The following is a 288,358-nucleotide window of genomic DNA, read 5'->3' on the forward strand; positions in this document are numbered from 1 at the left end:
TGGATTGCAGGATAAAACTTACCAGGAAAGGTTAAAGGACCTTAATATGTATAGCTTGGAAGAAAGAAGAGACAGAGGGGATATGATAGAAACTTTTAAATACATAAAGGGAATCAACTCGGTAAAGGAAGAGAGCATATTTAAAAGAAGAAAAACTGCCACAAGAGGACCCAGTTTTAAATTAGAGGGGCAAAGGTTTAAAAGTAATATAAGGAAGTATTACTTTACTGAGAGAGTAGTGGATGCATGGAATAGCCTTCCTGCAGAAGTGGTAGCTGCAAATACAGTGAAGGGGTTTAAGCATGCATGGGATAGGCATAAGGCCATCCTTCATATAAGATAGGGCCGGGGGCTATCCATAGTATTCAGTATATTGGGCAGACTAGATGGACCAAATGGTTCTTATCTGCCGACACATTCTATGTTTCTATGTTTCTATGTTTCTAGTCTGCCCAATATACTGAATACAATGAATAGCCCCTGGCCCTATCTTATATGAAGGATGGCCTTATGCCTATCCCATGCATGCTTAAACTCCTTCACTGTATTTGCAGCTACCACTTCTGCATGAAGGCTATTCCATGCATCCACTACTCTCTCAGTAAAGTAATACTTCCTGATATTACTTTTAAACCTTTGCCCCTCTAATTTAAAACTATGTCCTCTTGTAGCAGTTTTTCTTCTTTTAAATATTCTCTCCTCTTTTACCTTGTTGATTCCCTTTATGTATTTAAAAGTTTCTATCATATCCCCTCTGTCTCGTCTTTCTTCCAAGCTATATATGTTAAGGTCCTTTAATCTTTCCTGGTAAGTTTTATCCTGCAATCCATGTACCAGTTTAGTAGCTCTTCTCTGAACAATGTACTTCGCCTTTCTCCAACATAGCTGTAGTGCCACCCCTACCAATGCCCAGTTGTTTTATAGCTCCAACCACCCAGCTAATTACACAAACACTACCCTATGAACATAACAGGAATTAAGAAACAACCACATGAACATGGTCATGTGACCACAGACCAGAAAGGAAGATAGGTGTGATAAAGGTAAAATAAATACATTACAAAATTACAGCTACTTTCAAAAATGATTAGGTTGATGTAAACTGGAAAACCCCTTTAATATTGGATGTAAAACTGTATGACTCTTTGGGGAAAAAAAGACTGTTTTGTGAAAAGTAATACCATGAAAAAATCCTAAACTATATCTACAGATTTGAATTTAAACAAATTGAAAATCTCTTTAGCACTCCTCATAAATTGTATGTAAAAGGTTGATCATTTCTGGCTATTTCAATGATGGCAATATTATATTAGTTACCATCTTAGAAATTCTGAGTGAAAGAATAGATTTTGCAAAGCCTTGTATTAACTAGTAAAGCATTGAGTCGCCAAATCTGCATTAGGGCTCATGCATTTGGCGTGAGCACTCTTTGTGTCTCCATATGGCGCACTGTCACTTCTAGGAGACAATATTTCCATAATGTGGTATTGAATGGAGAATTCCACAATTTCTTTCTTGCAATTTAATGGAGTTTTTTTAAAATAAAAACTTGTGTAATATCAGAAACATGAGGAGATTGGGCATATACAATTAAATGTATGCTGTATAATGGATCCAAGCTGCATATAACATCTATAAGGCCCCTTTCACACGGGCGAGATTTCCGCGCGAGTGCAATGCGTGAGGTGAACGCATTGAACCCGCACTGAATCCGGACCCATTAATTTCTATGGGGCTGTGCACATGAACGGTGATTTTCACGCATCACTTGTGCGTTGCGTGAAAATCGCAGCATGCTCTATTTTGTGCGTTTTTCACGCAACGCAGGCCCCATAGAAGTTAATGGGGATGCGTGAAAATCGCAAGCATCCGCAAGCAAGTGCGACTGTGGTGCGATTTTCACGCACAGTTGCTAGGAGATGATTGGGATGGGGACCCGATCATTATTATTTTGCCTTATAACATGGTTATAAGGGAAAATAATAGCATTCTGAATACAGAATGCTTAGTACAATAGGACTGGAACGGTTAAAAAAAATATATAATAATTTAACTCACCTTAATCCACTTGTTCGCGCAGCCCGGCTTCTCTTCTGTCTTCATCTTTGCTGTGCAGTAGGAATAGGACCTTTGATGACGTCAATGTGCTCATCACATGGTCCATCACATGATCCATCACCATGGTGATGGATCATGTGACGGACCATGTGATAAGCGCAATGACGCCACCACAGGTCCTTTTCCTGTGCACAGCAAAGATGAAGACAGAAGAGAAGCCAGCTGCACGAACAAGTGGATTAAGGTGAGTTAATTTTTTTAAAAAAAAAATTTAACCCCTCCAGCCCTATTGTACTATGCATTCTGTATTAAGAATACTATTATTCTCCCTTATAACCATGTTATAAGGGAAAATAATAAAATCTACACAACAGTGCTAAACATGCCGATTTTTCTCACGCGCGTGCAAAACGCATTACAATGATTTGCACTAACGCGGAAAAATTGTGCATTTTCCCGCAACGTACCCGCATCTTATCCGGCCCAAAACCATGACGCCCGTGTGAAAGAGGCCTAATTCAGCCGTGTGCATGAGATGTTAGACCTTTCATTCTACTACAGTCTATAATTGGACAAAGTTAGAAAAATCTATCATCAGTCCATATGCCTCTATATGATGTCACCTGCAGCCTCAGGAAAGTTAGGAATTTGAATATTAGATTTGAAACGGCTATTTTCATAATGTAATGTCATTATTTGAATCATTCTAGTAACAAAGCTCAAGGAGTTAATAATCTCTGCCACTTCCTTGGCGGCACATCAACATTCCATTATAATAGCTTACGTGTGTCCTTCTCCAGTGTACCCAATGCTGTAAACTTCCCATATACTCTATAGAAGGGAACAGGGAGAGAGTTAGAATTCTTAGGACCTCTTAAACTTATTATCCCACTTGTTAATGCAGTTTTAGGAAAATGCTGCTTCCATATTTCTCCTATTTTTACATATACAGTACTGTAATATTATAATGAAACCAACTTATGCACAGCAGGAATCCACCTGTCTTCTTCGCCATACCAAGGGGCACTAAAGAAATCCATCTCAAATCTCCAAAAACTGAATAACACAGGCAGTAAAGGTTTCTCTGGAATAACACGATGGAAGATAAAACTTCTATGTCTACAATTCTGCATGTTCCCTTTGGCTCTGCTCATTTTGGCTTTCTGCTCTGTTCTTGGTTGTATACTCTTTGGAGACAAGTCCTACAGTCAGTATTTCCTGTGAGACTGGCTCAATAATTCTGTCCTGAGTGGTGTCCTCCTCCTGAAGATACTGGCATTGCTGCTCTGCTGGGATATCTCGTACCTAAAAAAAAAACTGAAGAAGTAATAGCTTCACACATATTCCCTTAGCATTACATTATTCTGACAGGAGAGACAGATTACTATTTTGCCAATAAAAAGGATGAGGCTCAGCGGGTGCTGGCGGAGGCAAATTGCTGTGCACTTCATCATTGCTGTACTCATTGCAGAGGATATTTCCCAGCACAGCAACAGTAAAGACATCTGGTCCCCACACCTGGCTTAATATATAAACTTCTTGTCTATCGTAATCATTCTTAATTTCTCTCACGCCTTCACCTGAGATATATTGCTCTCCTAGTGTTCACTATAACCCTGTGTGTGGGAGAGCTTCCCAGCTTGGTTTTCCAGTGATGCTCATGATCTTTCTCAGTTTCTGCTATATGCATCGAAGATGGAGGTTAATATTCCATAATGCAATGTTATTATTCCAATTGCGTCCTGCAGCTACAAACTATTCAAATAACAGAGTCAGAGCAATTTAAAGAAAGAAACATTACTAGTCACCCTATACACAGACTACAGGTTGTGTCATTTATACATTAAAGGCCACAATTAAAGGGGTTTTTACAGAGGGTCCAGAATGATTTAACACCTTTACATATATCTCCCTAACACGTGTTGGGACCGTACATACATTTTATTTACAATTGGTCACTAGGACCATAGATGTCCCTAATTAGCACGTGTTACTAAATCTAAAATTTAACATTTATTATTAATCTTTAAAAATGTTTAGAACTCTACTATTAAAATAATCAGTTATGCCTGCTTAATATGTATCAATTGTACCAGTGAGTCTGATTGCTGAGCGATTCCTCTAGAGGGCACTTGTTATTTATTGCTGTTAAAGAGGACCTTTCACCGATTCTTACCCTATGAACTAACTATACAGACATGTGGAGCGGCGCCCGGGGATCTCACTGCACTTACTATTATCCCCGGTCGCCGCTCCGTTCTGCCGCTATGCCCTCCGGTATCTCCGCTCACTAAGTTATAGTAGGCGGAGATACCAGTCCCTAAGTTATGGTAGGCGGAGTCTGCCCTAGCGCTGGCCAATCGCAGCGCAGAGCTCACAGCCTGGGAGGTTATTTTCTCCCAGGCTGTGAGCTATGCAATGCGATTGGCCAGCGCTACAGAAGAACAAGGGCAGACTCCGCCTACCATAACTTAGGGAACGGAGATACCGGAGGGCATAGCGGCCGAACGGAGCGGCGCCCGGGGATAACAGTAAGTGCAGTGAGATCCCCGGGCGCCGCTCTCCATGTCTGTATAGTTAGTTCATAGGGTAAGAATCGGTGAAAGGTCCTCTTTAAGTCTCTCTTGCCTTTTATTACGGCATCACAGTATTCAATTAGTGCGCTCTGTTATTAGCACAGTGCGCTACTTTTCAACAGCATTTGCCCTCATAGGATGCACTATTCCTACTTGTCTTCCTATCAGACCACTCTCTAAGCTTAGCATAAACTGGCTAAAACACGCTATCTGCCCCCCGACATGTTTCGCCAAGCACTTGGCGTCTTCAGGGGTTTGGGCAGTGAACAAACCCCTGAAGACGCCAAGTGCTTGGCGAAACATGTCGGGGGGCAGATAGCGTGTTTTAGCCAGTTTATGCTAAGCTTAGAGAGTGGTCTGATAGGAAGACAAGTAGGAATAGTGCATCCTATGAGGGCAAATGCTGTTGAAAAGTAGCGCACTGTGCTAATAACAGAGCGCACTAATTGAATACTGTGATGCCATAATAAAAGGCAAGAGAGACTTAACAGCAATAAATGACAAGCGCCCTCTAAAGGATTCGCTCAGCAATCAGACTCACTGGTACAATTGATACATATTAAGCAGGCATAGCTGATTATTTTAATAGTAGAGTTCTAAACATTTTTAAAGATTAATAATAAATGTTAAATTTTAGATTTAGTAACACGTGTTAATCAGGGACATCTATGGTCCTAGTGACCAATTGTAAATAAAATAAACAGAATGATTTAAAACATAAAAGAACCAAAAATCACCTCACTGATCCTCTGCCGCTGACACTCCAAAGCTGCCTAGATCATCACTACTCTCCGTTATGTGCAGGAAAAGCCTTTTTGGCCAATCATTGACTGCAGCAGTGATTGGCTGAGCGGCATTTCCTCTATGTTGAGACCGGAGCAGGAAATAGGAAGCAAGGACCCGGGCAGCACTGGAATAGCAAGGGAATCAGTGATTGAGTATCGTTCTATTTTTAAGCCACTTTGAGCCCACTGTCACCATTCTTTTGCTCTGGAGACTTCCTTTAACTGCAGATTTATTGACTTTGAGAACTTAAGTAACGGATATTTAGGCAATTATTATTAGCAAGACATTGTTATAATATATAAATAACATGGCAAACTTGAAGGAAAACTAGCACTGTGACCATCTGCTGAGTGAACAAGTGCTAATGCTGTGGATTAAAACTCAAACAGAGCACATTAGAGCAAAATTAGAAAAAGTGGTTATCAAAATTAACATTTTTCTCAGGCCTAACTGCAGGCCGACTGATAAAATTATAAAAGAACTTAAACTCACCTTCCCGAACCCCTTCTATGCCAGGTTGCAGCCATGATGTCATGTTTTGGCTGTAGCAGTGACATTCTATATATCACTGTAGCCAATCACTAGCCTCAGTAGTGTATGGCATTAGACCACTTAGGCCAGTGATTGGCTGCAGCAATATATTGGTTTTCACCAATGCAGCCAAAACAATTAGTCACAGATTCAGCCCGGCAGAGAGGACTGAGCAGCAGTGATTGATCAAAGAGGACTTGAAAAGGTGAGTTTAATTTTTTTCTATTAATTTACCAGCCTCCCTGAGAAATATTTTAACTTGGACAACCTCTTTAATAATGTTTAGTGACAACATAAGAGTAAGGCCAAACAGTTGGATGCTGCATGGGGATGAAGTCCATAGTGAGCGTGGCTTGGCCACAGGCAGCCAGCTGCACCACCTGGCATCACCATGCATGCAATTCCATGCAACTTTATTAGCAAGCAATAGTTAGAAAATAAATCAATTTACACAAGGCACCACTATTGTTAAGCAGTAATAATGCCTCTAATTTCCTCTAATGTATGCTTATTTCTTTAAAAGGGTTCTTTTTACTCACAAAATTGTATGCCTAAAGCACAGCCGGCATTTTCAGTGTATAGTGACCTGATGGTATGCTTGTGGGTGTATGTTGAGGATGGGAAAGGTCCAGTTTAATGAGACCTGGTATATTCAGGATTATGGAATATTTCACATTATTGAAACTTTTTAAATAGAAAGCCTACATCAGCCCTGTATTATGCTAATACAGATGTGTCCACCTTTACATCACCATGCTACTAAAATAGGCATAATGCCTGGTAAGATTGACCGTGGTGACTACAACGAGAACTTTCTTTCTGCAACCAATATTTCTGCTGCAGAAAAAGTCATAAATTAAGTTACATGCAAATCAGGAGCACTGAGGAGCTGGTCTAGCTCCTTGGAGTACCGCTTCACGTCCGCCTTTTCCTTTTACCACTCTCTCTCCCAGTGAGATTGACAGGTAATACAGATTGCAAGAAAAATGGGCTTGTTTTAGTCAACATGATCATCCCTACCAGGCATCGTGCCTGCGATAATTAGGTTGATCATGGTGACAGTACTCTGTAAGAACTCCAGTTTTTGATGATACAAATTCAAAACATTATTGCTACATGCAAGCAAAACACTTTACAAGCTGAAACACACATCATAACCACTGGGTTGTGACCCATAGACACATATAGCATAAACAACTCCTGATAGAGTATCACAGAATCATATTATACCACACCACACATCTTGGGATATGTCAAGCTAAAAGGAAAGAGCAAAAATAAAACCTTTATAATGCAAAAATGGATTTCTGCCTATGCTTTTGACTCAGAACTACCTTTTACATGTAATTAGTTATGTGTGCTCAATCTTCTTCTATGATCTGCTCAGTTCTGTGTCAGAAAATGCTCTCCAAATAATTCGATTTTCTAGACAAATGTTGGATAAAATAAAAGTTACTGTATTTTAACGTAACAAACATCCTGCCTGTTTACTTGCATGTCTCCATATTTTACAAGGATTCTTATTAATAGTTCTAAACTATAGGGGTTTAAAGATTAACCGTCAGTACTGAAATATCACCAAAAGAACACCTTAACCTTTCCTTTTAATGTGAAGTGCGCTCAACGTGAAGAATGCAGCTAAAGAAATTTTAATGTACAGTATGAACTCACTCAGGGGTTTTCTTTCTTAAAAGCCAATACATAGTAGAATACAGCTATTTTTGACACATAAATGAAGCTGCTGTTCATTCTTCAGTGATTCAAACATAGAACTGTTACATTTCTGCCACTGTCCTTACTGGAAGCTGAGACTGCTGGGCAGTGATTAATGATCCCCATACTAAACCAGAAGACCGTTATTCATGTGGGCACTCTTGTGGAATTGGTTCTGTTTTCTTCAATAATAATCCATTAAGAACATCACCACAGAACAATCATTAGAACGTGTGCATAATAATAAGATTTTTTTGTAGCCTCAATTATGATGTTTACAAAGTTTCAGATTTTCCATTTATTTGGAAGAGGTGCTGTACACCATATGCAGTACATGTGGTGCCTACACACCTTAAATAGGTTTTCTGGTACTTAGATATAAATGGTCTTTCCTCAGGATAGTCTATCAATATCAGATAGCTGGAGGTCCAGCATCCCTCACTCCCATACATTAGCTGGTACCTGCAGAAAGTATACAGTGGACAAAACCAGAAGCACAAGGTTTCCTTCACTGTGTATTGACCTTATCAGTGAATCGGAGCTGAGCTGCAGTACACTGGAGCTGGTTACTACATAGTAGATGGAATCTTCCATCCACTGTATAGTTTCCGCCTATGACAGCAGCCTGAAGCAGTTGATTAGTGGAGGAATGAAGTGTCAGACCACCACCAATCTGGTAAAAATTACCTATTCAGAGGATAGGTCATCAATATTTAAGTAATTGGAAAACTCCCTATGTTTCACTCAAATTAATACTAAACATGCCTAGCCACTGCATTCTGTTCTGTAAAGCTGAGATCTGAAGACTATTTTGATGGTGTCCTATCATGAAAGAGGTGACAAACAAAATGATAAATGGCTAACAATTTTGTCATGAAATTTCTTTGACTAGCAAATTATTAGACTTAAATATCTATGTAATCATGAAAAGCCAGCAAATAGAATCTATATCAATTCTGCAGACACAGAGAAAGTGTATTCAACAGAAAAGTCCACCTAAGCTTCCTGGATTCCTGTTGGTATGACTTCAGAAAGTCACAGGAAGTTGAAGGGTTTGAGGTTTCTTGCTGCACTGAGGCGACGATTAAAGAAAAAAGTTTGCAATTTAAGGTTTTGATTATAGGTTTCTTCCTGATTTATCACTCCAGATTGAAAGGAGAAACCCTTTATATTTCCTATTCATATTTTTGTTATCATGGGTATTTTATGGTCATAACTTTGCATTTACTATAGTCTTGCTGAATATCAGCTACACAGCTACAGTATTTCTTGCAAATTTCTATGGCACAATACAAAGCTTTTATGCAAAATCATTTCTAGTAGTGGGCAGAGTGCACCTTCTATACCTATGCCTCTTAAGAGAACAATGTCATTTCAGATAGCATAATCCTGGAAAAATCTGAGACAGCCTCTTCACTTTGGTTCCTTTTGACACATATTCTTCCTATATATATATATATATATATGTATTATGTCTCATTCTGTACTTACGTAGCATTTTGACTGGCAGTAATACAGATCTATGGTTTTGGACATCTCCTACAGTTCAACAGCTATCCATCTATGTATATAAGTATTTATCATTGAGTTCCAACTTCAAATATATTACAAATGTCACCCTTAAATTAAGTGGTCCATTATTTAATGCCATCAACTGTGTAAAATGGAAATTGTGAGAGTAGAGCTTCCATGCCTCTGTTACCATGCAAAAAGTACTAATATTAAACCATTCAAATATGTTGAACTTCATTTGTATAAATTAGTTTTGTACATGTAGGTGCTAGAAAGCATCCCCTCCTTTAAGAACAAGATATTGCTGTGCCCTTTCAGACACTATTATATCACCTGCAATGAAATACTGAACCAGCCCACAGCAATTGACTGAACAAGATTTATATATTTAATAATTGAACAATTGATCTAAGCTCTACAAAACACTGCATTTTATTAAGGATAACTACCCCAACAACCCCAGCATCTAGTTATACAGGGTGCCTTGATTTGAGGGGCATCCTGTACATTCTTTCAGGGAGAATAGAGCTGGTGAGGCATGACCCCAGTTGCTGGATGTCAAGGGGGTCATCAACAAGCACTCTGTTTGGGACAGAATATTTAGGTACAAGGTTAGGACATGACTATGGCTGCATTTTCTCACAGCAGTTTATCTTATGGAACAAAGTACAGACCCTAGAGAGTCTAGAAAAATGTTTTGTAGACCCAGTAAAATTAATATTTTGTCACAAAGGAACTGGGGGATAAGAACTGTCTTACAATACACAACTCGCAGAATTTCACTTAAAAGGGTTGTCCACTCATTTACTATTGACATCTGATCGCAGCAGACTGATACCTAATACCACCATGATCAGATGTTTCAGAGAGGTTCTGTCACCAGAAGTCAGCACCAGAATGTCACAGCTCCATCCATTGTGTAGTGAACGGAGCTGGTTACTCCAATGCTGTTTCCTCTAAAGTGAATGGGAGTAGTGCTGTAGTTACAAGCACCATCCACTGCAAAAAGGACGGAATTGAGTATTTTAAGAACGGACTTCTGGCACTGGAACCACTCAGAGAAAGCTGATCATCAGGGATGCATGGTGTCAAACCTCTCCAATCAGACATTCATGGCTTTTCTTGAACATAAACAAAAATGAAACAACATGATCATCACCTTATGCGAAAAACAGTCCATGATAGAGAGGAAGCCGATGGACAACGGTAATTAGACATCCAAAATACAAATTGCTCTAGCACTTCTTAAATACAAATATATTTTAATTGTTGTCCATAACAACACAGTAATACTACCCAGTTGTCAGGCATATTATTGGAAACAAACTTTCCTATGAATGCTTGTTCATGATAATCTGCCCGTATAAGACTACTTTCACACTGGCATTTTGGCTTTCCGTTTCAGGGCTCTCACAAGCGGTCCAAAACAGATCAGTTTTGCCCTAATACATTCTGAATGGAAAAGGATCCGCTCAGAATACATCAGTTTGCCTCCATTCCGTCTCCATTCCGCTTTGGAGGCAAACACCAAAATGCTGCTTGCAGCGTTTTGGTGTCCGTCTGACGAAACTGAGCCAAATTAAGCAATTCTGACACACAATGTAAGTCAATGGGGACAGATCCGTTTTCTATGACACAATCTGGCACAATATAAAACGGATCCGTCTTGGCTTTGTTAAAGATAATACAAACTGATCCGTTCTGAACGGATGCAGACGGTTGTATTATCTGAACGGATCCGTCTGTGCAGATCCATGACGGATCTGCACCAAACGCAAGCGTGAAAGTAGCCTAAAGCAAAACGCTCATTTATCAGGTGAAATGATCAGTGGGGCAGACAAGTCAGTCATCATTTCAGGGCAGCAGATCATGCTGTATAAACATCATTCTCCTGCCCAGAAACAATGGGGAGATTTATCAAACTGGTGTAAAGTAGAACTGGCTTAGTTGGCCATAGCAACCAATCAGATTCCACCTTTCATTTTCCAAAGGAACTGTAAAAAATGCAAGGTGCTATGGGCAACCAAGCCAGTTCTACATTACACCAGTTTGATAAATCTCCCCCAATTAATTTGTATGAGGACGAGCAATAGCAGCAGCAATCGCTCCATACAGTGGAGGTGATTGTTGCATGTGAATGCAGTACTTCACTGATGAGCAGGCAATTGTCAGAGAGGAACGCTTTCTTCCCGACAATTGTCTGCTCATCGGCACAGTGTAAATGCTCCTCAAGATGTAGTCCACAAGTATAAGCAGGGTCTTGATCTGGTTGTTGTTACTGTATTTTAAAAAAAATAAAAAATAAATAATATTTGATTTTAAGAAGCACTAGAGCACTTTGTAATTTGGATACACTGAAGACAGGCTGTCACCAGTAAATAAGTGGACAACCCCTTTAAAGTGAACCCTGGGTTGCATGGTGGAGCAGTAAAAATTGTATTTATCCTTCAAAGTCATCATCTGACAATGCTACTCATCTAGAGTAAAGTTTCATTTCCCCCTGCTGTGCTGCAAATATGTGTTTCACAGCACCTAGAGTATTGAAAACAATAGGCAACAACTCAGTTCAGTGGCTGTCCTCCAGAGTAGCACACTTGGCTCTCAGTTCTAGATTTCTAAAGTGCTCCAGAATCACATGCTTTATTAGGGAATATTAAAATACTGTAGGTTGTTTTATCTAGCAATGAAAGTGAATGCCAAAATTGATCAACCTGTACATTTACATTTTCTCTCCACATTTATGTTAGTTCTCATACGCTGGAGATACTTTTTGCAAACAGATTTCTCAACTATTATCATTTTCACGTGCAAACAAATGATCATTAAAGAGGACTTGCCATCTCTCATGACATGTCTATTTCAGTAAACCCGTGATACTATCACGGAACCTAGAACTAAGCATTTTGTCATTCCTCTGGAAGTCCTTCTGAAAATGTATGGATAATCTGACAATTGGGTGTTCACCATTTCAGAAGAGTATGCTCCTATACAATCTGATACTATCAGCAGCACTGATTGGACAGTGTCATGCCATGTCACAAGAGATGCAGATCATCTTTAACTCATTTATGGAATTTGTCTTAGGTGAGAATATTTAATAGTTTCCATCCTTATTTTGCAGGTACCCTTTGAGAGAAGCTACAGCTTAGCAGGAACATTTTTGGAAGAGAGCAAAAGGTTAATCAGCATCCTATAATGTACATTATCTTTCTTAACAAGTGTATTTTATCAAAACTTTATGATGCAGGGATTAGAACATATATCATTTGGTTCCAAACTTTCTTTCACTGATAGAGAGATTTTTAACACCTCTTTACCAGAAATTGGCAGCTACATGGCATAAAATGGCTCCTACCTCCGTCCTAAAACTTACATCCTATCACACAGATTACACACTCACTCTCACAAGCTCACTTAGAAGACCTTAGCCTTGGGACCACCTACACAGGGGTGGTTTTCCTGTTTAGAGTGTTGGTATTTGAACCGTCCTTGCCCAGGGTGCCTGTGTTTGAGGCTGGTCCTGTGACGGTGACGGTGACCCCAGGTTCCTTGGGAAAGCAGTTGTGCAGCTGTAAAAAACTGTGATCTCCACGCTCTGTGTTATACAGACTGCTGACATTAGCCTTGGAGGTATCTCTTGACAAGGTGTACATGGAAATATCAGTAGATGGTATCCCTTTCACTCCAACTGGAGAAGTGTCCCGTGATTGAGAAGGTTCAGTGGATCGTGAACTTGATCTAGAGCGTCGACGATATCGAAAACGATAGCTTGGTAAACGAAGAATGGCCGATGGGTTTTTGATCAGCTCAGTACGTGATTTACAGTGTGCTTCTCTGTTCTTTTCAATGTAAATATTAACTGCAAGCACCCCAATCATTTCAGCAATGATAAAAGAAAGTCCCCCAAAATAAAAGGACCAACCATATGAATAATGACTCTTCTTCTCATCATCTCTCTTAGTACCAGGATCTCCAGCATTTGCAGAAATGTAAACAATGACACCAATAATGTTGCTTAAACCTGCCAATAGAGTTGAAGGCAAGAAAGTTACCACATTATATATCTTAATGTTAAATTAACTAAGCATTTTTTATGATAATTTTGCAATTATTCAGCAGTGAACACCAACTGATTAGTATAAAATATATTGCATTTGTACCTTTGTTAAAATCTCTGGTCTTAAGATGTTCATGTTAAATTAGTCATCATTCTGATTGATATGAAAATAAAGGAAAACACAAAGTGGAGCTCCACAGTATAGTATGTCTGCACTAAATCAACCAATTTATTTAAAGTAGGTTTTGTCCTAACCTTATCTCGTTGTGGTACGGAAATATAAATAAGTCCTTATGAAAAAGGGCAAAATCTGGCTCTCTGGTGCCACCTATTGGATAACTACCCTGTAAGTCAATATCTGGCTCTTTAAACGGGAAATCTCAGGTCATGTGCCGAATCCTGACATGTCACTGTATTGTGTCAGTGACGTGTATAGTAATGTGTCAGGATTTGGCATGAGACCACAGTCCTCTCCTGTACACAGCTGAAAACTGATTGGCTACAGTGGTCATGTACCATATCCAGTCATTTCACTACTGCAGTTTGTAAAAAAAAATGCAAGTGGGATCAGACCAGCACCACAGAGAACAGTGCTAGAGAAAAAGGTATCACTTAGTTTTTTATTTTAAGGGCTCTTTCACACCTGCGTTATTGTCTTCCGGCATAGAGTTCCGTCGTCGGGGCTCTATGCCGGAAGAATCCTGATCAGGATTATCCTAATGCATTCTGAATGGAGAGTAATCCGTTCAGGATGCATCAGGATGTCTTCAGTTCCGGTACGGAACGTTTGTTGGCCGGAGAAAATACCGCAGCATGCTGCGCTTTTTGCTCCGGCCAAAAATCCGGAACACTTGCCGCAAGGCCGGATCCGGAATTAATGCCCATTGGAAGGCATTGATCCGGATCCGGCCTTAAGCTAAACGTCGTTTCGGCGCATTGCCGGAGCCGACATTTAGCTTTTTCTGAATGGTTACCATGGCTGCCGGGACGCTAAAGTCCTTGCAGCCATGGTAAAGTGTAGCGGGGAGCGGGGGAGCAGTGTACTTACCGTCCGTGCGGCTCCCCAGGCGCTCCAGAGTGACGTCAGGGCGCCCCAAGCGCATGGATCACGTGATCGCATGGATCACGTCATCCATGCGCATGGGGCGCTCTGACGTCATTCTGGAGCGCCCCGGGAGCCGCACGGACTGTAAGTATACCGCTCCCCCGCTCCCCGCTCCTACTATGGCAACCAGGACTTTAATAGCGTCCTGGGTGCCATAGTAACACTGAAAGCATTTGGAAGACGGTTCCGTCTTCAAATGCTTTCAGTACACTTGCGTTTTTCCGGATCCGGAGTGTAATTCCGGCAAGTGGAGTACACGCCGGATCCGGACAACGCAAGTGTGAAAGAGGCCTTAGCTATTCTTTGCTTTAGGCCTCATGCACACGACCGTATTTTTTTGCGGTCCGCAAAACGGGGTTCCGTTTTCCCGTGATCCGTGACCGTTTTTTCGTCCGTGGGTCTTCCTTGATTTTTGGAGGATCCACGGACATGAAAAAAAAGTCGTTTTGGTGTCCGCCTGGCCGTGCGGAGCCAAACGGATCCGTCCTGAATTACAATGCAAGTCAATGGGGACGGATCCGTTTGACATTGACACAATATGGTGCCATTTCAAACGGATCCGTCCCTATTGACTTTCAATGTAAAGTCTGGAGTCCCTTTTATACCATCGGATCGGAGTTTTCTCCAATCCGATGGTATATTTTAACTTGAAGCGTCCCCATCACCATGGGAACGCCTCTATGTTAGAATATACTGTCGGATATGAGTTAGATCGTGAAACCTCATTTCCGACAGTATATTCTAACACAGAGGCGTTCCCATGGTGATGGGGACGCTTCAAGTTAGAATATACTACAAACTGTGTACATGACTGCCCCCTGCTGCCTAGCAGCATTCGATCTCTTACAGGGGGCCGTGATCAGCACAATTAACCCCTCAGGTGCCGCACCTGAAGGGGTTAATTGTACTATCATATCCCCCTGTAAGAGATCAGGGCTGCCAGGCAGCAGGGGGCAGACCCCCCCCTCCCCAGTTTGAATATCATTGGTGGCCAGTGCGGCCCTCCCCCCCCCTTCCTCCCTCTATTGTAATAATTCGTTGGTGGCACAGTGTGCGCCCACCCCCCTTCCTCCCTCTATTGTAATAATTTGTTGGTGGCACAGTGTGCGCCCCCCCCTTCCTCCCTCTATTGTAATAATTCGTTGGTGGCACAGTGTGCGCCCCCCCCCCTTCCTCCCTCTATTGTAATAAATCGTTGGTGGCACAGTGTGCGCCCCCCATCGGCCCCCCCTCCCTCTATAGCATTAACAACATTGGTGGCCAGTGTGCGGCCTCCCATCTCCCCCCCCCCCCCGATCATTGGTGGCAGCGGGTTACTAGCAATAGTACAATAGTAAAAGATTCATACTTACCTGGGAGCTGCGATGTCTGTGTCCGGCCGGGAGCTCCTCCTACTGGTAAGTGACAGTTCATTTAGCAATGCGCCGCACAGACCTGTCACTTACCAGTAGGTGGAGCTCCCGGCCGGACACGAACATCGCAGCAGCCACCAGCAGGTAAGTATGAATCTTCTACTATTGTACTATTGCTAAGTAACCATGGCAACCAGGACTGTAGTAGCGTCCTGGTTGCCATGGTTACCGATCAGAGCCCCAGCGATTAAACTGGGACTCCGATCGGAACTCCGCTGCCACCAATGATGGGGGGGGGGAGATGGGAGGCCGCACACTGGCCACCAATGTTGTTAATGCTATAGAGGGAGGGGGGGCCGATGGGGGGCGCACACTGTGCCACCAACCTATTATTACAATAGAGGGGGGGGGCGCACTGGCCACCAATGATATTCAAACTGGGGAGGGGGGGAGGGTCTGCCCCCTGCTGCCTGGCAGCCCTGATCTCTTACAGGGGGATATGATAGTACAATTAACCCCTTCAGGTGCCGCACCTGAAGGGGTTAATTGTGCTGATCACGGCCCCCTGTAAGAGATCGGGTGCTGCCAGGCAGCAGGGGGCAATCTTGTACACAGTTTGTAGTGTATTCTAACTAGAAGCGTCCCCATCACCATGGGGACGCCTCTGTGTTAGAATATACTGTCGGTTCTGAGTTTTCACGAAGTGAAAACTCAGCTATGAAAAAGCTTTTATGCAGACGGATCTTCGGATCCGTCTGTATAAAAAGTAACCTACGGCCACGGATCACGGACACGGATGCCAATCTTGTGTGCATCCGTGTTCTTTCACGGACCCATTGACTTGAATGGGTCCGTGAACCGTTGGCCGTGAAAAAAATAGGACAGGTCATATTTTTTTCACGGCCACGAAACACGGCTCACGGATGCGGCTGCCAAACGATGCATTTTCCGATTTTTCCACGGACTTATTGAAAGTCAATGGGTCCGCGGAAAAAAACGGAAAATGGCACAACGGCCACGGATGCACACAACGGTCGTGTGCATGAGGCCTTAAACAGATTTTGGAACAATGACTTTAGAAAAAAAAAGCCCAAACCAGAATCTTTCCCATAAGGAAAAGACATCCACCTGCAGACAGTAGTTTCAGGGGTTTTGCTCCTTGCAGATCAGAGAACTGGTTTGGCTGGGTGAGAGGTCTTTGATGTGTTAATAATGCTGTCTTATTTGAGAATTCATTATTTCAAGATCTTTTGAAAGGGCCAAGGTAGACATTAAATAGGTGGCACTAGGTGGCCCTCCTGGATCGGAGGTTGTTTGCATTTCCTGGCATATATGACTCCCTACACTCACTTGGTAGTCTCAGATGCGGTAGAATACTGACTTCTGCTCCTGGTCCTGAAACAGGGTTGCCAGCAAAGATAACTGGTGTGCAGAAAAATCAATAGTTAAACTAGATTAAGCAATGCCATGTAAGGTCTTAGAGGCAGTGATGCAAATAGGTATATAGATACATTTGGGAATGTAAGCAAGCCTTATAATGTATGTATGTGTCTTATGCCTGCAAACAAATTCAGCAACAGCTCATCTGTAACAGTGCCAACCACAGTACCTAAGTAATAGTGACAGCCAGAAAAGCCCCATAATAGTGACCTGTGATTTTCCCTCTGTAGTGTCACCCACCATGCTTCTATGTGGCACTGTCACCTTCTTTTAGGAAGCTTCTCAAGGCAGCCAATCAGTGGTTGCTCTTAGTAAGGGCTCATGCACACAACCGTATGTATTTTGCGGTCCGCAAAAAACGGATCCACAAAAAATACTGATGACGTCCGTGTGCATTCCATATTTTGTGGAAAGGAACAGCTGGCCCCTAATAGAACAGTACTATCCTTGTCCATAATGTGGACAATAATAGGAAATGTTCTATTTTTTGGCGGAACGGAAATCCGGACATACGGAAACGTAATGCCCACGGAATAACTTCTGTTCTTTTTGCGGACCCATTGAAATGAATGGTTCTGCATACGGTCCGCAAAATAAAAACAGAACAGACATGGAAAGAAAATACATTTGTGTGCCTGAGCCCTAAGGCCCCTTTCACACGGGCGAGTTTTCCGCGCGGGTGCAATGCGTGAGGTGAACACATTGCACCCGCACTGAATCCGGACCCATTCAATTCAATGGGGCTGTGCACACGAGCAGTGATTTTCAAGCATCACTTGTGCGTTGCGTGAAAATCGCAGCATGCTCCTCTTTGTGCGTTTTTCACGCAACTCAGTCCCCATAGAAGTGAAAGGGGCTGGTGAAAATCGCAACCAAGGGCGGATGCAGTGCGATTTTCACTCACGGTTGCTAGTAGACGATCGGGATGGAGAGCCGATCATTATTATTTTCCCTTATAACATGGTTCTAAGGGAACATAATAGCATTCTTAATACAGAATGCTTAATAAAATAGGGATGGAGGGGTTAATGATGATGGATCATGTGATGGACCATGCAATGAGCTCAGTGACGTCACCACAGGTTATTTTCCTCAATCAAGAAGAAAAATTAGAAGCCGGGCTGCGCGAACAAGTGGATTAAGGTGAGTTTAATTTTTATTTAATTTTTTTAATCACTCTATCACTATTGTACTATGCATTCTGTATGAAGAATGCTATTATTTTCCCTTATAACCATGTTATAAGGGAAAATAATAAAATCTACAGAACACCTAACCCAAACCCGAACTTCTGTGAAGAAGTCCGGGTTCGGGTCTGGGTACCAAACATGCCAATTTTTCTCACGTGCCTGCAAAACACATTTAAATGCTTTGCACTCGCGTGGAAAAATCGTGCTTCTTCCCGCAACGCACCCGTATCTTTTCCCACAACGCCTGTGTGAACCCAGCCTAAGGCCTAGTTCACACGAACGTTTTTTTTGCGAGTGTACGGGCCGTTTTTTTGTGTTCAGTATACGGTCCGTATACGGATCCATTCATTTCAATGGTTCCGCAAAAAAAACGGAATGTGTTCCGTATGCATTCTGTTTCCGTATTTCCGTTTTTCCGTTCCGTGGAAAGATAGAGCTTGTCCTATATTTGGCCATAAATCACGGGTCGTGGCTCCATTCAAGTCAATGGGTCCGCAAAAAAAAACGGAAATGCATCCGTATGTCTTCCGTTTCCGTTCCGTTTTTTCTGAACCATCTATTGAAAATGTTATTGCCAGCCCAATTTTTTCTATGTAATTACTGTATACTGTACATGGCATACGGAAAAACGGAACGGAAAAACGGAAAGGAAACGGAAACACAACGGAACTCAAAAATGGAACAACGGATCCGTGAAAAATGGACCGCAAAAAACAATAAAAGCCATACGGTCGTGTGAACTAGGCCTAAGTGTGACTTTCTGTTTTCTCTGATTAAGCAGACCGTCAGTGTACAAATGCCAAAGAGCCACGAGTTGTTTAATGGTCAACCATATAGGTGAAACTCAAAAAATAAGAATATTATGCTTAAGTTCATTTATTTCAGTAAAAGCGAGATATTTCAAGCCTTTATTTGTTATAATTTGGATGATTATGGCTTACAGCTTATGAAAACTCCAAATTCACAATCTCAGAAAATTTGAATATTGTGAAAAGGTTCAATATTCTAGGCTCAAAGTGTCACACTCTAGTCAGCTAATTAATCCATAACACCTGCAAAGGGTTTCTGGGCCTTTAAATTGTCTCTCAGTCTGATTCAGTAGGAATCACAATCATGGGAAAGACTGCTGACCTGACAGTTGTGCAGAAAACCATCATTAACACCCTCCATAAGGAGGGAAAGCCTCAAAAGGTAATTGCAAAAGAAGTTGGATGTTCCCAAAGTGCTGTATCAAAGCACATTAATAGAAAGTTATGTGGAAGGGACAAGTATGGAAGAAAAAGGTGCACAAGCAGCAGGGATGACCGCAGCCTGGAAAAGATTGCCAGGAAAAGGCCATTCAAAAGTGTTGGGGACTTTCACAAGGAGTGGACTGAGGCGGAAGTTAGAGCATCAAGTGCCACCACACACACAGACGGATTCTGGACATGGGCTTCAAATGTCATATTCCTCTTGTCAAGGCTCTCCTGAACAACAAACAACCACAGAAGCGTCTTACTTGGGCTAAAGAAAAAAAGAAATGATCTGTTGTTCAGTGGTCCAAAGTCCTCTTTTCTGATGAGAACAACTTTTGCATCTCATTTGGAAACAAAGGGACCCGGAGTCTGGAGGAAGAATGGAGAGGCACACAATGCAAGATGCTTGAAGTCCAGTGTGAAGTTTCCACAGTCTGTGTTAATTTGGGGAGCCTCATCTACTGGTGTTGGTCTACTGTGCTTCATTAAGTCCAGAGTCAACGCAGCCGTCTACCAGGAGATTTTGGAGTACTTCATGCTTCCTTCCGCAGACAAGCTTTATGGAGATGGTGACTTCATTTTCCAGCAGGACTTGGCACCTGCCCACACTGCCAAAAGTATCAAAACCTGGTTCAATGACCATGAGATTACTGTGCTTGATTGGCCAGCAAACTCGCCTGACCTGAACCCCATAGAGAATCTATGGGGCATTGTCAAGAGAAAGATAAGAGACATGAAACCAAACAATGCAGAAGAGCTGAAGCCTGCTATTGAAGCATCCAGCTCTTCCAAAACACCTCAGCGGTGCGGGCCATAGGCTGATAGCATCCATGCCACGCCGCATTGAGGCAATAATTGATGCAAAAGGGGCCCAAACCAAGTAATGAGACCATATGCATGATTATACTTTTCAGAGGTCCTACATTTTTCTATTTAACATCCTTTTTTTTATTGATTTCATGTAATATTCAAATTTTCTGAGATTGTGAATTTGGGGTTTTCATAAGCTGTAAGCCATAATCATCCAAGTTATAACAAATAAAGGCTTGAAATATCTCACATTGCATGTAATGAGTCTATCATATATATTAGTTTCACCTTTTAAGTTGCATTACTGAAATAAATGAACTTTTGCACGATATTCTAATTTTTCGAGTTTCTCCTGAACATATGCATTTAGAAAGCACATAGGGGGAGATTTATTAACACCCACTGGCTCTGCTTTAGGGTCAACCATACATATGCATCTAGAAAACACACAAGGGAAGATTTATTAATGCCCAGTGGCATACCCATGTGTGCTGCCGGATGCGGCACATAATTTATATTGAAGTGTGCATTTTGTCATAAATTAGACGCAGCATCCGGCAATCTGTGTGTCTGAACTGGCTGGTGTAAAATGCAGTGTTCGTCTACGTCATAAAACTGATGTATGAAATGATAAGTGGCGGGGTGACAGATCCCACCTTCGCAATGCCCCCTTTTTGGGAAAGTGGCAAGGCCAGCAGATTTTGTGCAAGTGGCTTTTGAAAAGGTCGCAAACAAGCAGTTTGTGACTTTTTATTGCCACAAATGTTGTGTATCCTAATGATAAATCTGGCCCATAATACATAACATAATATTTTATATGCAGTTCAGAATAAATCTGACCTTTATTTGAGTCACAATAATTTACATCTGTGTAACGGTAAATGGAAAGCAAGATGCAGTGGAGGAAGACAGACCTCAAAAAATTTAAGGGTACTGTGTTGCCTTCTGACAAAGTATCCATCATTTTGACTGGAAAAATAATGCAGCATACTGTGCTATTTTTTTCCATCAAAATTGACAGAATATGTGATGTCGGCCTATGTGGAATAAACAAAAAGAATTACCGCTTACAAGGCTGCACCTCTTGGTACAAAAATATAATTTATTAGAAAACACAAAACCCACGGAATAAAATCATTGTATACAATTACACAACTGTGTGTGGATTAAACATGAGTCCAACACACAAACCTACAGCCACCAGTTTCTAAATGGAAACATATGAACACCGCCAGAATGATAATACCTAAATCAATGTAGCGGGGTGCAGACGTAGCGAAGTGTGGCTTGACTCAGGGGGAAGTTAGAAGGCAGGAATGGGTTAAAAGGCTTAGGGCAAGGTTAGAGGTCTGATTGGTTGTAAGGGGGGTGGGTGAGTTGAAGGTTTGGCGGGCTATATATAAAGCTAGTGTGGGGGCGTGTCTGGTCAGTGCAGTTAGTACCTGAGAATTGTGGTACAGCATGGTGTCCTAGGAGCACTTAATGGCGGCGGTTAGGGTGGCAGCTGAACAGCACGGGATGGAATGGTTGCAGCGGACCTTCCAGGTAGCAGTGGGCGACCCTTCAGTGTCCCATGTAGTCCCTCATGGCAGGATATGCGCTAGGAGGTCCATCCCTCATGAGCGCTTGAGCCCTGAATCACCCCCAAGGTTCGGCGGCATTTAGGAAGCCCCAGCAGGGACCCTCCACTGCGGATGGCCGAGTCTGGTGTGTCCTCAGAGCACCACCGCAGTGGGAGGAATCTCGTAGCACGCGCCGAAGTTACGGGAGGGGGACGGGTATATTCCTGTCCCGCTTCCCCTTGTCGTAGGGGGAGGGGGGAGAGGAGTACGGCTTCCTCTCTGCAGGATGCCTGCTGCAGGGGGCAAGCCAGGAGCATCTTTGAGCCGGCGGAGGAAGAAGCAGGCCGGGAGCCAGGAGAGAGACGCGCCTCTCTAGTGGCCAGAGGGGGCACTGCAAGCGGGGATAGTGCCGGGAATTTAGAATCAGCGCTGCGGCCTCTAATTGGAGGTCGGCAGCCTTGCAGTGAGAGTGCAACAGGGGGGCTAGGTTCAGTACCGCCTCCCGTGCGGTCACCTGCAGCAGAGGAGGGTGACTATGCAGCTCCTGGCCGCGCGGTCAGGAAGTTTGTGGGACATGGGAGTTGGCTGGCTGGAAATTGAAGTGGATCCAGCGACCAGCGGCCATCGGTCCATGGCCAGGCGTATATATACAACCTCCAGTGCTTCACCCCACCCCTTTGGAGCCTAGGGGTGGGTCGCCGGCGGTCTGATCTGCGGAAGAAGGCTAGCTGAGCCCGGAGTCTTGGTGTGCAGCAGACAGGGCTAAAGTTGTGGAGGCAACCGGAGTCAGTCCTTCAGCCACAGAACAACCAGCTGTGATGTCGCCTGGAGGATTTTTGCGGCGGTCGGTGGCTACTTGGAGTACTTCCCACGGACAACCAGGTGAGAGGACGTCGAGTCAGGCGGTTGTTTCTAGGGGGCGGGTTTCATGCGGGCAGACGGGCGGCCTAGCACAGGAATTGCTATCGGGGATGCTAACACTGCTGTCGCGATTCGGATCCAGCTCACCAGCGGCGATGTGACCCCTAATATGTCCGTAGGGGCTGTGGACCAGGTTAATTTACCTAGTTTGGGAAGCGCATCGACTGCGCCGGTTGTTGAAGTGGCAGGAGCCTTGGTCGCGGGGGGTTATGGCTAGTGGCGGCGGTAAAGGGTCAACTGGAGGTTAGGATTGCTGATGCGGCAAGGGGAGAGGTGTATGTTTGCTTTGACGGCCCTTTAGGGACTCACTTGAAGCCTGAGGTTAGGGAGAAGATTTGGAGGGACGATTATGTCGATAAATTTTCGTTGCTTCCGTTAGATAAGTTCAATTTGGATAGGGTTAAGTCGGATAAGAGCAAAAAGGAGGAAGAGGAGAAGAGGCGGTATCGGCTGATTCCGCACACGTTCATGAATTGGTTACAGGCATTTGCTATTTTAGCTAGTGTGGTAGGGGAGAAAGGGCCAGAGCATTGTTCGGATTTTTTTTATTATATGGACGCCATTGGGGAGGCTTATCGGGTGTATGGGGGTGTTGGTTAACTTAGATAGATGAGCAGTTTTGGCAGAAGAAGGCAGTTAGGCCTAGTATTAGGTGGGACCATAAAGATATTGGCCTATGGATGCGTTTAATGGCAGCACCAAGAGGGTGGGTACAGCCCTTTCGTGGGACAGTCCCCCAGCAACGGAATCGGGCAGCGGGAGCAGGAAAGGCTATTGTTGGCAATTCAATGAAGTATACTGTAAGTTCCTTTCGCATGATACAAACATGAGTGTTCCGGCTGCGGTGGCGCCCACAGTTAGTCACTGTGTTTTAAGCAGGGAAAATGGAAGGGACACGAGGCTTCGCAGAAGAGGGGTGACTCCGGTGAGGGTGGATGAGATGGAGCCATTTTTAAAGAGGTACCCAAATAGGGAGGCGGCAGAGTTGCTGTTAGCTGGTTTCAGGGATGGTTTTAGGATTCCTTGTACTTCGGAGGGTGCTGGGTTTGTCGGCCGTAATTAGATTTAAGCGCTACAATGGCTGGAGGTTGTTTCAGAGAAGATTGTAAAAGAAGTACAGGTGGGATGTGTTGTGGACCCATTTAGGGAGTGTCCTTTGTTAGATTTGAGGGTTTTGCCATTGGGTCTGGTGCCAAAGAAGGAGCCGAACAAATTTCGGCTCATTCACCACTTTTTTTTTTTTCGGTGGGAAGTTTAGTGAATGATGGTATAGAGAGGGATTTATATTCCGTCTCATATACGTCGTTTGACACGGCAATTAGGTGGGTGCACCATTTTAGATGCAGGGCCCTTTTGGCAAAAACGGATATTAAGGCGGCGTTTAGTTTGTTGGCGATTCACCCAGACAGTTCCCACTTGTTGGGTTTTAAATGGGAAGGTCAGTTTTACCTAGAATGTTGTTTGGAGATGGGCTGTGTGATTTTGTGTTCTTTGTTCGAGACTTTTAGCTTTTTTATTGAATGGGTAGTGAAACAGGAGGCTGGTTGGACTTCGGTGCTGCATTACCTTGATGACTTCCTGTTTCTGGGACCGGTTGGGTCTCGTCTATACTCAGTTATGCTGCATACAATGGAACAGGTGGCGGCGAAATTCAGAGTTCCTTTGGCCCCAGAAAAGACTGAGGGGCCTGCAACGTCCGTTACGTTTTTGGGGATAGTGATAGATAGTGTGGCCATGGAATGTAGACTGCCGGAGGATAAGGTGGCAGATTTGAGTTTGGAGGTGGCTTTTTTTGCGAAAGACTAAGAAGGTGCAGCTCCAAGGGGTGCAGTCCGTTTTATGCAAGTAAAATTTAGCTTGTCGCATTTTGCCGATGGGGCATGTTTTTTGTCGTTGCCTGGCCATGGCTACAGCGAGGGGGATTGCCCCATTACATTTTTTGCAATTGTCGGCAGAAGTACGGGCAGGATTGGAAATTTGGGATTGGTTTTTACATGAATTTAATGGTCGATCGGTGTGGATGGATGCGCCCATTTCTAATGTCGATTTGGAGCTGTATACGGATGCTTCGGGTTCCTGTGGTTACGGCGTTTTTTTGTCAGGGACAGTGGAGAACAGGCCCTTTTCTTAGTAATTTGACTTTGTTGGAATTGTTTGCGATAGTTTTGGCAACGGAATTGTGGGGGGATTGGTTGCGGAATAAATGCGTGCATTTTTTATAGCGATAATTTGAGTGTAGTTCACGCGATCAATGGGCAGTTGTCGAGTTGTGGGCTTGCTCTGTCATTTGGTTCTCCAGGGTTTGAGGTTGAATGCATGTTTTGTGGCGGTGCACGTGCCAGGTGTGGATAACTCAGTTGATGATTCTCTCTCTCGTTTTCAGTGGGACCGTTTTTCGCGAATTGGTGCTGGGAGCGGACGTACATGGGCTTTCTTGTCTTCAGTAGCTCTGGAGTGTGGCCTTGGGGTCTCTGCATCTTTGATTAGGCGGTACGTGAGTAACATTATGTGGTATGTGTATTCTTCTGTATGGTCTCAGTGGGAATGGTTGGTGGATCAGGTGGGGGGGTGCGATTCTGTTTAGGATTTTTAGTTGTTTAATGGTTTATTTTGTTGGGTTGGCTTTCAGTTCGAGCGTGTCGTTTTCGGTCACATCTAAAAGGGTGGCAGCTGTGTTTTTTTCATTGAAACTACGTGGTTTGGCGGATGTGTCCAAGAGTTTTTTGGTACGCCAGGCTTTGAAGGGGTAATGCCGTAGTGGGAGTAGCAAGGATACCAGTCACCCGGTTTCGTTTTCGGTGTTGCAAACTTTGTGTGGATAGGAGGGGCTCGTGTGCACATCAAATTATGAAATTTGTTTGTTTAGAGCAGCGTTTTCATTGGCATTTTTTGAAGCCCTTAGGGTTTCGGACCTGGTTGCCAGTAGTCGAGTGCGAGGCGGGGGTTTGTTGCGGGAGGATGTCCGTGTTTGTGAGGACGGTTTGCGGTGTGTGTTAAGGAGGTCGAAAACTGATCCAGAGGGTAGAGGCGTATGTATAGAACTACGTCCTTTAGTTGGGTCGGTGCTGTGTCTGGTGCATTGTTTTGAGGAATATATGGGTATTCGTTTGGATGTGGCGGGTTCTTTGTTGATACATCATGATGGTACGGCCTTGCAGCGATACCAGTTTGTGGCGGTTTTAGGAGGTGTTTGGGGGGCAGCGGGATTACCGGCTAAAGGGTTTGCATCTCACTCCTTTTGGATTGGTACAGCGATGGAGGCTGCCAGGTGGGGTTTGGGGGATGACGCAAAGAAGCATATTGGCGGCTGGGAGTCAGCGTGCTTTTGGTCCTTTATTCTTCCTTACCTGTTGTGAGGTGTTCGGGGGTTAAGCGGGTTTAGGCTTAAACACATATACATTTTGTTTTCTTTGCTTTCAGGGTCTACTTTGTGTTTGGCATGGATTTTTGGACATTCCTATATTTACTGGGGGGCCTTGCGAGCTCATGTGCGATGAAACGAACGTCAATTAGGTTTCCATCACGAAGTGTTGCAAGTCAGGTGGATTGGTTTGCGTGGTCTTTTATGGGGTAGGGTGTTACCGGAGTTTTACGTGTATGCTTCTCTTGATCGGCCACTTGATATTTTGGTGTTGCATGTAGGTGGTAACGATTTGGGGATCTGCCAATCTAGAGATGTCATTCGTGACATAAAATTTGATTTGTTGCGGTTGCTGAGGGAATTCCCTGATTTTTTGATAGTCTGGTCTGACGTGGTAGCTCGTCAGTCTTGGAGATTTGCGCGGTCAGTTGAACGGATTAATAAGGCTCGGGCAAAATTGAATAAGAAAGTGGGCCGTTTTGTGCGCAAGCAAGAATTGGAGGTGGCGTTTCATAACTTTTTGCGTGCTGATGGGGTGCACTTGAATAATTATGGACTGGATCTGTGGGCCTTGGGGCTTCAGGAAGGTTTGGAGACAGCCCTTAAGGTGTGGCAGGACGTACATGGGTGAGTTGTCACCAATGTTCGTCGTGACAGGAATCTGGGGATCCTGGGAGGCAAAACAAGGGTTAATAGGTGCACGTTGGAGCATGCATCTCATGAGGCTTGGTAAGATGAAGGATCGGGGTTCCTGTTTGGGCTAAAAGGCCCACAGGGGTATATGTTTATATATAGGAGGATTTGTGCCCTTGGGTCAGTGAGTGCGGCCAAGGGTAAGGTTGTAATAAAAGTGGATGTGGTGATTGATGGATGGCAGTTTACTTGGGTTCCCTTCCAGGATCCTTCAAAATTAGGAGGTTATACTGATGGGTAGGTTGGATTATGTTGCGGTATTATGTTATTGCACATTATTATGTGTGTTAAGCCTTATCATTAAAGAGGTTTTATACTGTTGTATTTTATTTAATAAATCGGCTGCTACGGCCTTATACCAAAAGAAAGTCTCTGAGTATTTTTGGGTTGGGTATTGAATGGGTTGGTAGCCGAAAGAATCTTGCATCCTAATAAGTCAAAAAATATAACATCACAAATGAGGCATCAAAATTTGCGGATACTTATCAAAATAGATAGGTCAGCGGATATGATGTGTAGGTAAGATACGCCCCACGCGTATTGCCAGGTAAACTGGCTTCCTCAGGTGCACACAGGCGTATGCACAGGTAATTAATGTTATTCTGTAAAGCAGATTTCGGTGTATTACGGTTGCAAGAAAAAGTATGTGAACCCTTTGGAATGATATGGATTTCTGCACAAATTGGTCATAAAATGTAATCTGATCTTCATCTAAGTCACAACAATAAACAATTACAGTCTGCTTAAACTAATAACACACAAATAATTAAATGTTACCATGTTTTTATTGAACACACCATGTAAACATTCACAGTGCAGGTGGAAAAAGTTGGTTAACCCCTAGACTAATGACATCTCCAAGAGCTAATTGGAGTGAGGTGTCAGCCAACTGGAGTCTAATCAATGAGATGAGATTGGAGGTGTTGGTTACAGCTGCACTGCCCTATAAAAAACACACACCAGTTCTGGGTTTGCTTTTCATAAGAAGCATTGCCTGATGTGAATGATGCCTCGCACAAAAGAGCTCTCAGAAGACCTACGATTAATAATTGTTGACTTGCATAAAGCTGGAAAGGGTTATAAAAGTATCTCCAAAAGCCTTGCTGTTCATTAGTCCACAGTAAGACAAATTGTCTATAAATTGATAAAGTTCAGCACTGCTGCTATTCTCCCTAGGAGTGGCCGTCCTGTAAATATGACTGCAAGAGCACAGCGCAGACTGCTCAATGAGGTGAAGAAGAATCCTAGAGTGTCAGCTAAAGACTTACAAAAGTCTCTGGCATATGCTAACATCCCTTTTAGTGAATCTACGATATGTAAAACACTAAACAAGAATGGATTTCATGGTAGGATACCACAGAGGAAGCCACTTCTGTCCAAAAAAAACTTTGCTGCATGTTAACAGTTTGCACAAGAGCACCTGGATGCTCCACAGCAGTACTGGCAAAATATTCTGTGGACAGGTTCAATCAAAGTTGAGTTGTTTAGAAGAAACACACAACACTATGTGTGGAGAAAAAAAAGGCACAGCACACCAACATCAAAACCTCATCCCAACGGTGAAGAATGGTGGTGGGGGCATCATGGTTTGGGGCTGCTTTGCTGCGTCAGGGCCTGGACGGATTGCTATCACTAAAGGAAAAATTAATTCCCAAGTTTATCAAGACATTTTGCAGTAGAACTTAAGGCCATCTGTCCACCAGCTGAAGCTCAACAGAAGATGGGTGTTGCAACAGGACAACGACCTAAAGCATAGAAGTAAATCAACAACAGAATGGCTTAAACAGAAGAAAATACGCCTTTTGGAGTGGCCCAGTCAGAGACCTGACCTCAACCCGATTGAGATGCTGTGCGATTAACACCAGACATCCCAAGAATATTGCTGAACTGAAGCAGTTCTGTAAAGAGGCATGGTCAAAAATTACTCCTGACCGTTGTGCACGTCTGATCTGCAACTACAGGAAATGTTTGGTTGAAGTTTTTGCTGCCAAAGGAGGTTCAACCAGTTATTAAATCCAAGGGTTCACATATTTTTTCCACCTGCACTGTGAATGTTTACATGGTGTGTTCAATAAAAACATGGTAACATTTAATTATTTGTGTGTTATTAGTTTAAGCAGACTGTGATTGTCTATTGTTGTGACTTAGATAAAGATCAGGTCAAATTTTATGACCAATTTGTGCAGAAATACATATCATTCTAAAGGGTTCACATACTTTTTCTTGCAACTGTACATTGAGTGTGGTGCAAGATTTTGCTTGTTTAAATGTACTTACCTGCAGCAACAAACAGAATCCCAGCCCCCAAAATGATGTTGCGCTTAGATTTGTAAACACGACTGGCAGCAACACAAAGGCCCCCTAGTAATAGGAGCATGGCACTGAGGATAGGGAAGATACTCGAGGCACGAACCACACCTGACAAACAAAAAAAAATAATAGACACATTTTCATTATAAAATTAAAAAAAGACTTTCCTCCTTTCACTATTAAAATTTTCTTTTAGTTGTGCACATACAACTAATGCAATATAAATGAAATGTGTTAGAAGGACATCTCTTGACCATAGATTGCTTGATAAAGGTCATCTCAATGGCCTAGTGATTATTGAGACTTTCTGGATATGAATTGTACTGTATCAACATGAAATTTTCTTGATTAAAAGCATTTATAAAACATTTGGGTTGCCATAGAACTTTCTATACATTACTACTGGAGGTGCATGGGGACATTATTGGCAACACTAAAGGGAGCATTACTGGGGGCACTCCGGGGTATTTTTATTTATTTTTTATATGTCAAATAAAGTCCTTTATTTGAGAGAAGGACATATCACAGGAAAAGAGAAATTACAGTAAGAAAGCAATCTCGATTAGAAAACAATTACATAATTAATCAAAACATAAATTATACTTTTCTCCCCATACCCACCCCAATCACCCAAACCCAAACCACCCACCCCCACGATGAATCTCATTCTCTTTCTAAAATAATAAACTCAACATCACAAAGGAAAAAAAACAACAAATAGGCAAAGAGTGAGAGGGAAAAGAAGGGCAGAGGAACAGAAACAAAAACCCACCACTTCCATTCTCCCCATGTCCTAGACCATTTTTCTTTAGAATTCCTCTGGGTATGCAAAATGTTCTCATATCTCATAACCTTAAGATGTATCTAGTCATTAAGTTTTGGAGTGTTTTGAGAAAACCAGACTCGGATAATTAAAAGTCTGGCTAAGAAAATTATTTTGATCAAAAAGATCTTTTGGTGCTTATGGCAGATTATATTGGAGAAATCATTCAATATCCAACACTCGGGGGTAAACGGGATTACTATCTTTAGTTTTTGAGTAATAAAATTACAGATTACAGGGGCATTATTGGGGGAATTTGGGGTATTTTAACACTGGAGAACTATAGCTGGATTTTTTGTATAGGAACATTAATACTGGGGGCACTATAGAGGACAATATTTATTCTGGGGGCACTATAATGAAATTATTACTGGGGGTAAAATAGGGGATATTATTCTGAAGGCAAAGTAGGAGCTCTTCTACTATAGAGGCATATTAGAAAACATTATTTCTGCGGACACTATACAGGCATATAAAGTAAAAAAGTTAAAAAAAAAAGTTTTTATAATAAAAAAATTAAGTTTCAAGTAAAAAAATAAAAATAAATTCCCAAAATAAAACACATAAAATTGGAAAAAAAAATATAGAAAAGAAAAAGAAAACCAAACATATTGGGTATTTCCGCATCCGTAACGACAGGCTCTATAAAAATATCACATGACCCACTCCCTCACCTGAACGCTATAGAAAAAATAAAATAAAAACTGTGCTAAAACAATCATTTTTTGTCACCTTACATCACAAAAAGTGCAACACAATCAAAAAGGCGTATGCCCCCAAAATATTACCAATCAAACCGTCACTTCATCCCACAAAAAATGAGCCACTACATAAAACAATCTCTCTCAGAATATAAAGACAGTAATGCATGATTTTTTTTGTTTCAAAAATGCATTTAGGCCCCTTTCACACGAGCGAGTTTTCTGTGCGGGTGCGATGCATGATATGAACATAGTCCTTACCCATTCATTTCAATAGGTCTGTGTACATGAGCGCTTTTTTTCACGCATCCGTTCTGCATTGCGTGAAAACGTAGCATGTTCTATATTCTGCGTTTTTCACGCAGCCCTGGCCCCATAGGAATGAATGGGGCTTCCGTAAAAAAAGCATTGCATCCGCAAGCAAGTGGGGGAGAAATGCGTTTTTCACTGATGGTTGCTAAGAGAGGTTGTTTATAAACCTTCCGTTTTTTATCACACGCGTGAAAAACGGATCAAAACGCATTGCACCCACCCCAACTGAACAACTGAACGCAATTCTAGACAAAACTGACTGAACTTGTTTGCAAAATGGTGCGAGTTTCCCTGAACTCAGCCTGAACGCATCTGGAGCCAATCTGCCACACTTGTGTGAAAGAGGCTTTATTGTATTAAAAGTGAATAAAATAAAAAAAGTAGACATATTAGGTATCGCAGTGTCCGTAACAACCAGGTCTATTAAAATATCACATGACCTAACCCCTCAGGTGAACACCGTAAAAAAAAAAAAAAACGGTGTCAAAAAAGCCATTTTTTGTCACCTTACATCACAAAAAGTGCTACCAATACCATGCGATCAAAAAGTCATATTCCCCTTAAAGTAGTACCAATCAAACTGTCATCTTATCCCGCAAAAAATGAAACCCTACTTAATACAATCATCCCAAAAAAAAAAAAAAAAAACTATGGCTCTCAGAATATGGAAACACTAAAACATGATTTTTTTTTTTTTTCAAAAATGCTTTATTGTGTAAAACCTTTTTAAAATAAAAAAAGTATACATATTAGGTATCACCGAATATGTAACGACCTACTGTATAAAAATATCACATGACTTAACCCCTCAGGTGAACACGGTAAAAAAGTAAAAAATAAAAACGGTGTAAAAAAAAAACATTTTTTGTCACCTTACATCACAAAAAGTGTAATACCAAGCGATCAAAAAATTATATGCACCCTAAAATAGTACCAATCAAACAGTCATCTCATCCCGAAAAAAATTAGCCCCTACATAAGACAGTCGCCCAAAAATAAAAATAAAAGTATTGCTTTCAGAATATTTTTTTTAAAGATGCTTTATTGTGTAAAACTGAAACAAATCACCCAAAAAGTAGTCATTTTTGGTTTTGTCATATTTGGTTTTGTTACCTTGCCTCACAAAAAGTTTAATATAGAGCAACCAAAACCATATGTACCCTAAAATAGTACCAATAAAACTGCTACCTTATCCTGTAGTTTCCAAAATGGGGTCACTTTTTTGGAGTTTCTACTCTAGGGGTGCATCAGGGGGTCTTCAAATGTGACATGGCAACTTAAAATTATCCCAGTGAAATCTGCCCTACAAAAACCATATGGCTTTCCTTTCCTTCTGCTCCCTGCAGTGTGCCCGTACAGCAGTTTACGATCACAAATTGGGTGTTTTTGTAAACTACAGAATCAGGGTAATAAATAATGGGGGATATTTATCAAACTGGTGTAAAGCAGTCTTGGCTTAGTTACCCATAGCAACCAATCAGATTCCACCTTTCATTTTCCAAAGGAGCAGTGAAAAATGAAAGGTGGAAACTGATTGGTTGCTATGGGCAACTGAGACAGTTCTACTTTACACCAGTTTGATAAATCTCCTCCAGTGAGTTTTGTTTGGCTGTTAACTCTTGCTTTGTTACTGGAAAAAATTGATTAAAATGGAAACTCTGCCAAAAAAGTGAAATTCAGAAATGTCATCTACATTTTCCTTTAATTCTTGTGGAACACCTAAGGCCTCTTTCACACGGGCGTTGCGGGGGACGTGCGGGAAAAGATGTGGGTGCGTTGCGGGAAAATGCACGATTTTTCCCTGCGAGTGCAAAGCGTTTTAATGCGTTTTGCACACGCGTGAGAAAAATCGGCATGTTTGGTACCCAGAACCGAACCCGGACTTCTTCACAGAAGAAGAAGAAAGGTTATAAAGGAAATAATAGCGTTCTTAATACAGAATGCTAAGTGAATTAGGGATGGAGGGGGTCAAAAAATATAAAAAAATAAATAAACTCTCCTCATCCACTTGTTCGCACAGCCCGGCTTGTCTTCTATCTTCTTCTTTGATGACCTGGGAGGAAAAGGACCTCTGGTGACGTCACTGTGCTCATCACATGGCCCATAACATGGTCCATCACTATGGTGATGGACCATGTGATGAGCGCAGTGACATCACCAAAGGTCCTTTTCCTCCCAGGTCATCAAAGAAGAAGAAAGAAGACGAGCCAGGCAGCGCGAACAAGTGGATGAGGTGACTTAAATATATATATTTTTTTTAACCCATCCATCCCTAATTTACTTAGCATTCTGTATTAAGAATGCTATTATTTCCCCTTATAACCATGTTATGAGAGAAAATAATGAACATTGGGTCCCCATCCCGATCGTCTCCTAGCAACCATGCGTGAAAATCGCACCGCATCCGCACTTGTTTGCGATTTTTACGCAGCCCTAGTCACTTCTATGGGGCCTGCGTTGCAGGAAAAACGCACAATATAGAGCTTGCTGTGATTTTCATGCAACACACAAGTGATGCGTGAAAATCACCGATCATGTGGACAGCGCCAAGCAAGTGCGGATGCGGTGCGATTTTCAGGCATGGTTGCTAGGAGATGATTGGGATGGGGACCCGATCATTATTATTTTCCCTTATAACATGGTTATAAGGGAAAATAATAGCATTCTTAATACAAAATGCTTAGTAAAATAGGGATGGAGGGGTTAAAAAAAAAACATAGATATATATAACCATGTTATAAGGGAAAATAATAAAATATGTACAACACCTAACCCAAACCCGTTCAGGTTCGGGTTTGGGTACCAAACATGCCGATTTTTTTCACGCGCGTGCAAAACGCATTAAAATGCTTTGCACTCGTGCAGAAAAATTCTGCATTTTCCCGCGACGCACCCGCATCTTATCCGGCCCTCACACGCGACGCCCGTGTGAAAGAGGCCTAAGTCTTCAAACGCGCTGTAAAACGCTCAACACATGAAAACCAATGCTTCCCTATGGCCCTGGTTCTCACTTGAGCGTTTTACAGCGCGTTTGAACGCGCTGAAAAACGCCCTACGCTCAAACAAGTTCTTGAGCTTCTTTAGGGCGTTTTGACGCGCGTTTGTGGCCATAGGACACTGCAGTCAATCACACAAACGCGCGTCAAACGCGCGTTTACTATTGCAAAAAACGCGCATAAAAACGCGCGACAAAAACGCGCATATAAAATGCGCTCAGGTCTGAACCCAGCCTAAGGCCTCTTTCACACGGGCGTTGCGGAAAAATGTGCGGGTGCGTTGTGGGAACACCCGCGATTTTTCCGCGCGAGTGCAAAACATTGTAATGCGTTTTGCACTCGCGTGAGAAAAATCGCGCGTGTTTGGTACCCAAACCCGAACTTCTTCACAGAAGTTCGGGCTTGGGATCGGTGTTCTGTAAATAGTATTATTTTCCCTTATAACATGGTTATAAGGGAAAATAATAGCATTCTGAATACAGAATGCTAAGTAAAACAGGGCTGGAGGGGGTTAAAAAAAATAAAAAAATCATTTAACTCACCTTAATCCACTTGCTCGCGATTCCGGGCATCTCCGTCTGACTCTTTTACTGTATAGGACCTGTGGAGAGCATTAACTATAGTTTAAGGACCTGGGATGACGTCACTCTGGTCATCACATGGTACGTCACATGATCTTTTACCATGGTGAATCACCATGGTAAAAGATCATGTGACGTACCATGTGATGACCGGAGTGACGTCATGTGATGACCGGAGTGACGTCATGTGATGAGCGCAGTGACATCACCAAAGGTCCTTTTCCTCCCAGGTCATCAAAGAAGAAGAAAGAAGACGAGCCAGGCAGCGCGAACAAGTGGATGAGGTGACTTAAATATATATATTTTTTTTAACCCATCCATCCCTAATTTACTTAGCATTCTGTATTAAGAATGCTATTATTTCCCCTTATAACCATGTTATGAGAGAAAATAATGAACATTGGGTCCCCATCCCGATCGTCTCCTAGCAACCATGCGTGAAAATCGCACCGCATCCGCACTTGTTTGCGATTTTTACGCAGCCCTAGTCACTTCTATGGGGCCTGCGTTGCAGGAAAAACGCACAATATAGAGCTTGCTGTGATTTTCATGCAACACACAAGTGATGCGTGAAAATCACCGATCATGTGGACAGCGCCAAGCAAGTGCGGATGCGGTGCGATTTTCAGGCATGGTTGCTAGGAGATGATTGGGATGGGGACCCGATCATTATTATTTTCCCTTATAACATGGTTATAAGGGAAAATAATAGCATTCTTAATACAAAATGCTTAGTAAAATAGGGATGGAGGGGTTAAAAAAAAAACATAGATATATATAACCATGTTATAAGGGAAAATAATAAAATCTGTACAACACCTAACCCAAACCCGTTCAGGTTCGGGTTTGGGTACCAAACATGCCGATTTTTTTCACGCGCGTGCAAAACGCATTAAAATGCTTTGCACTCGTGCAGAAAAATCCCGCATTTTCCCGCGACGCACCCGCATCTTATCCGGCCCTCACACGCGACGCCCGTGTGAAAGAGGCCTAAGTCTTCAAACGCGCTGTAAAACGCTCAACACATGAAAACCAATGCTTCCCTATGGCCCTGGTTCTCACTTGAGCGTTTTACAGCGCGTTTGAACGCGCTGAAAAACGCCCTACGCTCAAACAAGTTCTTGAGCTTCTTTGGGGCGTTTTGACGCGCGTTTGTGGCCATAGGACACTGCAGTCAATCACACAAACGCGCGTCAAACGCGCGTTTACTATTGCAAAAAACGCGCATAAAAACGTAAAAATGTGCGGGTGCGTTGTGGGAACACCCGCGATTTTTCCGCGCGAGTGCAAAACATTGTAATGCATTTTGCACTCGCGTGAGAAAAATCGCGCGTGTTTGGTACCCAAACCCGAACTTCTTCACAGAAGTTCGGGCTTGGGATCGGTGTTCTGTAAATAGTATTATTTTCCCTTATAACATGGTTATAAGGGAAAATAATAGCATTCTGAATACAGAATGCTAAGTAAAACAGGGCTGGAGGGGGTTAAAAAAAATAAAAAATCATTTAACTCACCTTAATCCACTTGCTCGCGATTCCGGGCATCTCCGTCTGACTCTTTTACTGTATAGGACCTGTGGAGAGCATTAACTATAGTTTAAGGACCTGGGATGACGTCACTCTGGTCATCACATGGTACGTCACATGATCTTTTACCATGGTGAATCACCATGGTAAAAGATCATGTGACGTACCATGTGATGAACGGAGTGACGTCATCCCAGGTCCTTAAACTATAGTTAATGCTCTCCACAGGTCCTATACAGTAAAAGAGTCAGACGGAGATGCCCGGCATCGCGAGCAAGTGGATTAAGGTGAGTTAAATGATTTTTTATTTTTTTTAACCCCCTCCAGCCCTGTTTTACTTAGCATTCTGTATTCAGAATGCTATTATTTTCCCTTATAACCATGTTATAAGGGAAAATAATAAGGTTCGGGTCTCCATCCCGATCGTCTCCTAGCAACCGTGCGTGAAAATCGCACCGCATCCGCACTTGCTTGCGGATGCTTGCGATTTTCACGCAACCCCATTCATTTCTATGGGGCCTGCGTTACGTGAAAAACGCACAAAGAGGAGCATGCTGCGATTTTCACGCAACGCAAAAGTGATGCGTGAAAATCACCGCTCGTGTGCACAGCCCCATAGAAATGAATGGGTCAGTATTCAGTGCGGGTGCAATGCGTTCACCTCTCGCATCGCATCCGCGCGGAATACTCGCTCGTGTGAAAGGGGCCTAAGGCCTCTTTCACATGACCGTTTTTTTTTTCTGTTTACGGGCCTTTTTTTGCAATTGCGGACAACAATAGGCATTTCTATGGGGGTGTCGGTCAAGTGTATTTCAGATCTACAATTTGCGGACCCGCAATGCACTACGGATGTGTGAATGGACCCTTAGACCTCTTGCACACGACCGTATTGCTTTTTTGGTATTTCGCGGTCCTCAAAAAACGGATCTACAATAAATACGGATGACATCCGTGTGCATTCCATTTTTGCGGAACAGAAAAGCTGTCCCCTGATAGAACAGTACTATCCTTGTCCGTTATGCGGACAATAATAGGACATGTTCTATCTTTGAACGAAACGGAAAAACGGAAGTATGGAAACGGAAGGCATACGGAGTACCTTCAGTTTTTTGCGGATCCATTGAAATGAATGGTTCTGTTTACGGTCCATATACGGAAGGCAAAAAAACGGAACGGAAGCAGGAAAAAAAAACGTTCGTGTGCAAGAGGCCTAAACTAGAGTAAGGGCTGTTTCACACGAGCGGATGCCGTGCGTGACATCCGCTCCGTGAATGACAGCCAAGACCCGATGCAGACTGCAGAGGCACGGAGCATTAACATGATTGATAATGCTCCGTGCCTCTCTGTGATCTCTTTACTACGAAATCACAGTGACAACTTTATCTCCCTGTGATTTCGTAGTAAAGAGATCACAGAGAGGCACGGAGCATTATCAGTCATGTTAATGCTCCGTGCCTCTGCAGTCTGCATCGGGTCTTGACACTCTTTCACGGAGCGGATGCCACGCACGGCATCCGCTCGTGTGAAACAGCCCTAAATGGTGTATGGTGTCAACGCTGAGTCCGGGTATGTCATTTTTATCTTCATGCTCATTTGCATTCTGACATTGTGCTCCGACAAACCAGCAGTAAAATGCATTGAGGACTCTCAAGAAAGGGTCCTCTCAATGCATTATACTGCTGGTTAGATAAAAAATTATATAAAATCTGAATTTGCATCATTTACATCAATTCTAATTTTCCTATAAGAAGCTAGACTATGACAGTCTGTTCAAGAACAGAATTTTGTAATTACATTTTTAGTGGATGAAGATTTTTTTCTCCTAGTTTTACTTACAGAGAAAATTACAGAACATAGCAGCACTCTCATGGCTCTCAATGCAAAATCTATATATAAACTAATACATTTGATATGATAAATATGAGGTTCTTAGCAAATATATTTTAGAAAGGAAGAGCCAACTCAGCTATATGTATCACACTAATTAAAAGCACTTGTGGAATGGATGGGATAATGGGAGCGCATTGAGACTTGGAGGCGACTACACCTCCGCGTAGAACATATTTGGTGGTGTGGCCGCTTCCAAGTCTGAATGCACTTCTATCATCCCATCTATTCAAGTGTTTTTAATTAGTGTGATATTTATGGATGCCTGTGGCACACAGAGGTAACAACTGTAGCCACTCAGAATACATGTGGGGTCCCACTGGCATAGAGATAGATGTTAAACATTAAACTGAGTAGATTTCCATATGCCGTGGTGGCTGGGCACTGGTATTTTTTTTTATCAAGAAATATTTGCTAAGAACCTGATATTTATCACATCACATGTGGTATTAGTTTATATATCAATTTTGCATGTAGGGCCTTGAGAGTACTGCTATGTTCTGTGCTTTTCTCTTTAATTATGGCCATATACATCCTCGTATCTATTTATCATATTATTCAGGAACAGTTTATCATTTCTGAGTGTTTTTTTTTTTTTTTTGTTTTGTTTTAATCACAGACACGATTACCTGCAATGCCACTACCATATTTCCATATTTTGTAAATTACCTGCCCTTGAAAATGTGCTGCCCAACCTCCAGTGGCAGCACAAAAATAAAGTAATACAAATTACTTACAGTCTACCATTTTGTATATTTATTAACTGTGAATATTTATAGTTCAGAAATTAAATTTATAATTGATAACCATTTCATGGTTGAATACTTATGGCTGCATGGCTCTTTGCAATGCATTAAAGGCTAGTGATTGTATAATGAGTGTACATATTCATGAGCCATAGGGATTTATATTATAGAGTAGTGCAATGCAGGAGCGGACTTTAACAGCATGGAGCCCCTGTGTAAGAAGTATGTCTGGACCCCCTTGCTTCAAAAGCAACCAAGCTACACCATTTATACTATTTATAGGTCAGTTACATATCAGACACTTACTATACCTACTGGATATATGTTGCACACACCCTGGACACATGCCACACCTATATGTTCACTTATTGCATCCTATTTAAATTCTACACCTGCTGTATGTATACCTCTCACACATTAGATTCATGCCACACATACCGTATGCCTCTCACACATAAAATACTTGTCACACATGCACCTCTTATGTGCCTCTCACATTACATATTGTACATGCTATATACTTGTCACTTTAATCAGATACATACCACACACATCATTCATGCTGGAAGAGAAACTATGGTCACCGTCTGGAACCACAGCCAGCAAACTCAGAAACTGCTACCAGTCTTCCCTAACCACTCCTAGTTCCTCTCAAAGCCCACCACAAGGCTAGATGGACTTGTCTGGTAGGGATCAGGTTACATTTATGGAGTAAAGTAGCAGAAAATTAGCTCGCTAGAAGAAGACCTACCAGAATGACCGGGATGCAAAGAGTGGTAGACAAGCAGAGTGAGAACTAGAAGAGCGAATAGTGCCAAAAGACAAGGGTTAAATCCAGAAACAAGCCACAGTCAGAAAACCAGGAGAATCAGTAGAAGGCAAGTCAGCAGATGAGAGGTTAATTCAGAAAACAAGGCTCTGTCAGATTGCTGAGAGTTTAGATGCAGTAGGAAAAAAAGAAAATAATCAGACTTGAATCTCCTGTCAAGCTTTGGAATTGGATGCTGTTTCCAGCCTCACTGATAAATCAACCTGTTGGAGCTTGACTGGTTGGCATGGCAGTTTCCCAGCTTGGGTGGCCAGACATCCGGTTTTAGGCCGGACAGTCCAGTTTTATGGCTTCCTGTCCTCCATCCGATGCAGGGAATGGATGGGCACGGGAATGTGACCTTTGCACTGTCTGAGCATGAACTGCAGCAACAAACTGACTGACTGAGGCTTCTCTCACCCCTAGTTACTAGAGCCAGCGGACATCTCACTAGGGTGGCCAGAGGTCCAGTTTTAGGCAGGACAGTCCGGCTTTCTGACTCCCTGTCCTCCATCCGACGCAGGGCCAGGGATGACTTTTTTTAACAGCTTATGCTCAGAGAGCAACACTGTGCTGTCTGAGCGTGAGCTGCAGAGATATAGTAACCCTCCCACCCCCCGCATTTCTTAATTTAAATCTCTGTCGGTTGCAGGTGAGTGAGGGAGCATGACCTAACGGGGCCAGAGGCATGACTTAGCGGAGTCGGGCTGTGAAGTCTGTCTTTTGAGGGTGGTCTGAGTGGCCACCCTACATCTCACTCTGTGACTGACTGACTGTAAGAGAAGCACTCCCCCGACCGCAGCTCACCTGACAGTCTCCCACTTCTTTTTTCCCCTCTTTTGCTGGCAGTGGGGGGATGGCTTAGTCCTGCTTATGAGGGGAAAGCCAGTGGCCTAGCACAGCCATGAACAGTATATTGGCTGGATAAACTCCTGACACATGTCACTCACACATTACATACCATACACTTGTCACATGTTATATACTTGTCACGCACACACATGATACTCATACTGCAGATTCACTCATACACTGGATATAAATGCAAACACAATCACTCAAACAATTCACTTACAATATACTTGTATCTGCCTGATTTCTTTTGTAGTTTAGAACTTTCATGGCTGCTTACAGTAGATAAAATAAGAACTGACATTTCAACATGCAATGGTCTTCCCTGAGTCACTGTCACATAAAAATACATTCAACGTACACTCAACTAAAGAATTATTAGGAACACCTGTTCTATTTCTCATTAATGCAATTATCTAGTCAACCAATCACATGGCAGTGCTTCAATGCATTTAGGGGTGGGGTCCTGGTCAAGGCAATCTCCTGAACTCCAAACTGAATGTCAGAATGGGAAAGAAAGGTGATTTAAGCAATTTTGAGCGTGGCATGGTTGTTGGTGCCAGACGGGCCGGTCTGAGTATTTCACAATCTGCTCAGTTACTGGGATTTTCACGCACAACTACAGGGAGTACAGAATTATTAGGCAAGTTGTATTTTTGAGGATTAATTTTATTATTGAACAACAACCATGTTCTCAATGAACCCAAAAAACTCATTAATATCAAAGCTGAATATTTTTGGAAGTAGTTTTTAGTTTGTTTTTAGTTTTAGCTATTTTAGGGGGATATCTGTGTGTGCAGGTGACTATTACTGTGCATAATTATTAGGCAACTTAACAAAAAACAAATATATACCCATTTCAATTATTTATTTTTACCAGTGAAACCAATATAACATCTCAATATTCACAAATATACATTTCTGACATTCAAAAACAAAACAAAAACAAATCAGTAACCAATATAGCCACCTTTCTTTGCAAGGACACTCAAAAGCCTGCCATCCATGGATTCTGTCAGTGTTTTGATCTGTTTACCATCAACATTGCGTGCAGCAGCAACCACAGCCTCCCAGACACTGTTCAGAGAGGTGTACTGTTTTCCCTCCTTGTAAATCTCACATTTGATGATGGACCACAGGTTCTCAATGGGGTTCAGATCAGGTGAACAAGGAGGCCTTGTCATTAGATTTTCTTCTTTTATACCCTTTCTTGCCAGCCACGCTGTGGAGTACTTGGACGCGTGTGATGGAGCATTGTCCTGCATGAAAATCATGTTTTTCTTGAAGGATGCAGACTTCTTCCTGTACCACTGCTTGAAGAAGGTGTCTTCCAGAAACTGGCAGTAGGACTGGGAGTTGAGCTTGACTCCATCCTCAACCCGAAAAGGCCCCACAAGCTCATCTTTGATGATACCAGCCCAAACCAGTACTCCACCTCCACCTTGCTGGCGTCTGAGTCGGACTGGAGCTCTCTGCCCTTTACCAATCCAGCCACGGGCCCATCCATCTGGCCCATCAAGACTCACTCTCATTTCATCAGTCCATAAAACCTTAGAAAAATCAGTCTTGAGATATTTCTTGGCCCAGTCTTGACGTTTCAGCTTGTGTGTCTTGTTCAGTGGTGGTCGTCTTTCAGCCTTTCTTACCTTGGCCATGTCTCTGAGTATTGCACACCTTGTGCTTTTGGGCACTCCAGTGATGTTGCAGCTCTGAAATATGGCCAAACTGGTGGCAAGTGGCATCTTGGCAGCTGCACGCTTGACTTTTCTCAGTTCATGGACAGTTATTTTGCGCCTTGGTTTTTCCACACGCTTCTTGCGACCCTGTTGACTATTTTGAATGAAACGCTTGATTGTTCGATGATCACGCTTCAGAAGCTTTGCAATTTTAAGAGTGCTGCATCCCTCTGCAAGATATCTCACTATTTTTGACTTTTCTGAGCCTGTCAAGTCCTTCTTTTGACCCATTTTGCCAAAGGAAAGGAAGTTGCCTAATAATTATGCACACCTGATATAGGGTGTTGATGTCATTAGACCACACCCCTTCTCATTACAGAGATGCACATCACCTAATATGCTTAATTGGTAGTAGGCTTTCGAGCCTATACAGCTTGGAGTAAGACAACATGCATAAAGAGGATGATGTGGTCAAAATACTCATTTGCCTAATAATTCTGCACGCAGTGTATTTCTAGGGTTTACAAAGAATGGTGTGAAAAGGGAAAAACATCCAGTATGCGGCAGTCCTGTGGGCAAAAATGCCTTGTGGATGCTAGAGGTCAGAGGAGAATGGGCCGACTGATTCAAACTGATAGAAGAGCAACATTGACTGAAATAACCACTCATTACAACCGAGGTATGCAGCAAAGCATTTGTGAAGCCACAACACGCACAACCTTGAGGCGGATGAGCTACAACAGCAGAAGACCCCACCGGGTACCACTCATCTCCACTACAAATAGGAAAAAGAGGCTACAATTTGCACGAGCTCACCAAAATTGGACTGTTGAAGACTGGAAAAATGTTGTCTGGTCTGATGAGTCTCGATTTCTGTTGAGACATTCAAATGGTAGAGTCCGAATTTGGCGTAAACAGAATGAGAACATGTATCCATCCTCTGATGGCTACTTCCAGCAGGATAATGCACCATGTCACAAAGCTCGAATCATTTCAAATTGGTTTCTTGAACATGACAATGAGTTCACTGTACTAAAATGGCCCCCACAGTCACCAGATCTCAACCCAATAGAGCATCTTTGGGATGTGGTGGAACGGGAGCTTCGTGCCCTGGATGTGCATCCCTCAATTCTCCATCAACTGCAAGATGCTATCCTATCAATATGGGCCAACATTTCTAAAGAATGCTATCAGCACCTTGTTGAATCAATGCCACATAGAATTAAGGCAGTTCTGAAGGCAAAAGGGGGTCCAACACCGTATTAGTATGGTGTTCCTAATAATTCTTTAGGTGAGTGTACAGTACAATGCTATAGACATTGCCAACTGTGAAAAAAAATGAAAATACATTTGGAAGACAAATTTCATGAAAAAAAACAACAACAACTGAGTGCACAACATCCATAATTGAATGCTAGGTATTGTTGATTGAGCATGCTTGGCCAAACACCAGTTCGGCTCGAGCATCGCTATGCTCGGCCGAACACCGCGTGTGCTCGAGTCAGTATATTTAAATGTAATTTAGCATCTATTTCTGAAAAGTTTCTGCTGGGATTTGAACTCCCAACCACTTGTACAGTAGAGGCAAGGACCTTATCCCCTCAGCTATAAAGCTGAATGCTAAACTGTGTCAGAAAAACCTCATAGTAGTTTCTGATGTAGTGAATATTAATCACTACATCAGAAACTTCTATGAGGTTTTTCTAACACGATTTAGCATTCAGCTTCATAGCTGAGTGGATAAAGTCCTTGCCTCTAATATATAAGATTGGTAGTTTGAATTCTGGCAGAAACTTTTCAAAAATATATATATAGAACTTTTTAGCCATAATATATTTACATACCGGTATATTATTATATATTTAAAATATATAATATATTGTAATATATGTAAATATATTATGGCTAAAAACATAAGTAGTAGTTAACCACATATTATGCATTAATATATATCAGAAGTAATATTATATATATATATATATATATATATATATATATATATATAAAAAAAGGGAAAGTAGCGGCGGCACTGGAAACAAGCAATATGGGTGCTATGTCCAGGGATATTGCTGCTTACCCCAGATGTACAGGAACGAAGAAAGGACAGCACTCCAAGTAAAAATATACTGGTCTTTAATCACCCATGCAGATGGGTGATTAAAGACCAGTATATTTTTACTTGGAGTGCTGTCCTTTCTTCGTTCCTATATATATATATATATATATATATATATATATATTTTTTTTTTCTATTATTTTTTTTAATTACACACTTATTTTGTTCCATAATTTTTTTACAATTGCTAAAAAAAAAATATAAATTTAATCTCTATTTCTGAAATGTTTCTGCCAGGATTCGAACTCCTAACCTTGTATAACCTTTATAGCTGAGTGGATAAGGTCCTTGCCTCTAATATGCAAGGTTGAAAGTTCAAATCCTAACAGAAAAATTTCAGAAATGGAGATTATATTTATATATTTTATATTTTTTTAGTAATTGTAAAATATTTATGGCACAAAATACATGTGTAATTATTACTATATATATATATATATATATATATATATATATATATATACATACATAGAGAGAGAGAATCATACTTCTGATATATATAAATGCATAATATGTTGGAAACTACTACTGATGTTTTTAGCCTATTTATATTTACATATATTATAACATATTATATATAATAATATATGTAAATATATTATGGCTAAAAACTTATATATATATAAATGTTTCTGCCAGGATTCAAACTTCCAACCTTGTACATTAGAGGCAAGGATGTTAACCAGTACACTATAACGCTACATGCTATCCTGCACAGAAAAATAAAATAAGTCTTCTGCTGAATAGGAATGTTCACTACATCAGAAACTTCTATGAGGTTTTTCTGACACAGTTTAGCATTCAGTTTTATATATGTACAATGTTTGGAGTTTAAATCCCAGCAGAAACTTTTCAGAAATAAGATTTAAATACACTGGAGTGTCCCCAAGCACTGACTCCATATATGAATATAGCTATATATGGAGCCAGAGCAGGGACTCCTAAGCCAAACTAGAGTCCTGACACCCTCCCCTCTTCAGAGTAGGGGGTGCCTGGGGTTCTCCCATCGACTTCCATTGTGCTCGGGTGCTCAGTAGAACACCCGAGCATCACAAAGTGTTCTACCCGAGCACTTTGGTGCTCGATCAACACTAATGCTAGGCCAACAAATAATTTAGCACCAGAAATCTGGAATGTATTTTTCATCAAAATTATGCATATTATTTATTAATGGAGGCAGTGTCCTCTCTAAATGTAGGCTGTTTGTGAATACTCATCACTCAGTCTGGCACCGCACCAGTGATCAGTCATGTGTAATACGTTTTAACCATAATATCTTCATACATAAATTATATTTCCTTAATTATTAAAAAACTGCATGTAATGTGATGGACAAGGTCATGAGGTATTCCAAGGATCCAGTTTGAGTATAGCAAGGCTGCATTATTTATCTCAGGTGCTGAGCCATCAATTTCCTTCGTATTCAGAAATATATAAAGTAAGGCTAGTTTCAGTCCAGCCAATTCTCTGCATATTTGCCGGGTTGCATCCGGATCTCCGCCGATTCCAATTATAGCTAATGGGACCAGCCCCAGGGTTCACCACCAATGAGGCCAGGTGAGGCGAATGCCTCATGCAGCACCAGGTAGGGGCAACTGAAGGGCCATGGGCTGAAGGAAAGGGGTTAGGTTAAAAAATTAGCATTTCAGTTTTCGCCTCAGGCAGCAGAAAGGCTAGGTGCACCCCAAGCCGGACAACATCCATTTAGCTTATGGCAATGCCAGATACACAGAGATCTGGCAGGATGTTCCCTGCCAAAACAGCTTGCCAGATCTTGCGAACCCTAGTGTAAAGCTAGCCTAAAGGTGCCGCCATACATTGTTTTTTGTATTTTTAATACAGTTTTTGGAGCCCAGACCTGGAGTGAATTCAAAAAGGAGAAGCAGTCTATGTCCTTAATACTTTGCTTTTATGATGCACTGACAGCCAGGAAATTCTTCTAACCTATATGCCAATATGCCTATAGACTTAATTGAGAAAAATGTGCTGAAAATTTTTCTTTTTGGCCTGAATATGTTAGGATCCTGCAGCCTCAACTATATTGCAAATTGCAATATTCAGTAAAGTTATAGCTGTAGTTTTTAAATGTATAATTTTTTTACTGCAGTATATGGCAGGTGAATGCAACTGTATATTCATACAGTTGTACAGCCCCTGGATTCTCCAATTTCTATTGGAGTATGCTAGCTATGAAAAAACATTGTTTTCAATGCACTTAGTTTAGAGAATTCTTCAATAATTTTGCTGTCGTTAGTGTCATGTTCGCTTGGCGCATCAATGTGGTTTCCACACTGTATTACTCATACAGCCAATGTATTCCAATACAGAAGTATTGGAATGCATTGTAAAGGGGATCAGACCCCCAAAAGTTGAAGTCGCAAAGTGGGACAAAAAATAAAGTGAAAAAAAAGTTGAAAAATAAAATTTTTGCCCGCAAAATTTTTAAGTTTCAAGTATAAAAAACAAGTCATTTTTCCCTAATAAAGTTTAAAACATATTAGGTATCGCCGTGTCCGTATTGACCGGCTCTATAAACATATCACATGACCTAACCCCTCAGATGAACACCGAAAAAATTTAAATATTAAAACTGTGCTAAATAAACAATTAATTTTTTTTGACCTTACATCACTAAAAGTACCTCACCAAGCGATCAAAAAGGCGTATTCCCGCCAAAGTATACATATTTGGGATTGCCGCGTCCATAAGAACCAGCTCTATAAAAATATCACATGACCTAACCCCTCAGGTAAAAACACCGTAATTTAAAAAAAATAAAAACTTAAAAAAAAGCAATTTTTTGTCACCTTTCATCCCAAAAAGTGTAATAGCAAGCGATCAAAAAGTCATATGCACACCAAAATAGTGCCAATCAAACCATCATCTTTTCCCGCAAAAATGGTACCCTACCTAATATAATCGTCCAAAAACTGAAAAAACTATGGCTTTCAGAATATGGAGACACTAAAACATGATTTTTTTTTGTTTCAAAAATGATATTATTGTGTAAAACTTGTTTGTCACCTTAAATCACAAAAAGTGTAATAGCAAGTGATCAAAAAGTCATATGCACCCTATAATAGTACCAATCAAACCGTCATCTCATCCCGAAAAAAATGAGCCCCTACACAAGACAGTCGCCCAAAAATTTTATAAAACTACGGCTTTCAGAATGTGGTGACACAAATAATTTTTTTCCAAAAATGCTTTGTTATGTAAAACTGAAGCAAACAGGTATCGCTGCGTCCGTAATAACCTGCTCTATAAAAATATCACATGACCTAACCCCTCAAGTGAATACCGTAAAAAAATAAAAATAAAAACTGTATAAAAAGCTATTTTTTGTCACCTTACATCACAAAAAGTGTAATAGCAAGCGATTAAAAAGTCATATGCACACCAAAATAGTGCCAATCAAACCGTAATTTCATCCCTCAAAAATGGTACCCTACCTAAGATAATCGCCCAAAAAATGAAAAAACTATGGCTCTCAGAATATGGAGACTCTAAAACATGATTTTATTTGTTTAAAAAATGAAATAATTGTGTAAAACTTACAAAAATTAAAAAAGTAGACATATTTGGTATTGTCGCGTCCGTGACAACCTGCTCTATAAAAATACCACATGATCTAACCTGTCAGATGAATGTTGTAAATAACAAAAAATAAAAACGTTGCAAATATGGATGAGCGAACCCGAACTGTATAGTTCGGGTTCGTACGGAATTTTGGGGTGTTCGTGACACGGACCCGAACCCGAACATTTACGTAAAAGTTTGGGTTCGGGTTCGGTGTTCGGCGCTTTCTTGGCGCTTTTTGAAAGGCTGCAAAGCAGCCAATCAACAAGTGTCATACTACTTGCCCCAAGAGGCCATCACAGCCATGCCTACTATTGGCATGGCTGTGATTGGCCAGTGCAGCATGTGACCCAGCCTCTATTTAAGCTGGAGTCACGTAGCGCCGCACGTCACTCTGCTCTGATCAGTGTAGGGAGAGGATGCAGCTGCTGTTAGGGTGAGATTAGGCAGGGATTTACTCAGCAAAAACACTTAATGAAGTGATTGATCTACAGCTGTGAATCATTCAACTTCTGCTAGTTAATTGCTCACTGTTTTTAGGCTGCCCAGAGCGTTTTTCTGTCACTTTTTTCTGGGGTGATCGGTGGCCATTTTGTGTCTTGTGGTGCGCCAGCACAAGCTGCCACCAAGTCCATTTAACCATCAATAGTGTGTTGTTGTTTTTTTGCTATATCCTACATCAGGGGCTTGGCTGTGCTTGCTATTTTATTGAGGGGTGAAATACAATTGCCAAATTAGCAGTACCCTAAATCTGGTGTTTCAGCTGTGGCTAGCCAATTGTAATACTGTCTGCTGTCTGGCAAAGGATATATTTTTTTCTGGGTTGAAATACAATTCCCAAATTAGCAATTCCCTAAATCAGTGGTTTCTGCTGTAGCAGGCCAAGTTTAAATCTATCCATAAAAGGGTATATTACATTGAAGGTGCGGATAGGGTCATTCTCAATAACTTCACACGCTACCGTGCATCTCCAAGTGTAATTCTGTCCGTAAAGGGATACCTGTCATCCATGCAGGGCCTAAATACTAGGCCTACAATTTATATTCAGCTAAATCTATGGTTTCTGCTGTGCCTGGTAAAGTTATTTAGTGTCCGTCAAAGCACAGTTTTTGTTCTGGGTTGAATTTCAATTCCCAAATTAGCAATTCCATAAATCAGTGGTTTCTGCTGTAGCAGGCCAAGTTTAAATCTATCCATAAAAGGGAACATTACATTGAAGGTGCTGATAGGGTCATTCTCAATAACTCCACACGCTACCGTGCATCTCCAAGTGTAATTCTGTCTGTAAAGGGATACCTGTCATCCATCCAGGGCCTAAATACTAGGCCTACAATTTATATTGAGCTAAATCTGTGGTTACTGCTGTGGCTGGTAAAGTTATTTAGTGTCCATCAAAGCACAGTTTTTGTTCTGGGTTGAATTTCAATTCCCAAATTAGCAATTCCATAAATCAGTGGTTTCTGCTGTAGCAGGCCAAGTTTAAATCTATCCATAAAAGGGTATATTACATTGAAGGTGCTGATAGGGTCATTCTCAATAACTTCACACGCTACCGTGCATCTCCAAGTGTAATTCTGTCCATAAAGGGATACCTGTCATCCAACCAGGGCTTAAATACTAGGCCTACAATTTATATTCAGCTAAATCTGTGGTTACTGCTGTGGCTGGTAAAGTTATTTAGTGTCCGTCAAAGCACAGTTTTTGTTCTGGGTTGAATTTCAATTCCCAAATTAGCAATTCCATAAATATGTGGTTTCTGCTGTAGCAGGCCAAGTTTAAATCTATCCATAAAAGGGTATATTACATTGAAGTTGCTGATAGGGTCATTCTCAATAACTTCACACGCTACCGTGCATCTCCAAGTGTAATTCTCTCCGTAAAAGGGATACCTGTCATCCAGGGCATAAATACAAGGCCTACAATTTATATTCAGCTAAATCTGTGGTTACTGCTGTGCCTGTATTAGTGTAATACGGTACCTAAATAAATAGCCAGATAGTGTTAGGTGCCTGTAAAAAAAAGGCCTGAATTAGAATTCAATACATTGGGGCAAATAATTTTTTTCTTATTGTGGTGAACGGTAACAATGAGGAAAACATCTAGTAAGGGACGCGGACGCGGACATGGTCGTGGTGGTGTTAGTGGACCCTCTGGTGCTGGGAGAGGACGTGGCCGTTCTGCCACAGCCACACGTCCTAGTGAACCAACTACCTCAGATCCCAGTAGCCGCCAGAATTTACAGCGATATTTGGTGGGGCCCAATGCCGTTCTAAGTATGGTAAAGCCTGAGCCAATGCAGGCATTAGTCAATTGGGTGGCCGACAGTGGATCCAGCACGTTCACATTATCTCCCACCCAGTCTTCTGCAGAAAGCGCACAGATGGCGCCTGAAAACCAAGCCCATCAGTCTGTCACATCACCAACATGCATATCAGGGAAACTGTCTGAGCCTCAAGTTATGCAGCAGTCTCTTATGCTGTTTGAAGACTCTGCTGGCAGGGTTTCCCAAGGGCATCCACCTAGCCCTTCCCCAGCGGTGGAAGACATAGAATGCACTGACGCACAACCACTTATGTTTTCTAATGATGAGGACATGGGAATACCACCTCAGCACGTCTCTGATGATGATGAAACACAGGTGCCAACTGCTGCGTCTTTCTGCAGTGTGCAGACCGAACAGGAGGTCAGGGAGGAACACTGGGTGGAAGACGATGCAGGGAACGATGAGGTCCTAGACCCCACATGGAATGAAGATCGTGCCACTGACTTTCAGAGTTCGGAGGAAGAGGCAGTGGTGAGACCGAGCCAACAGCGTAGCAAAAGAGGGAGCAGTGGGCAAAAGCAGAACACCCGCCGCCAAGAGAGTCCGCCTGCTACTGGCCACCGCCACCTGGGACCGAGCACCCCAAAGGCAGCTTCAAGGAGTTCCATCAGAGCCTGAAGCGAGGCATTAACGTTCTGAACCTTAGCACAACCTGCATGACCAGGCATCTGCATGCAAAGCATGAACTGCAGTGGAGTAAACACCTTAAAAACAAGGAACTCACTCAGGCTCCCCCTCTACCTCTTCTGCTGCTGCCGCCTCGGCCTCTTCCTCCGCCTCTGGAGGATTGTTGGCACCTGCCGCCCAGCAAACAGAGGATGTACCACCAACACCACCACCTCCATCACCAAGCATCTCCACCATGTCACATGGCAGCGTTCAGCTCTCCATCTCACAAACATTTGAGAGAAAGCGTAAATTCCCACCTAGCCACCCTCGATCCCTGGCCCTGAATGGCAGCATTTCTAAACTACTGGCCTATGAAATGCTGTCATTCAGGCTGTTGGACACAGACAGCTTCAAACAACTCATGTCGCTTGCTGTCCCACAGTATGTTGTTCCCAGCCGCCACTACTTCTCCAAGAGAGCCGTGCCTTCCCTTCACAACCAAGTATCCGATAAAATCAAGTGTGCACTGCGCAACGCCATCTGTGGCAAGGTCCACCTAACCACAGATACGTGGACCAGTAAGCATGGCCAGGGATGCTATATCTCCCTAACTGCACACTGGGTAAATGTAGTGGCGGCTGGGCCCCAGGCGGAGAGCTCTTTGGCGCACGTCCTTCCGCCGCCAAGGATCGCAGGGCAACATTCTTTGCCTCCTTTAGCCTCCTCCGCACAGCCTGGGGTAAACGTCAGCAGGCCATTCTGAAACTCATATGTTTGGGGGACAAGCCCCACACCGCGCAGGAGTTGTGGCAGGGTATTGAACAACAGACCGACGAGTGGTTGCTGCCAGTGAGCCTCAAGCCCGGCCTGGTGGTGTGCGATAATGGGCGAAATCTCGTGGCAGCTCTGGGACTAGCCGGTTTGACGCACATCCCTTGCCTGGAGAATGTCCTGAATTTGGTGGTGCAGAAGTTCATTCACAACTACCCCGACATGTCAGAACTCCTGCATAAAGTGCGGGCCGTCTGTGCACGCTTCCGGCGTTCACATCCTGCCGCTGCTCGCCTGTCTGCGCTACAGCGTAACTTTGGCCTTCCCGCTCACCGCCTCATATGCGACGTGCCCACCAGGTGGAACTCCACCTTGCACATGCTGGACAGACTGTGTGAGCAGCAGCAGGCCATAGTGGAGTTTAAGCTGCAGCACGCACGGGTCAGTCGCACTGCGGAACAGCACCACTTCACCACCAATGACTGGGCCTCCATGCGAGACCTGTGTGCCCTGTTGCGCTGTTTCGAGTACTCCACCAACATGGCCAGTGGCGATGACGCCGTTATCAGCGTTACAATACCACTTCTATGTCTCCTTGAAAAACACTTAGGGCGATGATGGAAGAGGAGGTGGCCCAGGAGGAGGAGGAGGAGGAAGAGGGGTCATTTTTAGCACTTTCAGGCCAGTCTCTTAGAAGTGACTCAGAGGGAGGTTTTTTTGCAACAGCAGAGGCCAGGTACAAATGTGGCCAGACAGGGCCCACTACTGGAGGACGAGGATGAGGAGGAGGTGGAGGAGGATGAGGATGAAGCATGTACACAGCGGGGTAGCACCCAATGCAGCTTGGGCCCATCACTGGTGCGTGGCTGGGAGGAAACGGAGGACGATGACGATACGCCTCCCACAGAGGACAGCTTGTCCTTACCTCTGGGCAGCCTGGCACACATGAGCGACTACATGCTGCAGTGCCTGCGCAATGACAGCAGAGTTGCCCACATTTCAACGTGTGCTGACTACTGGGTGGCCACCCTGCTTGATCCCTGGTACAAAGACAATGTGCCCACCTTACTTCCTGCACTGGAGCATGATAGGAAGAAGTGCGAGTACGAGCTCACGTTGGTAGACGTGCTACTGAGAGCATTTCCAAATGTCACAGGGGAAAAGTGGAAGCCCAAGGCGAAGGCAGAGGAGGAGCAAGAGGTCGCCAACGCAGCTGTGTCACGGCCAGCTCCTCTGAGGGCAGGGTTAGCATGGCAGAGATGTGGAAAAGTTTTGTCACCACGCCACAACTAACTGCACCACCACCTGATACGTAACGTGTTAGCAGGAGGCAACATTTCACTAACATGGTGGAACAGTACATGTGCACACCCCTCCACATACTGACTGATGGTTCGGCCCCATTCAACTTCTGGGTCTCCAAATTGTCCACGTGGCCAGAGCTAGCCTTTTATGCCTTGGAGGTGCTGGCCTGCCCGGCGGCCAGCGTTTTGTCTGAATGTGTATTCAGCACGGCAGGGGGCGTCATTACAGACAAACGCAGACGCCTGTCTACAGCCAATGTGGACAAGCTGACGTTCATAAAAATGAACCAGGCATGGATCCCACAGGACCTGTCCATCCCTTGTGCAGATTAGACATTTATAACTACCTCCCCTTAACCATATATTCTTGTACTCCAGGGCACATCTTCATTCAATCCTCTTTTTTTAAATTTACCATTATATTGCGGGGCAACCCAAAGTTGAATGAACCTCTCCTCTGTCTGGCTGCCGGGGCCTAAAAATATCTGACAGTGGCCTGTTCCAGTGGTGGGTGACATGAAGCCTGATTCTCTGCTATGACATGAAGCCTGATTCTCTGCTATGGGACCTCTCTCCTCTGTCTGGGTGCCAGGGCCTAAATATCTGACAGTGGTCTGTTCCAGTGGTGGGTGACATGAAGCCTGATTCTCTGCTATGACATGAAGCCTGATTCTCTGCTATGGGACCTCTCTCCTCTGTCTGGGTGCTGGGGCCTAAATATCTGACAGTGGCCTGTTCCAGTGGTGGGTGACATGAAGCCTGATTCTCTGCTATGGGACCTCTCTCCTCTGTCTGGGTGACGGGGCCTAAATATCTGACAGTGGCCTGTTCCAGTGATGGGTGACATGAAGCCTGATTCTCTGCTATGACATGAAGCCTGATTCTCTGCTATGGGACCTCTCTCCTCTGTCTGGGTGCCGGGGCCTAAATATCTGACAGTGGCCTGTTCCAGTGGTGGGTGACATGAAGCCTGATTCTCTGCTATGGGACCTCTCTCCTTTGTCTGGGTGCCTGGGCCTAAATATCTGACAGTGGCCTGTTCCAGTGGTGGGTAACATGAAGCCTGATTCTCTGCTATGGGACCTCTCTCCTCTGTCTGGGTGCCGGGGCCTCAAAATATCTGACAGTGGCCTGTTCCAGTGGTGGGTGACATGAAGCCTGATTCTCTGCTATGGGACCTCTCTCCTCTGTCTGGGTGCTGGGGCCTAAAAATATCTGACAGTGGCCTGTTCCAGTGGTGGGTGACATGAAGCCTGATTCTCTGCTATGGGACCTCTCTCCAATTGATATTGGTTAATTTTTATTTATTTTTTTATTCATTTCCTTATCCACATTTGTTTGCAGGGGATTTACCTACATTTTTCTGCCTTTTGCAGCCCTCTAGCCCATTCCTGGGCTATTTTACAGCCTTTTTAGTGCCGAAAAGTTCGGGTCCCTATTGACTTCAATGGGGTTCAGGTTCGGGGCGAAGTTCGGGTCGAGTTCGGATCCCGAACCCGAACATTTTCAGGAAGTTCGGCCGAACTTCTCGAACCCGAACATCCAGGTGTTTGCTCAACTCTAGTTGCAAAAACAGCTATTTCTTATTACATTGCCTCACATAAAGTGTAATGTAGAGCAACCAAAAATCATATGTACTCTAAAATAGTACCAAAAAAAATGCCAACTTATCCTGTAGTTTCCAAAATGGTGTCACTTTTTTCGAGTTTCTACTCTAGGGGTGCATCAGGGGTGCTTCAAATGGGACATGGTGTCAAAAAACCAGTCCAGCAAAATCTGCCTTCCAAAAACCGTATGGCATTCCTTTCCTTCTATGCCATGCCGTGTGCCCGTACAGCAGTTTACGACCACATATGGGGTGTTTCTGTAAACTATAGAATCAGGGCCATAAATATTGAGTTTTGTTTGGCTGTTAACCCTTGCTTTGTAACTGGAAAAAATGGATTCAAATGGAAAATCTGCCAAATAAGTGAAATTTTTAAATGTTATCTCTATTTTCCATTAATGCTTGTGGAACACCTAAAGGGTTAACAAAGTTTGTAAAATCAGTTTTGAATACCTTGAGGGGTGTAGTTTGTAAAATGGGGTAATTTTTGGGTGGTTTCTATTATGTAAGCCTGAAAAAATGTTTTTTTTTTTAAATTTACTGAAAAATGTTAAGATTTGCTTCTAAACTTCTAAGCCTTCTAGCGTCCCCAGAAAATAAAATGGCACTCAAAAAATTATCCAAACATGAAGTAGACATACGGGGAATGTAAAGTAATAACTATTTTTGTAGGTATTACTATCTATTATAAAAGTAGAGAAATAGACATTTGGAAATTTGCAAATTGGAATTTTTTTATAAATAATTATATATATTTTTTACTCCATTTTACCATGAAGTACAATATGTGACGAGAAAACAGTCTCCGAATGGCCTGGATAAGTAAAAGCTTTTTAAAGTTATCACCACATAAATTGACATGTCAGATTTGTAAAAAATGGCCTGGTCCTTAACTCCTTAAAGGGAACCTGTCATGTGGATTTTTGATTATAATCTAACTAATTATATACAATCATTAACTACTAAAAAGTACCTTAGATGTATTCACTTACTGGTGTGACAGATGGTTACCTCATAATATACACACAAAGATGCCGCAATGCCGCATGCTAACCTTCTGCCCACCTTCTGCTGATTCATATGGAAAAAAACTGTCATTCAGCAGCAGGTGGGCGGGAAGAGTCAGGAGCTCATGAATATTCAGGACTCATCATTATGAGCTGGAGCTTTTCAATACAAGATGTTGGCAGATTGACTGGGTCAATTAAAGAAAGTGACCCTGCATTTTGCTAAGAGAATCAGTCACTTATTTATGTTGCCCTTAGTTAGGACACCATAAAACTGGTGACAGGTTCCCTTTAAGGTGAAAAATGGCAGGGTCCTGAAGGGGTTAAGGGTGTGGCAAGTACTAGAAACAACACAGACGCCTATTGATCCACAAGGTAAACATGTCAAACCAAACCACGTGTTGCTAGTCTCACAGATCTACTGTCGCGGGGACGTTCATATGTCTCGGTACGTCCGTGAAAGTACCATCACTATGTTTATTATCCTGTGTTTATTAACCATTCACTGTGACATCACTGTGTTTATTATCCCTGTACTGTGACATCACAGTGTTTATTATCTTTGTACTGTGACATCAATGTATTTATTATCCCTGTACTGTGACATCACTGTGTTTATTATTCCTTTATTGTGACATCCCTGTGTTTATTATACCTGTACTGTGACATCACTGTGTTTATTATTATGTACTGTGACATCACTGTGTTTATTATTCCTGTACTGTGACATCACTGTGTTTATTATTCCTGTACTGTGACATCACTGTGTTTATTATCCCTGCACTGTGACATCACTGTGTTTATTATTCCTGTACAGTGACATCACTGTGTTTATTATTCCTGTACTGTGACATCACTGTGTTTATTATCCCTGCACTGTGACATCACTGTGTTTATTATCCTTGTATTGTGACATCAATGTGTTTATTATTGCGTACCAGGTCATCACTGTGTTTATTAGCCCTGTACTGTGACATCACTGTGTTTATTATTCTGTACTGTGACATCACTGTGCTTATTATTGTGTATTGTGACATCACTGTGTTTATTATCCCTGTACTGTGTTTATCTTTGCACATCGATGTGGAATATTGAACATTTTAACCCCTTGAGTACCGGAGGTTTTTGTGTTTTCATTTTTCTTCCCTGTCCTCATGGAGCCATAAACTTTTTATTTTTGCATTCACATAGCTGTATAAGGGCTTGTTTTTGTGGGACAAGTTTTTTTTTCTAATGCCAACATTTAATATGGCATGCAATGTAGTGGAAAGCAGGAAAAAAATTCCAGGTGGGGTGGAATAAAAAAAAAAAAAAGCAATTCTGCCACAGTTTTATGGGTTTTGTCCCTACAGTGTTACCTATGCGGTAAAACAGACCTGTGCCCTTCATTCTCTATGTCAGTATGATTACAAAAATGCTAACAAATAAGATACTGGAAGTATGTGTCAAAAATTAGATTTGGCAGTCACAGACTATAATGAAGATAAAATAAAAGATGCATAATTTCAAAACTACTTTATTTGTATGTGTTTTCTTATGTTTTAATACGGAAAAAATATATATTATATATATATTTTGACCTCCATAACTTTTTTATAGTTACATCTACTGAGCTGTGTGGGGTCTCTTTTTTTTCAGGACGATCTGTAGTTTTTATTGATACCGTTTTGGCATGTGTGTGACTCATAGTGCTTCTTTTGGCTTCCAATGCGTGCCTCCGTTCCGCACCATACCGTATGTCCCAGATTGCGGACACATTCAAGTGAATGGGTCCGCATCCGTTATGCGGGGTGCACATGGCCGGCGACCGTGTATTGCGGACCAGCTGTATGCGGGCCGCAATACGGCCATGGCCGGGCAATGGCCGTGTGCATGAGGCCTAAGCCAGGGTTTCTCAATTCCGGTCTTCAGGACCCACCTACCAGTCATGTTTTTAGGATTTCCTTAGTATTGAGCAGGTGATATAATTAGTGTCCATGCATCAGGACTTACCACAGGTATTCATTTTGTGGGATATCATAAATCCTGACCGGTAGGTGGTTCCCGAGGACTGGAGTCAAGAAACCCTGGTCTAAGCTCTATTTGTAGTTATCCCATGGAGGCCTGTGTCATGCCCTGCTCAGGCTATGTGCGGAGGTCTGCCAGATTAGCAGCACATGTGTAGCCTTTTGTTTTTGTTTGGAGTTGAGCTATATCCGCCTCCCTTCAGGTGCCCTGGGTAGGGTCATTGGTTTGAGTTTAAATTACGCCCACTCCCAGTGTCCTGTGCGGGTTATAGCTTCTGTCTGGCTCTGTGAAAGGAAGGAAGGATTTGCTGTTCCTGCTCCTGCTCAGAAAAGATAAGTTGGTTTTCGTTTTCTTGTGATTGGCTGTCTAGGCTGTTAGAGAGACGCCTGCCCCCTCCAGGTTCTGAGGGAGCAGGCTGCCTCTATCCCCCTTTCACCATCTTAGGGATTTTAGGGAATTTTTAGCCCAGGCACGAGTACACGTTATTCCCACCTTCAGGGTCTGAACGTGGGCATAGAAGTATAGGGAGAGTTGGTAGGGATTTGTCAGGAGGTGATCTTGATCCCCAGCTTCTCACCTAGACACTTGTACGTTTATTTTCTGTGTATCTGGTATCCTGTCCGCCGTGACAGCCTGCCACACATACGGGGTAACTGGTCCTAACCCAGAAGCACACTCTTCCAGGTTTTTCTCCATCTAGATGCCATGGTCACACTTGACCACGGCATTTAAAGGGTTAAATGCCTGAGATTGGCATGATTACTGGTTGCGAATATTTGCCCCGAGCCCCTGCTGTTTGAAACAGCAGAGACCCACCAGCTACAGTATGGCGCCCACTGTGCTTGCCAGCAGGCTCCATATTTAAAGACCCTCCAGACGCCGTACATGTATTGCACTGGTATCCTAAGGGTTAAATAATGTTTAAAGGCAATGACTCATTCCAGAAACTTTGATTCATGAGTTTCTAGCATCTCTGGTAATAGTTTTTGTAAAAGATATATGTCCCATGAAGGACACAATATTACCCTGTATTAAAAAAAATAGATTAATATGTTGATAAAATAGGCTATAAACGACTGTAATAACAACTGATTGAAAGTTCACGCCTTCCTTTTAAATCAGTCGTCAAAAAATGAGACCCTTGAAACACAATAATATGTGGATAGCTGAATAGATTTAATTCTTATCTCTGAACTTCCTCTACAGTAAGTTTGCAATTTTTTTTATCGTAATGCCTATTCATCCGGACTCCAAAGGTCTGACAAACAGTACAGCGAACTCAAAGATATTTAATTTGCATGCAGAACGTGGGCTTACTGAATGAAAGTCATTTAAGAAACAAAAAATACATTGTTGCAAACTCTTTGAGACTGAATATACAGACAAACATCTCAGTCGACAATAGAGAGTAACTGTCAACTCTTTGTAGATTTACAAACTCTTCCCGACTTTAATAAAGTGTGCAGTAAAACATCAGAGGATTTCATTATCTCATGCCTGCATACATTATAGCAGTAATAATTAATTTTCTCTTCAATCAGCAGATTTGGAGATAAGCTGCTACGTAGGCAGCCCAGTGAACAGTGTGCATTCATTGTATAGTTAGCTAAAATATAGTTAGATCTGATGACTATGAGAAAAGATAAAGCTATGTGCAGTAATAATTACGAGACTTCAATCATTCAGGGTGACTTAGCAAGTGGCAGATTTTCGAGCAGAAAGTTTCTGCGACCGAAAATCAGTTCCATCTACCTGAATGGGGTTGCTTTAGCATCAAGAACATGAATTTCTGCAACCCCCATTCAGATTAAGGCTATATGCACACGACTGTATGTGTTTTGCGGTCCGCCCCAAAAAAACGGATGACATCTGCATATCATCCGTTTTTTTTGCAGATCCAATGTAACAATGCCTAAAACGGACAAGAATAGGACATGTTCTATTTTTTTTGCGGGGCTACAGAACGGACATGCTGATGCGGACAGCACACAGTGTGCTGCCCGCATTTTTTGCGGACCCATTAAAATATATGAGTCCGCATTCTATCTGCAAAAAAAATGGAACGTACATGGAAACAAACAACGTTCTGTCGTGGAAACTTTTATTAGCATAGGATGACTGTAGTGGACTTTCTCTTTAGATTAGGAATGTAGGTTTATTTTGTATATGCCTCCCTGTGTAAAGTCTGACCAGATTACGGTTATAAGAGAGCGTGATCAGGTCAGAACGGTACCAGAGAAATTCTATAGATCAGCACTCAAGTTCCTACTCCTCCATGTGAAAGCCGCCACCTTTGGTTTGAGGGGGATCTAATGGATGCTGGCGCTGAGAGCAATGTTCTTAGTGAAAGCTACCAGCGGGTCCTCATCAGCAACGGTGGGGTATAGTACACTGATGCTGGTCTCACTGAACCATGGGGGTCCCAACATGCTGCTAAACATAGGTTGGTGGGACTGGTGTCCATGTAAACACTATATCACCTTTTTGGTCGACCCTGCTTTAAAACACCTTCCTCAGGGACTGATTTGCCTGATGGAACCATGTCTGATAGAGGTTCACTTTGGGTCGGTAGGAGACTTGCACTGGACTAAATGAATGTTGTCCCATTAGAGGGCAGTATCCGTTTAAGGACAATCTGCTTCATTTGGAAGCATTTGCACGTGTCCTGGGGGTGATGGTGGTTTGTAATCAGCAGGCCACATGAGCATGTTTGAGCTCCACTCACCGGCACTGTCAAAAGGTGTCCAAATATGCCCCTTCCAGTTCTGAAATGTGTTCCTATTGGTTAAGACATGAGGTGTATTGTACCTGCCTAACTGTAATATTATTGGGTGGCCATGTGCCATGGAGGGCGGGGTTAGCCCAATAAAAGGTCTAAGGCATGTTAACAGGAGAGCAGAATTTCTTGGAAACTAAGCAGACTGTACGCGAGTCTTCTTTCATCGGTGCTGGTTGCATACACTTGCAAGTCTCCTTATACAGATGTAGCAGGGTTAACACTCAAACTCTTATCTCAAATTTCTTAACTCATCGTGTTATCTTGAAACAAAAGTCATTGAAAAGCAATTGAAGGTGTTTGCTTAACGCATTTAGTTTAGATAACACATCTCATAAAGCATGAGTATTAACTACATCTGTATCTAAAAGAGCTAATAGTACTTCACAGGGATCAAGATTCAGCGGTACTAATGGACCCGGCCCACTATTGCAGTTCGTGTGCATGTAGCCTAATGGACCTGATTTTAAGTAGCAAAAAGCTTCTGCAACAAAATTTGCTGTGTCTGAAGGAACTTTAACATTGGCTTGGAAACTATAAGGCCTCATTATCATGTCCATGTCCATGATGACATCGGTGACTAGTGATGAGCGAAGTTAAAAAAATTTGATTCGGCTGCTTTGCCGAATTTCACTTTGTAACTAATTACTTTGTCACAAAGTAGTGGGCGCAATGACGGGGAACAGCGACTGTGCCGCCTTCCGTCACTGACTTTCTCAGAGTCTGCGTTCATTGCTGATTGCGGCGTTAGAGAAGAAAAATGAGGGCTTTCAGGGGTTAATCAATTTAAAAAATATAATACTTACCTTATCCATTTGAGAGCGAAGAGGCCGCCGCGGCCATCTTGGTCGAAGATCCCAAGCGAAATCTCGCGCAGTGCATGATAATGTCATCACACTGCCCAGTGTGGCGACGTCATACGTAACTACACACAAGATTTTGCGTGGGACCTTCAATCAAGGTGGCCGCAGCGGCCTCCTTGCTCTCGAATACTCAAGTGAGTATTATTTTCTTTTTTTACAGCCATTTCAGGGAAAATTCATTCGCTACCATGAAGCACGAGGAAATTCAGCTCCACGGCGAATCAAGTTTTCCCTGAAATTCGGATCAAAGTCCACTTCATATACTTCGATTTGCTCAATCCTAAAGGCGACAAAATGGCCAATGGTTTATCAGAGAAGATGTTGGAAATGTCAAGAAGAGCCAATGAAACCTGAAGGGTACTCTGAGAAGCACTTCTGCACCTCTGCGGTTTCAGTAAATGTTTAGGCCCCCTATGAGACTGGCATATGTTAACATCCATCTTAATAAAATTCTTTCCTGTGTTGCCAAAGTTAGCATATTCTTGCAAAGCACCTTTCAGTTGTGTGAATAGGATAAAGTGGATAAAAATAATGGACTTGATATTTCTGTACCCAGAATGTACAGTAGCCACGTCATTGCTGTGTTTTGTATGAAAGCACAATCACCATAGCTGAGCATATAAATAACTACTATTGAGCAGAGTCATTAAAAGTACTTACGTAAAAGATATTCAGCACTGTCGTGATCATAATCTGTGTCTTCTGGGAAGTGATTTATATTTACACACACCCCTCTTTTTTGGCCTAAGTATCAGTGAAATAATGAAAGTTAGTAGACAAAATGTGTGAGCATGCAATAAAAACAGCAAAGTCAAAGAATATAAAAATCTTACATCAAACAATTTTTGCAAACAAATTAAAAAAACATTCAAGTGTAAGCAGGATTTAACCCTTTCCTTATCCCTAGCAGGTTTTCAGATCAGGCTAGGATACTGTAACTATTGCCCCTTTTAACAATATGTCAGGGAAGGGAAGCATTAACTGATCTGAACATGTTTCTGACTCAAAGCTGCATTTCTCACTTTTTTTGAGATTTGATACTTTTGCCGCATATAATCACGGTGATATACAGACTAAGGCCTATTGCACACGGCCGTAGGTGTCCAGTGCCCGTGCTGCGGACCGCATATGCGGATCCGCAATACACAGGCGCCGTTCCGTGGGCATTCCACATCACGGATGCGGACCCATTCACTTCAATGGGTCCGCAAATCCGGAGATGCGGAATGGTGCGGAACGGAAGCACGGAACGGAACCCTACCGAAGCACTACGGAGTGTTTCCGTGGGGTTTTCTCCCGTACTTCTGTTCCGTAAAAAGAAAGAACATGTCCTATATTATTGCGGAATGGGCGGATCGCGGACCCATTAAAGTGAATGGGTCCGTGATCCGCTGCCCCACGGTCGGTGTTCATGCATTGCAGCAGCACGGCCATGGGGCGCTCACGTTTGTGTGCAGGAGGCCTAATAGCTGAGAAATGCTGCTGCAGAATATGCTCTGTGCCAGTTTTATCTAGTCATAATGTGAATTGTTTAAAATGAAGGAGGCTGAATTAGTCAGATTTTTTAAAAATAGGTTTTCTAGGGGATATTTTTTAATAAGGAACCTTAGGGGCAGATTGGCTGGGCACATAATATCGAAGGCACTATAGGAATCATTATAAGAGGAAGACCAGACAGCATGCTGAAGGTAGGGGTGGACTGGTGTTGTGGCCCACATCTCACCTCCTAAGCCCCCTGTTCCATATCTTAATAAGAAACAATAGGATGAGAAGGAGGACATAAAGTGGCAGCTGCTGATGGCCACCAGAGAGGGACAGCTTCTGGGGAGGTATGTTGTGCTGCATTGTGGTATTTGGTTCTTTGGGGTGATATTCTGTGCTGTACTATGGTATTTCTAACCCTGACAACTTGTGTTGGCCCCATCTACTTGTGCTGCCCCACCTGTTGTCAATTTGCACCCACCTACAACACAGGGGACATTTTTAGTTTTTTACCAGGTCCACTTCCAAGTTTCCAGTCTGCCCATGAGGGCCGAAATGGGTTAAAAAATTAAAATAAATAATTATTCAACAATACTCCAACACTGCCATCCCAATGCTACTTAGGTCCTGGTCCTCTCTGCTTCAACTTTGTGGCTCAACATACAGGAAGTGGCTTGGACTGCCCGCTCAGCCACCTGCATGATGCAGAGATGACATGCTTCAGCCACTGCTTAACCCTGTGTTTATCCATTTGAATGGGCATTTTGCATTTCAGAAGCTTTTTTTAATATCCCAACCACTGCAGTGCCTCCCAGTATATACAGTGGGATGCGAAAGTTTGGGCAACCCTGTTAATCGTCATGATTTTCCTGTATAAATCGTTGGTTGTTACGATAAAAAATGTCAGTTAAATATATCATATAGGAGACACACACAGTGATATTTGAGAAGTGAAATGAAGTTTATTGGATTTACAGAAAGTGTGCTATAATTGTTTAAACAAATTAGGCAGGTGCATAAATTTGGACACTGTTGTCATTTTATTGATCCCAAAACCTTTAGAACTAATTATTGGAACTCAAATTGGCTTGGTAAGCTCAGTGACCCCTGACCTACATACACAGGTGAATCCAATTATGAAAGAGTATTTAAGGGGGTCAATTGTAAGTTTCCCTCCTCTTTTAATTTTCTCTGAAGAGTAGCAACATGGGGGTCTCAAAACAACTCTCAAATGACCTGAAGACAAAGATTGTTTACCATCATGGTTTAGGGGAAGGATACAGAAAGCTGTCTCAGAGATTTCAGCTGTCTGTTTCCACAGTTTGAGTAAATGGAAGACGACAGGCTCAGTTCAAGTTAAGGCTCGAAGTGGCAGACCAAGAAAGATCTCGGATAGACAGAAGCGACGAATGGTGAGAACAGTCAGAGTCAACCCACAGACCAGCACTAAAGACCTACAAAATCATCTTAATGCAGATGGAGTCACTGTGCATTGTTCAACCATTCGGCGCACTTTACACAAGGAGATGCTGTATGCAAGAGTGATGCAGAGGAAGCCTTTTCTCCGCTCACTGCACAAAAAGTGCCGCTTGAGGTGGGCTAAAGCACATTTGGACAAGCCAGCTTCATTTTAGAATAAGGTGCTGTGGACTGATGAAACAAATATTTAGTTATTTGGCCATAACAAGGGGCGTTATGCATGGAGGAAAAAGAACACAGCATTCCAAGAAAAACACCTGCTACCTACAGTAAAATATGGTGGTGGTTCCATCATGCTGTGGGGCTGTGTGGCCAGTGCAGGGACTGGGAATCTTGTCAAAGTTGAAGGACACATTGATTCCACTGAGTATCAACAGATTCTGGAGACCAATGTCCAGGAATCAGTGACAAAGCTGAAGCTGCGCCGGGGCTGGATCTTTCAACAAGACAACGACCCTAAACACTGCTCAAAATCCACTAAGGCATTTATGCAGAGGAACAAGTACAACGTTCTGGAATGGCCATCTCAGTCCCCAGACCTGAATATAATTGAAAATCTGTGGGGTGACTTAAAGAGAGCTGTCCATGCTCGGAAGCCATCAAACCTGAATGAACTAAAGATATTTTGTAAAGAGGAATGGTCCAAAATACCTTCAACCAGAATCCAGACTCTCATTGGAACCTAAAGGAAGCGTTTAGAGGCTGTAATTTCTGCAAAAGGAGGATCTACTAAATATTGATTTCATTTCTTTTTTGTGGTGCCCAAATTTATGCACCTACCTAATTTTGTTTAAACAATTACACTGCGTGCAGAATTATTAGGCAAATGAGTATTTTGACCACATCATCCTCTTTATGCATGTTGTCTTACTCCAAGCTGTATAAGCTCGAAAGCCTACTACCAATTAAGCATATTAGGTGATGTGCATCTCTGTAATGAGAAGGGGTGTGGTCTAATGACATCAACACCCTATATTAGGTGTGCATAATTATTAGGCAACTTCCTTTCCTTTGGCAAAATGGGTCAAAAGAAGGACTTGACAGGCTCAGAAAAGTCAAAAATAGTGAGATATCTTGCAGAGGGATGCAGCACTCTTAAAATTGCATAGCTTCTGAAGCGTGATCATCGAACAATCAAGCGTTTCATTCAAAATAGTCAACAGGGTCGCAAGAAGCGTGTGGAAAAACCAAGGCGCAAAATAACTGCCCATGAACTGAGAAAAGTCAAGCGTGCAGCTGCCAAGATGCCACTTGCCACCAGTTTGGCCATATTTCAGAGCTGCAACATCACTGGAGTGCCCAAAAGCACAAGGTGTGCAATACTCAGAGACATGGCCAAGGTAAGAAAGGCTGAAAGACGACCACCACTGAACAAGACACACAAGCTGAAAAGTCAAGACTGGGCCAAGAAATATCTCAAGACTGATTTTTCTAAGGTTTTATGGACTGATGAAATGAGAGTGAGTCTTGATGGGCCAGATGGATGGGCCCGTGGCTGGATTGGTAAAGGGCAGAGAGCTCCAGTCCGACTCAGACGCCAGCAAGGTGGAGGTGGAGTACTGGTTTGGGCTGGTATCATCAAAGATGAGCTTGTGGGGCCTTTTCGGGTTGAGGATGGAGTCAAGCTCAACTCCCAGTCCTACTGCCAGTTTCTGGAAGACACCTTCTTCAAGCAGTGGTACAGGAATTGGTCTGCATCCTTCAAGAAAAACATGATTTTCATGCAGGACAATGCTCCATCACACGCGTCCAAGTACTCCACAGCGTGGCTGGCAAGAAAGGGTATAAAAGAAGAAAATCTAATGACATGGCCTCCTTGTTCACCTGATCTGAACCCCATTGAGAACCTGTGGTGCATCATTAAATGTGAGATTTACAAGGAGGGAAAACAGTACACCTCTCTGAACAGTGTCTGGGTGGCTGTGGTTGCTGCTGCACGCAATGTTGATGGTGAACAGATCAAAACACTGACAGAATCCATGGATGGCAGGCTTTTGAGTGTGCTTGCAAAGAAAGGTGGCTATATTGGTCACTGATTTGTTTTTGTTTTGTTTTTGAATGTCAGAAATGTATATTTGTGAATGTTGATATGTTATATTGGTTTCACTGGTAAAAATAAATAATTGAAATGGGTATATATTTGTTTTTTGTTAAGTTGCCTAATAATTATGCACAGTAATAGTCACCTGCACACACAGATATCCCCCTAAAATAGCTAAAACTAAAAACAAACTAAAAACTACTTCCAAAAATATTCAGCTTTGATATTAATGAGTTTTTTGGGTTCATTGAGAACATGGTTGTTGTTCAATAATAAAATGAATCCTCAAAAATACAACTTGCCTAATAATTCTGCACTCCCTGTATAGCACACTTTGTGTAAATCCAATAAACTTCATTTCACTTCTCAAATATCACTGTGTGTGTCTCCTATATGATATATTTAACTGCCATTTTTTATCGTAACAACCAACAATTTATACAGGAAAATCATGACGATTAACAAGGTTGCCCAAACTTTTGCATCCCACTGTATATATATATATATATATATATATATATATACTGTATGTATGTATATATTGTAAGAAAGTACCTGGAATCATCGTGGATGGAAGGTATGTGTCACCGAGATTCCTGGCCTCAGTGAAGTAAGAGCCGGTATTTTGTGTCAGAAGCAGCTATTGCTAATTGACACCTTGAGATTTAGCATGGCTGTCATAGCTGATCCGGGCTCTTACTGGGAGTAGTGAATGTGCTGGGTGGGTGAATACTCCCTATGTTCCAGGCCGGGTTTTGCCAGGCATAAAAACCAGCCACCACTGCCAGGTGTGTGGATTTATCTCCGTCTGACAGTGGAGTTTGTGTGCTGTGAACTGAGCGCTGTGCTGGGATTTGAGGTTTAAGCCGGGCTGGAGGACTCAGGCCCCTCTATAGGCGAACAGGCTGCCTATGGACTTGATGAGGCTGAACTGCTAACAGGGTTTGAATTAACACCCAGGAGTAAAGGTGACTTTTATTGCTTATGGACTTTTCTTGTGTGTCAACAAACACCAAGCCACTTGCGTTTTGTGATACACCTTATCTGCATTTTGTTATACACCAATGTGTAAATAAACACCGCTGTTTGATTCAAGAACTGTGCACTTATACTGCATCTGCTAGTCCTAACTACCAGAGTGAATCCCCACAATTGGTGGAGGATGCGGTCAAGCGCAATGAGGCTGGTGTGAACACCAATGTATTTTTGGGTTAGCATTTTTGGGCACAGTTGTATGTCGTACATCAAACCAGCTGTATTTCAACCCGTGCCCCACGACAAAATGAAGGCTGTTGTGAAGATCCTCATGGAGGCTAACTTGCAGCAGCGAGAGACCAACCAGCACCAAAGTGAGGCTAATAATCAGTAGCAGGGGACCAACCAGTTGCTGCTACAACACGTGATGGCTTTGAAGACAGCAGGAGCAACCTCAAGCATCCACGATGTCCGGAAATCAATCCGTGCAGTGATCCCTAAGATGACACCCACAGACGACATCGAAACCTACCTGGTGATGTACGAGAAAGTGGCCACCAGGGAAAATCTGCCCCGAGACAAGTGGGCTGAGGTAATCACACCTTTCCTGGCATCAGATTCCCAGCGGGTGTATTTCGACTTGCCGGATGATCAAGCGGCCAACTACCCGAATGTAAAGGGTGAGATTTTGGCAAGACTGGGGGTGAATGTGTTGGTCAGGGCCCAGCGGGTACATCAGTGGGGGTTTAAGCCGGCTGAGCCCTTGAGACCCCAGTATTATGACTTACTCCACCTTTTGCAAAAGTGGCTACAGCCTGATGTGCTGAATTCCATGGCTATGCTGGATAGAATATTGACTGACATATTCTGGAGGGCACTGCCACCCCCTCTCCAGCACTGGATGGGCCAGGTATCTCCTGGAAATGGTGGACCTGGAGGAACGCTATGAGGCAACCAAGAATCTCAGGGGGGGTTGTTTTAGGAGGAGGGCAGGCAAACTCCAGAACTCCCCACCCCAGGCCCACCGGTATGAGCCAATAAAACCCCCCGGGAGGTTCCCCCTATGGACCGGACACAGTTAATCTGCTGCCGGTGTCAGGAACCTGGCCACACCAGGGCTGAGTGTCCTCATCGGGTTGAGCCCATGGACACTAATTGTGGTTACCGACAATGGCTATCTGCTTGGAAACTGTGTGCCACAGGTATCCCGGAGGCTCTAGACCACTTATGCCAGGTGGAAGTGGGATAGACTCAAGCGGAGGCGCTGCTGTACTCAGGGAGCTTGGTGACCCTGGTAAGGGCTACCCTTGTGCGGTCCGCTGAGTATACTGGCCGGAAAGTTGGAGTGATGTGCATTCATGAAGACTTGAAAGTCTACCCCACAGCGCTGGTGTCTCTAACCACAGTGGCCGGCAGGTGGACCCACAAAGTGGCAGTCGCCACAAATCTTCACTATGAACTCATAATAGGGAGAGACTTTCCAGGTGTCCCTGCCCTATGGCCGGTTGTGAGAGTTAAGGATACCCCTGAGACATGAATAAGCTCAGGAGATTGGCCTTGTCCAGGGGAATGGCCGAAGGGCCAGCAGTAGGGGTGACCGCCATTTCGGTGGAAGAGGGGGAGACCACCCCGCATAGAGTAATGGTGGGAGATGTGAAGGAGTTGCCACCGGGTCCTGGGTGGCAGACCTCATCTCCGGGGAGAATATCGGTACAGCCCAATGCCGAGACCCAACCCTATCCAAGGCCTGGGAGAATGTGGTAATGTATGATGGTGTACCCCAACAACCTGGGGTCGAGTCAATGTTTTCACGTTTTGTGGTCCACCAGAATATGCTATATTGGGTAAACCAGCTGCGGGGTGAACCTGTTGAACAGTTGGTGGTGCCCGGGGCCTATTGAAAACCTGTATTATATTTAGCACACCAACATGTTCTCGGGGGTCATCTGGGACTGCAGAAGACACAGGACCGGATACTACAACAATTTTACTTGCCCAGTGTCTTTAGAGAGGTGGATTACTTTTGTAAGTCTTGCCCGACCTGCCAAACCACTAGCCCCCAGCACCTGTTCCGCAGTCCCTTAGTGACCCTCCCCATTATCAAGGTACCATTTGAGAGAATCGCTATGGATCTCGTAGGTCCAGTACCAAAGTCCGCTAGGGGGCACCAACACATCTTTGTCATCCTGGACTACGCCACTTGGTACCCAGGGGCGGTGCCAATGCGACATACATCGGCCAAACTCATAGCAAAAGAGTTAATGGAGATGTTTTCCCGAGTCAGGATACCCAAAGAGGTTATGACTGACCAGGGGACTCCTTTTATGTCCAAGGTCATGTGGGAGCTTTGTAAGTTGCTGAATATCAAACAGATACGGACATCCATCTATCATTCGCAAACTGACGGCCTAGTAGAAAGGTTTAATCAAATGTTAAAACGAGTAGTAGCTAAGTATGGAAAGGACTGGGACCTCCTTATGCCCTATCTCATGTTCGCAGTGTGAGAAGTGCCCCAGGCCTCTACTTGGTTCTCGCCCTTCAAACTACTATATGTCAGACTTCCAGTGGTCTATTGGACATAGCCAAAGAGGTATGGGAGAAACAACCCGCACCATATAAAAGTGTTGTTGAATACGTCAACAAGATGCAGAAACGTATGGAAACCGTTTTGCCACTGGTAAAAGAACATATGGAGGCAGCTCAGCGAGCTCAAAGTCGGGTGTACATATAATCGGCAGGCTCTGGTCCGGGTTTTGGTTCTGGTACCAACAGTGGACAATAAGTTACTGGGTAGGTGGCAGGGACCCTACGAGGTACTCAAAAAGGTTGGAGAAGAAAACTACAAGGTACACCAGCCAGGGCGGCGGAAGCCAGAGCAGGTGTACCATGTGAATTTACTCAAACCATGGAAGGATAGGGGGAAACCAGTACTGACGATAGCCCGCGGCCGAGTTTTCTAGGGGGAGAGGTTCCGGCCCCTAAGTCTGATGTAAGGGAAGCAGTTGCCACAGTGAAGATTGCTGACAGCCTCCCCTCTAAACCTACTCAGGAGGCCAGGGAGTTCGTTAGCAGGAACACGGATGTGTTCTCAGACCTCCCTGGTCGCACTTCCATAATCCAACATGACATTGTCACTGAGCCTCAGGCCAAAATCCAGTTGAAACCAAAACTGGTACCCGAGGCTCGGCGACAGGCCATCTCTGAGAAAGTACAACTAATGCTGCATCTAGACATCATCGAGGAGTCTAGAAGTGGAGTGGGCCAGCCCTATAGTACTGATACATAAACAGGACGGGACGTTGCGATTTTGCAACGATTTTCGAAAATTAAACTCGTCTACCCGGGGCATGGGATACGCATCGAAAATTAAGTTTGACGCGTATCCCATGCCCCGGGTAGACGACTTGATTGAGAGGTTAGGTGAAGCCCGGTATTTTTTTTGTTTAGGACCTCACCAAAGGGTACTGGAAGGTACCCTTAACGGAGGCTGCCAAAGAGAAAATGGCCTTCATCACACTGGAGGGTCTGCATGGCGCCCCCGCCACTTTCCAAAGACTAATGGACATTGTGCTGTGACCACATAGTCGTTACGCTTTGGCTTACCTGGACAATATTGTCATCCATAGTACCAACTGGGAAATCTGTAAAGCATAAATCAAGGCAACTGGACGTACTGTACATTTCTTGAAAACGTTTCACTCGTTCTTCCAACAAGCTTTCTCAATTCTGAGTGACTGTATAAGAATTCTCCGGGAATAAATATGTAACTGAATCAACATCTGGTAATTATACCCAGCATGGGGTCAGACCCACTATACTATACCGTCTTGGCTGGGGTGAGCTTATGGCTGAGGAAGACAATGGGATGCTCCTCCCCATTGACTTCCTGAGACAGTACAGCAACGAGGCCTACTTCAGAGGCATCCGTTTATACCACAAACTACCTCTTGAAGTCGGGCGTCACCAAAGCTGGTGACCCACACAGGGCCGACTTCAAAGCGTCAAAAGCCTCTTCTGCCCAATCATCCCAGCAAACCATCACTGATTTTCATCCCTTCAACAACCCTGTCAAGGGTACGGCTGGAGTATCAAAGTGGGGAACAAACAGGCCGGGGCCAATTCCGTATCGCCTCTATTTTGTTCACTTGGGGTTTGATGACTCTGCGCCCAAAGACATACCCCAGGTACTTAGTCTCTTCTAACCCTATCGCACATTTTTTTGGGGTTAGCGGTTAGGCCTTCTTTCCGAAGGGAGTCCACTACAGCCTGCAGTTTGGGTAGGTCACTTTCCCAGTCGGTATTGTGTATGACAATATCGTCCAAGTAAGCCAAAGCGTACCAATGATTTGGACGAAGCACAATGTCCATTAGTCGCTGAAAAGTGGCGGGGGTGCCATGCAGACCAAAGGGTAAAACCTTATATTGATACAGACCCTCAGGCGTGATGAAGGCAGTTTTCTCTTTGGCAGCCTCCGTTAAGGGCACCTGCCAGTACCCTTTTGTGAGGTCCAAAACAGAAAAATACCAGGCTTGTCCTAACTTCTCGGTGAGCTCATCCATCCAGGGCATGGAAAATGCATCGAACTTGGAAACCTTGTTAAGTTTTTGAAAGTCATTACAAAACCGCAACGTCCCGTCTGGCTTGGGTATCAATACTATAGGACTGGCCCACTCACTTTTTGACTCCTCAATAACGTCTAGCTGCAACATTAGCTGCACCTCCTCCGATATGGCTTGGCGACAAGCCTCGGGTACCCTGTATGGTTTTAATCTGACTTTTGACTGAGGCTCAGTGACAATGTCATGCTGGATTATGGAAGTGCGTCCTGGGAGGTCCGAGAACACATCCGTGTTCCGACTAACGATCTCTCTGGCCTCCTGAGTTTGTTTAGAGGAGAGGCTGTCAGTAATTTTTACTGTGTCAGCCGCCTCTCTTGCATCAGACAGAGGGGCCGGTACCTCTTCGCCTAGATAACCCGGCTGCAGGCTGTCTTCTGTGAAGGTTTCCCTATCTTTCCACGGTTTGAATAAATTCACATTGTAAACCTGCTCCGACTTCGCCGCCCTGGCTGGTGTACCTTGTAGTTTAGATCCCAATTTTCTCAAGTACCTCGTAGGGCCCCTGCCACCTAGCCAGGAACTTATTGTCCACGGTCGGCACCAGAACCAAAACCCGATCACCCGGGTTAAAGATCCAGACCCGAGCCTGCCGATTATAGACCCGACTCTGGGCTCGCTGAGCTGCCTCCATATGCTCCCTAACAAGAGGCAACACTGTCTTTATCCGATCTTGCATCTGGGTAACGTACTTAAAGAGGACCTTTCACCGATTATTACACTATGAACTAACTATACAGACATGTAGAGCGACGCCCGGGGATCTCACTGCACTTACTATTATCCCTGGGCGCCGCTCCGTTCTCCCTTATGCCCTCCGGAATCTTCGCTCACTAAGTTATAGTAGGCAGAGATTCCAGTCACTAAGTTATGGTAGGCGGAGTCTGCCCTTGTTCTGCTCTAACGCTAGCCAATCGCAATGCAGAGCTCACAGCCTGGGAGTTTATTTTCTCCCAGGCTGTGATCTCTGCAATGCGATTGGCCGGCGCTACAGAAGAACAAGGGCAGACTCCGCCTACCATAACTTAGTGAACTGAGATACCGGAGGACATAGCAGGAGAACGGAGCGGCGCCCAGGGATAATAGTAAGTGCCCTCTTGTTAGGGAGCATATGGAGGCAGCTCAGCGAGCCCAGAGTCGGGTCTATAATCGGCAGGCTCGGGTCTGGATCTTTAACCCGGGTGATCGGGTTTTGGTTCTGGTGCCGACCGTCATCTTGCAGGTCGGGCAAGACTTACAAAACTCTTACACTTCTTTGAATATGCTGGGCCAGTAAAACTGCTGTAGAATACGATCCTGAGTTTTCTGCAGCCCCAGATGACCCCCGAGAACGTGTTCGTGGGCTAGATCTAACACAAGATTGCAATAAGCTTTGGGTACCACCAAATGTTCAATAGGCTCACCCTGTAGTTGGTTTACCCAATACAACATATCCTGATGAAACAAAAACAGGGAAACACTGACTCTGCCCTAGGTTGTTGTCGCTCACCATGTACTATAAACACATTTTCCAAGGCGCGGGATAGGGTTGGATCCCGACGTTGGGTGGTACCCAAATTATCCCCGGAGATATTGAGGTCTGCCAATTCAGGACCCGGCGGCAAGTCCTCCACATCTACCACCATCACACTAAGGTGGGGTTGTCTCCCCCTCTTCCACTGAAGTGGGTCACCCCTACTGCTGGCCCTTCGGTCTTAGGTTCCCAGAGTTCTGGTCTCCCCCCTGAGCCGGGACACTCTGCTAGCCCCCTGAGCCGGGACACTCTGCTAGGGTCACCCCTGTCTCATGGGTATCAGTCACTCTCATAGCAGGCCACAGGTTTCGGATGCCCGGGAAGTCTCTCCCTATTATGAATTCATAATGTAGATTTGTGACGACAGCAACCTCGTGGGTCCATCTACCGACCACTGTGGTTAGGGGCACTAGCGCAGTGAGGTAGTCTTTTTAGTCTCCGTGGATGCACATCACCCCGTCTTTCCAGCCAGTATACCCAGTGGACCGCACCAGGGTAGCCCTTACTAGGGTCAACAGACTCCCTGAGTCAAGCAGAGCCTCCGCTGGGTGTCTCCCACTTCCACCTGGCACAAGTGATCTTGAGACTCTGGGGTACCTGTTGCACACAGCCTCCTGGCATATAGCGACTGATGGTAGCCAAAGTTAGTGTCCATGGGCTTAACCCGATGGGGACAGTCAGCCCTTACATGGCCAGGCTCCTGACACCGCCAGCAGACTATCGGAGTCAGGTCCGCTGTGGGTACATCCTGGGCGGGTTTTAACAGCTCGAATCTCCGAGCCTGGGGTGGAGATTTCTGGGGTTTGCCGACCCCCCTCCCAACAGAACCCTCGTTTAGATTCCTGGCAGCTTCATAGTGTTCCACCAGGTCCACCATCTCAAGAGCATTGCCAGGAGACACCTGACCGATCCAGTGCTGGAGATGGTATGGCAAAGTCCTCCAGAACATATCGGCTAACAGACAATCCAGCATAGCAGTGGGACTCAGCATGTCAGGCTGTAGCCATTTTTTCAAGAGGTGAAATAAGTTATAATACTGGGGTCTTGCAGGCTCAGCTGGGTTGAACCCCCACTGATGCACCCGCTTGGCCCGGACCAACACATTCACCCCCAGTCTTTCCAGAATCTCACCCTTGACTTTCTTCTAGTCGGTCGCTTGATCGTCCGGCAAGTGGAAATACACCTGCTGGGAATCGGATGCCAGGAACGGAGCGACGACCTCAGCCCACTGGTCACAGGGTAGCTTTTCCCTGATGGCCACTTTCTCGTACACCGTCAGGTAGGTTTCGATGTCGTCTGGGAATCGCGGCATGGACTGCTTTCCGGACATGGTGGACCCTCGGGGTTGCTCCTGTTGTCTGAAAAGCCATCACATGTTGTAGCAGCAACTGGTTAGTCTCCTGCTGCTGGTTATTAGCCTCGTGTTGCTGAAGGTTTGTCTCTCGCTGCTTCAGATTTGCCTCCATGAGGGCCTTCACAACAGCCTCCATTTTGTCGTGGGGCACTGGTTGTAATACAGCTGGTTTAATGTACGGCATACAACCGTGCCTGAAAAATGCAGAAACCAAAATTATCGTCGTTCACACCAGCCTCACTACTCTTGCACGTATACTCCACCAATTGTGGGGTTTCGCTCTGGTAGACAGGATTAGCAGAGCCAGAATAGAGGCAACAACAAGTTCTTTGGATCAAACAGTTCAGTGTTTTATTCACACTTTAGGCAAGCGACAAAACAAGTAGTCGTAAATAGAGTTGAGCGGACACCTGGATGTTCGGGTTTGATAGGTTCGGCCGAACTTCACAAAAAAGTTCGAGTTCGGGACCCGAACTTGACCCTGAGCCCGAACCCCATTGAAGTCAATAGGGACCCGAACTTTGGAGCACTAAAATGGCTCTAAAAAGTCATGGAAAGGGAAAGAGGTCTGCAAATGGCAGCACAATGTGGTTAAGAGCATGGCAAGTGCAGATAGGGAAATGACAACATAAAATACGTAAAAATAAAAAAAAAATTATCTTGATCTAAGAGGAGGAGGTCCATATGGAGTAGGAGGTTGAGTAAGCGGTGGATGTGGCGGTGTAGGTTGAAGCGGCGGTGGAGGAGGAGGAGGTAGCCAACACAGTTTTTTTGTTTTGTTTTATATTTAATTTTATTATTTATTTATTTTTGTTCAAATTTGGGTAGACACCAAAACATTGGGAAATATAAAAAATAAAACAAAGAGAAAGTGCGCTGGAGTACAACAATGGCTGGGTGAGGCCTGTATACATGTCTATTCTGCACAAGGTATTGACAAGTCCTGTGGGATCCCTGCCTGGTTCATTTTAATGAATGTAAGCTTGTCCACATTGGCTGTGGACAGGCGGCTGCGCTTCTATTTGATAACCCCCTCTTGCCATTTTAAACAAACGTTCAGACAATGTAAATAAGGGAGAAGCTGGGCGGCACAGTTCACACATCCTGATCACCCCCTTTAGCACAGATCATACAAACACAGACGTCCAGCGCACCCTGGTAGAACTGGGATTTAGTGGTGCAACGCCTAGAATGGACAGCCAAAAAATTCCATTAGAAGAAGATAATAAGGCGGCACTCACCCAGCAGTAGTAAATCCAAAGATCCTTTATTTCATTTGGGAGACAAGTAACACTTTACTGTCAGAGCGTGCAGGGCGGACAGCAATTCATACATGCACAGCGGCGACGGCCGTTTTGCGCACAAATGTGCCTCTTCTGGCCGCTGACTACGTTCAGACAATACACTGGCTGCAGGACAGGCCAGCACCTCCAAGGCATAAAGGGCAAGCTCAGGCCATGTGCCTAATTTGGAGATGCAGAAGTTGAAGGGTGCCTACCCATCAGTCAGTATGTGTAGGCGTGTGCACACATACTGCTCCACATGCACGTCCCTGTGATGTCCACGATCCAATTGGATATCTTCTCTATCAACTTTCGAAGTTCTTTTATGCACCTACCATGGTGATCACTGGTAGTGAGGAATCAGGGTTCCATGCCGGAAAGGTAGCGTGAGGAAGGGATACCACATCCAAGGGAGGTCAATGGCTGAAATGTGATCGAGCGGAAATATGGGACAAGTTATTAAAGTGGAAGGATCGAATGAAAGGAGCGGGTACGCGTCAATTGAAGACAAATTTTAGAAATTTAAGTCCCTGTCACCTATGCATAGCAGGGTTTTTTCATCTGCAAAAATGGGTTAATGTCACCCACCAATGCAACAGACGATTTTTTTAAATTTCGGGCCCTGTCAACTATGCAGAGCAGGGGTTTATTCACGGCATAAATGGTAAAATGTCACCCAAGAATGTAACAGACGCTTTTGCACCCTGCTCCCTCTTTTGCTCTGCTGGTGCCTCTGTGCGACCACCACCTCTTCCCCCAAACTAGACAAGTCACTCGCATGAACTTGATTTCATGTGGGGCCTAGTACCTCATCATCCTCCACATCATCTTCCACCCACTCTTTACTCCTGCCCTCCTTGTCGGTCTGCAGACTGCAGAAAGCCGCAGCAGTTGGCACATGTGTTTTGTCATCATCAGAGACGTGCTGCAGTGGTCTTCCCATATCCTCATCCTGAAACATAAGTGGTTGGGCATCAGTGCACTCAATCTCTTCCACTTCTGGTGCAGGGCTATGTGGATGGCCCACGGAAACCCTGCCAGCAGAGTTATCAAAAAGCTTATGAAACTGCTGCATGACTTGGGGCTCAGCCTGCTTGCCTGATTTGCAAGGGGGTGAGTTGAAAGACAGATGGCCATGGGCTGTAGGTGCCAACTCTGATCTTTCAGCAGGGGACTGGGTGGGAGACAATGTGAAGGAACTGTAGGCGCTGTTAGCCCCCCAATCTACTATTGTCTGTACTTGTTCTGGCCTCACCTTTCGTACTGTCCTAAACGCAGTGTAGGCCACAAATGTACTTTCTAGCACAAAAGATGAGCATTTGACTCCCAACAATGTAACAGACAAATTAGTGAAATGTATTTCCCTGTCCAATTGGTAGAGCTGGGGTATATCACAGCCAGAAATTGGTGAATATCACCCGACAATGTAACATACAAATTAGTGAAATCTATTGCCCTATCCACTATGTAGAGCAGGGGTATATCACAGCCAAAAATTTGGGAATTTCACCCAACAATGAAACACAAATTAGTGAAATGTATTTCCCTGTCCACTATGTAGAGCAGGGGTATATCAGAGGCAAAAAATTGGGAATTTCACCCGACAATATAACACACAAATTAGTGAAATTTATTTCCCTGTCCACTAGGTAGAGCAGGGGTATATTACAGCCAAAAATGTGGGAATTTCACCCAACAATGTAACAGACAAATTAGTGAAATGTATTTCCCTGTCCACTATGTAGAGCAGGGGTATATCACAGCCAAAAATTTGGGAATTTTACCCAACAATGTATTAGATAAATTAGTGAAATGTATTTCCCTGTGCACTATGTAGAGCAGGGGTATATTACAGCCCAAAATTTGGGAATTTCACCCGACAATGTAACACACAAATTAGTGAAATGTATTTCCCTGTCCATTATGTAGAGCAGGGGTATATCACAGGCAAAAATTTGGGAATTTCACCCGACAATATAACACACAAATTAGTGAAATTTATTTCCCTGTCCACTAGGTAGAGCAGGGGTATATCATAGCCAAAAATTTGGGAATTTCACCCGACAATGTAACACAGATTAGTGAAATGCATTTCCCTGTCCACTATGTAGAGCAGGGGTATATCACAGCCAAAAATGTGGGAATTTCACCCAAAAATGCAACAGACAAATTTGTGAAATGTATTTCCCTGTCCACTATGTAGAGCAGGGGTATATCACAGCCAAAAATTTGGGAATTTCACCCAACAATGTATTAGATAAATTAGTAAAATGTATTTCCCTGTCCACTATGTAGAGCAGGGGTATATCACAGCCAAAAATTTGGGAATTTCACCCGACAATGTAACATATAAATAAGTGAAATGTATTTCTCTGTCCACTATGTAAAGCAGGGGTATATCACAGCAAAAATTTGGGAATTTCACCCAACAATGTAACAGACAAATTAGTGAAATGTATTTCCCTGTCCACTATGTAGAACAGGGGTATATCACAGCCAAAAATTTGGGAATTTCACCTGACAATGTAACACACAATTAAGTGAAATGTATTTCCCTGTCCACTATGTAAAGCAGGGTTAAATCACAGCAAAAATTTGGTAATTTCACCCAACAATGTAACAGACAAATTAGTGAAATGTATTTCCCTGTCCACTATGTAGAGCAGGGGTATATCACAGGCAAAAATTTGGGAATTTCACCCGACAATATAACACACAAATTAGTGAAATTTATTTCCCTGTCCACTAGGTAGAGCAAGGGTATATTACAGCCAAAAATGTGAGAATTTCACCCGACAATGTAACAAACAAATTAGTGAAATGTATTTCCCTGTCCACTATGTAGAGCAGGGGTTTATCACAGTTAAAAATTTGGGAATTTCACCCAACAATGTATTAGATAAATTAGTGAAATGTATTTCCCTGTGCACTATGTAGAGCAGGGGTATATTACAGCCCAAAATTTGGGAATTTCACCCGACAATGTAACACACAAATAAGTGAAATGTATTTCCCTGTCCACTATGTAAAGCAGGGGTATATCACAGCCAAAAATTTGGGAATTTTACCCAACAATGTAACAGACAAATTAGTGAAAAGTATTTCCCTGTGCACTATGTAGAGCAGAGGTATATTACAGCCCAAAATTTGGGAATTTCACCCGACAATGTAACAGACAAATAAGTGAAATGTATTTCCCTGTCCACTATGTAAAGCAGGGGTATATCACAGCCAAAAATTTGGGATATGTCATCCAACAAATTAGTGAAATGACTTAAAAGAACATAAAATACGTAAAATTAAAAAATAATAATCTTGAACTAGGAGGTGGAGGTTCATATGGAGTAGGAAATTGAGAAGTCGGTGGACGTAGCGGTGTAGGTGGAAGCGGCGTTGGAGGAGGAGGAGGTAGCCAACACTGGTTTTCGGTTTTGATTATTTATTTATTTATTTATTTATTTTGATTAGGGTACACCCCAAAACATTAGAAAATAGTAAAAATACAACAATGAGAAAGTGCGCCAGAGTATAACAATGGCTGGGTAAGGCCGGTGTACTTTCTGCACAAGGTACGGACAAGTTCTGTGGGATCCATGCCTTGTTAATTTTAATGAATGTGAGTTTTTCCACATTGGCTGTGGACAGGCGGCTGGGCTTGTCTGTGATAACGACCCCTGCCGTGCTAAACACACGTTCAGACAATACACTGGGTGCAGGGCAGGCCAGCACCTCTAAGGCCTCTTTCACACGGGCGTCATGATTTTTGCTCGGATAAGATGCCGGTGCGTTGCGGGAAAATGTGCGATTTTTCCACTCGAGTGCAAAACATTGTAATGCGTTTTGCACGTGCATGAGAAAAATCGGCATGTTTGGTACCCAAACCCGAACTTCTTCACAGAAGTTCGGGTTTGGGTTAGGTGTTCTGTAGATTGTATTATTTTCCCTTATAACATGGTTATAAGGGAAAATAATAGCATTCTTAATACAGAATGCATAGTACAATAAGGCTGGAGTGGTTAAAAAAATAATAATAATAATAATTTAACTCACCTTAATCCACTTGATCGCGCAGCCGGCATCTCTTCTGTCTTCTTATTTGCTGTGCACAGGAATAGGACCTTTGATGACGTCACTGTGCTCATCACATGGTCCAATAACATGCTACATCACCATGGTGAGGGACCATGTGATTGGATCATGTGATGTGACATCACCACAGGTCCTTAGCCGACAACTCAATATTACAGAAGAAGACAGAGATCCGCAACTACGCGATGAAGTGGAATCGGTGAGTTATTTTTTATTTTTTAACCCCTCCATCACTATTTTACTTACCATGTTATAAGGGAAAATAATACAGATCGGGTCCCCTGCCCGATCGTCACCTAGCAACCATGCGTGAAAATCGCACCGCATCCGCACTTGCTTGCGGATGCTCGCGATTTTTACGCGGCCCCATTCACTTCTATGGGGCCTGAGTTGCGTGAAAAACGCAGAATATAGAGCATGCTGCGATTTTCACGCAACGCACAAGTGATGCGTGAAAATCACTGCTCGTGTGTACAGCCCAATAGAAATGAATGAGTCAGGATTCAGTGCGGGTGCAATGCGTTCAACTCACGCATTGCACCCGCGCGGAATACTCGCCCATGTGAAAGGGGCCTAAGGCATAAAGGACAAGCTCAGGCCATGTAATTAATTTGGAGACCCAGAAGTTGAAGGGGGCAGACCCATCATTCAGTGCGTGTAGGCGTGTGCACACATACTGCTCCACCATGTTGCTGAAATGCTGCCTCCTGCTAAGACGTTCCATATCAGCTGGTGGTGCTGGTTGTTGTGGCGTGCTGACAAAGCTTTTCCACATTTCGGCCATGCTAACCCTGCCTTCTGAGGTGCTGGTAGTGCCCCAGCTGCGTTGGCGACTTCTTCCTCCTGCTCTGCCTTCACCTTGTGCTTCCACTGTGCCCCCGCTGTCAGGTGGGAATGCCATCAGCAGAGCATCTACCAGCGTGCTCTTGTACTCGCGCAATTTATGATCACACTCCAGTGAGGGAATTAAGGATGGTACATTGTCATTGTAACAGGGGTTCCAGCAATGTGGCCAACCAGTAATCAGCACAAGTTAGAATGTGTCCAACTCGGTGGTCGTTGCGGAGACACTGCAGCATGTAATCGCTCATGTGTGCCAGACTGCTCAGAGGCAACGACAAGCTGTCCTCTGTGGGAGATTTATCGTCTGTGTCCTCTGTATCCCCCCTGCCACGCACCAGTGATGGCCATGAGCTGGTTTGGATGCCATCTCGCATGGAGGGCCACTCATTGGTGGTGAAGTGGTGCTGTTCCGCAGAGCGACTCACCCGTGCGTGCTGCAGCTGAAACTCCACCAACGCCTGCTGCTGCTCGCATAGTCTGACCAGTATGTGCAAGGTGGAGTTCCACCTTGTGGGCACGTCGCACATGAGGCGGTGAGCGGAAAGGTCGAAGTTACGCTGCAGCGCTGACAGGCGAGCAGAAGCAGGGTGAGAACGCCAAAAGTGCGCACGGACGGCCCGCACTTTCTGCAGCTCTGACATATTGGGATAATTTTTAAGGAATTTCTGCACCACCAAATTCAGCACATGCACCAGGCAAGGGATGTGCGTCAAGCCGGCTAGGCCCACAGCTGCTACGAGATTTCGCTCATCGCACACCACCAGGCTGGGCTTGAGGCTCACTGGCACCAACCACTCATCGGTCTGTTGCTCCATGCCCGTCCACAGCTCCTGCGCCTGTGAGGTTTGTCCCCCAAGCAGATAAGTTTTAAAACTGCCTGCTGTCGTTTACCCCTGGCTGTGCTGAAGTTGGTGGTGAAGGTGTTACGCTGACCGGATGAGGAGGCGGTAGAGGATGAGGAAGCGGAGTAGGAAGAGGAAGCAACAGGAGGCAAAGAGAAGCACCCTGCAATCCTCGGTGGTGGAAGGACATGCACCAAACTGCTATCCGCCTCAGGCCCAGCCGCCACTGCATTTATCCAGTGTGCTGTTAGGGAGATATAACGTCCATGACCATGCTTACTGGTCCACGTATCCGTAGTTAGGTGGACCTTGCCACTGATGGTGTTGTGCAGTGTACACCTGATTTTGTCCCCCACTTGGTTGTGCAGAGAAGGGATGGCTCGCCTGGAAAAGTAGTGGCGGCTGGGCAAGATGTACTGTGGGAAAGCCACAGCCATAAGGCTTTTAAAACTCTCCGTCTCCACCAGACGGAATGACAGCATTTCAAAGGCCAGTAAGTTTGAAATGATGCCATTCAGGGCCAGGGATCGCGGGTGGGTAGGGGTTACATCCTCTTTTGCTCCAGTGTTTGGGAGATAGACAGCTGAACGCTTCCATGGGACATTGTGGAGGAACTGGAAGCACTGTCATCCACCCAATCTACTATTGCCTGTACTTGTTCTGGTCTCACCATTTGTAGAGCCGCATTCAGCCCTACCAAATAACGCTGAAGTTTCTGTTGCCTACTCGCACCTGAGGAAGGTGTTTCACTTGTGCGTGTAGCTGGCACAGATCGACCACGTCCTCTCCCTGCAACAGGAGCTCCACCAGCAGCACCACGACCGGGGCCACGTCCCTTATTTGATGCTTTCCTCATTCTTTGCGTTCACCAACCAAACTAACAGATAGTTTATGTCAGGCGACAATGTAATCGCCAATAGTTAACAATTAAGTTCACTGACAGTAAGGCAGTGCCGGTGTCATAAAGAGTAAAATTTTCTTGAGGTCACACAACAGTGTGACAGGTGAATTTTATGCAATTACTTCACGGTCACAATATTTTTAAATTTTTCAACCAACAATATAACAGCAGTATTGACTGGTTGTATTGGACTGTCACAAATGCAGCAAAGGCCCCAAATGTAGTGTCTTGCACAAAATGGGTGTTTTTTTTAAAACCAGAATATAACAGCGGTATTTAACGCTTGTATTGGACTGTCTCAAATGCAATGCCGGGCGCAAATGTACTTTTTAGCAAAAAATAAATAAAAATTCTCCCCACAGAATCTAAAAGATGGATTTACTTGGATTGAACTTTTCAGAAAAAAAGTGTGAATATGTCACCCCCTGGGTCCCTGAACTCACAGAACGGTTCACTATATTATTTTGCCTTCCCCTGGCACATATGCAGTGCAGGTGCACTTAAATATGGGTATATGTTGCCCACTCAACTAAAAGAAAAGGATTAAATTATTGTCCCTGACACATATGCTGTGCTGGTGCACTGAACTTGCACAAAATGGCTGCCGACGCTCACCTAACTTACAGACGGATAAAAGTAATTTTTCTGTGATACTGGGCTCAGGGCAGGTTAACAAAATGTTGCACTGCACCCACACAACAAAATCGCTGTAGATCGCTGTGTTAACAAGTTCTGATAACAGATAGATTCTTTCCTATTCTCTCCCTCACAGCAGCAGCATCCTATCCCTAGACTAGTAAGAGCAGTGTGACGTGCAGCGCTACCTGACTCCAGCTTATATAGAGGCTGGGTCACATGCTGCACTGGCCAATCACAGTCATGCCATTAGTAGGCATGGGTGTGATGGCTTCTAAGAACACAAGTGTTAAACGCGTGTTGATTGGCTGCTCTGCAGCCTTTCAAAAAGCGCAATTAAATCGCCGAACACCGAACTCAATCCTGAATTTTTACTAAAACTTTTGGGTTCGGGGTCCAAAATTCCTAAAGTTCGGTACGAACCCGAACTTTACAGTTCGGGTTCGCTCAACCCTAGTCATAAACAAGCAAAAAGTCACCTTGCGGTGTTGGTGGTAATTCACACCATGCAGCAATTCTGCCTCAAAGAGTCCTTGAGCATAGTAGCACCAACCTGTTTTCACACAAAATAGGTAGCAAGCCTTTATCCAGATACAAGGCTCCCAGATCCCAACACAGAGACCTTGCTTCTGAGCCCAGCTGCCTATTTAAGGACAGCCAGGTGCTGCCAAAACCCGGACCGGCACTTAAAATCCGGTCCGGTATTTGACCTCATCTGGCTGTAAATCAGCCCAGCAGCACAGCCCAGCAGCACATACTGGGATGAAATTACCTCTCACTGTGTCACTATATATATACACAGTCAGGTCCATAAATATTGGGACATCAACACAATTTTAACATTTTTGGCTCTATACACCACCACAATGGATTTGAAATGAAACGAAGATTATGTGCTTTAACTGCAGACTGTCAGCTTTAATTTGAGGGTATTTACATCCAAATCAGGTGAACGGTGTAGGAATTACAACAGTTTGCATATGTGCCTCCTACTTGTTAAGGAACCAAAAGTAATGGGACAATTGGCTTCTCAGCTGTTCCATGGCCAGGTGTGTGTTATTCCCTCATTATCCGAATTACAATGAGCAGATAAAAAGGTGCAGAGTTCATTTCAAGTGTGCTATTTGCATTTGGAATCTGTTGCTGTCAACTCTCAAGTGGAGATCCAAAGAGCTGTCACTATCAGTGAAGCAAGCCATCATTAGGCTGAAAAAACAAAACAAACCCATCAGAGAGTTAGCAAAAACATTAGCCGTGGCCAAAACAACTGTTTGGAACATTCTTAAAAAGAATGAACGCACCAGTGAGCTCAGCAACACCAAAAGACCCGGAAGACCACAGAAAACAACTGTGGTGGATGACCATAAATTCCTTACCTGGTGAAGAAAACACCATTCACAACAGTTGGCTAGGTCAAGAACACTCTCCAGGAGGTAGGTGTAAGTGTGTCAAAGTCAACAATCAAGAGAAGACTTCACCAGAGCGAATACAGAGGGTTCACCACAAGATGTAAACCATTGATGAGCCTCAAAAACAGGAAGGCCAGATTAGAGTTTGTCAAACGACATCTAAAAAAAGCCTTCACAGTTTTGGAACAAAATCCTATGGACAGATGAGACCAAGATCAACTTGTAGCAGAGTGATGGAAGAGAAGAGTATAGAGAAGGAAAGGAACTGCTCATGATCCTAAGCATGCCACCTCATCAGTGAAGCATGGTGGTGGTAGTGTCATGGCGTGGGCATGTATGGCTGCCAATGGAAATGGTTCTCTTGTATTTATTGATGATGTGAGTGCTGACAAAAACAGCATGATGAATTCTGAAGTGTTTCTGGCAATATTATCTGCTCATATTCAGCCAAATGCTTCAGAACTCGTTGGACGGCGCTTCACAGTGCAGATGGACAATGATCCAAAGCATACTGCAAAAGCAACCAAAGAGTTTTTTAAGAGAAAGAAGTGGAATGTTATGCAATGGCCAATTCAATCTCCTGACCCGAATCCGATTGAGCATGCATTTCACTTGCTAAAGACAAAACTGATGGGAAAATGCCCCAAGAACAAGCAGAAACTGAAGACAGTTGCAGTAGAGGCCTGGCAGAGCATCGCCAGGGATGAAACCCAGCGTCTGGTGATGTCTATGCGTTCCAGACTTCAGGCTGTAAATGACTGCAAAGGATTTGCAACCAAGTATTAAAAAGTGAAAGTTTGATTTATGATTATTATTCTGTCCCATTACTTTTGGTTCCTTAACAAGTGGGAGGCACATATGCAAACTGTTGTAATTCCTACACCGTTCACCTGATTTGGATGTAAATACCCTCAAATTTAAGCTGACAGTCTGCAGTTAAAGCACATCTTGTTTGTTTTATTTTAAATCCATTGTGGTTGTGTATAGAGCCAAAAATGTTAGAATTGTGTCCATGTCCCAATATTTATGGACCTGACTGTATATATATATATTTATACAGGTGAAAAAATTTCATTAATTTATTTCAGTAATGCAACTTAAAAGGAGTTGCATTAATGCAACTTAAAATTAGAATATTGTGAAAATTTTCAGTATTCTGGGCTCAAAGTGTCACACTCTAGTCAGCTAATTAATCTATACCCCCTGAGCAAAGGGTACCTGAGATTGTGACTTTGGGGTTTTCATAAGCTGTAACCCATAATCATCCAAGTTATAACAAATAAAGGCTTGAAATAGCTCACTTTGCATGTAATGAGCCTATCTCATATATTAGTTTCACTTTCTAATTTTTCGAGTTTCACCTGTACATCAACAACCTATATGAAAATACTCAATGGATATTTAACAAAAAATGGATGCATGGATGTTTTTTAATCAATTTTGCTCTTCTGTAGCCATTTTTATCTAGGCTTATGAAAATAATATTAGAGCTATCATATACTGTTATCCTTTTAAAAATACTATTATAATAAAGATTACCTCGCAGATTATAGTCTTCCCTTCACAGCATTGGATAAAAAAAAACTATATAGAAAGCTTTATTTATTATTTATTTTTATTTATTACTTAATTATTAAATTATTATTTACTGCTATAGTAGCTATTTTTTTATGGCAAAAGTGCTCCCAAAATGAAAACCAGCTAAAGGTTTTTAGAAATGTGTTTTCTATGAATATTGAATTTAAAAACAAAAATCCTTTCTGATGGACATGCACCTCTAATGTACAGTAATTGTTGTGTTTTTTTACTATATGAAACCAATGAGCTTGTTTGCATGTTTCAGTAATTCCTGTATTTTATCATAATTTGTCTTAGGCCTCTTACACACGACCTTGTATCCCCCATGGCCATATTGCGGGCCGCATACGGCGGGTGCGCAATACACTGCGTGCAGAATTATTAGGCAAATGAGTATTTTGACCACATCATCCTCTTTATGCATGTTGTCTTACTCCAAGCTGTATAGGCTCGAAAGCCTACTACCAATTAAGCATATTAGGTGATGTGCATCTCTGTAATGAGAAGGGGTGTGGTCTAATGACATCAACACCCTATATTAGATGTGCATAATTATTAGGCAACTTCCTTTCCTTTGGCAAAATGGGTCAAAAGAAGGACTTGACAGGCTCAGAAAAGTCAAAAATAGTGAGATATCTTGCAGAGGGATGCAGCACTCTTAAAATTGCAAAGCTTCTGAAGCGTGATCATCGAACAATCAAGCGTTTCATTCAAAATAGTCAACAGGGTCGCAAGAAGCGTGTGGAAAAACCAAGGCGCAAAATAACTGCCCATGAACTGAGAAAAGTCAAGCGTGCAGCTGCCAAGATGCCACTTGCCACCAGTTTGGCCATATTTCAGAGCTGCAACATCACTGGAGTGCCCAAAAGCACAAGGTGTGCAATACTCAGAGACATGGCCAAGGTAAGAAAGGCTGAAAGGCGACCACCACTGAACAAAACACACAAGCTGAAACGTCAAGACTGGGCCAAGAAATATCTCAAGACTGATTTTTCTAAGGTTTTATGGACTGATGAAATGAGAGTGAGTCTTGATGGGCCAGATTAATGGGCCCGTGGCTGGATTGGTAAAGAGCAGAGAGCTCCAGTCCGACTCAGACGCTAGCAAGGTGGAGGTGGAGTACTGGTTTGGGCTGGTATCATCAAAGATGAGCTTGTGGGGCCTTTTCGGGTTGAGGATGGAGTCAAGCTCAACTCCCAGTCCTACTGCCAGTTTCTGGAAGACACCTTCTTCAAGCAGTGGTACAGGAAGAAGTCTGCATCCTTCAAGAAAAACATGATTTTCATGCAGGACAATGCTCCATCACACGCGTCCAAGTACTCCACAGCGTGGCTGGCAAGAAAGGGTATAAAAGAAGAAAATCTAATGACATGGCCTCCTTGTTCACCTGATCTGAACCCCATTGAGAACCTGTGGTCCATCATCAAATGTGAGATTTACAAGGAGGGAAAACAGTACACCTCTCTGAACAGTGTCTGGGAGGCTGTGGTTGCTGCTGCACGCAATGTTGATGGTGAACAGATCAAAACACTGACAGAATCCATGGATGGCAGGCTTTTGAGTGTCCTTGCAAAGAAAGGTGGCTATATTGGTCACTGATTTGTTTTTGTTTTGTTTTTGAATGTCAGAAATGTATATTTGTGAATGTTGAGATGTTATATTGGTTTCACTGGTAAAAATAAATAATTGAAATGGCTATATATTTGTTTTTTGTTAAGTTGCCTAATAATTATGCGCAGTAATAGTCACCTGCACACACAGATATCCCCCTAAAATAGCTAAAACTAAAAACAAACTAAAAACTACTTCCAAAAATATTCAGCTTTGATATTAATGAGTTTTTTGGGTTCATTGAGAACATGGTTGTTGTTCAAAAATAAAATTAATCCTCAAAAATACAACTTGCCTAATAATTCTGCACTCCCTGTACATGGGACACCGGCCATGTACATTCGGCATCATGGATGTGAACCCATTCACTTGAATGGGTTCCGCAAATCCGGAGATGCAGTGCGGAACAGAATGGAGCCACGGAATAGAAGCACTACGGAGCGTTTTCGTGGGGTTCTGTCCCGTGCCTCCGTTCCGTAAAAAAATATAACTTGTCCTATCTTTTTGCGGAACGGACGGATCGCAGACTGCATTCAAGTTAATGGGGTCGCAATACGCATGCGGCTGGCCCATGGTCGGTGCCCATGCATTGCGGACAGCAATTTGCAGTTCGCAGCATGGCCACCTGGGGACACGTGGTCATGTGCAAGAGGCCTTATAGAGAGAACATGATAGGTACAGAAATGATGCAGAGTGGTGGGAAAGACTGAAAATATGTAGGTTACACTGCCCAATTCTGACTTCACTACATCTTATATACAGTATATGTACAGCTGCTGAAAGACACTCACCTGCAAAATATCCAACAACTGTGCAGTGATCACTCAAGAGATGAGCGAATTGATAAAAATTTTGTCAGGTTTGATTTAGCTAAGGCTACTTTCACACTAGCGTTCGGAGCGGATCCGTCTGATGTTTCATCAGACGGATCCGCTCCGATAATGCAGACGTTCGCATCCGTTCAGAACGGATGCGTCTGCATTAAAACTTAGAAAATTTTCTAAGTGTGAAAGTAGCCTGAGCGGATCCGTTCGGACTTTACATTGTAAGTCAATGGGGAACGGATCCGCTTGAAGATTGAGCCATATGGTGTCATCTTCAAGCGGATCCGCCCCCATTGACTTACATTGTAAGTCTGGACGGATCCGCTCGCCTCCGCACGGCCAGGCGGACACCCGAACGCTGCAAGCAGCGTTCAGGGGTCCGCCTGCTGAGCGGAGCGGAGGCTGAACGCTGGCAGGCGGATGCATTCTCAGTGGATCCGCCTCCACTGAGAATGCATTGGGGCCAGACGGATGCGTTCGGGGCCGCTCGTGAGCCCCTTCAAACGGTGCGCACGAGCGGACACCCGAACGCTATTGTGAAAGTAGCCTTAATCTGTCAACCGAATCATATTTTTTCTCTCTACTCTATAACTTTTTTCTCTCTTCTTGAAATTGGCACCAAAATTTAGCATTTGGATGCAACTTGAATGTACAAAATTTGGGTTGACTCGAATCAGATTAGTTTAGAATTAATTAGCTTAAGTCTACTTAAGGCTCCATTCACACGTCCGCAACGTGTTTTGCGGATCCACAAATCCGGAAAACACGGACAGCGGCAATGTGCGTTCCGCATTTTGCCGGACCGCACATTGCCGGCACTAATAGAATATGCCTGTTCTTGTCCGCAATTGCGGACAAGAATTGGACATGTTCTATTTTTTTCAGGAACGGAATTGCGGACCTGGAAGTGCGGTTCCTCAATTCCGTGTCTGGGCAGCACATCGTGCTGCCCCATAGAAATGAATGGGTCCGTAATTCCGTTCTGCAAAATGCGGACCGAAATTGCAGACGTGTGAATGGACCCTAACAGTAACGTCCTGTATCATAGACCTTGCTGTCTACATATGTACTAGACAGGGAATTTGTGGTCACTGATAGTTACTGTGTTTCCGGTCCTTGCACAAGCTACAAGGAGAATAATAAAGGAAAGGAGGGACAGTACACAAAACAGCCATTGCATTCTGCTTTACCATCTTATATGACGATATATAACAAGTGATGCTATTCCTCAGGATGGCAGGAGTCATCCTATACTACTGAATTCTGATGGAGTTTGGTGTTACTATTGCTCTATTTGGAGAAACAGAGTTGTGAAAAACCGAGTCATTACACTAACAACTCATGATATGTCAGCAAAAGCTGTGATTTGTAAAAAGCAAACAGGGAAGATCTGAAGCACTTGGAACTTTGGATCAAATGCTGAGTTTGTAAAGAAAGCTATTTTTGGTGTATTCTGTAATGCAAGGAAGGCTAAAATGACATAATTATAGGTTAACCCAACTCACAGAAAGTAAAATGCAGATCATTTGATCTTTTACCAAACAATTTTCTATGTATGCTTCCTTTTATTATGCCACATTATTTATATTTAACTATAAGGTTGGGCTTAAATGGAGTATGCAGATGTCTAGGGCACTACTAGAAGGAGGAAGCCAGGTATTCTGGAATAATAATAAAAAACAATGCTCTGCCTATCCTATGGACGGTCAGTTTGTGTATCATGTTAGGGCTGAATAGCTGTTTATATATACTACCTACACTGCACTAACAACAATATCTAGCTGACAGGCACAGCTGATGATGTTACCAGTCTTCCAGCCTTCTCCTTTCTGAAGATGGAACAGGAGCAATGAGAAAATTCAGGATAGGTAAGATTTCACTTTTAGTTATTTTAAAGCCTAAACCAGTGGTTAAACCAACAAGTCCTATCCTAATGTGTTCACCATAAAAAAATAAAAATAACAAAAACACATACACTCGTTTGCAGGCCCTGCATGGTACCAAGGCCACTGTGACCCACACCGGCCTCAGCAGTCACATGTGCTTGAACAGTACATCATTGGTGCCACTATTCTGCTTGAATGTATTGGTCAAGCAGATGTGAACTCTATGGCCTGTGAAGCAGCTATAAAGGGACAGGGCATGACTGCAGACAGGTGAGAGAGGTTTTCCTTTTGTATGTGGTACATACATTCATCAATAGAACATTGATATTTGAGAATTTAGGGCAAAACTGTACATTATTCCATGAGGAGTTTTCTGCAATGAAGTATTATAACATGAAGTACTCTGCCACAGAAACAGTAGATGTGTTGACTATTCGTTTTAGGGTATGACCACATGGCGCAGTAGTGTCAACACATGCACGGCCACCAATAATACAAACCCACTGAACCGGGCAGTTAATTTAATTAGAGCCTGCTGCAGACCTTGTGCCCGCGTGGTACTCGAAGGCAGCACAGCCACATCACAACCGTGACACAACCTCACAGTATGGTTGTATCCTAAAGGGGTTGGGCACTTTGTAGTTACTGTTGTCCACAATGCATATATAACATGACTAACTATATGACACTGACTAATGTAGCCTTTGTGTGCATTCTGTGCCGTTTTCTATATTTCATGTCCCCTTGTCTCCAAATCTTCTGTGCTGTCTGCAAGAATCATGCGACCAGACATATTATTCAGTCTCCTTCAATTTTAACACTCTGTACTTGCACTGTGCAAAAGTGCAAATACAGATGGTAGGTGCAGTGTATTTGAATGGAGGAGCCTGCATGATTTGCCTAGTCACATGGCCCCCTATCAGCAGCCATTTTATGATCTCTGTGTGGACAGCAAAAATGACTGTCAACATGGGGACATCTCTTCTGAAATATACGAAATGGCACAGAATACCAACAAAGGCTATATAAGTAAGTGCCATAAAGTCATCTTAAAAACACACTGGTGAGCAGTAGGCAGAAAGTGGCCAACTCCTTTAAAAATTTGAAATTTTTTAATTGACTCCAAGTGAATATAAGAGGAAATAAAACGTTATCTAAAAAAATAACCCTTTTTTTTAATACTGTATTAGAAATTATATAAATGCCGTCAAGTTGCAGAACACACAAATAAAAATGGAAAGAATAATACCTTCCAAACAGCAAATTCTCCATAGACCAGAATGTGTCAACCCTCCAGGGTCTCTCTTATCTTTCTGTGGTGTTTCCTCACTTGATATATTGGTGGTATTGCAAATGAAGGCTCTGGCATACAGCCAGTAATCTGTTCCTATCGCGATTGTCATGAGCCCGAATGCAGCAAAAGCTCCTACTGTGGTCATAAGAATCTGGACCCCTTTCTCACACCACACCATTCTGCCTTCATTCCACCTTTTCCACGACTCCAGGGTGACAGGTTGGGGTTTTCCAATTCACACAAAAATTTGTTTTGAGTAGAAGAAGCTTGCTGTCTTCTTCTTTGGTCAAATTTGTGCTCTTTGGTTGGTACTACCTTCTTCTGACCTTCTTTTCCTTAGGCCTTCAATGTCAGCAGGAGCTCAAATGCTTTTGCCAAAGGACAAGAGAAGCCACTGAATCGCTCAGGACTATCTTTTCAAAAAGTCTCAAGTTGTGTTCCATTGACTGTCTAGGCTCCGATCCGTATATTTCAGTATCAAATTTTAAGGGATTCCTTTTGCATCACTAGGACCTGTATAAGACATAGAAATAAATGTAATTTACTTTGTCCTTTGTTTTTCATTCTTCAGTGTCAAAAAAAAAGAGAACATAAGCGTAACAGAAAATTACACAGCATCCTTGGATGCCTTTTGTGCTCTTGATGATCCAAGTCTTTGCACATTCAAAGATGCTGAAATAATGGTCCATTGTTATGGGAGCCCCAGAAGCCTATTTGTTTGACAAATACAGTAAGTCTTTATATCAAATATTTAATCAACAACAATTATAGTAATTCATAATAACGTCAATAAAAAAACAGTCACCATCTTACACCTTGTCCTGCTTGACTAGTATGCATGACTAGTGGTGGTAGACCTTAGATCTCATTCATCAAAGTTGCCATAACTGGCCTTGTTGTCCCAAGCAAGCTCAGTTTTTATTGTATAAACTATTCTGATGAAGTCAACAGTGCATTGTTATTGGTTGTGGTGGACATCAGGGCTACTTTTCTCAGAGGCTGGCCGCACACATTTACTTTTTACTGCAGTTTTTAAAACACAGGAGTAAATAAAAAAGAGAGGAAAAGTCCATATGTTATGCTTTTGTACCAGTCTTTGCTTTGAGTCTAAAAACTGCATAATAAACTGAATATGTGATTCCGAATTTAGATCACGTTAACATATTGGATATATGTGTGTATTTGGTAGTGATGAGCAAAGTTCTGAAACATTCGATTTGGCTGCTTCACCGAATTTCACAAAGAAATTTGATTTATGATAAACTACTTTGTCATGAAGCAAATTCCTTTGTATGTAATAGCTGCAATGACAGGAAAGGCGATCATGCCGTTCATTGCTGATGAATACTAAAGAGGACCTGTCACCAAAAAATACTATGTATTCTGAAGGCAGCATGTTATCGAGCAGGAGGAGCTGAGCAGATTTATCTATATTTTTATGGGAAAAGATTCAGTAAAATGTGTAATTTTTACATTTACATCTGCAGCCCTGTGAAGGGTCATGGGAACAGGACGGAGGGGTTATCAGTGACTGACTGCTATCTCTGTATACACACAATGCTAACAATCACTGATAACACCTCTCTGTACTGATGTTCACAGGAGGACATAAAAAGCAAAGATATAAATGTATAAACTACAGGTTTTACTAAATATTTTCCCACAAAAATATATATCAATCTGCTTGGCTTCTCCTGCTCTACAACATGGTGCTCTCAGATTGCATTGCATCTTTGGTGACAGGTTCTCTTCAAAGCCTTACCTTTACCTCACCTTATGAATTTGCTTGCGGAGAGGTCATTGCGGCCATCCTGATTGAAGATACTGAGCGAAATCTTGAGCAGTGACGTGATGATGTCATCACATCATCATACTGGCTTGGCGTGGTGACATCATAACTGATGACGTTACCACTCTCGGACAGCATGCTGGTGTGGTGACGTGACTAGAGTTGAGCAGACACCTGGATGTTCGGGTTCGGCCGAAGTTTAAAAAAAAGTTCGGGTTCGAGACCCGAACTTGACCCCGAACCCGAACCCCATTGAAGTCAATGGGGACCCGAACTTTTGGGCACTAAAATGGCTCTAAAATAGTCCTGGAAAGGGCTAGAGGGCTGCAAAAGGCATCAAAATGTGCTTAAGAGTGCTTAACCCCTTAAGGACACAGCCTTTTTACACCTTAGGACCAGGCCATTTTTTGAAAATCTGACCAGAGTCCCTTTAAGTGCTGATAACTTTAAAACGCTTTGACTTATCCAGGCCGTTCTGAGATTGTTTTTTCGTCACATATTGTACTTCATGACACTGGTAAAATGGAGTCAAAAAAATAATTTTTTTTGCACCAAAAAATACCTAATTTAACAAAAATTTGGAAAAATTTGCAAATTTCAAAGTTTCAGTTTCTCTACTTCTGTAATACATAGTAATACCCCCAAAAATTGTGATGACTTTACATTCCCCATATGTCTACTTCATGTTTGAATTGTTTTGGGAATGATATTTTATTTTTTGGGGATGTTATAGGGCTTAGAAGTTTAGAAGCAAATCTTGAAATTTTTCAGAAATTTACAAAAACTCAATTTTTAGGGACCAGTTCAGGTCTCAAGTCACTTTGCGAGGCTTACATTATAGAAACCACCCAAAAATGACCCCATCTAAGAAACTACACCCCTCAAGGTATTCAAAACTGATTTTGCATACGTTGTTAACCCTTTAGGTGTTGCACAAGAGTTATTGGCAAATGGGGAGGAAATTTGAGAATTTCATTTTTTTGTCTAATTTTTCATTTTAACCCATTTTTTCCACTAACAAACCAAGGGTTAACAGCCAAACAAGACTGTATCTTTATTGCCCTGACTCTGCCGTTTACAGAAACACCCAATATGTGGCCGTAAACTACTGTACGGCCACACAGCGGGGCGTAGAGGGAAAGGTGCGCCGTATGGTTTTTGGAAGGCTGATTTTTATGGACCGGTTTATTTACACCATGTCCCATTTGAAGCCCCCTGATGCACCCCTAGAGGAGAAACTCCCTAAAAGTGACCCCATCTAAGAAACTACACCCCTCAAGGTATTCAAAACTGATTTTACATACGTCGTTAACCCTTTAGGTGTTGCACAAGAGTTATTGGCAAATGGCGATGAAATTTGAGAATTTCATTTTTTTGCCTAATTTTCCATTTTAACCCATTTTTTCCACTAACAAAGCAAGGGTTAACAGCCAAACAAGACTGTATCTTTATTGCCCTGACTCTGCTGTTTACAGAAACACCCAATATGTGGCCGTAAACTACTGTACGGGCACACAGCGGGGCGTAGAGTGAAAGGTGCGCCGTTTGGTTTTTGGAGGGCTGATTTTGCTGGACTGTTTTTTTGGCACCATGTCCCATTTGAAGCCCCCCGGATGCACCCCTAGATTATAAACTCCATAAAAGTGACCCCATCTAAGAAACTACACCCCTCAAGGTATTCAAAACTGATTTTACAAACTTTGTTAACCCTTTAGGTGTTGCACAAGATTTAATGGAAAATAGAGATACAATTTCAAAATTTCACTTTTTTGGCAGATTTTCCATTTTAATATTTTTTTTCCAGTTACAAAGCAAGGGTTAACAGCCAAACAAAACTCATTATTTATGGCCCTAATTCTGTAGTTTACAGAAACACCCCATATGTGGTCGTAAACCGCTGTACGGGCACACGGCAGGGCGCAGAAGGAAAGGAATGCCATACGGTTTTTGGAAGGCAGGTTTTGCTGGACTGTTTTTTTTTACACCATGTCCCATTTGAAGCCCCCCTGATGCACCCCTAGAGTAGAAACTCCAAAAAAGTGACCCCATTTTAGAAACTACGGGATAGGGTGGCAGTTTTGTTGGTACTAGTTTAGGGTACATATGATTTTTGGTTGCTCTATATTACACTTTTTGTGCGGCAAGGTAACAAGAAATAGCTTTTTTGGCACCGTTTTTTTTTTTGTTATTTACAACATTCATCTGACAGGTTAGATCATGTGGTAATTTTATAGAGCAGGTTGTCACGGACGCGGCGATACCTAATATGTATACAATTTTTTTTATTTATGTAAGTTTTACACAATGATTTCATTTTTAAAACCAAAAAAATGTTTTAGTGTCTCCATAGTCTAAGAGCCATAGTTTTTTCAGTTTTTGGGCGATTATCTTAAGTAGGGTCTCATTTTTTGCGGGATGAGATGACGGTTTGATTGGCATCTATTTTGGGGTGCATATGACTTTTTGATTGCTTGCTATTACACTTTTTGTGACGTAAGATGACAAAAAATGGCTTTTTTTACACCGTTTTTATTTTTATTTTTTTACGGTGGTCATCTGAGGGGTTAGATCATGTGATATTTTTATAGAGCCGGGCGATACGGACGCGGCGATACCTAATATGTATACTTTTTTTTTATTTATGTAAGTTTTACACAATGATTTCATTTTTGAAACAAAAAAAATGATGTTTTAGTGTCTCCATAGTCTAAGAGCCATAGTTTTTTCAGTTTTTGGGCGATTATCTTGGGTAGGGTATGATTTTTGCGGGATGAGATGACGGTTTGATTGTTACAATTTTGGCGTACATGCGACTTTTTTGATCACTTTTATTACTTTTTTGGGAAGTAAGGTGAGCAAAATTTTAATTTCATCATAGTTTTTTATTTTTTATTTTTATGGTGTTCACCGTTCGGGTAAAGTAACATGACCGTTTTATAGATCAGGTCGTTACGGACACGGCGATACCAAACATGTGTAGGGAATTTTATTTTTTTCATTTTTTATCAGTGATAAATGTGTTTTTTGATTTTTACTTTTTTTTCACTTTTATTCACTTTTTTTTTTACCCAGACCCACTTGGTTCTTGAAGATCCAGTGGGTCTGATGTCTGTATAATACAGTACAGAACAATATATATTGTACTGCACTGTATTTTACTTACACTGAACAGATCTATGCTTTTAGCACAGATCTGTTCAGCACCATGGACAGCAGGACGCCTGAGAGGCGTCCTGTTGCCATGGGAACCTTCCCCGTCTGCTCAGAACTTCGCAGACGGGGAAGGGTAAGGAGGGGATCTCTCGGGGGGCTGTCTGGGGGCTCTCTCCCTCTCCATCGGGGGGCTGCAAAGGCACAGCAGCCCCCCGATGGGAGAGGGAGGGAGCTCCCTGCGCTGTTAACTTTTTCCATACAGCGGTCCGTACGGACCGCTGTATGGAAAGGGTTAAACGGCTGACATCGCATCGCAGATGTCAGCCGTTTATACCAGGGTGCCAGCAATGTGCTGGCACCCTGGTATACCCACTGAACACCAATGAATTTTCAAGGGGAGGCGGGCGGGGGATCGCGATCCCGCCTGCCGCACCGCCCGCCTCCCGCACCGCCCACACCGCCCGCAACCCTCCCCCTGCACCTCCCGCCACCCTAAAAATCATTCGGGGGTGCAGGGGGGGGTGAATAAAACTTTTTTTAGGCATAAAAAGTTTCTGATCTCCGCGGTCAGGGACCGCGGGGACCAGAAACTGCAGAAATCGCAGCAAACCGCAGGTCTGAATTGACCTGCGGTTTGCCGCGATCGCCGACATGGGGGGGTCACGGGACCCCCCCGCGCATTTAGCCTAGGTGCCTGCTCAATGATTTGAGCAGGCACCGGGTTCCGATCACTGCCGGCCGGGCGGCAGTGATCGGAACAACACATGACGTACCGGTACGTCATGTGTCCTTAAGTACCAGTGCATCATGACGTACCGGTACGTCATGTGTCCTTAAGAGGTTAAGGGAAATGACTTAAAATAACATAAAATACAGAAAAATTAAAAATAACAATCTGGATCTAGGAGTAGGAGGTTGAGGAGGCGGTGGATGGGTGTATGTGGCAGTGTAGGTTGACGTGGCGGTGTAGGTGGAAGCGGCGGTGAAGGAGGAATAGGTAGCCAACACTGATTTGTGTTATTTTTTATTTTTAAATTGGGGTATCCCCCAAAATATTGGGATATATAACAAAATAAAACAAAGAATAAGTGCACTTGAGTACAAGAATGGATGGTTGAGGCTGGTATAAATATCTATTCTGCACAAGGTACGGACAAGTCCTGTGGGATCCATGCCTGGTTCATGTTAATAAACGTAAGCTTGTCCACATTGGCTGCAGCCTGTGATAATGCTATCTGCCATACTAAAGATACGTTCACACTATACACTGGCTGCAGGGCAGGTCAGCACCTCCAAGGCTGACAAAGCTTTTCCACATTTTGGCCATGCTAACCCTGCCTTCTCTGGAGCTGGTGGTGCCCCAGCTGCGTTGGCGACCTCTTCCTCCTCCTCTGCCTTCGCATTGTGCTTCCACTGTGCCCCCGCTGTCAGGTGGGAATGCTATCATCAGCGTGCGCTTGTAGTCGCGCATCTTCCGATCAGTAACAGATGTTTTCACAAAATTTAGTTCCCTGTCAGCAATGCAGAGCAGAGGTTCATTCACGGCAAAAGGGGGTTCATGTCACCCAGCAATAAAACAGAGGATTTTAAGAGATTTAAGCCCCTGTCAGCAATGCAGAGCAGGGGTTCATTCACGGCAAAAGGGGGATCATGTCACCCAACAATACAACAGAGGATTTTGAGAGATTTAGGCCCCTGTCACCCAGGCACAGCAGGGGTTCATTCATGGCAAAAGTGGGATCATGTCACCCAGCAATAGAACAGAGGATTTTGAGAGATTTAGGCCCATGTCACCCAGGCACAGCAGGGGTTCATTCACGGCAAAAGGGGGATCATGTCACCCAACAATACAACAGAGGATTTTGAGAGATTTAGGCCCCTGTCACCCAGGCACAGCAGGGGTTCATTCATGGCAAAAGTGGGATCATGTCACCCAGCAATAGAACAGAGGATTTTGAGAGATTTAGGCCCATGTCACCCAGGCACAGCAGGGGTTCATTCACGGCAAAAGGGGATCATGTCACCCAGCAATACAACAGAGGATATTGAGAGATTTAGGCCCCTGTCAGCAATGCAGAGCAGGGGTTCATTCACGGCAAAAGGGAGTTCATGTCACCCAGCAATAGAAAAGAGGGTTTTGAGAGATTTAGGCCCCTGTCAGCAATGCAGAGCAGGGGTTCATTCATGGCAAAAGGGGGTTTATGTCACCCAGCAATACAACAGAGGATTTTGAGAGATTTAGGCCCCTGTCACCCAGGCACAGCAGGGCTTCATTTACGGCAAAAGGGGAATTATGTCACCCAGCAATACAACTGAGGATTTTCAGAGATCTAGGCCCCTGTCACCCAGGTACAGCAGGGGTTCATTCACGGCAAAAGGGGGATCATGTCACCCAGCAATACAACAGAGGATTTTGAGAGATTTAGGCACCTGTCACCCAGGCACAGCAGGGGTTTGTATACGCCAAAAATGGTAAAATGTCACCCGACAATGCACTAAAATTTGCATTTTTTTAAATTAAAATGGCTCTAAAATAGTCCTTGAAAAGGATAGAGGGATGTAAAAGGCAGTAAAATGTGCTTAAGAGCATGGCAACTGCTCTGCAAACAAATGTGGATAGGAAAATAACTTTAAATGAAATAAAATAACGAAAAATTTCAAATTATTAACCTGCAACTCAGAGACGAAGGTGGATATGGAGTCGGAGGTTGAGGAGGCGGTGAATGTGGTGTTGTAGATGGAGGCAGCAATGGAGGAGGAACAGGTAGCCAACAATGTTTTTTTTTATTTTTTATTGGGGTAGGTAGCCCCCAAAATATTGAAACAAATAAAAAAAAAGAAAACAAAGAATCATTGCACTTGACTTGAGTACAAGAATGTATGTTTCATGGTGGTATAAATGTCTATTCTGCACAAGGTACAGACAAGTCTTATGGGATCCAAGCCTGGTTCATTTTAATGAACATGAGCTTGTCCACGTTGGCTGTGGACAGGCGGCTGCGTCTGTCTGTAATGATGCCTCCTGCCGTGCTAAATACATGTTCAGAGAGTACACTGGCTGCAGGGCAGGCCAGCCCCTCCAAAGCATACAGGGCAAGCTCTGGCCATGTGGACAATTTGGAGACCCAGAAATTGAATGGGGCCGAACCATCAGTCAGTACGTGTAGTCGTGTGCACAGGTACTGTTCCACCATGTTGTTCATATGCTGCCTCCTGCTAACACGCTCCATATCAGCAGTTGGGGCCGGTTGTTGCGGCGAGGTGACAAAGCTTTTCCACATGTCGGCCATGCTAACCCTGCCTTCTGAGGTGCTGGCGCTGACACAGCTGCGTTGGCGACCTCTTCCTCCTCCCCTGCCTTCGCCTTTGCTTCCACTTGTCCCCCGGCGTTAGTCGGGAATGCTCTTAGGAGCACGTCTACCAGCGTGCGCCTGTAGTCGCGCATCTTCTGATCATGCTCCAGTTAGGGAATTAAGGACGGCACATTGTCTTTGTAATGGGGATCCAGCAGGGTGGCCACCCAGTAGTCAGCACACGTTAAAATGTGGGCAACTCTGCAGTCGTTGCGCAGGCACTGCAGCATGTAGTCGCTCATGTGTGCCAGGCTGCCCAGAGGTAAGGACAAGCTGTCCTCTGTGGGAGGCGTATCATCTGCGTCTTCCGTATCCCACCAGCCACGCACCAGTGATGGGCCCTAGCTGCGTTAGATACCACCCCGCTGTGAACATGCTTCATCCCCATCCTCCTCCTCATCCTCCTCCTCCTCGTCCTCCAGTAGTGGGCCCTGGCTGGCCAAGTTTGTACCTGGCCTCTGCTGTTGCAAAAAAACTCTTTTTGAGCCACTTCTAAAAGACTGGCCTGAAAGTGTTAGAGATGACCCCTCTTTCTCCTCCTCGTCCTGGGCCACATCCTCTTCCAACATCGCCCTAAGTGTTTTCTCAATGAGACATAGAAGTGGTATTGTAACGCTGATAACGGCGTCATTGCCACTGACCATGTTAATGGAGTACTCGAAACAGCGCAACAGGGCACACAGATCTTGCATGGAGGCCCAGTCATTGGTGGTGAAGTGGTACTGTTCCGCAGTGCGACTCACCCGTGCGTGCTGGCATTCAGGGCAAGGGATCGAGGGTGGCTAGGTGTGAATTTACGCTTTCTCTCAAAGGTTTGTGAGATGGAGAGCTGAACGCTTCCGTGTGACATGGTGGAGATGCTTGGTGACGGAGGTGGTGTTGTTGGTGGCACATCCTCTGTTTGCTGGGCGGCAGGTGCCAACGTTCCTCCAGAGGCAGAGGAAGAGGCCAAGGCAGCAGCAGAAGAGGGAGCAGGAGGGGCCTGAGCCCTTTCTTGGTTTTGAAGGTGCTTACTCCACTGCAGCTCATGTCTCGCATGTAGATGCCTGGTCATGCAGGTTGTGCTAAGTAGTGATGAGCGGCAGGGGCGATATTCGAATTTGGGATATTTCGCGAATATTTGGGCGAATATTAAACATATATTCGAGAATTCGCGAATTCATGATCTCCAGGCATTATTTTCTTTATTGCATGAACTGGTATTTAAAAAAAAATCGAATATTCACGATTACGAATATATTTAGCGATATTCTAAATATTCGCGAATTCTCGAAGTGCCGATATTCGCGATTAAAATTCGCAATTGGAATATTCGTGATCAACACTAGTGCTAAGGTTCAGAACGTTAATGCCTCGCTTCAGGCTCTGATGGCACAGCGTGCAAACCACTCGGCTCTTGTTGTCAGTACATTGTGTGAAGAAGTGCCATGCCAGGGAACTCCTTGAAGCTGCCTTTGGGGTGCTCAGTCCCTGTTGACGGTGGCCAGTAGCAGGCGAACTGTTTTGGTGACGGCTGCTCTGCTTTTGCACCCTGCTCCCTCTTTTGCTACGCTTTTGGCTCGGTCTCACCACTGCCTCTTCCTCCGAACTCTGAAAGTCAGTGGCACAACCTTCATTCCATGTGGGGTCTAGGACCTCATCGTCCCCTGCATCATCTTCCACCCAGTCTTCCTCCCTGACCTACTTTTCGGTCTGCACACTGCAGAAAGACACAGCAGTTGGCACCTGTGTTTCGTCATCTTCAGAGACGTGCTAAGGTGGTATTCCCATGTCCTCATCAGGAAACATAAGTGGTTGTGCGTCTGTGCGTTCTATGTCTTCCAACCCTGGGGAAGGGCTAGGTGTATGCCCTTGGGAAACCCTGCCAGCAGAGTCTTAAAACAGCATAAGATACTGCTGCATGACTTGAGGCTCAGACAGGTTCCCCGATATGCACGGGGGTGATGTGACAGACTGATGGGCAAGGGTTTCAGGTGCCACCTGTGCGTTTTCTGCAGAAGACTGGGTGGGAGATAATGTGAACGTGCTGGATCCACTGTCGGACACCCAATTGATTAGCGCCTGTACTTGCTCAGGCCTTACCTTCCTTAGAACGGCATTAGGCCCGACCAAATATCGCTGTAGATTCTGGCGGCTACTGGGACCTGAGGTAGCAGGTTCAGTAGGACGTGTAGCTGTGGCAGAACGGCCACGTCCTCTCTCTGCATCAGAGGCTCCACCAACACCACCACCACGACCATGACTGCATCCCTTATTAGATGTTTGCCTCATAGTTAGCGTTCACAAAGAATAGTAAAAAGTGGTTAAGTATTTTAAAAATAATTAACCGCCAATATAAATTATTGCAATCTATTTATTTATTTTTTTAACTCTATATGACAGCGGTATTTGTGGCCTAAATGTGACACTCACTTATGCACGTCTTATCCCAGATGTGCAGTATATTAGAGGGTTTTTTCACCCCAATAACCAAAAAGCTGTATTTGTGTCCTAAATGTGACAGTGAATTATGCACGTGTAATCACAGATGTGCAGTATATTAGAGGCTTTTTTCACCCCAGTATGCCAAAACCGTATTTATGGCCTAAATGTGACAGTGACTTATGCACGTGTAATCACAGATATGCAGTATATTAGAGGCTTTTTTCACCCTAACCAAAAAGCTGTATTTCTGTCCTAAATGTGACAGTGACTTATGCACGTGTAATCACAGATGTGCAGTATATTAGAGGCTTTTTTCACCCCAGTATGCCAAAACCGTATTTATGGCCTAAATGTGACAGTGACTTATGCACGTGTAATCACAGATGTGCAGTATATTAGAGGGTTTTTTCACCCCAGTAACCAAAAATCTATATTTCTGTCCTAAATGTGACAGTGACTTATGCACGTGTAATCACAGATGTGCAGTATATTAGATGCTTTTTTCACCCCAGTATGCCAAAACCGTATTTATGGTCTAAATGTGACAGTGACTTATGCACATGTAATCACAGATGTGCAGTATATTAGAGGGTTTTTTCACCCTAACCAAAAAGCTGTATTTCTGTCCTAAATGTGACAGTGACTTATGCACGTGAAATCCCAGATGTGCAGTATATTAGATGCTTTTTTCACCCTAGTATGCCAAAGCCGTATTTATGGCCTAAATATGACAGTCACTTATGCATGTCTAATCCCAGATGTGCAGTATATTAGAGGGTTTTTTCACCCTAGGATGCCAAAGCCGTATTTATGGCCTAAATGTGACAGTGACAAATGCACGTGTAATCAAAGATGTGCAGTATATTAGAGGGTTTTTTCACCCCAGTATGCCAAAGCCGTATTTATGGCCTAAATGTGACAGTGACTTATGCACGTGTAATCACAGATGTGCAGTATATTAGAGGCTTTTTACACCCTAACCAAAAAGCTGTATTTCTGTCCTAAATGTGACAGTGACTTATGCATGTGTAATCACAGATGTGCAGTTTATTAGAGGCTTTTTTCACCCTAACCAAAAAGCTGTATTTCTGTCCTATATGTGACATTGACTTATGCACGTGTTATCACAGATGTGCAGTATATTGGAGGTTTTTTTTCACCCCAGTAACCAAAAAGCTGTACTTCTGTCCTAAATGTGACAGTGACTTATGCACGTGTAATCACAGATGTGCAGTATATTAGAGGGTTTTTTCACCCCAGTAACCAAAGCCGTATTTATGGCCTAAATGTGACAGTGACTTATGCACGTGTAATCACAGATGTGCAGTATATTAGAGGATTTTTTCACCCTAACCAAAAATCTGTATTTCTGTGCTAAATGTGACTTATGCACGTGTAATCACAGATGTGCAGTATATTAGAGGGTTTTGTCACTCCAGTAACCAAAAAGCTGTATTTCTGTCCTAAATGTGACAGTGACTTATGCAAGTGTAATCCCAGATGTGCAGTATATTAGAGGGTTTTTTCACCCTAACTAAAAAGCTGTATTTCTGTCCTAAATGTGACAGTCACTTATGCTTGTCTAATCCCAGATGTGCAGTATATTTAGAGTGTTTTTTCACTGTATTTCTGGACTTGCAGATAGCCTATGCTGGTGCACTATCGTTGCATAAAATGGCTGCCGATCATGTATTGATATTGACTAACTGAAGAACAAAATTGTGCACTGCACCCACAAAACATTTTTTCTGTCGATCGCTGAGTACATAAACCAGTTCTTGATAAGATTTCTCCCTGATCTCTCCCTCACAGCAGCAGCAGCCTCTCCCTACACTAATCCGAGCAGAGTGACGGGCGGCGCTACGTGACTCCAGCTTAAATAGAGGCTGGGTCACATGCTGCAGTTGGCCAATCACAGCCATGCCAATAGTGGGCATGGCTGTGATGGCCTTTTGGGGCAAGTAGTATGACGCTTGTTGATTGGCTGCTTTGCAGCTTTTCAAAAAGTGCCATAAAAATCGCCGAACACCGAACCCAAACCCAAACTCAAACTTTTACGTAAATGTTCGGGTCCGGGTGCCGAAAACCCTAAAGTTCGGTACGAACCCGAACTTTACAGTTCGGGTTCGCTCAACTCCAGACGTGACATCTCACCCCGCGCAAGATTTTGCATGGTATCTTCAATCAAGACATCTCCGCAAGCAATTGGTTGAGTTGAGTTGAGTATGCTTTTTTTAACGACATTTCAGGAAAAATAGATTAGTTAACACGAAGTGTGAGGAAATTCGGCTTCACGGTGAATGTAGTTTTTTCTAAAATTCAGATCAAAGTCAATTCGTTTGGCTTCAATTCTCTCACTAGTATTTGGCTTGGAATTCATGACAGAAATCCGAGGCTGACTCATGATCCTTTCCATCACAGATATGCCATTAATCTGCATGTGGTCAACCAGCAGATGTTCCGTATGGAAACACAGCAAGAATGGTCATGTTAAGGCCTCTTGCACGTGAACGTTTTTATTTTTTCTGTTTCCGTTCTTTTGTGTTCCGTTTGCGGTCCGTATGTGGAACCATTCACTTCAATTGGTCCGCAAAAACAACGAAAGGTACTCAGTATGCATTCCGTTTCCATATTTCCATTCCGTTCAAAGATAGAACATGTCCTATTATTGCTTGCAAATCATGTTCCATGGCTCCATTCAAGTCAATGGTTCCGCAAAAAAACAACGGAATGCATCCGTATGTCTTCCGTAACCATTCCGTTTTTGCGGAACCATCTATTGAAAATGTTAAGACTAGTGTAATTTTTTTATGTACTTACTGTTTAAACATTATTGTATGCTTCCGTTTCCATTTGCGATTAGAAAAACGAAACGGCAAAGCGGAACGGAAGCAGAAACATAGAAACATAGAATGTGTCGGCAGATAAGAACCATTTGGCACATCTAGTCTGCCCAATATACTGAGTACTATGGATAGCCCCTGGCCCTATCTTATGTGAAGGATGGCCTTATGCCTATCCCATGCATGCTTAAACTCCTTCACTGTATTTGCAGCTACCACTACTGAAACAAAAAAAACCTGAAAAACAGATCCTTTTAAAACAGACCGCAAAATACAGAAAAAGCCATACGGTCGTGTGCAAAAGGCCTAAGGCCTCATGCACACAAACGTATTTTCTTTCCGTGTCCATTCCATTTTTTTGCGGACCGTTTTCGGAACCATTCATTTCAATGGGTCAGCAAAAAAAACTGAAGGTACACAGTTTCATTGGGTAAAGAACGTGACTTTTAAAAATACCTTTAATAATAATCAAATGGGTATAGGTAAATATATACCAACAATTGTGCACTACAATTACAAGGATTTCTTTACAAGGGAGTAGTGACCCCTAGAAGAAAACCTTCATGGTGACAGGATAGAACAAGAGGTTCCGGCGAAGGGACCAAGGTCGATTAGACAGGGCAGGGCAGAGATCACTTACCCTAGTTGGCCTACAGACTGCTTAGCCCAGGGCGACCCCCTGATGGTGGAGTCTCCCTGTCCCCGAACCTAATGCTATCCGGTCCCTAATAAGCCCTAATCAGGGAAAAGATAAAATACATATGGAATGTGGGTGGTTATCCTAGTAAATGGATACCACTACCACTTTCTCACAAAAATAATCAAACCAACAAAAACCCCCGACGCGTTTCGCCTAGAACTTTTTAGGCTCATCAGGGGGTAATTTCAATACCAGGATGGATACAGTAAATGAGATATGGAATGTGATACAAAAATGATACTTAGCTCCAAGCCAGATGTGAACAACAAGTTTTTGTGGACCACTATATAATAGGAATATTCCACTAATGATACCTGGAGGGAGTAAATACATGCATAATCAGTAAGAGGACCATGTCCTGCAGCGAAATTATTCAAAAAAGTGCATCTGAACAAGAGAGAAACCGGTCCTACTTACATATGGGCAGGTGATTGATCCCCCACAAAAAACAGGTTGCTTGGGCCAAGCTGTCTCTGGCCGTTGTGGTGCCATTTATTTAGAATATAGCGCTAACCCAGACCTGACTTCCGGATGCCGGGTAACTACTTCTGGCATCTGGACCGCATGCTGGAATGCATATCCTCTTGTCTAGGTCACTTCGGGTGATATGGCACGCATCGTGAACCGCATGCGGTTCAGTGCCAAAACCGGAAGTTCCTAGACGTCATTTCCGGCCTTTAGATGGAGCGCATCGCGGTGGAACGCATCGAGAGACGCAAGGTCTCTACAGGGGTGCCGGGCATAAGGACTGCATAAAAGGTGATCGGGGATAGTAGGATCATCATTCATATACAGCAGGAAAAACGGCTCCAGGTTTTATTATGTAAAAATGGCCTCCGCCACACGGACCAGAGACATGGGACAATCACACAAAAAGGTTCCCCAATTAACAATGGATATGACAAAAGATAACAATTACTAGGGTCGTCTCCCTAATAACAATATAGGAAAGGGGAAGACACCAAGTTTTAAAGAGATATACAGAACTGATATATGTTCATCGAAAAAAGAGATGCTTCTCGCATCAATCAGGCCAGTTAAAGGGCCCACATACATGGTTACTAAATTATTCCTGAAGAGAGGTATATTTTTAACGGACAGGGAAATTCAGATGAAACATGTAAAGTTTACTCTTTCATTTAGGCCAAGGGGGGACTGGGACTGAAAACGATAAATCCATGCTGTTTCTTTTTGAATAATCTTTTTGTCCCAGTCGCCTCTTTCAGGGAGGGGGACCACCTCGAGGACAGAAAAGCGAGCAGAGCCCACATCTCCCCCGTGGTAGTTGTTAAAATGTTGGGCTACAGGTGTGTCTTTTAATTTTTTAATGTCATTAATATGCTCGCAGACCCTTCTCCAAAATTCTCTTTTTGTCTTGCCAATGTAGTCCATGGGGCATATACATTGGCAAATATATATAACGCCTTTCGTTTTGCAATTTGCAAAGTCCCAAATAGCAAAGGGACGTTGTGTAACGGAACAGGTTACTGTCTTCACGGTGTTGATAAAATTACAGGTCTTGCAAGATCCGCATTTAAAAACGCCCAAAGGCTTGCGGTCTAGCCAAGTACCCTCTTTCTTAGGGCCCTCATAGTGACTATGAACTAAACAATCCCGCAAGCTCCTTCCTTTCCGGTAGGTAACTTGGGGATATTCCCTAATCACCTGCGTTAGATCTGGGTCCATCGTGAGTATTGTCCAGTGTCTTTTCAAAATAGATACCACTTCCTTGTTGCCAGAATCGAAGGTGGAAATCAGGCGTATCAGACCCTCGTCTGACTTATCCCTGTGCCTTGGCGTCAGGAGGTCTTCCCTTTTCTTGGACTCTGCAAATTGGAAGGACTCCCTTAGGAGACTCAGTGGATAACCTCTCTGTGACAGTCTATTTTTTAAATTATTTTATTCTGAATAAAAACTTCCTCCCGAGGAGCAGTTTCTGCGAACTCGCAGGTACTGTCCCCTAGGGATCCCCCTCTTTACAGCATTGGGATGGTGACTATCCCAATGAAGGATACTGTTGGTAGCCGTCTGTTTTCGATGTACCGACGTGCTAAGGGTTCTTTTTTTCACCACTACGTCGAGGAATGTAATTTGTTCCGTCTGAGTCTCAAAGGTGAAACTAAAGCCAATGTCATTTTGGTTTAAGGTATTGATAAACTTATGAAAAGCGGGTATACTGCCCTCCCAGATCAGAAAAACAATGTCGATGTAACGAGTCCAAAAGGCGATATGGTCGTTCCACCATTGGTGCTGATCTAGGAAGACGTATCTATCCTCCCACCAGCCCAGGAGGAGGTTGGCCTATGTGGGTGCACATGAATTCCCCATTGCAGTCCCCCTGAGCTGGTGGTAAAAGGAACCATTAAATAAATAAAAAAATTATGGGTTAAGGTGTATTCCAAGAGACATAAAATAAATTCGTAATGTTGAGAAAACTGAGTCCCTCTGGAATTTAGAAAATAGGTGATGGCTCCAATTCCTCGATCATGTGGAATCGAAGTATAGAGCGATTCCACGTCTATACTCGCCAAGATACTATTGGGGTTAACTGTTAGGGTTTCTATTTTGCGAAGAAAGTCCATCGTATCCCTAGTAAAAGATGGTAAAGTCCAGACAAAGTCACAAAGTACTTTGTCTAGATAGATTCCACTATGATGTGTCAAGGAATCAATGCCGGATACGATTGGACGACCCCTAAGGGGATGTACCCCCTTGTGTATCTTGGGTAGACAATAAAAAGTAGCGGTTTGAGGGGCTTTGGGAAGTAAATACTCAAATTCAATTTTGTTAACAATGCCTTGTTGTAAACCCTGAACCAAGTGTGCATTCTGTTTCCGTATGTCCGCATTTCTGTTCCGCAAAAAAATAAAACATGTCCTATTATTGTTCGCATTACGGACAAAGATAGTACTGTTCTATTAGGGGTCAGCTGTTCTGTTCCGCAAAATACGGAATGCAAACGGATGTCATCTATATTTTTTGCAGTTGTGGTTTTTGCGGACCGCAAAATACATACGGTCCTGTGCATGAGACCTAACTGTGTTTTTTTTTTCTGCAAAGCAGAGTCCTATTAAAGTCAATTTGACACTAAAGAAAATGTTCTAAAATCCTCTTTGGAAACACTGCAGGAACATCCCCTTAGAAAGTTTTAATAATTAAGACCCAAGAACAGATCTAGATTTATTCATAGAGACAATACTCCTATTCCGATAGATAGCCCTATTTGGAGCAGTGTTCTCTGAAGTTACAGTACATACAGCTCGAATAAACTGAACAATGAGTGCGCATATTTAAAGGTGAATATTCATATGCTAATTGGGTATTCAGTGGTGCCTTACCAGTTTTTGCAAAAACACTGTGTTAGGAGTCCCATTTTCACTATATCTTTAAAATGTTTGAATTTCTCACTACTTCTCACTACTTATACAGTAAAAGTGAATTTTCTTTTATCTTACAGATATGTCCTTCACTACATTTACTTTTGGCTTGCCATATTCTGAGAATAGTGGCAGAAGAGGACCATTTTTAAAAAGGAACAGAATTTGCTATATTATGTGTCCATTTGTGGCCACCACAGTGGTTGTGTGGTGGGAGCAGTAAGGGATGTGTTAGATTAAATAATCTCGCAGGCAATTGTTGGTAAAGAAGCGTTTTTTCCAAGCAATCGCTAGCTGGCTAGCAGAGGAGACCGCTGATATTACAGGCAGTCATCTCCTCCACAGCATGGGGAGGAGCAATCGTTATACCATCACTCCTCCTCATACTGACTAGTTGTTTGCCCGTGGCAGATTGTCGTTACACAGCATGATCTGACGCTAGTAAACGATGATTTTTCAGCATGCTTAAAAATCTGTATTGCCCGATGAACAAGTGTTTGCTCATTCATGGGTAATCGGTGGTAGTATTACACTGCCAGATCATCACTAATGAGCGTTGCTACAAATACTTGTTAATAAAGATGAGCAAATTTTTTAAAAATTCAATTCGCCGGTTCACCAAATATTTTGGGAAAAATTTGGATCAATCCGAATATATTTGCACGTATTCCATTTAAAAAAAAAGGCTATTTACTGGCTGCTGACAGCCTTTATAGTGGTGTAGAACACTGTGCCTTGTAGTAACACGCATAGGGAGTCTGCTTTGCTAGTGAAATCTTAAAATCACTGCACACTTCACTTATTAGGGCAAAACTGACCAAATAACTCAAGTATGAACTCAACCTTACAGGTCGATGTTAGTGCCAAGAAGAACCTGTTGTATTAAATGCTTATACAAGTAGAGCCCCCTGACAGAGTGGAGAGGGTGTCAACAGTAAGTTTGTGTTGATGTAACTGATTAATTTGCACTTCCTTTGATCCATCAGAACAATAACCACAAAACACGGATCCTGTCTGTGGAGCATACGCCTTCGCTCGGTCAGCATTTGCTCAATAATCCATCAGTTTTGCTAATGCCAAAAAAACCAGGAGTGGATCTAAAACAGAGATGACACGTGAATGGAATATTTGCATGTCTTCTGTTTTTTGTACTCACTCCTGAGTACTTTTGGCTACCAAATCATAAGCCAATTCTGATGGACCATGCAGGCCTTACAGCTGATTCACAGACAGGATCCGTTGTTCGTCTAATTTTCCTTCCTTCTGATAGATCAGAAGAAGGGTCAAACAAATGAGCCAGGCCGAAAGGCAAAATAGTGGCCCAGTCATGAAGTGGGGAGGGTGGGAACAGCATGAGGAGACCACAGAGTGACCCAATGACAGGGTCTGGAGGTTGCGGCAGCATCAGGAGGCCACATAGTGGCACAATGACAGAGTCTGGAGGTGGCAGCAGTATGAGGAGGCCACCGAGTGGCACGGTGACAGAGTGTAAAGGTGGGGGCAGCAGCAGCATCAGTAGGAGGCCACAGAGTGGCACAATGACAAAGTCTGGAGGTGGCGGCAGCAGCAGTAGCAGCATCAGGATAAGGCCACCGAGTGGCACAATGACAGAGTGTGGAGGTGGCAGCAGTATGATGAGGCCACCGAGTGGCACAATAACAGAGTCTGGAGGTGGCAGCAGTATAAGGAGGCCACCGAGTGGCACAATGACAGAGTCTGGAGGTGGCGGCAGCAGCAGTAACAGCATCAAGAGAAGGCCACGAGTGGCACAATGACAGAGTCTGGAGGTGGCAGCAGTATGAGGAGACCACCGAGTGGCACAATGAAAGTGTGTGGAGGTGGGGGCAGCAGTAGCATCAATAGGAGGCCACAGAGTGGCACAATGACAAAGTCTGGAGGTGGCGGCAGCAGCAGTAGCAGCATCAGGAGAAGGCCACCGAGTGGCGAAATGACAGAGTGTGGAGGTGGAAGCAGTATGAGGAGGCCACCGAGTAGCACAATAACAGAGTCTAGAGGTGGCAGCAGCAGCAGTAGCAGCATCAGGAGAAGGCCACCGAGTGGCACAATGACAGAGTGTGGAGGTGGAGGTAGTATGAGGAGGCCACCAAGTGGCACAATGAGAGAGACTGAAGGTGGCAGCAGTATGAGGAAGCCACTGAGTGGCACAATTACAGAGTCTGGAGGTGGCGGCAGCAGCAGTAGCAGCATCAGGAGAAGGCCACCGAGTGGAAAAATGATAGTGTCTGGAGGTGGCAGCAGTATGAGGAGGCCACTGAGTGTGGAGGTGGCGGCAGCAGAAGCATCAGTAGGAGGCCACCGAGTGGCACAATGACAGAGGGTGGAGGTGGCAGCAGTATGAGGAGGCCACCGAGTGGCACAATGACAGAGTGTGGAGGTGGCAGCAGTATCAGGAGACCACAAAGTGGCAAGGTGACATAGTGTGGAGGTGACAGCAGCATGAGGAGGCCACAGAATGAGGAGGCCACAGAGTGGCACAATGACAGAGTGTGGAGGTGGCGGCGGCAGTATCAGGAGAAGGCCATAGGGTGGCACAATGACAGAGTCTGGAGGTGGCGGCAGCATCAGGAGACCACAAAGTGGCAAGGTGACATAGTGTGGAGGTGACAGCAGCATGAGGAGGCCACAGAGTGGCACAATGACAGAGTGTGGAGGTGGCGGCGGCAGTATCAGGAGGAGGCCACAGGTTGGCACAATGACCGAGTGTGGAGGTGGCAGCAGCATCAGGAGACCACAGAGTGGCAAGGTGACATAGTGTGGAGGTGGCAGCAGCATGAGGAAGCCAGAGCATGAGGAGGTCACAGAGTGGTACGACGACAAAAGATTGTAGAGGTGACAGCAGCATGAGGAGGCCACAGAGTGACCGCTACGTCTATTCATTTATAGGGAATATGGAACAGAACAGAAGGTTAAAATTTCTCAACTTTATAAAGTGTTGCTTAAAACATGATTTAATAATATATGTTCTCCGGCACAAAAGGTTTGGCAAATTGATTGTCCGTGAATTTCCCTCGAAGATTGGGATAATATATTGCGAATTTAGGTTTACTTTCTTATAATTTGAATCAAGCTTTGGTTCAATTTAATATTCAATATTTAATAAATGTAATGATAAAAATTAAGTGTTGCCTAAGACAGGAGAGAATCAGACAGTCTTCTGTTGATTCAACAACGTGGTTACGATGGAGAAAGCATTCCAAAAAACAATTTCTCTCTACCTGGAGACAAATCCTGTCAATATTGATGCAAGTGCGGTATCGGCTGCTCATCGACCCAGATACTTCTGGGAGAACCTGCCTGGCATGAACAGGCCTCTAGTAGCTACAGACAATGAGAAGACAAAGAGTCAAGATAGCTTTGAGCCCGGAAGAGTCGTGAAGTTCATCAAGATACGTCACTAAAGATTTTACTGCATATAACCGCAGCGTTGACCGCTGAATAAATTTAGTTTTTCGACCGAAATACGTCAATAAAGATTTTACTGCATATACAATGGGATACGAAAGTTTGGGCAACCTTTTGCATCCCCGCCCGGCCTGCCTGCCTGCATTCTACAGAAGCTGTTAGGATGTAAGGTACTATTAGGAGTGAGGGGGCATGTTTAATAACTATTAATTGAATAAGACATCTTATATTAGTATACCGGAGCGGCGGGGCGGGACTATACTACACTGACTGCACCGCCCCGGCGCTATTGCCGGCCCCCAGCTCCTCCTCCCAGTCCCTCCCCGAGTCCCCGCTCGCTCATACATCGCAGCTTGCGATGTAAAACTGCAAGCATTCGCCCCATAAGACGCAGGGGCATTTCCCCCCCATTTTGGGGGGAGAAAAAGTGCGTCTTATGGGGCGAAAAATACGGTAATTGTTTAAACAAAATTAGGCAGGTGCATAAATTTGGGCACCACAAAAAAGAAATCAAATCAATATTTAGTAGATCCTCCTTTTGCAGAAATTACAGCCTCTAAACACTTACTGTAGGTTCCAATGAGAGTCTGGATTCTGGTTGAAGGTATTTTGGACCATTCCTCTTTACAAAACATCTTTAGTTCATTCAGGTTTGATGGCTTCCGAGCATGGACAGCTCTCTTTAAGTCACACCACAGATTTTCAATTATATTCAGGTCTGGGGACTGAGATGGCCATTCCAGAACGTTGTACTTGTTCCTCTGCATAAATGCCTTAGTGGATTTTGAGCAGTGTTTAGGGTCGTTGTCTTGTTGAAAGATCCAGCCCCGGCGCAGCTTCAGCTTTGTCACTGATTCCTGGACATTGGTCTCCAGAATCTGCTGATACTGAGTGGAATCAATGTGTCCCTCAACTTTGACAAGATTCCCAGTCCCTGCACTGGCCACACAGCCCCACAGCATGATGGAACCACCACCATATTTTACTGTAGGTAGCAGGTGTTTTTCTTGGAATGCTGTGTTCTTTTTCCTCCATGCATAACGCCCCTTGTTATGCCCAAATAATTCAATTTTAGTTTCATCAGTCCACAGCACCTTATTCCAAAATGAAGCTGGCTTGTCCAAATGTGCTTTAGCCCACCTCAAGCGGCACTTTTTGTGCTGTGGGCGGAGAAAAGGCTTCCTCTGCATCACTCTTGCATACAGCATCTCCTTGTGTAAAGTGCGCCGAATGGTTGAACGATGCACAGTGACTCCATCTGCAGCAAGATGATGTTGTAGGTATTTGGTGCTGGTCTGTGGGTTGACTCTGACTGTTCTCACCATTCGTCGCTTCTGTCTATCCGAGATTTTTCTTGGTCTGCCACTTCGAGCCTTAACTTGAACTGAGCCTGTGGTCTTCCATTTCCTCAATATGTTCCTAACTGTGGAAACAGACAGCGGAAATCTCTGAGACAGCTTTCTGTATCCTTCCCCTAAACCATGATGGTGAACAATCTTTGTCTTCAGGTCATTTGAGAGTTGTTTTGAGACCCCCATGTTGCTACTCTTCAGAGAAAATTAAAAGAGGAGGGAAACTTACAATTGACCCCCTTAAATACTCTTTCTCATAATTGCATTCACCGGTGTATGTAGGGGTCACTGAGCTTACCAAGCCAATTTGAGTTCCAATAATTAGTTCTAAAGGTTTTGGAATCAATAAAATTACAACAGTGCCCAAATTTATGCACCTGCCTAATTTTGTTTAAACAATTATAGCACACTTTCTGTAAATCCAATAAACTTCATTTCACTTCTCAAATATCACTGTGTGTGTCTCCTATATGATATATTTAACTGACATTTTTTATCGTAACAACCAACGATTTATACAGGAAAATCATGATGATTAACAAGGTTGCCCACACTTTTGCATCCCACTGTAACTGCAACGCTGAATAAAATGTGTTTTTTGACCGAAATACATTAATAAAAATTTGACCGCATATAACTGCAGGGCTGAACGCTAAATAAAATTAGTTTTTCGAACGAAATACGTCCCAAAAGGTTTTACCGCATATAACTTCTACCGAAATACATCAATAAAGATTTTACCACATATAACAGAGCATGGAGATGGAGAGGGTCTTCGGATTCCCCCCGCACTATACAGACATCTCAGAAATGAACCGCTGCTCCCGATAGCAGCTCCTGGGAAGGTCATGGAGCGTCCCAGTCATCCGGCATCTATTCGCCTCGCTGAAGGATTATTTTGAAAGTGTGTAGAAGCCACACGGGGCCCCCACGCTGCAGATTTATCATGGAGACATCATGGAGATTTGACCGCATATAACCGCAGCGCTGACCGCTGAATACATTTAGTTTTTCGACCGAAATACTTCAATAAAGATTTTACCACATATAACCGCCACCGACGTGAACTGAGAATGTATTTTTGCTTTTGTACTGAAATAGACCACTAAACGCTTTCAAGACATTTAACCGCCGCCGACATGAACTAAGAATATATTTTTGTTTTTGTACTGAAATAAGCCACTAAACGCTTTCAAGACATATAACCGCCGCCGATGTGAACTGAGAATGTATTTTTCTTTTTGTGCTGAAATAGGCCACTAAATGCTTTCAAAACAAACTGCCGAAGTGAACTGAGAATATATATTTCTTTTTGTACTGAAATACAAAATAACACATATAACCGCTCGCAATGACTGACTGATACCGCCACTACTTCCATGAACCCCTGCATCACTACACCATTACTTCCGGGGCAGGTAGGCTGCTGCAAAGCAGGTGGTCCCACTGGGCACGTTTGGCTCTAAACCTCCCACTGCTGCCACCTTGCTAACTCACTGCTGCCACCCTGCTGACTCCAAGCCATGCTTTCAACACATATAACCGCCGATGTGAACTGAGAATATATTTTTATTTTTGTACTGAAATAGGCCACTAAACGCTTTCAAGACATATAATCACTGCCAATGTGAACTGAGAATGTATTTTTCTTTTTGTACTGAAATAGGCCACTAAACACTTTCAAGACATACAGTATAACCACCGCCGACGTGAACTGAGAGTGTATTTTTATTTTTGTACTGAAATACAAAATAACAAATATAACTGCATCACTGACTGACTTCTACCACTGCTACTTCCGTGAACCCCTGCACCACTTCTTACCGGGTAGGTAGGCTGCTGCGAAGCAGGTGGTCTACCCTGGGCACGTTTGGCTCCCGACCTCCCACTGCTGCCACTCTGCCATGTTTTCAACACATAACCGCCGACATGAACTAAGAATATATTTTTGTTTTTGTACTGAAATAAGCCACTAAACGCTTTCAAGACATATAACCGCCGCCGATGTGAACTGAGAATGTATTTTTCTTTTTGTGCTGAAATAGGCCACTAAATGCTTTCAAAACAAACTGCCGAAGTGAACTGAGAATATATATTTCTTTTTGTACTGAAATACAAAATAACACATATAACCGCTCGCAATGACTGACTGATACCGCCACTACTTCCATGAACCCCTGGGGCAGGTAGGCTGCTGCAAAGCAGGTGGTCCCACTGGGCACGTTTGGCTCCAAACCTCCCACTGCTGCCACCTTGCTAACTCACTGCTGCCACCCTGCTGACTCCAAGCCATGCTTTCAACACATATAACCGCCGATGTGAACTGAGAATATATTTTTATTTTTGTACTGAAATAGGCCACTAAACGCTTTCAAGACATATAATCACTGCCAATGTGAACTGAGAATGTATTTTTCTTTTTGTACTGAAATAGGCCACTAAACACTTTCAAGACATACAGTATAACCACCGCCGACGTGAACTGAGAGTGTATTTTTATTTTTGTACTGAAATACAAAATAACAAATATAACTGCATCACTGACTGACTTCTACCACTGCTACTTCCGTGAACCCCTGCACCACTTCTTACCGGGTAGGTAGGCTGCTGCGAAGCAGGTGGTCTACCCTGGGCACGTTTGGCTCCCGACCTCCCACTGCTGCCACTCTGCCATGTTTTCAACACATAACCGCCGACGTGAACTGAGAATATATTCTTCTTTTTGTACTGAAATAGGCCAGTAAATGCTTTTAGCAGAAATAAATGCAACAGTGAAGTGCGTATAATTTTTTCTTTCTATAATGAAATAGACCACTAAACGCTTTTGCCACAAATAAGTGCACCAGTGAAGTGTGCATATTTTTTCTGTCTATAATTAAATAGGCCACTAAACGCTTTTGCCACAAATAAGTGCACCAGTGAAGTGAGTATATATTTTTTTCTCTGTACGTTTTCAACACTAATAACCGCCGACATGAACTGAGAATATATTTTTCTTTTTGTACTGAAATAGGCCAGTAAACACTTTCAGCAGAAATAAATGCACCAGTGAAGTGCGTATATATTTTTCTTTCTGTACTAAAATAGGCCAGTAAACGCTTCAAGACATATAACTGTAGAAGTAAACTGAGAATATATTTTTATTTTTGTACTGAAATAGGCCAGTAAACGCTCTTAGCAGAAATAAATGCACCAGTGAAGTGCGTATAAATATTTCTTTCTGTACTGAAATAGGCCACTAAACCCTTTTGCCATAAATAACTGCACCAGTGAAGTACATATATTTTTTTCTTTCTATAATGAAATAGGCCACTGAACGCTTTTGCCACAAATAAGTACACCAGTGAAGTGCATATATATTTTTCTTTCTATAATGAAATAGGCCACTAAACGCTTTTGCCATAAATAAGTGCACCAGTGAAGTGCGTATACTTTTTTCTTTCTATAATGAAATAGGCCACTAAATGCTTTTGCCACAAATAAGTGCACCAGTGAAGTGCTTATTTTTTTTCTTTCCGTACGCTTTCAACACATATAACCGCCAACGTGAACTGAGAATATATTTTTCTTTTTGTACTGAAATAGGACAGTAAACGCTTTCAGCGGAAATAATGAAATAGGCCACTAAATGCTTTTGCCACAAATAAGTGCACCAGTGAAGTGCGTATATATTTTTCTTTCTGTACTGAAATAGGACAGTAAACGTTTTCAACACATATAACTGCAGAAGTGAACTGCGTATATATTTTTCTTGTTTGAAAAGATATAAGCCACTAAAGGCTTTTCAACATAGCACTTGCACCCCTAGAACAAATTGCTGGAATGACAGAGCTGTATAAAGGCTATTTGGATCCCCAAATAATCTTTCCCTGCACTTGTAAATCGCTTTTCTAGCACTGTCCCTAGCACCTTCTCACGTCTGTCCCTGCACTCAGAACGCTTGAAAATGTCTGACTCTAAGATGGTCGCCATATTTATAGGGCTGTGACATCACAAGGCTGGCTGCTGATTGGCTGCATGCATGGTATTATGGGTCAGCCCGCCTTCCCAGAGTTCCTTGCCCCATGTCCTCACACATGTAGCCGCATTTTAGGAAAAATTGTGATTCGTTACCACGAAGCGCGAGGAAATTCACATTCATTGCGAATCAAATTTTTCCTGAAATTCGGATCGAATTCCACTTCTTCAGCTTCAATTCGCTCATCTCTACTTGTTAACAATGAACTAGCCGACAATTGGCCAGTGTAATACAGGCTCAAGGGTGCACACGTCTATGTCTCCTCAGAAATAACTGTTACACATATGTAATCTCTTAAGAATTGTACATGTTTTCTACAAGTGTCAGGGTAGATATTGTCAGTGACACCTGTGGGAAAACCTTTTGTTAGGTAGATAACATGTTTATTTCAACTTAGGAAGATAAAAGTATAAAAGTGGCAGTAAGGGTGCATAAAAAAGATTCTAGTGCCTGTAGATATGTTTCCTATGCCAGTTCATATCAGCTTATTTCACCTGAAAGTGGCAAAGCCCTTTAAAGATATCATGTTGAGCAGAAATAAAATCAAGCAATACCCTCTGAAAATAGTTGTTAAAAAAAAATTCCACAGGACAACAATAACTCCAACCATACTACTGTGAACCCTGAGGCATACACATTAAAACGTTGTAAACAGAGTGCACTGGCCACTTCAGAGCTTAGACCTCAATATATAATAGAATGCACTTGATATTATTTGGATTAGATATAGGAATTTCCCCCAACTTTTATGGATTAAAGGGAATAGTTTCAAATCAGATTTTTGTGTTGAAACATTTTTTTTTTCCTTGTCACTATCTATATTTAAAAAGTGTATATAATCCTGCAATTTTCACACTGTCCTCTAGGCCTTATAGTACAGAACAGTTTCCTGTTCTGTACAGGTAATTTTTCAGTAGCCATGATCATTATCACCACAGACAGAAATAAGGGTGACCGACTGGCCAATTCCTGTGAACGCTCGTTAACAATGATACGGCAGTCTAATACTGCTGCTGATTGCCCGATGAATGAGCAAATGCTAGTTAATCGGGCAATTGTGATTTTTAAGCACACTTAAAGATCATAGTTTGCTGGCGGAAGATCATGCTGTGTAATCACAAGCTGCTGCCAGCAAACCGCTAGTCAGTATGGGGACGAGCGACCGCATATGTAACACCCCAGAGTGGTGTTGCCACTCTTATACCCTGTTACTGTCCTTAATGGTCTAACATAAAGTCATCCTTTGTATTTATTCCAGGTTCTCCACACTGTGCATTTATAATGTTTAAAACTGTTTATAACATGTAATATGCCTAGTTCACCAGCAGGTGGCAGCAAGCCAGCAAAACTGTAATTATGTAGAATGGAGCTGACCATTCTATTCTAACCCCCCTCTTTAGAGAAGTGGGCGAGTCCTATTTCCTGGAGGAAGGGTGGGGACCAGTTATAACTGGTTCTAGTGCTAGTGTTTGTGTGCTGGTGTGTGTTGGAGCTCACCGGATTCTACCACATCCCTTGGCTGAACATAAGCCCGACCAAAGAGTGAAGTACAGCATCACGAAGAAAGCAAATACACTAATTAAGCTTGTCAGGACAGCAGAGTCAGATATAGCAGAGTTGAGTTTGCCAGCCATTTTAATGCTAAAGCCTGCTGGAACCAAAATAATGCCTGAAATCTGTTTTGGAAAAATGTTTACTTAAGTAAAGCTGCCATTGAACTTCATCTCAAGGTCTAAACTCAAGTTCTTCCTTAATCCATCAATTATTTCCCCTATTTCCAGGTAGCAGTATCCAGGTAGGAGCACCGTGACACACATAAAGAGACATTTGGGCCGCACCATTACACCACTCAGCAATTCCTACACCTGGGATGTGTTATATAGAGGGCCCTGGGATGCGGCCGCCCGTTTCACATAATTATCTCTCCTCCCCTTACTGTGGAGGAGATTGCTGCAAATAATAGCAAGCACACAATTGCCGGGAAGGAACGCTTCCTTCCCGACAATCATCTGTAGAATTGGTCTGTCAAATACAGCCTTTACACTAACATATAACACCTCTATATAGATAACACAGCATCCATCATTCAGTATATGTGATATCACAGCTTATCAGCTCCCTCCTGAACTCTGCACAGGTCACACAGCATGCCTAGAAAACTCTCCCACAGAAGTCAATGAGGTCCCCTCCTGTCTATTGTGTCTATGATCCATGTCGCTGCTCTCAAAATACAGGAAATCCTAACATATTTTAGGCCTAGTGGCCAATGTTAAAACTGCAGGATTTTATTTTTTTAAATATATATATTTTTAATATAGTGACATAAAAATGTTTAAAAAAATCACCAATTGTTAAAAAATGTGTTTAACATAAAAATGTGATTTAAACAATAGGTCATTTTTTCATGACACGTTCCCTTTAATAGGGTTGTCCCATCCAGACATTTAAGGTATACCATAAATGCCCAACAGGCTCTCTCCATTCACTTTCCACTTCTGGTGGCTTAAGACAGGGCCCAATGCTAGAGATCGAAATTCCTGTGTGTGTGCAATCCAGATCTGATAGGATAAGCCCTTTAATTGCGGTGGCATGCACAAGAAGCATAGGGAAAAAAATTTACCTGCAGATTGCTGTGAAAAACTGAACATAATTACCTAGAATAATGCAAGCTGTGAAGAAAGTGAAGAGTGGACACACAAACATCTTGTATTATAATATCTAGCTATTGAGACTACAGAAAACATTTTAATAATACGAATATGCCGAGAGCATACACTAAGCAGTTTCCTGATAATGTATCTGACCACTGTTAAGCAAGGGAAATAACTCTGTTCAAACAAGAGGAACAAATAGATCAAGAAACTGTCACTGTTTGCATTTTGCATCCAAGTTGTTACTTTATAGCACAGCGCTAATTAGCAAGGTACATTGGATTTTCAATAAAGTGAAAGCAGCGAAACCTATCTTTCACTGTTATTTCAAACTTGTTTGTGCAGACACATTTAATGGTTGCTTTAATGTAAAGCTGTACGCTGGTAATTCACTGCATAAGAAAGTGGAGCTTCTTAAAGGGGTTTTCTCATCTCAGACAATGGGGGCATATCACTTGGATATTCCCCCATTGTCTGATAGGTGTGGGTCCCACCTCTGGGACCTATACCTACACAGAGAGCGGAGCCCGGAAAGTTGTGCAGGGCACATTGCGCATGCACAGCCACCCTCCATTCATTTCTATAGGGCCACCGAAAATAGCCGCACGCTGGAATGAATGGGAGAGGTGGCCGTGCAAGCGAGGTGCATTCCCATTCACTACTATGGGGAGAGCGGGATTCTCCGACCACAACCTTCCCTCCTCTGATCTTGGTGTACCCGCATCTATCAGACAATGGGGATATATCCTACCGACTGAGATGGGAAAACCACTTTAATGTATGGCTTTGTAACCAGAAAAATGTAGACCTTCAACAATATGTTGTCTCACGTCTCCCAGGAGCCAGTGTTCTGCACTACCTGTATCATTCTGCTCTGCTGCTGGAGCCCATGTGCTGGCTCCTGGTCATTTAAAAGGGTTGCCCAAGCTTATCCTCCATGTAGGCCATTGATATCTGACTCCTTTTGAGCCCCAATCATAGGGCTCTTTACCATTTGGTACTATTTATCATCTATAGGCTAAATGTCTGAGGACTTCTTTTTTTATTAATGCAATTTTTGATCCTTTTTGTCCCCTGAGGAACCAGCTTTTTGTGCTGGGGAAACGCTGCATCGGGACGCATTCATAATGAGACGCATTGATCCCTTTTAGTGATGTTGATTTTTTGGAAAATTGCTTGGATTATACTCTAAGTATTTGGCTTTTTGGATTAAGTTTTGTCATCTTATCTTCATCTCTGGGACAAAGACTTATATAATAGTCAGGGCACCAATAGGCACCAGAAAGGGCTTAGCCACCGAGGGGGTTGACCCTTTTAGGGTGGGTGCTCTGCCTGTAGGTAGGGATAAGGAAGGGACATGATTGGGACAGTAATGAATGTCCCATGAAGCTTATACCACCTACCTTCTATTCCATGATATGTGATTCTATAAACTGTAAGTAAGAAGGACACTAACGAGTCCCATCAGATGACAACTACTTGTTGTATTATCTTTTCAATTGATTGAGGGGTTTTAAAGATTTATTAAAAGTTATTTTTTAAATAAGGGAAGGTTCTTTCAAATTAGATATTTCTATACTTCCTGTAAGAATATTAATTGCTTTCAAAAACATTTGAGTAAATGTCACCCTCTATTGGAGCAAGATTGAGGTGGGTTTTTTGGAGGAGTTTGCCTTTTTAAAAATTTGCAGTTGATAGATCTGGCATACACCTAGTTAATAATACCAGTAACTACACCCTCTTTAGGAATCATTTTCAAAGTGGCGAGAAGAATAAAATATTACAAAAACATTAGGCACTTTTGTTTTTAATTTTTTATGGCAGAAAACCAGCACAGATGAAAAGATAAATTTATCCCCATGTCTTTGCAGGGGACCTGCAGCTTTATATCAGTACAACAAGCACTAGTTAGGGATGTATGTTATTAAATGAATATATTTTAGACCTAAAATGACATGATGATAAAAGAGCTATTTAAGATATTTTCAGCAAGCCTGGAAGTCCTTAGTGTCTAGTGGGTGCGGGAACAGCAAATGAAAGCAAGTGAATAGAGGTATTTTGTTGAACTGTGGAAAAATCATAAAAATTGATTGTTTTGCAGAATATGCAGCAATCAAACATTTTTGCATGGCTGTTCATAATTTATATATTATTCAAGTCAATTTAACTGTATTCAATATAAGTTCATTATTTGTAACACAAATGTGAACTATCATCTTGTTGGCCATTTGTATGTAAAATTGGCATTGCTGTACAAATCTTTTGGTAGCCATTTTACTGGCTGTTAAGACAATATTACACTTCATTGCAGCTATTTACAGCATGAATTTCTCATCACTGCAATAAGAAAAGCATCATTATGACATATTTGAGGGGTCCATTATATAGAGAGATTAACGTATTCCTGTGATTAAGTTCTGACTAAGGTTTTACATAAATGTGATAACCACTGCACAATTATTTGAATATATGGCATTTATAAGGTGTGAACCAAAGTTATATCAGACATTACAATTTAGCCCATTTCTATTTCACCATCATGGTTATTAAAGGGGTTGTCTAAGATAATTAAAACTTTTAGACATGCCTTCCAATTGGCTAAAATGAAGCCTTTCCCACATGCCGTACACAAGCTCGTCACTGTGCATGTCACCCACACTGTGATGTGCAGGTGTATGGCATGTCACCACTGCAGCCAAACACTGCCCTCCTTGATAGATTGAAAAGGACAGTGATTGGCTGCAGTTGTCACGACTGTGACTGATCCAGACAGGTCTGGGAGGAGAAGGTCGCAGCGACTTGCTACTCGCGATAGCTTGTGAGTTTGCTCCGTGATTCAGGGTATGTCATCTGGGTTTTGCCTTGTGAACCTTTTTGTCCTGACTGGGAGTTTGTAGGCATCCTTCTCAGGTGAGTCCTGTTTGCCACTCCCAGCTACTATATTAGTTTCACTTTCACTTGCAGTCATTGCCAGATATAGTCCTTACTTCCAGTTCTATTCTGACCTTTGAAGGAGATCGTTTGATGGTGTTGCTGTGAAGCTCTTGTCCGGCATGGACTGTCGTGATTGGGATCGCCTTCTCTGCTCGTGACTGGATAAGTCTATCTCTGATATAGTTTGTTTGTTGCTGTCTTCCCCTGCTGTTCTCCTAGACATGAGTGATGGTGACTAGTGCTCCCATCGGCCTTTCCCCACTCTAGGCTTGTTAGAGTGACTGAGGGTTTAGGCATCCTGCTCGCCGCACGGGTTCACACCCCGTCTAGGGTATCAGGGCAGACCGGATGCCAGCTTAGGGTTAGTCAGGGGTGGCCATACTATTCCCATCCGTAGATAAGGGTCCCCCTTCCCCTCCGTCTGGTGCGACACGACTGCTGCTGGGGTAGCGGTCGTGACAGTATATCTGGCCTTGTAAAAAAAAAAAAAAGTGACATTTCTTTTTTTTTTTTTTGCTTGCTGTTTTGCTTTGTATTTTTCTGTTCCACTATGGATCCGGTTACGGTTTTGGCGAAACAATTACAGGGATTATCCCTTGAAGTGGCAGGATTACAAGCAACAGTGCTGCAGCAGCAATCCTTGGGTTCCACCGTTGCTACGGGAAACCAAGGTACTCCTAAACCAAAAGTGGCTTTACCTGATAGGTTCTCAGGAGGGAGAGACCAATTTGTAACCTTCAGAGAAGCTTGCAAATTGTTCATCAGGTTACGCCCTAGATCCTCCGGCGGTGAGGAACAACGGGTGGGTATTGTAATTTCTCTCCTGCAAGGAGATCCGCAGGCTTGGGCTTTCTCCCTACCATCAGACTCTCTGGCCTTACGATCAGTGGAGGAGTTTTTTGAAGCCCTGGGTCTTGTATATGATGACCCGGACAGGGTCTCACTGGCTGAGTCTAAGCTACGTAGACTTCGGCAAGAGAACCGGTCTGCTGAACTATATTGTTCCGAATTCCGTAGGTGGGCTACTGATACGTTATGGAACGACTCGGCCCTTAGGAGTCAGTTCTGCCAGGGGTTGTCTGAAAAATTAAAAGACGCGCTTGGCGGTATACGAGGTCCCTTGGTCTCTGGAGGCTGCTATGTCTCTGTCCATAAGAATCGACAGACGACTCAGGGAGAGACTATTAAATTTTACGGAGGCCTCTATAGGGCAGGGATCGGTTTGTTATGATCCAGTCGAACCAATGCAAATAGGGGACGCCACTAGACGGGTGAATCCTCCTAAGTTCCGCTGTAGGTCAGAGGTTTGTTTTCGTTGTGGGGGGAGGGGTCATTTTGTAAAGGTTTGTCCCTCAGAACCCAAGAGACCACAAACAAAGGAGCCGCCGGGAAAACTAGAGTCCCCAGATTGTGCGGAGGATAACAGTCTGGGCGTATTCGTTTCCTCCATAAGCATGTCTCAGTTTTTGTTGTCCGCTACCGTTGAGGCGGGCAATAAGACTGAGATCTGTTCCGTCTTTTTGGACAGTGGGGCGGGGGTCAACTTGGTGGATTCACGGTTTGCTCAGGCTCTGGGTTTTACTCCAGAACCGATACGCAGAACTATTCCTGTTTTTGCCATCGACTCCTCCCCTCTTACTCAGAAAGAGTTAACTCAGATCATTCATAATATCCATCTGCAGGTAAGGGACCTCCATAAAGAGCATATCTCGTGTTATGTCCTGGACGGTCTTCCGGCTCCTATGGTATTGGGGCTTCCCTGGCTGGTGACTCACAATCCAGTGGTGGATTGGCAGGCCGGGGAGATTGTGGAGTGGAGTGAACATTGTAAGGACAACTGCTTGAGTAGTAGGTGCTCTACACTCTCTGTAACATCTTTACCTGCCTTTCTGTCAGATTTTATGGATGTGTTCTCTGAGAAGGGTTGTCAGGGGTTACCACCTCATCGTTCATATAATTGCCCGATTAATCTACTACCTGGGGCCAAACTACCTAAAACCCGGTTATACAATCTTTCCGGCCCGGAGAGGAAGGCTATGAAAGATTATATTTCGGAGAGTTTGGCTAAGGGACACATCAGACCCTCTTCTTCACCTGTGGCTGCAGGGTTCTTTTTCGTTAAAAAGAAAGATGGGGACCTACGTCCTTGCCTGGATTTCCGGGAATTAAACCGGATAACTATCCGAGAGCCCTATCCTCTTCCTCTCATTCCCGACCTCTTTAATCAGGTTGCTGGTGCTAAATGGTTCTCCAAAATGGATCTCAGAGGAGCCTATAACCTGGTTCGCATCAAAGAGGGGGATGAGTGGAAGACGGCTTTTAATACTCCGGAAGGGCATTATGAAAATCTGGTCATGCCATTTGGTCTTACTAATGCGCCTGCGGTATTCCAACATTTTGTCAACTATATTTTTAGTCACCTTATCGGGAGATTTGTTGTGCTATATCTTGATGACATCCTGGTCTATTCCCCGGATCTGGATACACATAAGATCCATGTGAGACAAGTGCTGCAGATATTAAGGGCCAACAAATTGTTTGCTAAGTTAGAAAAATGTGTGTTCGCCGTAAAAGAACTGCCATTTCTGGGGTATGTGTTGTCAGATTCAGGTTTCCGCATGGATCCAGAGAAGGTCCGGGCAATTATAGACTGGGATCTGCCTGAGAACCTGAAGGCATTGCAACGCTTCCTGGTGGTCAAACCACTGACGGACATGACCCGAAAGGGATCCGATTTTTCCAAATGGTCACATGCAGCCAAAACTGCCTTTGCATCTCTGAAGGAGAGATTCACCTCGGCCCCTATTCTCGTACAGCCAGATGTCTCGCTTCCTTTTATTGTAGAGGTTGACGCATCAGAAGTGGGGGTGGGAGCGGTACTATCTCAGGGCCCGTCCCCTGGTGAATGGCGTCCATGTGCTTTCTTTTCGAAGAAATTGTCTACTGCAGAAAGGAACTATGATATTGGCAACAGGGAACTTTTGGCTATTAAGTTGGATTTTGAGGAGTGGCGTCATTTTTTGGAGGGGGCGGTTCATCCCGTCACGGTGATTACTGATCACAAAAACTTATTATATCTGGAGTCTGCTAAACGTCTCACCCCTAGACAGGCTCGGTGGTCGTTATTTTTTACTAGGTTTAATTTTGTAATAACCTATCGCCCGGGGGCAAAAAATACTAAGGCGGATGCATTGTCTCGAAATTTTCCTGGAGGGGGTGATGTTGAGGTACCAGAGCCCATTTTGCAAAAGGGGGTGGTGGTCTCTGCATTACACTCAGGTTTGGAGGGGAGGGTGTTGGAAGCTCAGGGGGACGCCCCGGCCTCCTGCCCCTCGGGTAAACTGTTTGTGCCAGAAAATTTACGACTGGAGATACTAAAAGAACACCATAACTCCACACTAGCAGGACACCCAGGTAGTAGGGCAACCTCTGAGTTAGTGTCTCGTCAGTTCTGGTGGCCTAAATGGCGCCAGGTGGTGTTGAATTTTGTGTCTGCATGTGCTACCTGTGCTCGTTCTAAGGTAGATCATACTCGTCCGGCAGGGCGTCTTTTACCTCTGGCCATCCCCAAAAGGCCTTGGACGCACCTGTCAATGGATTTCATTACGGATCTACCAGTATCAGCGGGGAAGACTGTTATTCTTGTAGTTGTTGACAGATTCAGTAAAATGGTGCACTTTATTGCTCTTGCCGCATTGCCTAATGCTAACACACTGGCTCAGGTTTTTATTGACCACATCGTGAAGCTTCACGGGGTCCCTTCCGATATTGTTTCGGATCGTGGTACCCAATTCGTTTCTAAATTTTGGAAAGCTTTTTGTTCTCGTTTAGGGGTTCATCTGTCGTTTTCTTCATCTTTCCATCCACAGTCCAACGGTCAGACTGAACGTACCAATCAAAACCTAGAGACATATTTGAGATGCTTTGTTTCCGAAAATCAGGAGGAATGGTCATCTTATTTACCGTTAGCCGAGTTTGCCATTAATAATCGTCGTCAAGAATCCACCGATAAATCACCATTTTTTGGTGCGTATGGTTTCCATCCTCAGTTTTGTACGTTTAGTGAGGGGGGGCCGTCTGGGATTCCCGAGGAGGAACGATTTGCGTCTTCACTTTCTTCAGTGTGGCAGAGTGTGCAAGAAAGTTTGAAGAGAATTGGTGGTAGATACAAACGTGCGGCTGATAGGAAGCGCTCTGAAGGTCCGGACCTTGGGGTGAATGACTTGGTGTGGTTGTCTACCAGAAATATCAAGTTGAAGGTTCCCTCGTGGAAATTAGGTCCGAGATTTATTGGTCCTTATAGGGTAATTAATATCATTAACCCGGTGGCTTTTCGTCTGGAGCTACCTCAGACTCTAAGGATCCATAATGTCTTCCACATATCTCTGCTTAAGAGATATGTAGAACCTCCTGAACCATTGCCACTAGCGCTTCCATCGGTGGTTGTTAATGGCAGTCTTGAGTTTCAGGTAGAAAAGATTGTTGATTCACGATATGTTCGCCGCTCTCTTCAGTACCTGGTGCACTGGAAAGGTTATGGTTCCGAAGAGAGAATGTGGGTTCCAGCATCAGAGATAAAAGCGGACAGACTCATTCGGGCTTTTCATAGCTCCCATCCGGAGAGGCCTGGTCTTGAGGGTCCAGGGGCCCCTCGTAGAAAGGGGGGTACTGTCACGACTGTGACTGATCCAGACAGGTCTGGGAGGAGAAGGTCGCAGCGACTTGCTACTCGCGATAGCTTGTGAGTTTGCTCCGTGATTCAGGGTATGTCATCTGGGTTTTGCCTTGTGAACCTTTTTGTCCTGACTGGGAGTTTGTAGGCATCCTTCTCAGGTGAGTCCTGTCTGCCACTCCCAGCTACTATATTAGTTTCACTTTCACTTGCAGTCATTGCCAGATATAGTCCTTACTTCCAGTTCTATTCTGACCTTTGAAGGAGATCGTTTGATGGTGTTGCTGTGGAGCTCTTGTCCGGCGTGGACTGTCGTGATTGGGATCGCCTTCTCTGCTCGTGACTGGATAAGTCTATCTCTGATATAGTTTGTTTGTTGCTGTTTTCCCCTGCTGTTCTCCTAAACATGAGTGATGGTGACTAGTGCTCCCATCGGCCTTTCTCCACTCTAGGCTTGTTAGAGTGACTGAGGGTTTAGGCATCCTGCTCGCCGCACGGGTTCACACCCCGTCTAGGGTATCAGGGCAGACAGGTGCCAGCTTAGGGTTAGTCAGGGGTGGCCATACTATTCCCATCCGTAGATAAGGGTCCCCCTTCCCCTCCGTCTGGTGCGACACGACTGCTGCTGGGGTAGCGGTCGTGACAGTAGTGGTCATGTGCTGTTCTCCAGCGCATCATTGTGCATGTCACCCAGAATGTAATGTGCACAGTGATGTGCAGGTGTATGTGTCACGATGCGGTGTTCTGGGAAGCGGGGGCGGCCGGGGGGCGCGCTCGCGTCATCAGCGCATCCAGCGTCGCCTGTTCCCATGACAACCGCAATAGGGCTGAGCACCGAGCTGATCACTCGGCGCTCGGCTGCATCAGAACTCAGGAGTCATGTGACGCTGGCCACATCACATGACTCCACCAGACCTCTATTTAAACAGGCAATCTGCTGGCCACAAATTGCCTGTTATTGAGGTCCTTCCTGCATGATACTCACCTGGTTTGTTTGTTCATGCTTGGCTTCCGATTTCCTGTCCGTCTCATCCTTTGGTCTTGGCGTGCTCTCCTGGTTTGACTTCGGCTTGTCCTGACGATTCTCTGCTTGCTCCTCCGGTACCTTTTCTGATCTCTTGGTTTTGATGCTGCTTGTTTGACCTTTTTGTTTATGTGTTGTTTGTCTTCCCTGCACTATCCTAGCTAAGGGTTTGTCGACCAGTTGTCCCTTGTCGCTAGGACTTTCGAGGCAAGTAGGCAGGGACAGGGGTGAGGGTGGAGTTCAGTGGTCACTACCCCACCCCCTGTGTTTGTGACAGTATGGCATGTCACCGTTAAAGACAATTACTGCCCTCAGTGGTATACTGCTAAGGGCAGTGATTGGCTGCAATGATCATGTGCCGTACACCAGCACAACACTGCTGCAGTTTATAAACAAGCAGCAGGAGGACACAGAGGAGAGTATAACATTTTTTATTTTAGCCAACTTGAGGCTTGTCCACAATTTTTTATAATCTTGGACAACGCCTTTAAACATATGATATTCTTGACCGTGATAGTATTTAGTTTCTTTGTCCAAACTGATTTTTATTTTAGCCAACTTGAGGCTTGTCCACAATTTTTTATAATCTTGGACAACGCCTTTAAACATATGATATTCTTGACCGTGATAGTATTTAGTTTCTTTGTCCAAACTGATTTCATTAATATGTTAGTAAAATGTTAGTAAAATGAAAATCCAGTTAGTCAATGGATTAAATTTATGGATGAAATATTTCCTGAAAAATCGACATGGAAGCACTGTACCTTGTAAAGGTATTAAACAGTTAGGGTAATCAATGAAAACAGATGAAATACAACCATACTGTAGTTCATAGCACCATCAGATTTTGGCTTTCTATATTCTCCTAATATAGACCTGGACAGAAAATGATTTTGTTAATTTTAGCATCAAAGTTGGTAGGAACTAGTAGAGGAGTTTTAATTGCCCCATTATTTCTGGCTATAATCTTTCTGTGTAAGGCTAGGTTCACATTAGATTTGGGCTCTACCTTTCATTCATATTAGAAAATGTTCCCAACATTTATGTCTAAGCTTTTCATAGACCTCTATCAGCCAGACATTGTATTAACATGACTGCATGGCATACCTTTTTAAACTGTATTGAAAAGCTTTGTGAACTATGGGGGTCATTTACTATTATATGTATGCCAGTTCTCTGGCGTATATCTGTCGCATACTGCAAAGGTTATTTTTGGCGCAATCTAAACTTTTCCCCGCTTACGCCAGGTCTAAAAAGGGGGTGTGATGTGGGCAGGGAAGGGGACGAGCCAGGCAGGCCTGTCTGATTTATCATTAACTATGCCTGTTTTTGGTATAACAAATTTACTAAATTTAAGGGATCTGGATAGATTGGAGGCTTGGGCAGATACCGTAAGTGGCAGATGAGGTTTAACACTGACAAATGTAAGGTTATGCACATGGGAAGAAATAATGCAAGTCACCTGTACATACTAAATGGTAAAACACTCGGTAACACTGACATGGAAAATGATCTAGGAATTTTAATAAACAGCAAACTAAGCTGCAAAAAACAGTGTCAGGCAGCTGCTGCCAAGGCCAATAAGATAATGGGTTGCATCAAAAGGGGCATAGATGCCCGTGATGAGAACATATTCCTACTACTTTACAAATCATTAGTTAGACCACACATGGAGTACTGTGTACAGTTCTGGGCTCCAGTGAACAAGGCAGACATAGCAGAGCTGGAGAAGGTCCAGAGGAGGGCAACTAAAGTAATAACTGGAATGGGGCAACTACAGTACCCTGAAAGATTATCAAAATTAGGGTTATTCAAGTTAGAAAAAAGACGACTGAGGGGAGATCTAATTACTATGTATAAATATATCAGGGGTCAGTACAGAGATCTATCCCATCATCTATTTATCCCCAGGACTGTGACTGTGACGAGGGGACATCCTCTGCGTTTGGAGGAAAGAAGGTTTGTACACAAACATAGAAAAGGGTTCTTTACGGTAAGAGCAGTGAGACTATGGAACTCTCTGCCTGAGGAGGTGGTGATGGTGAGTACAATAAAGGAATTCAAGAGGGGCCTGGATGTGTTTCTAGAGCGTAATAATATTACAGGCTATAATATTACAGGCTATGGGTCGTTGATCCAGGGAGTTATTCTGATTGCCTGATTGGAGTCGGGAAGGAATTTTTTATTCCCCTAAAGTGAGGAAAATTGGCTTTTACCTCACAGGTTTTTTTTGCCTTCCTCTGGATCAACTTGCAGGATAACAGGCCGAACTGGATGGACAAATGTCTTTTTTCGGCCTTATGTACTATGTTACTATGTTACTATGTATGTTACTAAGCCAGCAAGAATGCTGGCTTAGATTTAGATTGGCGGTGAATGCACCAAAGTTATGTAGAGGCCAGCACCTCTTCATAACTTCAGCAGATTCCCCTACAGCGCACAGAGTTATTAAGACCGGTGCCTAAAACATCCTAAAATGACCCCCTATGTTTTCTATAAAATTGGAGGCTACGTTATACAAGCCACATCTTTTGCCACAAATAACTGACTATATGGCATAGAGTCCTAATGCCAGTAACCAATCAGCTTTCAGGACAATAAATCCATAGCAGACCTACTTTTCTACCTTCCAGTAATACCTGTTCTCCATGTCCACTGAGGAGTCTGCTACATGCAGACAGAAACATGTCATATCACAAGCAGTGATAGGGAGACTTTTGGGACACATATTAGGATAAGACTCCATAGGGAATTGTCCTTGTCAGCATAGAGCTTCCATATTAGGGCTTGCCGGGCAGACTTGATCTCTCATCTAGGGCACAATAAAGTCATCTGACAGCCACATCCTCAACATTTTTTGGAACCCCTGCCCAACACTAGATCTAAGGATGGAGAAGCACTTGGACCTATGAACTGCCACAAAGGACTCATGGCAAAGATACTGTCAAGTCCTGTCCTATTTGCATTTAAAGGGGTGATTTATCCCTAATAGGTAGCATTGGTGATCTTGACCATTTTTATATTTGCATAACGGAAATGGGACGGATCCGTTTGGGAGCCCATAGACTTCTACTATGATGGAATGAATATGCATTCCGTCATAGAATTGCGTTATGATCCGGTAACGGAATCCATAATGCAATTCAGCTTATAGCAGTAAATGAAGTGTGAATGAATTAAAAAATATGAAATTCGCTCATCTCTAATCATATGGTATAGCATATTCATATGCGGCTGAATATGTTATCTTCCACTTCCTATCAAAAGAAAAGGAAAATAACAATGTATAAAGTCCTCAAAATAGTCGTGCCAAAACTGCACAGTCAAAAATCACCAAAATTATTGTCAAAAATAAGATATTTCAACACTTTATTGAACTATGAATAATGTACTTATCTGCAAACCTGCCATTTACGAATATCAAAGAAGAGATTTTCTGCATGAAAAGCAGTTCACTTGCCCCAAGCCAACCTTTTGCAAATGACCATTTTATTACTCATAAAATATCGATGCAATGTTCACAATCTTCCCTCGCGGTAATGAATTTTACATTAATTAAAGCTTTCAGAGAGTTATGCTGTCTCCATCACAAAGGTATATAGTATAGAAATCCCCTTTACTGTGAAGGTCATCTTGACCAGACCAATTTCATGCATTGTGAGCTGTCTTGTTTAAATATTAAAATGTCTAACTTTTGGCACACGTTCTAGCATGTACTTGGACATAAGCAATGAGTGAATGATGAGAAGAAAGCCTTAAAGAAGATCATTTAACTACATGTGGCAGTCCATTATACTAATTATTTTTGTTATACTATATTAAATAGTAATATGTTCCAAATGATTTTTTCTAATTCTCCAACAGGTATAAGAAAATAGTTTTTCTAGAGCCATCTAAAGGAAGGTATCCTATAAGTCAATGTCTGACCCGGCCTTCAAACATGATTTTAGCCAAGTCAGAGTCTCCTCCAAAAAAAGAGACACCAAATGTTTTCTGGAGATGATCTACAGTAATTATCAACACAGAAAGTTGCAAAAACAATCGAGAACATTCCTTGTGATGCACAGCTATTTGACGTGTTCACAGAACTTCAAAGATTTTTACTTTCTGTGTTGATAACTTTTGAACCACAAGAGATATTGAAAATCTGATCAAGGCAATTGATCTCTGAGGAAATTCTGGTCTTTGATATCCTACATCAGGGGTCAGCAACCTTCGGCACTCCAGTTTTTGTGAAACTACAATTCCCAGCATGCTCTATTAATTTCTACGAGAGTTCTGAAGAGTATAGGAAGTATCCATACTGGGAGTTGTAGTTTCTCAACAGCTGGAGTGCCGGAGGTTGCCTACCCCTGTCCTACATGAACCACTTCCCATTGGAAAAATTTCACCTTCATCCAATATGGCAACTTGGTGGCCATGTTCTGGACATAGCCTTAAAGATAGGCCCCTTCACCCATTACTTGCTGGGGTATTCAGATATTTAATTTTACCTTTCATTAATGAAATAAAAGTGTCCTGAGACTTTAGACACCCTGTATACGCCACAATGAAGTTATGTTTAATCCACATTATAAGACAAGTCTAAAATATCAAAATCTATTATTACTTGGTAATTTGCACCGGGAACCTTAAGGAACCTTATTGATCTGGCACCATCCCACTGGGAAAAGTGCCTAATAGGGTTGCCAGCCATTGGCTAGTGAACATCAGGAAGGGCGCACTAGCCCCTTAGGAGCTGGAGGTGTGCCCCCTATGGGCAGAGGAGGAGAGACTTTGCTGGCAAGCAGGCTGCAGCCTGCATGGAGAAACAGCACATACCCAGCAGCCAGAGCCGCCAGGAGGAAGGAAGTGGGAGGAGGGGCCAGACTGTCGACTGTGATTAGCACAATGGCGGGTCATAGCTGCCACTGTAACACATACACTCACTGATATACTAACTGGTATACTATTGGAATTCTGCATTGAGGAAGAAAATTTGTATAATGCAGAATCTGTCATTTTGAGTTTCTGGGACATAACATTGATGACGTACCCATAGGGCAAGAAGAGTATATGGCCTCTGAGGCCACTGTAGTACCCTCTTGTCCATGCAGCTTTGACTGGTACTCCAGGTGCATAGACATGGATGGCATTAGGTAGTTATTCATATACATGTATAGCATTAGATAGTTAGTAGAGTGCATTGCCGTTTATACAAAATTCTGTTGCTCAATGTAGGTGGGCTCTGTAAGCTCATTGGTGTCAGTGCAATTTGTTAATAGGATGCAGTGAGTTTTCATGGCAGCCACAGCACATGAAGACACCTTCTATTGACTTTACCAGATTTTCCCTTACACTGAAGATAATAAAAAGGCAGAGTTACTAAATGTGTTTTTAGCTCTGTATATACAAAAGAAGAGAAAGGAGGTGATATCTGTGGTGCTGGGGCTGTTAGTACATCCAGTGATATACTCAATTGGATAACTGTAGATATGGTCCAAGCTAAGTTAAATAAGGTAAATGTGAACAAGGCTCTGGGTACAGATGGATTACACCCAAGATTGCTTAAAGAGTTCAGTTCAGTCATTGATGTGCCCTTGTTTATAATTTTTAAAGATTTTATAGGTAATGGTACAGTGCAAAGTGATTGGCGCAAGGCAAATGTGGTGCCCATATTCAATAAAGAATCTAGGTCCTCCACAGGTAATTATTGACCAGTTAGTTTAACTTCTGTTGTGCGAAAAATGTTTGAAGAACTCTTAAGGGACTATATACAGGAGTATGTGACTGCAAATAATATTATACGTTATAACCAACACAGGTTTACCAAGGATAGACGTTGTCAGACTAACCTGTTTTGTTTTTGTGAGGAGGTGAGTAGAAGCCTGGACAGAGAGGCAGCTGTGGATGTAGTGTTTTTGGATTTTGCAAAGGCTTTTGATATTGTCCTTTATAGATGTTTAATAGGTAAAGTAAGGTCTATAGGCTTGGAAAGTATAGTCTGTTATTGGATTAAAAACTGGCTGAAGGACCGTATCCAGAGAGTTGTGGTCAATGATTCCTATTCAGAATGGTCCCGGGTTATAGTGGTGTACCCCAAGGTCCAGTGCTGGGTCCTCTATTATTTAATTTATTGATTGATTATATCAAGGATGGGATTAATAGTGCCATTTCTATTTTTGCAGATGACACTAAGCTTTGTAGTGCTGTGCAGTCTATGGAAGATGTCCATAAAATACAAGCTGACCTGAACACTTTGAGTGATTGGGCATCAACTTGGCAAATGAGGTTCAATGTGGATAAATGTAAAGTTATGCATCTTGCTAGTAATAATCTCTGTACTTCATATGTCCTAGGTGATGTAACACTGGGAGAGTCACTTAAAGAGATTTGGGTGTCCCTGTAGATGGTAGATTAAATGACAGCAAACAATGTCAATCAGCTGCTTCAAAGGCGACCAGGATATTGTCATGCATTAAACGAGGCATGGACTCATGGGTCAGGGATGTAATACTACCACTTTACAAAGCGTTGGTGCAGCCTCATCTGGAATATGCAGTTCAGTTCTGGGCACCAGTTTATAGAAAGGACGCTCTGCAGCAAGAAAAAGTACAGAGGATAGCGACCAAACTGATAAGGGGCATGGAGGGGCTTAGTTATGGAGAAAGATTAAAAGAATTAAGGTACATTTATTCAGTCTTGAGAAGAGAACTTATACAAATATATAAATGGGCCATACAAAAATACTGTAAAAAAAACTGTTCCATGTAAAATGCCCTCAAAAGACAAGGGGGCACTGCCTCCAACTGGAGAAGAAAAAGTTCAGTCTCCAGAAGCGTCAAAGCTTCTTTACTGTAAAAACTGTGAATCTGTGGAATAGACTTCCTCAGGACGTGGTCACAGCAGGAACAGTGGACAGTTTAAAAAAAGGTTTAGATGAATTGTAAAAAGTAAGTCTCACTTCCTTCTGGGATTCACATCCCCACCTAACCCTTGGTTGAACTTGATGGTCTTATGTCTTTTCTTCAACTGTATTAACTATATAACAGTTTTTTTATGGAAAAAAATGTAAATACTACACATCTTTAAATTATCACTTTATTTATCCAATATGGTGACACCAAGATGTAACCCAGTGGAAACTACAATGCACCAAGCCCGATGACAGTTCCACTGATGAAAAAATACAAATACTATTGATTAGAGTTGAGCGGACACCTGGATGTTCGGGTTCGACAGGTTCGGCCAAACTTCACAAAAAGTTCGAGTTCGGGACCCGAACTTGACCCTGAACCCCATTGAAGGCAATGGGGACCCGAACTTTTGAGCACTAAAATGGTTCTAAAAAAGTCATGGAAAGGGCTAGAGAGCTGCAAATGGCAGAAAAATGGGGTTAAGAGCATGGCAAGTGCTCTGGATAGGGAAATGACTTAAAATAACATAAGATATGTAAAAATAATAAATAATAATCTTGATCAAGGAGGAGGAGGTCCATATGGAGTAGGAGGTTGAGGAGGCGGTGGATGTGGCGGTGTAGGTGGAAGCAGCGGTGGAGGAGGAGGAGGTAGTCAACACAGTTTTTTTGTTTTAATTTTTGTTTTTTTGTTTGTTTAAATTAGGGTACACCCCAAAAGAGTGGGAAATATAACCTGTGACAACCCCCTCTAGCCATGCTAAACAAATGTTCAGACAATACACTGGTTGCAGGGCAGGCCAGCACCTCCAAGGCGTAAAGGGCAAGCTCAGGCCATGTGCCCAATTTGGAGACCCAGAAGTTGAAGGGGGCAGACCCATCAGTCAGTACGTGTAGGCGTGAGCACACATGCTGCTCAACCATGTCGCACGTCCCCGTGATGTCCACAATCCAATTAGATATGTTCTCTATTAACTTTAGATGTTCTTTTCTGCGCCTACCATGGTGATCACGGGTAGCGGTGAATCAGGGTTCCTGGCCGGAGAGGGAGCCTGAGAAGAAAAAGGGATACCATATCCAAGGGAGGTCAATGGATGAAATTAAATGTGATCGAGCGTAAATGTGGGACAAATTATTGAAGCAGAAGCTTCCAAGTAAAGGAGGGGGCGCACAGCAATTACCCACTCCTGACTTGGGGAGGTAGTGACGATAAATAACAATACAGGACTCTGAAGATGCCCTGTTTTTGGAATGATTAATAAAAAATTACAGGGAATGTCACTGTAATATTTTGGATTTGGAAACGTTAGACAGGCTCTGCTGCCACTTTGTTGACTCTAGATAACTTCTGCCTGATCGCATGTACCCGGGACGTCCACGATCCAATTGGATATCTTCTCTATCAACTTTCGATGATCTTTTCTGTGCCTACCATGGTGATCACGGGTAGCGGGGAATCAGTGTTCCACGCTGGAGAGGTAGCGTGAGAAAGGGATAACACATCCAAGGGAGGTCAATGGCTGAAATGTGATCGAGCGGAAATGTGGGACAAGTTGTTAAAGCGGAAGGATTGAATGAAAGGAGGGGGTGCGCGTCAATTAAAGGCGAATTTTAGAAATTTAAGTCCCTGTCGCCTATGCAGAGCAGGGGTTTTTCATCGCCAAAAATGGGTTAATGTCACCCACCAATGTTACAGATGATTTTTAAAAATTTCGGTCCCTGTCAACTATGCAGAGCAGGGGTTTATTCACGGCAAAACTGTGTTCATGTCACCCACCAATTGAACAGACGATTTTACAAAAATTTGGTCCCTGTCACCTATGCAGAGCAGGGGTTTTTTATATGGCAACATTGGTAAAATGTCACCTGACAATGTAACAGACGATTTATTGAAATTTAGGTCTCTGTCACCTATGCAAAGCAGGGGTTTATTCACAGCAAAAATGGTAAAATGTCACCCACGAATGTAACAGATGCTTTTGCACCCTGCTCCCTCTTTTGCTGTGCTGGTGGCTCTGTGCAACCACTGCCTCTTCCTCCGAACTAGACAGGTCACTCGAATGACCGTGATTCTATGTGGGGTCTAGTACCTCATCATCCTCCACATCATCTTCCACCCACTCTTTACCCCTGCCCTGCCAGACTCCAGAAAGCCGCAGCAGTTGGCATCTGTGTTTTGTCATCATCAGAGACGTGCTGCGGTGGTCTTCCCATGTCCTCATCCTGAAACATAAGTGGTTGGGCATCAGTGCACTTAATCTCTTCCACTTCTGGTACAGGGCTATGTGGATGGCCCACGGAAACCCTGCCAGCAGAGTCATCAAAAAGCATAACAGACTGCTAAATGACTTGGGGCTCAGACTGCTTGCCTGATTTGCAAGGGGGTGAGTTGAAAGACAGATGGCCATGAGCTGTAGGTGCCAACTCTGATCTTTCAGCAGAGGATTGGGTGGGAGACAATACGAAGGAACTGTAGGCACTGTCAGCCCCCCAATCTACTATCGCCTGTACTTATTCTGGGCTCACCATTCGTAGAGCCGCATTCGGCCCTACCAAATAACGCTGAAGGTTCTGTCGCCTATCCGCCTATTGTACTTGTTCTGGCCTCACCATTCTTACTGTCCTAAATGCAGTGTAGGCCGCAAATGTACTTTCTAGCACAAAAGATGAGCATTTGTCATCCAACGAATTAGTGAAATTAGTGAATTTCACCCGACGATGTAACAGACAACTTAGTGAAATGTATTTCCCTGTCCACTAGGTAGAGCAGGGGTATATCACAGCCAAAAATTTGTGAATTTGACCCGACAATGTAACAGACAAATTACTGAAATGTATTTCCTTGGACACTAGGTAGAGCAGGGGTATATCACAGCCAAAAATTGGTGAATGTCATCCAACAATCTAACAAACAAATTAGTGAAATATATTTCTCTGTCTACTAGGTAGAGCAGGGTATATCACAGCCAAAAATTGGTGAATTTTACAAGACAATGTAACAGACAAATTAGTGAAATGTATTTCCCTGTCTACTACATCGAGCAGGGGTATATCACAGCTAAAAGTTGGTGAAATTCACCCTACTATGTAACAGACAACTTAGTGAAATGTATTTCCCTGTCCACTAGGTAGAGCAGGGGTATATCACAGCCAAAAATTTGAGAATTTGACGCAACAATGTAACAGACAAATTACTGAAATTTATTTCCTTGGACACTAGGTAGAGCAGGGGTATATCACAGCCAAAAATTGGTGAATGTCATGCAACAATCTAACAAACAAATTTGTGAAATGTATTTCCCTGTCTACTAGGTAGAGCAGGGTATATCACAGCCAAAAAATTGTGAATTTCACCCAACAATGTAACAGACAAATTTGTGAAATGTATTTCCCTGTCTACTACATAGAGCAGGGGTATATCACAGCAATAATTGGTGAATTTCACCCGACAAATTAACAGACAAATTAGTGAAATGTATTTCCCTGTCTACAATGTAGAGCAGGGGTATATCACAGCCAAAAATTTGGGAATGTCATCCAACAATGTAACAGACGAATTTGTGAAAGGTATTTCCCTGTCCACAATGTAGAGCAGGGGTATATCACAGCCAAAGATTTGGGATATGTCACCCAACAATGTAACAGACGAATTTGTGAAAGGAATTTCCCTGTCCACAATGTAGATTGCGATATGTCACCTAACAATTTATCAGACAAATTAGTGAAATTACTTATAATAAAAAAAAAATACGTAAAAATTTAAAATAATAATCTTGATCTATGAGGAGGAGGTCCATATGGAGTAGGAGGTTGAGGAGGCGGTGGACGTAGCTGTGTAGGTGGAAGCGGTGGTGGATGAGGTAGCCAACACAGTTTTTTTGTTTTAATTTGAAATTTATTTTTTGTTTAAATTAGGGTACACCCCAAAAGAGTTGTAAATATCAAAAATACAACAATGAGCAATTGCGCTGGAAAATAACAATGGCTGGGTAAGGCCGGTATACATGTCTATTCTGCACAAGGTACGAACAAGTCCTGTGGGATCCATGCCTGGTTCATTTTAATGAACGTGAGCTTGTCCACATTGGCTGTGGACAGGCGGCTGCGCTTGTCTGTGATAACGCCCCCTGCTGTGCTAAACACACGTTCAGACAATACACTGGCTGCAGGGCAGACCAGCACCTCCAAGGCGTAAAGGGCAAGCTCAGGCCATGTGCCCAATTTGGAGACCCAGAAGTTGAAGGGGGCAGACCCATCATTCAGTACGTGTAGGCGTGTGCACACATACTGCTCCACCATGTTGATGAACTGCTGCCTCCTGCTAAGATGTTCCATATTATGTTGGTGCTGGTTGTTGTAGCGTGCTGACAAAGCTTTTCCACATTTCGGCCATGCTAACCCTGCCTTCTGAGGTTCTGGCGATGCCCCAGCTGCGTTGCCGACCTCTTCCTCCTCCTCTGCCTTCGCCTTGTGCTTCCACTGTGCCCCCGCTGTCAGGTGGGAATGCCACCAGCAGCGCGTCTACCATGGTGCGCTTGTACTCGCGTATCTTACGATCACGCTCCAATGAGGGAATTAAGTACGGTATGTTGTACTTGCAACGGGGATCCAGCAGCGTGACCACCCAGTAATCAGCACAAGTTAGAATGTGGCCATCTTGGCGGTCATTGTGGAGACACTGCAGCATGTAATTGCTCATATGTGCCAGGCTGCCCAGAGGCAACGACAAGCTGTCCTATGTGGGAAGTGTATAGTCTGTGTCCTCTGTATCCCCCCAGCCACGCACCAGTGATGGCCATGAGCTGGTTTGGGTGCCACCCTGCAGTAAAGACGGTTCATCCGCCTCCATCTCCTCCTCCTCATCCTCCACCTCGTCATCCTCCAGAACTGTGCCCTGGCTGGACATTTGTGTACCTAGCGTTTTTGGGTACAGGAACCCACCCTCGGAACCACTTGTGAATGACTGGCCTGAAACCCTTGGAAATGATCCCTCTTCCTCCTCCTCCTCCTCCTGTGCCACTTCCTCTTCCATCATCGCCCAAAGCATTTTTTCAAGGAGGCATAGAAGTGGGACAGCAACGCTGAGAACGACGTAATCGGCAATGAACATGTTAGTGGAGTACACAAAACAGCGCAGCAAGGCACACAGGTCTCGCATGGAGGCCTGCTCATTGGTGGTGAAGTGGTGCTGTTCTGCAGAGCAACTCACCCGCGTGTGCTTCTGCTGAAACTCCACTATCGCCTGCTGCTACTCGCACAGTCTGGCCAGCATGTGCAAGGTGGAGTTCGACCTTGTGGGCACGACGCATATGAGGCAGTGAGCGGGAAGGCCGAAGTTACGCTGCAGCGCTGACAGGCAAGCAGCAGGGTGAGAACGCCGAAAGCGTGCACAGATGACCCGCACTTTCTGCAGCAGCTCTGACATATCGGGGTAATTTTTAAGGAACCTCTGCACCACCAAATTCAGCACATGCGCCAGGCATTGGATGTGCATCAAACCGGCTAGGCCCAGAGCTGCTACGAGATTTTGCCCATTATCCCACACCACCAGGCTGGGCTTGAGGCTCACTGGCAACAACCACTCATCGGTCTGTTGTTCCATGCCCATCCACAGCACCTGTGCGGTGTGGGGCTTGTCCCCCAAACAGATACGTTTTAAAACTGCCTTCTGTCGTTTACCCCTGGCTATGCTGAAGTTGGTGGTGAAGGTGTTACGCTGACCAGGTGAGGAACCGGTAGAGGATGAGGAAGTGGAGTAGGAGGAGGAAGCAACAGGAGGCTAAGATAAGCGCCCTGCAATCCTCGGAGGTGGAAGGACATGCGCCAAACGGCCCAGCCGCCACTGCATTTACCCAGTGTGCTGTTAGGGAGATATAAGGTCCCTGACCATGCTTACTGGTCCACGTATCCGTAGTTAGTTGGACCTTGCCACAGATGGCGTTGCGCAGTGCACACCTGATTTTCTCCCCCACTTGGTTGTGTAGGGAAGGGATGGCTCGCCTGGAAAAGTAGTGGCAGCTGGGCACGACGTACTGTGGGAGAACCACTGCCATAAGTCTTTTAAAACTCTCCATCTCCACCAGACGGAATGAAATGCTGGCCTTCAGGGCCAGGGAACACGGGTGGGTAGGGGGGTACTTCCTCTTTCGCTCCAGTGTTTGGGAGATAGACAGCTGAATGCTTCCATCGGGAATTATGGAGGTGCTTGGTGACCCAGGTGGTGGCGTTGCTGGCAGATCCACTGTTTGCGGGGTCGCAGACGGGGATGAAGAGGCCGAGACTGCAGCAGAAGAGGAATCTGGAGGAGCCAGAAACCTTTCTTGGTTTTTGAGGTGTCTACTCCACTGCAGCTCATGCTTTGCACTTAGATGCCTGGTCATGCAGGTTGTGCTCAGGTTTAGAACGTTTATGCCTCGCTTCAGGCTCTTATTGCACAGCGTGCAAACCACTTGTGTCTTGTCGTCAGCACATTGTTTGAAGAATTGCCATGCTAGGGAACTCCTTGGAGCTGGCTTTGGTGTGCTTGGTCCCTTGGTGCGTTGGGCAGTAGCAGGCGTACTGTCTAGGGGACGGCCTCTCCGCTTTTGCACCCTGCTTCCTCTTCTGCTGTGCTGTTGGCTCTGTGCGACCACCGCCTCTTCCACGGCCTGCAGTGTTTTGTCATCATTTGAGACGTGCTGCAGTGGTCCTCCCATGTACTCATCCTGAAACATAAGTGGTTGGGCATCGGTGCACTCAATCTCTTCCACTTCTGGGGAATGGTTATGTGGATGGCCCTGGGAAACCCTGCTAGGAGAGTCATCAAAAAGCAGAAGAGACTGCTCCATGACTTGGGGCTCAGACTGCTTGGCTGATTTGCAAGGGGGTGAGGTGAAAGACTGATGGCCATGGGCTGCAGGTGCCAACTCTGATCTTTCAGCAGGAGACTAGGTGGGGGACAATGTGAAGGAACTGGAGGCACTGTCAGCCACCCAATCTACTATCGCCTGTACTTGTTCTGGCCTCACCATTCGTAGAGCCACATTCAGCCCTACCAAATAACGCTGAAGGTTCTGTCGCCTACTCGCACCCGAGGAAGGTGTTTCACTTGTGCGTGTAGCTGGTACAGATTGACCACATCCTCTCCCTGCACAGGAGTTCCACCGGCAGCAGCACAACCGGGGCCAAGTCTTTTATTTGGCGCTCTCCTCATTCTTTGCGTTCTCCCACCAAACTGGTTTATGTCATGCAATAATGTAACCGCCAATAGTTAACAATTAAGTTCACTGAGAGTAAGGCACTGCCGGTGTCATAAAGAGGAAAAATTTCTTGAGGTCACACAACAATGTGACATGCGATTTTTATACAATTACTTCACGGTCACAAAAAGTTTTAATTTGACAACCAACAATGTAACTGCAGTATTGACTGGTTGTATTTGACTGTGACAAATGCAGCAAAGCCCCCAGATGTAGTCTTGCACAAAATGGGTGTTTTTTTTTAACCCAGAATATAACTGCAGTATTAAAAGTTTTTATTTGACTGTCACAAATGCAACAAAGGCCGCAAATGTATTATCTTGCCCAAAATAGGTGTTTTTTTTTTTTATATCAGAATATAACAGCAGTATCTAACGCTTGTAATTGACTATCATAAATGCAGCATAGGCCGCAAATTTATTATCTTGCCCAAAATAGGTGGGTTTTTTTATACCAGAATATAACAGCAGTATCTAATGCTTGTATTGGACTGTGACAAATGCATCAAAGGTCCCAGATGTATGGTCTTGCACAAAATGGGTGTTTTTTAAACCCAGAATATAACTGCAGTATTTAAAGTTTGTATTTGACTGTCACAAATTCAACAAAGGAAGGACCAAAAATGTATTATCTTGCAAAAAATGTTGTTGTTTTTTTTAAAACCCTGAATATAACTGCAGGATTTAAATTTTGTATTTGACTTTCACAAATGCATCAAAGGCCCCAAATGTAGAGTCTTGCAAAAAATGGGTGTTTTTTTAAACCCAGAATATAACTGCAGTATTTACAGCTTGTATTTGATTGTCACAAATTCAGCAAAGGACCCAAAATTTATTATCTTGCAAAAAATTGGTGTTTTTTTTAAACCCTGAATATAACTGCAGTATTTAAACCTTGCATTTGACTGTTACAAATGCACATATGCTGTGCTGGTGCACTGAACTTGCACAAAATGGCCGCCTACACTCACCTAACTAACAGACGGATAAAAGTACTTTTTCTGTGTCACTGGGCTCAGGGCAGGGTAAAAAAAATTGTGCACTGCACCCACAAAACAAAATCGCTGTAGATCGCAGAGCTAACAAGCACTTCTGATAACAGATTATTTCCTATTCTCTCCCTCACAGCAGCAGCATCCTATCTCTACACTAGTAATAACAGAGTGACGTGCAGCGCTACGTGACTCCAGTTTATATAGAGGCTGGGTCACATGCTGCACTGGCCAATCACAGCCATGCCATTAGAAGGCATGGCTGTGATGGCTTCTAAGGGCACACAAGTTAAACGATTGTTGATTGGCTGCTCTGCAGCCTTTCAAACAGTGCCATTAAATCGCCGAACACCGAACTCGAACCCTAATTTGAATGAAAAGCTCGGGTTCGGGTCCGGGGTCCAAAAATCCTAAAGTTCGGTATAAACCCGAACTTTACAGTTCAGGTTCGCTCAACCCTACTATTGATCTTTCAATGTGCCAAGACAAGATATATGCATAAATTTCAAAAAAGATTTTTTATTTTACAAAGGTAGTGAAAAAACTATACTAAGCATCAACCAAGAGAATAGTTAAAAAAAGCTATTCAATAGTAAATGCTGTAAAACTAAACCTAAAATATCAATGGCAAAATTATACTTTTTTCCAAACCCTCCCCTCCCCCAGGAAAAAATAAGCCCTCATATATGTAAGTCAACAGAAATTCAAACAATTATGGCTCCTAAAATGTTTTGATAAAAAAATTGGCCAAAATAGACTGGTCGCAAAAGATATTGCGGTATCTGAGGAATGTCAAATTCACAGTAGTGATAATTCTGGAGGTATAGTACCCCTGCTGTAAAATAAGTCAATTTTATCTGTGAGTAGTAGTGTTGAGTGAATTAAAGTATCCAAAGTGGGCTTCGCAGCAAAGCTGAATTTCCTCATGCTTTTAGGTAACAAATCAATTTTCATTGAAATGGCAGTAAAAAAAAAAAATCATACTCACATCATCCATTTGAGTGAGAAGAGGCTGCCATGGCCATCATGATTAAAAATCCCGCACAAAATCTTGTGCGCAGTGAAGACCTTCATCACCACACCGGTCAGAGTGATGATGTCATTAGACTTCAGGACGGCCATGGTGGCCTCTTCACACTCAAATGGATGTATTTTTTCACCGTATAACCCCTGAAAGCCCTATTTTTTTTATCTCTGATGCCGTGATCAGCAATGAACGCGGCATCTGAGGGATTCAATAAAGGGGAGGGGGGGCGGTGCAATCTGCGTTCTCCGTCATTGTGCCCGTTACTCACAAAGAAATGTGCTTTGTGACAAAGTAATTTGGCGAAGCAGCCAACTTGAAGCTTTTTAAACTTTGCTCATCTCTAATGACAAGAAGCAGCAAATGCTTCAATGATGAAGGATGGCCCCAGAGGATCTCATGGTATGCTCCACCATCACACTGGACTGTCTCTTGACTGTTACATGTGGTATGTATCTACATTATACACAATACATAAAAAGGTGATGCTTTGTAGATGGCAAATCACTGATCTGAACATCTGCATCTCTTAAAACTGAAACACTTGTAATTCATTATTGTTAGCATGAAGATGATGATAATCAGATACTCATACATTTCTCTAGTGCTCACAAATTGCTAAAATGAATTACCTGAAGGGCATTTTAATGTTTTTTTTTTTTGCTGTTTTTTTTTTCATTTTAGAAATTGGTTTGTATAAATCAAGGAGTGTGATGACAAATCACCATGTGTATGGTAATCCTCTCATATTTTGTGAAGCAGGAGGACATTATAATATTCCTTTACTGAGGAATAAAGTTGGTATAGTCTAATAGGCCAAGCAATGTCCCATGGGAAAAAGGAATGTAAATACGCTCTTATATGGGAGGTTAAAGCTGACTCTCTAGCGCTGTCTATTGGATGATTACACTACAACTTGTGCATGGTCCTTTAACAGGCTTGAAATATGACTTGAAATGCATTCCAATATTCCTTTCTTGCAGCAATCAAAGAATGATAACTCATCCAAAAACCTGATCAAGACCGTGATTATTAGTTCAGGATTTTTTCCTGTACACCCAAGAGGACAACAGTTGAATATCGACTGTATATGTGGTGTCACAAAGGTGGAATTCTTGAAATGTGAGAAGGTTTATGGATGCTCATATAACAGCAATACTAGGAAAACGATGGATGGATAAAGATATAAATCTGGCACTAAAGAACAACACAAATCCAAAAGACAATGGTAGAAATGCACAGTCATTGAAAGTAGAATACATCTGTGGCTTGCATATTAGTTGCTTGTATATTAGTAGGGCAGAACGTTAGCAAAAAACACAATTTCTCCACAGTGCGCGTTGGTTGATATTGTATATGCAGCTCTGCTTGGTTCTGCAGCACCTACTGAAAAGTCTAAATGCAACAGATCATTTCTGCCACAGATGTGTCACAAATCCATGGCAAAATCTGCAACGAATCTTCAGAAAAATGCACCCCTCTGTATTGTGAAATCCACAAAAAAACTCTGTAGAAAGAATTGGCATGCTGTGGTTTTAAAACCTGCCCCCCACCTTCCAACAAATAAATCAAACCTTTACCACATGTCAATTTCTGCACAGATTTTTTTCAGTGTGATATGATTTTTGTAAAATGTTATCCACTTTGCTGCTAGTGAAATGCACTACTTTTCCAACGACAGGTATAGATAGAACATTCTCAGTGTTTTCAGTAAATTCGAACATACACTGGTCCCCTACCACCATATGCTATACAACATCTGACATCATGGATACCATCACTGAACTGAGTGGTTGCAGCAGTCACATGCTGTCCACATCTAAACAAAGACTGGAAGGACTGCCAGAAAGTTTGCTTTGAACCCGCAGGGGACTGAAGAGGTAAGTAATGTTTTTTTTACTAAAAGCTAATGTTTGTATTCATTAATATTTTACATCCTGGATAACTTGTAACTCAGTGGATGCGGACCCACTATGTCACCACTGTGTCACCAAATGGATTTGATTAAGGTCTACTCCTAAGGGCATTACCTAAGTGGTCCCTCTGGTTTGAACCCTTTCACCACCATTACAGGGATCTGGTCTCCACTGCAGGCGGACCCAGGAGGGTCAAAAGATAATGGTGCGTGGCACCATTGGTGAACGTCAGAATTATAGTCAGTGGAAAAGCCAATGTTAGGTGTGGCACAGTTCATCCAATCTGGTAAAAAGGTCAATGGTTGAAGCAGTCAATACCTAGTCAGTACAATAAACAGGCAGAGGTCATGGCAGCTGAACAGGTACAATATAGGAAACAGGCAGAAGTCAGGCAAGGAAGATCAGACACTAACAAATACCTTCACAGGGTCTATCAAACTTGGGAACCTTATTACTGAGGCACCCTTCCACAAGGGAAGGTGCCTAAAATACCCTGAGGCTGGGGCAGATTAGGACACTAGTACTGGAACCTTAAGAGAGAGAGAGTGTGTGTAAATGCCCCATGGACAAAGAGCACAGTAGAGGAAAGAGAGGCCACTGTCCCAGCAGGAAGTGGGCAGGCCAAATACTATTCCGGTGGCATGCCCACTGGGAAGCAGTAGAGAGATCCCGGAGGGCATGGACTGCCAGGGACACAAAATAGAGGGACAGATGAGTGTTCCATTGACTATGCCCAACAGGAACAGGGAGATGCCAGCAGTCTCATACCACCGGAGTTACATAACTCTTTAAAGGGAACCTGTCACCTCCTAAATGCATGTGATACTAATCATACTTTTCATCAGGCAGTCCGAAGCTTCATAAGGTCAGAAAACAATCTTTTATCCTCCGTCCACACTAATTTGCATGTCAGCTTGAAGTCAAGGGGGCAGCGGCCTCCTTGCTTCAAGTCAAGGTAACCACACCCCCTCTTGCCTTTGAGTGACAGCCTGCAATTCAGCTTCGCTTTCCAAAATCTCGCACATGTGCGGTGCCCTCTGTTTTACTGCGCGATCCCATGATTACATGCATTTAGGAGGTGACATGTTCCCTTTAACTTGAAAATCAGAGGAGTCATTAAAGTATGATATCTAATATTTTATACTGAATCAAAAGACACATAACCAATTACCAAAAATCACACTGACTACTGTGGGGATTTGCTCTGGTAGACAGGCTTGCGGACGCAGTACAGAGGCAACGACAACGTCTTTAGCTTAAATAGTGCAGTGTTTTATTCACACAGACGTAAAGTGGCAAAATAACAGTTTCAAGAAAAAACAGTCACCTTGAGTCTGGTGTTTGTTCACACCAGGCTGCAGCACATAAGTCCTTGAAGGAAGCAGTAGTCCATGTGCTTTTGTCCACAAACAATGTAGCGGGCCTAGTCCAGGCCCAAACGCTCAAGCTCCAACACCCAGACTGCCAACTGACAACACTCCACTAGCAGATGGAGGATAATATCCCAGTTTTTATATCCCAGCCAAAACCCGGCCTGGAACCAGGGGGAACAGCCACCCACCCTGCTCTTTGGCTGCTCCCAATAAGAACCGGACCGGATTGGCTTTACAGCCATTCTGACAGCTGAAGTGTCAGACTGCACTACAGAACTAACACTTCAGGAACCTCGGTGACACGTATCTTCCGTCAATGACGGCTCCTTGTTCCTTCTTACATACCTCCCCCCTTTGTTCAACCCTGAGGGGGTGAACACTTGCCAGACAGTGTACGCGGGACAGGGCATCCGCGTTTCCCTGTAACCTGCCTGCCCTGTGTTCCACGGAAAACGTAAAATTTTGCAAAGATAAGAACCACCTGGTGACCCGAGCATTCCTCTCTTTGGCCTGGCTCATCCATTTCAGAGGGGAGTGGTCGGTCACCAGACGGAACCTTCTCCCCAAAAGATAGTAGCGGAGAGACTCGAGTGCCCACTTGATGGCCAGGCACTCTCTCTCCACTATACTGTACCTAGTCTCGGCTGGGGTGAGCTTCCGGCTGAGGAAGACAACGGGATGCTCCTCCCCATCAATATCTTGAGATAGTACAGCACCGAGACCTACCTCGGAGGCATCAGTTTGCACTATAAACTCCCTTTTGAAGTCGGGCGTCACCAAAACCGGGGACCCACACAGGGCCGACTTCAAAGCGGAAGAAAGTATTTTTCACCTGCTCATCCCAGTGGACCGTCACTGACTTGCGTCCCTTCAAAAGCCCTGGTAATGGTGCGGCGACTGTAGCAAAATTGGGGACAAACCTCATATAGTACCCCACCATACCCAGGAACGACTTTACTTGCCGAGTAGTGACAGGTCGGGGCCAATTCCTAATTGCCTCAATTTTGTTCACCTGTGGTTTGATCATTCCACGCCCAATGACATACCCCAGGTACTTGGTCTCTTCTAACCCTATTGAGCACTTTTTTGGGTTAGCGGTTAAGCTCCAACAACCAGACTGCCAGCACTCCACTAGCAGATGGAGGATAATCCACCCAGCTAAACATGCTGGCTGGGTTTTTATATCCCAGCCAAAACCCGGCCTGGAACCGTGGGGAACAGCCACCCACCCTGCTCTTTGGCTGCTCCCAATAAGAACCGGCCCAGATTGGCTTTACAGCCATTCTGACAGCTGAAGTGTCAGACTGCAATACAGAACTGACACTTCAGGAAAAAAATCTGGTTCTTACCTCACCGAGGCCAGGAACCTCGGTGACACGTATCTTCAGTCAATGACGGCTCCTTGTTCCTTCTTACACTACATTACACAATCAAATAAAGAACGTAACAACTGATCATAACTATGAAACTTCAGCACAGCCAGGGGTAAACGTCAGCAGGCCGTTCTGAAACTGATGTGTTTGGGGGACAGGCCCCACACCGCGCAGGAGTTGTGGTGGGGTATAGAACAACAGACCGATGAGTGGTTGCTGCCAGTGAGCCTCAAGCCCGGCCTGGTGGTGTGCGATAATGGGTGAAATCTCGTTGCAGCTCTGGGACTAGCCGGTTTGACGCACATCCCTTGCCTGGCGCATGTGCTGAATTTGGTGGTGCAGAAATTCATTCACAATTACCCCGACATGTCAGAGCTGCTGCATATAGTGCGGGCCGTCTGTGACCGCTTCCGGCGTTCTCATCCTGCCGCCGTTCGGCTGTCTGCTCTACAGTGTAACTTCGGCCTTCTCGCTCACCGCCTCATATGCGACGTGCCCACCAGGTGGAACTCCACCTTGCACATGCAAGCAGCAGCAGGCCATAGTGGAGTTTCAGCTGCAGCACGCATGGGTGAGTCGCACTGCGGAACAGCACCACTTCACCACCAATGACTGGGCCTCCATGCGAGACCTGTGTGCCCTGTTGCGCTGTTTCGAGTACTCCACCAACATGGCCAGTGGCGATGACGCCGTTATCAGCGTTACAATACCACTTCTATGTCTCCTTGAGAAAACACTTAGGGCGATGATGGAAGAGGATGTGGCCCAGGACGAGGAGGAGGAGGAAGAGGGGGTCATTTCTAACACTTTAACGCCAGTCTTTTAGAAGTGGCTCAGAGGGAGGTTTTTTGCAACAGCAGAGGCCAGGTACAAATTTGGCCAGCCAGGGCCCACTACTGGAGGAGGAGGAGGATGAAGAGGAGGATGAGGATGAAGCATGTTCACAGCGGGGTGGCACTCAACACAGCTCGGGCCCATCACTGGTGCGTGGCTGGGGGGATACGGAGACCGCAGACGATACGCCTCCCACAGAGGACAGCTTGTCCTTACCTCTGGGGAGCCTGGCACACATGAGCGACTACATGCTGCAGTGCCTGCACAACGACTGCAGAGTTGCCCACATTTTAACTTGTGCTGACTACTGGGTCGCCACCCTGCTGGATCCCCGTTACAAAGACAAGGTGCCGTCCTTAAGTCCTCACTGGAGCGTGATCGGAAGATGCGCGACTACAGGCGCATGCTGGTAGACGCGCTCCTGAGAGCATTCCCGACTGACGCCGGGGGACAAGTGGAAGCACAAGGCGAAGGCAGGGGAGGAGGAAGAGGTCGCCAACGCAGCTGTATCAGCGCCAGCACCTCAGAAGGCAGGGTTAGCATGGCCGACATGTGGAAAAGCTTTGTCACCTCGCCGCAACAATCGGCCACAACTGCTGATATGGAGCGTGTTAGCAGGAGGCAGCATTTGAACAACATGGTTGAACAGTACCTGTGCACACGCCTACATGTACTGACTGATGGTTCTGCCCCATTCAACTTCTGGGTCTCCAAATTGTCCACATGGCCAGAGCTTGCCCTGTATGCCTTGCAGGTGCTGGCCTGCCCTGCAGCCATTGTGCTCTCTGAACATGTATTTAGCACGGCAGGAGGCGTCATTATAGACAGACGCAGCCGCCTGTCCACAGCCAACGTGGACAAGCTCACGTTCATTAAAATAAACCAGGCCTGGATCCAACAAGACTTGTCTGTACCTTGTGCAGAATAGACAGTTCTAACAGCCTCAACCATCTCTCCTTGTACTCAAGTGCACTTATTCTTTCTTTTTTTATTTATATGTCCCAATATTTTGTAAAAATGCTAAATAACACACATCTGTGTTGGCTACCTATTCCTCCTTTGCCGCCGCACCTAGACCGCCACGTGAGCCTACACCTCCACGTCCACCCATTCACCGCCTCCTCAACCTCTTCCTCTTACATCATTCCTAATTTTTTTTTTTTAAGGTCTTTTATGTTTTTTTAATTCATTTCCCTATCCACATTTGTTTGCAGAGCATTTACCATGCTCTTAAGCACGTTTTGCTGCCTTTTGCAGCCCTCTAGCTTTTTCCAGGGCTATTTTAGAGCCATTTTAGTGGCCAAAAGTTTGGTTCCCCATTGGCTTCAATGGGGTTCGGGTTCAAGTTCGGGTCAACCCGAACTTTTTTTTCAAGTTCGGCCGAACCTGCTGAACCCGAACATCCAGGTGTCCGCTCAACTCTAATTATGATGCTAGTTCTCAGCTACCACTTACTTTTAGCTCATGAGTGACACACCGCTGAAATCAGCATTTCTGTCACTATTTTATGTTGCCCTCAGTGAGGTCAGCATAAAGTTGATGACAGGTTATCTTTAAAAGAAAACAATTGCTGCATCCTCGCCACAAAATTCAGCATCAGAAGTTTGCAAAAGAATATCCACACAAATCTGATGCATTTTGTAAACAAGTGCTGTAGACTGATGAGGATAATATAGAACTCCTCTGGATAGATCATCAGCATCTGATAGGCGGGGTTCTGACACATGGGAACGCCAATAATGAGCTGTTTGAGAAGGTAGCGGTGCTGGCAGTAGCACTGTAGCATTCTTGTTTCCCTCAGACTCAGTGTCATCACGACTAGTATCACTGGCCTGGGCATTACTAAGCCCCACTGAAGTGAACAGGATTTAGCTGCACCCAGGTCAATGACACTATTTGTGACGTCACTGGGCCTAGGGGAAACCAGAAGGCTGTGGCGCTACTGCTATGTCCTATTTTGTCCATTTTCACAGACTGACACGACAGCCCCCATAAAAATACAAGAGGCCATTTTTAATGACTATTTCTCAGAGAGGCATCAGTGAAAAGAAAGTCAGTTAAAAATGGACTGTTTTGGAATTTTTTTTATTTTTTTCGTGTGAATATGGGGGGACAGCTACAGTGCACAAGACAGCATAAAAGTCAATTTACTGCTTTGCTCTACAACTGTGGCAGAAGTGCGGATCCAGAATGGCCAGCCCATAATAGAACAGCCCTATCCTTGCTCATAATGCTGACAATAATAGGACATGTTTTATTTTTTTGCAGAACAGCTATGCTGGACATGAAATGCGCAGGGAGTCATTTCCTTTTTTTTGCGGCCCCATTGAAGTGAATGGTTCCGCATATGGGCTGAAAAAAAACAATGCAATGGACACAGACAAAAAATGTGTCTATGAGCCCTTATCCTGGAAAATATATTGATGACTTATCCTCCGGATAGGTGATCATTAGGGATGAGCGAAGCGAGCTTTGGATCCTAGGTCCGAAGTCACTTCACTCAAAACTTTGGTTTAAGGCCTCCTGCACACGACCATTTTTTTCCCCGTTTACTGGCCGTTTTTTGCGTTCCGTATACGGTCCGTATACGGAACCATTCATTTGAATGGTTCCACAAAAAAAATGGAATGTACTCCGTATGCATTCCGTTTCCGTAATTCCGTTTTTCCGTTCCGTTTAAAGATAGAACATGTCCTATTATTGCCCACAAATCACGTTCCGTGGCTCCATTCAAGTCAATGGTCCGCAAAAAAACGGAACACATACGGAAATGCATCTTCCGTTTTTTGCGGAACCATCTATTGAAAATGTTATGCCCAGCCCAATTTTATCTATGTAATTACTGTATACTGTATATGCCATACGGAAAAACGAAACGGAAAAACGGAACAGAAACGGAAACACAACGGAAACAAAAAACGGAGCAACGGATCCGTGAAAAACGGACCGCAAAACACTGAAAAAGCCATATAGTCGTGTGCAGGAGGTCTAATGCTGTGCGGAGATCTGTGTCCATACAGCATTAAAATATATGACCTCCGATGATGCAAAGTGAGTTTTTCCCAAAGTCTCGTGAGACTTTGGTGAATAACTTTGGTATTTGATTTTTAAACTGAAAAACTATTTAAAAATTTGGATCCAAACTTGGCTTCGGTACCGACCAGTACCTCGGAACCCGAAGCCGAGTTTGGATCCAAGTTTTAAAATATTTTTTCAGTTTAAAAATCAAATACCGAAGTCATTCACCAAAATTTTGCAAGACTTCGGGAATAACTCACTTCACCTCATCGGAGGCCATGCATTTTAATACTGTACGGCGACAGATCTCCGTACAGCATTAAACCAAAGGTTTGACTGAAGTGACTTCGGATGTAGGATCCTAAGCTCTAGGATCTGAAGCTTGCTTCGCTTATCCCTAGTCATCATTATCACATCAGTGGGATCTGCGTCTCAGCATCCCTGCTGATTAACTATTTTTGGAGGCCTCGGCACTCACTGGAGCTGTGATGAGTGTTATGGCTTCCCAGCAGCTTACCATGAACAGCCCTATACACTGTATAGCGGCTTTGCTTGGTATTGCAGCTCTGTCCCATTAAGCTCTGTCCCCTTTAACTAAGCCTTGTGACTGATGTACGGTGTCATCACTAGCCTAGGAAGAGGCCGCTTCTAACAACTGATCAGCGGGCGTCCCAGGTCTCAGACCCCCCGCAGATCTGATATTGATGACCTACCCTGAAAATAGGTCATCAATATCTTTTTCATGGATAATCCCTTTAACATCAGTTAAAAGTTCTACAAAATGTCTGGGTGTAGCCGCCAGCTAATAACACAAAATAGAAAGCCCAACATGTGTTCCACCTTGTCTCCTCTTTGGAGTGCTGAACCTATATGATATTCTTCATATAACCTGTTGATATCCCATAAATTTGCCATGTGGGAATACTCCTTGAAAAGTGCAATCTTAGTAAAACTGCTGCACTGTGTTATGCATGAACAGTACCTAAGGCGGCAATGCATAAACAGCAGTTTAAAACAGAGCAGAAAAACAGTCATATGTACAATGATAAGCATATCTATTTTCCAGTCTATAATAAAACATAATTTGTATGGATTTTTATACATTTATAAACAATATTCTATAACTATGAACACAGTTTAGCTGAAGCATATATACTTTATATCAAGCAGTAAAACACTGAAAACTGAATTTAAAAAAAGGTACTGTGTACCGTTGCTGCAGAATGTGTTTAAAGGGCTTCTGTCACTCCACTAAACTGTATTATTATTTTTTTGTGTACTTATAATCCCTATACTGCGATTTATCCATACATAATGTGATTAATCATTTTGGTTCAGTAGATTCTGCTAAAAACGTACTTTTATAATATGTAAATTACCTGTCTACTTGCTGGTAGCAGCCGCATCCTCCTATCATAATGACGCCCCCTCCGCATGTTGATTGACAGGGCCAGCGAACGGGATCTTTCTCTGCTGGCCCTGTTTGCATTCAAAATCTGGCGCCTGCGCCGTACCTATCTTCAGTCGGCGCAGGCGCACTGAGAGGAGGACGCTCGCTCGGCCGCTCCATCCTCAATGCTCCTGCGCCGGGTGTAGATGTGACGTCATCGGCGCAGGCGCATTGAGGATGGAGCGGCCGAGCGGGCGTCCGCCTCTCAGTGCGCCTGCGCCGATTGAATACCGTTACGGTGCAGGCACGAGATCTTGATAGCAGACAGGGCCAGCAGAGAAAGATCCCGTCCGCTGGCCCTGTCAATCAACATGCGGAGGGGGCGTCATTATGATAGGAGGATGCGGCTGCTACCAGCAAGTAGCCGCCCTACTTGCTGGTAGACAGGTAATTTACATATTATAAAAGTTAGTTTTTAGCAGAATCTACTGAACCAAAACGATTAATCACATTATGTATGGATAAATCGCAGTATAGGGATTATAAGTATACAAAAAAAAAAAACAGTTTAGTGGAGTGACAGAAGCCCTTTAAACATCCTACAGCTTTTCAAGTGCTCCTCTAGATCACATAACTATTTCTCCATACCTTACATTTTATTAGTGATGAGCGGCAGGGGCAATATTCGAATTCGAGATTATTTTCTTGATGGAGAAAAATGGGCAATGTAATATTCGCGTAATGTGCGCAAAATACAGGTGTGGGTCACTATAGCTACATTTTTCAAGCTGCTAGAAGTTTCCTGAGACTGGAGAAAATGGTTGGCACGGCAGAACATTACAATAGCTTTATATGCAGATAGAGTGCTCCAATATATTCGCGATTGCAAAACGGGCAATGATGATGAGAATATGTTGGCGCAATACGTGCAACTTCACATTTTAACAGATCTAACTACTTATTAGTGATTGGTGCACTAAGTATTGTTGTGAACTTGTGACATCACAACACTATGTATGTATGTAGCATACATACATACATACATACAGCACTATGTATGTAGCAGCTACACTATATCACTATCTAACCTACACTGACTATCTCTCACTAACTATCTGTATTATATACTGTATATATAAGCTATCTAACTAACTATCTAATGTAATGACACAGGAAAGCAGAGAGCACTGCAATAACACTGCTGTCTCTCTCAGATCTGCAAAATACTGCATACAAGGGGAGGTTCTTATACAGGTGAAACTTGAAAAATTTGAATATCGTGCAAAAGTCCATTTATTTCTGTAATACAAATTCAAACTAATTAAAAGGAATTGCATTAATGCAGCTTACAATTCGAATTTTGTGAAAAGGTTCAATATTCTAGGCTCAAAGCTAATTAATCCATACCCCCTGAGCAAAGGGTACCTCAAAATTGTGACTTTGGGGTTTCATAAGCTGTAAGCCATAATCATCCAAATTATAACAAATAAAGGCTTGAAATATTTAGCTTTGCATGTAATGAGTCTATCTCATATGTTAGTTTCACCTTTTAAGTTGTATTACTGAAATAAATGAACTTTGCACGATATTCAAATTTTTCGAGTTTGCCCTGTACAGTAAGGGGGTAGGCAACTTTCCAATTGGTTGCTAGGTATGTTGCTAAGCTCAGACAAAGACATTGCAGCCTTCTCATTGGCCCACAAGCAAGAAGGGAGGTTACTGATGAAAAAAAAAATCTAGAATATTCGAAATTACGAATATATAGCACTATATTCTAAATATTTGCAAAGTGCTGATATTCACGATTAATATTCGCTATTCGAATATTCGCGCCCAACACTACATTTTATATAGGATGCAACTAGTTTTGAGCAAATCCAAGTTGACGAAGTGGAATTTGATCTAAATTTCAGGAAAAATTTGATTTGTCACAAATTCCGAATTTCCTGGCAATTCGTGGTAACCAATCAGATTTTTTATAAAATCGCACATGTTACAAAGTGAAAGTAAGAAGCCTGGGAATGAGGGATCACCCATAATGCCGTGTAGTCAGCCAATCAGCCGACAGCCAGCCCCTATGATGTCACAGCCCTTTAAAAAGCATCATCCTGCCCGATCTCCGCCATTTTCCAGTAAACTTAGCATAGGGGCAGATGTGAGAAGTGCAAGGGAAAGTGATTAGGAAAGACTTTATTTGAAAAATATTAGTTTTCAACAGTTCAGGGACAGCACTGAGATAGTGTAGGGAGATAGTAGGTAGACTTTATCCACACTTTAGGGATAGTGCAGGGGCCAATAGCACAGTGTAAAGGTTGGCTAATAGAGAAGCCACTCTATTACACCTTGCAGCACTAATTGGGGTTAAAAAGTGTTCAAATACTACTGATTTTAGGTTGTTCACATTCTTTAATACATAAGTAATTCCATTAATCCTTGATTAATTGGGGTGAAATAGCAGTCTGATACTACTGATTTTGGGGGGTTCACATTGTTATTTTATATAAGAAATTCTATTAATCCTTGATTCTGTAATTGTGGTGAAATTGCAGCTGGATACTACAGATTTTGGGGTGTTTACATTCTTTTATACATAAGTAAATAGATTCACCCTTTAAAGGGGTTGTCCGGGTTCAGAGCTGAACCTGGACATACCCTTATTTTCACCCAGGCGGCCCCCCTGAGGCTAGCATCAGAGCATCTCATGCTCCAATGTGCTCCCTTGCCCTGTGCTAAATCGCGCAAGGCAAGGTCTCTTTTGTTTTCAATAACACACTGCTGGACGGAAACTTCCGCCCGGCAGTGTGTTCGGTGATGTCACCGGCTCTGATGGGCGGGCTTTAGCGCTGCCCTAGCCGTTTTACTGGCTAGGGCATCGCTAAATCCCACCAATCAGTTCCGGTGACGTCATCGGGCTTCCTGGCAGCCCCATGGATATCCCCGGTACGTCACCGGATCTCCAAAAAATGCCTTTGCCCTGCGCGATTTAGCGCAGGGCAAAGGAGAGCATCGGAGCATGAACTGCTTCGATGCTCAAGTCAGAGGGGCTACCGGGGTGAAAATGGAGGAATGTCCGGGTTCAACTCTGAACCCGGACAACCCCTTTAAACTGTAATTGGGGCGAAATAGCGGTCTGATACTACAGATTTTTGGGGTGAACAGGTTCTGTAAAAATCTATGTGGAATCAGCTGATGGTGTAAAAGGAGAGCGCTCTTTCACTCTATAGTTCAATCTTGGGCCACAGCACGGTTAAGTCCTTCATACTTGACGATAACATTGACCTATAAGACTGAGTTCACATCAGCTATTTTGCCAGTTTTTGACCCGTAACTGACCAAATAAGTTAAGTGTGAACTGACTCTAAGAGTGACGCCTGTCAACTGCTTGTCATACTGACACACAGTAACGGTTTTACTACCACAGCGGACTAGCTATGCATGTTTCTGCAATGCACAGTTATGTACACAAATATACACGCTCTCTGCAACCAGGAAATAGCTGATTTTTAAAGTGCTTTGCCACTTAATTAATTTGGATTAATTTTGGAGGGAAGTGTTCGAATCAAATTTTTGAAAAGTTCGTTCATCTCTAGAGGCAACATATACTATATATACAAGATACTCCTTTATAGTTGTGTGAGTAGAATACACTATGTTGCTTAGGCTCGACTACTGAAGTATACTTCAGATTTAGTTACAAGGAATGTATGGAGCAGCTCATGAAATGAGCTTGCTCAATAAATGGTGGGTCCCTTCAGTGTTTTATAGTTGGCATCTGTGTGATCCCTCGGTCAACATGCTCCCTTGGTTATATGAATGGTACTCCTGCAACATAATTGCAGGGTGCCGTTATAGCAGCTGGGGGCCTTCTGAAGGCTTATGTCTTATGGCTCCTTATCTTATCTTATGGCTCCTATTACACCCTGCCTCTGGATACTGATACAGAAGTATCGCTGTGAATAATACAAGTGAATAAAGTAAAGCAATCTACATTACACATCTATTGTACATTAACCGAGATCACAATATAAGTCAGAAGATTTGAAAATTCAGAATAAAGAAGAAGGTAGAATACATTCTATTTGAGATTGACAGCCCTGTGGCCAATTTGTGTGAAGTAAAAGGTATATTTACCACACGCTGAGTTACCAATTGTGAGCCTTTCACTTCATCCAGCCTGACAGTCATTTGTATTGCACTACACCACCAGGTTATCTGACTCTGGACATAAGCCAGCAGTGCCCTGTGGATGAAGACATCAGCTTGAAATGAGGATCTTCTACAGAACAAAAGGATGACTAGTTTTCATGAGATATCTGAAATACATAGGTAAAATTACTGACTGATTAGAGTCAACTAATGTCACTGTGCAGAGACTCAAACAGTCATAAATTGCTGCTTATTATGCATTTAATAGGGTTGAAACAATGTGTGTCCCCTCTTACAAGAAAAGTTGATTCCTTTAGGCCCCTTGCAGACGAACGTGTCCGGATTAGGTCCGGATGCGTTGCGTCTGCGATCAGGGAAAATCGTGCGAGTAAGCACGCAATTGCAGTCAGTTTTGACTGCGATTGCGTTCCGATGATCAGTTTTTATCAGGCAGGTGCAATGCGTTTTGAACGTGCGTGATAAAAAACTGACTATGGTACCCAGACCCGAACCTGGAATTCTTCACTGAAGTTCGGGTTTGGGTTAGGTGTTCTGTATATTTTATTATTTTTGTTATAAGAGAAAATAATAGCATTCTTAATACAGAATTAACTCCGGCATCATCTTCTTTCAGGACCTATCAAAGGACCTTTAATGATGTAATCACGTGGTGAGCGCGGTGATGTCAGCGCAGGTCCTGCTGAATGAAAATGGAAATCTTCTATCTTCATTCAGCAGGACCTGCGCTGATGTCACCGCACTCACCAAGTGGTGAGTGCGATTACGTCATCAAAGGTCCTTTAGCAGGTCCTGAAAGAAGAAGAAAGAAGATGATGCTGGCTGCGCAAACAACAGGATGAGGTGAGTTTTTAATAAGCATTCTGTATTAAGAATGCTATTATTTTCACTTATAACCATTGTAGGAGAGTCCCTGGGATAATAATTGACGGGCGATATGCGCCACCAGAGGTCCTGGCCTCGGTGGAGTAAGAACCGGATCATTGCGGTTACAGCGGCGAATGCTGCTGGCGCAGCGTGTCCGGGCCGGTTATTACTGGAAACAGGTAAAGAGCAGGGTGGGTGCCTGTTCCCCACGGCCAGCCCAGGTTTTTGGTGGAGCTGGGCCTTTGAAGAACCCAGCCTGCTGGAGATGGGGGGGGGGGGGGGGGGGGAAGGTGTCTTGCTGTGCTGGACATTTTGACAGACAGAGTCAGTGCTGGTCAAGGAGAGACTGGGCACAGCACAAACTGAAGGATAGCCCTGGAACCTACTAGCCTACTGGCCTACTGGTGCTACTAGCCAAAGGGCCTCTGGCCTGAGGGAGACAAAGGCAGGTAGCCTAGAAGCCTGCAGGACCGGTGTGGTCTGTCCAGAAACAAGGTGACTCAAACCTTCTGTTTATTTGCTATAAAAGGACTTTTGCTCTATGCACTATGTGGATATGCCTGTTATGCCTATGGTGTGAATAAAGTCACGGTGTATCACAAAGACTGTCTGTGATTGCCTCAATACTGCCGCCGCTACCGTAGCCTACCACGAGCACATCCCCACACCATGTTATAAGGGAAAATAATACAGTAAATAGATTTTTATTAATTTACTTACATCATCTCCTAGCAACCATGCATGAAAATCGCACCGCATCCGCAATTGCTTGCGGATGCTTGCGATTTTCACGTAGACCCATTCATTTCTATGGGCCTGCGTTGCGTGAAAAATGCTGAATATAGAACATGCTGCGATTTCCACGCAACGCACAAGTGATGAGTGAAAATCACCGCTCATCTGAACAGCCCTATTGAAGTTAATGGGTCCGGATTCAGTGCGGGTGCAATGCGTTCACCTCACGCATTGTACCCGCACAGAATTCTCGCCCATGTGAAAGGGGTCTTACATTTAAAACTGTTGCGGTTGGGTTACCCAGGGTTGATCCTGTTTTGGTGGCAACAACACCTGATTTGAACTGTCTTATGACTGTGATATGTACATGTATTGAGGAGCACGGAAGAAATGCAGAGGAGTTGAGGCCAGAGCTGAAGGGTAGAGAGAAGCCACTTAGCTTATGTTTCCTGATAACAGTCAAGGCCTGTATAAAAATCAGGCCTGTGATATAGACAAGCCACCTTGCCTCTGGAAGCAACAGTGTGGAAAGTATCTGTGGGCAACATTGTGTACTGTAAAGGGTGTTGTGAGGAAGAGGGATTCTATGACTAATTGGGACTGTTTAGATTGGAAGATAATGCTCTATGTGAAAAGAAAGCTATTGTGATTAGCTCTGGGGCCTTCAATTACACTTGATCATCTTTGAGATGTTTCGACACCTTGATTGGAGTCCACTGTAGTAAATGCAGTTGATTGGACATGATATGGAAAGACACTCAGACTGTTTGCAAAAAGGCACCTAAAAGAAAGTTTCCAAAAAGGCACCTAAAAGACTCTCAGACTGTGAGAAACACGATTCTCTGGTCTGAGGAAAAGGCCTCAATGTGGTGACAGCATCATGCTTTCAGGGTGTTTTTCAGTAGCTGGGGCAGGGAGACTAGTCAAAGTTGACGGAAAGCTGAGTTGAGCAAAGTACAGAAATAGGATCCTTGTCTTACTGGGCTGAAGTTTCACCTTCCAACAAGAAAATGACCCTAAGCACACAGCCAAGAAAACCCAGGAGTGGATTAGGGACAACTCTGTGAATGTCCTTGAGTGGCTCAAACAGAGCCCTGACATAAACCCAATCGAACATCTCTGGAGTGACTTCAAAATGGCTGCCCTCCGACATCCCTATCCAACCTGCCAGAGCTTGAGAGGTTCTGCAGAGAATGGCAGAAAATCCATTGTTTTTCTTTTTCAATAAATTAGCAAAGAATTTGAACATTCTGTTTCCACTTTGTCAGTATGGGGTACTGAGTGCAAAATCATGTGGAAAAATTTTAACTTTGAATTTAATTTTAAGCACAAGGCCACAATATAAGGCTTCATGCATTCCAGCATATTTTCTTTCCGTGTCCGTATTTCTTTCTGTTCCGTTTTTCTGTTCCGGACTGTATATGGAACCATTTATTTAAAAAAACAAAAAGAGAAGTTACTCTGTGTGCAATCCGTTTCCGTATAGCCGTATTTCCGTTCCGCAAAAAAATAGATCATGTCCTATCATTATCTGCATTACGGACATGGATAGTACTGTTCTATTAGGGGCCAGCTGTTCCGTACCGCAAAATACGGAATGCACACAGACGTCATCCGTATTTTTTGCGGATCTGTTTTTTTGCGGATCGCAAAATACATACGGTCATGTGCATGAAGCCTTACAAAATGTGAAAAAGTGAAAGGGTCTGAAGACTTTCCAAATGCAATGTAAGAGCCTGTGCAATATTCTTTAATAATGCAGCACCATATAAGCCAAAAGTGATGTTGTGCTTCTTTAAATGGGCAGTCAAATATACATACATAGTTTATGTGTTTACTAAAACATTCCTTCTTGCTTTATTTTACTACAGCTAATGCTTTTTCTAGCATCCTTTTCCACATTTCAATGATAGAAGCAAGAACTGGCTATTGAGTTTCCTTGGCAACATCGCTGCTGATTTTTTAATCCAATTATATTATTTGACAAGTAATGAAGATTTGCCTAGCATTACTTTGTACAGTATGTGACACAGTGAGGGGTTGTGTCTGGCAAGGCAGGTATTTTCCTCCCAGCATGTGCGGCTGGGCTGGTTTCCAGCCAGATGAGGGCAAATACTGGACCAGAGTTTAAGTGCTCTTCCGGGTTTTGGCAGCACCTGGCTGTCCTTAAATAGGCAGCTGGGCTCAGCAGAGATGTCTCTGTTTTTGGGATCTGAGGCTTTTTGCCGTGCTGGAGGGCTGAGAGCCGCATGCTGGGGAAACAGGCCCCCTAAAATATGCTGTGGACTACTGGAGGCAGTACTGCCAGCAAAGTGACTTGTGTTATATGAACTTTCCATTGTGTGTGAATTAACACCAAAAGTGCAAAGTTACATGCTGTTTTGTGCAATTGCCTCAAGTGTGAATAAACACTGATGTTTTGAGTTAAGAACTTGTATTTTGCCTCTGTACTGCGCCCGCTTACCCTATCTACCAGAGCGAAACCCCACAGGTATTTAAAGTGTAAATAACCTTTCCAACAATTTTATTAAAACATGTTCTATATGTCATGAAAATAATTATTGTAATATACTATTTTATTTACAAAATCGCCACCTAAAGTTCAAGTGTCTATAGCACTTTTGAATCGGTGTGCTGGTGGATGGAGCAGTGATGTGTGATCGTGTCTGTACACCGCTCACTGCGGCCCCACAGTGTAATCCAGGGATCAGCAACCTTTGGCACTCCAGATATTGTGAATCTACAACTCCCAGCATGCTACTTCCACTTGTGTGGGAGTTTAGAGAAAAGCCAAGCAAGTATGCATGATGGGAGATGTAGTTTCACAACACCAGGAGTACCGGAGGTTGCTGACCCCTGGTGTAATCCATACATCAGTCATCTAAGTGGTGTACGAGTGTACAGATTCCAAGGCTCTATAGAGTCCTGAACTTTGAGTGCCTATTTTTTAAGAAAACAGTAAAATAAATAAACTATATTACAAAAATTATTTTACATAAATTATTTTCATGACATTTAGACTAGGTTTTAGTAAAAAAAAGTTGGAAGGTTTAGTTATACTTTAAATCAAGCAGCTGAAGTCAATATTTTTGCATTACTCCCACCAATACTAATTACACTACAGAGTATGTATTAAGGACACCAGTGGGGGAAGATTTTTTCGAAAGCTTGTGCAGAGTTTGGCAAGGATGTAATGGGAATGAGGGGGGTTATTTACTAACTGAAATATGTTTATATAAGGCGTATTGCTGGTGCAGATTGCGGCGCAAAGGTTCTTTGCGCCGCAATGTGCGACTTTTCCCCGCTCTCGCCAGGTCTAAAAAAGTAGGTGTGGGCGGGAAAAGGGGACAGGATGGCAAGTCCATCTCATTCATCATTTTCTTTGCCTGTTTTAGCCATAGAAAATGGTCTAAATCTACGCCAGCAAGGGAGCTGGCGCACATCTAGAGTGGAGTTACGTAACTTTGGCAGATCCACTGCAAGTGCAGGGTGTTTTAGACACCGGTCTTAATAAATTACTCCCGAGGTGTGTACCTGGAGTAGAACTATTCAGGATCTTTAAGTCAGAGTAGAAAGCAGCTACTGTATAAAAGCGTAGTCCATCTGAAAAACTCAGCATATCAGTGCAGTGCCATAAAATATTATATTGCTGTTATTATATTACTGTTGTATTTGACCTGCATTGAGTTTGATATATTGATCTATTATTTCCTAGCATACAGCAGGATAAATAAAACCCTCTTAAGGCATTTCACACCTGTCTAACAACTACTGGGTAATTCCTTGTAGAAATATTTACATTTCCTTAAACGAATGATAGGTTTCTTATTGATTTGGGTTTACTGCCAGATCAGAAACCAGCAAGACTGCAGCATCAGCTCACATAACGCAGTTCACTAGATGTTCATGAACACAATTTAAAGAGCTATGAGACCCAAGGGATTTCTCCTAAACATGCCTATCTTAACTAATAAAATAAAGCTATTTTCAGCTAGCTTTCTCAACTTCGAGGCATGAAATCACCAATAAAAGATCCAATCAGCAGTCAAAAATAGAAAGACAAATTACATATTAAGTAATCATCCATTAAATACCATAACTCCCAGTGCTACCCTGTAAGACCTGCATATTGTAAATGGCACCCTTTTCCAGAGAAATATAATGGGGTTCTTCTCGAATGCTGAGGTTTATTAAAGAGAATCTGTCTCCAGTGACCTTCCTATCAAACTGTTTGCATAGACACATGGCTCTGGTTCACCAGATTAAAACACAGTTTTTCTTTTGTTGATCTGAGGCTCCGTTCCCAGTTTTGATCCCTTTCTGTGCTTTGCCATTTCCTGGCCCTGTCAATAGATTCCCTTTAATCATACTAAAGGTTGCACGCTGCTTCTGAATGGGTCAGGTGGCATAATCTGAGGCAATCATATCTGTCTGCAACTCTCAATGGGTCAGCATTACTGTAAATTTTAGGCTGCTTCACAGTATGCCATAAACTGAACAATTCATTTTGTGGTCGGAAGCAAGGTTCATCCCTAAAATTTAATTTGTTGGGGCCTGTATATAGAAACCACTTGTTTTTTTATTATGTTTTAAGTGCCTAGACAGCTATGTATATCTCATATTTTTTTAAAAATCTGTTGCCTACCAGCTTTTTTTGATATTGTAATTTGGAAATTTCTGTATTCCACTAAATGGAATGTACCATCAGAAAGTAACAATATCGAAATCAGGGGTTTATAATAAACATATTAAGTATTTTAGTTGTTTTATATATAACTGCTATCCATATGACTACTACATATAATGTTGCAGTTTTCACTCTGGCCTTCCTCTTTTCTATAGTCCACTTGTCAGCTTTGCTGTATAAGTTGGGCTAGTTGGAGCAGAGTTATCTCATTATCCTTAGAAGATAAGTGAGTAGTAATGGCAGCTCGACAGTACTTTTAGGATTAACTAAGATAGAATAGTAATACATACATACAAATAAGGCTCTATATGTAGCTTCCTGGTCCCTAGGATAGGGGCTGTACTCCGTTTCCTGGAGACTGTTATAATCTATGACAGTTTGCTAAAATTGACTCCCATTCATTGCAGATATTTAATATGTGACAAATTCCAAGTAGAGACTTTTATTACTATTCTTTTGGCATCCTAGTTGCAAGACTTTCTATAATAATGGAATACGGTCCCCCTGCACCTAGTTTCTCATAGTACATGCGTCAATTACTCCCAGGCAATGCTGAACATGTACAACGCCCCAGATTTCTGAAGAAGTGGAAGCGATTGTACAAGTGCTTCAAATATATGCCGATCATTCTGAACACCATCATTTTCAATGTATTTACACAAGAAAACAGGCAAAAATACATTGATAAATCTCCTGTTTCTCTTCTAAGCTACCTGGCTGCCTGCAGCCACCACTAGGGGGAGCTGAATAAATAGAACTTTTTACAACTACCATGGAAGCTGTAATAATATCTTTGAGTAAGAGAAGAACAAATTCCATGCCAGCCCCCCTTCCCCTGGGCCCTATAGCATTTGCATGGTCTGCCTCTATTGCAGGTATGCCACTGACTGTTAGTTACTATTCTTAAAACCACAGTTATGGCAATCATCTCAAGGCTGTCAACACTATCCTTAGTGTCTTTCAGAATAGTTCAGTGTTCAGCTCTGTTCTTGCTGTCAAAAATGCCAGAAACCCTTACAGACCCCATTCAAATCATTGGGACTTGTCAGCATCTATTTGCATCTAAAATCACATCTGTCACATCAGACTCAGTTAAAAATGGAAGCCATAATATCAGTGTGAACAGAGTCTAAGCTTAATTACAAAATGGCATATTACACCGAAACTGCTAAGAAAAACGGCACAACTAAAAAAAAAAAATTATAATTGTACTAACCTGATTACCTTTACTGTTCTACAAATTTCATTAAGGAGTCCAATTTCACATGATACAAATTCAGAACAATATCATGACATGCTAGGTAAACCCTTGATGGGTTGCAACTGACATGACAACCACTGAGTGTCCACATGTAGACATGTATAGTATAAAGAACTCAATACAAACCATTGTAAAATCATGATTTGTTTTTTTTAACTGGTCATCTCTTGACACTTGACATCTCTCTGTATGTTGTATGTTTTGATCATTATATTCAGCACAATTTGCCACCTCATAGACTTATCCTGGACTAAATGATGACATAGAACAGACTACTTACTCTCCTGTAACTATCTTTGGATCAAATCCATTTGATTCTTATATCAAATAGGTGACAATTACACCAGGAGAACATTGAAGTCTCTCACTTATCTGGATAACGCCAGACAATGTTATGGGGAGCCACATCTCTTTCTCATGTGAACATTACGTTACCTGAAAAACTAACATCTTTATTACTAACTACAACTGGGATGTAAAATTGTCTATATACTTACCAAATAACAAATGCTTCGTTTGTAGCAAATTCAATAAAATGGCAACTAGAAGAATAGAATTCAGACACTGCAAAAAATGGTGGTCAAGGTAACAGCTGCTTATAGAAGTTGCCAGAAGAGGGCATCCAGCAGCAGTGGGATGGCTAATGGAGTGAGTTTCAGCTAAGGGATAACTTTGGGGACTGTTTTGTATTGTCAACTAAATGCCAATGTTAGTAAAAAGGCTCTCATATTAATACCGTAATTCAGCCCCCCTCATCAGAGAATGCCATGTCCTGTTAGTCCTGGGGAGGGAGACTTTTTTGCTTACAAGCCCATAGGTAAGGAAGCATTCACATGGCCGTGTGCAGTCCATTAAATGTGGTCCGTGTGGCGGTCAGATTTCCCAGGGCAACCACATCTATAATGTTTGAGTTCCAGCCCAACTGTAGGTCGAATGTCCCGTACTCAAATGATGCTGTGAGCAGGACTGGCTGTAGGGGTGTGCGACCAGGGTGCATCCTTCCCCTGCTATGATGGGGGCGCCACAGCAGTAGTCTGTCAGGAAACTGATGGGCAGCTGCTGGAATCATTCCCCTGACAGCCTGTTCAGTGTTGCTGTACACTACACACAAGCCGTTCAGCTTATTCGCATTGTCCTTACCCTCTCAAGCAAGAGATACTTCTCCTCCATATCCAGAGCAAGCACCAGGGTAAGTGTATTCTATACAGTGTTTGAATATGGCACGTGCAGTCTACATCATGTTACTATAGGGTAGACGCAGTCTATTAGGTGTTTGTATACGGGGCATGTACAGTGCATTTGGAAAGTCTTCAATTTCACTTTTTCCTCATCCAAATGCACTCAGTTTCCCAGAATGTGAAAGTGCTAACTGGATGTTATAAATCTTGGCTAATTTATTGAAAATGAAAAACAAAGCAATTACAGTTTCCAGTCTTCTTGGGTGTAAAGCCACAAGTTTTGCACATCTGCATTTGGGGATTTTTTGCCATTCTTATCTTCTCTCCTCTCAAGCTCTGTCAGGTTGGATGAGGACAGTGGGTGGACAGACATTTTCAGGTCTCTCCAGAGATGTTCGATTAGGTTCATGTCAGGGCTCTGACTGGGCCACTCAAGGACATTCATAGAGTTGTCCCTAAGCCACTCCTGTATTATCTGCAGAGCACTCTGGATTAGGTTTTCATAAAAAATATCTCTGTACTTTGTTATATTCAGCTTTCACTCAACTCTAATCAGTAGGCCTGTCCTAGCTGCTCAAAAACACCCCCACAGCATAATGCTGCCAACACCCTAATTCATTGTAAGGATAGTATTGGGCAGTGCCTGATTTCCTCCAAATATGACACTTAGAACTGAGGTCAAAAAGCTCAATCTTGGTTTCATCAGAGCAGACAACTTTCTTTCTTACAGTCTGAGAGTCATTTAGGTGCTCTTTTGCAAACTTCCATGTGTCTTTTACTGAGGAAAGGTTGCTTTCTGGCCACTATGCCAAAAATCCCAGATTAATAGAATGCAGCAGTGATGGTTTACCTTCTGTAAGTTTCTCCTATCTGCATATAGGCTCTTTAGAGCTCAGCCAGAGTGACCTTTAGGTTCTAAGTCACCTCTCTTACCTAGGCCCTTTTCCAATTATTACTTAGTTTGGAGGGATGACCAGCTCCAGAAAGAATCCTGGTTGCTGAAAACTTCTTCCATTTAAGAATTATGGAGGCAACTGTGCTGTTAGGAACTTTCAGTGCAGCAACATTTTTTGTACCCTTTTCTAGATCTGTACTTATTTACAATCATGTCTCTGCTCTCTACAGGCAGTTCTTTCTTCCTCATGGCTTGGTCTTTGCTGCGGTATTGTCAGCTGTGAGATATCATGTAGAAAAGAGTGTATCTTTCCAAGTCATGTACAATAGGCTGAATTTACCACAGGTGGACTCCAATCAAGATGTAGAAACATCTCAAAGAAGACCAAGAGAAATGGGAGGCCCCCAGAGCTAAATTTCAAGTATTATAGAGAAGGGTCTGAATATTTATGTCCATGCAAATTTTTAGTTTTCCCTTTTTTATACATTGGCAAACATAAAATTCTGTTTTCACTTTCTCATTAAGAGGGATTGAGTGCAGATTGATGGGGGGGGAAACTTTTTATTTTATTTTATCACAAGAACATAAAATGAGAAAAAAGTGAAAGGGTCTGAAAACTTATGCACTGTAGTCAATATAGTGTTTGTATAGGGTACATGCAGTCTATATAGAGGTTTTATAGAGAATGTGTAGTCAATATAATGTTTGTATAGGGTAAGTATAGTATATGTAGAGTTTGCATAGAGAAAGTATAGTCTATATAGTGTTACGACAGGGTACATATAGTCCATGCTCTGTGTGTTCGTCACTTTATGTATTAGTATTAACAACTGCCTTATAGGCCAGAGCTCAATGAGCTACGAGTCTGCTACCACCATAATTATGCCTGGTCACTCCTGCCATGGCGGTACCATTACTGAGGGGCACAACTCTGGTCAATATCTATTTAAGTTACATAAATACTGTAGTGTATAAATAGATCAGTGACTCTCACACTGTGGTACACATACCCTAGGGAAGATGTACTTAACTGGAACTTCTGCATGTCCTGCTTTTAACTTTAGCTGCATTCAAAGAATACAGATGCAGTTGAATACAAGGGTGAAGCAGCCATTGGATTTCTGTTTCACCACTCCCTTACATTGTTGGTTCAATGCAGGCAGAATCGATTAATTAGCGTCATCACGCTTGCTGTGCTGAGCCAAAGACAGCACACCACAGACCGGATTCCACTATTTTTGCAGTCCCATAGAAATGAATGGAGAATGCACCGTGCATGTGTGGCTGGTATCTGCTCACTTCAGCAGTCCCATTCTGGAGATATGTACAAATCCAAGTGGTGCGACCCACACCTATCTGACATTGGTGGCATATCCTAGCGATATACCACCACTGTCTCAGAAGAGACAGCTCCTTTACTGGGGCATCACTCTGTGTGGGGGACGCTAACGGGGCATTACTGTATCGGGGTGACTTAAGGGGACATCATATTGTGTATGGAGCACTGAGATAGATGAGGGTCACTTAAGGGAGCAACATATTGTGTGAGGGTCACTTAGCGGGCATCACTCTGTGGAGGACACAAAGGGGATTGAGCAGGATTAGAGAAGTCTTTTATTGTAAAAAAAAATGACGCCATGCGCCACTTTCCCTCCTTACATTTTTTTGATGCTCAGACATTCACCCGATGGCAGACAAGGGTATGTGGACCTTTACAAAAAGTGCTACAGTACCCTGCCCTTGGAGGTACTTGCCACCAGAATAAAAAATAATAATAATCATGCAAATTGATGTCCTGTTGGAAAAAGCACATCAGCTCTTGAAGTTTTTTTCAGTTCAGGATGCCTGTCCTACTCTGTAGCTCTCATGCTGTGTAGGTCCTGCTGCTACCTCTGTCATGCCTGTCCTGCCACTGCTCACACTATTATCCTCCTATACTGGTATTTCCAGGAAAAGAGGAGGGGTGGCAGTCTGGTTTCGATAATGCAACCACAGTAAAAAAAAAAAAAAAAAAATTGTGGTCTCTCTTTATTTAGGGGTCTGCTGAAGGAGGTTATATTTACTATTTGTAAATTCAAATGTTATTGGTTGGAAGATGGCATACAAAATATAGGGGGGTGCCATAAAGAAAACTTTTGCTCCACCCTTCTGAACAGAAGCTGTGACACAGTGCCAACTGTCATGCAACAGGCAAAAATGGGACCCAACACAATCCATTAACATATTATGTATTTTATTGTACTTCCACCATGATGTCTATACTTTTGATGGGAAGAATTTTGCTGCATGTTGCTTTAATATTCCTAGTGAAGAGGACCCAGTGAGGAGCAGTAGGTAAATGAAAGAGTCTGCTATGTTGTTAAATATGATTTTTAGTCTTGGTCCTGAATTAATTTTAGCTCTGATATGGCTGTGAGTACAGAAGAGTGGACCAATGGCTGGGCTGGAACTCATAGCCTCATAGATCACTATGATGCAGTGAGTTTGGCTCATGTGATCTACATTTAGTCTGAGAAATGTGGCCATCACATGGACCGTATTTCACAGACTACACATAGCAATGTAAAATGCAGCCTAACAGAGATACCTGTATGTCCTTCTTTGCCTTTCCCCTTGGCTGAAAATTCCCTGAAATACTTGTATGTGTCATGGAATGAACAGGTTTTCAAAACTGCATATTTTATGATGTTGTGTCACAAGATGTCTGTCCTATATAAGCCTATGTGTGGCCACCCGGTGGTTGTGTTGAGAATTAGAGCCTGTTAAGGGTTTTTCTAGAATATCATAAGACTAAATTGGTTTCATGAGAAATTTAAGTCCTTAACCAAATTAGAACTAAAGGAAGGATGGACACAACTGCACGAGTCACTTGTGACGATCTAACTAAACTTTGAATCTTTCCTTTCTTGATAGCAATCCTTAAATGTTGCAATTTTGCCTGAAATGTAAGGGTATAGAAAGAAGCTGTGTATTTTTTAGCGAATCTTTGTATTCCACAATAAAGTTAAAGGATGGAGGGGCTCCTAAAGTGAAGTTGGTAGGAAAAAATATATGGAGCTTCAGGTATGGTGCCTCAATATGCTCATAGAGATGACTGTACAATTACAGTTTCCAATTGACATCAAAATGTTATATCAATGCAAAATTTGTCCTACAAGCTTGTCTGTTTTTATCACAAAACTGCAATACATTCAATCCTGAGAATAGGCCATCGATATAAAAATCCTGGATGACCCCCTTTAAATTGTCAACAGCTTTTGTTGTGTTAAGTGTCCTCTGCAATTGTTTATTTAACATGTTAAGAATGCTGCATCTGTAAAAATGTGAATCGACGACAGGGCGATTATCACACCTAGTGTAAACATATCCAGTGATCAAACGATGAATAATGATTGGCCAGGAGATGTGCTGCCAAAAATAGTGGAAACTGTATGAGATGGGTGTGGGGTGAACAATTTGTACAAACTATTGTATTTATGAGAAAAGGGTGAGAAATGAAAAATATAAATGCAATTACAGTATATGAGTGCCAGTTGACCTGCTATATCTTTGATTAGGGCTCCATGTGGGCAATTAATCTGTCCAAGAAAGACACTTATAAATGTAGATGATATTTAGTAAAAGCTATTTTCTCGTGTATTATGAAGAACATTAAACTAAAAGGGGAGTTATTGTAAGAGGAACTGGGGAAGAAATTGTTAATATTTCTAGTTCAAGAACCTTCTGTGTGTAAATCACTGTACACGTTCCAAAATCATTGCCCAAAAGATTTATCAGGAACACTAAAATGAAAATACCCATAAATTCCAACAATTTGTCCTTTAATCGCCTCCTTTTCATTCATCCTAGCTTGTCTAAAATTGAAATCACAGTTTTAAAAAATACAGTATATGATGAATTCATCTGTATGTAGTTTAGGCTACTTGCATATCTGTGGTAAGTATCTGGCAGGCTGTTCTGGCAGAGGAACAGCCTTCCAGAGTTCACTGTATACGGCATAGCCGGACAGTGCTGTGCACTGCTTGAGCCCATTGATTATAATGCTATCTGGCAGGGATGGGGACTCTTTCCAAGATGAACGCTGGGTTTCGGCTGGACAAAAACTGCTGCATGCATAGTTTTTTGTCTGGCTGAAACCTGGTGCTCATGCCGGAAACCATCTGGATCCCTGCTGGATCCTATTATAGTTAATGGCTTCAGCATTATTCATGTGAGCTCCAGCTGGCTGTTCCTCTGCTGGAGCAGCCTGTTGGATACCTTACCGCAGGTGTGAAACTAGCCTTAGGAGATCAGTCATTTCTCCTTGTCCCTCTCATAAACCCGTATATAGCAGTAAGACAACTGTCTGATAAAGAAACCTCCCTCCACTGCACAGTCTGCAATAGGAAACCAGAAGCATTATGCTGCGCTGTTTGGATAAATCCCACCCCTCAGCATTATGTCAGATGAAAAATTTACACCTGTATGCAAGATTTCTATAAAACAATTTTATTCAGAAGCTGCATAAACTTGACAAACTTTGAGGACAAGTTCAATTTAATCTTGAGCTATTTCTCCTCTTTGTACACCACCACTTCAATGAAGATGGCGATACTTTTTGTGACTTTTTAAAAAGTCACAATTGATGAATCTACCAAAAATCAGCCATGTCCACTTTCTCACCCACTTTTCAAAAGTGGAGTGTGTAAACATGCAAAATGTCACAAAATGTTTTCTGCAAATAAACCCATGAAAGTCACAAAGCCCTATTTTATGACTTTTTGAAGCCAGAAGTCTGTAGTGCAGGGCCTGAGGAATCCCCGACACCCCATACCCGCAATGTCTATGGTTAACGTTATGGTTTAGTCAAAGTCAGATTCAATCCACTTTGTACTGCCTTTAAGACCGGGTTCACACATGACTTATTGGCTATGGACTTGCTCTTGCGGATCTACATGCAAATCCACAGAGTTGTACAGTACCAGTAAAGTGGATGATAACTTCTGAATTCCCATCCACACGCTGAATACAAAAACTGGATTTGAAATCGGTAGCATCTCAATTTATGATGCGGATCTCTCCTGTGGATTTCAAAATGTATGGCGAGGGTGAAGTCTGCAGGCTTTTCCGAAGCAAAAACTGTACGCAATACATGCGGTTTTGTTACGGTTTTTGCTGTGGAAATGCATAAAAAATTACAGCAGATTTTTTCTGTGTTTTCAGTAATGTTTGAACCTGGCCTAAGGCTTCACGTAAATGGTCGTTTCCATATTTAGCTCCGTATCCAATCCCACTCCCATTTATAGAAAGGGCTATTTTTGTTTGCAATACGAACCAGAATAGGACATGTTCTATAATTTCCAGAATGGCTACAAAGAACCAGAAAAAAAGTGTGGTCGTGTATGTGGCCCCATAGAAGTGAATGGGTCTGTGTGCTGATAAAATGCGGATAGCTCATGCAGAAAACCTAAGCGGAACTACAGTCAAAGTGATCTTCTGATATGTCATAGATACTTGTGAGGTCAAACTTTGGGGCGCTCAGAGATTTCTGGTGAGGACTTTTTTTTTATTCTATTATTATTATTTTTACTATTATGATTTTGTGTCTCTCAGGGACATGGGTGTACGTTCATATATACCCTTATATACATATAAATTTGTGTCTCTCAGGGACATAAGTGTGCTGTTTTATATACTCATATTTATATACTCATATTTATGTACACATTTTTATACTATATATTATATATTTTTATATTTTATGTTCTATATATCATATGAGATTCATTTCAAATATTTTGCTATCAATTAGTTTTTATGTAAATTCTAACAAGCTCTTAAGATTGATTACAGCAAATCCTTCCCCCCCCACCCACCCAGTTTTTATACCATTGGTTCTTTTATCATCCAAATGTATTTGTTTTGTATGGTATTAGCATTTGCATAGCTGCATGTGTAAATTTATATTTGTATATGATACATTGTTTAATTTGATCATTTTCTCAAACACACAGTCTTGTGTGTTTTGCATATGTATTTTTTATCATTAATATGTATTTTTTTAGACTTGATAAAGGGGTCAGTGGTACCCCAAAATGTGTTGTCTACGAATATACTGCAAACTGTTAAACAACCGGTTGTGAAAGTGCGCCTCTCACTGTCCTTACGGCCGACTTACATGGTCCAGCGGCCCTTTGTTTCAAAAAAATTTTTTATTCTCCTCTATATTGCTTCTACATAAAAGCAATGAATATAGTGTGTCAGTGAGCCGACGCAATGTGTCAAAGATGAGTCTTCCAACAAGGCTCTGCCCTCAACCGCATTCTGGTTTCTGCTAAAAATGAAAACCATGGTCCTCTGCTGATTCATCACACAATGGACATCACAAGTGTCTGATGCAGGGGCGTAGCTATAGGGGGTGCAGAGGTAGCAGTCGCTACCAGGCCCAGGAGCCTGACGGGGCCCAAAGACCCTTGGGCCACATAAGAAGACACCGGTATTATAGAAAGTGCATGCTGGTCAAGTTACACCTCTGGCTGGAGGGAAGGGGTTAGGTCAAGAATTTGACATGGGAGGAGTGCTGTTTCAATTTTTGCCTGAGGGAGCACAAAGGCTATGTGCTCCCCTGCTTCTGGCCACAAAGCACTGAGGGAAGGGGGGCCCAAGCTGAACTCTCGCACCAGGGCCCACGAGCCTTCAGCTACGCCCCTGGTCTGATGGACCCTACTGACTTATAAAGGTAATTGTGAGTTTCCATCATGGCTTCCATCGTTTGACATGCAGTATTTATTTTATTTTTTCATTAAATCTGACGGAACCGGCTATGGATGCTGCTAACGGAGCCTCTGGTGCAGAAAGAACTCAGCCTGAACATGAAACCTAATCAAAGCCAGGATCTTCTATCCTTACTTTTCCATAAATTTTTGCTAAGGACTCCAAGTTCTCACAATAAAGGTCAATACATTCTTGCTAGGAGAACCCTTGACAAACTGAAATTGCCACAACAGACACAAACAGCATAAGCAACCTAACACAAAATCATTCCTTTTTCCTATGCAGGATATGTTGGAGAAGAACCTGTCCAGCCATTGAGGGCTTTCATCTTATAGTGCTGCTCTTCCTTCATCATTTGTTGGTATGTGTGGCAGAGAAGGGAAAGGCGCTCATAGGGTAGTATGAAATTAAAATGGTATTCAGGAGCAAAAGGTGCCAGTAGTTGTGCTCACCTTTTTGTGTTGTGCCTAAGTAAGACTCGTAAGGGCGGTGGGTCGGTGCTGCCGGTATCTCTCAATCCTCGTAAGTGGAGTAGCCAGTTCTCCAGTGGTGTGAGATTCAGTGGTGGGATGTGTACTGGAGCAGTGCACAAATGTGATACCTCTTGGCACAAACACGACTTCAATTGATGTATATAGAAACTTTTTTATTTGGTAAAATGTGACAACGCGTTTCGGAGTGAATATACTCCTTTCTCAAGTCTAAAAATACATAATGTTAATAAAAATTAAAAGGTGCATTGGTACCAAGAACATATAAAAGTTGAAAAACACTTATTAAATGCATAAAATGGAATAAATAGTTAAAACATTTCTTAAGTGAATATAAGATTGTTAAAAGTAAAATTCATAGGTTTAATGTATAGTGAACATTGCAGGGGGCGCATAGGTCAACAAACTGGGAGGTTTGTTAACAATATGTGTGTCAGACATTGAAAAAAACTACAATTTGGTATGAGGACAAGGCGAATGATCCAGGTTAAGGAAAGGTAGAATGCAAAGGGTTAAAAGGGTATTGTGAAGGTAATATAACAATACACTGTAGTCTTAAATGACAAGAGTAGGAGGATTATTGTGGTTACCTGTGGGTCCATGCTGGTGCAAATGGCGCAGATTCTCACATGTAGACAATAGAGCTGTAGAGCACTTGGATACATGCAGAATGACATAAGGGGTAATGGGTCAAATGAATTGACATGTGGCTATTTCACAGAGGGATGCTGGGATATAATGTGATAATAATATTACTACACTAGTGTACAGGCAAAATAACTTAAGTGATATTAGGTAAAAATGAAATTACACTTGGCTATTTTACAGAGGGAGACTGAGATATAATGTGATGGTAAAAATACTTCTGGTGTCCTAAAAGGAAAGGAGGGCGACAATGATGGTGTCCGTTACCTGTGGGATCCGTACAGATGCAGGCAGCGTGGCCTCTCACGTGTGTGAGAAAGTGTGCCTTCAAAAGCCGGGGGAGGGGGGTGGAGCCTCTGAATGACAGCTGGCTGGTCCGAGGCTGTATTGGGCTGCGTGCGCTGTGTCTAGCGCAGCAGCTCATCTGTGATGGGATGGGGGGAAAGTGACAAAATGAGGGGCGGGACTATGAAGACGGTGTCGCAGGGAAAAGTGGTTTCTGAAGGTGGATGGTGTTTGGGGGAAGTGAATGAGATGATAAAAACAGACTTGGGAGACAGGGTGGTAATGGGAATGGGTATGGCTGATTTTGAGAGGGGAAGGACAATAGGAATGATTAATGTAAGGAGTTGGGGGGAAGAGAGGTGTGGGGATACTGAGTTAGTGGGGGAATGCAGGATGATAGAAGGAGGTGAAATAGTATTGGGCCCGGTGGAGAGACTGGGAAAGGTGGCTGTGGGAACAGGCAAAGGGGATGTGGGAAGCGAGATTTCAGCTGGGTTATACGAACCAGTGTGTTCGTTAGAGCAAGTGGACCAGGAGAGGGGGTGAATAGGGGTTGGGTACTGGGAAAAAAATTAACAACATATCAGTAGAAACGGGGCGGACAGTTAGGGGGTAAAGCTTGGTATGGGTGAAACCAAATTGCAGTTATGATGGTACCAGGAAAAGAGGACTGTTGTGAAAGGCTTGTTGGAATGTAAAATCAGGGGTTGATTAGAAACAATTGCTCTCGAGGGATTCATTTAGGCCGTAAGGTTCTAATGTTTGCATCTTGAAGATCCAGAACATTTCTTTACATCTTAATTTCTGGAAACGATTAGCGTGAGTGGCAGGAATATGTTTGATCGGTGTTATAGAGAGGTTTGTAGGTTTGTAGCTTGAAAGAAATGTCTGGATACTCCATCTTTAATGAAGCCACTTTCATTCGGAAACTAAACTTAAATCGACATTTTGAGATTCTAAATCGAAATCTACATTCAACCCTATACATCATAGGGGGAGTCACATAGAAGCATTTGCCGCCCTTGTCAATACCCTTTTAACCCTTTGTATTCCACCTTTCCTTAACCTGGATCATTCGCCTTGTCCTCATACCAAATTGTAGTTTTTTCAATCTCTGACACACATATTGTTAACAAACCTCCCCCCTTTGTCCCCACCCTACCTTGATTTCTCAATATATGTGACTCAAACTATTTATCATCCTATCATTTGCGACCAGCACCAAGTGTTATTACCATATAATTATATGCCTCATGGATTCGATTTTTGACAGTTGACCTATGCGCCCCCTGCACTGTTCACTATACATTAACCTATGAATTTTACTTTTAACAATCTTAAATTCACTTAAGAAATGTTTGAACTATGTATTGAATTTAATAAGTGTTTTTCAACTTTTATATGTTCTCGGTACCAATACACCTTTTATTTTTTATTAACATTCTGGTTTTTTTTTACTTGAGAAAGGAGTATATTCACTCCGAAACGCGTTGTCACATATTACCAAATAAAAAAGTTTCTATATACATCCATCGAAGTCGTGTTTGTGCCAAGAGGTATCACATTTGTGCACTGCTCCAGTACACATCCCCCCACTGATTCATCATTTGTTGGTAAGGTGAGGAGTAGTGATAGTGGGGGCATTACATTTTCTGGATTTCCTTTTATTAATTCAGTTGAAGAACATGCCTGAAATTCATCAGAAATGACAACAGGTGCTTTCTATTGCCAAAGATAGATTAAAGGTGAAGGTGTTCTCTACAATGGCCAATCTCTAGTTGATTTAAAGACTTCTTAACAATAAACTGATCAAAAAATGTCTTTTAGCTCCGACCACCAGCCTTAATCTGTAGGGAAACCTGGCAGTACGTGTTAAATTTCCTTGCAGTACTACTACAAAATCAATAAAATCAATGGATTGTCTGTGTAATGCAGGTCAGGAAGCTCCCTTAAAATGAAAGACACTCTTTGCAGTCACTCTCCACTCTCGCCAAAAGAACCCTAACACAGGACCCCACCACCACCATTAACTCAGAATTCCCTGCTAGGGAAACTAGACAACCCCTTTGGCAGTACAAGGTCTCCAGCTATGGACCATTGTCTTTTAACAAGACTGGAGAGCAGCTACAACCTGCAGACTACAAAGAACCCATCAGAATCTCCATTACATGACCATCCCATTTATTTCAATGGGATTTATATAATGCTTAATTTCCCCTGTGGTGGTCTTGCTGGGGAGTCCTCCATTGATTCCAGCTGATCATCACAGGTCCCAGCAGTTGGTTACTCTATGATCAGCTCTATCATCAGGGTCCTTTCTCCCAAAAAGAGACAAGCCTTTTAAACTTAAACCCCTTCAAATAAACACAAGGATACAATGCCCATCCATATTCATACAGCTATTGAAAATTGAGAGCTCTGAATGTAAAAAGACACAAAAAACAAAAAAAATCAATTCCTTCATCACAAATGATGTAAATAACCAGACATGAGCTTGGTTCTCCACTGTTGTAGTCAGATAAATTACTATTAAGTCTCAATAAAGGATTACACAATCAGACCAAGCGGGCACATGAATGAAAATCTTAGATGATCATTCTATTAATTTGACCAATATGACTCATTTCTATTGATATCATGAACCTATACAACTAAGGCATCGACAACTGGTGGTCACCAGTATAGTAACAGAGCTATAACGCATGCTGATATTTAACAGGCAGCACCAGACTAAGGCCTTTATTTAGTCTCTTGCTGAGAAATTAATTCCTTGTTTTATTTTATTTTCCATTATTATTATTATTGCTAATATATATTTGTAATGAATATTCTATAAAACAAATACCGTAGATTGATTGGCAGATGCTATACAAGTGGTTGATTACTGCCTCATGCAATGAAGTCTTTGGTGTTCACCTGTTCCCCTAGAAGACCATGGCCATAAAAATGTCTTGGCTCGTGTGAATAACCAAACACAAAGCTGTACCTATAAGGTATGAGATAACGCTCTGAAATATGACCTAATTAACATTTGAAATCCTGTAGGGGGCTACAGTTTATCATAAAAAATGCATAGGTTAACACAAGTTAATATTCCCTCTGGATTTTAAAAAGGCCTATTCATTTATGGCTCGGTGGAAAAGATTGATCTGTATGTATCCTGATGTAGGCAGGAGAATTAAATAGATAAATATGGAATTATACAGGGTTCTGGCCAGGAGCCCAGAGCACCTTTTCAGTAGTAAGGAGGAAAGGATGGGTCACAGGTGCATGAGATGAATGAAATGGGTTATAAATTATAATCTATCAGTATATTCGGTCAGATCTAATGAAGTTAGTAACATCTACATATTGCGCATTGTAATGTATCTGGTAGTAATCAGGAGAATATCTATACATATGCTGTAAAGAAACCGGTAAGCCATGTTTCTCAATTTTCCCATATGTTACTCTTTTAGTACCTGATGATTTTGCAGATATATTTTTTTTTATTGATTTTTTTTGCAATAAACCCTGTTTTCATCCATGTGCAAATAGACTAGAAGGTACGTATATACATACTCACATATATACATGTATAAGGGCTTCTATAAGAGCCTAATTATTAAGGCACTGCAAAAGCACAGCTCCCCAAGAGCAAAGCTCCTCAATCTCCCTGGAGAAAGTGAAATCCCTAAATCCCCTCGAATGCAGACCAGAGGCCACCTGCCCAGAGCATGCTGCGGGGATGGACGGAGCACTTTCACTTCCACATGTACATTTTATTACATGATCAGTGATGGGGAGGAAGGGCAGCGGAAATCAAACTGAGCATATATATATATATGTATGTATGAGCATATAGATATATATATATATATATATATATATATATATATATATATTGCTTTTAAGTTCAGAAATTGAAAATGTACATGATGAATATACGGTATGTATTCCTTCGAATATCTAAAAAGCTATCCTAATGTAAGAGTGTCACATTGTGAGCCCTGCGCAGATTACTGTATATACGCTGTATATTCCTGATATCTGACGTGAAATATCAGCATAGTGCATCCAGGCTCTATAATTACCTGCATTTACTGTATTAAATCCTCTCAAAATCCCCGATCAAGGCAATTGTTCACTAAGTATCTGTTGCATTTTTCCAAAAGGCTATAGGCTCAGATCTGATCGAAAGAAAGGAACACAACGACTGCTCAGTGCGCCTGGGACCAGATGTGGTAAAGATGAATGTATGGAATAGGTTAAAAATGTACTATATATACACATATATATATATATATATATATATATATATATATATATATACTGTACATATACAAAGCATAGCCATACTCTATCTATGTATCAATCATACACATATTCCTATATATATATATATATATCTCAGTGCAGTGGAGCAGCCTGCCCTGTCAGCACCCAGTGGGCACCATGCCATTGAGATGAGCCACTTACCTTTGTTATAAGGTGTGCTTTGATGGGGACGTCTGTCTGTGCCTATGGGGGGAGGCTTCACAAATCCCTGGATGTCTTAGCTCCTCTCTCCCTCATGCCCTGGAAGGTTCTGTGAAATGGCGTTTATTTTAAGAGGGGATATTTTGCAGAAAAGGAGAAAGACTTCAGCTCAGCATCCTGTTATTATGTCACTGGGAGAAACCACTGTGAAAAAAAGTACACGAGAGAAAAGGGGAGAGATGGAGGGAGAGAGAATGAGGCAGAGAGCATGTACACAGCGCCGGGCTCCAGGTGGGGGAGGGGAGGCAGGAGGAAAGAGTGCGACTAATACATATGTGTTGGCTTAATAGCTGCTGAATGTGGAGACTACAGGGGAGGATTTACAGCTCTGGGGGCAGCAGGAACGAGCTGCGGCACTGCACACTATGCCCATGAATAATGGGGAATGGAGCTCAGGCAGATAGGAGACAGCGCTCAGTATGAAGGAGGCTGACCAGTCAGTGGCAGAGGGTGAGGGCAGTGGTAGCTGGCAGCACTGGTTACCCTAGGAACAATGCATTGACTCTGTAATAGAGGATTTACACCAGTGCCAGGCTTCTTCTTCTTCTCCTTTTTTTTTTTTTGCTTCAGCTCTCATGGTTTCCATAGCAACTCGAGATGCTCATCTCCAATAGTCTCCTGATGAAAGGGTTTACAATAATAAAGTGCTTCCCATCATCATGTTTGCAAACCTATATCCTTGGCATGGGAGGTGGAGTCCTAGAGGAAGACTAGGAAAGGTCACTTTGGAGGAGACAAAGGCATTTCTGTCATTAGCGCCCCTGTAAATGGCGTCTTTTACTGTTTCGCATTCGAATCTATGGTGTCTGATTCGTATGCAATATTAGAGAAAGGGTGTCTCAAGATTAAAGGGCTTGTCCAAGATACTTTTGCTTTATTTCTGTAAACTGCAGGGGGGGGGGGGGGGGGGGGTGAAGACCTGGCAAAATGATAAGCATTCCTTCACTTACCTTCCCGGGCCTCCGCTGCTCCTTCCTCTTCCCGGAGCTACAGCCAGTAACGTATTTTATTGGCTGCAGCGGTGACGTCGCATACACTGAAGCAGCCAATCACTGGACTCGGTATCTGGTATGAAACTGCTGAGGCCAGTGATTGGCTGCAGCAGTATATGGGACATCACCGCTGCAGCCAAAACAACATGTTGCTGGTTGCATTGCGGGGAAGAGGAAGAGGCGGTAGCGCTGGATTAGAGGAGGCAGGGAAGATAGGCGTATGTTGGCTTATTATTTTGACAGAAAAGAAGTTGGTCAGCACTCCTAGTCGCTGTAGGTGGTGCTCAGTGGTTAATAGTACAGGATCAAAATAAAGTAGACCCACGGCACTCAGTTTTAGCATGAGTGAATTTTCTTTTAATCCATCCAAAGTTAGCAAAAAGCCATTGGCCAACGTTTCAGTTTATCCTAGACCTTGCTGACGGCCATAGTAATGGCATGTAGATCATGGAAGGGAGGATGGCGGCATATCTTATGCTACAATTGAGTGCAGTGGTTCTACTTTAATTATTATCTTGACAGACCCCAGGACAGCTCCTTTAAATATTACATTCCTATGATAGATTGCACTTTTTCTTTAAATTGGAACTTTTTTTTTTTTAAATGCCCATGTGTATGGATATTCCTGTTACATATGGCACCCCATGGTGTACTTTCGATTCCCTTTCAGAACAATCAACTAATGTGTCGTGGTCGGTGGGCGCATGTCCTCAGTAGCTCTATTCCAATGCCTGAATCCTCTTGGTACAGTAATGCCATAGGAATCAGTGCAGAATCAGAATCCCTTATTTTGGACGGAAAAAAAGTCCTGTCCAGACGGAATGCTGTTTTCTGTTATTTATTCTCCATTCAACTATATTAGGACGAATTCAAACAGATTCTATTTAGTTTCCGTTATAACAATTCCGTTATTTCCCATAATAAGCATGTTATAACGGAATGCTATAATGGAAATCAAAATGCTTATGTTAACCCCCCCTTGTCTTTTTATGTTGCATATGTTTGTGCTGATACTGCATCTTTAAGAAATATTTTATTTAATGCGGTGTAAGGGTCCATTCGCATGTTCGCAAATGGGCCCGCATCCGTTCAGCTATATCGGGAATGGGTGCACATCCATTCATTCCCTATGGGGCCGGAAGAGATGCGGACAGTACACTATGTGCTCTCCGCACCCGCATTTCCGGAGCGCGGCCCCGAACTTCCGAGCCGCGGCTCCACAAAAAAATAGAACATGTCCTATTCTTGTTCGCAATGGCGGACAAGAATAGGCAGTTCTATGGGGGTGCCGGTCAGGGGTATTGCGGATCCGCAATACGTCACTAACTAGTGAATGGACCCTAAGGCTAGTTTCACACTAGCGTTCAGGAGATCCAGTAAGGAACAGCCTGCAGGGCCTCTCTGGATCTAGCATTGACGGAAGCGACATGAATGCAGTCCAACCCCATTTAAGGGGTTTTCCAATCTCAAGACAATGGGGGCATATTGCTAGGATATGCCCCCATTGTCTGATAGGTGCAGGTTCCACCTCTGGGACTTGCACCTACACAGAGAACAGAGTCCTGAAAGTGATGGAAGGCGCACTGCCCGCGCACAGCTGTCCTCCATTCATTTCTATGAGGTTGCCAAAAATAGTTGAGTGCTGGCTCGGCTATTTCCATCAGGCCCATAGAAGTGAATAGGAGGGGGGGCCGCGCAAGAGTGGTGTGTTTCCATTCACTTCTATGGGGAGAGCGCTTGGTGGTGGCTGGACCCGGAGTCCTCCAGCCACTACTTTCCTCGCTCTGTTCTCGATATAGGTGTGGGTCCCAGTGGATGGGACACATTTAAAGGGAATCTGTCAGCAGCGACCTCCTTAGAAAAATGCACAGACCTGTGGTTCACCTGATTAAAACACTGCATTTCTTTTGTTCTGAGGCTCTGTTCCAGAGTGCATCACCATTGGCCATCACCATTGCTCTTGTTGCACCAAATCTTAGCTTCTTTCTGTGACCAGCCCCTACTCATTGCTTTGCCATTACCTGTCTCTGTTAATCAAAGCAACGATGGAAGGTCTGGCCACAGAAAGGAGCAGAGCTTGGGTGCAACAAGAGCAATTGTGATTAGGGTTGAGTGAACACGAACTGTAAAGTTCGGGTTCGTACCGAACTTTAGGATTTTGGGACCCCGGACCCAAACATTTCCGTAAAAGTTCGGGTTCGCCGCTTTCTTGGTGCTTTTTGATAGGCTGCACAGCAGCCAATCAATAACGTCATACTACTTGCCCCATGAGGCCATCAGAGCTATGCCTTCTAATGGCATGGCTGTGATTGGCCAGAGCAGCATGTGACCCAGGCTCTATATAAGCTTCAGTCACATAGCGCTGCACGTCACTCTGCTATTACAAGTGTAGGGAGAGGATGCTGCTGGACTTGTGATTTCAGGGAGAGAATAGGAGAGAATCTAACTCAGCGATCTACAGACAAATAGTTGTGTGGGTGCAGGGCACTATCGTTTTACCCTGCCCTGAGCTCATTGACCAAAAAATACTAACTTTTAGAATTGTGTTAGTTAGATGGGTGGCGGCGGCCATTTTATACATGCTCAGTGCACCAGCGCTGCATCTGAGCTTTTGGGACAATGCAAATTGCAATGAGCAGGACCGTGGTACGGTGGCCAATTATGCAGTGGGTCAAGGTATGTGTACAAGAGTCTATAGTTTTTGTTCGTGACGCCAATTGCAGCGTGCACAGGTTACTGTTGCAGGGCCCTTTAAGATGTTGTAACTCACGTACCAGGTGAGGAATGCCAGAGTGGGGATAGTGTCTCTGTGTAATGTCAACGGTGTCTCCTACCTTGGTACGGCTGGACTCCTGGATCCTGGCTCACTTGCAATAAATTGAGTGTTGTTAGTAGGAGTAATTGAGGAACTTTGGTAGCAGTAAATGAGATCCAGACTGGTAATATAACCCAACTTGTCTTTACTGAAGGCAGCATTAAATCCACATGAGGTACAGCATTAGTCTTGGGTCCCAGCATGTATGGCAGGGATCAATATCTCTTCTGCAGCTATACTATGTGCCTGGAGAATCTGGCAGGAATCTGTCTTCTGCTCTATCTTCTGCTTGGTGTGGGACTGACTAGCTGAGGAGGAATTTGGCTTCTCTTGGTCTCTGGATAAGTACTCACAGTTATGCTCACAGGGAATGGCTCTTCCTGGAGGACTGGAGGTGCTGCTTGCTTTTTACCAGCTGAGGCTGAAGGGCTCAGTCTGGAGATGAAGATCTCTGGCCTCAGCTAAGGCACGATCCTGGGTTGGGATCCCTATATCCGGGAGCTCCTACCAACTCAACCTTCCCCTAGTAGGGGTAGCTGGTACACTAACTAGAACTTCCTTTCCTCCCCATGAGGCAGGATGTGGGAACATTCCACACCTCCTCAAAGAGGGGGGAGCTAAACTGGAATGAACTATTCCAGTCTAGAAACACTAAACTGTCACTAAGGCCTGCTAACATTGCTGCCACCTGCTGGTGTACATGGAGATTACAGCAAATATATATATAACAGGTTTAGCAAATGCACATAATGAAGGATGCAATGTTAGATTACACAGGATGACAATATACATACACTTAACATGTTGTAGCGGGGTAACAGAGTGTAGTAACATAACTCTGGGATGATACATTCCCCTTTACTTTAAGTTTAGCCGCCCTCGGCTTACGTTTAGGAGTGTGAGAAAGAACAAGCTCTGGGGTATAATAAAATACAAAGTGCTGCGTGAATTACACATAATGACATACAAAGACAAAACATGAAATGGCTTTCCCCAGGTTCCTGCCCGCTAGAGTAAGGTGTCCAACACAAAGTTTCCTTCTCTTGGTATAACCAGGTAACCTAAATACTGCACAAAGCAAAACCTTTACTGACTGACTTTGTATGTCCTGAGCTCTGTAGATATCAAAGAAAGCATGGGGGTGTCTTTACTCCTTAATCCCACCAAGGTATAATGGAATGCCCGCAAATGAAAGGGTGGCTTTATCCTGTATTCTCTTTCCTGCACCAAAGCCTGAGAAATTTGGCTTAAAGCACGATCACTATGGTGACTAAGGGGTAGCTAAATTGTGGCTCTAAGGTTTGAGGCGCCTTACCTTAGGCAAAAAGGCTCCAGAAGGGGAGGTATTTATCGTCTCCGTATACTTCTGGCAATGTCACAGGAGAATAATCCCATGAAACTCCTGGAAATGAGACACCTCAGGATGCGAACAATCCTGAACATTAAACAAGCGGGAAGGAGCAGTCTAGGACTTCTAACGATTCCCGAAGCAGTGGGGGTACCTGTGTAGTTACTGGACCTGCCTGGACTTACCACTTGGTCCTACCCTGGGTACCTATGGGTATATATCACTGGGTGTAGGCCATTCGTTTTCAGCGTCCGTATGAAGACAGTCCATATAAAGGGGGGGGGGGGGGCGAGAACAAGAGCTGTCAAGTTAAGGCATACTTAAGTAAGTTGCTACATTTTAAGTAAAGTGCAATGGTAAGTGCAAACATCACAATAAGTGCATAAATTCACATTGCGGCACCTAGGAGAAAATACACACAATGGGCATGTAACTTGAACGTTGCATAACATGTAAACTGGTACAATTAGTGCAAAAATATTACAGTATGAAATCACAAAGAGCTCAGGTATCGTTTGAGTCTTTTCCTTGGGTGCAAGCTTTTATGTTGCAATAAAACATTTTTTATAACAAAAGTAGCGCAATTTATTAATGCAAAATTAGACTCAACAATAACTTGAGTTCTTTTTCCTGGAAGTGCTTGAAGTTGTAGAATCCTCTGGAAACTTTTAAAAAGTCAATTGTAAAGTCAATTGTAATCCACAGGGACAAAAGAGTCAATTGTAATACAGGGAGGTATAAAATGTTTAAGAGCACAAGGCTATCAAGTAACCTGTGAAAGGGGATAAAACGACGAACTTGGACATGAGGGGGTTAAATACTGATGGGGGAGTCCTTACAGAGCATGACCATCAGGGTGAGGACTAACTAGGCAAACCTGAAATATAAAAACATTAGAAACACACAACAGCCAACAGGTCCTCACCCATCAGGAGTAGTCCATGACGTGGCTCGCAAATGTCACTATTTTTGTTGTAGAGGACACAGTTTAGAGGAGGGCATCCATGTCCTCCTTACTGCTCGAGCTACTAAAGCGCATAAGAGGGCGCTCCTGCCTCTGGTAGCTCATGGTCGCAGCTGTGGTAGTGCGCCACTGACCTCTAGTGGTGGTTGGTTGAATCGGCTGTGCTGACAACCTGGAAAACGCAGCTGTAACCTGTTGTAACCCGGAATCCCTAGCCGGTACAGAGGGGTTCAGAACCTCAGGCTGAAGGGGCTCTGGTAGGCAAACTGAGGGTGCCTGTGGCAGCTTCCAGAGCAGTACGTAGGGTTGCACTCTGGGATTTAAATTCAGGACAGAGTTATTTATTTGCCCCACCTGTAGCGTTGGAGCCGCAGGGATTTCAGGGATTACTATGGAGACGTCAGGATTGAGGCGTCCTGCTCTGGAGGTGTTGGTTCTGGGCGGAGGAGTAGAAGTTCCGGCCGCCTCTGCCGCACCAGTAAGTGTCCTTGGCGGAGCAGGCCTAGGCCTGTTGACGATTTCAGGAGCCGCGGGACGCGGTGAAGGGGCAGGGGCAGATGCGGACCGGGCCGGGGCCTCAGGAAACGCGGCAGCTCCTACCTGGTGTTGCGGCCGGGCGGCCGTTTCCGGTGCCTCCTGGTAGTCATCACGGGGTCCCATCTCCATCTGCGGTGCAGGCTGGTCGGGTGCTTGAACAGCAGCTTCAGAGGCATCCTCTGCGGGAGCAGGTTCGGCGTCGGCGCCCATCTGGTCTGACGTCTTGCCTTCTGCGCTGACCGTATTGGAGGCAGAGGGATCCACAGCCTCCGGTGACTTGATCAGGGTCTTGTCTTCCTCCGCGGGGACTGGAATCGTGACAGCGGCCTCCTCCGGTACATCAGGAACGCTGGTCAGGGTAAGTGGTGCGGACTCCTTGGCCACGGAGGGATCCACTGCCTCCGGACTGGTAGCAAAGATAGAGGGACCACTTTTCTTCAGAAGCTGGGAGACTTGGATCTCCGGCGGGTATTCTTCATAGACTGGCTCTCCACCAATAGCCATCTGATTCCACTTGGGCTGGGGGAGCGCCATCTTCACTGCCTCTTTGATCGCGAAGACTGCTAGACATAAGGGTGTAACCCAGAGGGAGGAGTCTTTATTCCCTTGGCTCACAATAGAAAGTTCATGGTGGGCAGTCTTTAGCTTTCCCGCATCTAGGGGGGCGTATTCGACATCTTCGCGCTCTTGAGGGGGCGTTACTAAGTTTTCCCGCTTCTGGGGGGCATATTCAATAATTTTGCGCTCTTGAGAGGGTGTTCTTGTCTCTTCCCATCTCTTGGGTGCTGTTACAATAAATTCACGCTCTTGAAGGGGCGTGTATTCGATATCTTCGCGCTCTTGAAAGTCATAGAGATGCTGCGCCATGAGGGAAACATGGCCGATTAACCCTTGCAGTGCTGATGCGCACAATGCAGCGTTTTCTGGTCCCGCAATGAAAGTAATAAAGTCAATTTTCAAAATTTTTTGCACAATCTGCAGCTCTTGCAATACTGTGAAACATGCGATTAGGTCAGTTTTAGCGCAGAATTATATTCGGTTCTGTTGGACAGGGGTAGGCACACAATTCAATCCAAATCCTGTTGGCACACAGCTCGATCCTGTTCGTGACGCCACTTATGCAATGAGCAGGACCGTGGTACGGTGGCCAATTATGCAGTGGGTCAAGGTATGTGTACAAAAGTCTATAGTTTTTGTTTGTGACGCCAATTGCAGCGTGCACAGGGTACTGTTGCACGGCCCTTTAAGATGTTGTAACTCACGTACCAGGTAAGGAATGCCAGAGTGGGAATAATGTCTCTGTAATGTCAACGGTGTCTCCTACCTTGGTACAGCTGAACACCTGGATCCTGGCTCACTTGCAATAAATTGATTGTTGTTAGTAGGAGTAATTGAGGAACTTTGGTAGCAGTAAATGAGATCCAGACTGGTAATATAACCCAACTTATCTTCACTGAAGGCAGCATTAAATCCATATGAGGTACAGCATTAGTCTTGGGTCCCAGCAGGTATTTGGCAATGTATGGCAGGGATCAATATCTCTTCTGCAGCTATACTATGTGCCTGGAGAATCTGGCAGGAATCTGTCTTCTGTTCTGTCTATCTTTTGCTTGGTGTGGGACTGACTAGCTGAGGAGGAATTTGGCTTCTCCTGGTCTCTGGAAAAGTACTCACAGTTATGCTCACAGGGAATGGCTCTTCTTGGAGGACTGGAGGTGCTGCTTGCTTTCTACCAGCTGAGGCTGAAGGGCTCAGTCTGGGGATGAAGATATTTGGCCTCAGCCGAGGCACAATCCTGGGTTGGGATCCCTATATCCGGGAGCTCCTACCAACACAGCCTTCCCCTAGCAGGGGTAGCTGGTACACTAACTAGAACTTCCTTTCCTCCCCACGAGGCAGGATGTGGGAACATTCCACACCTCCTCAAAGAGGGGGGAGCTAAACTGGAATGAACTATTCCAGTCTAGAAACACTAAACTGTCACTAAGGCCTGCTAACATTGCTGCCACCTGCTGGTGTACATGGAGATTACAGCAAATATATATATAACAGGTTTAGCAAATGCACATAATAAAGGATGCAATGTTAGATTACACAGGATGACAATATACATACACTTAACATGTTGTAGCGGGGTAACAGATTGTAGCAACATAACTCTGGGATGTTACAAAATCTCAATTTTTTGCGGGAAAACTACAACATCTGTATTAGTCAGTGTGCAATTTAAGGTACAAATACACCCATCCTTTTCTGGGGTTTTAAAAACACAATTTTTTTTTCAAGAAACTGTATTTTCCAGATCTGCAAGTGTTAAATTCAAGTTTAATATCTACAGCTTTCATATTCTGTTAGCAAAAAAAGTCTTTTTTGGCAATCTACAACATCTGTATTAGTCAGTGTGCAATTTAATTTAGAAATACACCCATCATTTTCTGGGGTTTGAAAAACACACTTTTTTTCTTCAAAAAACTGTATTTTCCAGATCTGCAAGTGTTAAATTCAAGTTTAATATCTATAGCTTTCATATTCTGTTATTCTGTTAACACACTCTTTCGACAAAAAACACTATTTTCAGGCCTTGCAGCATCAGCAAGTGTGAAATTACAGGCTTATAGACTGCTGTCAAATTCAGTTTTCACTCATTTGGGCACAAAAAATTTAGTTGGCAGCCTTTGATGAAGATGTCATTGTGAGATACACCCTTCATACATTTGGGTTACATTCAGAGATTTTAAATACCGCCATTTGGTGCACCAATATTGAATTCAGGCCTACACTGGTTCAGGCCCTGTGAGATACACCCTCTACATACAGGGGCTTGAATTAAGCATTTGAAATACAGCCATGTTGTGCAAAGATATATTTACTTCAGGCCTACACTGATTCAGGGCGTGTGTGAGCCCCCCTATACATACAGGGGTTTGATTCAGCCATTTGAAATACAGCCATTTGAAATACAGCCATTTTGTGCAAAGATATATTTACTTCAGGCCTACACTGATTCAGGGCGTGTGTGATCCCCCCTATACAGTTGTGTTCAAAATTATTCAACCCCCACTGAAATTGAGTGTTTTGGCCAGTTTGACATTGATTTTGATCCTTTCAGTCATCTTGTTTACAATTAAATCAAAGAGGCACTTGTAAGTCAGACAAATATAACATAACATTTATAATGAAATAACCACAAATGTCTTTTCTGTGCTCACATCATTATCAGTTTTATTCAACCCCCAAGTGACATTCAATCTTAGTACTTAGTACAACATCCTTTTCCAGTTATAACCGCTTTTAAACGTGAAGCATAGCTTGACACAAGTGTCTTGCAGCGATCTACGGGTATCTTCGCCCATTCTTCATGGTCAAAAGCCTCCAGTTCATTCACATTCTTAGGCTTGCGTGCTGCAACTGCTTTCTTTAAGTCCCAACAGAGGTCTCCATCGGATTTAAGTCTGGTGACTGCGATGGCCACTTCAAAATGTTCCAGCCTTTAATCTGCAACCATGCTCTAGTGGACTTGGAGGTATGCTTGGGATCATTGTCCTGTTGAAAGGTCCAACGTCTCCCAAGCCTCAGGTTTGTGACGGACTGCATAACATTTTCATCCAATATCTCCTGGTACTGAAGAGAATTCATGGTACCTTGCACACGCTGAAGCTCCCCTGTACCTGTAGAAGCAAAACAGCCCCAAAGCATGATTGACCCCCCACCATGCTTCACAGTAGGCAAGGTGTTCTTTTCTTCATAGGCCTTGTTCTACCTCCTCCAAACATAGCGCTGATCCATGGGCCCGAACAGTTCTAATTTTGTTTCATCAGTCCACAGAACATGTGACAAACTGCCATTTGCCACTGGGCATTGTAGAGGACTTATGGCTAGCCTCCTGCCCTACGACTATGGCCCTGGGACATGTTGCCCTTCAGGAACAGTGACAGAACTGTGCCGCATGTCTGGACTGTTGGTGGGACCGAACGCGGTCAGCGGTGTATGCTGGGGATTCTGTGGAGCTGGAATCGGATGCGCGGATACACGAACGCCGCTGACCCTTACCTTCTGCCATACTGAACTTTCAGCTCCAGAGACTAAGTCCCGTTCGAAGATGGGACTTAGTCATTTTTCTGCATGGAATTGACCGACCGCACAGCCCAAATCTATGGAACTGTTTTGGGCAGGAAGTTGTGCTTGCGGTCGGTCATAAAGGACTTCCACTAAACTTTTGATCCGCTGGAGGGATTTGTGTGATTTTTGAAAGTGTTTATGTTTGATGTATGCAGAGTTTAAATATGTAATTTTTATGGAGATGGAATGTATGGTTTAAAAGTTACAGAGTATGTTTAAAAACTGTATTTTTACTGTCTGTGATAGTTATGTTAATCCATAATTATATCACAGACAGAAAGGGAGGATTTTGTGTGTTTGGGTGGGGATTGCTGTCCTGTTGTCTCTCTGTGTGTATTGGCGATGTCCTTTGTCCTGAGAGATAATTGAATTACTTCTCTGTTGTCTCCAGGACAGAGGATATTGTGTATTCGTCTGTCTGTGGTGATTGCATCAACCCAGTGTGAGGTAATTCTATCACGGACAGAGGGGAGGATTTTGTGGGGATGTGTTGTAATATATTGATTGGTTGTATTTCAAACCCCTGTGGGCAGTACTATGTTTTTGGTTTGTGAATAAAAGAGGCTGTACGTGAAGTACAGTGAGTTCCTGTTTTAACCCTTCAAAACGCAGCCTTGTCTCGTTATTGGAGGGAATTGCTGTGTCACGCTGGGGATTGCTATGCTCTGCATATTCCCTGGAGGAGAGATCTTTCCCACACGGTCCTGAATGCTGGAGGTTCGTTCAGGGTGGAAGGAAGACGGCGCGGCTCCAGTTAAGCTACGGCGGTTGTGGAGTCTGCGGTGCTAGTGGTGTCCAGTGCGGTGCTTGTGGTCCTCGGCGCAAGCTAGGAAGCGTCCATTAACGGAAGCAGATCCGTTACAGAACACTATCCCAAAACTTTTGTAGTTTGTCCACATGACTTTTGGCATACTGCAGTCGACTCTTCTTATTCTTTGGAGACAGCAAGGGGGTGCGCCTGGGAGTTCTGGCATGGAGGCCTTCATTACGCAGTGTGCGCCTTATTGTCTGAGCTGAAACTTCAGTACCCACATCTGACAAATCTTTTTTCAGTTCCTCAGCAGTCACACGGAGACTTTTCACCACTTTGCGCTTCAGGTAGCGCACAGCAGTCGAAGTCAGCATCTTCTTTCTGCCACGACCAGGTAGCGTTTCAACAGTGCCCTTTGCCTTGAATTTGCGAATGATGCTTCCTATGGTGTCTCTTGGTATGTTTAACATCTTTGCAATCTTCTTATAGCCATTGCCCTTCCTGTGAAGAGAAATCACCTCTTCTCTTGTCTTCCTGGACCATTCTCTTGACTTCACCATGTTTGTAAACACACCAGTAAATGTCTAGAAGGAACTGAGTATCACAGTCCTTTTAAATCTGCCTAATTGGTGCTTATTATGCTTGATTGCTGCTCCTTGACATCCACAGGTGTTTTCAATACCTGATCGAAAACACTTGAATGAACCTCTGTTCTTAACAGTGGTAGTCTTTAAGGGGTTGAATAATTGTGTCAATGAAGAAATCGCAAAAAAAACATTTAATATTGTATTAAAAAAACAATTGATGTCATTTTAGTTGCATTTGGTTCTTTAAAAAGTCCTTGTAAGATTTCATTCTGAACACAATTACAAATGTACACTAAATTCCCTGAAACCCAGTTTGTTAAAACCAAACCTGTTGAGAAATGGGAGCGAGAACTGGGCAGCACATTCTCTGAAGATAATTGGTAATTTGCCATTGGTTTTTTAACCTCCAACTTTAAATGTGTCACTCATTATGAGGCCGGGGTTAAGACACTACTGCATTGGTATTTTACGCCCCAAAGACTCCATATTATATATCCTTCTACTTCTCCCCTATGCTGGAGGGGATGTGGCAAGGTGGGTTCACTGCTTCATGTCTTGTGGTCATGCCCAAATATCGCTAATTTCTGGAATCAGGTATTTGTGTTATTGGGAGAATTGTCCAAAAATAAGATCTCCCCAACCCCAGAACTTGCTCTATTATTCTTGGGTATCCAACATTTTCACCCTTCATATAGACCCATAATAGGGAACGTCTTGCTCAGCGCTAAGTTGATCATAACTCACCACTGGAAGGAGATGTCTCCCCCCGACATCTTAGAAGTAATAACTGAATTAAACATAACTTGTCGTTATGAAAAGATGATTCCACCCTCAATGCTTTCTCCAGTGAAATATAAATACACATGGAACCCATGGATGGTTCACCCAAGGTTTTCCCCCTAGTTTGATATTCACATGCTCGGCCTCCTCCGGGAATACCTCTTAATGTCTCCTCATCTAGGTCTCTCCTGATGCTAAGCCCTACTAAGAGACGGATCTCCTTATTAGGATTAGTTATCTGTAATCTTATGTTAGAATACTAGAATTTTATCATCTAGTTAGGGCCTATAAAAGACCAGTTGGGTCGTTAAAGTTATCATAGCTACCTTATCGTTATCTAAATTTGGATGAGACAACAACTGTGACTTGTAATCATCCACAAAGATACTATAGAATACGTGGTTGTTAATATATATGCAACTTTTCTATATGCAAATTCCCATACCCTTCATGTAATATGACATAAAGTCATGGATGTTAATATGAAAATTCATAATAAAAATGATGGAATCAAAAAAATTCCCTGAAACCCTTTACAGCATTGGGGGTTGAATAATTTTGAACACAACTGTACCTTCAACCAGAATCCAGACTCTCATTGGAACCTACAGGAAGCGTTTAGAGGCTGTAATTTCTGCAAAAGGAGGATCTACTAAATATTGATTTCATTTCTTTTTTGTGGTGCCCAAATTTATGCACCTGCCTAATTTTGTTTAAACAATTATAGCACACTTTCTGTAAATCCAATAAACTTCATTTCACTTCTCAAATATCACTGTGTGTGTCTCCTATATGATATATTTAACTGATATTTTTTATCGGAACAACCAACGATTTATACAGGAAAATCATGACGATTAACAAGGTTGCCCAAACTTTCGCATCCCACTGTAGCTGTTTGGCACCGTTTTTATTTTTTGTTATTTACAACATTCAAAATGAAAAAGGGACTTTCATTTGTCCCTACGACTGAGTTCAGGATCTTCACATGGATAAAAGATCTCGACCTATTCTGTAGAATACTCAGGTGGAGGAAATATTTTGACGTCTCAAACCAATAATCTCATGATAGACTAGGGATACAGGAATGCGACCTGGCAGACCTCGCAATCCTAATGGATTTATGGGAGGAGGGTTAAAAAAAAACAGGAGAAGGTCCCTTTACTAAACTTCGCCCTAAAAGTAGGAAAATGCCTCCACCACTTAATTATGAACATATCGACATCTTCCAACAATTGGTCACCAAAGAACTGGAAAAAGTAAAAATGCCCCGTTCACATGGCAAGAATCTGACTAGAGGTGAATTTGAGGCCTTGAGGACACTGGAAAAAGACAATTCCATTGTCATCAAGCCCTCTGACAAAGGGGGAAACCTGGTGATCATGAACCATGATATGTATAAGAAAATATGTATGGATCTCTTGAGGGACAAAAGTGGTTATTGAATTTTACCCAGTGACCCGACGGATACGTATCTAACAGAACTCCAACAAATCCTCGATACAGGATTGGAGAAGAGGGTCATTGGTAAATCAGAATACCACTTTTTACTATCAAGTTGTCCGCAGATTGCAACCTTTTATGGACTCCCCAAAGTTCATAAGGGGACGACCCCCTTAAAGGGTCGACCGATAGTATCCGGTGTAAATTCCATCACACAAAACTGTGGTCTTTATCTTGATCAGGTACTGAAAGATTTCGTGATGTCCCTTGCGTCATACACAAGGGACACCATGGATTTTCTGAAAAAAACTGAGTCCCTGGGGATTGAACCTTCGTATTTACTAGCCAGCATTGACATTGAGTCCCTGTATAGCAGCATCCCGCATGATAATGGCCTTCTGGCGGTTACTTACTATCTTGGCACAAGTGGGAATCATTTCCAGGAACACAATCAATTCATCTTAACCCTACTCAATTTCATTCCAAGGCATAACTTCTTTCTGTTCAGCGGGCGGTTTTACCACCAGCTCAGGGGGACGGCCATGGGATGCCCGTGTGCCCCCACATATGCCAACCTCTTCCTGGGCTGGTGGGAAGACAATATCGTCTTTCCAGGTCACCACACTTGGTGGAGTGAGAAGGTGGCCTTCTGGACGATATATATTGACGACATTTTTGTGCTTTGGAATGGGAGTAGGAGGGAATTCGCTGACTTTATAAATGCCTTAAACATCAATGACATAGGCCTCAAATTTACGTCTGAGGTACAGAAGAATGTTTTAACTTCCTGGATGTGACAATACACAAACAAGGTAAAAAATTAGTCAGCACAATTTTCAGAAAATCGACGGCAACAAATTCCATACTACATTGGGGAAGCCACCAGCCCACTCCACAGAAAAGAGGTATCCCTAGGGAACAATATCTGAGGATTCGCAGGAATTGCTCGGGTTTAAACAACTTTCACTGCGAATCTAGGAAACTTTACAAAAGACTGACCGACAGAGGGTACCCAAAGAGTACACTAAGAGATGCATTTCAGCAGGCCCTAGCAACAGACAGAGAAACTCTACTTATCCCCAAAACATGTGGGGATGATGGTGGGGCAGAGACACGTCTCATCTCTACATTTGATATGGCCAACACCGAGATAAGGACCATTCTCAATAAATATTGGCCAATTTTACAGATGGACACAAGTGTCGCTAAGAACATCTCATCTCACCCAAGTATAACCTATCGCAGGGGTCAGAGTCTCAGAGACAGACTGGTCCACAGCCACTACATGCCCCCATCTCCACCAGGAACGTGGCTCGATCGCCGTCCCATCGGCATGTTTAAATGTGGGACATGTAAAATCTGTCCATTTATTTCTACAGGCAAGTCAATTACATGTTCGGCCACCCAAAAGGTGTTCACAATCCGGGATTTTATTAATTGTAAGAGTAAGGGGGTAATTTATATTTGTCGTTGCCCCTGTCCCAAGGACTATATTGGAAAGACCCTTAGGGAATTAAGGAAAAGGGTGGGCGAGCATATAGGTGACATAAAAAATAACAGAATTACACCAGTGGCAAGTCATGTACATGAATATCACTCAGGAGATCCCCGCTCACTCAGCTTCTCGGCATTGGAACTTGTACCCATGTCCCCGAGAAAGGGGGACTGGGATAACAAGGTTCTGCGCAAAGAAGCAGAGTGGATCTACAGATGCCGCTCACAAGCACCTGTTGGCCTTAATGAACAACTAACTTTTACTTGTTTTTTGTAAGGTTTCTTCATACCTCATAATTCTGAGAAGGATATCACGATAGTTCGGGAATCTCTTCCTCCCGATATTTACCTCTATTTTTCATAAATAAACAATGGTCTCAAACTGGTCATGTGTACATAATGCACTCAATGTATTATATCAAAAGGGTCTGAGCTACATCATGCCACACCCAGCTAAATTATCTTCTATTTAATCGTTATTTTGTCTGATCAGGTGATTACGTTGATTGTATATACGTATCTACTGATCAGAATAGCTATAGCCCAGAAATGACTTTGTCCTGTCGCTGTTTTGCTGTTTCTATAAGCTTAGAGGGTTCTTTGTTATTGATGGAGATTTGGGCATCACGTACACAATGAAGCAATGCCAAGTGACCCCATCTGGCTGCCTTATATGGCACATCTAATCTGTTTAGATTAAAACTTGCCAGAGGAACCGTACTCCTAAAAACAACTATCTGCACTTTTGCCCCTCTAAGACAAATAGAAGTGTCTAATTAGAACAATCATATGGGGATAATCGGGTGCCAAAATCGGATACACCTTACCCGCAACTGTATAATATGGGGAGGACTTGGAGCGCTGTAGCATCGCTACTCCGGAAATGACGTCTGCGGTTCAGCAGACAGGAAGCGATGCATGCGTTCCAAGGCACCGGAAGTAGTGGAGCGTGGGTTCCACCGACCGGACATGCGGCTCCCCACAGAGAAAGGCGCCTTCTTACCCACCATTTAAAAATGGCACGAATACAGGGATGCCTCACTGCCCCATCAGACACGGCAGGCGGCAGTCCAGACCAGAGGGGGACACCTAACATGTAAGTCACCATTATTTGGAAACTTTTTATGAGCAATTGTACAATATAGCCACAATATCAACAGTGGGCTCTTTTATGATATCTTTTTCCTAGGTGACATCTCCTCTTTCTTCTGGGGAATAAATGTGAATTCTCAGTTCCTCCTAAACGGCCTGCCCCATCATGGTATCGATCAGGACACAGTAATTATATCCAGTATTATCTGTTTTTTTCATCCTGCATGATGTTATCCATTATAATTATTATCTTCTAACCGACCCCCTGATGAACCAAAAGTGGGGAAACGCGTCGGGATAAAAATTGACATCATCTGTAATAAATTCCCACTGTACAGGGTCTTACAGGGCTAGACAGGGTAGGTACGGGGACAGGGTGATCCCACCATCAGGGCTCATCCCTGGGCAGAGGATTATCTTAGGGCGGGTACAGGGAGAGAACCATCCCTAATACCCCTACCAAAGTGCCCCACTCTGCTCAACTCCCAACCTCAAATATAAGTCACCAATGCCACGGGAATTTTTACATATCTGAATTATCTTTGTATTTATCTATTTTTTCTTCACCAATTCACGGTGGTAGCTGGGCAACATCTTGTCCTATTATTATTTTGGATACCCAGTTATCAGAGGGTGTCTATACTTATGCTTTTTAAAGTAAAATTAATAAAAGCAAATTTTTAAAAAGGGTCCACTTCCAGGTTAAAAATATTTACAACATTCAACTGACAGGTCAGATCATATGGTATTTTTATAGACCAGGTTGTCACGGATGCGGCGATACCTAATATGTATACTTTTTTTATTTATGTAAGTTTTACACAATGATTTCCTTTTTGAAACAAAAAAAATAATGTTTTAGTGTTTCCATAGTCTGAGAGCCCGTTTTTTCAGCTTTTCGGTGATTATCTTGGGTAGCAGATGATTTTTGCGGGATGAGATGACGGTTTGACACTATTTTGGGGTACGTATGACTTTTTGTATGTAAGGTGACAAAAAATTGCATTTCTTTAGACCGTTTTTAATTTTCTTTTTTTACGGTATTCACCTGAGGGGTTAGGTCATGTGATATTTTTTCATAGAGCAAGTTATTATGGATGCGGCGATACCTAATATGTATACTTTTTTTATTTATGTAAGTTTTACACAATGATTTCATTATTGAAACAATAAAATCATGTTTTACTGTTTCCATAGTCTGAGAGCCATAGTTTTTTTTAGTTTTTGGGCGATTATCTTGGATAGGGGATGATTTTTGCGGGATGAGATGACGGTTTGATTGGCACTATTTTGGGGTGCGTATGACTTTTTGATCGCTTGCTATTACACTTTTTGTGATGTAAGGTGCAAAAAAATGGTTTATTTAGCACATTTTTTATTTTTATTTTTTACAGTATTCACCTGAGGGGTTAGGTCATGTGATATTTTTATAGAGCCGGTCGATACGGATACGGCAATACTTAATATTTATAAAAAAAAAATATTTATGTAAGTTTTTGTCACGGATGGTGTTACAGAAAGCTGGAACTTATAAATAAACATCCGACTGGCTTGATCCCAAACTAAGGAGCATATGGGTGAGCCCTATTAAACCGCTAGAGCTGTCCCTGACTGCTATGCCCATGCAAAGGTCTTTATGGTAGACGATTGCATGCCTGCGTACCTCATACTGTGTGACACCTGAAAACCCTATAATAGTGAGGGGACACGACCACCGGCTCCCTGCACTTAATACGGACGGAGTCAGGGTCACCTAGAATCAAGCCAGCCAGGAAACACAAATAAAGGAAAAACACTTATCTGAGGAATCAGCAGTAGCAGCCTCCAGCAGTGAACAACTCATCCAGGAAGTAGTATAAACCGCAAAGTGAGGCAGTATGGGAGGGAATATGAAGGGAGACAATTAGTGTAAATAGGTGACAGCTGGGAGAAGGAATGGAGATGACAAAGTAAAACCAAAACAAATAACGTCATGCAAGAGGTAGAGAAGAACGTCTAACAGACCTTCTCACAGGACTGGCGTTGACAGTTTTACCCGATAATATCATTTTTGAAACAAAAAAAAATCATGTTTTTGTGTCTCCATATTCTGAGAGCCATAGTTTTTTTCAGTTTTTGGGTGGTTATCTTAGGTAGGGTCAAATTTTTTGCAGGATGAGATGATTTGATTGCCACTATTTTGGGGTGCATATGACTTTTTGATCGCTTGCTATTACACTTTTTGTGATGTAAGGTGACCAAAAATTGTTTATTTAGCACAGTTTTTTTTTTGTTTTTTTTAAGGTGTTCATCTGAGGGGTTAGCTCATGGGATATTTTTATAGAGCCAGTCGATACGGACGCGGCGATCCCTAATATGTATACTTTTTTATATTTATGTAAGTTTTATACAATAACAGCTTTTTTAAAACAAAAAAAATTATGTTTTAGTGTCTCCATATTCTGAGCCATAGTTTTTACATTTTTTGGGCGATTGTCTCAGGTAGGGGCGAATTTTTTGCGGAATGAGGTGATGGTTAGATTGGTACTATTTTGGTGGGCATACGCCTTTTTGATCGATTGCTGTTGTACTTTTTGTAATGTAAGGTGACAAAAAAATGTTTTATTTAGCACAGTTTTTATTTTTTACGGTGTTCGTCTGAGGGGTTAGGTCATGTGATATGTTTATAGAGCCAGTCGATACGGACGCGGCGATACCTAATATGTCTACTTTTCCCCCCCTATTTTTTACCTTTTTTTTTTTACTTTATTTGGGGAAAATTAAGTTTTTGTTTATTTTTACTTGAAACTTATTTTTTGGGGGGGAAAACTTTATTTTTTCACCTTATTTTTTGTCCCACTTTGGGACTTCAACTTTTGGGGGTCTAATCCTTTACAATGCATTCCAATACTTCTGTATTGGAATGCATTGGCTGTATGAGTAATACAGCTTCCGGCCTGTGAGATCCAGGGGGCTGGATCTCACAGGCTCGTTACAGGAAGGCACCGCCGGTGCCTAAGGAAGGCATCGGGCTGCCTTCCATGCCATTGGGTCCCCCCTACATGGGGACCCGATGGCACCGCCGCCCGCCGCACCAGTTAAAAACCGCAAACCGCAGGTCTGAAATGACCTGCGATTTGCGGCGATCGCCGACATCGGGGGGTCACGGGATGATTTAAGCAGGCACCTTGTTCTGATCACCGTCCCCGCCGCGTGGTGGTGATCGGAAATACACAGGACGTACCGGTACGCTCTGTGTCCTTAAGTACCAGGACATCAGGGCGTACCGGTACGCCCTGTGTCCGGAAGAGGTTAAAGCCCAATGATATACTGCATGGGGATCAGGCGGGTGCAGGAGCTGCGCCCGCCCAATCGGGGGAAGGGGTCTGGCAGTCACTGATAGCCGGCATCGGTGAACTCACCGATGCCACCGCATTAACCCCTGCACAGCCGTGGTCATCACTGACCGCAGCACATGCGAGCCTCAGACATGTGCGGGGTGTCCATCAGGTCCCCGTGCTGCTGTGATGGGGACCTAATGCCAGGGAAGGTAGCCCGATGCCTTCCTTAGGCATCGTGGCTGCCTTCCAGGAGGGACTGGTAATACACTTACAGCCAATGCATTACCATACAAAAGTATTGTAATGCATTGTAAAGGGGATCAGCCCCCCAAAAGTTGATGTCCCAGAGGGGGACAAAAAATGAACAGAAAAAAAAACATTTAAAATAGGTTTAAAAAAGAAATTGTAATAAAAAAAAATGCATCCTTTTTCCTAAATAAAGTTAAATAAAAAAAATGGTGAAAGTGAAAAGTAGACATATTATGTATCGCCGCGTACGTATCGACCGGCTCTATAAAAGTATCACATGACTTAACCCCTCAGATGAACACCGTTAAAATTTTTTTTAATAAAAACTGTGCATTTTTTGGGCACATTACATAACTAAAAATGCAACACGAAGCAATTAAAGCTGCGTATGACCCCCAAAATAGTTCCAATGTAACCATCACCTCATCCCGCAAAACAACTAGCACTGGAGGACCCATGGGAAATTCCTTTTCCAGAGGGATATGCTTGTCCAGGGCCCTCTAATACATCCAGATCCCCAGATATTCAGGTTAGCGGTTTGGATCCTGAGAGCAAAACATTGAGGAAAAGGGGCCTTTCTGAAAAAGTTATCCTAACACTTAAAGCTAGTAGGAAAAAGGTTACTTCTTCCATTTACCTCAAAATTTGGAAAAAGTTTTGTTCCTGACTGGGTGATGACCATCCCGTAACTGCCTCTCCCCCTATTAGCAAACTCTTAGCCCTAGCTCTAGTCCACTCTGTAAGAAATCTAAGACCCAGTACGCTTAAGGTGCAGATATCTGCTCTGAGCAACTTCTTTGACACTAGCCTAGCTGAACATAGGTGGATAAGGAGATTCATCAAGGCAGCTGTTAGATTGAGGCCTACTCTAAGGTCCAGAGTTCCCACGTGGGATCTGAACACGGTATTTTAGGGATTAACAATGCCTCCCTTTATTCCAATACAGTATTTCGATAAAACACCTATCCCTAAAGACCGGCCTTCTTAATAGCTATAACTTCGGCTAGACGTATTGGGGAGATACAGCTCCTCTCTTGCAGAGAAACATATCTTCAAATTCTGGAGGACCATATTCGTCTGAGATTAGATCCAGCGTTCTTGCCCAAAGTGGTCTCTTCCTTTCACCGAGACAAGGAGATTTTCTTGCCTTCCATTCCCAATCACCATGAGAAGGAGGTGGAGGACAAGATGAGACTCCTAGACGTTAGAGATGCAGTTTTTTTCAGTTTCTCAAAGCCAGCAGAGAATTCAGGAAGGACGATAAGTTGCTGGTCCAATTCTCAGGGAAAAATAAAGGAAAGAAACTTACAAGATCCTCTTTAGTCAAGTGGATTAAATCCACTATTGAGTGCTGTTATTCTATTCAAAATAAGTCCTGCCCGGGGGTTGTTAGGGCTCATTCTACTAGAGCCACTGCCTCCTCCTGGGCAGAAAAAGGTGGAGTATCCCTAGATCAGATCTGTAAGGCCGCAACTTGGTCTAGCATAAATACTTTCGTTAGAAACTATCGCCTTAGTCTTCCTGATTCTACTAAAATTCAGTTTGGCCGGAAGGTCCTACAGGCGATATCCCACCCAGGTTAGTTATTTGTTAGTTCTCATTGTGGATTGTTGGATGAGGTGGAAAAACTGTAATTAGTGTTAGTGGTAATTCTGTTTCCTTGAATCCGCGATGACGGCCCATACTAACCCCATCCCAAAAAAAAAAAAAAAGGAGGAATCCTTTTTTGGGGGGTAAGAAGTAATATCCTATTTTTCTGTTCACCTACCTTGGTAATTTGTTAAACACTGAGGCGGTGGAGGGGTGGGTGGAATTTAAACTCTCTCTTTGTGTTCCTGCCCCTACAGAGGTCAAGGGTCAATCTCATTGTGGCCGTCATGGTGAATTCAAGGAAACGGAATTATGGTTTTTCATTTATTTTTTTTCACATTGAGGTTTTTTGAATTGCTGTCCAAAGTGCCTTCTCACGTCTGTCCCTGCACTCAGAACACTTGGAAATGGCATAATCTAAAATTGCTGCCGTATTTATAGGGCTGTGACACCACAGGGCTGGCTGGCTGCTGATTGGCTTCATGCATGGCATTATGGGTCAGCCCGCCTTCCCAGTGTTCCTTGCCCCATGTCCTCACACATGTAGCCGCCATTTTAGGAAAAATTGCAATTCGTTACCATGAAGTGCGAGGAAATTTGCATCTGTTGCGAATCAAATTTTTCCTGAAATTCGGATCAAATTAAACTTTGTCTGATTCGATTCGCTCATCTCTACTATTGACTTATTTAAGCAATATTGGAATTAGAAAGAATTGTGTCATTTTCATCATATTTATCAGTCACCAATATTTAGAGTGGAATCAGTTTACCTTCGAATACGTTAGCATAACAATAATTTGACGGGTATTGAGTACCATAGATTTTTTCATTTAATTTTTAAATCAATTGAGAATACATTTTTATTATATCCACTATGGTGCAAAAAGAGATGCAGTGCCTCGAAAATGTTAATGGCTTAACGAGTTCCCCAAAAAAAGACCAATCAAGACTTATTTCAAAGAAAGATCATATTTCTGACAAAACAGCACATTGAAATCATTCAGAAATGCTGAATATTTTATTTTTGACAAATGGCACAATGTACCATTTTTTTTTACTGAAATAGACTGAATATTTTTATGTACTCACTAGGCAACATTGTGCAAGTTGAGTCCACGAATATATTAGGTCACAAGCTGTTTATTTAAGCTGAAAATCTTTTCATTTTTCAGATGGTCTTATATCTACTGAATATGTCAATGTAAGGCTGATATCTAGTTTTGTGGGTTCTGATCATAATAAAAGTCACAGCTATCTACTGGATACATTTTTATATAGCTGGAGGCGGCAGTAGCAACTGCGCAGAAACTAATGTTAAACAGATAGACAGGAGTGCCATGATGGCTGCAGGAGCAGCAGCGGTACAGAATTTGATAGTAGGCAGGTTGCATTAGTAGCATGATGGAGGCAGCAACAGCTGTACACAGGGGTGGATTAAGTGCATGATAGGCCCAGGGCTGTCTACCCAACTCGGGCACCTCCCTCCATCTTAGTTTAAAAAAAATCTGTATGAAGAGACTGCGGTGCTTTGTGAGTGCCTCAGTCTCTTCCTAGGATATATGACATCACACTCATCGTTCACGTGGCCTGGTGTAGCTCAGTCCCATCTGAGGGATTGGGGCTGAGCTGCAATACCAAGCACAGTGCTATCAAATGGACATCACTGTGCTTGGTAAGGAGCAAAAAAAAGGCTGCAGCACACACTGGGACTAGAGATGGCCTTGCAGTTCGCCCAGCGGTCGTTTCGTGGTGAACTTTGCTTGTTCGTTGAGCGGGCGAACATATGGCGATGTCCGCCAGTGCAATATTCTTTTACATTGTAAAGAACTTTGACCCATGACACAGCCATCCAGTGGTACAGGACAGCCAATTGAGATGTTTCAGCACGTGGATTTACCCCCTACCTTATAAATAAACCCCATCTGGCCGTCTTTTTATATTCAGTCTTTTGCCAGTGTAGAGAGAGGTTGCTGTGTGGAGCAGCGACAGAGTGTTAGGGACACCAAACGCTAGCTAATAGGGCCAAAAAAGTCCTTTTAAAGGGGTTGTCCGGGTTCAGAGCTGAACCCGGACATACCCTTATTTTCACCCAGGTAGCCCCCCTGAGGCTAGCATCGGAGCATCTCTTGCTCCGATGCGCTCCCTTGCCCTGCACTAAATCGCGCAGGGCAAGGACTCTTTTGTTTTCAATAACACACTGCCGGGCGGAAACTTCCGCCCGGCAGTGTGTTCGGTGACATCACGGGCTCTGATGGGCGGGCTTTAGCTCTGCCCTAGCCATTTTACTGGCTAGGGTAGAGCTAAATGCCGCCCATCAGTGCCGGGCTTACTGGCAGCCCCATGGAGAGCCCCGGCACGTCACCGGATCTCCCAAAAATGCCTTTGCACTGCGCAATTTAGCGCAGGGCAAAGGAGAGCATCGGAGCATGAACTGCTCCATTGTTCATGTCAGGGTGGCTGCCGGTGTGAAAATGGAGGGATGTCCGGGTCCAGCTCTGAACGCGGACAACCCCTTTAAGAAATGGTATAGGTGTGCTATCGATAGGTGTGACTTACTGAGGGGTGTGATATACTTATAATATACTTTCTAACATAGAAAGTATACTATAGTGCATTTGTATTGTGCAGCAGTTGTGTGCGTTTCTGCTGCGATACTGCAGCTACAGAGTGACAAACGCTATTGGAACAAAGACTTTCTACTGGTGTGATAAAACAGTTGCCCCCCCCAAAAAAGTGATTAAGGCAGGGGTGTTATATACCAATAATATACTGTACTTTCTATATACTGCATTTGGGTAGTGCGGCATTTGTTTGCGGTTTTGCTGCGTTACTGGAGCTACACCGAGTGACAAAAGCTATTGGAACAAATAATTTCTACTGGTGTGATATTCTAGGGTTATTATATATCTTCCACAAATACTGTTCTTCTATAGGGACTTTTGTCACATGATCATTTTAAAAAGGACAGGAAGAGGAAGGGGAAGCCATTCCGCAGGGCTGGTAGGGGTCGGGCAGGTGCACCAGGCCTTCCCTAAGTGGGAAGCTGCAGAAGGTGCGTGCGATTACAAAGGGCGCACCAGACTTGGTTGAGTGTCTCTTCTGCACCCTCCTCATCCTGTCTATCTGCACCGTCTTCACTCTCTGCTGTGTTCACCCCCAAAGACACCACCACCTTCCCCCCACCTGCTCAAGTCAGAGGACTTATTTTCCCATCCATTCCAAGACCTTACTGATGCGCAGCCATTTTTGGCATTGGATCAGGAAGAGAAGGTATCAAGGGTCGCCACCCAGCAGTCTGATGACAGTCAGGGCCGTCTTTAATATTGATTGGACCCTGGGCAAAAATTTACTTAGTAGGCAATTATGCCCTCCACCACAACACACACAAAAAAAATCCACACATCTGGTAGAGTACAGTGAATGACTAAATACTTCCAGTTCTGAAGACTCCAGCGGCTCAGGATCAGAGCTCTGGGCAGCTGGGCTCAGGCTGGAAGTGGGCACCGCTCTGCAGGAAGGAGACCAGGGCTCGGCTCACCCTAGTGTTACAGTGCACCCCAGCACCCCACAGTATGCAGTATAGCACCCTATAGTATACAGCAACCCACAGTATGCGGTATAGCACCCTATAGTATAAAGCACCACACAGTATGCAGTATAGCACCCCACACTATCCAGTACCCCACAGTATATAGTAGAGCAGTATAGCAGCCCACAGTATACAGCACCCCACAGTATACAACACCTCACAGTATACAGTAGAGCAGTATAGCACCTCACCGTATACAGCACCCCAAACTATACACGATACAGCACCCCACACTATACAGCCCCCACACTATACAGTACAGCAGTATAGCACTCCACAATATACAGCACCCACAGTATACAGTATACAGCCCACCACAGTATACAGTACAGCAGTATAGCACTCCACAATACACAGCACCCACAGTATACAGTATATAGCCCCCCACAGTATACAGCCCCTCGCAGTATACAGTACAGCAGTATAGCACTCCACAATATACAGCACCCACAGTATACAGTATACAGCCCCCCACAGTATACAGTACAGCAGTATAGCACTCCACAAAATACAGCACCCACAGTATACAGTATACAGTATACAGCACCCCACAGTATACAGTACAGCAGTATAGCACTCCACACTATACAGCCCCCCACAGTATACAGGCCCCCACAGTATACAGGCCCCCACACTATACAGCACCCCACTATACAGTACTTTACAGTATATTAGCATAACAGCCCCTGTCTAGTGATGTCCTGAACTATTCGCGGGCGAACAGTTCACGACGAACATGGCTTGTTCGCCGCGGCGGTCGAACATATGCAATGTTCGGTCCTCCCCCTATACATCATCATTGAGCAAACTTTGACCCTGTACCTCACAGTCAGCAGACACATTCCAGCCAATCAGCAGCAGACCCTCCCTCCCTGACCCTCCCACCTCCTGGACAGCATCAATTTTAGATTTATTCGGAAGCTGCATTCTTAGTGAGAGGAGGGACAGTGCTGCTGCTGATTTAATAGGAAAAGCGTTAGCTAGGGCAGTGTTCTGTGTCCACAGACTCATCTGCTGTAAGGACAGCGTCCTGAAAGCACCCCAAAAAGCCCTTTTTAGGGCTGGTACATCAGTCTGCTTTTTTTTATATATATATATATATATATATATATATTGCAGTTGCCTGCCCGTGTGTGAGAGGCTGCAGGCCCACAGACTGTACAGTGTGCACACCACTCATATAGGGTGTCACAGTACCTTGTAGATAAAAAAAAGTCAATTTATTATTATTTTTTTATTATAATCGCTGTTGCCAGACAGTGAGAAGCTGCAGGCTCACAGACTGTACTGTGTGCACACCATTCATAGAGGGTGTCACAATACCTTGCAGATAAAACTAAAGTCAATTTATTTTTTCTGTGTAGTAAATATAATCGCAGCTGCAAGCCAGTGAGTGTCTGGCCCACACAGACTGTACTGTGGCCACTGGCCAGGCCACCACTCATACCGTTACAGGGTGTCACAATACCTTGTAGATAAAACTAAAGTCAATTTATTTTTTCTCTGTGATATAATCGCACTTGCAAGCCAGTGAGTGTCTGGCCCACAGACTGTACTGTGGCCACTGGCCAGGCCACCACTCATACCATTACAGGGTGTCACAATACCTTGCAGATAAAACTAAAGTCAATTTATTATTTCTCTGTAATAAATATAATCGCAGTTGCAAGCCAGTGAGTGTCTGGCCCACAGACTGTACTGTGGCCACTGGCCAGGCCACCACTCATACCGTTACAGGGAGTCACAATACCTTGCAGATAAAACTAAAGTCAATTTTCAACAGCTTCCGCTAAGAACCTGCTCTCAAGTTACCACTTTCCTGCCCACCGCCACCACCACCACTACCACCACAGCCACCAAAGCCGCTTCACTTGATCCGTCAGAGGAGTTATTTACACATCAGTTGGATGAAATTTGTGATGCGCAACCATTATTGCCAGAGGATGTAGATAACAGGGTTATGTCTCAGTCAGGCAGGATTACACACATGGACGTACAGTGTGATGATGATGCTGATGATGTTGTACCGGCTGCTGCTTCCTTTGCTGAGGTGTCAGATACAAGTGAAGTGGTTGATGATGACGATGTGTCCGTGGATGCCACGTGGGTGCCTGCTCGAAGAGAAGAAGAAGAGGGGGAAAGTTCAGAAGGGGAGACAGAGAGAAGGAGGAGACGAGTTGGAAGCAGGGGGAGGTCGTCGCAAGGAGCTAGTGGCACAGTCAGACAGCATGTATCGGCACCCAGGGTCAGCCAGACAGAACGCCAATCAACGCATGCTGTTGCCACCACCAGAATGCCGTCATTGCAAAGCTCAGCAGTGGTGTTGTACGTGGCTGGGGGGAAGAACAGACCGTCAATGACATCAGTGAGGACGAGGAACGGGAAATGAGTAGCTCGGCATCCAACCTTGTGCAAATGGGGTCTTTCATGCTGTCATGTCTGTTGAGGGACCCTCGTATAAAAAGGATGAAGGAGAACGGCCTGTACTGGGTGGCCACGCTACTAGACCCCCGGTATAAGCAGAAAGTGGCAGAAATGTTACCAAATTACTGAAAGTCGGAAAGGATGCAGCAGTTCAAAACCAAACAAAAAAATATGCTTTACACAGCTTATAATGTCACAGCACAACGGGAATCTAACTGGGGAAGAGGTGAAAGTAATCCTCCTTCTACCACGACCACGGCGGCAAGGAGAGGACGGTTTACAGATGTGTTGTTGATGGAGGACATGCAGAGCTTTTTCAGTCCTACACATCGCCACAGCCGTTCGGGAATGACTCGACCGACAGGTAGCAGACTACCTCGCCTTAACTGCAGATATCAACACTCTGAGGAGCAATGAACCAGTTTGCGATAGAACTTCTGGCCTGCCCCGCTTCAAGTGTCCTGTCAGAAAGGACCTTCAGTGCAGCAGGAGGCATTGTCACTGACAAGAGAAGTCGCCTCGGTCAAAAAAGTGTTGATAACTTCACCTTCATTAACCACTTCAGCCCCCCGAGCTTAAACACCCTTAATGACCAGGCCACTTTTTACACTTCTGCACTACACTACTTTCACCGTTTATTGCTCGGTCATGCAACTTACCACCCAAATGAATTTTACCTCCTTTTCTTCTCACTAATAGAGCTTTCATTTGGTGGTATTTCAGTGCTGCTGACATTTTTACTTTTTTTGTTATTAATGAAAATTTACCGATTTTTTTTTTGCAAAAAAATTACATTTTTCACTTTCAGTTGTAAAAAAAAAAAAAAAACGACATCCATATATACATTTTTCTCTAAATGTATTGTTCTACATGTCTTTGATAAAAAAAAAATGTTTTGGGTAAAAGTTATAGCGTTTACAAACTATGGTACAAAAATGTGAATTTCTGCTTTTTGAAGCAGCTCTGACTTTCTGAGCACCTGTCATGTTTCCTGAGGTTCTACAATGCCCAGACATAGAAAAACCCCACAAATGACCCCATTTTGGAAAGTAGACACCCTAAGGTATTCGCTGATGGGCATAGTGAGTTCATAGAACTTTTTATTTTTTGTCACAAGTTAGCGTAAAATGATTTTTCTATTTATTTATTTTCCTTACAAAGTCTCATATTCCACTAACTTGTGACAAAAAATAAAAAACTCACCATGCCCCTCACGGAATACCTTGGGTGTCTTCTTTCCAAAATGGGGTCACTTGTGGGCTAGTTATACTGCCCTGGCCTTTTATGGGCCCTAATGTGTGAGAAGTAGTTTGAAATCAAAATCTGTAAAAAATGCCCTGTGAAACCAAAAGGTGCTCTTTGGAATGTGGGCCCCTTTGCCCACCTAGGCTACAAAAAAGTGTCACACATCTGGTATCGCCGTACTCAGGAGAAGTTGGGCAATGTGTTTTGGGGTGTCATTTTACATATACCCATGCTGGGTGAGATAAATATCTCGGTCAAATGCCAACTTTGTATAAAAAAATGGGAAAAGTTGTCTTTTGCCGAGATATTTCTCTCACCCAGCATGGGTATATGTAAAAAGACACCCAAAAATACATTGCCCAACTTCTTCTGAGTACGGCGATACCAGATGTGTGACACTTTTTTGCAGCCTAGGTGGGCAAAGGGGCCCACATTCCAAAGAGCACCTTTCGGATTTCACAGGGCATTTTTTACACATTTTGATTTCAAACTACTTCTCAAGCATTTGTGCCCCTAAAATGCCAGGGCAGTATAACTACCCCACAAGTGACCCCATTTTGGAAAGAAGACACCCCAAGGTATTTCGTGATGGGCATAGTGAGTTCATGGAAGTTTTTATTTTTTGTCACAAGTTAGTGGAATATGAGACTTTGTAAGAAAAAAAAAAAAAAATCATCATTTTCCGCTAACTTGTGACAAAAAATAAAATAAATTCTAGGAACTCGCCATGCCCCTTCTTTCCAAAATGGGGTCAAAATTTATATATTTTTTGTTTTTTCTCACAAAGTCTCCCTTACCGCTAACTTGGGACAAAAATTTCAATCTTTCATGGACTCAATATGCCCCTCACGGAATACCTTGGGGTGTCTTCTTTCCGAAATGGGGTCACATGAGGGGTATTTATACTGCCCTGGCATTTTAGGGGCCCTAAAGCGTGAGAAGAAGTCTGGAATATAAATGTCTAAAAAAATTTACGCATTTGGATTCCGTGAGGGGTATGGTGAGTTCATGTGAGATTTTATTTTTTGACACAAGTTAGTGGAATCTGAGACTTTGTAAGAAAAAAAAAACAACAAATATATTTTTCCGCTAACTTGGGCCAAAAAAATGTCTGAATGGAGCCTTACAGGGGGGTGATCAATGACATGGGGGTGATCAGGGAGTCTATATGGGGTGATCACCCCCCTGTCATTGATCACCCCCCTGTAAGGCTCCATTCAGACGTCTATGTGTTTTGCGGATCCGATCCATGAATCCGTGGAGCCGTAAAAAACATACGGACGTCTGAATGGAGCCTTACAGGGGGGTGATCAATGACATGGGGGTGATCAGTGACAGGGGTGTGATCAGGGAGTCTATATGGGGTGATCACCCCCCTGTCATTGATCACCCCCCTGTAAGGCTCCATTCAGACGTCTGTATGTGTTTTGCGGATCCGATCCATGAATCCGTGGAGCCGTAAAAAACATACGGACGTCTGAATGGAGCCTTACAGGGGGGTGATCAATGACAGGGGGGGGGAATCAATGACAGCGGGGTGATCAGGGAGTCTATATGGGGTGATCACCCCCCTGTCATTGATCACCCCCCTGTAAGGCTCCATTCAGACGTCCGTATGTGTTTTGCGGATCCGATCCATGTATCCGTGGATCCGTAAAAAACATATGGACGTCTGAATGGAGCATTACAGGGGGGTGATCAATGACAGGGGGGTGATCACCCCCCTGTAAGGCTCCATTCAGACGTCTGTATGTGTTTTGCAGATCCGATCCATGTATCCGTGGATCCGTAAAAAACATACGGACGTCTGAATGGAGCCTTACAGGGGGGTGATCAATGACAGGGGGTGATCAGGGAGTCTATATGGGGTGATCAGGGGTTAATAAGGGGTTAATAAGTGATAGGGGGGGTGTAGTGTAGTGGTGTTTGGTGCTACTTATTACAGAGCTGCCTGTGTCCTCTGGTGGTCGATCCAAGCAAAAAGGACCACCAGAGGACCAGGTAGCAGGTATATTAGACGCTGCTATCAAAACAGCGTCTAATATACCTGTTAGGGGTTAAAAAAATCGCATCTACAGCCTGCCAGCGAACGATCGCCGCTGGCAGGCTTTAGATCCACTCGCTCACCTTCCGATTCTGTGAACGCGTGCGCCTGTGTGCGCGCGTTCACAGGAAATCTCGCGTCTCGCGAGATGACGCACGGATGCGTCCAGGAGGAATGAATCGACCGCCTCCAGGACGCATCCGTGCGTTAGGTGGTCCGGAGGCGGTTAAGATGAATGAGGCATGGATCCCGAAGGGACTGACAGTGGGGGATACGTTTGACTAACAAAAGGCCTGATGACATGCCTTGGCCTCAAAATGGTCCCCACGCTGCTGTATTTAATGTCTGCATACCGGATGACGTTCGTGAATTCTCCGCCACCAACTAGGGTTCAAGCCGCAATGTTTTAGTCCCCTTTCTGCTGGGAAAACATCAATTTTTCCGGCCGCTGCTACAACAGCGGCTGCAACAATACCATCATTTTTCAGGCATGTGTACATGCCTAATTTTTCTGTCCTCTGGTGCTGCACTGTGGCTGCAAAAACAAAACAAAAAAAAAAGGCTCATACAAGTGTCAATTCCCCTTCGTGATCGTTGCCTTGTTGTGGTGAAGGGGCTTGCGTATCACAATAAAGCAATCATCACCTCTATGAGTGTGTTGGCAATGTTGCCACACCCCAGATGATAAGGCCGTTGCTTCATTATGATCAGACCAAAAGCGATCGGCTGGATAATTTTTCATAGAAAAAACATAATTTGTTATTTTATTTTTTTAAGTTGTATGGGTTTTTAATACATAAAATAAAAAAATCATAATAAAGTCTCTTAATAGTTTATTAGAAATAATGCAGACAATTGAAAAAATCCCCATCAATTCCAATACAAAGCAAGTACAGAGCTCAGAACTAAATTATTTCAGGATGTCGTAATGGTTCGTTAATTCGACAATAGTTAATCAATTTGACACATCTCCCGGTTCCTAAAATCAATTCAGTTTGGTGTATCAGAGTTTGGTCTGTCACTGTGAAGGCAGTCGAAGGTACCCGGCCTAAATTTTTTTTCACAAAAAGCAATCCCTGATATGGGACGTAACAGGGATTAAACTGATAGGAATTGTACTAGTTAAGACACCACTCATATAGGGTGTCACAGCACATTGCTCTGTGCACACGCAGTGCCCCACCTTGGGAGTAAGAGGACCGACCAAGCTGCTTTTTCCATCTCCCTTTTCCTGAAATCAATTCAACACAAGTCCCCGGATAGGGGACGTAACAGGGATTAAACTGATAAGAATAGTACTAGTTAATACACCACTCATACCGTGTGGCAGAGTACATTGCATGGCACACGTGCCGTGCCCCAAATTGAAAGTAACAAGAAGGACGCACACAGATAAATCACATTTCTGCAAGGAGTTTGTCAACTTTTGACAACTGTTTGCGGTTGTCTCAAATCCATTCAATACACGTCCTGATAGGGGACGTAACAGGGATTAAACTGATGAGAAGAGAACTACAGAAAATACCACTCATATCGGGTGTGACAGTAAATTGCACGGCACAGACGCAGTGACCGTGGATTCAAACAAAGGGGAGGGAGCCAGCGTTTTTTTAACCATCTTCACGTTCGAAAAATCTATTCAATAAATGGGCCACAGATTGGGGACGTAACAGGGATTAAACTGATGAGAAGAGAACTACAGGAAATAACACTCATATCGGGTGTGAGAGTAAATTGCACAGTGCAGACGCAGTGACCGTGGATTCAAACAAAGGGGAGGGAGACAGTGTTTTTTTAACCATCTCCCCGTTCGAAAAATCTATTCAATAAATGGACCCCAGATTGGGGACGTAACAGGGATTAAACTGATGAGAAGAGAACTACAGAAAATAACACTCATATCGGGTGTGAGAGTAAATTGCACAGCGCAGACGCAGTGACCGTGGATTCAAACAAAGGGGAGGGAGCCAGCGTTTTTTTTAACCATCTCCCCGTTCAAAAAATCAATTCAATTCACTTTTCGGGGACCCTTGGTGTTGTACGTGGCTGGGTGGAGGAAGAAACCTTCAATGACATCAACGGGACATCCAACCTTGTGCAAATGGGGAGTTTGCGGTTGGGCAAATGGACTGTTTGCGGTTGATTGCGGTGCATTAAAAGGGGAGTTTGGTCTGTCAATGTCTGTGAAGCGGGCGTAACCCTTACACTATCTGATCGATACAACATCATACCTGATTGTATACACACACTGGATGTTTTTAACCACGTTGTTAAAAAAAAAATTGGATTGTTAGGTGATTTATGCCCTTTATGGATTAAAACCCGACTCTGTGTCAACTACGTAATTTTCCATGGGAGTTTTTCCATGGATCCCCCTCCGGCATGCCACAGTCCAGGTGTTAGTCCTATTGAAACAACTTTTCCATCACTACTGTGGCTAGAAAGAGTCCCTGTGGGTTTTAAAATTCGCCTGCCTATTGAAGTTTATGGCGGTTCGCCCGATTCGCGCGTTCGCGAACTGAAAATTTTATGTTCACAACATCTCTACCCCTGTCACCTTTTTCTGATGTAATCTTCACAAAAAAAGCTCCACAGTTAAGGCTAACTTCTATAGCAACACTTCTGGTAGGACCTTCATGACCTCATAGCCATGTGACCAGTAATATTGCTAGGTTGCTGGTCACATGGTGATGATGTCATCTAAGGTCCTAGAGAATCACAGCTCTCACAGTACGCTGCCTGGAGTGCCGGCAGGCATGGCAGCACCCCCTGTGTAGCTGACAGCCTGATACTCGGAGCAGCGGCTAGCAGGGCTCAAGAGGCAGCTGCCTTGGGTCCCCCTGGAGCAACTTGGCCCGGGGCAGCTGCCCCTTTTGCCCCTTGTTAAAGACGGCCCTGATGACAGTACCCAGATCAGCCCAGGAGGGTGGTCCCCGCTGTTGCTGCCTACTCCGAGATCTCTAATGTCAGTGGTGGTGAAGGTGACGATGATGACGTGTCGATGGATGTCATGTGGGTACCCACAAGAGAGGAAGAAGAGGGGAGTTCAGAGGGAGTGACGGAGCAGCAGATAGGGAGAAGCAGGCAGAACTCGCAGTGCACAGGAGGCAAAAAGCAGACTGCAAATGTATCTGAAGTGAGCCATCCACCATGCACGGTCACATCTCGCGCTTCCAGAAAGCCGGCACATGTCTCTGCAGTGTGAACTTTTTTTTAACGTGTCAACTGCTGACAATAGTGTTGCCATATAAACTGATGGACTCGGAGGCCTTTAGAAAAATTTTGGCCATTGGCACACTGCAATGGAAGGTCCCTGGAAGGAAATATTGCCATATTCAGTGGCAAATGAATGCATCTCTGGTCTCTGGCACAGTGTCGTTGCCAAGATACATCTGACCACAGACAAATGGTTCTAGCAAACATGGGCAGGGAACATACATAACTTTTACTGCCCACTTGATGAACCTTCTGATGGCCGTTAAGCATGCAACCCGTTGCACCCGTGTGGATTTGGTGTTACCGCCACAGATTGCATGCAGGCCTGCCTCTTTTCCACCTACTCTATCCTCCATCTCCTCCTCCTTTTCCACTGCTACCGCTTCTTCCACTGCGCCCCCCAAGCTCTCCAGAACCTATTTGACATGCCAAGTGAAACGTTGCCATGCTGTGCTGTGGCTGTTGTGCCTGAAAGCCAAGAGCAACACCGGTCCTGCACTCGTTTCAGTTTTGCGGTCACAGATGTCACCGCCAGCTCTCTGAGAAGCTCTGGCAGATGTTCTTCTGTACATCTTGCATGATGTTCTTTGTTTTGGTTTCACTTTGTCATCTCTTTTCCTTCTCCCAGCTGTCATCTATTTACACTGATTGCCTCCCTTTATATTTCCTCCCATACTGCCTCACTTTGCGGTTTATACTACTTCCTGGATTGTGTCACTGCTAGAGGCTGCAACTGCTGGTTCATCAGATAAGTCTTTTCCTTTATTTGTGTTTCCGTGCTGGCTTGATTCTAGGTGACCCTGACTCCCTCCGTACTAAGTGCAGGGAGCCGGTGGTCGTGTCCCCTCACTATTATAGTGTTTTCAGGTGTCACACAGTCTAGGTATGAGGGCATGTAATAATCTATCATAAAGAACTTTGCATGGGCATAGCAGTCAGGGACTGCTCTAGCGGTTTTATAGGGCTCACCCATATGTTCCTTAGTTTGGGATCAAGTCAGTCGGATGTTTATTTATAACTTCCAGTTTTCTGCAACACCATCCATGACATTATAAACCGCCATAACCATCTTAAGCATGGATCCGGTTTCAGCCTTGATTGACCGCATGCAGGGTCTTTCACTGGAGGTAGCAGATCTCCGTAAAACTGTGTCTCAGTTTCAGGTGACCGGTTCTGCTTGCGTTCATGGAGTTTGTTCCGAGCCTAAGATCTTGCTTCCGGATACGTTATCCGGGGGTAGTGAGAATTTTTTTGTTTTAGAGAGGCTTGCAAACTCCATTTTCGCCTACTTCCCCATTCCTCTGGTGATGAGGAGCAGAGGGTGGGGATCATCATCTCGCTGCTCAGGGATAACGCTCAGTCTTGGGCCTTTCCACTGCCGGTGGGGGAACGGCCCCTCCGATCGGTGGATGAATATTTTGTAGCCCATGGGCAGATATATGATGACCCGGATCGTATTGCTCTGGCTAAATCTAAACTGCATCTTTTATGCCAGGGTAAACAGTCCGCAGAGATATATTGTTCAGAATTTCGGAGATGGGCAGCTGATACTGGTTGGAATGATGCTGCACTCCGAAGTCAATTTTGCCATGGTCTTTCGGAGGGATTGAAAGATGCATTTGCCTTTCATGAGAGACCTGCCTCGTTGGAGTCTGCCATGTCTCGAGCTGTTCGTATTGACAGGCGTCTTAGAGAGAGAGGAGAGATCACTCCTTCCTGTCATATTCAGTCCAAGAACAGTGGGGCGGTCTCATTCAGTGTGCAGGGGCCTCAGTCTCTCTTAATCCCGTCTGAGGAGGAGGCCATGCAGCTGGGTTTGCTTGCCTCTGATAGTAGAGGATTCAGCTCTCAGAGGAGGGTTTGTTTCTGTTGTGGCGGTATAAATCATTTGGCAAATGTTTTTCCCTCTAGGAGATTCAGGGAGTTTTCTGAGGGTAATAAAGAAACAAAAAGAAAAAAAAACCTCTAAAAACTTTCCATCTGTTACTATTGGCAAGGTTGATGGGGAAATTGAAGGTTTGCCATTTGCTTGTAGTTCCTGTTTTGTCCTACCTTTCAGGGTGGCGCTGGATAGCAAGAACATTGTTTGTGAGATTTTTGTAGATAGTGGAGCAGCTGTCAATCTCATTGATAATCTATTTGCTATAACACATGGTTTCCAGGTATGCACTTTGGGAAAGGATATACCTGTTTTTGCTATCTATTCAGCTCCACTTTCTCAAAAATCATTAAAGGGCATAGTTCACAATATCCGTTTGACTGTGGGTGATGCTCATGTTGACGATATGTCATGTTTCGTCCTAAGTGGATTACCTACTCCTCTAGTGTTGGGGCTACCCTGGCTCACTAAACATAACCTCACCATTGATTGGCAAGCAAGGCAAATAAATGGTTGGAGTGACTTTTGCAGAGAGAATTGCCTCACGGCGTCTCTTTCAGAGGTTTCTACCAAGACTGTACCATCTTTTCTCTCTGAATTTTCGGATGTGTTTTCAGAGAGTGGTGTCCAGGAGCTGCCCCCTCACCGGGAGTACGACTGCCCTATTAATCTCATCCCAGGCGCCAAGCTGCCAAAATCACGTTTATATAATCTCTCCCAACCTGAAAGAGTTGCTATGCGTACTTATATCTCTGAGACCCTGAGAAAGGGACACATCCGACCATCAAAGTCACCTGTTGCCGCATTTTTTTTTTTTTTGTTAAGAAAAAAGATGGTTCTGTAAGACCATGTCTGGATTTCAGGGAGCTGAACTGTATCACAATTCGTGACCCTTATCCGCTTCCTCTGATGCCGGACCTGTTTAACCAGATTGTTGGGGCTAAAGTTTTTTCTAAGTTGGATTTAAGAGGGGTATACAACCTAGTCAGGGTCAGGGAGGGGGACGAATGGAAGACGGCCTTCAATACCCCTGAGGGTCATTTCGAGAATTTGGTTATGCCCTTTGGTTTGATGAATGCTCCAGCCGTCTTCCAACATTTTGTGAACAGCATTTTTTATCATTTAATGGGGAAATTTGTACTGGTGTATCTAGATGACATTTTGATTTTTTTCTTCTGATTTCAAAACTCATAGGGACCACCTATGTCAGGTCTTGCTCATTCTACGGGAGAATAAATTGTACGCTAAACTGGAAAAATGTGTGTTTGCGGTTCCAGAAATTAAATTTCTGGGTTTTCTTCTCTCCGCTTCTGGTTTTCGCATGGACCCTGAGAAGGTCCGCGCTGTGCTTGATTGAGAGCTTCCTGAGAATCAGAAGGCGCTGATGAGGTTTTTGGGTTTTGCCAATTATTACAGGAAGTTCATTTTGAATTATTCCTCTGTTGTTAAGCCACTCACTGATATGACTAAAAAGGGGGTAGATTTTTGCTCCTGGTCGGTAGATGCGCTTAAGGCCTTTTCTAGCATCAAAGAGAGTTTTGCTTCCGCTCCCATATTGGTACAACCTGATGTCTCTCTGCCTTTCATTGTTGAGGTGGATGCTTCTGAGGTGGGTGTCGGTGCGGTCTTGTCTTAGGGTCCCTCTCCTGCCAAATGGCGACCGTGTGCCTTTTTCTCAAGGAAGCTCTCCTCCGCAGAGAGAAATTACGATGTGGGAGATAGCTTTTGAGGAATGGCGACATTGGCTAGAGGGAGCCAGACACCCTATTACCGTGTTTACCAACCATAAGAATCTGGACTACTTGGAATCAGCCAAGTGTCTGAACCCGAGACAGGCCAGATGGTCTTTCTTCTTTTCTAGGTTTAATTTTGTTGTCACGTTCCGCCCTGGGGTTAAAAATGTGAAGGCTGATGCCCTGTCACGTTGTTTTCCGGGGGAGGGGAACTTTGAAGACCCGGGACCCATTTTGGCTGAAGGGGTGGTCGTCTCTGCTCTTTATCCTGATTTGGAGGCAGAGGTTCAGGGAGCCCAGGCAGAGGTTCCTGATCTTTGTCCTCCTGGGAGGTTGTTTGTGCCTCTCGCTTTACGACACAAGGTTTTTAAGGAGCACCACGATACTGTCCTTGCTGGGCACCCGGGGAGTAGAGCCACAGTGGATCTCATTGCTCGGAGATTCTGGTGGCTGGCTCTTCGTAAGACGGGTGAGGGTTTTGTGGCAGCCTGCGAGACCTGCGCTCGTGCCAAGGTCCCTCATTCACGGTCATCGGGTTCTCTCCTCCCGTTACCCATTCCTTCCCGTCCTTGGATGCATCTGTCCATGGACTTCATTACGGACCTACCTCGTTCCTCGGGGAAGACTGTGATTCTGGTAGTAGTGGACCGTTTTAGCAAAATGGCGCATTTCATTCCCTTTCCTGGGTTACCCAATGCTAAAACGCTGGCGCAAGCATTTGTTGATCACATTGTCAAATTGCATGGCATTCCTTCAGACATAGTTTCTGATAGGGGCATGCGGTTTGTTTCCAGATTGTGGAAGGCCTTCTGTTCTCGCTTGGGGGTTCAGTTGTCGTTCTCTTCTGCTTTTCACCCGCAGTCAAATGGCCAGACCGAACGCGTCAATCAGAATCTGGAGACATATCTGCGCTATTTTGTGGCAGAGAATCAGGAGGATTGGTGTTCTTTTTTGTCCCTTGCTGAGTTTGCTTTAAATAACCGTCTCCAGGAGTCCTCGGATAAGTCACCATTTTTTGGTGCATATGGGTTTCATCCGCAGTTTGGGACATTCTCTGGAGAGGGGTCTTCTGGTTTACCTGATGAGGAGAGATTTTCCTCGTCTTTGTCATTTATTTGTCAAAAGATTCAGGGTAATCTGAAGAGGATGAGTGAGAGATATAAGCGTTTGGCGGATAAGAGACGTGTGCCTGGACCGGACCTGAATGTGGGTGATCTGGTGTGGTTGTCTACAAAGAATATCAAACTGAAGGTTCCCTCCTGGAAGTTGGGTCCTAAGTTTATTGGGCCTTACAAGATCTTGTTCGTCATCAATCCCGTTGCCTTCCGTCTTGATCTTCCTGAGACTTGGAAGATCCATAATGTTTTTCACAGGTCCCTATTAAAACCGTATGTCCAACCCACTGTACCCTCCTCTTTGCCTCCTCCTCCGATTGTTGTTGATGGTAATCTTGAATTTCAGGTCTCTAGGATTGTGGATTCTCGCATTATTCGCGGTTCTCTCCAGTACCTCGTTCATTGGGAGGGTTATGGTCCTGAGGAGAGGATGTGGGTCCCAATGGCGGACATTAAGGCCACTCGTCTTATCAGGGCTTTCCATAGGTCCCATCCTGAGAAGGTGGGCTCTGAGTGTCCGGTGTCCACTCATAGAGGGAGGGGTACTGTCACTGCCAGCTCTCTGAGAAGCTCTGGCAGATGTTCTTCTGTACATCTTGCATGATCTTCTTTGTTTTGGTTTCACTTTGTCATCTCTTTTCCTTCTCCCAGCTGTCATCTATTTACACTGATTGCCTCCCTTTATATTTCCTCCCATACTGCCTCACTTTGCGGTTTATACTACTTCCTGGATTGTGTTCACTGCTAGAGACTGCAACTGCTGGTTCCTCAGATAAGTCTTTTCCTTTATTTGTATTTCCGTGCTGGCTTAATTCTAGGTGACCCTGACTCCCTCCGTACTAAGTGCAGGGAGCCGGTGGTCGTGTCCCCTCACTATTATAGGGTTTTCAGGTGTCGCACAGTCTAGGTACGAGGGCATGCAATTATCTATCATAGAGATTTTTGCATGGGCATAGCAGTCAGCGACAGCTCTAGGGTTTTTATAGGGCTCACCCATATGTTCCTTAGTTTGGGATCAAGTCAGTCGGATGTTTATTTATAACTTCCAGTTTTCTGCAACACCATCCGTGACAACAGGCCGTTCAGTGGTTAACCCCGCTCAATTTGACAGTTGGTAAAGTGGTGTGCGATAAAGGTGACAATATGCTGAGCATGCAGAAACAGGGCAAAATGACTTTTCTGGGATCCCTGGTGTTGTACGTGGCTGGTGGGAGTAGACCGAAGGCGACATTATCCTGGAAGATGAGCAGGAGCCAGACCACTCCACCGCTTCCAGTTTCATGCTCCAGTGTTTGAAGAGGGACTCCAGTATAAAAAGCATAAAGGGCAAGGACCAGTATTGTGTGGCATTGTACTTAGACCCCCGGTACTAACACAAAATAGTGGACATGTTACCAGCATCACAGAGGCCTGTCAGTATGCAGCACTTCCAGGCCTTGCTTTGAGAATTGCTGCATTCTGCTTTTGCGGGCGCTGGCAGAGGAATTTCCACTCACAGAGAAACAGTTGCGGTTACCAATCCAACAGCGCATGCAAGAAGATGGAGGTTTGAAGATGTGTTGGTCACTTCGGATATGAGATCATTCTTGCAGCCAACCCATCGACAGCCGCCCTCTGGATACAGCCTCAGAGAATGCCTAGACCGACAGGTGTCCAACTACATTGGTTAACGGCCGATGTGAACGCTCTGAGAAGCGAGCATCCCTTGGACTACTGGGTGTGCAGGCTTGACCTGTGGCCAGAGCTCGCACAATTTGCTATGAAACTCTTGGCTTGCCCCTCGTCGAGTGTCCTGTCCGATGTTCAGAGCAGCAGGGGGGATCGTGACCGATAAGTGCGCTCGCCTAGCTCATGACAGTGTGGACTACCTCACATTTTTAAAAATTAATGAGGCATGAATCTCAGAGGAATTCAACACATGTGACGAGTCAACCACTCTTAATTGAATTTCCTTATGACAGCCCACACAAATCCGCCACTACCCAGTGCAAATAATGGTCCCTGTCTTAGGTAAATACAGCGGCATAAAAGGCTGTCCAGTAAATGCCTAATGTTTTGGGCCTCGGAGGAATTTAACACCTGTGGCGACCACGTGTTTCAACTATTACTATTAGTGTTTTTTTCAAGAGGGGAATTTCGTTAGCCTTGTTTCTAATCCAATTTTATATTTTTAGTTCTTTTAAACATATGTATTTGACGTGTATTTGTACTGGCCTTCAGTAAAATTGATATCCATTGACCGTCTAATAGACCTGCAGCCACATAATCACTTTGATCTTTTCTGTACACTGAATGCATAATTTTTGGGGCCTGTAGTCCACTGGCATTCTGTAAAATTGATATCTAGCCACATAATTACTTGTTCTTTTCTGTACGGTGAATGACTAATTGTTGGGGCCTCGGAGGAATTCAACACCAGTGACGACCACGTGTTATCGAATTTCAACTATTATCATTAGTTGTTTTTTTTTAAAGAGGTGGGATTTCGTTAGCCATGTTTTTAATCCAATTTTATATTTTTAAACATATGTATTTGACCTATATTTGTAGTGGCCTGTAGTAAAATTGATATCCATTGACTGTGTAATATACCTCCACATAATCACTTGATCTTTTCTGTCCGGTGAATGCCTAATCTTTGGGGCCTGTAGTCTAGTGGCCTACAGTAAACATTTTATCCATTGACCGCATAATGTACCTCAAGACACATAATCCAAATTTCTTTTATGTCAGGTGAATGCCGAATTTTTAAGGCCCATGCTCCCATGGCCTGAAATAACATTTTTCTAAGCTCCAACAGGGCACTTTCAGAGTTTCTCTTTAAGACACATAAAAATGTCCCCTGATTAAGATACATATTTTTTGTTGGAATTTTTGTCATTGATCTCCCTCTAGTATATAACTGTCCATGTTGTGGGACTATTTGTGTACTTCTACTAAGTATTTGGTGGCTGCAAATATGAGCTAAAGGTTTTTCAGGTTCGCCTGCCATTAAAGTGAATGGGGCCCGCCGCAAACTTGCGGTTTGCGAACATTTGATCACGTCCCCGCCGATGTTCGTCCATTAATACAAATAAGACGTACTTTTTTTTACACTTATACACCCCAAAAAAGGCTGTAGTACAAAGTTACTGCCCCGCAGAATGGCAAATAAGATGTACTTATTTTACACTAATACACCCCAAAAGAAACTGTAGAACAATTTAAATGCACCGCAGAACGGTTAATACGACGTATGTATATTTCCTATAAATATACCCTGCAACACTTGCACCCCAAAAACAAACAAGGTTTGCAAGAATTACAGAGGTATCATCTAGTGCAAACCTAAAAGCAGCAGTATAATAGCAATTTGGATTCCCAAAAAGTGCAGCAAGTTGTAATAGAATCGCTTCTCTTACCTAGGCTGTACACTCTCCAATAGCACCCCATATTTTTTTTTTTTTTTAGCACAATAAAGTATTTTCTATTACTTTCCCTAGCCCCTGCTGACATTTCTCCCTGCACTAAGCATACTGGAAAATGGCAGAAATCAAGATGGCTGAGGCTATTTATAGGGCTTCGACATCACAGGTGCTGGCTGGCTGGCTGCTAAATCGGCTGCATGCATGGCATTGTGGGTGATCCTCGTTCCTAGAGTTCTTTGTGTCCTAACACGTGCATCAGCCATTTTAAATTTGGATTCGGTGCAAATTAAATTTTTCCTGAAATTCGGATCAAATTCCACTTAGTCAAATTCGAGTCGCTCATCTCTAATTGTAACAGGAAAAATGCAGTACAGTGAGAAATGTTCCTGTCAAATTTGATGGGCGAGTCTTCGATACAGCAAACATATATAAATGTAGTATCACACAGTATTAGTGATGAGCGATCACTAAAGTGTTCGGGTGTTCGGGTACTCGGTCCGAACACATAGCGATATTCCTGCGCTCTGCAGAGCACCCGAGTATAATAGAAGTCAATGGGAGACAACCAGCCCCCCCCCCCCCCCGCTCGGATGAGGGGAGGGTGCCTGGTTCATAGGAAAAGGTCTGAAAGTGATGGAAACACCTCTGAAATCGATTAGGAACAGCAGGGGGACTATGTCTGGATGCATCTTGGACTCCAATGTCGCTGCTCGGAACCATGTTGTACGCCACTTTTACACACTGACAAAAAACACCCAAAACCTGCCCCCCCCCCCCCCAAAAAAAAAGAAACCTTATTAGAGGAGAAATTGTTAGGAAACATTCTTTCCTGTATATTCAATTGTATATACAGTGTAAGTGCTGCCAAAAATTACAAGGAAGAAGCACTTTGTAGATTGTATATCACATAAAGGAGGGCCTCATGCACATGGTGCTACAATTGTTCAGGTACACTGCTACACTCCTAAAGCCTATGCACTAAGTGAAAAGGCTGCCAAATATTACAAGGAACCAGCACTCCGATACACCCTTTCTTACACATAAAGGAGGGCATCATACACGCCCTTGAAAAATTATCCTTGATGACCTGCTGGTGACCTTTCAAAACATTTGGAGCGAGGGCATGCTGGTGACCCTATAAAAAATTAGGGGCGAGTGCCTGCTGCTGAGCTGACCTTCTAAAACATTATATGTGAGGGCCTGCTGTTCAGCTGACGCTCTAAAACATTATATGTGAGGGCCTTCAGGTGAGCAGACCGCATAAAACATTTACAGGTGAGGGACTACAGGTGAGCAGACTGTATAAAATATTGGAGGTGAGGGCCTGAAGGTGAGCGGAGCCTATAAAATATAGTAGTGAGGGCCTACAGGTGATCGGACCCTATAAAACATTGTAGTAAGGGCATATATACTGTATGGAAGAGAAGGAGGAGGAGGAGAAAACAAGATTCAAACTTATACCCTTTTTTTTCCGGTGAAAAAGGTGCATCTGAATCTTGTGGATTGAGTACATTATAAAGCATATATTTAAATTGCGTTTTTGTTCCTCATTAGCTCAGCTTTATTCTGGAGTGGAGAAGTCAGGGGCAATCCAGGCCTTTTTTTTTATCTGAGTCAACCTGTCAGCATTGTCAGTGGACAAGCGGATACACTTATCTGTTATAATGCCACCAGCAGCACTAAATACACGCTCAGACAATTCGCTGGCGGCAGGGCAGGCCAGCACCTCCAAGGCATAGAGCGCAAATTCGTGCCACGTGTCCAGCTTGGACACCCAGTAGTTGTAAGGCACCGAGGCATCATTGAGGACTCTGACATGGTCTGCTATGTATTCCTTCACCATCTTCCAAAACTTTTCCCTCCTTGGGACAGTAGGCCACGCTTCAGGGTGCGGTTGCTGGTGGGGTGTTATGAAAGTGTCCCATGCCTTGGAGAGTGTTGCCCTGCCTTTGTTGGAACTGAAGTGTGTTCCCGTTGTCTGCCTTCCTTGTTTGCCTATTGAAGTCTGGGGTCGAGAAGGGTGAACACCCAGTAATCCGTGTTATCTAAAATGCATATATAACGCTAGGGTCACAGGAAAGGCAGCCTAACATGAAGTCAGCCATGTGTGCCAGAATACCAACAGGCAAGACGTCTATGTTGACGTCAGGATGACTCTCCATCTCCTCATCCTCCTCCTCATCCCCTTGTGCCCATCCACGTCGAACCGATCTAATTAAAGTTCCGTCGGTAGTACCCTCTGTAGCAGATTCAACTGTCCCCAGCTCCTCCTCCTCCTCATGGTCCAATTCGCGCTGAGAAGACGAAATGTGGGTGGTCTGGCTATCACCGTTGACTCGAAAGGTGACGACCATGTTGCAGCTGGTATTCCACAACTGCTCTCTGCTGCTCACAAAGCCTGGACAACATGTAGAACGTAGAGTTCCAGCCCATGCTCGCGTCACACAACAGTCGGTGAGCTGGAAGCCCCAAGCGCTGCTGCAGCGTTGACAGACCGGCTGAAGCTGTGGACGACTTGCGGAAATGGGCACACACGCAGCGCGTCTTTACTAGTAGCTCTGTCAAATTTGGGTATGTTTTAATAAACCGCTGAACCACAAAGTTTAATATGTGTGCTAGGCATGGCATGCGCATCAGGTTGCCGAGCTCCAAAGCTGCCACCAAGTTACGCCCATTGTCCGACACAACCATGCCTGGTTGTAGGTTGAGTGGCAACAGCCAAAGCTCGGTCTGGTCCCTTATACCTTGCCACAGCTCTGCAGCGGTGTGCTGTTTGTCCCCTAGGCAGATCAGCTTCAGCACGGCCTGTTGACGTTTCCCCACAGCAGTGTTACACTGCTTCCAGCTACCGACTGATGGCTGACTGCAGGAACTAGAAGTGGTGGAGGTAGCGGCGGAAGAGGAGGAGGAGAAGTGGGGGTTGGAGCCAGTAACATAGCTGCTGGCGGAGACCCTGGGCGTGGGTAGCACCTGTGCCATCCCAGGGTACGACTCACTCCCGCCCTCCAACATTCACCCAGTATGCGGTCAGGGAAATGTAGCGTCCCTGGCCACCAGCACTTGTCCATGTGTCCGTGGTCAAGTGGACCTTCCCAGTAACTGCGTTGGTCAGGGCATGGGTGATGTACTGGGACACATGCTGGTGTGAGGCGGGCATGGCACACCGTGAAAAATAGTGACGGCTGGGGACTGCTTATCAAAGGAACAGCTGCCGACATCAGGCTGCGGAAGGCCTCAGTCTCAACAAGCCTAAATGGCAACATTTCAAGAGCCAGTAATTTTGAAAGTTGTGCATTTAGTGCTATGGACAGTGGGTGGGTATTTCTGCTTGCATTCAAATGCCTCGGGTAAGGACAATTGGACGCTGCGCTGGAACAGGGAAGTGGATGTAGTTGCTGATGGTGCATGGGAAGGCCCAGGTGCAGGGCAAGTGGCATCCGGCCCTGCACCTTCGACAAGGGATTGGCCAGCAGTGTGCGTAACACAGGGGAAGAGGAGGCAGTGGGATGGCCCGCAGACCCAGATTGTTGACCCAGGGGTTCGGCCCACTGATTAGGGTGCTTGGATGCCATGTGGTGGATTATGCTGGTGGTGGTGAGGTTGCTGGTGTTCGCACCCCGGCTCATTTTGGTACGGCACAGGTTGCAAACTACCACTCTTTTGTCGTCTGCACTTTCCACAAAAAAGCGCCATACTGCGGAACACCTACCCCTTGGCAAGGGAGATTTACGCATGTGGGTGCTCAGTGTAACGGTTGCGGGCCTGTTTGGTGTGGGCCAACTTCTCCCTTTTGCCACACCACTGCCACACCACACCACTCTTTGCCTCTTGCAGCTTGTTGCGGTGCTGCAGATCCCTCCTCATCTGTATTGCTTTCCTCGCTCGGCTTTTCACCTTCCCAAGTTGGGTCAGTGACCTCATCGTCCACCACCTCCTCTTCCACTTCCTCATCCCCATCCTCCTGACTTGACCTAACCACAACCTCAGTGATTGACAACTGTGTCTCATCCTCATCCACCTCGTGAACAAATAATTGACGTTCACCACCCTCATCTTCTTGACCCTTTGATAGGTCAAGAGGTTGTGAATCAGGGCACAAGATCTGTGCCTCTTCAAGCATGCTTGGCGAGAGGGCCAAATCTAGTGATATCGATGAAAATAGGTCCTTGGAATGTCCGAGTGTGGTATCAACGGTTTGTCCAACTCCTGACTCTACATGGTGGGAGGAAGGAGGATCAGGGTGAGGATTCTGTGGACCAGACTCTTTGCTAATGAAACTGGTCTTGGTGGAAGAGATGGTGGAAGAATTATCTTCTGCCATCCAACCGACCACCCGGTCGCACTGGTCCGACTTGGACAGTGTTGTCCTGCGACGCCCAGTTAACTGTGAAATGAAACTGGGTATGGTGGATATTTTTCTTTTTTCCAGTTTCACCGGTAGCTGGCACAGTTTCATTGCGCCCAGGGCCACGGCCTCTGCCTGAACCGTCAGTAACACGCCCACTTCATCATCCTATAGTGCTCGCCTTCTTCATATTAAAAGGTTTATTCAATAGATGTTGGACAACTTAATTAAATTTGCCCCCAGCAAAATAATTTTCTGTTGGAATACTGTATATAACGTTTGTGGATTGAACGCACACACAGATGTCCCTTCAACTAGTTACATTTGTCACAAATAAGTTGTTATATACAGTATTCAAGCAGAGAATAACTTATTTGTGACAAATGTAACTAGTTTTAGGCACATCTGTGTGTGCATTCAATCTACAAACATTATATACAGTATTCCAGCAGAGAATGTTTGTGGATTGAACGCACACACAGATGTGGCACAAATTAGGTTAATTTTAACCGGAAAAAAAATTCTCTGATGGTGCGGTGTATATCTCACTAGCAGGCACACTCTAGTGAATAAGCCCCTTTTTATAATGTCTGCTAAACACACTGCTTTCTGATGGCGTACTGTAGATCTCACTAATATCAATTTTTTGTTTCTTTTGAAAGCTTTTGGGTACTTAAAAAAGCAATTTTTCCAGCCCTGCACTATATGTCCCTTCCTGAAGACGCCTGTCCCTGATACTGCTGAATTTAACCCCTGGTAAAAAAATAATAATATGGTGCTGCACTGCTGTCAAACACTGTAGTCCATAAGACTGGGTTCACACCTGAGCGTTTTACAGCGCGTTCCTACGCGCTGTAAAACGCTCAACAGGCAAGAACCAATGTTTCCCTATGGGAATGGTTCTCACTTGAGCATTTCACAGCGCGTACGATCACGCTGTAAAACGCCCGACGCCCCAAGAATACAGGAGCTTCTTTGGGGCGTCTTGTCGCGCGTTCCCGTACATAGACTTCCGGGAACGCGCGACAATGGGCGTTCGCTTGTTCCGGAGCCGTGTCTGTAAACGCGCATAAAATCGTGCATACAGAGAGCTCCATCCCGTACGCTCAGGTCTGAACGCAGCGTAAGAGGACTGTTTGGTCTTTCAATAGTTTTTTGGGAGTAAAATCTGTGTTTTTCCAGCAAAACGCTATTTGTCCCTGCCTACTGTCGGCTCTCCCTGACGCTGAATGATCCGAGCGCGGGACATCTGCTCCTATATAAACTGGTATCACGTATTCCGGCCACCAATCAGTGTAAGGCTAATAGCTAACATGGCTATAGCATTACACTGAAGGGAATTACTTACCTGAACGTTGATTGGCTGCTTAGGAGGTGCCTAACGTGCGGGGAGGAGACTCGAGCAATGCGACAAGCACACGTGGTATTCGGCCGAGTACCACTACATGCCGAGCATAACGATGCTCGAGCCGAACTGGTACTCGACCAAGCATGATCGCTCATCACTATACAGTATACATTAAATTAATGAGTCATTTATGTCTGCCTTAGCAGAACTGAAGCTTAACTGTGGCTCTCTTTTGTTAGCTTACAGAGGGAGATAATTCAACTATATCAATGCAAAAACTGCTGCTCTCCAGCATAATATTAACCCTTTTGAGCTTTATTTATATATCTGCTGCTCTTTGTTTCCTTACTTTCTGTGGGTGGGCGGCAGCCTGTACTATCTTACAATAAAGCACCTGCATCTCCCTGGAGTGTATTGCAGTAATTTGTTACTAATCTTTTCCTCCCTGCAATAAAAAAAACCCTCCCAAACTATCCCCAGCCATTCCATTAATAAACAGCACTATGGAATCTAATACCCCCCTCCCCCCTTGCATTTGCTCTTCCACTGCTTACAGAAAGATATACCTATATTTCTATAATAATAATACTCTTCATTTGTATAGCACCAACATACAACCCTTTACAATGAGCAGGTTCATGTACAAACAAAATATTACATTATAGCAACAAATAAGTCATCAATTAAGATATCAATTAAAGGGTTTCTGTCATCCAAAATTAGTTATGTAGCTGTCTGACATTAGCGATGTGCTAATGTCAGCAGTACATAACTGTAACTTTTATCTGCCTACATGCCGCCGTTCGCTCTGAAAACTAACTTTTAAAATATGCAAATGAGCCTCTAGGTGCTATTAGGGCGTTGCTGCAGTGAGTAAAGGACGCTTGCCTGCTGCCAGCTTCCTCACTGCGCCTGCGTCAAATACGTCACAGAGCTCCCCGGAAGTGAAGATAGCCGGCAGCAGGCAAGTGTCCTTCACTCACTGCGCCTGCACTGAACACTAAACGGGATGGCGCAGGCGCAGGATTTTACTTTCAAAGCGCAGAACAGAGATGTCCATCAAAGGAGACGGAGCCTCTAGGTGCTGCAACAATGCCCCAATAGCACCTAGAGGCTCATTTGCATATTTTAAAAGTTTGTTTTCTGGGCGAACGGTGGCATGTAGGCAGATAAAAGTTACAGTTATGTGCTGCTGACATTAGCACATCGCTAACGTCGGCCAGCTACATAACAAATTTTGTGATGACAGAAACTCTTTAAGGATGAGGTTGGGAGAGTGAATGGAGATGAGTTACATTAGGGGATGTGATAAGCTACTCAAATAAGGTGTGTTTTTAGTGAGAGCCTAAAACTGTAGAAGTTGGAAATTAAACAGTGATGATCGAGCATGCTCGGCCGAACACCTGTTTGGCTCGAGCATCTCTATGCTCGGCACATGGCGGTATTCTGCCGAATACGCAGCCAATAAACGTGCAGGTGAGTAGTACCCTCACTGTAATGCCGTAGGCATGTTGGCTGCTGGAGTTACAGTGATTGGCTGGCCGATTGTGCGCATCCCAAAAATATCTGACATCCAGTTTACTTTTTCGTAGACTGTGTCCGCTGCGGACAGTGACATTAGCTGCGCCACATCTCGTGTGTAAAGTGAGCACATCAAAAAAAAAAATATTATGACATCCAGTGTACTTTTTCATTGTCCACTTCTGACAGTGACCTTACCAGGGCCACATCTGCAGTTTAACGTGTGCGCTTCAAAAATGTATCTGTGACCTGCGGTGTACTTTTTTGCGTAGACGCTGCGTACAGTGACATTGCCGGTGGTACCTCTTCTGTATAACATTTCCTCATCCCAAATACCTGTGACATTCCCTGTAATTTTTCATTAGCCGCTGGTGACAGCATTGACTGCGGGATATCTCCTATGTGACGTTTCCACATCCCAAATACCTTTTTAAATTTGTTTGCGCATAAACTTCCAAATCCTACACTACTGTACGTGTGACAGACTTTCAATCATATATAACATTTAATATGAAGAAGGCAAGCAGTACGGGACGTGGCAGTGGCCATCACGGCTGATGGTGCACGCAGAGGCTGTGGCCCTGGGCGCGGTGAAACTATGCCTGCTGCCAGAGCACAAGAAAAACAATCATCCACAATACCTAGCTTCATGTCCCAGTTTGCAGGGCGGCGCAGGACACCACTATTGAAGTCATACCAGTGCGACCAGGTCGGTTGGATTGCAGCAGAATGCTTCCAGTCGGTTAAGCAAAACCCTGTCTTCTACCAAGTCCAGTCTCAGTAGCCAAGAGTCTGCTTAACCTAATCCTCACCCTGATCCTCATTCCTCCCACCATGGAGAGTCTGGGCAAACAAATGATCCTCCACACGGATATTCCAAGGAGCTCTTTTCTGCGCCATTCCTTGATTTGGCCCTCTCGCTAAGCATGCTTGAAGAGGGACAGATCTTGTGCCCTGATTCCCAAACTCTTGAGCATCCACAATAAGAAGAAGATGAAGGTGGGGAACGGCAATTACTGGTTATTAATGAGGTGAATGATGATGAGACACAGTTGCCAAAAACTCAACGGCAATTTCTGTCTCAAGAGGTTGAGGAAGAGGATGAGACACAGTTGTCAATCACTGAGGTAGCGGTTAGGTCAACAAGTCAGGAGATTGAGCAGAGTGAGGAAGTGGAAGAGGAGGTGGTGAACGATGAAGTCACTGACCAAAGCTGGGAAGGTGGAAAGCCGAGCGAGGACAGCAGTACAGAGGGGAAGGGATCTGGTGCACCGTAACAGGCTGGAAGAGGCAGGACCGCAACTGTTCCCCAGAGCACCCCCTTGCGGAAATTTCCCTTGCCAAGGGGTAGGTGTTCCGCAGTCTGGCGCTTTTTTGAGGAAAGTGCTGACGAATTGTAATTTGCAACCTGTGCCATACAAAAATGAGCAGGGGTGTGAACACTAGCAACCTCACCACCACCAGCATGATACGCCACATGGCATCAAAGCACCGCAATAGGCGGGCAGAATGCCTAGGTCAACAATCTGTGTCTGCGGGTCACACCACTGCCTCCTCTTCCCCTGTGTTAGGTGCTGGCCAATCCAATGTCGAAGGCGCAGGCCCTGATGCATCCCGCCCTGCACCTGGACCTTCGCAAGCACCATCAGCGACCACATCCACTTCTGTGTTCCAGCGCAGCAAATTAATGTCCTTCCCACAGTCATTTGAACTCAAGCGCAAATACCCAGCTACCAACCCACAGGCCATAGCACTAAATGCGCAGCTTTCCAAATTACTGTCCCTGGAAATGCTGCCATTTGCTGATTCTTAAGGTTTTAGTCTAAATTTTCTTGCAATATGTTGGGGGTGGCACCCCTTTTAGACTGGACACGCCCATCTACCTGGGACTTCTGAGCAGAGTACGTTTATAGCTGGTTTCTACACTGCCCTGAATATTGTAGGCTTAAGTAAGTCCAAAGTGAGGCAGTATCTTGGATATGCACCTGTGATTCTGGTGGCTTAAATACTGTGAGAATGACAGCTTTTTTTTAGGTTTCTCATTGAAGTCAATAGGTAAAATCTGGTTGTTTGTGGCTCCGCCCACTTTTTAGCATCCCCAAAATGAGACAGACATTCTCACAGTCCTTCAGTGACCAACTGTGCCAAGTTTCAGGACCCTGCCATTAACAGTCTAAGAGCAGCGGCAGTTTACAATTTTCCCATTTAAACTAATGGCTGAAATTTGATTGGCTGTTGTAGACTCCACCCACTTTTCATACATTTTAACTTCAGTCACCCTTTGAACAATGGTGCAAAGTTTGGGTACTCTGGATTCCTGTTTGCATCACTTCCTGTCAGCTGACCAGTGTGACATCATCGCAGGTCCTGGAAGGTAAAATCTGCAGGAGGACTGCAGCACTTGGAGACAGGGCCGTGAGGCCAACAGTGTTTGCCGGGGGGATTGATACCCTTTCCCCAGGGGGTGGCATTCTCTCCTGGTATGGACACCCGGGCTGCGGCCATGCTGCGTTCTATATCGGGCGGCCGCAATAGTGGCACGGCGATGGAAGGAATCGCATTCGATCTGACACAGGATTGAGGTGGAAATTGAAGGCACAGAGAGACCATGCAGTCCAGAGACATTGGACACAGTATCTGAAGATATGCCACGTTCGGGGGTAGTGTCGCAGCCAGGAGGAGGTAAGCGACATGGGACCTTTGCGATTGTTTTGCAATCAAACGCCCCAGAGAGGAGCGCAGTGGGAAGGAGAGGCCCGGAGACCTGACTCTCGGGGAAGACCCGGGGAAATATTAGAAAGGTCAGGAGCTTGGTCTCGACCCTTGACCAGGCCGGCGTCTATGTGGTTAAGCCCTGTAGTGTAAAAATGTCCACTGCTGAACAAGTGGTGGGCACGGTTAAAAAAGGTTTTGCTGCTGAACAAGCAGCGCGGAGGGTGGTTGGCCCTAAAATGTCAATGGACAAACAGATGGGAAAGATGCCGGTAAAGGTGTCTAGGAATGTGATTTCCGGGGTCAGTGAAGCAAGTATATCTCACCCTGGAGAGTCTGGTTTGTTTCACCTAGGTGGGGCTGGTGTGGATGTGACCAAGGTGATCCGCAACTGGGGTGTGCAAGGCCCCACAGATACTGCAGACATTTTTGCTTCCAGAGTGGATTTTTATCTAAAGCTATATGATGAAATTAAAAAAGACTTGAGAAAAGTTAAATTGGAACACAAAAATATGAAGCTACAGGAGGGCTTATTGCTTAAGCGTAAAAAAAATTCTCTCACCTCTAAGCTGGATAAACTAGAGGAGGAGATAATGATCCTGGAAGAGAAGAAACTGGCCATAGAAAAAAAATGCCAGTCCATTTATGGAAAAGTTTCTAAATGACAGACGGTTTGAAAACAGCAGTGGCCGAAAATTCTGGGCAGGACTCCTTGCCAGCGGGGCAGGGGGAACCCTCTTGGAGTCAGGCAGGGCCGTCTTTAATATTGATTGGACCCTGGGCAAGAATTTACTTGGGCCCCCTGGATCCCACATCCTCCCCCCAACCCCCCGCACTTTGCTGTACTTGCTATACAGCAGCACTGACCTGTCACGTCCAGGGCCTCCAGGTGACGTCTCCTCTCTGTCATCATCTTCTCTGTAGATCTTCTCTCTCATCATCTTCTCCACTCGGTCTGGACAACTTCTCTCAGCCGCCTCATCTCTGCAGAGTGTGACACACAGACATCTTAGCTTCCTCACATTCTATCATTATCCCCCAACTGGAGTCCCTACAGTGTTATCCTGCTGCTTGATGTGCCCCCCTTCCCTCCCCCGAGGGGTGTAGCTATAGGGGGTGCAGAGGTAGCAGTCGCTACCGGGCCCAGGAACATGAAGGGGCCCAAAGACACTTGTGCCGCATAAGAAGACACACAAAGCACTGAGGGAAGGGGGGCCCAAGCTGAACTCTTGCACCGGAGCCCATGAGCCTTTAGTTACACCCCTGCCCCCCCCCCCCCCAATACCCCCAAATACTATCCTGAAGAAACATTACTGCCCCCATAGTAATAGTGCTCCTCATAGTCCCACTAATAGTAATTCCCTTCTAGAATGCCCTCATTAGTAACACTGCCCCAACCGTGATAATGCTCCTCAACAATGCCCCCATTATTAGAAGAGCCCTCCCATATTAATAATAACCTCACAGAGTCCCCAGTAGAAATAAGGCCATCTATTGCTGCCCCAGTGGTAATAAAGCTCCCTACAGACCCCTCAGTAGTAATAAGGCCCCCATAGTGCGCTTAGTAGAAAAAAGGCGGATCTATAAGACCCTCCTATAGAGCCCCCAGTAGTAATAAGACCACCTATAATGTCCCCTGGATCTGCAGTGCCCCCTGCAGTTATAATCCTCACTCCACCATACAGTCCCATGTAAATAACATCACCTCCTCCCCAGCCGCCTCCAACGCACAATCCCATGTAAACATCACCCCCTAAGGCTACTTTCACACTTGCGTTCGTGCGGATCTGTCCTGTACTTGTACAGGACGGATCCGCACTGATAATACAAACGAATGCATCCGTTCAGGACCGATTCGTTTGTATTAGATTTAATTTTCTAAGTGCCAATACGGATCCGTCCTGACTTACATTGAAAGTCAATGGGGGACGGATCCGTTTACAATTGCACCATTTTGTGTCAATGCAAAGGGATCCGTCCCCATTTACTTACATTGTAAGTCAGGACGGAGCCATTTGGCTCCGCAAGGCCATGCGGACACAAACGCTGCTTGTAGCATTTTGGGGTCCGCCTCCAAAATGGAATGGGGGCCGTACGGAGCCGAACGAATGCATTCTGAGGCTCAGGTGCTTTTAATCTGCAGAAGTCTGCATAGGGTTTAAAATTCCTACCAAATCTCAGTTGTTGTTCCTGAGAGGCTGTGAACAGGTGAGCTCTTTGCACCAGTTCACATGCGGTGCTGGACGGTGGCCGTCGCTGCTTTTGTGCCGTGCTGGTGGAGTAATGGGACCCAGGGCCTAGGTGGCTTTTCTGCACAGCGGGTGCTGTGTGGCTACTGGGTCCTATTGCCTGCTGGAGCGGTGTGGGGGCGCGATGGTCGCCGCACTGCGCCGCACCATAGTTAGAGTAGGTTCCCACTTGAAAGGAGGCGACCTTGTCGTGGTAAGTGGGCCTATGCTCTTTGATCAAACTGTATACTAATGCCTCCTAATAGTGCATAGCAAATTAATGATAATAGTGCTGTATAGCCATTTTTTATCTTGCTGAAATTTAAAACCGTTGTTGTATCAAAAGCATAGTAATGAGGATCAGAGGCGTACATAGAAATCACTGGGCCCCATAGCAAAAATCTGAATTGGGCCCCTTAACCCCGCCCACTACCCACCATGGCCCCTCCCACTTCCTGACCTGGCTCCTCCCATGCCACACCCCCATTAAATAAATTTATACATGACCTACAGTCCCCACTGATCCCTGCCTAGTCCAGCAGCCATCATGCAGGATCGGAACAGCCCTGCAATACTTCAGGAATATTGAAAGGGGGGTGATGGAGGGCTCCTGGATGAAACCTGACAGGGGGATCCACATCTACTAAAAAGTTTCCTCAGCGGTGCCTGGAGCTGACGTATAAATCACTCACTAGAGATTTCCCAGCACCCACACTTGTTACACTTGGCCCCCCAGCACTTACAGCCAAGTTCTCATTGCTTATTATGTGGGACAGCCAAAAAGCTCAGCCCCCATAAAAATGGGGTAGGAAGCTTGGCCAGCTGCTCCAACATATGGGAAGAAGACCACCCAAAGGGTCCTGATGACATCACCAGGCTCCAAGAGCCAATTCAATGTATTGTTAACTATTTAGTGGGCAGGCATCTATAGCTGCAGGGTGAAGGCATGTCCCCCCCAAAGGTGAGTCAGTGACCTGGACGTGTCTGCTGGGGAGATGTCACCTCCAGCTGGGGACACGGACCCTGCTGCATCGCCGAGGTGAGGACAGCAGTGGGGGGGGGAGTCAGAGGGCAGCAGGGGGAGAAGTAACATTGCCTACCTGGCACCCGATCACTCAGCCGGATGATCGCACAGAAGGGAGGACAGCGCAGAAGTTGCAGGGCAGCCGGCAGGTGACGGCCGACAGCGAAGTTCGAGCCGATTCTCCCGCCCGCCCCCTTACGCCACTGGCCAATCAGCAGCTGCCTCAACAGAGAGTTGCCTGTGCTGATTGGCCAGCGGCTCGAGCGCCACATGCAGGCTGGTTTGATCCTGATTTCGGGCCCGGCAGACGGTCCGGGTCAGGAGGAGGTCAGGTCACGTGACGTCTGAGACACTGAGGTCAGCGTCAGACAGAGGATCAGTCTCAGGTCAAGTAGGGGGGTCTGTGCGTCGAGGGCGATTGCGGAAGATTAGATAAGATGAGTTTACTTTAAATGACGTTGCTGCTGCTGGGGAGAAAAGCAGCCGCAGGCATAGCCATAGCCAGCTGCAGGTAATGAGTGGGCGGGGCCTTCTCTGCGCTACGGGCCCCCCAGTGCCGCGGGCCCCATAGCAGTGGCGTGGTCTGCCTCTATGGGCGGTACGCCACTGATGAGGATGTGCAATTTAGATTCTCTCTCACACATTGGATACATTATAAAAGATACTGTTGCTGCTTAGAAGGCCCTTCACATTAAATACCATATAACTAGAGATGAGCGAATTTTTGAAAAATTCGACCCGCCGGTTTGCAGAATTTTTGGGGAAAAATTTGGTTATATCCGAATATATTCGCGGCAAATTACGTTAGAAACCGTCTATTTCCTGGCTGCTGAGAGCCTTTATAGTGATGTAGAACACTGTGCCTTGTAGTAACATGCATAGGGAGTCTGCTTTGGTAGTGAAATAATACTGTGAGTCTGTATGATAGGCGTCACTCTTCGAATCACTGCACACTTCACTTATTTGGGCAGTCACGGGGCCAAAACTGACCAAATAACTCAAGTATGAACTCAGCCTTACAGGTCGATGTTAGCGCTAAGATGATGCGCACTCCTTTTACACCGTCGTCAGCTGATTCCACGTAGATATCAACAGAACCTGTTCTATTTAATGCTTATACAATTAGAGCCCTCCCCCTACCCCGACAGAGTGGACAGGGTGTAGCAGTAAGTTTTGCCCTTCCTCTGATCCGTCAGAACAATAACCCACAAAAAAAACGGATCCTGTCTGTGAATCATCCGCCTTCACTCACCCAGCATTTGGTCAGTAATCCATCAGTATTGCTAATGCCAAAAAAACAGGAGTGGATCCAAAAGAGAGATGACACGTGAATGAAATGATTGTATGTCTTCTGTGTTTTTTACCCACTCCTGCTTTTGGCTACCAAATCATAGGCTAATTCTGATGGGACCATACAGGCCTTACAGCTGCTACACAGAGAAGATCTGTTGAGCGTCTCATTTTTCCTTCCTTCTGACATATCACATGAAGGGTCAAATAAATGATGATGTCAGCCAAGCCAAAAAGGCTAAATAGTGGCCCAGTCATGTAGTGGGGAGGGTGGGAACAGCATGAGATGTCCACAGAGTGGCCCTATGACATAGTGGTGAGGTGAAAGCAGCATGAGGAGACCACACAGTAGCCCAATGACAGAGTCTATAGGTGGTGGCAGCATCAGGAGGCCACAGAGTTAATTGCACAAGAAATCAAAAGAAAAATTAATGACACAAACACCCTAAACTCTAAAGGAAACCTAACCAAAACAGAACTACTAGCCTTGAACAGTCTCAAAAACAATAATGACATAATCATATAATCATATGACCTGCAGACAAAGGTGGTGGAATAGTGATACAGGACACCAATGGTTATGAACAAGAAGCAGAAAAAATCCTAGGAGACCCCACCTACTATGGAAAAAAAAAACAACGACCCATTTCCAGAAATAACAAAAAAAGTGTATTACAGACCCCTCAGATAGGATTAGGCTGTGTCTTCGCCAAAATGCCATTAACCATTACCACACCACACTATTAAATAATGCAGCTGCACCTGCCAGGCTTGAGCAGGTATATGTGTGAATAGGGAAGATGCTGAGATCCTCACTGTGAGGTACAGCCGGATCTCAGCATCTTCCCTAATCCATATTCACACATATACCTGCTCAAGCCTGGCAGGCGCAGCTGCATTATTTAAAGGGATTCTGTCATCAGATTTAACCCCTCTAAACTAAACATATGCTCATGTCCAGACTAATAAGAAGAATCCTAAGCTGGCCTTATTAAACCTCACTGTGGCTCTAGTTGCACCAAAAAAAGGTTTTTATAACCTGGCAATCACTTACTTAAGGTGCCCAAGGGGAGGTCCGATAATACAGGGTGCCCGCCCGCACCCCTCGCCGCCTGGTACCCAGCGGCGCTGAGCTGTAGAAGGCGGCGCAGACAGGGAAGGCGGCACTGGGCACCGGATGGCGAGGGGTGCGGCCGGGCACCCTGTATTAACAGATACATATCCCTACCTTCTGTCTAATACACATACACACCCCACGATATGTACTTTCACCTTCTTGTGTTACAGACCCCTGTACAATTTAACAATCTTCTTTAATACACAGACATTCAGATTCATACATTTCCTACACTGGCACAAATGCGTTGCCAGTGACCAACTGTCTGTGCTCAGTCCTACGCGTAACCGTCGCAAGTGCATGAGGAGCTGCGGATGTGGCAGCAAGGTCCGAGAGGTATGTAAGGGTGGGAGATCCGGGAGGGGGGGGGCGGACCATAATTTTTTTTTGCTATGGGGCCCAGTCATTTCTAGCTACGCCCCTGTCAGTACATAAACAAAAAAGAAAAAAACTTCTTAACCCGAAAAGACCTTGCATCCCATATTTCTACCATCTGTCCAAAATCCATAAAAACACAACCCATCCCCCAGGACGCCCGATGGTATCAAACACAAAATGTGCAACCAGCAATTTATCACAATATCTGGATTTATTCCTACAACCATATGTCAAACAGTTACCCAGTTATTTACATGATTCAAGCCAACTGTAACGCGAATTACAAACAATAGAGTGGTTACCGAATTATGGTTTACTCACACTCGATGTTACTGCCCTTTACTCAAACATACAGCACAAAATAGGCATTCAATGTGTAAAAAACACTCTTGCAAAAGACAAGTCATTAAAACCACCTCAGATAGAATTTCTAGCAGAAAGCCTCCTGTACATATTAAAAAACAATTACTTCATATACAACAATAACACTTAGGGTACCATCAGCACTCCGTGACCGCGATGGGGACGCGGGTAGCACCGGCGTTGGCTAATATTTTTATGGGGGAATTTGAAGATACACATATGGGGACACCAGATATATAAAAACAATGTTGTATACTATAAAATAGTATAGCACCCCAAAAAGCCCTCAGAACATCAGTCTGCTTTTTTTTTTTTTTTTCTGTGTAATCTAATTGCAGTTTCCTGCCAGCGTGTGTCAGGCTCACAGCGTATACTGTGCCCACTTGCCCAGTGCCACCACTCATATCTAGTGTCACAGTAGCTTGCATAAAAAAAACAAAAAACTTTTTTAACTGTAATATAATAGCAGTCAGTTGCCTGCACGCGCGTGTGTGCTTCATGCCCTGCAAGTGCATAGGGTCACCAGCGCAATTCATATCTGGTGTCACAGTAGATTACATAAAAATAAAAATAAAATTTTGACTGTGAATAAATAGCAGTCAGTTGCCTGCACGTGTGTGTGTTTTGTGCCCTGTGAGTGCATAGTGTCACCAGCGCAACTCATATCTGGTGTCACAGTAGCTTGCATGCATAGTACAACTAAGCTAATCTAAAAAAAATGACAGGCAGAGGCAGGCCACCATGCAGGGGCCGTCGTGGTCGTGGTGCTGTGATTCACTTTGGCCCTAGAATAATGCCCAGTGTTCAGAGGCCACGTATCCTGAACTCGAAAAGTTCTGAGGACATAGTTGACTGGCTAACACAGGACACCCAATCTTCTACAGCTTCCGCTCGGAACCTTGACGCACCATCCTCTTCCAGCTAAGCTTCGGGCACCTCTCAAGTTACCACTCGCCCGCCTGCCGCTACCACCAACACTAGCACCACAGCTGCTTCACTTGATCTGTCAGAGGAGTTATTTACACATCAGTTGGAAGAAATGAGTGATGCGCAACCAATATTGCCAGAGGATGTAGATAACAAGGATTTGTGGTCGGGGCTATGTGTGAAAGAACCTACCCCTTGATGTACGCCTCAACAGAACTAGCGGCTTGAGTTGTGCCATAACCGCTTCCGTCGAGAGTACACCTGAAAGAGGCCAAAAACCCAGCATGAAAATACAAAGCGTGTTCATTGACGTATTACAACGCCAAACTCTGAAAGGCACAAGAAATCTTGCTAACGGGGTTCGGAACATAACGGCTGTAACAAGTCGAGCGCCACCTGCCCAACTTACGGATAATGTGTGCTGGCACCTGATTCCTGGAAGCGGCCGAGGCTGCCCCTATCCTGAACGAATGCCCTGACACCGTGAGGGGGTCCAAACCTAGATTGACCGCCAGTATACGCGCATGCGCTATGAATTGGGAGGTGGACAACGCTGCTGTCCCGAAGGGTAACAGTGGGGTGTTAGTGCCGCGACCGGCCAGTGCCCCTGACAACTCCTGCAGGACGTGGACCGGACCCCATTTAGACCACGGTACGGCCTGTCCAATGGTTACCCCAAACATGCGCTGCTGCCACCACGGGATACAAGTCCCTAGCCTCCGTTGACTGGAAATTCCCGTGGCCTCGCAAATCTCCTCCGGCCACGCCCCATTCAGCCAATGGGGGCCAAAAATAGCAGCGAAACCAGTGCTGACCCCGCTGCTGGAGAATATGACGGGGGAGTTGTGCGAGACCGCCGGGACAAACATGGACACGCCATTCCAATGACTCAAGATGTGGTCCCACATGCTCAAATCCGCTTGCGCTTGACTGTCCAGGAACACTGGACTATCCTGACAGGGGGCTGCTGAGAGGAGTGGTAACAATCTGGCTACGAAAAACCTACCCTGAGGAATGACGCGCATCGCAAAATTTACATGCCTAACAACGACTGCAGTTCCACCTTGGTGGTGACCCTACCAGTGACGAAACTGTGAATGACTGCCCGGACCCTAACCAACTTGTCTTCCGGCAACCTAGCTGACATGCTCTCTCTGTCCAACACGATGCCCAGGAAGGTGATGGTGGTCGCAGGACCATCCACTTTTTTGGGGGGAAACGAGGATCCCTAATTGAGCGAAGCATGCTAACAGGCTCTGGAGATCGCGCTGCGAGCCCTGTGGAGATTCGATCAGCAAAAATCGTCCAAGTAAAGTATAACATGTTCGCAACCAAAGCTGTTCTCGAGGATCCAATGCAAGGCTTTCGCCAGCTGATCGAAAATCCAAGGACTGCTACGGGATCCGAAAGTCAACTTTGTTGCGAAATAATAAAGGGAATTCCACTCGATCTCGTGCCACCGCCATGGTTCTGGCCTGATCGGAATCAACTGAAAGCGTCTGATATGTCCGCTTTGGACAGTATCGCCCCAGGGCCTGTGGCAAGGATGAGTGCAATAGCCTGATCGATGGAGGCGTACACCATGCTAACCTCCTCCGCTGGAACGAGCGAATTCAGACTGGGTGTAGTTAACCCATGGGGCGCTGACAGATCGAAAATCAACCTTTCTTTGCGGCTGAACTTTCCCGTGACTACCCCTATGGGGCTGACCCTCCAGCGTTCGAATGGGGATGACAAAAAGGGGCCGATGATGTATCCCTTGTCTAACTCCAACTGGAGGAGTCTATCTATGGACCCGGGTAACAGAGTGGCGGGTGAAGAAAGCCAGCGACCCTAGACTCCACCGACTCCAACCTGGATTGCACACCAGACACAGAGGAGGTGAGGCTATTCAGCATGACGTGGAGCTGCGTCAAGGAGGTCTGAACCGTGGCCATAGAGACCTCTCGCTGACTAGGTTCTGCAGGGGTGGACCCCAGTAGCCGATACAATTCCGCCTTCCGGGCAGCGGCCGGGAAAGGAATGCCTCTTTTGGTTAGTTCAGACATAAGTTTGGGCACAGTCCAATTGCGCAGAGACGGAATACTGCCGGATTCCGATGCCCTGGAACCCAAGTCTTCGCCAGAAGCATCCACGATATCTGACATGTGAGACATGACCAGACTGTAAAGTAAAGTAAAATGACGGACCGTCACTATCACTGTTTAGCAACAATTTGACTAACACCCGTGCCTTGACATCACCACCGCCACTGCAGAAACCGTCATGCAAAGGTAACTGACCCTGGTGACCACCTGACAGCTGAGGTACGGAGAAAGAGGAGACGTATGACAGTGGAAAATAAATTGGAGTCAAAGAAGGAGGACCTTACCGGAAACAGGACACGACGCTGATATGAGAAGAACACAAGGAATCAACCGTGGAAATAGACCTGTCCGCATGAATTAAGCAGAATAATTTTTTATTTTTTTTTCCTTTATTTTATTATTTTTTTAAACAGCGCTTGCGCCTGCGTTCAAGTGGCCCGAAGCTGGGCGACGAGACACGATTGTCAGATTGCCGGGGTTCTCACGGATTGGCTGAACGGCTGACGGGCCTATGCTAAAAATAAAAAACACAGCTATCTATGCAGCAAGCAAATTGCGACAAGTGTATGAAGACAGGCAAATGAGAAACCTGCCCATCTGAAACAGAACAATGAAATAAAATGCCATGCAACGTGAAGGGTCTGGCGTGCCCCTGCTAGCCTACGTCTAGGGGCGCCTGTTACTGGGGGTACTACCCCCAACAACTCATCACCATCACGGTGTATGGCATTAACCCCCTACCTAACTGATAGCACGGCGGCCCGTGCCAGACTTTGCCCCCCCACAAAGACACTGTCTGCCTGTACCCATTCAGTACAAGTTTTCCAGCAACCATCAATTCCCAGAGAAGTACTACTTGACCTGGAAAAGTAGTATTCGCGGAAAACCATAACCATGCCTCTGGTATAAGCCACATATGACCTGTCGCCATAGTACTACTGAAGACACCTCACCAAGCTCCCTGGATTTGCCAAATAGCTTCAGTGTCTCTAAGCTCAGGAGGCCACAGATGACGTCATTGTAACCTAGCATGTCACCAGAGCGAAGTATAAGGACACCGTGGAGTATGTGCCCAGCCGTAACAACCGCCCCCCCCCCTTTCCCACACCGGTTCCTTGAAAGATAACTCTATGCAGATGAATGAAACTTGACGAAAGAACATGAAGGAACGGAGTCCCGCTGACTCCTGCTAACTGCGTGCAAGTCACGTGGGAGCGGGGCGTGCTGCCAGACTGCCGTTCCGCTGTGGGGATGTCCCTCTCATACCTTAGAGGGACCGACCCCAACGACCGGACTAATGCTCCGATGCTGCGCTGAGGCAGCAGCTACTTAGCTGCACGAGGAGGAACAGGACGCCGGACTGCAGGAGGAAACGCCGACCGGAAGTGACGCTTTGTCGCCTAGGAGATGCTGACGCCGCCGGCTGTAACAGGAACACTGCTGCCGTCCTTCCCCTCTGGAGAAAGGTGCGTACCAGATATAGGGCAGGGCGCCCCTCCCACAAATGCAGGCCAATGAATCGGCCTTAATACATGTCTTAGGCTACTTTCACACTAGCGTTCGGAGCGGGTCCGTCTGATGTTTCATCAGACGGATCCGCTCCTATAATGCAGACGTTTGCATCCGTTCAGAACGGATCCGTCTGCATTATAACTTAGAAAAATTTCTAAGTCTGAAAGTAGCCTGAACGGATCCGTCCAGACTTTACATTGAAAGTCAATGGGGGCGGATCCGTTTGAAGATTGAGCCATATAGTGTCATCTTCAAACGGATCCGTCCCCATTGACTTACATTGTAAGTCTGGACGGATCCGCTCGCCTCCGCACGGCCAGGCGGACACCCGAACGCTGCAAGCAGCGTTCAGGTGTCCGCTCACTGAGAGGAGCGGAGGCTGAACGCTGGCAGACTGATGCATTCTCAGCGGATCCGCCTCCACTGAGAATGCATTAGGGCCAGGCGGATGCGTTCGGGACCGCTTGTGAGAGCCTTCAAACGGAGCTCACGATCGGACACCTGAACGCAGGTGTGAAAGTAGCCTTAGTCAGGCAGCATTACACACATGGACGTACGGTGTGATGATGATGATGATGTACCCACTGCTGCTTCCTTTGCTGAGTTGATGATTATGTGTCCGTGGATGTCACGTGGGTGCCCGCTCGAAGAGAAGAAGAACAGGGGGAAAGTTCAGATGGGGAGACAGAGAGGAGGAGGAGACGAGTTGGAAGCAAGGGGAGGTCGTCGCAAGGAGCTAGTGGCACAGTCAGACAGCATGCATCGGCACCCGGGATCAGCCAGACAGCACGCCAATCGACGCATGCTGTTGCCACCACCAGAATGATGTCATTGCAGAGATCAGCAGTGTGGCATTTTTTTGTGTGTGTCTGCCTCTGACACCAGCGATGCCATTTGCAACCTGTGCCAAAAGAAACTGAGTCGTGGGAAGTCCAACATCTACCTAGGTACAACTGCTTTGCGAATGATCTCAAATCACAAATGCCTATGGGATCAACACATGAGTACAAGCAGCACACAAACTCAAAGCCGCCATCCTCCTCCTGGTCCAGCATCTTCAGCCATGTCAACCACTGCTGTCCTCCTTGCCCCCTCTCAACCATCCGCCACTCCGCCTCTCACCTTCAGCAGTTCCTGCTCATCTGCCCACAGTCAGGTGTCTGTCAAGGACATGTTTGAGCGTAAGAAGGCAATGTCACAAAGTCACCCCCTTGCCCGGCGTCTGACAGCTGGCTTGTCGGAACTCTTAGCCCGCCAGCTTTTACCATACAAGCTGGTGGAGTCTGAGGCCTTCCAAAAATTTGTAGCTATTGGGACACCGCAGTGGAAGGTACCCGGCCGAAATTTCTTTGCACAAAAGGCAATCCCCAACCTGTACTCGATTGTGCAAAAGGAAGTGATGGCATGTCTGGCACACAGTGTTGGGGCAAGGGTCCATCTGACCACTGATATCTGGTCTGCAAAGCACGGTCAGGGCAGGTATATCACCTACACTGCGCATTGGGTAAACCTGCTGACGGCTGTCAAGCATGTAATGCGTGGCTCTGCAGAAGAGCTGGTGACACCGCCATGACTTGCAGGCAGGCCTGCTGCCACCTCCTCTACTCCTCCTACTCCATCCTCTTCTCTAACCTCCTCGGCTGAGTCCTCTTCTGCTGCTGCGTCTTGCTCCACATCAACTGCACCCCCCCAGCTCCCCAGGGGCTATTCCACATCCCGATTACGACAGTGTCACGCCGTCTTGGGGTTGACTTGCCTGAAAGCAGAGAGTCACACCGGACCAGCACTCCTGTCCGCCCTGAACGCACAGGTGGATCAGTGGCTGACTCCGCACCAACTGTAGATCGGCAAAGTGGTGTGTGACAATGGAAGCAATTTGTTGGCGGCATTGAATTTGGGCAAGTTGACACGTGCCGTGCATGGCACATGTTATTGTACAACGCTTTGTGCATAAGTACCCAGGCTTACAGGACGTCCTCAAGCAGGCCAGGAAGGTGTGTGGCCATTTCAGGCGTTCCTACACGGCCATGGCGCACTTTTCAGATATCCAGCGGCGAAACAACATGCCAGTGAGGCGCTTGATTTGGGACAGCCCGACACGTAGGAATTCAACACTCCTAATGTTTGACCGCCTGCTCCAACAAGAAAAAGCTGTCAGCAAGTATTTGTGTGACAGGGTGCTAGGACAGCCTCTGCGCAGCTGGGAATTTTTTTGCCACGTTACTGGACGCTCATGCGCAATGCCTGCAGGCTCATGCGTCCTTTGTGAAGAGTGCTGGATCAGGCCGTAGATGAGCGTGAAGAGGAAGAGGAAGAGTTGTGGTCACCATCACCACTAGAAACAGCCTTATCAGAATCGCTTGCTGGACCTGCGGCAATGCTGGAAGAGGAGTGGGAGGAAGAGGAGTCAGAGGAGGAATGTGGCTTTGAGGAGGAGTAGGAAGACCAACCACAGCAGGCATCCCAGGGTGCTCGTTGTCACCTATCTGGTACCCGTGGTGTTGGAGGGGGGAAGAGCAGACTTTCAGTGAGATCACTGAGGACGAGGAACGGGACATGAGTAGCTCGGAATCCAACCTTGTGCAAATGGGGTCTTTCATGCTGTCGTGCCTGTTGAGGGACCCTCGTATAAAAAGGCTGAAGGAGAATGACCTGTACTGGGTGGCCACGCTACTAGACCCCCGGTATAAGCAGAAAGTGCATGAAATGTTACCGAATTACCGCAAGTCGGAAAGGATGCAGCAGTTCCAAAATAAATTAAAAAGTATGCTTTACACAGCGTATAAGGGTGATGTCGCAGCACAACGGGAATCTAACAGGGGAAGAGGTGAAAGTAATGCTCCTACCACGACCACGCCGGCAAGGACAGGACGTTTTACAGACGTGATGTTGATGGAGGACATGCGGAGCTTTTTAAGTCCTACGCATCGCCACAGCCCTTCGGGGTCCACCCTCAGAGAACGACTCGACCGACAGGTAGCAGACTACCTCGCCTTAACTGCAGATATCGACACTCTGAGGAGCGATGAACCCCTTGACTACTGGGTGTGCAGGCTTGACCTGTGGCCTGAGCTATCCCAATTTGCGATAGAACTTCTGCCATGCCCCGCTTCAAGTGTCCTGTCAGAAAGGACTTTCAGTGCAGCAGGAGGTATTGTCACTGAGAAGAGAAGTCACCTAGGTCAAAAAAGTCTAGATTACCTCACCTTTATTAAGATGAATGAGGCATGGATCCCGAAGGGACTGACAGTGGGCGATACATTTGACTAATAAAGGCCTGGTGATGAGATGAGCTGCCTTGGGCTAAAAATGGTCCACACGCTGCTGCATTTTATCTCTGCATGCCGGATGACTTGTGTGACTTATCTGCCACCAAGTAGGGTTCAAGCCAAAATGTTTTAGTGCACTTTCTGCCTGGAAAACATCAATTTTTCTGGCCGCTGCTACAGCAGTGGCTGCAACAATACCAAATTTTTCAGGCATGTGTACATGCCTAATTTTTCTGGCCTCTGGTGCTGCACTGTGGCCACAAAAAAAAAAAAAAAGGCACATACATGTGTCAATTCCCCTTTGTGATCGTTACCTTGTTGTGGTGAAGGGGCTTGAGTATCACAATGAAGCGACCACCTCCATGAGTGTGTTGGCAATGGCAATGTTGGCACACCCCAGATCATAAGGTCGTTGCTTCATTGTGAACAGACCGAAAGCTATCGACTGGATAATTTTGCATAGAAAAAACATTAATTTTCTTTTATGATCATCTAAGGTGATCATTAAAGCCTACTAGGGCCCACAAATGGGCCCACACTGCAGAATCATTATTTTCTGGGTCACTTAACTGTCACTGAACTACCTCAGCATGACCATAGGCTTTGAAACACCCCCATCGCCTGCAGTCTCCCAAACGTGCGCACGAGCACAGTCATCACTACACCAAGATTGACGCATAGAGGAATAAAATTTATGTCATGAGTGTGTCAACTATTGACAACTCTTTGCGGTTGTCTAAAATCTATTCCATACACGTCCCCTGATAGGGGACGTAACAGGGATTAAACTGATAGGAATAGTACTACTTAACACACCACTCATATCTGGTAGCACAGTAGATTGCACGGCGCACGCGCAGTGCCCCAAATTGGTACTAGGAGGATCAACCAAGCATCTTTTTCCAACTCCCGGTTCCTAAAATCTATTTCATACACCGGCCCCTGATAGGGGACGTAACAGGGATTAAACTGATAGGAATAGTACTACTTAACACACCTAATTATTATTATAATAATAATAATAATAATAGGGGACGTAACAGGGATTAAACTTATAGGAATAGTACTACTTAACACACCACTCATATCTGGTGACACAGTACATTACACGGCGCACGTGCAGTGCCCCAAATTGGAAGTAAGAGGACCGACCAAGCATCTTTTTCAATCTCCCGGTTCCTAAAATCTATTCCATACACGTCCCCTGATAGGGGACGTAACAGGGATTAAACTGATAGAAATAGTACTACTTAAACACACCACTCATATCTGGTGGCACAGTACATTGCAAGGCGTACGCGCAGTGCCCCAAATTGGAAGTAAGAGGACCGACCAAGCATTTTTTTTCCATCTCCCGGTTCTTAAAATCTATTCCATACACCGGCCCCTGATAGGGGACAAAACAGAGATTAAACTGTTAAGAACAGATTTTTTTTTATAAAAAAAAAAGAGGACAGCCTCTGCGGAGCTGGGTATATTTTGGCCGCGTTACTGAACGCTCATGCACAATGGCTGTAGGCTCATGTGTCCTTTTACGGAGGTGACAAACCTGGTCAGTCAAACCCAAGGCAACATCATCGACCTCATCCCATATGCGTTTTTTCTGGAGCGTGCCCTGCGAAGAGTGCTGGATCAGGCCGTAGATGAGCATGAAGAGGAAGAGTTGTGGTCACCATCACCACCAGAAGCAGCCTTGTCGTCGTCGATTGCTGGACCTGCGGCAACACAGAGAGAGGAGTCTGAAGAAGAGGAGTCAGAGGAGGAAGGTGGCTTTGAGGAGGTGGAAGACCAACCACAGCAGGCGTCCCAGGGGGCTTGTTGTCACCTTTCGGGGACCCTTGGTGTTGTACGTGGCTGGGTGGAGGAAGAGACCTTCAATGACGTCAGTGAGGACAAGGAACGGGACATGGCTAGCTTGGTATCCAACCTTGTTCAAATGGGGAGTTTGCGGTTGTGCAAATGGACTGTTTGCGGTTGTTTGCGGTGCGTTAAACGGGGAGTTTGGTCTGTCACTGTGAAGCGGGCGTAACCCTTACACTACCTGATCGATACAACATCATACCTGATGTTTTAAAGAACGTTATTCCAAACAATTTAGGAATGTTAGGTGATTTATGCCCTTTGTGGATTAAAACCTGTCAACTATGTAATTTTCCATGGGAGTTTTGCCATGGATCCCCCTCCGGCATGCCACAGTCCAGGTGTTAGTCCCCTTGAAACAACTTTTCCATCACTATTGTGGCCAGAAAGAGTCCCTGTGGGTTTTAAAATTCGCCTGCCTATTGAAGTCTATGACGGTTTGCCCGGTTCGCCCGTTCGCAAACATTTGCGAAAATTCGCATTCGCCGTTCGCGAATGGAAAATTTTATGTTCGCGACATCTCTAATCAGCACTTGATTTCTGTAACAGCCTCAACTTCACAGACTGGAATATCACCTTCACACCTAAATTTAGTAGAAAATCAATAGAATGTCTAGACATCATCGTAACCAATCAAGACAACAAAATTATCACAAAAACCTTCTTTAAGACCTGTGGCAATGTGAACATTGAGGTGGTGTTTCCCCAGGTTCCAGTCCGGGACTTAGGACATGTTCATGTCCAGGCATCCTATTTAATCCTGCTACTGGATCTTGGGTGTGTCTCACTCTGGAGAGTGTGCAGACAGAGGCCTGGTGAGGCTCTGTCAGTGTGGTCTCAGCTAGGCAAGGCTGAGGGGACACGAGGCTAGGCAATAGCCTGGACTTTGGGGGACTTGCACACAGAAGGCTGGAGTGGCTCTGTGTGGTCTGAGCCGGGAGGGCTGAGAGACCACTAACCTCCAAGAGACACTGGTGTGGGTGCAGCCTGGAGGCTGCTGGAGGTTGGGCTGGGAAAGCCGCATCTCATCACGGGTGTGAACTGTGTTACGCTTTAGGTGAGTCAGGGAAACCTGTGTGTTTAGATAGGGCCCAGACGGGCAAGGTACTTTATTTTGGCTTTGTGTGTTTTTCTTTACGCCGTGTGCCACAATAAAGCACAGTTTGGCCCCTAAATCCTGGTGTCTGTGAAGAAGTGTGTGATTGCAACCCCCCGGAAAAGAGCTAATCCCCCACAATTGGTGGAGGATGCGGGCAAGTTGTCCATGAGAGAAGGGCAACGGTCGGTTGCTAGGGGCAACGACGAGAAAGGGCAGGTGCTGCTGAATCCTGCTGGGCTGGAGTTAAAGGGCCGGAAGCCTGTTTGTTCGGTGGAGCAGGTGCTGCTCATGCTTTTCTGGACTATTTTGCTGTAGAGCAAGTAAAACTGCTGGAGTTAAAGGGCCAGTAGCCCACCAAAAGTGGACTTGTGGCTGAAAGTTTTTCCTGCTACGAGACTGTTTGTTGCCATGGGTCTCAGGGAAGAATACGTCAGACGGACGTGGGAAATTAAACGGCAGGAAAAACTGGTAAAACAGATGGGTTGTACCCCACGTGAGTTGGCGAAATTTGATGCTGAGCGAGTGGCTCTGGAGGCGCAGCTGCAGCTAGCCCTGAATAGAGGGTCCTCAACGCTGTATGGACCCTGCACAAAGTTCCCAGAGGTCGGCAGTGTGCTGGGAACGCCGGAGAAAAAGCAAAGATATGCCGTTGCCAAGGGCAACCGTCGGGAAGAAAATGACGTGGAGAGTGGTGCAGCTCTCAGGAGATCCTATGTTTCCTGCACGTGTGCGCAAAGTCCTAAAGGGTGCGGATGGAGTGACTGTCTGGATAAAGGCTGGAGTCAAGGCCAAGGCGTATCCCGTGGCAACTACTGTATTAAGGAGAAGGGTGATGACCGTGCTGGAGATTTTCCTGGACTCCCCTCATCTCCCGTGAGTGCCGAATCCGTGACGACAATCGGTAAGATCGTTCCGATTATCCCGTGTGTAACAGACCCAGTGACATTGAGCAGGCGGCAGTTGCTACCCGCTGGGCCGGTGGGTGATATGTCACCGAGGCTAGAAACTGTCTCAAAAGTGTGTGACCATATGAAAAGTAATATAATGCTAAGTGTACGGGACAGTCATGCAGTTAATAAGAATTGTCCGATGATTCTCACTGAGTGTGAGACTACCGTGAGAACTGGGACTTATGGACTTGCTGGTAGAACTACGCTCATGCATGAGGGACTGTTGGGCCATGATTTCCCGTTGTTCCGTGACTTGTGGGGAAGTGGAAACACTCCTGCAGAACTGGTACCTAATCCTTTAAGTGAAGTGACCATTAGAGACAATGGTGCGGATAAGGTGCAAGGTGATTGTGCCAGGTTGGCGGAAATGCATAATGAAAGTGGGATGTCATGTGAAATATCTGATGTTGATAACATGCCTTTTCCGTTGCAGGCTGTGGTCAGGGGAAAAGCGCCCCCTGGTGGTAAAAATGTAAATGATGATGAAGCTTTATTTTCTTCATCTGCTATTTTTCATGAAGAACTTTATGACATGATCAGGAGGTTTGAAGAATTGCATATAAGTAATGTGAACCAGGCACCTGAAAGAGAGCCTGAGCAAGTGCAGGTGGTTCTCACTGAGGGGAAGTCTCCAGTAAGAACTGGGTCTTGTGGACCTGATGTTACAAATATGTTCTTATATGATGTGATGTTGGGTTGTGATAACATTTCGTTGTTATGGGGCAAGGTAGACACTTCTGCAGATAGTGACGAAACTCCTGCAGAACCTGTACTTGCCCGTGTAAATGAAGGTCTAAGGGAGCTGCACATTAACTGCCATGGGGAAAGAATATTGCCTATTGAAAACAATGGTGCTGATAAGAAACATGTGAATGATGCAGAAGTGCAGATAAATGTTGTGAGCACCGAGTGGAGCAATCCTACTCTGGTAAACGTGCAAGAAAGGGTAGCAGTCCTAGAGGGAGTATCACACGTACCAGAGGTGGACATGCAGTCTCCACAGTGTTTTATGGTCAATAAAGTAATGTCCAAGGTAGGGATTAACTTGGCAGTGCCTCTAGAAGTCAGTGTTAATAATGACACCAGTGACATAGGCGATATATGCGCTGTGACCATTAGCAACTCCGAGAAGGAAGCTACCAAGTCAAGGTATTGCAAAATTCAGGTGGTCACTAGTAGAGACCAGACGACAGTTATACATGACGTGACGAGAGCTGAGTGGGGAGATGGCAGCCTAGTGTCTGAGACCCATACCCAGGCAGGGGTAGATGACCTGACACGTCAGTACAGCTGCAATCCTGAATATTTTTCTCTCTCCACACAGTCCCTAGATATGATAGAGAAGGGACTAGATGTCTTCACAGAGTCACCGAAGAAGACTGCAGTAGATACAAACAAAGTGCTTAAAGAGACCCTGTGTGAAACCCCCACAGGGGGTAATGGTGATATTCCTACTTCGGCTGCAGCAGAGCCAAGTGAAGAGCATCTGGAACAGGAGACCCTCTCCTCGGCTCGATCCCTTGAAGAAGCGCTTGAGGAGCGAGATGAATGTGAGAGGCTGAACAGACAACTCAGAGCAGGGATGGAAGATCTCATGAGCTCAAAGGATGATGTCAGGAAGAACGTCTATGAGTTGAAGAAGTCTAAGCCAGAGCCTGTTAAGAATTGGTCTGGAGATGGTGGCGCCGTGGTGCCGACCGAGGCGGAGAAGACGGAAGATCTTTCTGCTCACCCAGCTGATGTGAATGCAGAGGCCAAGAGACTCGTGGCAATAAGTAGCCAGGACCTGGTCATGAAAGATGTTCCCTCTGCCGTCAGTGCCTTACAGAAAGCCAGTGGTCTGCTGGAGAAGGCAACGGAAGGAAACGAGTCTCGTGAAGATCCTGATGTCCCCAGTGCCTCCAACCTTGATGAGAAGGAGGAGGAGGAGTTAGGAAGGCAAGGATATGAGGCCAAGTCCGTGAAGGATAAAAAGGATAATAAAGTAAGTGGAGACTCCAAAGAAATAGAGGCCAAAGAAGCTAAGGCAGAGGTCTTGAAATGGGAGAAATCCTTGGATGTTCCAGAGATCAAGGGTAAAGCCGAAGTGGGGAGAGGCAGTGAAGAGGCAGAAGACCCTGAAACTGAGGCACCATCTGAGAAAACCACTGCTGGAAAAGAAGCGAGCGGGGGCAAGCCAGCTCTGCTGACGGAGCTTCGCAAAGACAAGAAGAAAAGGCCTGAGCATCTGCAAGAGCCAGCGAAGTCAAGCAGAGAGTCTGTCGTTTGCATAGAAATATATTCTGAAGGGAGTTCCAGAAGCCGAGATCGAAATTCTAAGAGTAAAGGAAAAAGAAATGTACGATCTGCTGTTAAAATAAAGAGACAAAAAGAGGCGAGTCATAAGAAGCGTGCTCGGCTGAAGCAGCTGTGTGAGTCAAAGAGAGAGAAAGATAAAAAAATAGAAAGAGAGGGTCTGCCTGTCACATGGACATGGGAACATTGTAGGCAATGTCTCTTGGGCAAGATGTCAGTGGGGGTAACAAACCAAGCATTGATGGCATGGGTCTGGCAAAATAAAGGGAAGCCTCTGACGCTGACCACATCTTCCAGGGGGAAGGTTGAGCCAGGCGATGGCAAGGAAATGTGGATGCCCTGTCATGAGCATCCAGTTAGTACATGTGTTCACCCCCACAGGTTTGAACAGAGGGGGGGGATATGTGGCAATGTGAACATTGAGGTGGTGTTTCCCCAGGTTCCAGTCCGGGACTTAGGACATGTTCATGTCCAGGGATCCTATTTAATCCTGCTACTGGATCTTGGGTGTGTCTCACTCTGGAGAGTGTGCAGACAGAGGCCTGGTGAGGCTCTGTCAGTGTGGTCTCAGCTAGGCAAGGCTGAGGGGACACGAGGCTAGGCAATAGCCTGGACTTTGGGGGACTTGCACACAGAAGGCTGGAGTGGCTCTGTGTGGTCTGAGCCGGGAGGGCTGAGAGACCACTAACCTCCAAGAGACACTGGTGTGGGTGCAGCCTGGAGGCTGCTGGAGGTTGGGCTGGGAAAGCCGCATCTCATCACGGGTGTGAACTGTGTTACGCTTTAGGTGAGTCAGGGAAACCTGTGTGTTTAGATAGGGCCCAGACGGGCAAGGTATTTTATTTTGGCTTTGTGTGTTTTTCTTTATGCCGTGTGCCACAATAAAGCACAGTTTGGCCCCTAAATCCTGGTGTCTGTGAAGAAGTGTGTGATTGCAACCCCCCGGAAAAGAGCTAATCCCCCACAGACCGTAGACACGAACAGCTATATCCAATATTTGAATTTTATCACAAGAAATGGCTTTGGAATATTCCATATAGCCAATATAAACGTATAAGAAGCAACTGCACCAATGATACAGATTTCACTGCACAATCAAAACTACTAGAAAAAAGATTCAAACAGAAACAATATCCCGAAAAAATTATATCCGATGCATACAAAAGAAGCCACAAATTAACACAATCTAAATGCCTACAATCAAGTATGAAAGAACCTGCTCCCTTGGAAACCATTCATTTTGTCACGCAGTACAGTACGTCTAATTCTGTCCTTCTACAAATCCTACAGAAACACTGGCATATCTTACTACAAGACCCATACCTCAAAAAATATCTACGAAACAGATCGAAAATCATATACAGACTAGCCCCCACAATCCGAAACCTACTAGGACCAAGCAAACCAAAACACCATCTGAAAAGAACCCCCCCAAAAAAAACTGACATTAAACAATGCCCCTAAAATACTAAAAAATCGGGCAGTTATGAATGCAACACCCAACGCTGCCTCTGTTGTAAGACCATCACATACAAAAAAACATGAGTTTTCTCAAACACCAACAAGACCTCCTTAAGCATCAAACATCACCTAACCTGTCAATCATCATATGTAATCTATATGATTGAATGCCAGTGCGGACTGCAATATGTAGGATGCACCACCCAACCATTACACTGCTGTCTAAATCAGTACCGTCACAATATACAGAAACTGTACACCAAACACAGTCTATCTAGACACTGCATGAGTACCCCTGAAAAAGAAAAAACACCAGATACATATCACCCCAATAGACTTCATACCACCTAATCCCTATAATAGATTCAAACTCTTCCAAAACAGAGAAGTGTATTGGATCTATCAATTGAGTACCCTCACTCCAAATGGCCTGAATTAAATACATGAAATGATATTATAAATGCAACAATAAATATAAATACCCCCCAAAAAAACATTAACCACATCCCAAGCATACCTATGATTTAGGTACCTAGAATAGGTCCTGGGGGACAAGATCCAGTGCCCCAGCGCAGATCTACTACAGCACAGCAACAGTGGCCCGCTCTCTACCTAACACGCCACTCGAGAATCGTGATTTGAGCAATATGAGCACATGATTGGGAACATATCCTTAGAACCATTCCCCACAGAAGCAGAATAACACCCACTCATGTGGCGCCACCCTGCACCCCCAGAGGAAGAGACATGCATCCAGACAGATGGACTGCACATTGTGATCTACATTGTTGTATTTTAAATCTATTTTAAATCTATATATGTAACCAATTTTCTGTATATGCTATATATGTTTATCTATCCACCTAGCCCCGCCCCTTCCCGCAATCCCCGCCCTAGACAGTACGCCTGCTACTGCCCACCGCACCAAGGGACCGAGCACATCAAAGCCAGCTCCAAGGAGTTCCCTGGCGTGGCAGTTCTTCAGACAATGTGATGACAACAAGACACGAGTGGGTTGCACGCTGTGTAATCAGAACCTAAAGCGAGGCATAAACGTTCTAAACCTGAGCACAACCTGCATTACCAGGCATCTACATAAGTGCAAAGCACGAGCTGCAGTGGAGTATGTCATGAATGTATCTGTACGCAGACGGATACCACACGTGACAAGGGTTGGTTAACCCTTTATGAATACAATTTGGTATACTGCCACGACGTGTTTTAACGGCACACGAACCGACTACCGGTCACTCACCCTCACGCAGAGCAGAGAATGAACCAGCTACCACATGCTGACCGATCACAATCGTTCAGCCAAGCAACAATCAAAATGTCCTTTCTCACACAAAATGGTATAGTTACTCTCTTCAGAGACAGGATTCGTTAATTCCTTTTCTTAGAACACGGAAGACTTAGCAAATTAGATTTTTTAATCTTTTAATAAAAGGTGAAAGGAAAAACAGTGCATATTTACATTTACAGAAAAATTACTATTCTAGATAATAATAATTCAAGGTAATAGTAATTCACGACAGTTAAAATAAAAGGGATAATGGATGAAAAGTATACTTAAGTTCCTCTGTTTCTGTCCTTGAAGCCGTTGTGAAATCCGATTGGTATAATATCAGTGGACCCTGAGCACTGACATTCAGAATGCGATACAAATCCAGGTGTTAAGGCAAGGCAAGGTGTTAGTCCCCTTGAAACAACTTTTCCATCACTATTGTGGCCAGAAAGAGTCCCTGTGGGTTTTAAGAACATACTGTTTGATATCTCCATGATCGCACTGGTACACGGAGGTTGAATCCGGCCTTAGCCAGTGCAGAATATGTCTACGACCAGAGATATAAAAAATTACTATGCTTGAGTCCCTCAAAGGTCCAATAGGTCGTTTTCCCATCTCTCTCTAGTCCCCTGCTGGGACTGTAGTCAGAATGTCTGGCTATTTTACGATGAGCCTTGTCAGGGGTGTTTTTGAAGCTCCCATCCTTATCTTTATGACTGTGAAGTGTCATTTTCAATTGCTAGGACACAGCCCCAAGAAAGGGAATATTTCTCTTTTAAAGCAGAATAAAGAGGGCCTCTAGGCATGTGAGTATGTGTGTATTTAAAAAGGGGACTCTACTTGGGGTACCCTCGTCTCAGAGTAGACATCTCAAAAACCAAGAAAGGTCTCTGGCTCCTCCTGCTTCCTCTTCTGCTGCAGTCTCGGCCTTTTCATCCCCGTCTGGAGTGACAGTGTCACCCGCTACCCCACAAACAGAGGATGTGGCAGCAACGCCACCACCTCGGTCACCAAGCATCTTCACAATGTCCCATGGAAGCGTTCAGCTGTCTATCTCCCAAACACTGGAGCGAAAGAGGAAGTACCCCCTACCCACCCGCGATCCCTGGCCCTGAATGCCAGCATTTCTAAATTCCTGGCCTCTGAAATGCTGTCATTCCGTCTGGTGGACATGGACAGTTTTAAGAATCTGGTGTCAGTGGCTGTCCCACAGTACATTGTGCCCAGCCGCCACTACTTCTGGTGAGCCATCCCTTCCCTGCACAACCAAGTGGGGAAAAAAATCAGGTGTGCACTGCGCAACGCCATCTGTGGCAAGGTCCACATAACTACGGATACAAGGACAAGTAAGCACGGTCAGGGACATTATATCTCCCTAACAGCACACTGGGTAAATGCAGTGGCGGCTGGGCCTGAGGCGGATAGCAGTTTGGCGCATGTCCTTTCACTACCGAGGATTGCAGGGCGCTTTTCTTGCCTCCTGATGCTTTCTCCTCCTACTCCGCTTCCTCATCCTCGACCGCCTCCTCATCCGGTCAGCGTAACACCTTCACCACCAACTTCAGTGCAGCCAGGGGTAAACGACAGCAGGCAGTTTTGAAACTTATCTGTTTGGGGGACAAACCCCACAACGCGCAGGAGCTGTGGACAGGCATGGAACAAAAGACCGATGAGTGGTTGGTGCCAGTGAACCTCAATCCTGGCCTGGTGGCTTGCGATAATTGACAAAATCTTGTAGCAGCTCTGGGCTTAGCCGGTTTGACGCACATCCCTTGCCTGGCGCATGTGCTGAATTTAATTTAATAACTTGTCCCACATTTCCGCACGACCAGATTTCAGCCATTAACCTCCCTTGGATGTGGTATCCCTTTCTCACGCTACCTCTCCGGCATGGAACCCTGATTCCCCGTTACCTGTGATCACCATGGTAGGCGCATAAAAGAACATCGAAAGTTGATAGAGAAAATATCCAATTAGATCATGGACGTCACGGGGACGTGTGACATGGTGGAGCAGTATGTGTGCACACGCCTACACGTACTGACTGATGGGTCATCCCCCTTCAACTTCTGGGTCTCCAAATTGGGCACATGGCCTGAGCTTGCCCTTTACACCTTGGAGGTGCTGTCCTGCCCTCCAGCCAGTGTATTGTCAGTGTATAGACATATGTTTAGCACAGCAGGAGGGGGTTATCACAGACAAGCGCAGTCGCCTGTCCAGACCCAATGTGGACAAGTTCACGTTCATTAAAATGAACCAGGCAGGGATCCCACAGGACATGCCCGTACCTTGTGCAGAATAGACATGTATACCTGCCTCACCCAGCCATTGTTGTACTCCAGTGCACTTTCTCTTTGTTTTGTTTTTTTATATTTCTCAATGTTTTGGGGTCTACCCAAATTTAAACAAAAAAAATAAAAATAAAAAACAAAAACCAGTGTTGGCTACCTCCTCCTCCACCGTCGCTTCCACCTACACCGCCACATCCACCGCCTCCTCAACCTCCTTCTCCATATGGACCTCCTCCTACTGTTATGGACTATTGATACAAAATGGATACTTGCTTGTTGAGGACTATGTTTAGCTAAGATGGCGGCCAGGCATTCAGCCAACACCTATAAACTAGAATCTTACTTTGTGTTTTATCATGTGTTTCTTTGTGGTTTCCGTTCAGCTCAAGCAAGCAGTTACAAAGAAAGAAGAAGTAACGGTTTCTCCCACGAGCAAGGGGGGAGGGGGGAGGAATTTACTCTGGCCGTCAAGGTTACAGAAAAGTATAGTGTTCGTAGCCAATAGAAAAGATATACTCTATCTTTCACCCCCCCTCCCACTTCTTCATGTCATAAAACCTATGCTGTTTTCAGAAATAAACTAGAGATACTGATTTAACTCCTAGCTGTGAGTTGTCTCAGATTTGATCTCTCCGTGCACGTACATTAATTAATTTGGAGCAGTACATCAACCGAACTGGCAGCTTGGCCAGAACCAGAACAATTTTGGCACCCATCGTGGGGCTCGAGGATTGGACCCTCTGTTCCCGTACCCCCAGAGACCAGACGAGGAGAGGCGCACTAACGGACACCGGGATCGCAACCCGTGATATGAGGTAAGAAAATTGAGTCATCTTGCCCATAAAGTGTCCCCTGGTGTAGCCTCTTGGTGTTCGTCTGAGGGAGGGGTGCGGAAGCAGTCTGGGACGTCCTCGAAGGCATGAAAGTAAGAACCCCATATGTTTTTTAAAGTCTTGATGTACTGTGTTGTGCCTATAAGTTGTGAAGACCCTGTTGACAAGTATCACTGACTGAGACACGGAGTTCTCCTGTGTGCCTGTATCGGAGTTCAGCCCGGTGTCTGACTCGAATCTCCATAAAGGGGACGATCACAGATGGGTGGAGAGCGGTTCGCGGTAGCCCAGAGTGTGCTGACCGGGACTCAAAGGTCTTCACGTCCAGTGATTACTCTATACAGAGGTCTTTAGGCGGCTTCAGTAGGTACGAGAGATAATGGGAAATGAGGAAAGTGTCCCGAAGGGCTACTGTTTACCTGAACAGTACGTGGCGGACAGGAGAGGCAAACGTTTCATAAAAGGATTAACTAAGTTGGAGAAGAGTTATAGTGTCTGTAAAGGAGGCATCCTTTGTAGTGCCACCTGGCAAGTGTTGTTAAACGAGAAGAGGGGGAAGTTAGAAGATGATAAATTGACAGACATGGTCCGTGTGTGGTTGGACTGTAGTAAAGAATTTGAACAGACCGGGGGGGAACTAAATTTTGATGAGAAAAGACAGAGATATTTCTGTAAGCCTGGTGTTGCATTGATACATGACTTGCCACCACCTTATAATGGCGCCGGGAAGAAAGCAGGTGGGTGGACCTGCAAAACATGTGGTCAACAGAATCCCTCCTCCCGTGATACGTGCCTTCCCTGTGGGGTTCCCCACCCACAAAACCACACCTTGGTAACTACTCCCCAGCACGTCCCATCACTTCCCATCTTGTCCCCAGGCAACGCCCATGAACGGACCTTTAATATCATTCGGTCCGGACCCCCCCGTCACTCCTATGTCACCCTTGCCCCTTCCTACTACCTTGTACCCCATGGTTAACCCGGACGGTACATTCATGCTACCACACTCATCTGCCACCCTTACTCCTATAATGGTAGGAGGGCAACCTGATGAAGCAGAACAGGGGGATGCAGACGGTGCTGCAGAATCCACAATGGGCATACAAAATGCACTGGGTAATATGCAGACTCCTTCGCGGGGTACCCCGACAGACTACGGTGATCCGCCAACTTTATCCCTGGCACCACAGTGGACTGTGCCCATGGTCGTGCGCCCATCACGACGCTCACAAGATCAAATACTGCAAGGTCAGATTACAGAGTTACAATAGAACTTACAGAAAATTGAGCAGGGAAACCTTGAGACACTGAAAGAAGCCCTAGCACTTAACCGGCCACAGGGACCACCAAAATATGTGTCTTTCACCCCACAACAGTTATTCACCATAGTGAATTTACTGCCTGACCCTGAGACCCATCCCATGCCCTTTTTCAGGAAACTGTCCCAAGTGCATCAAACCTATGGGTGAACATGGTCGGACCTGCAAAGTATAGTGGAAAACAAGACAGGTGAATACTCCACACTGATAATGGATCAAATCCACATCCCTGAACTTAAAGGTGCTAACTTTGACCCCCGGGATCATGAGTCTGGAGAATTCTTTATAGAACAACTGCAGAAATGGGCGAAAGCAAGATTAGCAGACCAATCCATGACATTACAGGATATGACACAGGAAAAAGTTGAAACTGTCGAGAAATTTGCTCAGAGGATTAAACAAAATTACAAAGACATGGGTTTTAGTCAGAATGAGCCTGTTCATCTCAGACTCTTGGCCCGCTCGTTTGTCGATGGTCTACGACCAGAGATAAACAAAGCCCTTGTGACCTGTCGCCCCGAGTGGAAATCCTTGACACTAGATATGTTGGAGCAGATTGCAAAGGGTCTAGAGAGTAACACAAAGAAAACCCGTGCTGCTGTGATAGCCGTAATGTCAGGAGAAGATGGTGGAGAACACCCACCCCCTTATGTCTGTTATGGGTACGGCAAGCCCGGTCACATAAAAATGACACTGCCGTAGCAAACATCTGTGGCCAACCAATCAACGGCGACAGGGGGGCACTGACAAACCAGTGCAGGGAGGGGACATTCCATATATGACAGTCTCTACCCCTCCTACCGGTCCCACCCCTCGAGTGACTCTCGAGGTTGCAGGGAAGGAACTTTCATTTCTTGTGGACACTGGTGCAGCCCGCAGTGTATTATGTGAGACTGCCGTACCTCATTCTTGGCTCACTGACATTCAATTACCTTGTTCTGGACTAGAGGGGGTTGTGCAACATAACTCTGTGACCAAGCCACTCACAGTCACTTCTCCTAGATTCTCCCGGACTAAAACCCCCCAACTCCACCTCCCTGCAGGAGTCATGTCGCAGTTTGTTGTCAGCCAAACATGCCCCTTCAATCTGTTAGGCTCTGATTTTCTTCAGAAAATCCAGGCTAACATACAGTTCAAAGAGGATGGAACAGTCACCCTCGGTACAGCCCTACACCCGGAAGATACTTGCCTCCTTATGGCATTAACCACACTTCAGGATGCTGACTCATATGAACAAGGGGATTCGCTGCAAACCATTTTGCACCTCATCCCCGATACTCTCTGGACCAAAGGACCCCATGATATCGGACGCCTCAATGTCCCACCGGTCACTGTGACCCTGAAGGATCCCAAGGTTCTGCCATACACAGCGCAATATCCGCTTTCTATCTCACAACAGGATGCTATTACCCTCCAGGTGCAGGCCCTCCTGCAGAATGGGGCAATCAAGATCACTACTTCTCCCTGTAACTCACCCCTTTACCCAGTACGGAAGAAAAGGGAGAAAGGACAGCCTCCAACGTACCGCATGGTGCAGGACCTCCGAGCTGTCAATGAGGCTACTGTTCTTGAGACACCTATTGTCCCCAATCCGCACACACTCCTTGCTGGCATTCCACCCACTGCCACTACTTTCACTGTCATTGATCTGGCCAATGCATTCTTTTCTGTTCCCTTACATGAGAAATGTCAGTTTCTTTTTGCTTTCACACATGCAGGCAAACAGTACACCTGGACTGTTATGCCTCAAGGGGCTCAAAACAGCCCTTCCTGCTTCAGCAAGGCTATGTCCTCTGTTCTGCAACCCTGGCAAGCAGATCACCCGGATGTGGAACTCCTCCAGTATGTGGATGACCTTCTCCTCTGTGCGGTCTCTCCCCAAATCTGCATGACAAAATCTGTCTCACTTCTCCAGTTTTTAGCCTCTGCTGGATGTCGAGTCTCACAAGCCAAACTACAACTGTGTCTCCCCAAAGTTGTCTTCCTAGGTCATTGCATCTCTCAAGGTCACAAGCACCTAACTGAGGCGAGGAAGAATGCTATCTCTGACATCCAACTCCCGGACACTCCTCATCAGCTGCAAACCTTTCTGGGACTCATCTCCTACTGCAGGCCTTGGATATCTGATGCTTCTGTCCTCATGCAGCCCTTATATGACTGTATACCTCGTAATGCTGCTACTCCTTTCCAGATGACAATGGAGGCAGGAGAAGCTTTCCAGTCATTGAAGGCCGCCATTGAATCTGCCCCTGCTCTTGGCATCCCCAACTACAACCTTCCTTTCCGGCTGTATGTCATGGAACGCCAAGGTCACGCCACTGGAGTCCTCACTCAAACTCATGGTGGCCGCAATCGACCCTTGGGTTACTATTCTAAGCGTCTTGACCCGGTAGCCAGAGCTGCCCCTTCCTGTGTCAGAGCTATCCATGCTGCCAGCTCTCTTCTAAACGTCACATCTGACGTTGTGCTGGGTCATCCCCTCACTATTCTGGCTCCCCATGACATTTCTGCCATCCTCCAGCAGACTCAACCTAAACACCTCACTGCACAGCTCCACCTCCGGCTTCAGTGTAGTTTGCTTCTGCCAGATAATGTCACCATTCAGAGGTGCCACATCCTCAATCCTGCTGCACTCCTTCCTCTTCCAAGGGGGGAGTATAATGGAGATTCTGAAGATTTTATTGATCTACATGCTGAAGAAGATCTTCAGGAAGAAGAACTATGGGCCTCAACCGACTCTCTTTACAAGGAACAAGAACATGATTGCATCACAATGATGGAAGCTGAAGTAGGGACACCACCATCAGTCCAAGACACTCCTCTGACAAACCCTCATTGGATTCTCTTTGTGGACGGCTCAAGGTACGCCGATGACAAGGGGAAGTTCCATACAGGCATGGCAGTCACAAGTGAACATGAAGTGCTGTGTGCAAGACAATTGCGCCCAGACCAGTCAGCACAAGAAGCTGAACTCATTGCCCTCACTGAAGCCTGCCTCTTGGCAAAAGACTCTACCGCCAATATCTACACAGATTCTAGATATGCCTTTGGAGTGGTTCATGACTTTGGACTAATATGGAAGGCCCGGGATTACATCACAGCTGCAGGAACCCCGATTAAGAATGCTACAGCAGTAGCAGCCCTAATGGCAGCAGTACTCCTGCCCAACCAAGTGGCAGTGATCAAAGTAAAGGCCCATACTCGAGCTGACACCCCTGAGGCCAGAGGAAACGCCCTAGCTGACCAAGCGGCCAAGGAAGCAGCAGTGAAAGAGGAAAGAGTCCAGTCAGACCAGATTATGATAACACAGGAGGACCTGGAACAAGAAGAAATCACATGGGACCTACTGAAACAAATGCAGAAACAGGCCACTCCCAGGGAAAAGGAAATCTGGCTGAAAGAATCAGCCCTCGAAGAAGAATCTGGACTCTGGACACAAGGAAAGAGAGTCTGCCTACCCAGAGCTCTTTATCCCCTAATAGCCTCAGTGGCCCATGGGCCCACCCACCAATCCAAAACCATCATGAAAGAACTAATTGACAAAATATGGGTGGCCCCAGGGATAACCCCTGTCCTGGTGAGACATACTCAAGCGTGTCTCATCTGTGCATAGTGTAACCCCGGCAGAACCGAGCCCACTCCCAGAAAATGTCTCCCGAAAGCCTTATATCCCTTTCAGAGGATACAAATCGATCATATCCAGATGCCAATGTGCCAAGGGTTTCAATATGTGCTAGTAGTGATAGACTTGTTCTCTGGGTGGCCAGAAGCCTACCCCATCCGAAACCAGACAGCAACCACTACTGCAAAAAAACTGATGCAGGAGCTTGTCTGTAGGTTCGGAGTACCTGAGGTCATTGAGAGTGATCAGGGCCCAGCATTCACTGCTAGTCTAACCCAAGAGGTCTGGAAGATGGTAGGGTCACACCTGGCGTATCATACCCCATACAGGCCCCAAAGCAGCGGCAAAGTCGAAAGATTGAACGGGGTGTTAAAATCTAAAATGCTGAAGATGACCAGGGAGACAGGGCTTAATTGGGTTCAGTGTTTGCCTATAACCCTCTTTTCAGTTAGGCATACACCAAGGCCCCCACACAAACTAACCCCATATGAGATCTTATTTGGAACAGGGCCAAGAATGGGACAGTATTTCCCACAACAGTTACAAATGCATTATGAATCTGTTGCAAAATATGTGATAACCTTGAGCAAGCAATTGTCTAATATACATGCACAAGTTTTCTCTTCCATTCCAGATCCTAACTCCCTGGAGGGAAGCCACACTCTCAAACCTGGAGAGTGGGTGGTGGTCAAGAAACACGTCAGAAGCACCCTTGAACCACGATACGAGGGACCTTACCAGGTGTTGCTGACCACCCCAACCTCTGTGAAACTCGAAGGGAGACCCACCTGGATCCACACTTCACATTGTAAAAGAGTGAAGGCTGTCCCACCGTCCCAGGAACCATAAGCCATGAGGATTCACATACTGATCATGACTTTGACAGTGGGCATATCTGCAGTATTCACGCCACTGGGTGATGAATGGGACAATTCACTGATACGGCACCATCAAATTTTAGTCCAGGGGTTGAAGGAGACTGAAACTCTGAGAGATTGTTGGATCTGTACCCACAGTCCCGTGAGTTCAACCAGTATGCCTTATTTTGCAATACCCCTGGACCTTTCTGAACTGATTGACCTGTCTAATTCTACCATCTTTCTCACTAGTTTACACCAAGTTAAATCCAGTACAAACAAGGACAGGGAAGTAGCCTTACCTGTTGCAGGGTGGGCAGATGCCCCATGGCTCATGATAAACAGATCAGGACCCTCGGTAGATCATAGCTCTACTCCTTGGCAAGAGGGACACTGGGCTAATGTCACATGTTTTACTAGCTGGACACACTTATTGTCTCCAAGTACAAACCAAAGGTATGACATTTAGTCCACACATACACTCAGGTTGCAATGATTCAAAAACAGACAGCCACGTGCAGTGTATTGGTGTAGATGCTGAGAACGGAAAGGATCTGCCCTGTAACAACCGTACTGTACAGGATCTCCGGACAGGTATATTAGCTAACGACACCGAAAGTCAGTCAAAAGGATATGAGTTGGCGAAAGGGACACAATTAGGCAAACTAATTACCCGATTATTCAATGGCACAGCAGTAGCAGTTCCAGACGACATATACTTAGTTTGTGGACACAAAGCATACAAATGGTTATCCGAGAATGTCACAGGACTGTGCACCATCGCCAGGCTTACTCCTGCTACCTTTATAGTACCACACTCTGAAATTGACATAAATGCAGTACCTAAACACACCTTGTATCGTAGGGCCAAAGATAACACACCCAGACCAAATGGCAAGCCACATGTAGTAGAGATGAGCATTACCAACAAAATTGTTAGTTCCATCTTCCTATCCCATGATAATGCAGATGTGGGATCATCTGGTAGTAGCAACAGACTACCTGGATGACCAAATATGGGAGGTGATGAGACTTATGAATACCTCAAACATTGTGCAAAACCAGTTAATCGTCATCACCAACCAACACACATTAGTTCTAGATTATGTTACAGCTAAAGATGGAGGTATGTGCCAGATTGTGGGACCCTCTTGTTGCCATTACATAGACCCGCAGGGTAATTTGCAAGTTAAGGTGGATATAGAGAAGATGGCGGATTTAAGAGATAAATGGCTGGATGCACATAAAGCTGATAAAGATACATGGAGGTCTGATACCTTCTCTTCCCTTAACCCCAATAACTGGTTCAAAGGTATTGGGGGTTGGCTCATGGGAATTGTCCAAGTAATATTGCAGGTAGCCCTAATAATATTGGTGATATATGTAGTGATTAAGCTCGTTCTTATTTGTGTGACCCGCTTTTCAAAAAGAATGAAGAAAACTGATGAACGACCTATTATGCTCCTCTACGATGAGGAAGGACAGAAGGAAACATCGTTCAACACAGCTCCCCCTCCTCACAATGATGCCTGGCTGAGATAGGGTGAGATGAATCCCAGGGTATTACCACAAGTCCGAGCAACCAGGAGCCTACCTATAAGGGGTAGGTTGTCGCCACTGCGGGTGAAGAGGATACGAATGGTATGCCCAGGGGATTTGCTAGGCGAAGGGAAAGTCTACAATCAAGTTTCCAAGGGGGGACTTTTATGGACTATTGATACAAAATGGATACTTGCTTGTTGAGGACTATGTTTAGCTAAGATGGCGGCCAGGCATTCAGCCAACACCTATAAACTAGAATCTTACTTTGTGTTTTATCATGTGTTTCTTTGTGGTTTCCGTTCAGCTCAAGCAAGCAGTTACAAAGAGGTTTCCGTTCAGCTCAAGCAATCAGTTACAAAGAAAGAAGAAGTAACGGTTTCTCCCACGAGCAAGGGGGGAGGGGGGAGGAATTTACTCTGGCCGTCAAGGTTACAGAAAAGTATAGTGTTCGTAGCCAATAGAAAAGATATACGCTATCTTTCACCCCCCCCTCCCACTTCTTCATGTCGTAAAACCTATGCTGTTTTCAGAAATAAACTAGAGATACTGATTTAACTACTAGCTGTGAGTTGTCTCAGATTTGATCTCTCCGTGCACGTACATTAATTAATTTGGAGCAGTACATCAACCGAACTGGCAGCTTGGCCAGAACCAGAACACTACTAGATCAAGATTATTATTATTTTTTTTTTACATATTTTATGTTATTATAAGTCATTTCCCTATCCACATTTGTTTGCAGAGCACTTGCCATGCTCTTAACCACATCTTGCTGCCTTTTGCAGCCCTATAGCCCTTTCCTTTCCATGACGGGTTCGGGGTCAAGTTCGGGTTCCGAACTCAAACTTTTTTGCAAAGTTCGGCCGAGCCCGGCGAACCCGAACATCCATGTGTCCGCTCAACTCTAGTCCTGACGATGGGTGTAATCCTGCCCCAGAAACGCGTTGACTATACTGTATAATAAAAAATATTTTAATACCAGACATTTCAATTCTGAAGTTCATTCAATCAAGGTCTAGACAGCGCCAAAGGGGTCCGCAACTACGTTTTTTTAAAGGTTATTATTGCAGAGTGGACAATGACAGAGTGTGGAGGTGGCGGCAGCATCAGGAGTCTGCAGAGTGCCAACATGATATAGTGATGAGGTGGAAGCAGCATGAGGAGATAACAGAGTGGCCCAATGACAGAGTCTGTAAGTAGCGACAGCATCAGGAGGCCACAGAGTGGCACAATGCAGAGTGTGGAGGTGGCTTCAGCATCAAGAGGCCGCAGGGTGGCACAATGATAGAGTTTGGAGGTGGCGGCAGCATCAGAAGACCACAGAGTGGCAAGGTGACATAGTGGTGAGGTGGAAGCGAAGCAGCATGAGGAGACCACAGAGTGGCCTAATGACAGAGTCTGTAAGTGGCGGCAGCATCAGAAGGCCACAGAGTGGCAAAGTGACATGAGTGACTGAAAGCCAGGATTCGATTTCTTGCTGAAGGACATGGAGCAGTTCCTCCCCTGTGTGACTCAATTCGCCCAGGCAAACGAAGTGCAGAACAGCATGACACCACCATGCCCTGCACATGTGGTATGCTGGAGGGGCACTATGAATTGTCCCTGCAGTGCAGGCTGAGGACACGGTGGAGGATGAGGAGACAGATGCAGACGTTATCTCTGGGCCAACAACGTGGCAACGTGGAGGTGGAAGTGGCGTCACCTGGCCAAGTTGCTAGTATAGCTGTGCAGGAACCACATTCCCCTAGTGGGCTGTGAAGGACATGTTTTGTCCCTGAGCATAGTTACAGCTCCACACATCGACGCTGCCATGCACTTTGGCAGACACCGAAAGGCTCAAGGACTGGCCTAACTTCTGTTCCACTTTTGTGTGCAGGGCTGGTACAGCCTTTTTCGCAAAGAAATGACGTCTTGGTACTCTCCACCTCGGCTCGGCACAAGCCATCAGTTCTATGAAAGGTGCAGAGTCCACCACTTGGAAAGGGAGGGACTGCAGGACCAGCAACTTGAACGGGAGCACATTCAGCTTCTGCGACGTTGGATGAGTGCACGCATACTTTTGTCTCTTGGCAATCACTTTGGTGATTAATTGCTGATGGAATGACTGCCGTGGAGTAGGAGGACAAGGAGCAGGAGCATCAGAACCAGCAGATGATGGGAAGGACAGATAGCTCCCTTCGGCTGAGGTGGTGGAGCCTTGACTGACTGAAACCGGGTGCGTGCCACTGGGTGATGCAGCGGTTGCTGCAGCAGGCTGGACCACCACATGGGAGCCACTGTTCTCCCAGGCCATTTTATGGCGATGCTCCAGATGTTGATGCAGGGCCGTGGTGCCAACATTGGTACCCTGGCCATGCTTCACCTTCTGCCCACAGACTCTACATATGGCCACGATCACCGCCTCCTTCGGCTTCACAAAAAACTGCCACACCGCCAAGTAGGTGATTTTACCCCCAATACTCTGCACTGACTGACTGCTAACGCCGCTGGCTCCTTGATCCCATGCACCGCTACTTCCCAGGCAGGTAGGCTCACGCAAAGTGCTCCCACGCGTTTTGCTACCGACCTCCCACTGCTGCCACCCTGCGTACTCCCGACCCATGCTAGCGATTTGCTTGCTCCACCGATGGCTCAATGGCAAGCTGTCACCCTCTAGTCCTGATGATGATAAAGCCCCTTCCTCACCCGGCTCCCAAGTGCGATCAGCTACATCATCATCATCGAGTACTGTCTGCACGTCACTGATGTCCTCACCCATCTCTGACCACTCGCAACCCCATCTCCAACACCACTTTCCTCATAACTACTTGACTGTCTAGCGGAGGAAGCGGCGGATGTCTCCTCCACATCTTGGCTTGCTATTAGCTGCTGACTAGAGTTGAGCGAACCCGAACTGTAAAGTTCGGGTTCGTACCGAACTTTAGGGTTTTCGGCACCCGGACCCGAACCCGAACTTTTACGTAAAAGTTTGGGTTCGGTGTTCGGCGATTTTATGGCGCTTTTTGAAAGGCTGCAAAGCAGCCAATCAACAAGTGTCATACTACTTGCCCCAAAAGTCCATCACAGCTATGCCTACTATTGGCATGGCTGTGATTGGCCAACTGCAGCATGTGACCCAGCCTCTATTTAAGCTGGAGTCACGAATCGCCGCCCGTCACTCTGCTCGGATTAGTGTAGGGTGAGGCTGCAGCTGCTGTGAGGGAGAGATTAGGGAGAAATCTCATCAAGAACTGGTTTATGTACTCAGCGATCTACAGAAAAAGTGTTTTGTGGGTGCAGTGCACAATTTTTTTAAGCCTGCCCTGAGCCAACTACTGCTGAAAACGAACTTTTTTTTCTTCAGTTAGTCAATATCAATAGATGATCGGCAGCCATTTTATGCAACGATAGTGCACCAGCATAGGCTATCTGCAAGTCCAGAAATACAGCTTTGTCATACTGGGGTGAAAAAACCCTCTAATACATTGCACATCTGGGATTAGACAAGCATAAGTGACTGTGACATTTAGGACAGAAATACAGCTTTTTGGTTAGGGTGAAAAAACCCTCTAATATATTGCACATCTGGAATTACACATGCATAAGTCACTGTCACATTTAGGACAGAAATACAGCTTTTTCGTTACTGGGGTGAAAAAACCCTCTAATATACTGCACATCTGGGATTACACGTGCATAAGTCACTGTCACATTTAGGACAGAAATACAGCTTTTTGGTTACTAGGGTTAAAAAAAGTCTAATATACTGCACATCTGTGATTACACGTGCATAAGTCACTCTCACATTTAGGACAGAAATACAGCTTTTTGGTTACTGGGGTGAAAAAACCCTCTAATATACTGCACATCTGTGATTACACGTGCATAAGTCACTGTCACATTTAGGCCATAAATACGGCTTTGGCATACTGGGGTGAAAAAAGCCTCTAATATACTGCACATCTGTGATTACACGTGCATAAGTCACTGTCACATTTAGGACAAAAATATAGTTTTTTGGTTACTGGGGTGAAAAAAACCTCTAATATACTGCACATCTGAGATTACACGTGCATAAGTCACTGTCACATTTAGGACAGAAATACAGCTTTTTGGTTAGGGTGAAAAAAGCCTCTAATATACTGCACATCTGTGATTACACGTGCAAAAGTCACTGTCACATTTAGGACAGAAATACGGCTTTGGCATACTGGGGTGAAAAAACCCTCTAATATACTGCACATCTGGGATTACACGTGCATAAGTAAGTGACACATTTAAGCCACAAATACCGCTGTCATATAGAGTTAAAAAAAAAAAAAAAAATACATCAGGGTTTTTATTGGCGGTTAATTATTTTTAACTGACTTAACCACTTTTTACTTTGCTTTGTAAATGCTAACTATGAGGAAAACATCTAATAAGGGACGCGGTCATGGTCGTGGTGTTGGTGGAGCCTCTGTTGCAGGGAGAGGACGTGGCCGTTCTGCCACAGCTACACGTCCTACTGAACCTACTACCTCAGGTTCTAAGGATGGTAAGGCCTGAGCAAGTACAGGCGCTAGTCAATTGGGTGGCCGACAGTGGATCCAGCACGTTCATATTATCTCCCACCCAGTCTTCTGCAGAAAGTGCACAGGTGGCACCTGAAACCCATGCCCATCAGTCTGTCACATCACCCCCGTGCATATCGGGGAACCTGTCTGAGCCTCAAGTCATGCAGCAGTCTCTTATGCTGTTTGAAGACTCTGCTGACAGGGTTTACCAAGGGCATACACCTAGCCCTTCCACAGGGGTGAAAGACATAGAATGCACTGACGCACAACCACTTATGTTTCCTGATGAGGACATGGGAATACCACCTCAGCATGTCTCTGATGATGACGAAACACAGGTGCCAACTGCTGCGTCTTTCTTCAGTGTGCAGACCGAAAAGTAGGTCAGGGAGGAAGACTGGGTGGAAGATGATGCAGGGGACGATGAGGTCCTAGACCCCACATGGAATTAAGGTTGTGCCACTGACTTTCAGAGTTCAGAGGAAGAGGCAGTGGTGAGACCGAGCCAACAGCATAGCAAAAGCGGGAGCAGGGTGCAAAAGTAGAGCAGCCGTCACCAAAGCAGTTCGCCTGCTACTGGCCACCGTCACGAGGGACCGAGCACACCAAAGGCAGCTTCAAGGAGTTCCCTGGCATGGCACTTCTTCACACAATGTGCTGACGACAAGACCCGAGTGGTTTGCACGCTGTGCCATCAGAGCCTGAAGCGAGGCATTAACGTTCTGAACCTTAGCACAACCTGCATGACCGACCAGGCATCTACATGCGAGACACGGGCTGCAGTGGAGTAAGCACCTTCAGAACCAAGAAAGGGCTCAGGCCCCTCCTGCTCCCTCTTCTGCTGCTGCCTTGGCCTCTTCCTCCGCCTCTGGAGGAACGTTGGCACCTGCCGCCCAGCAAATAGAGGATGTGCCACCAACAACACCACCTCCGTCACCAAGCATCTCCACCATGTCACACGGAAGCGTTCAGCTCTCCATCTCACAAACCTTTGAGAGAAAGCGTAAATTCCCACCTAGCCACCCTCGATCCCTTGCCCTGAATGCCAGCATTTCAAAAACTGCTGGCCTTTGAAATTCTGTCATTCAGGCTGGTGGAGACGGACAGCTTCAAACAGCTCATGTCGCTTGCTGTCCCACAGTACGTCGTTCCCAGCCTCCACTACTTCTCCAGGAGAGCCGTGCCCTCCCTGCACAACCAAGTATCGGATAAAATCAAGTGTGCACTGCGCAACGCCATCTGTGGCAAGGTCCACCTAACCACAGATACGTGGACCAGTAAGCACGGCCAGGGACACTATATCTCCCTAACTGTACACTGGGTAAATGTGGTGGCTGTACCCCAGGTGGAGAGCTGTTTGGCGCACGTCCTTCCGCCGCCAAGGATCGCAGGGCATCATTCTTTGCCTCCTGTTGCCTCCTCCTCCTACTCGGCTTCCTCCTCCGCTTCTACTACCTCCTCATCCGGTCAGCGACAGACCTTCACCACCAACTTCAGCACAGCCAGGGGTAAACGTCAGCAGGCCATTCTGAAACTGATGTATTTTGGGGCACAGGCCCCACACCGTGCAGGAGTTGTGGCGGACCGACGAGTGGTTGCTGCCTGTGGGCCTCAAGCCCGGCCTGGTGGTGTGCGATAATGGGCAAATTCTCGTTGCAGCTCTAGGACTAGCCGGTTTGACGCACATCCCTTGCATGGTGCATGTGCTGATTTTGGTGGTGCAGCAGTTCATTCACAACTACCCTGACATGTCTGAGCTGCTGCATAAAGTGTGGGCCGTCTGTGCGTGCTTCCGGCGTTATCATCCTGCCGCCGTTCGGCTGTCTGCTCTACAGCGTAACTTCGGCCTTCCCGCTCACCACCTCATATGTGACGTGCCCACCAGGTGGAACTCCACCTTGCACATGCTGGAGAGACTGTGCGAGCAGCAGGCCATAGTGGAGTTTCAGCTGCAGCACGCACGGGTGAGTCGCACTGCGGAACAGCACCACTTCACCACCAATGACTGGGCCTCCATGCGAGACCTGTGTGCACTGTTGCGCTGTTTTGAGTACTCCGCCAACATGGCCAGTGGCGATGACGCCGTTATCAGCGTTACAATACCACTTCTATGTCTCCTTGAGAAAACACTTAGGGCGATGATGGAAGAGGATGTGGCCCAGGACGAGGAGGAGGAAGAGGGGTCATCTCTAACACTTTCAGGCCAGTCTTTTAGAAGTGGCTCAGAGGGAGGATTTTTGCAACAGCAGAGGCCAGGTACAAACTTGGCCAGCCAGGGCCAACTACTGGAGGACGAGGAGGACGAGGATGAGGAGGAGGATGGGGATGAAGCATGTTCACAGCGGGGTGGTATCCAACGCAGTTTGGGCCCATCACTGGTGCGTGGGGGGATACGGAGGACGCAGACGATACGCCTCCCACAGAGGACAGCTTGTCCTTACCTCTGGGCAGCCTGGCACACATGAGCGACTACATGCTTCAGTGCCTGCGCAACGACTGCAGAGTTGCCCACATTTTAACGTGTGCTGACTACTGGGTGGCCACCCTGCTGGATCCCCGTTACAAAGCAATGTGCCATCCTTAATTCACTCACTGGAGCGTGATTGGAAGATGCGCGACTACAGGCACGCGCTGGTAGACGCGCTCCTGAGAGCATTCCCGAATGACGCCGGGGGACAAGTGGAAGCACAAGGCGAAGGCAGGGGAGGAGGAAGAGGTCGCCAACACAGATGTGTCAGCGCCAGCACCTCAGAAGGCAGGGTTAGCATGGCCGACATGTGGAAAACCTTTGTCACCTCGCCGCAACAACCAGCCACAACTGCTGATATGGAGCGTGTTAGCAAGAGGCAGAATTTGAACAACATGGTGGAACAGTACCTGTGCACACGACTACACATACTGACTGATGGTTCTGCCCCATTCAACTTCTGGGTCTCCAAATTGTCCACATGGCCATAGCTTGCCCTGTATGCCTTGGAGGTGCTAGCATGGCAGGAGGCGTCATTACAGACAGACGCAGCCGTCTGTCCACAGCCAACGTAGACAAGCTCACGTTCATTAAAATGAACCAGGCTTGGATCCCACAAGACTTGTCTGTACCTTGGGCAGAATAGACATTTATATCACCATCAAACATACATTCTTGTACTCAAGTCAAGTGCAATGATTCTTTGTTTAATTTTTTTTTTATTTGTCCCAATATTTTGGGGGCTACCTACCCCAATAAAAAAATAATAAAAACATTGTTGGCTACCTGTTCCTCCTCCATTGCTGCCTCCACCTACAACACCACATTCACCGCCTCTTCAAGATCCGACTCCATATTCACCTCCTTTTCTGAGTTGCAGGTTAATAATTTGTAATTTTTAGTTATTTCATTTCATTTTAAGTTCTTTCCCTATCCACATTTGTTTGCAGAGCAGTTGTCATGCTCTTAAGCACATTTTACTGCCTTTTACATCCCTCTAGCCTTTTCAAGGACTATTTTAGAGCATTTTAATGTAAATAAATGCCAATTTTAGTAACCTAATTGAAAAAATTCCTATTTTCAATTGTCTGGTGACATTTTACCATTTTTGGCGTATACAAACCTTTGCTGTGCTTGGGTGACAGGGGCCTAAATCTCTCAAAATCCTCTGTTGTATTGCTGGGTGACATGAACCCCCTTTTGCCGTGAATGAACCCCTGCTCTGAATTGCTGACAGGGCCTAAATCTCTCAAAATCCTCTGTTGTATTGCTGGGTGACATGAACCCCCTTTTGCCGTGAATGAACCCCTGCTCTGCATTGCTGACGGGCCTAAATCTCTCAAAATCCTCTGTTCTATTGCTGGGTGACATGAACCCCCTTTTGCCGTGAATGAACCCCTGCTCTGCATTGCTGACAGGGGCCTAAATCTCTCAAAATCCTCTGTTCTATTGCTGGGTGACATGAACCCCCTTTTGCCGTGAATGAACCCCTGCTGTGCCTGGGTGACTGGGGCCTAAATCTCTCAAAATCCTTTGTTGTATTGCTGGGTGACATGATCCCCCTTTTGCCGTGAAAGAACCCCTGCTCTGCATTGCTGACAGTGGCCTAAATCTCTCAATATCCTCTGTTGTATTGCTGGGTGACATGAACCCCCTTTTGCCGTGAATGAACCCCTGCTCTGCATTGCTGACAGGGACCTAAATCTCTCAAAATCCTCTTTTCTATTGCTGGGTGACATGAACCCCCTTTTGCCATGAATGAACCCCTGCTATGCCTGGGTGACTGGGGCCTAAATCTCTCAAAATCCTCTGTTGTATTGCTGGGTGACAATGTAACATCCCAAAGTTATGTTACTAAACTCTTTTTCCCCGCTACTATTTGTTCGTAACATGTGCCTTGCCATCTAATGTGATTTTATGTAATCTTCCTTACAAATGTGCATTTTCTAAGCCTGTTACATATATACAGTTGCAAGAAAAAGTATGTGAACCCTTTGGAATGATATGGATTTCTGCACAAATTGGTCATGAAATGTGATCTGATCTTCATCTAAGTCACAACAATAGACAATCACAGTCTGCTTAAACTAATGACACACAAAGAATTAAATGTTACCATGTTTTTATTGAACACACCATGTAAACATTCACAGTGCAGGTGGAAAAAGTATGTGAACCCTTGGATTTAATAACTGGTTGAACCTCCTTTGACAGCAATAACTTCAACCAAACGTTTCCTGTAGTTGCAGATCAGACGTGCACAACGGTCAGGAGTAATTCTTGACCATTCCTCTTTACAGAACTGTTTCAGTTCAGCAATATTCTTGGGATGTCTGGTGTGAATCGCTTTCTTGAGGTCATGCCACAGCATCTCAATCGGGTTAAGGTCAGGACTCTGACTGGGCCACTCCAGAAGGCGTATTTTCTTCTGTTTAAGCCATTCTGTTGTTGATTTACTTCTATGCTTTGGGTCGTTGTCCTGTTGTAACACCCATCTTCTGTTGAGCTTCAGCTGGTGGACAGATGGCCTTAAGTTCTCCTGCAAAATGTCTTGATAAACTTGGGAATTCATTTTTCCTTCGATGATAGCAATCCGTCCAGGCCCTGACTCCGCAAAGCAGCCCAAAACCATGATACCCCCACCACCATACTTCACAGTTGGGATGAGGTTTTGATGTTGTTGTGCTGTGCCTCTTTTTATCCACACATAGTGTTTTGTGTTTCTTCCAAACAACTCAACTTTAGTTTCATCTGTCCACAGAATATTTTGCCAGTACTGCTATGGAACATCCAGGTGCTCTTGTGCAAACTGTAAACGTTCAGCAATATTTTTTTGGACAGCAGTGGCTTCCTCTGTGGTATCCTCCCATGAATTCCATTCTTGTTTAGTGTTTTACGTATCGTAGATTCGCTAACAGGGATGCTAGCATATGCCAGAGTCTTTTGTAAGTCTTTTCTGACACTCTAGGATTCTTCTTCACCTTATTGATCAGTCTGCGCTGTGCTCGTGCTCTTGTCATCTTTACAGGACGGCCACTCCTAGGGAGACTAGCAGCAGTGCTGAACTTTCTCCATTTATAGACAATTTGTCTTACCGTGGATGATGAACAGCAAGACTTTTGGAGATACTTTTATAAACCTTTCCAGCTTTATGCAAGTCAACAATTCTTAATCGTAGGTCTTCTGAGAGCTCTTTTGTGCAAGGCATCATTCACATCAGGCAATGCTTCTTGTGAAAAGCAAACCCAGAACTGGTGTGTGTTTTCTATAGGGCAGGGCAGCTGTAATCAACACCTCTAATCTCATCTCATTGATTGGACTCCAGTTGGCTGACACCTCACTCCAATTAGCTCTTGGAGATATCATTAGTCTAGGGATTCACATACTTTTTCCACCTGCACTGTAAATGTTTACATGGTGTGTTTCCTAAAAACATGGTAAAATTTAATTCTTTGTGTGTTATTATTTTATGAAGACTGTGATTAACTATTGTTGTGACTTAGATGAAGATCAGATAAAAAATACTGACCAATTTGTGCAGAAATCCATATCATTCCAAAGGGTTCACATACTTTTTCTTGCAACTGTATTTGCTGCAATTTCCATGTACACCAGCAGGTGGCGGCAATGTTTAGCAGGACCTTAGTGTCAGTTTAGCATATCAAGACTGGAATAGTAGATTCCAGTTTAGCTCCCCCTCTATGAGCAGAAGTGGGCTGGCCCATGTCCTGCCTCATGGGGAGGGAAGGAAGTTCAGTTTTAGTGTGCCAGCCACTAGGGATTCACATACTTTTTCCACCTGCACTGTAAATGTTTACATGGTGTGTTTCATAAAAACATGGTAACATTTAATTCTTTGTGTGTTATTATTTTATGAAGACTGTGATTGTCTATTGTTGTGACTTAGATGAAGATCAGATAAAAAATACTGACCAATTTGAGCAGAAATCCATATCATTCCAAAGGGTTCACATACTTTTTCTTGCAACTGTATTTGCTGCAATTTCCATGTACACCAGCAGGTGGCGGCAATGTTTAGCAGGACCTTAGTGTCAGTTTAGCATATCAAGACTGGAATAGTAGATTCCAGTTTAGCTCCCCCTCTATGAGCAGAAGTGGGCTGGCCCATGTCCTGCCTCATGGGGAGGGAAGGAAGTTCAGCTTTAGTGTGCCAGCCACCCCAGCTAGGGGAAGGCTATGCTGGTAGGAGCTCCCAGTTCTAGGGATCCCAACCCAGGATCGAGTCTCGGCTGAGACCAAAGATCACCCTTCCCAGTCTGAGCCCTTCGGCCTCAACTGGTGACCAGCAATCAGCCATCTCCAGATCTACAGGACGAACCATTCCTTGTGAGCATAACTGTGAGTAACATCCAGAGACTAGGAGAAGCCAAATTCCTCCTCAGCTAGTCAGTCCCATACACAGCAGAAGATAGACAGAGCAGAAGATACAAATTCCTGCCACATATTACAGAGCCATAAGCAGACGACTAATCCTGCAAGAAAGCTCCAGGCACATGATAGATGCAGAAGAGATATTGATCCCTGCCATACATTGCCAATACCTGCTGGGACCCAAGACTATTGCTGTAACTCATATGGATTAATGCTGCCTCCAGTAAAGACAAGTTGAAGTGTATTTCAAGTCTGGATCTCATTTACTGCAACTAAAACCCTCAATTACTCCTACTAGAAACACACTCAGTTATTGCAAGTGAGCCAGGATCCAGGAGTCCAGCCGTACCAAGGTAGAGGACAACGTTGACACCATTACCACTACCATACAGGGACATTACACCACTCTGGCATTCCTAACCTGGTATGTTGGTTGCAACACCTTACAGGGCCCTGAGACTGTACCTTGCGCACACTGCAATTGGCATCACAAACAAAAACTATAGATTTATATACCCATATCCGGACCAACTGCATAATTTGGCGTCCGTGTAACCGTACCAAGTGCTGCAAGAGCTACAGATTGTGCCAAAACCCTGAAAATTGACTTTATTACTTTCATTGCGGGAACCGAAAACGCTGCATTGTGCGCGTCAGCACTGCAAGGGTTAATCAGCCATTTTTCCCTCATGGCGCAGTGTCTTCATGGCTTTCAAGAGCGCGAAAATGATGACTACGCCCCCCTAGAAGCGGGAAATCTAAATCCTGCCCACCAAGAACTTTGCAATGCGAGCTAAGAGAGTGCAGACTCCTCCCTCTGGGCTCCACCCTCACTTCCTGCATTTCCTGCACTGATCGTGACAGAAGAGCCAAGGAAGAGCCAAAGTGGGACCAGATGCCGATACCAGAAGAACCAGTGTACGAGGCTCACCCACCAGAAATCCGGGTCTCCCAGCTTGTGAAGAGAGCTGGCCCCAGCACTTTTGGAGTGTCCCCGGAGGCTGTGAGTTCCCCAACTGGTGGCGAGACGGCCGCCGCTGCTCAAACAAAGATGGCCGCCGTTCCTGAATCCGCTCCCGCGGATGAAGACGTCCTATCTCCAGTCCTGACCCCGGAGGCTGTGGATCCCTCCGCGATGGCCGAACGCACAGACAAGACGTCCCCCAAGATGGCTGCCAGCATCAAGCCTGCTCCTGCAGATACGACCGCCAGCCAAGCTTCCCAGGCCCCGAACATACCTGCATCGACTATGGCATCTACAGCTTTGGAGACAGCCGCGATGACGTCACCTACCACGGAGGTCCCCGCGCACCACCAAGAGACATCGGAACCGGCCGCCCGGCCGCGACATCAGGTAGGAGCAGACGCGCTCCCTGAGGCCCAGGCCCGGTCCGAAGCTGTCCCTGCACCGCTCCCTGTGGGTCCCAATACCCCTGATAGGCCCAAGCCTGCTCCGCCATGCACACATACTGGTGCGGCGGAGGCGGCCGGAAATTCCACTCCGCCGCCCAGAACCAACACCTCCAGAGCAGGAAGCCTCAATCCTGAGGTCCCCATAGTGAGCCCTGAAATCCCTGCGGCTCCAACTCTACAGGTGGGGCAAATAAATAACTCTGTCCTGACTTTCAATCCCAGAGTGCAACCCTACGTACTGCCCTGGAAGCAGCCCCAGGCACTCTCTGTTTGCCTACCAAACCCCCTTCAGCCGGAGGTTTTGTCCACCTCTGCATCGGCTAGGGTTCCCGGCTTGCAGCATGTCACAGCTGCATTCACCAGGCTTACTGCTCAGCCAATTCCAAAAGACACCACAAGAGGGCAGTGGTGCACCACTACAGCTGCTGAGAGCACCAGAGAGTTTAAGGCCTCTTTCACACTTGCGTTGTTGGGATCCGGCATGCACTTCCGTTGCCGGAGGTGCCCGCCGGATCCGGAAAAACGCAAGTGTACTGAAAGCATTTGAAGACGGATCCGTCTTCAAAATGCTTTCAGTGTTACTATGGCACCCAGGACGCTATTAAAGTCCTGGCTGCCATAGTAGGAGCGGGGAGCGGGGGAGCGGTATACTTACAGTCCGTGCGGCTCCCGGGGCGCTCCAGAATGACGTCAGAGCGCCCCATGCGCATGGATGACGTGATCCATGTGATCACGTGATCCATGCGCTTGGGGCGCCCTGACGTCACTCTGGAGCGCCCGGGGAGCCGCACGGACGGTAAGTATACTGCTCCCCCGCTTCCCACTACACTTTACCATGGCTGCCAGGACTTTAGCGTCCCGGCAGCCATGGTAACCATTCAGAAAAAGCTAAATGTCGGCTCCGGCAATGCGCCGAAACGACGTTTAGCTTAAGGCCGGATCCGGATCAATGCCTTCCAAAGGGCATTCATTCCGGATCCGGCCTTGCGGCAAGTGTTCCGGATTTTTGGCCGGAGCAAAAAGCGCAGCATGCTGCGGTATTTTCTCCGGCCAAAAAACGTTCCGTTCCGGAACTGAAGACATCCTGATGCATCCTGAACGGATTTCTCTCCATTCAGAATGCATTAGGATAATCCTGATCAGGATTCTTCCGGCATAGAGCCCCGACGACGGAACTCTATGCCGGAAGAAAAGAACGCAGGTGTGAAAGAGCCCTTTGGAAGAACTTTTGCATCCTCAAAGATGGGATCCAGGAGGAAGATTTCCAGACTTTCCTGTGAGGAAAACTACCCACTGTAGCAATTACCTACTACCTTGTGTGGATTACAATTAACTCTTTTATCCCTTGTGGATTACAATTGACTTTTTCTTGTTTCCAGAGGATTCTACTTCAACAAGAAGGACTCAAGTCAAATTTGAGCGTATTATTGCATTGATATTTGCATAATGTTTTTGCACTAATTTCATTTCAAGTTTACATGTTATGTAACGTTTAAGATAACATGCCCATTGTGTGTATTCTCTCCTAGGTGCCGCAATGTGAACTTCCTGCACTATTTGTGACAATTGCACTTAACATTGCACTTAACAAAATAAATGTAGCAACTTACTCTTGTATGCCTTATTTGACAGCTCTTGTTCTATCCTTCCTTTATACGGACTGCCTTCATATGGACGCTTAAAATAAATGGCCTACACCTGGATGCAGGTCCAGTAACTACATGGGTAACCCTGCTGCTTGGGGAATCGTTAGAAGTCATAGACTGCTCCTTCCCGCTTGTTTTATGTTCAGGATTGGTAATGGTTCTTTTCAACCCCCATTCTGGTGTGTCTTCCAGGAGTTTCATGGGATTATAATACCCTCCTCCTGTGACATTGCCAGAAGTGTATGGAGATGCTACATACCTCCCATTCTGAGCCTTTGCCTAAGGTATGGTACCTCAAACCTTAGAGCCACACAACTTAGCTACCCTATAGTCACCATAGTGATCGTGCTTTAAGCCAAATTTCTCAGACTTTGGTGCAGGAAAGGGAATACAGGATAAAGCCACGCTTCCATTTGCCAGTATTTCATTACACCATGGTGGGATTACAGAGTAAGGACACCCCCATGCTTCCTTTGGTGTTTAAAGGATCCAGAACACTACAAAGTCAGTCAGTAATGTTTGCTTAGTGCAGTATTTGGATCACTTGTTATACCGAGAGGGAAACTGTTAATTAAGGACACCCTACTCATGCGGGCAGGAACCCAGGGTAGCCGCTTCATGTTTGTCTATGTATGTCATATATGTAATTCAGGCAGCCTTTGTATTAATTTGGGTAACGCCAGAGCTCATTCCTCTTATCCCAAGTACAAGCCGAGGACGGCTTAACTCAAAGTAAAGGGGAATGTAACATCCCAGAGTTATGTTACTAAACTCTTTTTCCCCGCTACTATTTGTTGGTAACATGTGCCTTGTCATCTAATGTGATTTTGTGTAATCTTCCTCACAAATGTGCATTTTCTAAGCCTGTTACATGTATATTTGCTATAATTTCCATGTACACCAGCAGGTGGCTGCAATGTTTAGCAGGACCTTAGTGTCAGTTTAGCATATCTAGACTGGAATAGAACATTCCAGTTTAGCTCCCCCTCTATGAGCAGAAGTGGGCTGGCCCATGTCCTGCCTCATGGGGAGGGAAGGAAGTTCAGTTTTAGTGTGCCAGCCACCCCAGCTAGGGGAAGGCTGTGCTGGTAGGAGCTCCCAGTTTTAGGGATCCCAACCCAGGACCGAGTCTCGGCTGAGACCAAAGATCTCCCTTCCCAGTCTGAGCCCTTCAGCCTCAACTGGTGACCAGCAAGCAGCCATCTCCAGATCTCCAGGATGAACCATTCCCTGTGAGCATAACTGTGAGTAACATCCAGAGACTAGGAGAAGCCAAATTCCTCCTCAGCTAGTCAGTCCCATACACAGCAGAAGATAGACAGAGAAGAAGATACAAATTCCTGCCACATATTACAGAGCCATAAGCAGACGACTAATCCTGCAAGAGAGCTCCAGGCACATGATAGATGCAGAAGAGATATTGATCCCTGCCATACATTGCCAATACCTGCTGGGACCCAAGACTATTGCTGTAACTCATATGGATTAATGCTGCCTCCAGTAAAGACAAGTTGAAGTATATTTCAAGTCTGGATCTCATTTACTGCTACTAAAACCCTCAATTACTCCTACTAGCAACACACTCATTTATTGCAAGTGAGCCAGGATCCAGGAGTCCAGCCGTACCAAGGTAGGAGACACCGTTGATACTATTACCACTACCATACAGAGACATTACACCACTCTGGCATTCCTAACCTGGTACGTGAGTTGCATACCTTAAAGGGCCCTGAGACTGTACTCTACGCACGCTGCAATTGGCGTCACGAACAAAAACTATAGACTTATATACCCATATCCGGACCCACTGCATAATTTGGCGTCCGTGTAACCGTACCACGGTCCTGCTCATTGCAACATGAACCCCCTTTTGCCATGAATGAACCCCTGCTCTGCATTGCTGACTGGGGCCTAAATCTCTCAAAATCCTCTGTTGTATTGCTGGGTGACATGATCCCCTTTTTGCCGTGAATGAACCCCTGCTCTGCATTGCTGACTGGGGCCTAAATCTCTCAAAATCCTCTGTTGTATTGCTGGGTGACATGATCCCCCTTTTGCCGTGAATGAACCCCTGCTCTGCATTGCTGACAGGGGCCTAAATCTCTCAAAATCCTCTGTTGTATTGCTGGGTGACATGATCCCCCTTTTGCCGTGAATGAACCCCTGCTCTGCATTGCTGACTGGGGCCTAAATCTCTCAAAATCCTCTGTTGTATTGCTGGGTGACATGATCCCCTTTTTGCCGTGAATGAACCCCTGCTCTGCATTGCTGACTGGGGCCTAAATCTCTCAAAATCCTCTGTTGTATTGCTGGGTGACATGATGCCCCTTTTGCCGTGAATGAACCCCTGCTCTGCATTGCTGACAGGGGCCTAAATCTCTCAAAATCCTCTGTTCTATTGCTGGGTGACATGAACCTCCTTTTGCCGTGAATGAACCCCTGCTGTGCCTGGGTGACTGGGGCCTAAATCTCTCAAAATCCTCTGTTGTATTGTTGGGTGACATGAACCCCCTTTTGCTGTGAATGAACCCCTGCTCTGCATTTGCTGACTGGGGCCTAAATGTCTCAAAATCCTCTGTTGTATTGCTGGGTGACATAATCCCCCTTTTGCCGTGAATAAACCCCTGCTCTGCATTGCTGACAGGGGCCTAAATCTCTCAAAATCCTCTGTTCTATTGCTGGGTGAAATGAACCCCCTTTAACCGTGAATGAACCCCTGCTCTGCATTGCTGACAGGGAACTAAATTTAGTGAAAACATCTGTTACTGATCAGAAGATGTGCGACTACAAGCGCACGCTGATGATAGCATTGCCACCTGACAGCAGGGACACAGTGGAAGCACAAGGCGAAGGCAGAGGAGGAGGAAGAGGTCACTAACGCAGCTGGGGCACCACCAGCACCTGAGAAGGCAGGGTTAACATTGCCAAAATGTGGAAAAGCTTTGTCAGCCTTGGAGGTGCTGACCTGCCTGCAGCCAGTGTATAGTGTGAACGTGTGTTTAGCACGGCAGAGAGCATTATCACAGGCCGCAGCCAATGTGGACAAGCTTACGTTTATTAAAATGAACCAGGCATGGATCCCACAGGACTTGTCCGTACCTTGTGCAGAATAGACATTTATACCATCCTCAACCACACATTCTTGTACTCAAGTGCACTTATTCTTAGTTTTATTTTGTTATATGTCCCAATATTTTGGGGGATACCCCAATTTAAAAATAAAAAATATCACAAATTAGTGTTTGCAACCTATTCCTCCTTCACCGCCGCTTACACCTACACCGCCACTTCAACCTACACCGCCACTTCCACCAATCCACTGCCTCCTCAACCTCCTACTCCTAGATCCAGATTGTTATTTTAAATTTTTCTGTATTTTATGTTATTTTAAGTCATTTTCCTATCCACATTTGTTTGCAGAACACTTGTCATAGTCTTAAGCACGTGTTGATGCCTTTTGCAGCCCTCTAGCCCTTTCCAGGACTATTTTAGAGCCATTTTAGTGCCCAAAAGTTCGGTTCCCCATTGACTTCAATGGGGTTCGGGTTCGGGGTCAAACTTTTTTTTCAAGTTCGGCCGAACCTGCCGAACCCGAACATCCATGTGTCCGCTCAACTCTACTGCTGACCATCTTCTAGTTTCTTGTCCTCACTGAAAAGTGGAGCTGAGCCTACGGCATATAATACTTCTCGCGGTGATGGAGCTGAAAATGAGAGAGGAAGGTTCAAGACAGGTGGGGGCACAGGGACTGCTCCCGGGCCATGCCAACTAAGGGTCGTGTCAGAGGATCCCACCGACTCTTGGCTGGGGGTGTCTGATGTCACTTGGGACGAAGTGTATAACTGAGTCAACCTTTCAAGAACCGCTGGGTTGCTGGTCAAGACATGACCGCTATATGACACCGGGAGCTCATGCCTCTCGCTGCAACCCCTGCTGCCACGCCCCCTTATTCTGCTGCGACATCTGCCTGCGCCAGAAACATTTAGGCCTCTACCACTCCCCTGTGCAGGGCCTGGCACTTCTCTGTCTGACATACTGTTAGATAAAATAACCAAATGTTAGATAAAATATATTTGTATTTTGCCACTAATACACGGCAAACAGGCCTTTAGAGTATATCTGCACCGCTAAACGGCAATTAGGCCCAAATTTTTTTCTTTCAAAAATTCCAGTACGTTGTAACCAGGATTTCACTGCTGCAGGTCCCAGATGTGAAGTGGGTAAAATTCACAGTTCAGTCAATGCGTTTTTATGGAACAGCGCGTTCCCTATCCCAATCGGGGAGAAACCTCTTTAAGCTCAAATCATCCGCTTTGATACAAATAGGCTAAATCCTTTCCACTAGGTGTTCCTGTGGGATATCAGAAAGCTCACTGATAGTGAAGCACTGTAACTCAATGCTCACCACACTCGTATGATTATACTCACAAGCGCAAGTGATCATCCAGGCACATCAAACTATTCCAAACACCTTGTTTTTTTTTTCTTTCCTCTCTTCCCTTTCGATGCAACTGTATGGAATATTTCTCCAATAGTGAAGCACTTTTTTCAACACCAATATAAAACTGATTTATTATACTCACAAACATATGTAAAATATAAGCAACAAGTTAAAACCAATCTAGCGATCCTGCCCGACCCTGGTTTCGCTCTAAGCTTCATCAGGGGCGTGTCTCACTGACTTTCCCACATGTCTTTAAATACTCTTATACCCCCTCCCCTGTTTGTCTTTGACAAATTAAAATATTTTAACATTTTATTATCATCATTCACAAATTCTCCTCAGTCCATCCTCTACTACAGGGAACCTCACGTGGCATCCACCCTCAGCCCTGATTGGCCAGCGGCAACACACACACCCACCACCCACACTAAGTGCATAGTGGAGAAGTCCTGCATCACCGCTGCTCAGCCAGACACGGCTTCAGATCTAATTCCACGTTGAGCCCTTGCGGTTGGATCATATCTAGCTCATAGATCCACTTAACCTCTCGCCGGTCTGTCTTTGCAACCACATCACCTCCCCGTCAATCACCTCTTACTAATTCCTTCCAGAAAAAAATAAGTCCTCTAGGATTTTTCTGGTGGACAGTTTTAAAATGCATGGAAACTCCATGCGTTCCCAGACCTTTTTTGATGTTTCTTATATGTTCCTGTATGCGAACTTTGAGTTTTCTCATAGTGCATCCCACATACTGGAGGCCGCACGGGCACTCCAGCATATAGACAACACCCAAGCTTTTTAAAATCTTTATTTCTTTTGTTCAATGTTTTATTTTTTTTTTACTTTCTCTGCTCCTATTTTTACATGGGGGACAAAAACTGCACCATGAAAATTGATCCTGTCCTTTTCTCTCTTCTCCTACCGGGATAGCACTATGTACCAGACGTTTTTTTAGATTCTGAGCTTTTTTTAAAATAGTCAGGGCGGTTTGGGATTTCTTTTCCCAAGAAGGGTCATTTTTCAACACTGTTCAATTTTTTCAAATGGCATTTTTTTATAAGACCAGCATGTATAGTATACTGGGTGAGAAATGCAAAACTAAAGTCCTTGTTCTTTTTACCTCCCTCCCTTGCCTCTCCTTTTTCACCCTCCTCTATAGCTTGACCACAAGCAGACAATTCATCCTTTGTGTATCCTTTCTCCATAAATCT

General features: G+C 44.5%; 1 protein-coding gene and 1 long non-coding RNA gene across 3 annotated transcripts; both read right to left on the minus strand.

Moving 5' to 3' along the window:
* Positions 1-12,616: 12,616 nt before the first annotated feature.
* CACNG8 (calcium voltage-gated channel auxiliary subunit gamma 8) lies at positions 12,617-91,943 on the minus strand. Of its 2 annotated transcripts, XM_040434680.1 has the most exons (5): positions 91,694-91,916; positions 61,742-61,825; positions 29,180-29,320; positions 12,716-13,197; positions 12,617-12,664 (listed from the first exon to the last, which is right to left on the minus strand). In XM_040434680.1, the coding sequence occupies exons 1-5, from the start codon at positions 91,914-91,916 to the stop codon at positions 12,617-12,619; spliced, it is 978 nt and encodes a 325-aa protein (XP_040290614.1). The 2 variants fall into 2 exon arrangements, with proteins under 2 accessions (XP_040290614.1, XP_040290621.1); XM_040434687.1 differs by having other exon boundaries at positions 12,617-13,197; positions 91,694-91,943.
* Positions 91,944-93,426: 1,483 nt separating this feature from the next.
* On the minus strand, positions 93,427-119,447 carry LOC121003114. The gene is made up of 3 exons (XR_005779421.1): positions 119,327-119,447; positions 100,559-100,566; positions 93,427-93,437 (listed from the first exon to the last, which is right to left on the minus strand). It is a non-coding gene; the product is annotated as an uncharacterized LOC121003114 (long non-coding RNA).
* Positions 119,448-288,358: the final 168,911 nt, after the last annotated feature.

The sequence above is a fragment of the Bufo bufo genome, chromosome 1, assembly GCF_905171765.1.
Source record: "Bufo bufo chromosome 1, aBufBuf1.1, whole genome shotgun sequence".
NCBI classification, from domain to species: Eukaryota; Metazoa; Chordata; class Amphibia; order Anura; family Bufonidae; genus Bufo; species Bufo bufo.

Bases quoted from the DNA above. Each gene is read 5' to 3' on its own strand.
- CACNG8 (XM_040434687.1), bottom strand. From the start codon at position 91,916: ATGGTGTGGTGTGAGAAAGGGGTCCAGATTCTTATGACCACAGTAGGA. The intron at 29,321-61,741 runs GTAAGTACTTTT...TTTGTTTGTCAG, and splicing joins CAGTGCTGAATATCTTTTAC to GTGTGGTTCGTGCCTCGAGT. The intron at 13,198-29,179 runs GTAAGTACATTT...CTCTATTGGCAG, and splicing joins GATTCTGTTTGTTGCTGCAG to GTTTAAGCAACATTATTGGT.